Source organism: Panthera leo, chromosome B3 (genome assembly GCF_018350215.1).
Source record: "Panthera leo isolate Ple1 chromosome B3, P.leo_Ple1_pat1.1, whole genome shotgun sequence".
Lineage (NCBI taxonomy): Eukaryota > Metazoa > Chordata > Mammalia > Carnivora > Felidae > Panthera > Panthera leo.
In genome coordinates this window covers 5,563,297-5,824,056 of record NC_056684.1, presented here as the reverse complement: position 1 = coordinate 5,824,056, position 260,760 = coordinate 5,563,297, and the positions used below count along the sequence as shown (strand labels likewise).

The 260,760-nt window shown below is 48.5% G+C and overlaps 3 protein-coding genes, 2 long non-coding RNA genes and 1 pseudogene across 8 annotated transcripts; 4 read left to right on the top strand and 2 right to left on the bottom strand.

Annotated features, from left to right (window-relative positions):
- Positions 1–38,604: 38,604 nt before the first annotated feature.
- LOC122221423 (dnaJ homolog subfamily A member 1-like) lies at positions 38,605–39,851 on the bottom strand. Its single transcript, XM_042940698.1, has 2 exons — positions 39,543–39,851; positions 38,605–38,970 (listed from the first exon to the last, which is right to left on the bottom strand). Exons 1-2 carry the CDS (start codon positions 39,849–39,851, stop codon positions 38,605–38,607), a joined length of 675 nt encoding a protein of 224 aa, XP_042796632.1.
- Positions 39,852–95,299: 55,448 nt separating this feature from the next.
- LOC122221421 lies at positions 95,300–96,832 on the top strand (annotated as a pseudogene).
- A 19,221-nt stretch (positions 96,833–116,053) lies between these two features.
- ZNF710 (zinc finger protein 710) lies at positions 116,054–184,901 on the top strand. Of its 4 annotated transcripts, none has more exons than XM_042940985.1 (5): positions 116,054–116,184; positions 173,470–174,964; positions 178,625–178,816; positions 179,296–179,470; positions 183,049–184,901. In XM_042940985.1, the coding sequence occupies exons 2-5, from the start codon at positions 173,498–173,500 to the stop codon at positions 183,213–183,215; spliced, it is 2,001 nt and encodes a 666-aa protein (XP_042796919.1). In that variant the 5' UTR covers positions 116,054–116,184; positions 173,470–173,497; the 3' UTR covers positions 183,216–184,901. The 4 variants fall into 4 exon arrangements, with proteins under 4 accessions (XP_042796919.1, XP_042796918.1, XP_042796917.1 ...); XM_042940984.1 differs by lacking the exon at positions 116,054–116,184 and adding an exon at positions 117,734–117,839; XM_042940983.1 differs by lacking the exon at positions 116,054–116,184 and adding an exon at positions 163,084–163,377.
- A 2,175-nt stretch (positions 184,902–187,076) lies between these two features.
- On the bottom strand, positions 187,077–203,233 carry IDH2 (isocitrate dehydrogenase (NADP(+)) 2). The gene is made up of 11 exons (XM_042940986.1): positions 203,024–203,233; positions 193,615–193,706; positions 193,344–193,509; positions 191,619–191,779; positions 191,384–191,527; positions 190,566–190,702; positions 190,238–190,389; positions 188,290–188,402; positions 188,018–188,115; positions 187,833–187,925; positions 187,077–187,434 (listed from the first exon to the last, which is right to left on the bottom strand). Exons 1-11 carry the CDS (start codon positions 203,136–203,138, stop codon positions 187,350–187,352), a joined length of 1,356 nt encoding a protein of 451 aa, XP_042796920.1. The 5' UTR covers positions 203,139–203,233; the 3' UTR covers positions 187,077–187,349.
- A 170-nt stretch (positions 203,234–203,403) lies between these two features.
- On the top strand, positions 203,404–224,211 carry LOC122221113. The gene is made up of 4 exons (XR_006203078.1): positions 203,404–203,684; positions 203,773–203,889; positions 218,670–218,763; positions 224,115–224,211. It is a non-coding gene; the product is annotated as an uncharacterized LOC122221113 (long non-coding RNA).
- A 21,090-nt stretch (positions 224,212–245,301) lies between these two features.
- Positions 245,302–252,386, top strand: LOC122221112. Its single transcript, XR_006203077.1, has 5 exons — positions 245,302–245,389; positions 245,880–246,038; positions 247,839–247,957; positions 251,938–252,040; positions 252,182–252,386. It is a non-coding gene; the product is annotated as an uncharacterized LOC122221112 (long non-coding RNA).
- Positions 252,387–260,760: the final 8,374 nt, after the last annotated feature.

Here is a 260,760-nt window from a genome sequence, read left to right as displayed (position 1 = left end):
GGGGTTCCAGGGATCTGAGCTTAGGCTTAGGTCAGAGCAAGGGCACATGGACGTTTGTGCCCCAACTGTGTAAGGTTGGCCAAGTTTCTCAACCTCTCGGAGCTCATGCGTCCTCCTTTATGGGGTCAGGATGAGAGGAGTAGTCAAGATTAATTATCTCACTCTACAACATAGCATTTCCCCTCTCTGCCTTCCCACACAGCTCTTGAACCCCTCCCCAGCTCCCCACTGTCCACTGCCCAAGTACGTAACAGTCTAGAGAGGCGTTTTTCCAGTGCAGGGCTCTGTTCTGACCCTGGGATTGTTGAAAAGTCTTGGTACTCTTGTTTGAGAATGGGCACTTGAACCCATTCATGGAGTTCATCTGTGGCCTCTGAGGGGGAGCATTCAAGAAGGCAGATACCTGGTTGCCCAAAATGAGCTGTTAGTGGTAGAAGCAGCCCCTCTCCCCACACACACATAAAGACTTGGGTGGGTCCTAGCGTTTTTGTTTTCAAGGACTCCTTCCTCCATTAAAAAAAAAAAAAAATTGGGGGTGGGGGGTGCCTGGGTGGCTCAGTTCGTTGGGCGTCCGTCTTTGACTCAGGTCATGATCTCACGGTTTGTGAGTCCAAGCCCCGCATGGGGCTCTGTGCCGACAGCTCAGAGCCTGGAGCCTGCCTTGGATTCTGTTTCCTTCTCTCTCTGCCCTTCCTCAACTTGTGCTCTGTGTCTCTATGTCTATCAAAAAATAAATAAATGTAAAAAAAATTTTTTTTTCAATTAAATAAAATAAAAAAAATTTTTAGGGGCACCTGGGTGGCTCAGTCAATTAAGCGTGGACTTCAGCTCAGGTCATGATTGCGTAGCCCCATCAGGCTTTGCGTAGCCCCATCAGCTGTGCTGACAGCTCAGAGCCTGGAGCCTGCTTGGGAGTCTGGGTCCCCCTCTCTCTCCGCCCCTCCCCTGCTTGCACTCTGTCTCTCTCTCTCTCTCTCAAAAGTAATAAAGCATAAAAATAAATAAATAAAAATTTTAATTATATTTTATGGGTGGGTTGACCTAACAATGAATGTATTAATATTATATATTAAAACATTTTCTTCAGCCTAAAAATTCTTTTTTGTTTTCTTCTAATTTTAAAGAAATTAAAACATTTCCATGGGCCCCAGGCTTTGTGTCTAATGGATCCGTTAGCCCCACCCCCAGCCTGGCCTACCAGACTGTTCTGGAAATGTCTGAGAAAGAAGGACAAGACCCTTAGTGGGAAGTCCCTCTGGCCGAACTGTCTTTTGGTTCTCTCTCTTCAAAACTCCCCAGCCTGATGTAAGGAACTCCTACAACTCAATAGCAAAAACAACAACAACAACAAATAACCCGATTTAAAAATGGGCAAAGGAACTGAATAGACATTTCTCTAAAGAAGACATACAAATGATCCACAGGTACATGAAAAGCTGCTCAGCATCCCTCATCATCCGGGAAATGCAAACCGAAGCCACAATGAGGTATCACCTCATACCTGTTAGAATGGCGAGTATCAGAAGAAACAAAAGAGAAATGTTAGGGAGGATGTGGAGAAAAGGGAGCATTTGATACACTGTTGGTGGGTGTGTAAACTGGTCTAGCCACTGAGGAAAACGGTGTGGAAGGTTCTTAAATGAAACCTAGAACTGCCATATGATCCAGCAATCTCACTTCTGAGTACCTATCCAAAGGAACAGAGATCAGGATCTCAAAGGGGTGTCTGCACTCCCGTGTTCCGTACAACATTGTCCACAACAGCCAGGACATGGAAGCAATCTAAATGGTCATCAGTGGGTAAATTGGGGGGAAATGCGGTATATACCTACAACGGAATATTATTCAGCTTTTTAAAAAGGCAGGAAACCCTGCTATTTGCAACAACTGGATGAACCTGGAAGTGAAAGAAACCAGACGCGGTAAGACAAATACTGCACGATCTCATTTTTACACGGGAAATCGAAAAGAGTCAAACTCGTGGAAGCAGAGAATAGAGTGGTGGTTGCCAGGGGCTGGGGGGAGGGGGAAATGGGGAGATGGAAGTCAAAGGCTACAAAGTTTCAGGGCTACAAGATGAATAAGACCTAGAGATCTGTACAGCGCGGTGCCTCTAGTTAATATTGTAGTACATACTTGAAGATTTACTAAGAGGGTGGGGTGCCTGGATGGCTCTGTCAGTTAAGAGTCTGACTTCGGCTCAGGTCATGTGCTCTTGGTTGATGAGTGTGGGACTCCGTGCTGACAGTTTAGAGCCTGGAGCCTGCCTCTGATTCTGTGTCTTCCTCTCTCTCTGCCCCACCCCTGCTCGCACTCTGTCTCTCTCTCTAAAAAATAAACATTAACAAATTTTTTTTTAATTTTTTTAATTTACTAAGAGGGTAAATCTTATGTTAAGTGTTCTTTTCATACACACAGGATAATAGTAACAAATAAACAAGGGCAGGAGGAAACTTTTGGAGGCGATAGGTGTGATTTATGGCATAGATTATGGTGATAGTTTTTTGGGTGTGTACTTACCTCCAAATTCATCAAGTTGTATACATTAGATATTTACAGCTGTTTTTATGCCAATCATGCCTCAATAAAATGGTGTAAAAAACAAACAAAAAGCCGCAGGCTGGTCACAGCCACTTGACTGGCATGGCCCCCTTCCTTTGTCATCTTCCCACTCAAATGGCTTCCAATCTCCTCTGTCTTCTATGGCAGCCACTAGCCACATGTGGCTATTTTAATTTTTGCTTTAATTAATTAAATCTATGTAAAATCCAATTCTTCAGTCTCACTAGCCACATTTCAAGAGCTTAATAGCTAGCAACATGTGGCAAATGGCTACCATTTTGGATAGCACAGACACAGAACAGTTCCATCATTGAAGAAAGTTCTATGGGACAACGCTGCTGTAAATCCTTTCTTGGAAAGAATAATCTCTTTCTTGCTGGGCTCTGTGACTTCACCCCGTCAGTACAATTGGGAGAACAGGCACCAGCGAGACACGAAGCTAAGAGAATAAGAAAACTTCTTTTTCAAAAGGTTCTGATATTTATTTCCTAAAGAGTAGCAGTCATCATTGGCAAAAGACCAAAACTTTGTTGGACTTTCTTATACCTTTTTGTAGATTATTGCTGTGTCTACATTAAATTGTAAACCATGAGGTACAACACAGAGACAGCTTAAGCTCTGGGCCCCTCAGTACCATGGCCCTTTTTAAGGACAGGGTTGAAGAACCCTAACAACGTGTTCACATGGGCATATGCTTTTATAAAATGTTCACAGGTAAGGCAGTTTTTGGGTTTTGTTTTTAAATTTACATATATATATATATATATATATATATATATATATTTTTTTTTTTTTTTTTTTTTTTTTTTGAGAGAGAGAGAGAGAGAGAGCGAGCAAGCTGGGGAGGTACAACGAGAGTGGGAGAGACAGAATCCCAAGCGGTCCACACTGTCAGCACAGAGCCCGATGCAGGGCTTGAATTCACTAACCGTGCGATCATGACCTGAGCCAAAACCAAAGGTCAGGCTTTCAACTGACTGAGCCACCCAGGCACCCCAATAAGGCAATTTTGGATGTGGTCAGTTAAGACCGCTATGGTTTTTTTTTTTTGGCCCGAATTTTCCTTTACCTCATGTCGGATATTGGAATGACTCGAATGAGAGTCAAGTTGACATGAGATACGTTTAGTTTGGGTTTTATGGAACAGATTTATGGGGTCTATAGTCTTTCCCACCTATCATTCGGTTTTTGCAAGCTGTGCTGGTGTGGGTGTGCCCTACCAGCCTCTGAGCCGACTCACCGACCATAGGGCACCAAGGTGCAGGGCCAGGGATCACATCCCAGCAGAAATGTGTCCTGTAGAGCCTGGCACTGAGACTGCATGGGGACAGGAGAAGCAACAAAGCATGGATCATAAGGAACCAGAAGCCGCTGTATAGAAAATTCTTCTACTCGCCAGACCAGGTAAAATCGTAAGCCGAGGATTGGTTCTTAATCCTCATCAAAATGCAAGTTTTCTCAGGAATGTTCTCGCTAAAGATGTAATTATAAACCCACCAACATTTTTTTTTTCTCTTTTGGTGGGCACTGGGCACAATTGAACGTATCAGGATTTCTGTTGAGCAGAAATAGACAACAGTGAAACAAACAAGGAACGCCTGCCTGTGTGTGTAGTCTCGGGTTTTATGCATCGCATCACATCTTAGCATATCTGACACATCTTGTCTTGACAAAGTCTGCTGGTTCCGGAAGAGAGAGAGCACCAAATTGCCACAAATGCGGTGAAATAATCTGAAGAAAACACGCACACACACCACACAGCAAAAGATGCAAAACAAAGGAAGCACTGAAGAGAGAAAGCATAATACAAAATAAGATGCCAGAATGAGAACGAAGCCTATCCATCACATTACATCAATAAATGCAAATAGGACAGGCCTTGTTTGGAAAGAAAATCTATGATACGCCTTTGTTATCAGACATCTCTTCCTGCCACATCACAGCCTCTGGTCCTTCCATGCCTCCAGAGCCTCTGACCCGTCCTGTCCTAGCCTCTCCAGGGTGACCAATTCTGCCCGCGTTCCAGCTGACTTCTGACACACAGAAACAGTCCTCCACACTTCACCTCACGGCCACACGCTTGCCCCCCGAGACAATTGGTCCCAAGGGCGCTTAAAAGAAGACTCCCGGGATAGGATTGTGACATTGAATTGCCTCCTTACTGGTCTGATGGCAATAAGGGCACTTGCTAGAGTAAAGCAGGTGGTGGTAACCCTTGGCATGAACTGGGTATCAAAATTACTGAGGTTTTCACCTGTGGTTACATGGGGGTGAGGGGCAGGTAGAAGGTGGAATTCAGCTGGGAACTGGAATGTCTGTAGCCTTTCGTTGGTTATGGGGACAGTGATGATTATGAGAAATGCAGAGTAGGCCGGCTTTTATGAACATGAGACACCTTGCAAAAAAGAAAATGGTAGGCTCGGGGTAGCTGACAGCCAGCTTAAGGATTTGTAAAAGCCGTGGGGAGCTTTATGGCAGTTTTTGAGGAGCCTCAACTCCTGCAGCTCGGGGGCAACCTGATAAAGCCAGGCTCCGCCGCTGATCGTCAGGGTGACAGGGCTGCTTGCTCCGTGCCAGCTGCTGCTGAGATGACAGACCTTGTGCGCTTCAACTCACTTCGTGTGGGTACAACCCACCAGTGCCCCAAGCCCTCCTGTGTAGCACGTCTCCCCCTCTTGCCCTGAGGCGTCCACATTGGTGCCAAGGTGCGAGACACTGGGGGCCCTCTGGGCGCCAAGCTTGGACGACCCTGAAGTGAAGGGCAGTTAACACTTGTGGAGAGAATGTTTGACCCATGGGGGACGGAAGCTGCCAGATAAAATTCTCCCTTCTTTCTCTCCCTGTATAGACAATGATGAAATACAGTTAAAGAGGAAGATGGCCTCTTGGAAGATGGTCCCATGAGATCAGACACACACTCCCTCTTCATTCCAAGCCTTGACCTGCTGAGTGATGCAGCCTCAGATTTGCTCTTCCCGCCTCCCCGCCCCTCAGCGATGTTCCCTGTTCCCTTCCTCTGGCTTTCCTGGGATTGCATTCCCTAATAAAGTCGTAGCAAGGGAGATTGGGTCTCGGGCTGTGCGTTTTGAAAAACCCAATCTATACAATCATGTGTAAGAATTTTCCAGGAGCACCCGGGTGGCTCAGTCCGTTGAGCGTCTGACTTCAGCTCAGATCATGATCTCACGGCTCGTGAGTTTGAGCCCCACGTCGGGCTCTGTGCTGACAGCGTGGAGCCTGGAGCCTGCTTCACATTCTGTCTCCGTCTCTCTCTGCCCCTCCCCTGCTCATGCTCTCTCTCTCTCTCCTTCCCTCTCTCTCTCAAAAATAAACATTTAAAAAAAATTTTTTTTAAGAATTTTCCAAAGCAAAATGACCCAGAAAGATAAATATAAAAGGACTTGGCAAACAGGAGACACATACAAACCAAAATGGCAGACACTTTTAATAACAGACAAAATGACACTTTTAATAACAGACAAGGGTGAACTTAACACATAATGCATAAAATCCGACTTTTTTAAATGGGATTTTATAGTGATAAAAATTACAGTCCACAAAGAAGCTGTATGAGGATGATACTGATGTGTCAAAACAGGCAGTATTAAAATTCAAAAGTAAAACACCATAGAAGAAAAGACAACTCAAAAGAGATCACAATGAGATCCCACCTCACACTCATTAAAATGACTAGTGTACAAAAACAAAAACAGAAATAACAATTTTTAAAAAAAAAATTTTTTAACGTTTATTTATTTTTGAGACAGAGAGAGACAGAGCATGAACGGGGGAGGGTCAGAGAGAGGGAGACACAGAATCTGAAACGGGCTCCAGGCTCTGAGCTGTCAGCACAGAGCCCGACGCGGGGCTCGAACTCACGGACCGCGAGATCATGACCTGAGCCGAAGTCGGCCGCTCAACCGACTGAGCCACCCAGGCGCCCCAGAAATAACAATTTTTTAAAAAATTTTTAATGTTTCCTTAATTTTGAGAGAGTTAGAGTGTGAGCAGGGGAGGGACAGAGAAAGAGGGAGACACAGAACGTGAAGCAGGCTCCAGGCTCCAGGCTCAGCACCAAGCCCGACGCGGGGCCTGAACTCACAAACGGTGAGATCCTGACCTGAGCCGAAGTCGGACGCTTACCCGACTGAGCCACCCACGTGCCCCCAGAAATAACAAATTTTGATGAGAACGTAGAGAAACTGGAACCCTCACGCACTGTTAGCGGGAATGTAAAATGATACAGCCATTATGGAAAGCAGTAGGGAGGTTCCTCAAAAAGTAAACATAAAACTACCATATGATCCAACAAGTCGACCTCTGGGTATACACCCAAAAGAATCGAAAGCAGGGACTCAAACATATACTTACATACCCATGTTCACGACAGCGTTATTCACAAGAGCCGAGAGGTGGAAACAACCCAATGTCCAGCCGTGGATGAATGGCCCCCAAAAACGTGGTAGAAAGCACAGTAGGATATTATTCTGCCTTAAAAAGGAAGGAAATCTTGACAGATGCCACAACATGGATGAACCTTGAAGACATGATGCTAAGTGAAATAGAAGGCCACAAAAGGATGATTTTGTAGGATTCCACCTATAGGAGGAGGTACGTAGAGTAGTTCTAGTAGTACTTAGTAGTACTTAGTACTACTCTAAGTAGTACTTAGAGTAGAGTAGTAGAAAATAGAGTGGTGGTTGCCAGGGGCTGAGGGGAGAGAGGAATGGGGAATTGTTTTCAATGAGTGTAGGGCTTCAGTTTGGGAAGACGAGAAACTTCTGGAGGTGGCTACGTCGCAGGAGAGTGACTGCACTCCACAACACGGAGCTGTACGTTAGAAAATGGCCAAGATGGTAAATGTTATGTTAAACGTATTTTACCACAATAAAACAAATCGATGTACACATGCACTGTAGAAAATAGGATAAGCATGGGGTGCCTGGGTGGCTCAGTCGGTTAAGCGGCCGACTTCGGCTCAGGTCATGATCTTGCGGTCCGTGAGTTCGAGCCCCGCGTCGGGCTCTGTGCTGACAGCTCAGAGCCTGGAGCCTGTTTCGGATTCTGTGTCTCCCTCTCTCTGCCCCTCCCCCGTTCATGCTCTGTCTCTCTCTGTCTCAAAAATAAATAAACGTTAAAAAAAAAAATTTTTTTTTAAAAATAGGATAAGCAAAAAGAAAACATTTATAGACGTTGCACTAAGGGGGGAAAAAAAGAAACAGACTGAGTCTATATCTGAGATGATATATGTAAATTCAAAAACAAACACATGCATACACCAGCACTGGATGTCTTAGTTTACTAGGCCACCACAATAAAGTCCAATACGCGGGGAGCTCAGACAGTGGACATTATTTCCTCATGCTTCTGGAGGCTAGAAGTCTGAGATCAAGGTGTCAGCAGCACTGGTTCCTTCTGAGGCCTCTCTCCTTCGCTTGTAGTTGGCCATCTCCCTCCATCTTCACACGGTCTTGTCTTTGAGCACATGCGTGTCTGTGCCCAAATATCCTCTTTTTTTTCCTTTATGTTTGTTTATTTCGAGAGATAAAGTGAACAAGCAGGGCAAGGGGCAGAGAGAGAGAATCCCAGGCAGGCTCCGTGCTGTCAGCACAGAGCCCGACGTGGGGCTCAATCTCATGAACCACGAGATCGTGGCCTGAGCCAAAATCAAGAATCGGATGCTTAACCGACTGAGCTACCCAGGCACCCCCAAATTTCCTCTTCTCATAAGTTCACCAGTCATACTGGATTAGGGCCAATCCTAAAGACCTCATTTTAACTTAATTATCTCTCTAAACACCTTATCTCCAAATACTATTTCATTCTGAGGTTCTAAGGGTTAGGACTTCAACATAAGAACTTTGGTGGAGACAAAATTCAGACCGTAACACTGATGTCATTCAACGATACATACCCAATCAAGGATACATAGTTAAATGCATAAAAGTGGGTGCTAGGGGATGACAGGAGAACACAGTTGGAATGGGAGTAAAAGTAGGGAACGGAGGGGAAATGCTATTTGAAAATGTACATGTCTGTGTATGTGTGTGCATTAGAAATACAGTAGAATGAGAAGACAAAGGAATTTATCCCAAATGGGAGAACAAGATAAGGCCATGGCTGGAGATCTAAGAAAAACAGATATAAGTAACATGCCTGACAGAGAATTTAAAGCAACAATCATAAGGCTACTCACTGGACTTGAGAGAAGAGTGAAAGGCATTAGTGAGACCCTTACCACAGAGGCAAAAGAGTTAAAAAAAAATCAATTAGAGATGAAGAATGTAATACATGAGATTAGAAACATGCTTGATGCAATGAACAGTACGCTGGAAGAAGCAGAGAAACGAATTAATGACCTAGAAGACAAAGTAATGCAAAGCAATGAAGCTAAAAGAAAAAAGAGGGGCGCCTGGGTGGCGCAGTCGGTTAAGCGTCCGACTTCAGCCAGGTCACGATCTCGCGGTCCGTGAGTTCGAGCCCCGCGTCAGGCTCTGGGCTGATGGCTCGGAGCCTGGAGCCTGTTTCCGATTCTGTGTCTCCCTCTCTCTCTGCCCCTCCCCCGTTCATGCTCTGTCTCTCTCTGTCCCAAAAATAAATAAAAAATGTTGGAAAAAAAAAATTTAAAAGAAAAAAGAGAGAAAGAAGAATTATGCAAAACAAGAAAAGAGGGAACTCAGTGACTCCATCAAATGTAATGCATTCATATTATTGGAGTCCTAGAAGAAGAAGAGCAAAGGGGGCAGAAAATTTATTTGAAGAAATAATAGCTGAAACTTCCCTAATATGGGGAAGGAAAAAGACATCCAGATCCGGGAGGTACAGAGAACTCCCATTGAAATCAATGAAATTAGCCCAACACCAAGATATATTGTAATTAAATTTGCAAAATATAATGATACAGAAAATCCTAAAAACATCAAGACAAAGGAAGTCATTAATTTACAAGGGAAAACCCATAATGATAGTTGGAGATTTTTCAACAGAAATGTTCCAGTTCAGTTATTCAACATAGTATTGGAAGTCATAGCCTCAGCAATCAGACAACACAAAAAATAAAAGGCATCTAAATCAGCAAGGAGGAGTGAAACTTTCACTCTTTGCAGATGACACAATACGCTATATGGAAAACCCAAAAGATTCCACAAAAACACTGCTAGAACTAATCCATGAATTCAGCAAAGTCTCAGAGTATAAAATCAATGCACAGAAATTGGTTGCATTTCTATACACCAATAATGAAGCAGCAGAAAGAAAAATCAAGGAGTCGATCCCATTTACAATTGCACCAAAAAACATAAAATACCTAGGAATACACCTAACCAAACAGGTGAAAAATCTATACAATGAAAACTATAGAAAGCTTATAAAAGAAATCGAAGAAGACACACAAAAAAATGGGAAAATATTCCATGCCCATGCATTGGAAGAACAAATATTGTTAAAATGCTGATACTACCCAAAGCAGTCTACATATTCAATGCAATCCCTATCAAAATAACACCAGCATTCTTCACAGAGCTAGAACAAACAATCCTAAAATGTGTATGGAACCAGAAAAGACCCTGGAGAGCCAAAGCAATCCTGAAAAAGAAAATCAAGGCTGGAGGCATCACTATTCTGGACTTCAAGATGTATTCCAAAGCTGTAATCATCAAGACAGTATGGTACTGGCACAAAGAGACACTTAGACCAATGGAACAGAATAAAGAACCCAGAAATGGACCCACAAATGTATGGACAACTAATCTTTGACAAAGCAGGGAAGAATAGCCAATGGAATAAAGACAGTCTCTTCAGCAAATGGTGCTGGGAAAACTGGACAGCGACATGCAGAAAACTGAACCCGGACCACTTTGTTACACCATACACAAAAATAAACTCAACATGGATGAAAGACCTCAATGTAAGACAGGAAGCCATCAAAATCCTCGAGGAGAGAGTAAGCAAAGACCTCTTTGACCTCGGCTGCAGCAACTTCTTTCTCAACACGTCTCTGGAGGCAAGGGAAACAGAAGCAAAAATGAACTATTGGGACCTCATCAAGATAAAAAGCTTCTGCACGGCGAAGAAAACAACCAGCAAAACTAAAAGGCAATCAACAGAATGAGAGAAGATATTTGTAAATGACATATCAGATAAAGGGTTAGTATCCAAAATCTATAAGAACTTATCAAACTCAACAGCCAAAAAACAAACAATCCAGTGCAGAAATGGGCAAAAGACATGAATAGGCACTTTTCCAAAGAAGACATCCAGATGGCTAACCGACACATGAAAAAATGCTCAACATCACTCATTTTATCAGGGAAATACAAATCAAAACCACAATGAGATACCACCTCAGTCAGAATGGCTAAAATTAACAACTCAGGCAATGACAGATGTTGGGAAAGATGCAGAGAGAGAGGAACCCTTTTGCACTGCTGGTGGGAATGCAAACTGGTGCAGCCACTCTGGAAAACAGCATGGAGGTTCCTCAAAAACTTAAAAATGGAACTTCCCCATGACCCAGCAATTACACTACTGGGTACTTATCCAAACGATATAGGAGTACTGTTTTGAAGGGGCACATACACCCCAGTGTTTATAGCATCACTATCAACAATAGCCAAAGTATGGAAAGAGCCCAAATGTCCATTGACAGATGAATGGATAAAAAAGATATGGTATAGGGACGCCTGGGTGGCTCAGTTGGTTACGTGTCCAACTTTGGCTCAGGTCATGATCTCACCATTGTGAGTTCGAGCCCCACATCAGGCTCTGTGCTGACAGCTCGGAGCCTGGAGCCTGCTTCAGATTCTGTGTCTCCCTCTCTTTCTGCTCCTCCCCTGCTCACACTCTGTCTCTCTGTTTCTCTCTCTCCCAAAAATAAATAAACATAAATAATTTTTTTAAAAAGAAGATGTGGTATATATATACAGTGGAGTATTACTCAGCAATCAAAAAGAATGAAATCTTGCCATTTGCAACAACGTGGATGGAACTGGAGGGTATTATGCTAAGCGAAATTAGTTATAGAAAGACAAATATATGACCTCACTCATGTGTGGAATGTAAGATACAAAACTGATGAACATAAGCGAAAGGAAGCAAAAATAATATAAAAACAAGGAGGGGGACAAAACATAAGTCACTCTTAAACACAGAGAACAAACTGAGGGTTGCTGGAGGGTTTTGGATGGGGGGATGGGCTAAATGGGGAAGGGGCATTGAGGAGGACACTTGTTGGGATGAGCACTGGGTGTTATACGTAATAATAATAATAAAAGAAACTTTGCAGGCCAGAACAGAGTAGCATGATATATCCAACGTGCTACACAGGAAGAATCTGCAGCCAAGAATACTCTATCCAGCAAGGTTATCATTCAGAACAGAAGGAGAGATAAAAAGTTTCCCAGACAAACAAAAACTAAAGGAGTTCATAACCACTAAACACATTCCTGCAAGAAATATTAAAAGGGACTCTTTGAGTGGAGAGGAGAGAACAAACATGACAGTATGAAGGTAGGAAACAGAAATATTTCTGTAAAAAAAATCAGTCAAGGATCTCACAAAAAAGGTTATAAAATATAATCACGTATTCCTAAAATGTGGGGAGGAGAGGAGAGAAGAATGGGTTCAAACTTAAGCAACCTCAACTTAATATAGACTGCTACATGCAGAAGAGGTTATATACAAACCTAATGGTAACCATATAGCAAAAACCTAATAAATTTATTATTTGCACTAATAAATACACAAACAATAAAGACAGAGAAATCCAAATATCACTAAAGCAAATCAGTAAACCACAAGAGACAAACAAGAAAGGATCAGAGAAAATCTACATAAACAACCAACAGCAAGTAATAAAATGGCAATAAATACATATCTTCAGTAGTTACTTTGAATGTAGATGGACTAAACCCTCTAATCAAAAGACATAAGGTGACAGAATGAATAAAAGAATAACACCCATCTATATGCTGCATACAAGACACTCACTTCAGATTGAAAGACACCTGAAGATTGAAAGTGAGGCAGTGGAGGGGCACCTGGGTGGTTCAGTCAGTTGAGCATCTGACTTCGGCTCAGGTCATGATCTCACAATTTGTGAGTTCGAGCCCTGCATCAGGGTCTGTGCTGACAGCTCAGAGCTTGGAGCTGCTTCGGATTCTGTGTCTTCCTCTCTCTCTGTCTCTCCCCAACTTACACTCTGTTTCTCTTTCTCTCAAAAACAAAGAAACATTAAAAAAAATGAAAGTGAGGCAATAGAGAAACATCTATCACGCAAATGGATGTCAAAAAAAAGGTGGGTTAGTGATACTTATATAGAACAAAATAGACTTTCAAACAAAGACTGTAACAAGAGACAAAGAGGGGCATCTGGGTGGCTCTGTGTCGGTTAAGCATCCACTTCAGCTCAGGTCATGATCTCATAGCTTGTGGGTTCGAGCCCTGCATCAGACTCTGTCCTGACAGCTCAGAGCCTGGAGCCTGCTTCGGCTACTGTATCTCCCTCTCTCTCTGTCCCTCCCCACTCACGCTCTGTCTCTCTCTCAAAAATAAATAAACATTAAAAAAAATTTTTTTAAAAAGAGACAAAGAAGGACACTATATAATCATAAAGAGGACAATTCAACAAAAAGATCTAACAACTGTAAATATTTATGCACCCAACATGAAAGCACCCAAATGCATAAAACAGTTAATGACAAACATAAAGGAACTAATCAATACTAATACAATAATAGTAGGGGACTTTAATACCCCACTCTCAACAATGGACAGTTCATCCAAACAGAGTAGCAACAAGGAAACAGTGACTTTGAATGACACATTGGACCAGATAGACTTAACAGATATATTCAGAACATTCCATCCTAAAGCAATAGAATGCACATTCTTTTCAAGTACACATGGAACATTCTCCAGGACAGATCACATGTTAGGCCACAAAACGGGCCTCAACAGATTCAAGAAGATCAAAGTCATACCATGTACATTTTCTGACCACAACAGTATGAAACTAGAAGCCAATCACAAGAAAAAATCCGTACATGAAGGTTAAATAACATGCTATTAACAATGAATGAATCAAGCAAGAAATCAAAGACGAGGAGAGCCTGGGTGGCGCACTCAGTTAAGCAGTCTTGATTTTGGCTCCGGTCATGATCTTACGGTTCATGAGATTGAGCCCTGCATCATGCTCTGTGCTGACAGTGCAGAGCCTGCTTGGGATTTTCACTCTGCCCCTCCCGTGCTCTCTCTCTCTCTCTCAAAATAAATAAATAAACTTGGGGGGCGCCTGGGTGGCGCAGTCGGTTAAGCGTCCGACTTCAGCCAGGTCACGATCTCGCGGTCTGTGAGTTCGAGCCCCGCGTCAGGCTCTGGGCTGATGGCTCGGAGCCTGGAGCCTGTTTCCGATTCTGTGTCTCCCTCTCTCTCTGCCCCTCCCCTGTTCATGCTCTGTCTCTCTCTGTCCCAAAAATAAATAAAAAACGTTGAAAAAAAAAAAAAAAAAAAAAAATAAATAAATAAACTTGAAAAAAAAAAAAGAAATCAAAGAAGAATTTAAAAATACATGAAGACAAATAAAAATGAAAACACAATGGTCCAAAACCTTTGGGATGCAGCAAAAACTATTCTAAGAGGAAAGTTTATAGCAATACAAGTCTGCTTCAAGAAGCAAGAAAAATCTCAAATAAATAATGTAACCTTACACTTAAGGGAGCTAGAGAAAGAACAACAAACAAAGCCTAAAGCCACTAGAAGGAAGGAAATAATAAAGATTAGAGCAGAAATAAATGATAAAGAAACTAAAAGAATGATAAAACCAATCGATGAAACCAGGAGCTAGTTCTTTGAAAAAATTAACAAAATTGATAAACCTCTAGACAGATTTATCAAAAAGAAAAAAGAAAGGACCCAAGTAAATAAAATCACAAATGAGAGAGGAGAAATAACAACTAATATCACAGAAATACATACAATTATAAGAGAATTTTATGAAAAACTATATGCCAAAAAATTGGACAACCTAGAAGAAGTTGATAAATTCCTAGAAACATATAAATTACCAAAAGTGAAACAGGAAGAAATAGAAATTTTGAACAGATCAATAACCAGCAAAGAAACTGAATTGGTAATTAAAAACTCCCAACAAAGAGAATTCGGGACCAGATGGCTTCACAGGCGAATTCTACCAAACATTTAAAGAAGTAATATCTATTCTTCTCAAACTGTTCCAAAAAACACAAGAGGAAGGAAAACTTCCAAATTCATTCTATGAGGCCAGTGTTACCCTGATACCCAAACCAAGTAAAGACACCACAAAAAAAGAGAATTATAGGCCTATATCTCTCATGAATATAGGTGCAAAAATATTCAACAAAATACTAGCACACCCAATCCCACAATATGTTTAAAAAAAATCATTTACCATAATCAGGTGGTACTTATTCCTGGCTTGTAAGAGTGGTTCAAGAGTCACAAATCCACCAACATGATATTATCACATCAACAAGGGAAAGGATAAAAACCATATGGTCATTTCAGTAGATTCAGAAAAAGCCTTTGACAAAGTACAACATCCAATCGTGATAAAAACCCTCAACAAAGTAGGCTTAGAGGGAACATACCTCAACATAATAAAGGCCACATATGAAAACCCACAGCTAATATAATCCTCATGGGGGAACACTAAGAGCTTTTCCCTCTATGGTGAGGAACAAGACAGGGATGTCCACTCTCTTCACCACTTTTATTCAATATAGTGCTGGCAATCCTAGCCTCAGCAATCAGACAACGAAAAGAAATGAAAGGCACCCAAATTGGCAAGGAAGAAGTAAAACTTTCACCATTTGCAGATGACATGAGAAAACCCAAAAGGCTCCACCAGAAAACTGCTAGAACTGATCAGTGAATTCAGTAAAGTTGCAGGATACAAAGTCAACATACAGAAGCCGATTGCATTTCTATGTACCAATAATGAAGCGGCCGAAAGAGAAATTAAGGAATCAACCCCATTTACAATCAGCCCCACTTACAACCCCATTTATAACCCCAGTTACAGCAAAAATAATAAGCTACTTAGGAATAAACCTAACCAACGAGGTGAAAGGCCTGTACTCTGAAAACTATAAAACACTGAGGAACGAAATTGAAGATAACACAAAGAACTGGAAAGACATTCCGTGCTCATGGATTAGAAGAACAAATGTTAAAACGTCTATTCCCAAAGCAATCTACACATTTAATACAAACCTTATCAAAACACCAACAGCATTTTTCACAGAGCTAGAACTAACAATCCTAAAATGTGTGTGGAACCACAAAAGAACCCGAATAACCAAAGCAACCTTGAAGAAGAAAAGCAAAATGGAGGCATCACAATTCTGGACTAAAAGTTATGTCACAAAGCTGTAGGAATCGAAACAGTCTGATACTGGCACAAAAATAGGCACAGAGATCAATGGAACAGACTAGAAAACCAAGAAATGAACCCACAGTCACATGGCCAAGTAATGTTCGATAAAGCAGGAAAGAATATCCAACGAGAAAAAGACAGTCTCTTCAACAAACGGTGTCGAGAAAACTGAACAGCTACAGGCCGAAGAATGAACCTGGACCACTTTCTTACACCACACCCAAAAATAAATTCAAAATGGATTAAAGACCTACATGTGAGACCTGAAACCATAAAAATCCTAGAAGAGAGCATGGGCAATAACTTCTTTGACATCAGCCTTAGCAACTACTTTCTAGATACGTCTTCCGAGGCAAGGGAAACAAAAGCAAAACAAACTGGGGCACCTGGCTGGCTCAGTCAGTAGAGCACGCGACTCTTGATCTTGGGGTTGTAAGTTCAAGCCCCACATTCGGTGTAGAGATAGTTTAAAAAGAAAACCTTAAAAAGCAAAAATAAACTTTTGGGACTACATCAAAATGAAAAGCCTCTGCACGGCAAAGGAAACAATCAACAAAACTAAAAAGCAACCTATTGAATGGGAGAAGATATTTGCATATGGCGTATCCAATCAAGGGTTAACATCCAAAATACATAAAGAACTTATACAACTCAACACCCGAAAAATGAATAATCCAATTAAAAATGGGCACATGACAAGAAGACATTTTCCCAAAGAAGACATGCATGTGGCCAACAGACACATGAAAAGATGCTCAACATGACTCATCATCAGGGAAAGGCAAGTCAAAACCACAGTGAAATTATCACCTCACACCTGTCAGAATGGCTACAGTCAACAACTCAAGAGGCAACAGGGTTCACCAAGTATGTGGAGACGGGGAAGCCCTCGTGCACTGTTGGTGGGAATGCAAACTGGTGCAGCCGCTCTGGAAATGAGTATGGAGGTCCTTCAAAAAGTTACACATAGAACTACCCTTCGGTCCAGCAATCGCACTACCGGGTATTTACCCAAAGAATACAAAAACACTAAATCAAAGGGATACAGGCACCCTGATGTTTATAGCAGCACTATCTACGATAGCCAAATTATGGAAACAGCTCAAATGTCCATCCACTGATGCATGGATAAAAAAGACGCGGTACATTGAGCCAAAAAAAAAAAAAAAAAAAGAGAATGGAATCGTTTCATCTACAATGACATGGATGGAGCCAGAGAGTATTATGCTAAGCGAAACAAGTCAGTCAGAGAAAGTCAAACACCACATGATTTCGCCCATATGTGGAATTTCAGAAACAAAACAAATGAGCAAAGGGAAAACAAAAGAGAGAGAGAGGTGGACCACGAAACAGACTCTTCACTACAGAGAAAAAACTGATATTTACCAGAGGGGAGGTGGGTGAAACAGGTGTTGGGGACGAAGGAAGCCACTTGTCATGATGAGCACGGGGTGATGTAGGGAAGTGTGGAATCACTATACTGGACATCTGAAACTAATATTACACTTTACGTTAACTAACTGGAATTTAAATTAAAACTTCAAAAAAAATACAATAGAAATGACGGACTAATTTACTTGTCTCAGCCTAGAACAGATGAAATAGACCAAAATTATTTGTTAATATCTTAGTACAGCATCTTGCTGTGAGTATGCTTTACCGTTTTCTCTTCATTGTTATTCACCGGTTTTTAGTTTTTCCTCTCCAAAAATCATTCCTATTTATCAGTTCCAGCACTTGTCTGTTTTCAAATTTATTATTTTCTCCTTTCAGCTTCATGATTTCCTTCCATTTGCTTTCCTTACGTTTATTTTGTTGTTCTTTTTAAAGCGTCCTGCATTGAATACTAAATGCGTTTGTTTTCATTCTATCTGGTTTAGTAATCTCGGCTTATAAGGTTGTAAATTTCCCCTTGAGCCACCTGCCTCCAAAGTTCTCACACCCTCAGGCCTTCCCAACGATGCCCTTGAGAGAGAGGGCCAGGAGTGCCTCCAACCCAGAGCCCAGATTTGTGTTGTCTTCATGGTTTTGGAAGGTATTCCTTTTTGCTACTCTCAAAGGCGCTTGCTTTTTTCCCCTCCCCATAGCACGATACATCAAGATTCTCAGACTTCCCCAAAGTGAAATCTCTAGGAAGGCAACTTCACACATTCATAAGTGACTTTACATTCCCATAGCGACGGCATGGCAGGCAAATGGAACACCAGTATAAGATAAAGGTGCCATTGCAAATTAGCAGGGAAGAGATGGACAGATCAATAAATGATATCGGGGCAATTGAATCCCTATCGATTAAAGATGAACATTCTAAAATACTATAAAAATACCGGGAAAAAATATGCAAAAAAGCTTAATAATTTCAATGGTAGGGATTTTCCAAACAAAACTAAACTCTCAGCCAATAATAATAATAATAATAATAATAATAAGGCATGGACCTCAAGTGCATATAATTAGAATTTCTGCACTGATGTGCCAATGGCATAAAAACAAGACGAGGGGATCACTGCTCTAGATTTAAAATTCATTGCCTTGTACGCAAGGTAAAAGGTGCCTCACCTCATTCATAGTTAAAGCCATGCAATAGTCTTATTGTGTTGAGTAGGGTTGAGCATCTTTTAACATGTTTTGTGAACCGTTTATATTTATGTTTTCTGTGAGAGCCAATTTTTGCTTGTGTCTACATTTCCCCCCAGTTTGATAAAAATAAGAACATGTGGCAATACATATCTGGTTACAACATGGATAAGCAGACACATACATCTCTGGGGAAAACATACGTGTGAGTTGGTGTGACTTTTGTGAAAGGGCACTTGATCTATTAAAACTACAAACACACAGGTCTTAAAAGTGCTCATCACAAGAAAAAAAATTTTTAACTATGTATGGTGGAGGATGTGTTTTGTTTGGTTGGTTTATTTTATTTATTTATGTATTTTTGAGAGAGAGAGAGAGAGAGAGAGAGAGAGAGAGAGAGAGAGAGAGAATCTCAAGCAGGATCTATGCTCAGCACAGGGTCGAACTCGGGGCTTGATCCCACCACCCTGGGATCACGACCTGAGCCAAAATCAAGAGAAGGAGGCTTAACTGACTGAGCCACGCAGGCGCCCCTGGTGGAGGATGTTAACTAGACTGTGGTAATTATTTCACAATATACAGGAATCATTACACTATACCCCTGAAACCAGCATAATGGTATGTCTCAATTACACCTCAATGAAATATAAAAACCTGCAAACACAACACCGTTTTATCCAGCAATTCTCTTTCTAGGAATATATTCCTATGTAAGTGAAATAACATACAGGTGAGCATGTTTGAAATCTCAAAATAGGGGCGATGGGTATTGAGGAGGGCACCTTTTGGGATGAGCACTGGGTGTTGTATAGAAACCAATTTGACAATAAATTTCAATAAATAAATAAATAAATAAATAAAATAAAAATAAAATAGAAAAAAGAAATCTCAAAATACTAGAAACAATCAAATTGTCCATCAATGGGGAACGGGCTAATTGGATTATGACATATTTATGCAGCAGTAAAAAAGAACGAAACACATACATATGCAACATACGTACGCGTGTGCGTGCAGTGCTGAACTATGTCACTCAATGTTAAGTAAAAACTGCAAAATACAGCGCAGCGTGCCCAAGAATCACTCATTCAACAAATGTGAGTCGAGGACTTACTTTATGCCATGAACTGTCCTAGGAACTGGAGAAATGGAGGAAAACAGAATGGCTCAAATCTAAGCTTACATTCTGCCAGAGGAGAGATGCAAGGAACAAACTAAATATCCAGAAATGAGATCACTTCAGATAGTGGTAAATAGTGTAAAGGAAATCGTGAACCAAGAGATGTGACCGTGACAGATTGAGTGCAGTGGGGCTGCTTTACAACAGGTGGTCAGAGGGACTTCTCTAGAGACGCCATTTGAGCTGAGGCAGCAGGGTGCAAGAAAAAAAAGACTCCGAAGCAGGAAGGAGCTCAGAGTGAGGGCCACAAAGATGGCCAGTCCAGTGGGTGTGGTGACTGGCAGGGAGGGCACCCCTGATGGGGTCTGAGCAGTAGGCAGGGTTCGGGATTTGTATTTCACTTTTTGTTTTTTAATGTTTATTTATTTTTGAGAGAGAGAGAGAGCACGAGCATGGGAGGGGCAGAGAGGGGCGGACAGAGGATCTGAAGCAGGCTCCAGGCTCCGAGCTGTCAGCACAGAGCCCCACGCAGGGCTTGAACTCACGAACTGCGAGATCATGACCTGAGCTGAAGTCAGACGCTTAACCGACTGCCACCCAGGAGCCCCATGTTTTACTCTTAAAAACATGTTCTCATTGGGGCGCCTGGGTGGCGCAGTCGGTTGAGCGGCCGACTTCAGCTCAGGTCACGGTCTCACGGTCCGTGAGTTCGAGCCCCGCGTCGGGCTCTGGGCTGATGGCTCAGAGCCTGGAGCCTGTTTCCGATTCTGTGTCTCCCTCTTTCTCTGTCCCTCCCCCGTTCATGCTCTGTCTCTCTCTGTCCCAAAAATAAATAAAAAAATTTATGAATTTTTTTTGAAAAAAAAAAAATTAAAAAAACAAAACAAAACATGTTCTCGTTGTGTACAAAAAGGATATAAATCTACATAGATGCATTTCTTCTTGTGTGTGCGTGTTTGTATACGTACATATTTTAGGAAGGAGAAGCAAGAAACTGATCATGGTGGCTGCCTCAGGAGGACTAGGGCTCTAGGACAGGAAGGAGACTTGTTTCACAGTGTATGTTTTTATGCTGTTTGATATTTATACTATGTCTATGAATTAGTTTTTTCAATTAAAAACTAGTTAATATTTTAAACTCTAGAAACATAATATTCCATCTCAGTTGTAATCAGAGACATGCAAATTAAAACATCAGGGAAATAAGATTTTTTAGAAAGGATTCAAAAACTCATAAAGCTCCTAGTTGATGAGGAGATGAGAAAATGGACTCATGTACTGTTTGCATATTTTATTTGCGGACAGGAGCATTGGTAAAACTTTCCTGAGGATCACTGGACTTTTTTGATATCAAAGGCTCTAACTTTTTAGTGTATCTTTGCCTCAACAATTCCACATCCCTGAGTTTACCCAGAGGAAAGGATCAGGAGTGGGTGCAAAGAGTGAATGAGGAGGTTCAATCCAGCATGTTAATAATAAGGAAATTAAAGAAGTTAAAATCTAACAATAGTTACCTATGTAAATGAACTGTAGTATATCCATACAATGGAATTGTATGACTATATTTAAAATACTGTTGGGGCACCTGGGTGGCTCAGTCGGTTGAGCGTCCGACTTCGGCTCAGGTCATGATCTCGCGGTCCGTGAGTTCGAGCGCTGCGTCGGGCTCCGTGCTGACAGCTCGGAGCCCGGAGCCTGTTTCGGATTCTGTGTCCTCCTCTCTCTCTGCCCCTCCCCTGCTCATGCTCTGTCTCTTTCTGTCTCAAAAATAAATAAACCTTAAAAAAAAATTTTTAAATACTGTTAAGGAATATTTAATGATATGCAAAAATGTTATGGATTTATTGTTAGGTGAAAAATAAAGTTACAAAAGAGAGTGTTCCATATTCTAATTTTAGCACAAATATATATATGTATATGTATATATATTTTTTATGTATAAATATACATATACATATATGTATGTATATGTATATATATATTTTATGTGTATATATACATACATAAAACTGAAGACTGCAAAAATATTAACAGTAGTTAACAAGTCATGAGTTAGAGTCTCTTTTCTTTAAATGTTTATTAATTTTGAGACAGAGAGAATCAAAGCAGTTTCCATGCCCAGTGCAGAGCTTGATTTCACAACCTAGAGATCACGACCCAAGCTGATATCAAGAGTAGGACGCTCAACTGATTGAGCCACCCAGGTGCCCTGAGAGACAGAATCTTAATCTTGCTCTATGCTCAGGAGGAAACCCTAGGCAGGGCTCGATCCCATGCCCCTGAAATCATGCATGAGCCAAAATCAAGTTTCTAATGCTCAACAGACTGAGCCACTTAGGAGCCCCAACCTATAAACCATTTTTAAGTGTATGGTTCAGGCACTAAAAACATTCATAATGGTCTGAAAATATGCATGGCATGATGTCAATCCTCTTGTACTTGTTAAGGGCTGATTTGTGCCCCAGTATGTGATCTATTCTGGAGAATGTTCCATTTGCACTTGAGAAGAATGTGTATTCTTCTGCTTTAGGATGAAATGTTCTGAATATATCTGTTAAGTCCATCCGGTCCAGTGTGTCATTCAAAGCCATTGTTTCCTTGTTGATTTTCTGTTTAGATGATCTGTCCATTGCCGCAAGTGGAGTGTTGAAATCACCTACTATTGTGGTATTATTATCAATGAGTTTCTTTATGTTTGTGATTAATTGATTTATATATTTGGGTGCTTTCACATTGGGTGCATAAATGTTTACAATTCTTCTTGGTGGATAGAAGATTAATTATGGATTAATTATGATATAATTTCCTTCTTCATCTTTTGTGACAGTCATTATTTTAAAATCTAGTTTGTCTGGGGCACCTGGGTGGCTCAGTTGGTTGAGCGGCCGACTTCAGCTCAGGTCATGATCTCACAGCTCGTGGGTTCGAGCCCTGCATCGGGCTCTGTGCTGACGGCTCAAAACCTGGAGCCTGCTTCAAATTCTATGTCTCCCTCTCTCTCTGCTCCTCCCCCGCTCATGCTCTGTCTCTCTCTCTCAAAGATAAATAAACATTAAAAAAATTAAAAAATAAAATAAAATCTAGTTTGTCTAAGTACGGCTACTCCAGCTTTCTTTTGGTGGCCATTAGAAAGATAGATGGTTCACCATCCCCTTACTTTCAATCTGAAGGTGTCTTTAGGTCGAAAATGGTCTCTTGTAAACAGCATGTAGATGGATCTTCTTTTCTTATACATTTTGATATCTATGTCTTTTGATTGGGAAGTTTAGTTCATTGACATTTAGAGTGAGTACTGAAAGATATGAATTTCCTGTAGAGTTGGAGTTTCTGGTGATGTTCTCTGGTCATTTCTAGTCTTTGTTGCTTTTGGTCTTTTTTGTTTTGTTTTGTCTTTTCTCCCCTCAGAGAGTCTCCCTTAAAATTTCTTGCAGGGCTAATTTAGTGGTCACTAACTTCTTTAGTTTTTGTTTGTCTGGGAAACTCTTTATCTCTCCTTCTATTTTGAATGCCAGTCTTGCTGGATAAAGAATTCTTGGCTGCATATTTTTCTGATTCACCACATTGAATATATCATGCCATTCCTTTCTGGCCTGCCAAGTTTCTGTGTATAGGTCTGCTGTGAACCTGATCTGTCTTCCCTTCCAGTAGGGAAGGGAACAACACTTGAGTAAGGACAACACTTGTAGTAAGGACAACATTTGAAACTTGAAATCAACCACAAGAAAAAATTCAGAAAGACCATGAATACTTGGAGATTAAAGAACATCCTACTAAGAGCTCCTGGGTGGCTCAGCCAGTTAAGCATCTGACTTTGGCTCAGTTCATGATTTCATGGTCCATGAGTTCAAGCCCCAAGTCGGTCTCTGTGCTGACAGCTCAGAGCCTGGAGACTGATTCAGATTCTGTGTCTCCCTCTCCTTCTGCCCTGCCTCTGCTTGCACCCTCTCTCTCTCTTAAACAAACAAACAAACATTAAAAAAAACATTCTACTAAAGAATGAATGCGTTAACCAAGAAATTACACAGGAAATTTATAAGTACATGGAAGTCAATGAAAATGATAACACAACAGTCCAAAACCTCTGGGACGCAGCAAAAGAAGTCATGAGAGGGAAGTATATAGCAATCCAGGCCTTCCTAAAGAAGAAAGAAAGGTCTCAGATACACAACTTAACCTTACACCTTAAAGAGCTGGGAAAAAAAAAACAGCAAATAGAGCCCAAAACCAGCAGACGATGGGAAATAATAAAGATTAGAGCAGAAATCAATGATGTCAAGATAAAAAAAAAAAAAATAGAAGACTAGATCAATGAAACCAGGAGCTGGTTCTTTGAAAGAATTAACAAAATTGATAAACCCCTAGCCAGATTGACCAAAAAGAAAAAGGAAAGGACCCAAATAAATAAAATCAAGAATGAAAGAGGAGAGATCACAACCAACAGTGCAGAAATACAAACAATAATAATAGAATATTGTGAGCAATTATACGCCAATAATGAGCAATCTGGAAGAAATGGACAAATTCCTAGAAACATATAAACTACCAAAGCTGAAACAGGAAGAAATGGGAAATTTGGACAGAACCATAACCAGCAAAGAAATTGGATCAGTAACCAAAAATCTCCCAAAAAACAAGAGTCCAGGGCCAGATGGCTTTCCAGGGGAATTCTACCAAACATTTAAAGAAGAGTTAACACCTATTCTTTTGAAGCAGCTCCAAAGAATAGAGATGGAAGAAAAGTTTCCAGACTCATTCTACAGACCAGAATTACCTTGATCTCAAAATCAGACAAAGACCCCACTAAAAAGGGGAACTACAGACCAATTTCCCTGATGAACATGGATGCAAAAATTCTCAACAAGATTCTAGGCAACTGGATCCAACAATACATTAAAAGAATTATTCACCATGATCAAGTGGGATTTATTCCTGGGAGGCAGGGCTGGTTCAATATCCACAAATCAATCAATGTGATACATCACATTAATAAAAAAAAGAATAAGAACCACATGATCCTCTCAATAGATTCAGAGAAAGCATTCGATAAAATACAGCATCCCTTCTTTTTTTTAATTTTTTAAAAAATGTTTATTCATTTTTGAGAGAGAGAGAGACAGAGTGTGAACAGAGAAAGGGCAGAGAGAGAGGGAGACACAGAATCCAAAGCTGTCAGCTGTCAGCACAGAGCCAGATGCAGGGCTTGAACTCACAAACTACAAGATCATGATCTGAGCCGAAGTCGGATGCTTACCCCACTGAGCCACCCAGGCACCCCTACAGCATCCTTTCTTGATAAAAATCCTGAAGAAAGTAGGGATAGAAGGATCATACCTCAAGATCGTAAAAGTCATATACAAAACACCCACCACTAATATCATCCTCAATGGGGAAAATCTGAGACTTTCCCCCTAAGGTCAGGAACACACCAAGGATGTCCACTCTCACCACTGTTACTCAACATAGTGTTGGAAGTCTTAGCCTCAGCAATCAGACAACACAAAGGAATAAAAGGCATCTAAATCAGCAAGGAGGAAGTCAAACTTTCACTCTTTGCAGATGACATGATAATCTATGTGGAAAACCCAAAAGATTCCACAAAAAAACTGCTAGAACTAATCCATGAATTCAGCAAAGTCTCAGAGTATAAAATCAATGCACAGAAATCGGTTGCATTTCTATACACCAATAATAAAGCAGCAGAAAGAAAAATCAAGGAGTCGATCCCATTTACAATTGCACCGAAAACCATAAAATACCTAGGAATACACCTAACCAAACAGGTGAAAAATCTATACAATGAAAACTATAGAAAGCTTATAAAAGAAATCGAAGAAGACACACAAAAAAATGGGAAAATATTCCATGCCCATGCATTGGAAGAACAAATATTGTTAAAATGCTGATACTACCCAAAGCAATCTACATAGTCAATGCAATCCCTATCAAAATAACACCAGCATTCTTCACAGAGCTAGAACAAACAATCCTAAAATGTGTATGGAACCAGAAAAGACCCTGGAGAGCCAAAGCAACCCTGAAAAACAAAATCAAGGCTGGAGGCATCACTATTCTGGACTTCAAGATGTATTCCAAAGCTGTAATCATCAAGACAGTATGATACTGGCACAAAAAGAGATGCTTAGACCAATGGAACAGAATAAAGAACCCAGAAATGGACCCACAAACGTATGGCTAACTAATCTTTGACAAAGCAGGAAAGAATAGCCAATGGAATAAAGACAGTCTCTTCAGCAAACGGTGCTGGGAAAACTGGACAGCAACATGCAGAAGAATGAACCCGGACCACTTTGTTACACCATACACAAAAATAAACTCAACATGGATGAAAGACCTCAATGTAAGACAGGAAGCCATCAAAATCCTCGAGGAGAGAGTAAGCAAAGACCTCTTTGACCTCGGCTGCAGCAACTTCTTTCTCAACACGTCTCTGGAGGCAAGGGAAACAGAAGCAAAAATGAACTATTGGGACCTCATCAAGATAAAAAGCTTCTGCACGGCGAAGAAAACAACCAGCAAAACTAAAAGGCAATCAACAGAATGAGAGAAGATATTTGTAAATGACATATCAGATAAAGGGTTAGTATCCAAAATCTATAAGAACTTACCAAACTCAACAGCCGAAAAACAAACAATCCAGTGCAGAAATGGGCAAAAGACATGAATAGACACTTTTCCGAAGAAGACATCCAGATGGCTAACTGACACATGAAAAAATGCTCAACATCACTCATTTTATCAGAGAAATACAAATCAAAGTCACAATGAGATACCACCTCACACCAGTCAGGATGGCTAACATGAACAACTCAGGCAATGACATGTTGGCAAAGATGCAGAGAAAGAGGATCTCTTTTTCACTGCTGGTGAAACTGAGGCAGTCATTTTGGAAAACAGTACGGAGTTTCCTCAAAAACTTAAAATTAGAACTACCTTACAACCCAGCAATTGCACTACTATTTATCCAAAGGATACGGGTGTGCTGTTTCAAAGGGGCACATACACCCCTATGTTTATAACAGCCCTATTGACAATAGTCAAAGTATGGAAAGAGCCCAAATGTCCATCAACAGATGAATGGATAAAGAAGATGTGGTATATACATACAATGAAGTATTACTCAGCAATCAAAAAGAATGAAACCTTGCCATTTTCAACTACGTGGATGGAACTAGAGGGTATTATGCTAAGCGAAATTAGTCAGTCACAGAAAGACAAATATCATATGACTTCGCTCATATGAGGACTTTAAGAAACAAAACAGATGAACATAAGGGAAGGGAAGCAAAACGTACATAAAAACAGGGAGGGGGACAGAACATAAGAGACTTTTAAATACAGAGAACAAACTGAGGATTGCTCGAGGGGTGGTGGGTGGGTGGCGGGGGATGGGCTAAATGGGCAAGGCACATTGAGGAGGACACTTGTTGAAATGAGCACTGGGTATTATATGTATGGGATGAATCACTGGATTCTACTCCCGAAATCATTATTGCACTATATTCTAACTTGGATGTATATTTAAATAAATAAATAAATAAATAGGAAAAAAACGTTCAAAATGTTACACAACCATCACCACCCTCCATCTCCGGAACTTTTTCATCTTCCCAAACTGAAACTCTGTATCTATTAAAGAAAACAATTTCTCCCTTCCCCCAGCCCCTGTTAACCACCATTCTACTTTCTGTCTCTAGGAATTTGACTCCTCTACATACTTCATATAACAGAACGGTACAATATTTTGTCATTTTGTGACCGGCAAATTTCACCTAGCATAATGACTTCAGCTACCTACCGCCTTTCTCTATCCATTCAAACACAATGGACACTTGGGTTGCTTCTGTCACAATTTTGTCTATTGTAATGTATAAAAGTTTCAACTTCTCATCTCTTTTTTAAAAGTTTATTTATTTATTTTGAGAGAAAGAGAGTGAGTGTGGGAAGGGCATAGAGAGAGAGGGAGAGAGACAGAATCCCAAGCAGGCTCTGCACTGTCAGCACGGAGCCCGATGTGGAGCTCGAACACACGAAATGTAAGATCAAGACCTGAGCCACAGTCAAGAGTCCGATGGTTAACCAACTGAGCCATCCAGGCGCCCCTCAACTTCTCATCTTTATGAATTCTTGTTATTTTCTGTTTGGTTTTTTTTTTGATCCCCATCCTAATGTGTGTGAGGAGGTATCTGTGGATATTGTTTGCATTTCCTAATGATTAGTGATGTTGAACACCTTTCATCTTGTTGGCCCTTAGCATATCTTCCTCGGAGAAATGTCTATTTAAGACCTTTGCCCATTTTTTAATCAGGTGGGGGGGGGGGGTTGTAGTCATTGTTTTGGGGTTGTAGGAGTTCTTTATATATTCTGGATATTAATCCCTTATCGGATATATGCTTTGCGAATTTTTCTCCCATTCTGTGGGTTGCCTTTTCACTCTGTCGATTGTGCCCTTTGACGCACAGAAGTTTAAAATTTTTATGCAGTCCAATGTATCTATTTTTTTCTTGTGTTGCCTCTAGTTTTGGTCTCACATCCATATAGCCCTTAAAAATGGTTTTGTCACATATGAGTGCCTACACAATGTATTGTTTTGTTTTCCTTGTTTTAGAGAGTCTTTATAAAAAGTGTACCGTAGGGGCACCTTTGGCTCAGGTCATGATCTCACGGCTTGTGGGTTCAAGTTCTGCGTCAGGCTCTGTGCTGACAGCTCACAGCCTGGAGCTTGCTTCAGATTCTGGGTCTCCCTTTCTCCCTGCTCTTACCCCCGCTTGCACTGTCTCTCCCTCTCTCTCTCATAATAAATAAACTTAATAATAATAATTTAAGGGGTGCCTGGGTGGTTCAGCTGGCTAAGCATCCGACTTCGGCTCAGGTCATGATCTCACGGTTTGTGGGTTCAAGCCCCGTGTCAGGCTCTGTGCTGACAACTGAGAGCCTGTAGCCTGCTTTGGATTCTGTGTCCCCCCTCTCTCTGCCCCTCCCCTGCTCGTGCTCTATCTCTGTCTCTCAAAACTAAATAAATGTTAAAAATATTTTTTAAATAATTAAAACAATTTTAAGTGTATTAGCCTCCATGTGGTCATTTAAGAAGTCCTTTTTTTTCACTCATCATTATATACCCAGATTCATACCTATTGTTATTATATATTATTTTCATTGTGTGAAATTTCAGAGCTGTATATTATTCCCCTGTGTGAATATACCAAAGTTTATTGATTCATTTTCCTACCAATGGGTATTACATCCGTCCCAGGGTTTTGTCACTCTGCACAATAATCAGTGAACACCTTCATAGTGTCTCTTGTTCATGTATATAAGCGTCTTCTCATTGGACCATAGGGTATAGAGATGTTCAAATGTACAAAATAATGCCAAATTACTTCAAAGTAGTTGAATCAATTTACATACTCACCGGCAATGTTTATGAGTTCTCATCAATCTATATCTTCTCTAACACTCAAGTACAGTGAGTGAGATTTCTTAATTTTGGTCAATCTCATGGATGTCAAATGGTATCTGCTTGTGGTCTTGATTTGCATTTCCCTGATTATGATGGAGATTGAGCATCTTTTCAGGTACTTATCAGCCATATGTATTTTCTCTTTTGTGAAATGCCTATTCATGCCTTTTGCATATGTTCTGATAGGTCGATCTTTTTCTTGATAGATTTGAAGACATCCTTTATGCATTCTTGATAGCAATCCTTTGTTTAGGTGCATAAGTTATAAATATTTTCTCCCTTTTCCCCTCATTTTTTTTACAATGTCTATTGTTGAATAAGTGTTCTTAGTTTAAATGCAACGTATAAATCTTTTCTTTTATAATTAGAGCTTCTTGGCATCTGGTTTAAGAACTCTTTCCCTACTCTAAAATTAGAAAGATGTTCCCTACATTGTTTTCTAAAAGTTTTCAAGTTTTATTTCTGGCATTTACATCTGTAATAGACCCAGAGTTGATTTTCATATTGATCTGAAGAAGAGAGGCAGTTTATTACATTTTGTCCCATATGGATAATCTATTTGTCCAAGTCCAATTATCGGCAAGTATCAGAGGGAGCATAGCAGAATGTGAAGAACAGATGAAGCACTAAACAGGGCTGGAAAAGGAAACAAGGCCTTGGGCCTGAGGGAAGACTGCAGTGGATCCTGAAGCTTCCTTAATGTTAACTGCCAGGTGAGAGGAGACTGCTTTCTCACACATTGTCATATGAGGATTTGGTACTAGGAGCTGTTACACACATGGTGTCCCAGCAGGAAATGTTGTTGGACACACAGAATATCAACAATTAGCAATCTATAAAGGATGAAAGTCTTGGATCGTGTAATTGAGCTGCCGAGCCAACTCTAGAAGCCAGTATCTGGCACATAGTAAATCCTCAACAAATGTTTTGGAATAAGGGAATGAATGAACACATACTCCACCCAGGACCACTCTCTGTGCTTCCCAACACCTACTTCTTTTCTGCCTCCGTATCTTCGTATTTCGGTTCCCTCTACCTAGAATGCCATTCCCTCCCCATAGACTCACCTAGAATGCTACCGTATCCCTAATGCTTATCCCAACCCCCAAAGGCAAATGTGATTTCTCACTCCCTTGAATACACATAGTTCTTTGTACTCACCATAACTACCTTTTTAAATTTTGGGCTTTTAATTATTTATGCCTAGTCTTGCTCTCCAAAAGATTTAGAGGCGCTTGTAAGAACACAAAAACAGAGGGCCTCAGTTCCGGCAGTGGTGGGGGCAAGTCTCGTTTTGCAGTCAGACCGCGGCACACCTTGCTGCCCGAATGGGCAAAAAGAGCCTCAGCAGACAACTGGACTGAAGGAAAAAGAGGCCAAGACTCGACAGCAGAGCACATGCAACACACATAGGGAACATTCCCTGAAAGGCCAGGTCCCGGGGAACAGGGGACATTGCACCGCACGGCACTACAGGACCTCTTCCTCATAAGGCAATTATTGTTAAGGGCAGGAGAAGGAGTTAACTTTCCTAACACCCAGAAACAGGCACAGAGAGTCAGACAAAATGAGGAGACAGAGGAATATGCCTGCCCCAAATGAAAGAACAGGAACAAACCACAGCAAGAGGCCAAAGCAAAATGAATATAGGTAATATGCCCGATAGAGAATTTAAAGTATCAGGTGGCTCAGTCAGTTGAGAGTCTGACTCCTGATTTCAGCTTAGGTCATGATCCCAGGGTTGTGGAATCGAGCCCCTCATGGTGCTCCACGCTCAGTATGGAGCCTGCTTAAGTTTCTCTCTCAATAAATAAATAAATAAAAATAAAATAAGTTAAAAAAAATTCTCTCTCGGGGCGCCCTGGGTGGCTCAGTTGGTTAAGCGGCCGACTTCGGCTCAGGTCATGATCTCACGGTCCGTGAGTTCGAGCCCCGCATTGGGCTCTGTGCTGACAGCTCAGAGCCTGGAGCTTGTTTCAGATTCTGTGTCTCCCTCTCTCTGACCCTCCCCGTTCATGCTTTGTCTCTCTCTGTCTCAAAAATAAATAAACGTTTAAAAAAAATCATTTAAAAAAAAATTCTCTCTCTCTCCTTTTGCCCCTCTCCCTGCCATCTCTCAATTTCTAAAATAAAAAATAATAATAAAAATAAAGAAACGATCATAAAAAGACCCACTGAACTTGAGAAAAGAGTGGAAAACATCAGTGAAACCCTTAACACGGAGATAAAAGGAACCAATCAGAGATTGAGAATACAATAAATGAAATTAAAAATACACTTGATAGAATAAAATACACTTGACAGGTTAGTTGAAGCACAAGAATGAATTAAAGACCTGGGAGACTGAATAATGGAAAGGAACCAAGGTGAGGAAAGGAGAGGAAAGAAAATTATACAAATTGAGAATAGTCTTCAGGAACTCAGGAACTCCATCAAGTGTAATAACATTCCCTATTATAAGGATCTCAGAAGAAGAGAGAGATAGGGGGCAGAAAACTTATTTGACGAAAAAATAGCTGAAAATTTCCCTAATCTGGGGAAAGAAACAGATCTCCAGGAGGCACAGAAATACCCCAAAAGATACCTCCAAAAATTCAACCCAAGGAGGTCCACACCAAGACACAGAGTAATTAAAATGGCAAGAAGTAGGGTGCCGGGGGGCACCTGGGTGGCTCAGTCGGCTAAGCATCTGACTCTTGGTTTTGGCTCAGGTCATGATCTCACAGCTTGTGGTTTTGAGCCCCATGTCAGGTTCTGCACTGACAGTACAGAGCCTGCTTGGGTTCTCTCTCTCTCTCTCTCTGCCCCTTCTCTCTCTCTCTCTCTCTCTGAAATAAATAAGAAAAAAAAAAAAAAGAGTGGGGTGTCTGGCTGTCTCAGTTGGTAAAATATGTGACTCCTTCCTTTTTTAAAGTTTATGTATTTATTGTGAGAGGTGGGGAGAGGCAGAGAGAGAGGAAGAGAGAAAATCCCAAGCAGGCCCTGCACTGCCAGCACAGAGCCTAATGTGGGGCTCTATCCCTGGAACCATGAGATCATGGCCTCAGCTGAAATCAAGAGTCAGACGTGTAACCAACTGAGCCATCCAGCCACCCTGAGAACATGTGACTCTTAATCTCAGGGTCATGAGTTCGAGCGCACTTTTCACATAGAGCTTACTTAAAAATAAATAAAATGGCAAAAAGTAGCAAGAAAGAAAAAAAATCTTAATCAGCAAGCGAAGAAAAAACAGTTACAAACAAGGGAAACGCCATGAGGCTATCATTGGATTTTCCAGCAAAAACTTTGCAGGCCAGAAGGGAGTGGCATGGTATATTCAAAGTGCTGAAAGGGAAAAATCTACGGCTAAGAATACTCTATGCAGAAAGGCAATTATTCAGAATAGAAAGAGAGAGAAGGAGTTTTGCAGACAAACAAAAACTAAAGGAGTTCATAACCACTAAGCCAGTCCTACAAGAATGTTAAAGGGGACTCTGAGTGGAAAGGAAGACCGTAAGTGACAGTATTTGACAAAGTAAAAGTATGCAAAAGCAGTAAAAATAAACATTTCTGTAAAAACCAGTCAAGGGATTCACAAAATATAAGGATATGACGCCTTATATCAAAAATGTGGGAGGAAGAGGAGTAAAGCATGGGCTTTAAACTAAGTGCATCAACTTAATACAGACCGCTACATGCAGACGAGGTTACATACAAACCTAATGGTGACCACAAATCAAAAACCAGTAATAGATATGCAAAGAATAAAGAGGAAGGAACCCAAGTGTATCGCTAAAGAAAGTCAACAGACCATGAAAGGATCAGAGAAAGTGAACAGAAACAACCACAAAACAAGGCGCAAGATGGCAATAAATACATATCTATCAATAATTACTTTGAATAAATGGACTAAATGCCCCAATCAAGAGACATAGGGTGAGAGAGTGTCTAAAGAAAAAAGACCCATCTATATGCTGTCTACAAGAGGTTTGTTTTAGACTGAAAGACACCTGCAGATTGAAAGTGAGGAGACAGAAAACGTTTATCATGCAAATGGATGTCAAAAGAAGGATGGGTTAGCGATAGTTCTGTAGAACAAAATAGACTTGGGGCACCTGGGTGGCTCAGTGGGTAATCATCTGACTCTTGATTTCGACTCAGGTCCTGACCTCACAGTTTGTGACAACGAGCCTCACGGTAGTCAGCACGGAGCCTGGTTGGGATTCTGTCTCCCCGCCCCCCTCTCTCTGCCCCTTCCCCATCCGTGCTTGCTCTCTCAAAATAAATATATAAATTTAAAAAAAAAAAAAGAACAAAACAGACTTTAAACAAAGACTGTAACAAGAGACAAAGAAGGACACTATATAATCATAAAAGGGACAAGTCAACAAGAAGATATAACGATTGTAAATATTTACGCCCCCAACATGAGAGCACCCAAACACATAAAACAGTTAACAACAAACATAAAGAAAATAATTGATAGTATTACAATAATCGTAGGGGACTTTAACACCCCACTTACATTGATGGACAGATCATCCAAACAGAAAATCAACAACAAAACAATGGCTTTGAATAAGACACTGAACCAGACGGATTTCATAGATCTGTTCAGACCATTCCATCATAAAACAACAGAACACACATTCTTGTCAAGTGTATGTGGAATATTCTCCAGAACAGATCACATAGTGGGTCGCAAAACAAGTCTCAGCAAATTCAAAAAGACTGAAGTCATGTTATGCATCCTTTCTGACCACAACACTATGAAACTAGAAATCGGCCACTAGAGGGGCACCTGGGTGGCTCAGTCGGTTAAGCAGCCAACTTCGGCTCGGGTCACGATCTCTCGGTTTGTGAGTTCAAGTCCTGTGTCTGGCTCTGTGCTGACAGCTCAGAGCCTGGAACCTGCTTCAGATTCCGGGTCTCCCTCGCTCTCTGCCCCTCCCCCACTCGTACTCTGTCTCTCTCGAAAATAAATAAACATTTTTTACAAGTTGAGAAATCAGCTTTTTTCCAGAAAAAATCTGGAAAGAGCCCAAATACATGGAGGTTAAATAACATGCTACCCAACAATGAATTAATCAAGAAAGAAATCAAAGAAGAAATAAAAAAATACATAGAAACAAATGAACAAATGAAAGTGAGAACACAGGTCCGAAACCTTTCCAATGCAGCAAAAGTGGCTCCAAGAGAGAAGCTTATAGCAATCCAGGCCTACCTCAAAAAAGCAAGAAAAATCTTAAATAAACAACCTAATATTACATGTAAAGGAGCTAGAAAAAGAACAAAAAAAAAAAAAACCCAACACCAACAGAAGGATGAGGCAAAAGATTAGAGCGGAAATAAATGATATGGAAACTAAAAAAACAGTAGGATAGATCAATGAAACCAGACGCTTGTTCCTGGAAAAGAAATGATAAAATTGTACTCCTGAAACGAATATTACACTATATATTAACTAACTAGAATTTTTTAAAGTGTAGTTATTTATTTTGAGAGAGGGGGCAGGGAGGCACAGAGAGAGAGAGAGAGAGAGAGAGAGAGAGGGAGAGAGAGAATCCCAAGCAGGCTCTGTGCTGTTAGCACAGGCTTGAACTCACGAACGTGAGAGACCATGACCTAAGCTGAAATCAAGAGTCGGATGCTTAACTGACTGAGCCACCCAGGGGCTCCTAACTAGAATTTAAATTAAGAAAAGAAAAAAAGTTAATAAAATTGATATACCTCTAGCAAGATACATTTAAAAAAGAGAGTAAGGACCCAAATAAATAAAATTATTAATGAAAGAGGAGAGAGAACAGCCAACATCACAGAAATACAAACAATTGTAGCAGAATATCATGAAAACCTATATGCCAATAAATTGGACAACTTAGAAAAAATGAATAAATTCCTCAAAACAAAGAAACATAGAAACCATCAAAATTAGGGGCACCTGGGTGACTCAGTCGGTCCAGCGTCTGAGTTTGGCTCAGGTCATGATCTCATGGTTCGTGAGTTCGAGCCCCACATCTGCCTGATTGCTGTCAGTGCAGAGCCTGCTTCAGATCTTCTGTGCCCCTCTCTCTGCCCCTCCCCTGCCTGCACTCTCTCAAAAATAAATAAACACTAAAAAAAAAAAAAAAAAACAAAAAAAACCAAAAAAAAACATCAAAACTAAAGCAGGAAGAAAGAAGATTTGAACACGCTGATCTCCATCAATGAAATTGAATCAGTAATCCAAAAACTCCCAACCAACAAAAGTCCAGGACCAGATGGCTTCATAGGAGAATTCTACAAAACATTTTTTTTTTAATGTTTATTATTGAGGGAGAGAGACAGAGAGAGAGAGGGCGCGCAAGCAGGGAAAGGGCAGAGCCAGAGGGAGACACAGAATCTGAAGCAGGCTCCAGGCTCTGAGCTGTCAGCCCAGAGCCTGATGAGGGGCTCAAACCCACGAACCGTGAGATCATGACCCCAGCCAAAGTCAGACGCTCAACCCACTGAGCCACCCAGGTGCCCCTGCCAGACATTTAAAGAAGAGTGAATATCTATTCTTCTCAAACTATTCCAAAAAATACAAGAGGAAAGAAAACTTCTAATTCATTCTATGAAGCCAGCATTACCCTGATACCCAAACCAGACAAAGACACTGCAAAAAAAGGGAACTACCGGCCAATATCTCTCACGAATAGGATGCAAAAATCCTCAAAAAAATATTAGCAAACTGAATCCAAGAATGTATTTAAAAATCATACACCATGATCAAGTGGGACTTATTCCCAGGATGCAAAGATGATTTCATATCCACCTAACAATCAACGTGATACGTCACATCAATAAAAGAAATAATAAAAACCATATGATCATTTCAACAGCAGAAAAAGCACCGGACAAAGTATAACAATGGTTCATGATAAAAACCCTCTGCAAAGTAGGTTTACAGGGAACATACCTCAACATAATAAAGGCCATGCATGAAAAACCCACAGCTAACCACATGCTGAATGGTGAAAAACTGAGAGCTTTTCCCCTAAGATCAGGAACGAGACGGGGGTGTCCACTCTCACCACCTGTTGTTCACCATAGTTCTGGAAGTCCTGGCCACAACACTTAGATAACAAAAAGAAATAAAAGACATCCAAATTGGTAAGGAAGAAGTAAAACTCTATTTGCCGGTGACATGATAGTCTACACAGAAAAACCCTAAAGACTCCACCAAATAACGACTAGAACTGATAAATGAATTCAGTAAAGTCACAGGATATAAAATCAATGTACAGAAATCCAGTGCACTCCTGTACATGAATAATGAAGCAGCAGAAAGCAAAATTAAGAAAACAATCCCATTTACAACTGCACCAAAAGCAACAAAATATCTAGGAATAAACTTAACTAAAGACGTGAAAGGCCTGTACTACGTACGGAAACTATAAAATACAGATGAAAGGAATTCAAGATGACCCAAAGAAATGGAAAGACATTCCGTGTTCGTGGGTGGGAAGGACAAAACAAGTTTTTAAAGATTTTACTTATTTATTTTGCTTTAGAATCAGTATATTTTCTAGAAAGTTTTTTTTAATGTTTATTTATTTTGAGATTGAGAGAGAGACAGATTGTAAGTGGGGAGGGACAGAGAGAGTGGGAGACACAGAATCCGAAGCAGGCTCCAGGCTCTGAGCTGTCAGCACAGGCCGCGCAGGCCTCAAACTCACAAACTGTGAAATCGCGACCTTGAGCGGAAGTCAGATGCTTAACCCACTGAGCCACCCAGGCGCCCCTGTAATCAGTATATTAAGGAGACATTCAAACGTTTCAAGAATTGCTTAATTCTGATATCCAGATTTAAGCTTATGAACATAACTGTTGAACATACAATTAAAGCTATTCACCATAATTTGCTATACTACCAACATTAAATTGCAAGTTACTTCAGAGCGTAAGTTAAATGGTTTAAAGGAAGCCTGTAACATAGCTAAAAAACACCTTCCTATCTCATACGTGCAAATTAACTTCTCCATGTCAATGCCTCTTCACTCTCAGTGACCCTGCTCCCGAAGTCACCACTCTGAAGCTTATCATGGTCCACAGAGAAGGAAAAAAAAGTGTAAACAGGACTGATTACACACACACACACACACACACACACACACACACACACACACACAATATATATATGTATGTTGAAAATGGCATAGCAGAAGGGAATGGAATTCTATAATTGCAAGCCCTCAAACAGCAGCATATTATAAACTCCTTCTTAAAAAGGTATCCTTTCTGGGACACCTGGGTGCGTCAGTTACTTGAGCGTCTGACTTTTGCTCAGGTCATGATCTCATGGTTCATGGGTTCGAGCCCCGCGTCCGGCTCTGTGCTGACAGCTTGGGGTCTGGAGCCTGCTTGGGATCCTGGGTCTCCCTCTCTCTCTGCCCCTCCCCAGCTCACACACACACACACACTCTCTCTCTCTCTCTCAAAAATAAATAAACATTAAAAAAAAAACCAAAAAAGCAAAGTATCCTTTCTATCACTAATACCACAGGCCAAATTACACGGCATGCCATCTTCAACGAACAGACAGTTGAGGCAACAGAAGAAATGCAGAAACATCACAATGAATCCCACTTAAGAGAACTACAGACCAACACTTTTCTACAAATTAAGTTCTTTTTCTGATTGCCAATTAAACACAAGTTTGTTTTTTTTTTAAACGTTTTTATTTATTTTTGAGACAGAGAGAGACAGAGCATGAACGGGGGAGGGTCACAGAGAGAGGCAGACACAGAATCTGAAACAGGCTCCAGGCTTTGAGCTGTCAGCACAGAGCCCGACGCGGGGCTCGAACTCACGGACTGTGAGATCATGACCTGAGCCGAAGTCGGACACTCAACCGACCAAGCCACCCAGGCACCCCTAAACACAAGTTTTAACTGTACAGCTTAACAATTAAGGGTCATACGCTGAAGTCCATACATACACCTAGCATTTCAGTCTAAGCTGTTTCATGTCCATAGAGCTGAGATCAATCACAAGGTATGACATAATAAATGCTAGGGGAGATTTTTTTTTTAAGCAGTTTTTACAAGTATGAAACTTACCTTGCACACTGAAGTCATCACACACACAGGGCAGAGTCAGAGCTTTTTATTTAAGTTTACTCTTCATTTAACTTTTAAAACACTACTATAGCTGAATATCTTTTTAATGTTTTTAAATGTTTATTATACTTTTTTGAGAGAGAGAGAGAGAGAGAGAGAGAGAGACAGAGCGCGAGTGGGGGAGGGGCAGAGAGAGGGAGACACAGAATCCAAATCAGGCTCCAGGCTCTGAGCTGTCAGCACAGAGCCCGACGCGGGGCTCGAACCCACAAACTGTGAGATCATGACCTGAGCTAGTCGGACGCTTAACTGACTGAGCCACCCAGGTGCCCCTATAGTTGAATATTTAAAGCAAAAGCAATAGCAAGTAGTGAGCTACAACTGTAGTCTTTCATTAACTCAATACCGCATATAAAATGCCAGCGGTGCTACTTACTGGCTCCATTAAGAGGTCTGACCGCCAAACACCACCCCTAGGATGATGTTCATCGTCCTCATATGCTTCTCCATTGTAATGGCGCCATCTTTCCTGATGTGGAGCAAAGTCCACCAGTCCTGCCTGGTCCATTTCATCAGTCTCTTCCACTTCCTTCCTCTCAGGTAGGAGTTTTTCCAGCAGAGAGAGTTTATCAGGAGAGAGAAAGTCATTGTCAGGAAAGTTTACCTCAAATTCGATGATCAGGTGACCCTTTTCACATGGTCTACGATAAATTGGCACGCCTTTGTCTAGCACACGCTTAACATCGCCGTACGTGACAATCTCACCTGGAATGAGAGGTGATGACAGTGGTTCTGTTGTCCAGAGCAGATGTTGGCTTTTGAAAGCCACACAAGGCTTCAACCCGCTGGACGTCCACACACATGGAAAGATCCTCTCCTCGCCGAGGAAAAACAGCCTGGTCCTTCTGATCTAAAACAGTGATGACATCTCCTGGTTCCAGAACCAGTTCTTGGTCTCCTTCACCATGGAATGTTTATCTTCTGGTCATCTTCCAGGCCTTTGTCAATATGAACTTCTAGAATCTTCTTTTCTCAAACTATCTCCCTTCCATTGCAGATTTTACATCGATCTTTAGGACCGATCCGTTCCCCATGGCCCTGGCACTCCATGCACACAGACTGAATTTGCTGAGTCATTCCAAGTCCTCCCCCCATGAGTTCTTATTTGCACTCCAGTGCCTCAGCAATTGGGACAACAGTCTTCCACTCCTTTCTTAACACCTGGGCCTTCACATTTGTCGCAAATCACATTCTTTTGAAAAGCTAGTTTTCCTGTTGCACCAATATGTAAATCTTCTAAGGTTACAGAGAGCTAATGCACGACATTTTAACCTCTCCTTTTCTCTGCATCCTTCGTCCTCCTCCAAAAAACCTATCAAAGATGTCCACAGGGGAGCCAAAACCACCACCAGCTCGGCCTTCTTTAATTGCCTGTTCTCCTCCTTTGTCATATAATTCCCTTTCCTTTGCATCAGAGAGCACTCCGTAAGCTTGAGAAATCTGTTTAAACTTCTCTCCTTCATTTGGATTCTTATCAAGGTGGTACTTCAAAGCCGGTTTCCCGTAAGCCTTTTCCATTTCTTCCTGGGTGGCATTGGGTTTGACCCCAAAACATAATAAGTAGTTTCTATCTCTCACCATTTTCTATAGCTGGTGAGAGGGCCAAGGCCAGTGTGGGGGAGCAGAAAAGAGTGCACGGCCGGGCACAGCTTGGGCGCCCACCGTTCCTCCACTTCTCACCGAGCATTCTGGAAAGCTCCCTAAAGATTTTATTTTCAAGTAGTCTCTACACCCAATGTGAGGCTTTAACTCACAACCCTAAGATCAAGAGTTGAATGCTCCACCAACTGAGCCAGCTGGGTGCCCTTGAAGAATAAGCCTTGTTAAAATGTCTACACCACCCAAAGCAATCTATACATTTAATGTAATCCCTATCAAAATACCAATAGCATTTTTCACAGAACTAGAACAAACAATCCTAAACTTTGTATAGAAACACAAAAGACCCCAAAAACAGCCTTGAAAAAGAAAACAAAAGCTGGAGGCATCACAATTCCGGGCTTCAAGTTATATTATGAAGCTACAGTAACCAAAACAGTATGGTACTGACACAAAAATAGACACACAGATCAATGGAGTAAAACATAAAACCCAGAAATAAACCCATGATTATATGGTCAATTAAGCTTCAACAAAGGAGGCAAGAATATACAGTGGGAAAAAGTCTCTTCAACAAACGGATGCCGGGAAAACTGGATAGCCACATGCAAAAGAATGAAGCTGGACCACTTTCTTTCACAATACATAAAACTCAAAATGGATTAAAGACCTAAATGTGAGACTTGAAACCATAAAAATCCTAGAAGAGAACACAGGCAATAATTTTCTAACACTGGCCATAATATGTTTCTAGATACGTCTCCTGAGGCAAGGGAAACAAAAGCAAAAATAAACTATTGGAACTAGATCAAAATAAAATGTGTCTGCACAGCAAAGAAAACAATGAAACTAAACGGTAACCTACTGAATGGGAGAAGATATTTGCAAATTACATATCCTATAAAGGGTTAGTATTCAAAATCTATAAAGAACTTATAACACTCTGGGAATGCAAGCTGGTGCAGCCACTCTGGAAAACAGTATGGAGGTTCCTCAAAAAACTAAAAATAGAACTACCCTACGACCCAGCAATTGCACTACTAGGCATTTATCCACAGGTGTGTTCTTTCGAAGGGACACATGCATCCCCGTGTTTATAGCAGCACTATCCACAATAGCCAAAGTATGGAAAGAGCCCAAATGTCCATCGATGGCTGAATGGATAAAGAAAATGTGGTATATATATATACAATGGAGTATTACTCAGCAATCTAAAAGAAGGAAATCTTGCCATTTGCAACTACGTGAATGGAACTGGAGGGTATTATGCTAAGCGAAATTAGTCAGAGAAAGACAAAAATCATAGGACTTCACTCATATGAGGACTTTGACACAAAACAGATGAACATAAGGGAAGGAAAACAAAATTCATAAAAAAACAGAGAGGGGGACAAAAGAGAAGAGGCTCATAAATATGGGGAACAAACTGAAGGTTACTGGAGGGGTTGTGGGAGGGGGGATGGGCTAAATGGGGAAGGGGCACTAAGGAATCTACCCCTGAAATCATTGTTGCACTATATGCTAATTTGGATGTAAATTTTTTAAAAATAATAATAAATAAATAGATAAATAAATAAAAATTAAATTAAATTTAAAAAAATAAAATAAAATAAAATAAAAGAACTTATAAAACTCAATCCTCAAAAAACAAATAATCTAATTTTAAAATGGGCAGAAGACTAGGAACAGACGTTTCTCCAAAGAAGACATCCAGATGGCCAACAGACACAAGAACAGATACTCCACATCACTCATCAGCAGCCAAATGCAAATCAAAACCACACTGAGATATCACCTCACACCTGTCAGAAGGGCTAAAATCGACAACAAAAGAAACAACAGGTGTTGACAAGGATGTGGAGAAAGGGGAGCCCTCCAGAGGGGAGGTGGGTGGGAGATGGGGGAAGTAGGGGATGGGAATTAAAGAGTATTCTTATCAGGATGAAAAATAATAATAATGATGATGATTTTAAAAAGAAAAAACTAAAGCACTTACATTTGTTTTTTAAAAAAAAAAATGGGGGCACCTGGGTGGCTCAGTCGGTTAAGCGGCCACTTCGGCTCAGGTCGTGATCTCGCGGTCCGTGAGTTCGAGCCCCGCGTCGGGCTCTGTGCTGACGGCTCAGAGCCTGGAGCCTGTTTCAGATTCCGTGTCTCCCTCTCTCTGACCCTCCCCCATTCATGCTCTGTCTCTCTCTGTCTCAAAAATAAATAAACGTTAAAAAAAATTTTTTTTTTTTTAAATGGAAGTAAAAATTTAAAAATCCAGACCCAAAATAAACTGGAACAGAAGACCAGAGCAAGGAGGGTGTTCGAAAGCATGTATGTAAGCCATGGAGTCCATAGTTACTAAATATGAGCTAATTCTTATTCATCTATAGCAGCTCCTGATAAGGCCCACCCCCAATTTGGCATTATATTCAGAATGAAATACATCCCTATTTGAAATGCCACCTTGGTTCTATCCTTTTTTTCCCCTTTCCTTTTCTTTTAATATGGATACTCTACTTGCAAATATTTCTTGGCTTTTTCTTCCTTTTTTTTCCCCCCTTGGATCTTTTTTAAAAAAAAAAAATTTTTAATGTTTATTTATCTTTGAGAGAGAGTGAGACAGAGACAGAGTGTGAGTGGGGGAAGGGCAGAGGTCAAGGGAAACACAGAATGTGAAGCAGGCTCCAGGCTCTGAGCTGTCAGCACAGAGCCCGACGTGGGGCTCGAACTCACGAAGTGTGAGATCATGACTTGAGCTGAAGTCAGGTGCTCAAGCACTGAGCCACCCAGGTGCCCCTCCCTTGGCTCTTTATTCTGGCCCACTGATCTGTCCCTGGGGTACCGCCCCATTTCAACGTTTGTAGTTCCGTAAGATAGTCCAGTAAGCAGTAGGGCAAGTTCTGCTTTGTATTTACATCTGTGTTTGTCTTAGGTGCCTACGGAGAGGTAGACTGTCTCTGGGGAGTAGAACGCCAGAGTCAGGGGTCCTCCGAGAGCTGCCAGCGCGGGTCCCCGTGTCAACGGAACATTCCTCACTGCCGTGTTCATAAAGAAATGGCTGGTGTTAAACGATGAGCTTTGGGAACAATCTGGGAGAAACTACTGCTATATTTCTGCTTGGAGGGCAAGTGTTACAGAAATAGCCTGTCAGCTTTACCCCGCAAACTGTCATACTTGGACCGAACGGTAGGGAGCAGGGAGACGTGATCATTCGCCACAGTCTGTCCTTCAGCCAAGCTGTCCACATCCTGGTGCCGTTGGGTTACGTTTGAGAAGCGCGAGGGGCTTCAGAAACCCGTTTGTGACATTTGCTGTGTTAGATTTTGTTTGAGCGGCGCCCGGGTGGCTCAGTTGGTTAAGTGTCAGACCCTTGACTTCGGCTGGGGTCATGATCTCACAGTTGGTGGGATCGAGCCCCACATCAGGCTCTGCGTTGGGAGCAGGGAGCCTCCTTGGGATTCTCTTTCTCTGCCCCTCCCTGACTCACACACACATGCACGCTCTCTCTCTCTGTCTCTCCAGGTAAAATAAACAAACATTTAAAAAAAATAAGATTTTGGGGGCACCCGGGTGGCTCAGTCGGTTCGGTGTCCGACTTCAGCTCAGGTCATGATCTCACGGTTTGTGAGTTCGAGCCCCATGTCAGGCTCTGTGCTGACGGCTCAGAACTTGGAGCCTGCTTTGGATTCTGTCTCCCTCTCTCTCTCTGCCCTTCCCCCACTCTCTCTCTCTCTCTCTCTCTCTCAAAATATAAATAAACATTTAAAAAAATTTTTTACGTAAGATTTTGTTTTGAAATGTTTTTATTATTCTTTCTGGCTCTACGTACTCATTGCAGAAAATTTAGAAAATACAGAGAAGTATAAAGAATTAAAATGACCCATACTTCTCCATTCAAAGTTACCGCTGTTAACATTTTAGTGAATTTTCTCCAGCCTGTTTTTTATATATAACTGAAATCTTCCAGTATATACACAGTTATTTCCTGACTCCCACTTACTGTATCATTAAAATAGTCTGCAAAGACCATTTTAATAACTACGTACAGTTTTTTGGGTTTTTTGGGTTTTTTTTTTTTTTTCAGTAAAGTTACATTCTATGAACCTGTAATAATTTGCTAAACCATCCTTTTGTTGCAGTACATCAAAGTTCTTTCTAGCTTTCATTTTTATAAATGTAACAGGGTCTTTTTTTTTTTAATGTTTATTTATTTCTTTGGGGGGGGGAGGGGCAGAGAGAGAGGGAGAGAGAAAATCCCAAGTGGCTCCGCGCTATCAGCGCAGAGCCTGACATGGGGCTCGATCCTAAGAACCAAGAGATCATGACCCGAGCTGAAATGGAGTTGGATGCTCAGCTCACTGAGCCGCCCAGGCGTCCTGAAATGCAACTATATTGGGGGGGGGGGGGGGGGGGAAGGCGAAGAAAAAATGTAGCTCTTTCATTTTTTCTGGTCTCCCCATGTCCTATTCTCTGGCTGGCATGGGGAAAAATGTGACCTTTCAATTATTAGTCCTATCCGATAATCCTCATCTGTGAGGCTCAGTCTAAGAAAAGGTGGCCAGGCGTCCACTACCGACAAGATGGAGCCTGCGAAGGAGGGGGAAGGAGTGTGGCTTCTGGGATCCCAGAGGCAGGGGATCCCAGAGAAGGGAGGCTTGGGCTCCTTGGCCATGGGTTTCCTCAGGTCCCTTCTGAGTCACATCACAGTGATCCCCTCCAGCAACTCCACGGCTCCCTCTTAGCTAGGCCTGGATCCCATCTGGGGGCAATACAGGGGCCGGGGGAGCCAGGCGCAGGGCCCCCCACCTGGGATACACAGGGCTGTGTGTAAGGCGGCCTCCTCCCGGGACTCCAAGCAGGAAGAGGGGCAAAGCCCCCTCCATCACGGGTGCCCTGAGTGGCTGACTTATCTGCCTGGGCTCTCTTCCCCCATTGCTTTCATCTTCCTGTTTTTCCCAGGGCCCAACACAGGCAGACTCCCCCCCCCCACCGCCGTCCCAGCCATCTAGAGCAGGAAGCCTCCGGCCTGCCTTCCAGAGCTGGAAGGATTATCTCCTCCGCTAAGGGAGGACCCCACAGGCTGAGTCTTCTGAGCCTGGCTGTTGAAATGCTGAAGCAGGGGGTTGCGGGGGGTGCCCAGGATCAAAAGAAAATAGTTTAGAAGATCTTTTCTTTAAAGACAGACTCCTGTTCTGCAAGGCTCATGTCTTGCTGTGTAATTCTATTCTGAACGTCAGGAGCTGGGTAGTAATTCCTTCTTTCTCTCTTCGTTCTTTCGGTAATTTTGCATTTCGCTGAAATGAATGCCATCGGTTGTAAGATGCACTGTTATTTTAGGTACTCCCGAGAAAGAAAAACAAGCTTCCAATTAAGTTACGGACGATGCTTTCTTATAATTCAGAATTTGGGTTTCTACTTCTTGAAAACGCTCGTGTTAGACTTACGTAGACATGCATTTTTATCATAGATCACTCTCGTGCGTAGGTCAAAGGGAGAATAGAAGGGGAGTAAATTGGCAAGTGCTCCTAAAACTTCTTTACAGAAGAGACTGATGCAGAGGGTCCTCTGGAATCCCTTTTCAACTCATAGTTGTCTGTGCATGAAGAGTGTTGTTGACACAGGATCTCTTAATGCAGAGATTAAGCAAGAGATCTGCCAGAGCCTCTGGAATTTTCTTCCACACTGCTGACATCCATCTTGCAAGTTTTTTTTTTTAACTTTATTTCTTCATTTGGAGAGAGAGAGAGAGAACGCGAGAGCGAGCGAGAATGGGAGGGACAGAGAGAGAGAGGGGGAGACAGAGAATCCCAAGCGGGCTCTGCGCTGTCACATCCGGGCTTGAACTCATGACCCATGAGATCATTACCTGAGCCGAAACTAAGAGTCAGCTGCTGAAATGACTGAGCCATCCAGGCACCCCTGCATCCTGCGAGTTTTAATGCTGCCTTTCCCCTGCCTTTTAATTTTTTTTTAATCTGTATTTATTTTTGAGAGAGAGACAGAGTGTGAGGAGGGGAGGGGCAGAGAGAGAGAGGGAGACACAGAATCCGAAGCAGGCTCAAGGCTCTGAGCTGTCAGCACAGAGCCTTACGTGGGGCTCGAACTCACGAAGTGTGAGATCGTGACCTGAGGGGAAGTCAGACGCTCAACTGACTGAGCCGCCCAGGCGCCCCTCCGTCCCCAGCTTTTTAAAAGCCTTACAGAAAGTGTTAATAGGAAGCTTTCGGACCCAGTCGGCATATATGGCAGACAATGACAACCAGGTCACCACTGTCACCTAGTGAACAGCTGCTATCAGCCAACATTGATTATAGGACACACCCAACTTCGAAGAAACGTCTTAGAAACAATGAATTACAGTAAACCTTAATATTTCTCCTTCTCACACCTCTTCTACCTCCAGGCAGGTGGATGCTTCTGGTCACACAGAAACAAAGTCATGTCCTTGGAAAGATTCTAACACTTTCTGAGACCTTAATCCTCTTGATTTTATTAACGGTGCTGGAAAGAAAATCTTTGAATAGAAAACTTTGATTGCAATTCTGCTATTTCTTCAGAGAGATTCCTAGGAGAGGGTTTAGATATTTAACAGTGAGGCTATTTTTTTTTTTTTTTTTTTGTCGTGAATATACACCATCACTATTGGATCAGGCGTGAGGTAGACAGACACGGGTGCACACTCACTCACACACACGTGCATACTGTGGCGACGGTGGAACACGAGTGCTCTCAGTAGACCAGAAATGATCAGGCACTGTTGAGAGACAGAAGGAGAATGAGGCTAGATTGAAGGAGGAAACCACAGCATAAACTACATGCAAGAGAAGACCGCTATAGAAGTCGAGAGCAGCTGAGAGGCTCCAAGCTCGGAAATGGCAGAGACAGGAAACAGAAGGCCAGGAGCTACTTGAAGGTGGTTTGTTGCAGCCCCACAGTAAGAACAGGAGGCTGGCTCTCTGGTCTCCTCCCCCTTATTGTGCCAAGAAGAGGACCACAGAGGCATCTGCCCACAGTCAGTAGTCAGGTGGGCACTTGAGCTTACAAATGATGGCTGTGATCAGGAAGTCCGCCAATACTTGGGAGTGAGGAGCCTCTTTGGTCATAGACATAGGCTCCTGGTTCACCCCACCCAGTAGAGTCTTTTATTCCTCCATCATAATCCCTGGATTTGGGATGTAGGAAACAGTTAGTGTTCACACACACTGGCCACGTTTGTCAGAAATCTTTAACGAGTAATGGCAAATATGACTAATAGTGGCTCAAGCCAAAAGACATTTCAGTAAATCACATCACAGGATGTCTCAAGGTGGTTTGGGGTTTGGCAGCTCTGGCTCAATTAAAGCTATCCACAAAATAGATTTCAGACCTTCCACTTCACCATCCTTAGGGTAGAGCTGCCTCATGGTCGCAGAATGGCTGCTGTGCTCCGGGTATTACATCTATGTCAAAGGAAGGAAGAAAGGGAAAGAGGCAGTATCGTTGGCTTTTCTTCACACAAGTGTCCCTTTCACAATGAAGTGAAAGATTTCCCAGACATTTCTCGGTAGGTTTCCACTTATATCTCATTGGCTAGAAGTTTGTCACGTGCCAGATGTAGCTGCAGGGGAGGCTGGGAAAGAGAGGCACTGACTGGAATCCCAGGTGACTTAGTACAATCAGGATCTGTCACCTGAGCTGGTTGGGCATATGACTGCCCAAACACCGTCAGGGTTTTGTTAGGAAGCAAGAAGTGAGGAACGTCTATCGGTAGCCATTGCCAGAGTCTTCCGTGGAAGCCAAAAGGAGAACTACACAAAGACAATCACACATCCAAGAGTCAAAAAATATTTGTGAATTAACAACGTATCGACTCACAGATCCTAAACCCAACAAGCAGAAGAAACCATAAGACTTTAGATTACTTACATAAAATACCATCAGATGGATAAAAGGAGAAATTTGCATTCAAAAATAATACTTAGAGATTTTGGCTAAAAGGTAAATCGGATGTTAAAAACAAAAAAACAACCCTCAAAGTCAGAATGGACACACTTAAAATGTGAAGCATACAGCAGAAAGACAAACCAATCAAAAAGGAAGAAAAAAATTATCTACACTTAGAGGCAGTGTGGTGATATTTCATGACACCAAGGATAAAAAACAAAAAATGGGACCCCTGGGTGGCTCAGTCGGTTAAGCGTCTGACTTCAGCTCAGGTCATGATCTCGTGCTTTGTGGCTTTGAGCCCCGTGTGGGGCTCTGTGCTGACAGCTCAGAGCCTGGAACCTGCTTCGGGTTCTGTCCCAATCCCTCTCTGCCCTCCCCCACTGGTGCTCTGTGTCCCTCTCTCTTTCAAAAATAAACATTAAAAAAAAGAATTAAAAAAATCCTTAAAGAGAGGAAAACCGGATCCACTAAGAAGAAGAAGAAGAAGAAGAAGAAGAAGAAGAAGAAGAAGAAGAAGGAAGAGAAAGAAAGAAAGAAAAGAAAGAAAAGAAAGAAAAGAAAGAAAAAGAAAAAGAAAGAAAGAAAGAAAGAAAGAAAGAAAGAAAGAAAGAAAGAAAGAGAAAGGAAAGGAAAAAGGACACCATAGAATAAAAAATTAATGGGAATAAAAAATAAGCTTCTGGAAGTTAAAAACCTGACAGTAGAGGTGGAGAGTTAGAAATTAAGGTCGAAGAAATCTCCTAGCAAACAGAGGAAGAGACAAGGAGAGAGAAGACGATACAACCCAGAGGATCAATCCAGAAGATCCAACGGTCCCACAATTAGCCCAGGCAGAGAAAACTGAGAAAATGGAAGAGTGAAAATTATCTCCAAAACAATGTAACTTGATGAAATGTTCCAGAAGCTTTGCTGGGAAGCACAGTACCGCCGCGAACACTTTTACAGAGCCAAGAACACACTATCCTCGCGCATCTCAGGCACGTGGTTCTCTTGGACTTGCACTTGCGTGTGCAGTTTGCGTCCGTTTTCATCATGAACTCCCGTACACCCAGCAGCCGGGGAGCCAACAACTGTCCGCAGCCTCCTTGTTTTTCCCATCCCCCGGCACCCCCCAATGAAAGGTAGCTGCCATCCTGAAATTCGTGTTTGTCACTCTTTGCTTTTTAAAATATGGTTTTATTGGGGCGCCTGGGCGGCCCAGTCAGTTAAGCACCAGAGTCTTGGTCTCAGCTCAGGCCATGATCTCACAGTTCGGAGGTTAGAGCCCCACGTCAGCTCCGCACTGACAATTCCAAGCCCCCGCTTGGGATTCTCCCTCTCTGCCTCTCTCTCTGCCCCTCCTCTGCTCATGCTGTCTCTCTTTCTCAAAATAAATAAATAAACTTAAAAAAAAAATGGTTTCCTCAGTGGGGCGCCTGTGTGGCTCAGTCAGTTAAGCGTCCGACTCTCGGTTTCGGCTCAGGTCATGAGCTCATGGTTTCGTGAGTTCGAGCCCCGCATCGGGCTCTGCACTGACAGCTTGGAGCCTGCCTGGGATTCTCTCTCTCCCTCTCTCTCCGCCCCTCCCCCACTCACACGGCCTCTGTCTCGCTCAAAATAAATAAATAAACTTTAAAAAAAAAAGGTTTTATCACATATATGGGTGCCTGAACAACAGACGGTTCTGTTTCACTCAGTTTAGAATCTTACATAAAACAATACTGTCACTCTGCGTAGTCGTCTGAGACGTGCTTTTCTACTAATTATTAGGCTGTCGAGCTTCAGGCCCGTCGTTGCCGGGAGCTATAGTTCATTCATCTCCATGGCTATGAGAACATAACCAAAGTTTATTCTTTCATTCTTCTACCTCCTACCAGCTCGGGAGATTGGGAAGAGGGGTGTGTGCGTGGGGGGGGGGGGGGGGAAGGGGGGTGCCTCGCGCTGCGGGAAGAGTCCAATCTTTATCCTCTCCGGTGGAAAGTCAACAGATGATGACCAAAACTGAAAAATCACGAAGGAGCGGTACACGCATATTATTGAGAGATAAAGTGAGTATAAGAAGAATCTGCTACAGGAGTGAAAGTGGTTTCCGCTGGTGAGGAGGAAACGGTGGAGGAGGGGAGGGGGAGGGTGCTGTTTTTTATACGAGACTTGTACAAGGATAGGACTAAGCACATAAGCACTAAGCACATAGACAACACTACAGAGAGGTGAACACGTCACGGTTAACCGCCAGAATTACAAAAATAGGATCTAGATCTTGCACACCATCAGTAAGAAAAGAAGGGAATAAATGAAATGTGATCAAGCCAACAAATGGTAGAAAAAGAGGGGCATGAGCAAGAGGGGCAGCTGGCTGGCTCAACAGGTAGAGCATGAGACTCTTGACCTCATGGTCTTGAGTTCCAGCCCCACACAGGGTGTAGAGCTTACTAAAAAAAATAAAAAATGTATGATACTTTTTTTTTTAGTGTTTATTTATTTTTGAGACAGAGAGAGACAGAGCATGAGCCGGGGAGGGGCAGAGAGAGAAAGGGAGACACAGCATCCGAAGCAGGCTCCAGGCTCCAGGCTGTCAGCACAGAGCCCGACGCGGGGCTCGAACCCACGAACCGTGAGATCATGACCTGAGCAAAGTCGGACGCTCAACCCACTGAGCCCCCCCAGGCGCCCCTATCATACATTTAAATTAGTAAATTTCCCTAAGAAAGAAAAAGAAACAAGAAAAACAATTTTTTAAGTGTATTAGTCGTGTTGTTGCTGGGGTTTTTTTTAGGTAGATTCGATTCCTATTGTGGCTATGACAAATGACCACAAACTTAGTGGCTTAAAACACACAAATTTGTTAGCTTACAGTTCCAGAAGTTGAAAAGTCCAAGATGGGTCTCACTGGGCTAAAATCAAGATGTGGGCAGAGCTGCGTGCCCCCTGGAGGCTGTAAGGTAGAATCCACTCTCTTGCCTTTTCCAGCCTGGAGGGGCGACCCCGGTCCTGGGCTGGTGGCCCTTCCTCCATTTCTCGAGCCAGCGTGACTGAGTCTGTCTCACGCCTCATCACTCCAACACGCCTCTCCTGCTTCCCTCTTTCACATTTGGGGGCCCACAGTATTCTATTGGCCCCACCTGGATAATCCAGGATAATCTCCCTATTTTAAGATCAGCTGATTAGCAACCTGAATTCTATCCGCAGATTTGACTCCCCTGTGCCAAGGGATGTAATATGGTCACAGGTTCTGGGGATTAGGTGGCTGTCTCTGGGAGGGCATTATTCTGCCCGCTGCAAAAAAGTACGGCCCATAGAAAACAGACACAGAAAAAAATAGATGAAACTCTAGAAAAGGGGGAAAACAGAGAGGAGGAAATAACTGAAAAAAAAAATAAGAAAGACAAATTCATTGGAATTACACTAAGAAGAAAGATTGCAGAGCGAAGTGGGCCACGAGGGCCACAGAAGAGAGATAAGGAAAACCCACACCTAGAGAAGTAATAGTGAGATTTGTGAACGTCAAAGACAAAGAGACACTTGAAATTTTACAGGAAAAAGAACAGATTTTATCAAAGGAACCAAGATCACATTGACATCAACTCTTTGAAAAATGTTTCATTATTTATTTTTGAGAGAGAGCAGGGGGAGGGGCAGAGAGAGAGGGAGAGAGGATCCCAAGCAGGCTTCATGTTGTCAGCACAGAGCCCGATGTGGGGCTCGAACCCATGAACTGTGAGATCATGACCCGAGCTGAAATCAAGTGTCGGACATTCACCGACTGAGCCACCCGGGCGCCCCAATTACATCAACTTTTCCATACCAGTACTGGATGCAAAATGGCAAAAGAGCCTTCTTTTCAAACTATTGAAGGAAAACGATTTAGAAACATAAAATTTTACATCCAGCCAAACTTCCATTCAAATAGACAGGCATGATAAAAAAAAATATCATCAGGCACACCAGGCCTGAGATGCTTTGGCACAGAAAGTTTCATGCTAGAAATACTTTGGCATAAAGTGTTTGAATAGGAGACACAAATCTAATAGATGCCACAAGAGAGGTAAGAATTGAAAGTGATCGAACTTGTCTTAAGAAAATTCTAAGGGGGGCCTGGGTGGCTCAGTCAGTGGAGTGTCCCAACTCTTGACTTCAGGTCAGGTCATGATCTCACGGTTCATGAGATCGAGTCCCATCGGGGGCTGTGCACTGACCGTGTGGAGCCTGCTTGGGCTTCTCTCTCTCTCTCTCTCTCTCTCTTCCCCTCCCCTGCTTGTGCTCTCTCTCCCCCTCAAAATAAATAAAAAACATTAAAAAAAAAAAAAAGGTGAGAAGAACGCCTGGGTGGCTCGGTCAGTTAGGTGTATGACTTTGGCTCAGGTCATGATCTCATGGTTTGTGGGTTTGAGCCCAAGTCAGGCTCTGTGCTGACAGCTCAGAGCCTGGAGCCTGCTTCAGATTCTGTGTCTCTCTCTCTCTGCGCCTCCCTGCTCATGCTCTATCTCTCTCTGTCTCAAAAATAAAATAAATTAAATAAATAAATAAATAAACAAAAGGACATTAAAAAAAAACTGATCAAGAAAACCTCGATATATCTGCCAATGCCTAGGTATCATATAGATCATAATCCTTGAGCAAAACTCTGATAACTTAGAAGTTAAAAAGGAAAAACTGTTTTCCACGTCCTGGGGGGCGGGGGCGGGGGTGGGAAACAAACACGCCTTCCCTACTGTGCCTTCCTTGTGGTCCTTCATCACCCACACGAAGCGCTCTCGCTTCGGATACTTCTGGTCACCAAACGTGTGTGGTTTCCCCCCTCCGAAACAATTCTCCGGGACACGAGGCGGAAGTCCTACAAGGTTAACTCACTTCCGACACAGTCTAGCCGGAAATAGGGTCACACCCGGCGGGTTACCGGCTCCGTCCCCCAGACTGCCCCCTCCCTCGCCAGGCACACGCTCCAGAGGCCAGTGGCGCGTCCGGGTTGTCGCCTGTGCTTCTGAGCAACCAGCCAGTGATCAGAGTTTCCAACGAGCCCTCCTTGGGTTCGATCGATTTGCTAAAGCGGCTCAGAGCTCAGGGAAACAGATGGTTCGGTTTACAGTTTATTAGAAAAGGATATGATCAAGGATACAGACGAACGTCAGAGGCAAGAAACGTGCAGGGCGACATACAGAGAAGGGGCGCACGGCTTCCGCGGCCGGCACCCCTCTCCTAGCACCTGCTGCGTTCTCCTACTTGGAAGTCCTCCAGCCCCATAACTCCGGATTCTATGGGGTTTCACCTCCTGCCCATGACTGATCGTGAGCTCGGTTTTCAGAACCTTCTCCCTTCTCAAGAAAACGTGGGTGGGGGGTGAGGATGGGGAGCTGAAAATTCCAAGCTTGTAGTCATGGCTTGGTCTTCCTGGTGACCGGCCCCCATCCAGGAGCCCAGCCAGAGTCCCCCTCATTAGAATAAGACACTCCTGGGGCGCCTGGGTGGCTCAGTCAGTTAAGCGTCCGACTTCGACTCAGGTCATAATTTCGCAGTTCCTGAGTTCGAGCCCCGCGTGGGGCTCTGTGCTGACAGCTCAAGAGCCTGGAGCCTGCTTTGGATTCTGTGTCTCCCTCTCTCTCTGCTCCTCCCCCACGCATGCTCTGTCTCTCTCTCAAAAATAAATAAACATTAAAAAAATTTTTTTTTAATATTTCTTAAACATTGCTGGTGGGACCATAAATTAATGCGATCATTAAAAAAAAAAATGTTTTAACTTTATTTTAGAGAGAGAGAGTGCGCGAACGGGGGAAGGGGCAGAGAGAGAGAAAGAGAGAGAGAGATAATTCCAAGCAAGCTCCATGCTTAACATGGAGCCCAATGTAGGGCTTGATCCCACGACCCTGGGATCACGACCTGAGCAGAAATCAAGAGTCTGACGCTCAACATCATGAGCCACCCAGGCACCTCTGAAGCAATCACTTTAGAAAACAGTGAAGTTATTATGACCAAGTCTACTCTTCGATATATATCCAAGAGAAACTCTTACACATACACACCCAGAGACACACATAAACAATGTTGATGGCAGCATTATTGAAAATATCAAAAAGTTGGAAATCATCATGACAGGATCCCTCACACTGAAGAAGATAAAAGGGGTCAAGTTCGAAAAAATCCTTTGAAATCGAAAAAAATTGTGCTGGGACAATTTCTGAGAAAAGATTCACACATTGTCACACCCTGAAGGAGCTTCCAAATTCCAAGAAAAAGAGAAAAATTATAGAGCAAACAAACAAAACCTGGAAATAACCTAGATGCCCATTAACAGGGGACTAGATGAATTAACTATGGTAAAGTCATTCAATCAAATATCTCTAGTATTCAGATGAATGAACTATAGTGGGACAGATGATACTCATCTGGGGGGAAGTCTGGAAGGGAGGTACGGTGAGGACATATGTTAGATATAAAATATTGCCACGGTTCTTGCTTTCGTTTCAGGTGATGGGTTAATGAATACTTACTTTTTTTATTAAAACTAAGTATATAAAGAAAGGCCCTGCTTGGAGAATGTGTTAGGAACCAAGGATAAGGATTAATCCAACTATAAATGTTACTACTATTTGGGAATAACTATTTGGAAGATATAACAAGATAAAATCTTTTTTCCAGGGGTATCGAACATTATAGAACAGCCTTCCGTACCCTGAAAAGGCTTGGAGGGGCAGAACAAAGTCCACGTGGATGGGCAGCTTGGCTTGGGGTGTGGGAGGCCAGGTGGGGGGGTAAGAGTGTGTTGCGGAGAAGGGGGAGCACAGGCAGGGTAAGGGGAGTGTTCCCACGGAGGGCGTCAGAGTCTGAACAGGGTTAGAGGGTCACAGAGGTAACGGGTGAGAAGGGTTTCATCTGGGGGAGGTGACTCTTCATGGGGGAGACAGGGCCCAAGAGGGGTGAGGGAGGCATTCATGGGGGGGCAGCAATACAAGGGGATTAATTATATAATTTAATATAGCAAAGACAATGGGAACCAAGTTTCAGAGAAGCGGGTTCCAAACATGCACAGGGGGCGAGGGGGGGCGCTCCAGTGCACTCGGGTTGGATTGGAATTGGAGGTATCATGTGAACTCAGGGTTTTCGCTACAAATAGATGAAGAAGGGGCGCCTGGGTGGCCCAGTCGGTTAAGCGTCTGATGTCGGCTCAGGTCATGATCTCGCGATCTGTGAGTTCGAGCCCCGCCACGGGCTCTGTGCTGGCAGCTCAGAGCCTGGAGCCTGCTTTGGATTCTGTGTCTCCCTCTCTCTCTGCTCCTCCCCTGCTTGTGCTCTATCTCTCTCTCTGTCTCTCAAAAATAAATAAATGTTGGGGCGCCTGGGTGGCGCAGTCGGTTAAGCGTCCGACTTCAGCCAGGTCACGATCTCGCGGTCCGTGAGTTCGAGCCCCGCGTCAGGCTCTGGGCTGATGGCTCGGAGCCTGGAGCCTGTTTCCGATTCTGTGTCTCCCTCTCTCTCTGCCCCTCCCCCGTTCATGCTCTGTCTCTCTCTGTCCCAAGAATGAATGAAAAACGTTGAAAAAAAAAATTTTTTTTTAAAAATAAATAAATGTTAAAGAAAATTAAAAAAAAAAAACCCAAATAGATGAAGAAATAGATATAGGTATGTTCGTATACGGATATACACTTACAAATAGTCCCTAGTTCTGTCCACTGAGAGCGTCTGGGAGAAGTGACACCCCGAAAGCCATGCACACACCTGTCGTCCATATCTGCAGGCAGGTGAGGGACAAGTGTCAGAGAGCTGGAAGCCAAACAATTCCCACAGTCATTCGGGGCTCAGAGATGCTTTGAGTTCCAGGGGGCCTGAGTGGAGGGGCCTTGTCGAAGACCCAGGGTATTGCTTTAAAAGTCACAGAGGGGCGCCTGGGTGGCTCAGTCGGTTAAGCTTCTGACTTCGGCTCAGGTCATGATCTCACGGTTCGTGGGTTCGAGCCAGCGTTGGGCTCTGTGTTGACAGCTCGGAGCCTGGAGCCTGCTTCGGATTCTGTGTCTCCCTCTCTCTCTGCCCTTTCCCCACTCACACTGTCTCTCTCTATCTCTCAAAAATGATTAAATTTAAAAAAATTTTTTAAAGTCACCAAGAAAAACAAATGGCAAAACTCAGAATAAGGAGAAATAGACAATCTGAATATCCCTGTATGTATTAACGAAATTGGATTTGTAATTTAAAAGCAAAATCTCTCTCACACACACACGCAGCATCCTTAGAGGGAAATTTATACCCGTGCAAGTATGTATGAAGAAAGAAGAAACTTCTAGAAGAAGAGCAAATTAAACTCAAAGTAAGTAGAGGGAAAGAAATAAGATAAGGGCAAAAATCAATACATTAGAGAACATTAGAGAAAATCAATGAGGCCAAAAGCTGGTTCTCTGAAAAGGTCAATAAAATTGATCAACCTCTAGACAGACTGATCAAGAAAAAAGAAAGGAAGACACAAATTGCCAATACATTTTGATTTAAGTTTGTTTTACTCTTAGGCCAAACACTCACATAATTTGAGAGTCAAATCTACAAAACAAGGTCGACTCAGAGAAATGTGTCTTCTATCCCTGTCCCTTCCGCTCTGTTTCCTTCCTCTCCTATAGGTAATCATTTTATTTATTTTGTGGCTCATCTATTCCTTGTTTTGGCCTAAGCAAATACAGGCATGGGGACTATATTTGTGACATTGTTTTAAAGAATGTTATGTTCCTGGGGCGCCTGGGTGGCTCGGTTGGTTGTGCGTCCAACTTCAGCTCAGGTCACGATCTCACAGTTTGTGGGTTCAAGCCCCGCATCAGGCTCTGTGCTGATGGCTCAGAGCCTGGAGCCTGCTTCAGATTCTGTGTCTCCGTCTCTCTCTGCCCTTCCCCCACTCACGCTCTGTCTCTCTCTGTCTCAAAAATAAATAAATATTAAAAAACGATTTAACAAAAAGAATGTTACGTTCCTCAGGTGGGGGCTCTCATGGGGTGGTGGTTTAAGGTTCTTGTGAAGATAGTCATGTTCAAATATAATCAACCATCCAAACAAAACCCTTTTAGTGTGTTCAAAGACACATGCAAGAGTGTGTTCAATAGATCAATAAATACGGGTTACCCTTGATAAATATGTGCAGAGAATATCAAAGGGGCCTTATCCTGACTCTGCAGAGGGAGAATTCCATCGTTTTGTTGACTGTAGAGTGAAGAAAGCATCTGGCCATCTGAATTAGTGCAAATCTGTGCAAAATTTGTCCCATTTATTTATTTTTTTCAATCCTATATTGTATTCCAAAGTCCCTGCTCAATCCAGGTGAGGCAGACTCGCTTCGTAATGTGGCCAATAAATTTTGTGACCCTGATACCACCGTCAATGACCAAATACATTCTGACTGGGGGATGGGATCTTTCAAAAGTCTTTTGTCATTTCCATTTGTTTCCTTTTTCCTTTGATAAAGTAGTAAGCCTTAATTAAAACTTTGGACCTGGGGCATCTGGGTGGCTCGGTTGGTTGAGCGTCAGACTTCAGCTCGTGGGTTCGAGCCCCAAGTTGGGCTCTGTGCTGAAAGCATGGAGTCTGTTTGAGATTCTCTCTCTCTCTCTCTCTCTCTCTCTCTCTCCCTCCCCCACTTAAGCACTCTATCTCAAAAATAAACATTAAAAACAAGAAAATAAAACTCCTGGCGAAAACTATAGTTGCTTGTTTGTTTCATCCTGAGATGAAATGTAATATCAACACCTAAAATGTAACTAGTGCATATGTATTGAAATTTAATAGTATAGCTGTCCTTGGCGGCCTTATGGTGAATCTATCAACCTGGTGACGGGTATTGGTGATAACTCCCGATTCTGCTGTGATTGTATAAACATCTGAGAGCTTGGTCCAGTTGTTTACATTTATTTGCCAATGAAAGGTGAGAGTGCTCTAGCAACTTACAATTTCTACCTCTTACTTGGCAGATGTATTTAGCTGCTAGCGTGAAAAGAAATGGGTGAAAAACGTGGGCCACCATCATGTACAAGAACTTGGATCGGCCCCTCTCCCGTTCAGCGATGGTTGCGAGCGCAAATTTCCTACATGAGAGTTGTTGTGAGATCACCTCCACTTGTCTACCAAAGCAAACCCTGTTTATCTACCCCGCCGCACCTCCTGTTCTGACCGATCGGGACTTTTGTTTGTCTCTTTGTTGTTTCTTTTAGTTCTGACTCACATATATGTGTATACAACCATACCTCTAAAACATAGCATATTAAGCTTTGTAAATGGATGTGGGTTTATGGCAGAAATTTGAATTTTTTTTTTTAAGTTTTATTTATTTTTGAGAGAGACAGAGAGAGAGTGAAAGCGGGGGAGGGGCAGAGAGAGAGGGAGACACAGAATCCGAAGCAGGCTCCAGGCTCTGAGCCGTCAGCACAGAGCCCGATGCAAGACTAGAACTCACCAACCATGAGATCATGACCTGAGCCTAAGTCGGACACTGAACCAACTGAGCCACCCAGGCGCCCCAGAAATTTTAAAAATTAATAGTTCAGGAAATAGGAAGTGATAAATGCAAGGTAAGTTTATTCTCTCTCTCTCTCTCTCTCTCTATATATATATATATATACATACATAATATATATATTTCACATGCATATAAGTATACATACGTATGAGAGATCGTTACGGCAAGCTATATTGAATTATTATCTCATTTACAGCTTTAAAAACCGTAATTTTAAAACATAATCAAATCTTCTATGGTAAAATTATAGTATCAACCCTATGACACATTAATTATTTTACTAGTGAGTACCTAATAACATGTGGGGTTTAGGAAGAACCAGTTTATTTTAAAATTAGACAAAAACACAGAATTAGATCTCACGTGGGGATTGTGTTGTGGCCATAAGTCTTTTTTCCCTTCCTTTTAGGGTCACATGTTTGTACTGATTTCGAGTATATAGATCTAGACAATTTTCATGATCAGCACTATTGTGAACCCAACACTGGTTATTTTTAAAAGAAAAGGAGTCTTAATATACCCTGAGGGATATATTAGGGAGAATACCTATTTGTTGATAGAGTTCAATAAGAGTAATAAAAGTTGGAATATAAAGTACGTACTTTTGAGGTATAGGCATAATTTTCCTTTTGCTTTTTAGGTTGTATAGGTAAATACAGACTTGTTTTTAAAATTGAATGTGTACATTTATCTACGACATTCTCTTTTATCATAGGCAATATTCTGTTAAACTCCACCTGACCACAAGTCTTTGGACACACTGAGATTATTTTATTTTATTTTTATTGTTTCTTAAAGATTTTATTTTATTTTTTTAAGTTTATTTATTTATTTTGAGAGGGGAATGGAGGGAAGAGGGGCAGAGAGAGGGGAAGGAGAGAATCCCAAGCAGACTCCATGCTGCCAGTGCAGAGCCCTACATGGGGCTCGATCCTGTAAACCGAGAGAGATCATGACCTGAGCTGAAATCAAGAGTCAGATGCTTGACTGACTGAGCCACCCAGGTGGCCCTAAAGATTTTATTTTTAAGTAATCTCTATGCCCAACGGGAGCCTCGAACTCACAACCCCAAGATCAAGAGTCACATGCTCCTCTGACTGAGCCAGCCAGGCAGCCCATGCTGAGATCATTTTACTGTCAGTATTGTTTTTGTCTGAAATCCCCAAAGCAGAAGATTGTCAAAAAATAAAATTCAGTGAATATAAGCGTAATATATTAAATTACTGTCAATAATAGAGAAATCTTATACTTTAAAAACTGTACCCAGAAAGTTTGAGTTGACAATTTCTATACGTCTATAGAACAATACCATTTGAGTTTTATTGGGATCAACTTATTAAAGCACAATTGGATTATGACAGAACTTGATATTTATTTTATTTCATTAAAAAAATTTTTAATGTTTATTTTTGAGAGAGAGCACATGTGCACACGAGTGGGGAAGGGGCAGAGAGAGAGAGGGAGAGAGAGAATCCCAAACAGGCTTGCCATTGAGCCAAAATGGGTATGTCACAATTTTTAGTTAAATCATCGTTCAATGCTTACCTTACTATGACTACATGAACACTCATAGCTCAGCCACGTGTGGTTCTATAGTTCTATTTCTTTACTGGAAACAACCTTGTGTTATTTTTTTCCCCAATTAGTAATTGCTTTATTTTTAAATTTGCTTGCTTGCTTTTCAGGGCACCTGAGTGGCTCAGCCGGTCAAGCGTCCGACTTGGGCTCAGGTCATGATCTCGTGGTTTGTGAGTTCGAGCCCCGCATCGGGCTCTGTGCTGACAGCTCGGAGCCTGGAGCCCGCTTCCGATTCTGTGTCTCCCTCTCTCTCTGCCCCGCCCCCTCGTGAGTTCTTTCTGTCTCAAAAATAATAGACATTTTTAAAACATTAAATCTGCTGGCTTTTCCATGTGCCCGTCACTAATTCATACCCGGATTCTCCACCAGAACTCCAAAACTCCTCTCAATGCCATCACATGTGTCAGATAACATGTCAATTTTTTTTTTTTTAAACACTTTGGGGACATCCATCCTGGAGCCACTCAATCGTGCATTTCAAAAAATATTCATTAAATGCCTCCTGTGGGTTTCAGGCTGGGGACACAGCACCGAACAGAATAGGCAAGTAGCTTTTACCGAGCTTCCATTCAAGTAGGGGAAGGGCAAGATAAACAACAATATTATGTTAGGAGATGACATATGCTTGGAAGAAAAACAAAGCTGTGTCCGGGGGTCTAGACGGTGCGGGGGGGAGGGGAATTCTATATAGTGTGATAAGGGCCTTTCCGAAGGGGTGATCTGAGCAGAGACCTAAGTTAAATAATGGAGTGAGCCATTCAGTCTCCGGTGGAATATCATTCCTCGTGGAAGGAACAGTCAGTAGGACTCAGAGATGTTGGGTCATAAACTGAAACTGAGATGGTTCAAGCATCATCACGAATTTCCAGCAGTTAGTTCGTGTGTCGCTGCAGAGTTAGTGGAAGGTTGGAGGTCGGTTGGGGCAGAATTTTGCCAGGTACGTTGGAGGTCCAAGGGCATGGTTACCATGATGTAGCGGTGGGAGCTGAGCTGAGTGGCAGGGTAGTCGGGGCGGGGGGGGGGGGGACCCCAGAGAAGGAATGGTGGGTGCACACTGAGAAAATGCTCTTCTGTGTACGGGAGGTTCCCACAGAGTCGGGGCACGGATAGAGCAGGAAATATGGGAGGAGGTGGTCAGAGAGGACAATGTTTAAGAACTGAGCTTTCTTGGGGCACCTGAGTGGCTCAGTGGGTTAAGCAGCCGATTTCAGCTCAGGTCACGATCTCACTGTTCATGAGTTCAAGCGCCCCGTCGAGCTCTATGCTGACAGCTCAGAGCCTTGGAGCCTGCTTCGGATTCTGTGTCTCCCTCTCTGCTCCTCCCCCACTCACACTCTGTCTCTGTCTCTCTCTCAAAAATAAGTAAACATTCATTTTTTTTTTAAATTGAGCTTTCTTGGGGCACCTACGTGGCTCAGTCTGTTGAGTGTCCAACTCTTGATTTGGGCTCAGGTCATGATCTCATAGTTCATGAAATTGAGCCCTGAGTCAGGGTCTGTGCTGACAGCATGGAAACTGCTTGGGTTTTTTTCTCTCTCTCCTTTTCCCTCTGCCTCTCCCCCACGCGTGCTCATGCTCTCTCTCTCGATCTCTCTCAAAATAAATAAATAACTATATATTTTTAATCGAGCTTTTTTCCCCCCAAGATTTTATATTTAAGTAATCTCTATACCCAACGTGGGGCTCAAACTCACAAACCCGAGATCAAGAGTCACATCCTCTAGTGACTGAGCCGGCCAGATGCCCTAAGAATTGAGCTTTTGGAGGTGAAAGATAATGAGGGCGAGGATAAAACCACACTCAGCCGGACGTATGCCCTGCACGGGTGTGCAGCGTAGAGGGTCAGCAGGAGAGGAGACCGGGTCCTCACTCCCTTCACCACCCCTGTGCCTGGGGGCTCTGCCTCCCAGAGGGGGTGCTTTTTTCTAATTTACCCCAAAGCACTCTACAATTGAGCCCATGACCATGGGTTCAGTAGGATTCCTGGGGAAAGCCAGGATTCTTCCAGAGCAAGAAGGTGAGGGTGGGGATGCCTGGGTGGCTCAGTCGGTTAAGCGTCCGACTTCGGCTCAGGTCACAGCCTCACAGTTTGTGAGTTCGAGCCACGTGTCCGCCTCTGTGCTGACAGCTCAGAGCCTGGAGCCTGCTTCAGATTCTGTCTCTCTTCCTCTCTCTGCCCTTCCCATGCTCATGCTCTGTCTCTCTCTGTCTCCCAATAAACGTTAAAAAAAAAAAATGTTAAAAAAAAAAAAAGAAGAAGAAGAAGAAGGTGAGGGTGAAAGGAGCATTCAGAGAAAAGGTCGAAGATGCCCGGGCACTTGCTGCCCGAGTCTCCGATGGCATGGGGGCAGGTTCAGGGGAAAATCTATCAGGGGAAAGCAGAAAAACAGCTTTATCACCTGGGGTGAGGAGGGAGGCAGGATCTTTGAAACAAGATTTTTAAATTGCATAAAGTAAAGAGAAAAAAAAATCAATGCATTTGACCACTTAAAGATTTGAGTTCAAGAGAGTGCCCCGTAGACAAGATGAGCAGACTAATGGCAGCCTGAGAGAAATCTGTACAAAGCCAAGCACAGAGTCATAGCTAGAACATTCAAGAACTGCAGATCAGCAAGAAAAAGATAAGAAACCCAAGTTTTTAAATGGGCAAAGGATTTGGCAGATAATTCACTGGCAGGGGAACGCACTGGGCCGGTAAGCATTTGATCTTACCAGTAATGAGAACAACGCAAATCAGAACAAGAGACGCGACTTCACTAAAATCAGGAAGTGAGATGTTATCAAGTTCTGGAGAAGACGGGGAACAAAAGCCCCCCCAGGTGATACTGGTATGACTATAACGCCATATGAGAGTACTTGGTGAAATAAAGACACACACCGTCTACGACAGGCCAGTCTCTCCCCTCCTTCTCGAAACGCTGGCTTGCAAAAGTCTGTAACCTTTACAACAAGGCAACGTGTCCCATGACAAATTGCGGGGCCCAATACTGTCGGGATGGATGAGGGAACGATGGAGCACGTTTTCAGGGGAATGCTAGGCAGCCTTCAGGAAAAACAACCTGAATTCCGTGAGCTCTGAGAAACTTGCAAAGTGAGTGCAGAAATGTAAAAAGCAGGACGTGATTTATAGGACAATACCGATTACGTAACTTTAAAGGTAGGTACAAAAGAATGGGACTTCCTATGTTTTTAAGAGACACATATCGGGGAGCTTGGGTGGCCTAGTTGGTTCAGTGTCCGACCTCAGCTCAGGTCTTGAGCTTGCGGTTCATGGGTTCGAGCCCCACATCGGGCTCTGTGCTGACAGCTCAGAGCCTGGAGCTGCTTCGGATTCCGTGTCCTCCTCTCTCTCTGACCCTCCCTTGCGCGTGCTCTGTCTCTATCTCTCAAAAATAAAGGAACATTAAAAAATTTTTTTTAAAAAGAAGAGACATATGTCTAAATAAATAGAGGTGGTAGATTGGGAGCGTATATGTTAAATACCTATATTAAATCCCTACAGGGACAGAAGAATAGAAGAAAAAAGATCATAAAATAAAAGAGAATTTACACAGACCAAAGAGGAAGAAAATCTAAATTTTGTGCACCTGAAATAAAACAAATAAGTAAATAGAATAAAGGTGTTTGACATGTATTGGTATTGTTCCAGCTAGCTATTGCTGCATAACAAACTAGCCTGAAACTTAGTGATTTAAAAAAAAGGGGGGGGGTGCCCTGGGGGCACCTGGGTGGTTCAGTTAAGTGTCTGACTCTTGATTCCAGCTCAGGTCACGATCTCACGATTCATGAGATTGAGCCCTACATCGGGCTCTGTGCTGACAGCATGGAGCCTGCTTGGGATCCTCTCTCTCTCTCTCTGCCCCTCCTCTGCTCGCGTGTGCATGGGCATTTGCACACGCACTCTCTCTCCCTCTCAAATAAACCTTGAGAAAAAAAAAAAAAAGCACTGTGAGCATCTCACAATATTCGGGGTCAAGAATTTGCACAAGGCTGATTCTTCAGCTTCCACAGGACATTGACACGCGTTGCTGGGTGGTCCCCACCTGGCAGCTGGGCTGGGCTGGAACAGCCAAGAAGGCTTCCTCGTCACGCCTAGTGTTTGGGGAAGAAAATACCTGAAAGTATGGGCTCAGTTTAGCCCCTCCCCCTCTCACTTATAGTCTCGGGATCCCTCCGCGTATTCTTCCCAGCAGAGGAGATTTCTCGGTACAGCAGCTCTAGGCTCCAAAAGAGTGTTGGAGAGAGAGAACAAGGCAGGAACCGCAAAACCTCTGACCTAGCCTTGGCAATCCCATAGCTTCATCGTTGCCATGGTATACTGGTTACAAGGCCCGATAACATTATCTGAATTCTAGAGGGATCGGGCAGTGCCCTAGTCCATTCAGACTGCTAGAAGAGTACCTGACCGACTAGGGGGCTTACAGACAATAGGGATTTATTTCTCACACTTCTGGAAGCTGGGAAGTCCAAGGGCGAGTTGCCAGCCGGCTCAGTGTCTGGTGAGAACCCACTGCCTAGTTCCTAGATGGCTGTCTTCTCATGGAGCCTTCACGCGGCAGAAGTGAGGGAGCTCTGTGGGGTCTCTTACCTAAGGGCACTAGTTCCATTCGTAAAGACTCCACCTCAACGCCCGATCCCCTCCCTAAGACCCGCCTGTAAACACCATCTCACTGGGAATCTCAGTCTCTCAGGTTGGGAGAAAATTTAATGCTTTAATTGATTGATTAATTAATTAATGTTTTATTAAAATTAATGTATGCATTGCGGCAAGTTGTAAATAGCTTATGAGAAAAGAAAAAAAGTGTTCCCTATATCCAGAAAATAGAACATTAAAGAGCCAGCAAAAATTTAAACAAAAAGGCCATAAAAAATGTATCATCTCATGTTCATCAGCTTATTTACCTCCGTAACCAATTCTTGCTCTGATCTTTTTTAAGTTTTTATTTTAATTCCAGTTAGTTAACATACAGTGTTATATTAGCTGCAGGTGCGCAATGTAGTGATTCGACACCTCCATACATCAGCCGGTGCTTGTCTCTCTCTCTTTTTTCCTTTGCTCTTTCCTTTTGTGTCTTAAATTCCACACGTGACTTATTTCATTTAGCATAAGACTCTAGCTCCACCCATGTCATTGCAAACGGCATGACTGCATTCTTTTTTTATGGCTTGAATAATATTCCATATGATATATTCCAAGACATATACACCCTGTCTTCTTTATCAATTTATCTATTTTTTTTTTGAGAGAGAGAGAGAGAAAGGGTGCAAGTGAGCGAGGGTGGAGAGAGAGAGAACCCCACGTAGGGCAGAGAAAGAGAGAGGGAGAGAGAGAAGCCAGGCTCACCTGATGTGGCGTTTGGGCTCACCCAGTGCCAGACTCAAACTCACAAACCATGAGACCCTGGCCTGAGTCAAAGCCAGAGAGATGCTTAACCGACTGAGCCACCCAGGTGCCCTATGCATTCGTCTATCGAGGGACACTTGGGCCGCTTCCATATCTTGACTATTGTAAATAATGTTGTTCTGCCTGAACTTGAGTTAGACTTCAGTTTCTTTACTGGAGTTCTAGAAATTTTTACCCAGTCCGGTGGTAAAATTTCAAAGTTATCAGAAAACTATACTCCAGAGTATTTGTCAGAAGCTTCTCCATGAACCTCTTTGGATTGTAGGTTTTGGATTGTAGCTGATTATAAAAGACTTCAGGAAAGCATCTGAGTAAAACAATAATTGCCTATGAATGACAAAAGACTTAAAATTCCACAGTTAAATGTCTGATGAGGGTTCATTATAATTCAATTGACAAGGAAATTTTGTAACTTCTGTGGCATACAAGATTTCAATTGAAATGACAAGATAGTAAGAACATTAACACATTTCTAGGAATTTCTTGCAATTGCTAACACACGCATGTTCATAACACATATCCATACAATTACCACCTAAAGAAGGTTAAACCACTTTGTATTTGACAATGCTTCCCGTGTCATTTAACTTATAAAATAAACCCAATCAGCTTAACATCTCCGTTTTTACCAGGTGAGAGAACAAATCCTTGGAGATTTCCCTCCAAGAAAAAAAAAAAAATCCCAAAGTTAGTTTCAAATCGAAAAGACTTTATTTAGAATTTGATTTGTACAGTTTGCAGAAAACGACCAAAGTTTTGTACACTTGATTGCAGATGTCAGTTACATCGGTTTGACTGAGGATTTTTCAACTCTACAGCAGTGCAGAGGCAATCCACATTCAGTAGAAACTCTACTTCAAATCATGAATTTTGATCTCTTCCCAGGCTAGCAATATGCGGCACGGTAATCTCTGGTGACGCTGGGGACAGGCAGGAAGCCACAGCTTCACAAATGTGAACAACTGACACACTGTGACAACCATTCTCTGTCCACACAACCATTCTGTTTCTCACTTTCAGTGCCGTGTTCCATAAATTATATGAGATATTCGGCCCTTGATTATGAAACAGGCTTTGTGTTAGGTGATCTTCCCCAGCTTCAGGCGGGGAACAAGTGTTCTGAGCACAGTTAAGGGAGGCGGGGCTAAGCTATTGATGTTCAATAGGTTAGATGCATTAAAGGCATTTTCAACGTGTGATTTTGCAATTTACAGTGGATGTATCGGCACATAACCGCATAGTAAATTGAGGACTTAGGATTGCAGATCGCTGTGAAGCAATACTTACTCACTTACCGAAGTGACAATAAGACGTTTCAAAGACGAAGGTGGGAAGTAACAAACCTGAGGGGAGGGGGGAAAAAAAAACCCTTAGCTGTTTTAATATTGGGAAGACGCGGTTTTCCTAACGAATCAAAGACTTGATAGAAAGAACATAAAGCCCGGGAAATGATTTTGAGAAAACAGTCTTCGTTTCCTAGCCATAGTACTCAGTCGATTGAAAAACAAAACAAACACCTTTTGCAATTTTTATTAAAAACAAACCAGGGGTGCCCGGGGGGGGGGGGGGGGGGGCTCAGTCGGTTAAGCATCTGACTTCGGTTTGTGAGTTGGAACCCCGCATGGGGCTCTGTGCTGCCAGCTCGGAGCCTGGGGCCCGCTTCGGATTCTGTGTCTCCCTCGCTCTCTGCCCCTCCCCTACTGGTGCTCACTCACTCGCTCTCTCTCAAAAATAAATAAACATTAAAAACATTTTTTTTAATTTAAAAAAAAGAACAGACCAATAATCCTAGAAAACCTTATCTTTTTAACAGGGAAAGAAAATCAAATTCTGCTTTTGCACTGGTGCTCTCTTGATATTAAAGCTTCTTTAGACCCTTATAATAAATCCATGCAATTTTAGCCAGCTTGACAGCATAAGGTAGGATAGTCTCTCTCTCTCTCTCTCTCTCTCTCTCTCTCTCTTTAACTTTCTATGTCCATTCACGATTTTGACCTTGATTCTCCTCTTTGTCATTCTGAAGCAACCCTAAATAGCCTCTAAATGAGGACAAATTACTTTTCTTTTCCCTTAACAAAAATGCACCCATCAGGGGGCACCTGACTGGCTCAGTCAGTAGAGCCCGCAACTCTTGAGGGGCAGAGATTGCTTAAGCACAAAATCTTTAAAAACGATGCACCCATCATACCTCACATCTTTCCCTAAAAACCTATCGTCCTGGGGCACCTGGGTGGCTCAGCTGGTTAAGGGTCCAACTCTTGATTTCGGCTCAGGTCACGATCTCACGGGTTCACGAGTTCGAGCCCCATGTGGGGCTCTGCGTCGACAGCTGTGTAGAGCCTGCTTCCGATTCTCTCTCTCCCTTTTTCTCTGCCCCTTCCCCTACTCACTCTCTTCACAAAAATAAACATTTTTTTTAAACCTATCTTACTTTCCTTGCATACTCTGTACATAGGGCTTTTTCCTTTACGCATAGTATCCTTGTAGCTTATTCACATGTTGATTAGAATTCTTAAATCTTAAAAAAAAAATTCTTAAATCTTACTGACTTTAATTCCAGTGAAAACTGGGGAGCAGACAACTGTGAACTGTCATATATCAGCATTCTTCAGATTAATAAATGTATTTATATACCATTTCATAATTCCTACAGATTTTTTTTTTCCAGAGTATAGTTTCTCAGTGTGGTAAAAAAGACATTAACAGATCCAAGTATCCTTTGCCCCTCTGTAAAAATTAAGAAGCCAAGGTAGGTAAACTTATATTTACGTTTAGCAATTAATATTTCAGTATTTTATCTGTTTTGGAAATGATCTAGGTGGTCAATGAATATCTATCATTTAACTAAACTCAGCATAACTTAAGGTTTTCAGTTACCAAAACACTTTGGAAACTATTTTTTAAGTGCATATATTATAAAACGTAATTATTGTTAAAAAGTTCATTTATAAACATTTATTCCAGGGGCGCCTGGGTGGCTCAGTCGGTCGAGCGTCCGACTTCAGCTTAGGTCATGATCGCATAGTTCCTGAGACTGAGCCCCGCCACGGGCTCTGTGCTGACAGCTCGGAGCCCAGAGCCTGCTTCGGATTCTGTGTCTCCCTCTCTGCTCCTCCCCTGCTCACACTCTGTCTCTCTCTCTCAAAAATAAAGATTAAAAAAAAATTTATAAACATTCATTCCACTTACATTTATTTAATTCACTTGTCTTAACAATTATGTTTGGGTAGCTCAGGAAGACTTCCTGGGACGTTCAATAAATCTAGCCATCTTCCTGGGTTTTTTTGTTGACAAATCAGGCAAGTATCACAAAAAAAAAAAAAAAATCACAGAAGCAAAAAAAACTAAAAATTAAACATATGTCTCTCTCTTCTCCCCTGTTTTTATTTTTACTGCCATCTAAAATTGCTTGACATACATCAAGCAATTCATCTTTATTGTATATGTTATTCTTAGGCTGAATTTATAATTTTATAATCTTGAACATCTTGGAGAGGGAGCAGAAGCTCATTTGGCTAGTAAACCCAGGCACAATAAAATTGTACATCTGCATTCTGTCTAGTGCTGCCAATTCTGAAGGCACACTGACTTTCATTTAACTAACAATCTTAAACTAACTTTATTGACCAAAGGTTATCCCACATCGTGTGAACTTGAAAAACACTGAGGTTAGTTTTAATTTTCTTTTAAAGTGTTAGGAAAACTCAATTTACACAAGTACTTACTTCATTTTTTTAATTTTTAATTTTTAAGTCATCTCTACACCCAACAGGGGCTTGAACTCACAACCCCAAGATCAAGAGTCCCAGGCTCCACTAACTGAGCCAGCCAGGCATCCCCGATCACTTTCTTTTCTTCTTTCTTTTCTTTTCTTTTCTTTTCTTTCTTTCTTAGAGAGCGAAAGCAAGCAAGAGAGAGAAAATCTTTAAACAAGCCCCCATCAAGGGGCTTGATCCCACAACCATGACCTGAGCCAAAATCAAGAGTCAGACACTTAAGTGACTGAGCTACCCAGGTGCCCCCCCAAATCACTTTCTTTCTCTCTGTCCCTCTTTCTTTCTTTCTTTCCTTCTTTCTTTCTTTCTTTCTTTCTGTTTATTTATTTATTTTGAGAGAGACAGAGATAGTGTGAGTGGGGGAGGGGCAGAGAGGGGGAGACAGGGAATCCCAAGCAGCCTCCACACCGTCAGCACAGAACCGGATGTAGGGCTTGAACCCACCAACTGTGAGATCATGACCTGAGTCAAAACCAAAAGTCAGATGCTTAACCAACCAGCCACCCAGGATCCCCAATCACTTACTTTCTAAAGTCAATGAGTAGAACTTTCTTACAAATTAATTTGGGCAATACCATCCAGACCTAGAACGATATCACACGTACACAACATAAATACCTAAATAGGCAAACAGAGATCTTACAGCTTTTATTCTCACTTTTAGCTATGAATTAGGTATAAACACAGAAACATGCATTTCACTAATTTTTATGACTTGAGTCTCATCCTTGCCTTATTTCGGTTTTTACCGGAATTATGTTTCTGGCAGACGGAACACGTTGAGCTTACCCGCTCAGTGAGGGCTAAAGCGTTTTCCTAATCCCTGCGGAGAATTTTAGGATTTTCATTTGCCCTGAAATGCAGTATTCCGGAGTGGGGACTACCTTTTGGGCCAGGGGCCCTCTTGGAAACACCAAGTGGCAGTTGATTTCAAGCGGTTCCTTCTTCCCTTTTTATTTCCTTCCGTCTCAGGAGGCTGCGTAGCCAAGAGTTCTCTCCTTGGATGTTCGTATTTCAAAGGTATAGTAACATTTACATCTCAAAGGACAGGGAAAAGATGCTGATTTTCTCTAAGAAGGAATTCAGGGGGCCCATTCATGTATTATCAGAAATCTAGGGCAATTACTACTTACTTCCCCCTCCCTTTTATTCTTACCTGTAGGACAATTGTTTTCCCCGTGTTTTGGCTTTTTACAGTATCTGCAATGTCCTGAGCTAAATAAGAAAGCTCCCGTGGTTGGTGAGGAGGCTTTGAGTCATTAAAAAAAAATTTTTTTAATACATTTTATTTTTTTAATGCTTATTTATTTATCTTGAGAGATGGGGAGGGGCAGAGAGAGAGGGACAGAGAGAATCACAAGCAGGCTCTGCACTGTCAGCGTATAGCCTGAGGTGGGGCTTGAACCCACGAACCCTGAGATCATGACCTGAGCTGAAATCAAGAGGTGGACACTTGGCCGACGAAGCCACCCAGGCGCCCCATAATACACTTTATTTTTTAGGATAGTTTTAGATTCACAGCAAAATTTACGAAGGTATGGAGCTTTCTCATGTAGCCCTCGTCCCCACACGCGCACAGCCTCCCCCCTGCCAGAGGGTACATTTGTTACAATAAACGGACCTTCACTGACATATCATAATCACCCAAAGTCCATAATTTACACTAGAGTTCCCTTTGGTGGTGCACGTTCTGCGGGTTTAGACAAATGTATAATGTGCAGACAGCTCAGAGCCTGGAGCCTGCTTCGGATTTGATGTCTCCCTTTCTTTCTGTCCCTCCCCCACTCACACTCTGTCTCTCTCTCTCTCTCTCTCTCTCTCTCTCTCTCAAAAATAAATAAACATTAAAAACTTTTTAAATATTTTATTTTTAAGTAATCTGTACACCCACTGTGGGACTCGAACTTATAACCCTGAGATCAAGAGTTACGTGTATCACCAACTGAGCCAGCCAGGTACCCCAGAAAGCCTTTTTAAAGGAAAACCCAGAGGCAACTTTTCAGGCCTAGAGTAAATTTTTACCACGGACTCAAGATGAGTCCCCAGACCAGGTGCAGATGATGTAGCCCCCGTGATCCAAAAAGGTCTCTCCCAGGGATTGTCAAAGGAAGCAAAGACCCTTGTCACATGCAGGAAATTCCGGTGTCTGACAAAAGTTAGATGCCTTTCACTGCAGACCCATAATCTGCACTACCAGGGAGGCTGTGCCAGCCTGGGACTGTCCCAGCACTGACAAGACAGTGAGGGGTAAAGACTACAAAGGCTGCCTATGGACTGTGATCCCTCATCCAGGCAAATGCCCCTGATGGCTGGCACAGTTGGTCAGGACATGTCTCCGGTTCCCCGCCCGAAGGCTTGCCACGTATGGTTACAGGTCCCAATAACCTGCAGTCCTGAGGAAGCAGAAAAAACAAGGAAAGTGGACTCTCACAGGATCCAAGCCAAACTCTCAAGACGCAAAGTGAGACAGAGGAGAATTTCATCTAGTCTTTTTTTAGTGGTGACCCCCCAGCATAATTTGTCCAAATAGATGTCAGTCCGGTGAGACACAAACTCACCAACCTGTGAGGCCGACTCAGACAAGAGGCTTATGGGACCTATGCTTATGTTTCATCTTGCGATTCTCCCCGCTATGACAGATGACACAAAAGATAAAGACAAAGAAAAATAACGTCTGCGCTTGGGAGAGAATCGGATCAATATCAAATAGGCAAAGTGGCAGAAACCCAGAGAACTCTCTCACACAAATGTTATCTCCCTAAATCGGGGTGGGGGGGGCGGGGCCCGGGCGGGGGAGGACAAGAAGGAATTCTTACCTTCCTCTCTCCACCAGCGACCACAGACAGACATCCGGAGGTTGACCTGACAAATGAATTCTTACCTCTCGCCAGCCTTTATCTGTTGTTCCAGGATTTCATCTGCAGGTTCAGAGCTAGTAGGCCACCCCAGGCTTCTACGGTCCCTTCAGAGTCGCCAAAATTGTTGGAGAGGAAAAGAGTGTTTTTCCTCTACGCCCCTTAGCTTCTTTGGTTGGGGCCTGCAAAGTAGACTGGAAAAAGACAAATGAACAAGAGGAAGACAGACAGAAGTTGATTAAAATCTGCACCACCCATTCACACAGGTCTTTACGATGAGTAACTCAAAGGGCTGGTTAGAACTTGGGCTTCCACGGCATCTTTTCAAAAGAGCAATAAATTACAGAGCAGTGACAAAACAAAAGAAAAGGACTCTGAGCTTCTAAGGACAGCAAATTATGGGAAAATAAATACACGGGGGAGTGGGATTTGTTGCATAGACTCCTCTGGCTCTGTCTCCAGACCGAAAAGACTCTAGAGTTGTCTCGGTTGGTTGCGAATCATCCCGTCCCTCCTGGCAGGGGTGGCGGGGGAAGCAGAGAGTTTTTCTCGTGTTTGCTTCTTTTCTATTGCCTTTCGCTCAAACTCATCTTGATCAGGAATGGCATTGTTTGGAGTGGCATACTCTGTTGTCCCCCATCTGTACCTGAAAAAGACTAAAAACCCATAATAATTCAGATTAGGGTATTCTTAGCAAACCTGACTTAGGTGACATATGTAAGACACTACATGCAACAACCACTGAATCCACATTACTTTCAAGCACAAATGGAATGTTTACTAACACCGGTGATGGACTGGGCCATAAAGCAAGTCTCAGCACATCCCCAAGTACTGAAATCATATCATACATTCACTGACTGCTGTGGAATTAAGCCAGAAATCAGTCAGAAAAGGTAGCTAGAAAATCCACAAATGTGTGGGAATTAAGCAACATACTTCCAAATAACCCAAGAGTCAAAGAAGAAATCACAAAGAAAAATAAAGAAAATGTTTTGAACTGAATGAAGGATAGTAAAAGTACGACCTCAAAATTGTGACAGGCAGCAAAAAAAACAATGAACAGAGTGCAACGCATGGCTTTATTTCTTATTAATTAGTGTATTTGTTTATTTTAAATGTTTATTTATTTATTTTGAAAGAGAGAATGCAGGGCAGGAGCAGAGAGAGAGGGAGAGAGAATCTCAAGCAAGTTCTGCACTGTCAGCACAGAGCCTGACGTGGGTCTCAACCCCACACACTGCGAGATCATGACCTAAGCGGAAATCTAGAGTCCGACGTTTAACCGTCTGAGCCACCCAGGCGCCCCTTATTTATTTATTTTAAGTAGCCTTCACGCCCAGCACAGAGCCCAACACGGGCTTGAACTCACGACCGTGAGATCAAGATCTGAGCTGAGATCAAGAGTCAGACACTTAACCCACTGAGCACCCAGCACCCCAACAATGTATAGCTTTAAAGGCATGTGCTAGAAAAGAAAAAAAATCCATTATCTAAGTATCTATCCTTAAAAAAAAAAACAGAAAAGAACAACAAATAAAACCCCAAAAAAGGATAAAGAGGAGAGGGGTGCCTGGGTGGCTCAGTCAGTTAAACGTCTGACTTAGGCTCAGGTCATGATCTCATGGTTGGTGGGTTCGAACCTCACATTGGGCTCTGTGCTGACAGCTCAGAGCCTGGAGCCTGCTTTGGATTCTGTGTCTCCCTCTCTGTCTGTCCCTCCCCTGCTCATGCTCTGTCTCTCTTTCTCTCAAAAATAAATAAACATTAAAAAAAAGGATAAAGAGGAGAAATTAATAAAATAAAAGACAAACTTTGTTTTCTTTGAAAAAAGGAATAAAGTCTATGAGCTTTGTTCCAGAGAGAGGGAGAACACAGATAATCTATATCAGGAATTGGAAAGAGAGGGGAGGGGAAGGGGGGGGGCTACAGAGAGGGAGGGAGGCAAACCATAAGAGGATGTTAAATACTGAGAAGAAACTAACGGTTGATGGCGGGTAGGAGAGAGGGGAAAGTGGGTGATGGGCAGGGAGGAGGGCACTTGTTGGGATGAGCACTGGGTGTTGTACGGAAGCCAATTTGACAATAAATTATATTTCAAAAAAGGAATTGGAAAGAGAATATCATTATAGAATCAGAAGACTTAAAGATAGTAAGGAGAAACTATAAAAAGCTATGCAAACAAATCCAAAAACGTACTAATTCCTAGAAAAAACATTTTACCAAAAACAGATATAAGAAGAAATAGAAAATCTGAACAGTCTTAGAACAAACTAGGAATTGAATCTGATGTTACATGCTTCCAAATACTTATTGAAAAAATAATTTCAATCTTATACAAACTCAGAGGATAGGAAAAAAAAGGAATAGTTTATAACTTCCTTTATGAGTTCTATATGACCTTGATACCAAAAGGACGTTACCAGAAAGAAAAATTATGCATAATGTCTGCAAATGGGGGAAGAGGAGAGAGAGAGAATCCCAAGCAGTCTCAGTGCAGAGCCCCACTTCAGGGCTTGATCTCATGACAGCAGAGATCATGACCTGAGCCGAGACCAAGAGTTGGCTGCTTAAGCAACTGAGCCACCCAAGAGCCCCTGAGTTTTGTTTTTTTTTTTTTTTTTAATAAAATACTAGCAAACCAATCAGCCAACAGGTACACATACAGCTTTTCAATGTCACAAATCATCAGTGAAATGCACATCAAAACCACAATGAGGTATCACCTCGCACCTGTTAGAATGGCTTGTATCAAAAAAACAAAAGATGTGTTGGCAAGGACGTGGAGAAAAGGGAACTCTTACAGACTGTTGGTGGGAATCTACGTTGGTATAGCCACTTTGGAAAACGGCGTGGAGGTTTCTTAAAAAATTAAAAACGATCCAACAATCCCACTTCTGGGTGTATATTCAAAGGAAATGAAATCAGTATCTCAAGGAGGTATTTTCACTCCCATGTTCCTTGAAGCAATATTCACAATAGCCAAGAAATGGAAACAATCTTCATGTCTATCAACAGATGAATGGATAAAGAAAATGCAACATATTAGAATATGCTATATTACAATATTATTCAGTCTCAAAAAAAAAAAAAAAAAGAAAATCTGCCATTTGCAACAATATGAATGAACTTTGAGGACATTATGCTAAGTGAAGTAAGCTAGACACAGAAAGAGAAATACTGCATGATCTCACTTATTTGTGGAATCTAAAATAGTCAAATTAATAGAAGCAGAGAGTAGATTGGTGGTTGCCAGGACCTGGGAACCAGGTGGAGGAAATGGGGACATGTTGGTAAAAGGTGCAAAGTTTGTAATGCCACACAAATAAGTTCCAGATGGTGACTATAGTTAACCGCATTCTATTATATACTTGAAATCTGCTAACAGAGTAAATCTTAAGTGTTCTCAACAACACCCCCTCCCAAAAGGTAACTATGTGAGGTGATAGATAAGTAAATTAATTTGATTGTGATGATCACTTCACAATGTGTGTGTATACACACACACACACACAACACACATATGTATACATCAGAACATCAAATTGTACACCTTAAATGTATACGTTTTTTATTTGTCAGTCATACATCAATAAAGCTGAAAAGAATTTTATTTTTTTCAACGTTTATTTATTTTTGAGACAGAGAGAGATAGAGCATGAACGGGGGAGGGGCAGAGAGAGAGGGAGACACAGAATTGGAAACAGGCTCCAGGCTCTGAGCCATCAGCCCAGAGCCCGACGCGGGGCTCGAACTCATGGACCGCAAGATCGTGACCTGAGCCGAAGTCGGACGCCCAACAGGCTGAGCCACCCAGGCGCCCCTAAGAAGAATTTTAAATTAAAAAATAAATAAGTTGGGGTTCCTGGGTGGCTCAGTCAGTTAACCGTCTGACTCTTGATTTCAGCTCAGCTCATGATCTCACGGTTCATAAAATCGAGCCCCGCATTGGGCTCCCTGCTGATGGCACAGAGCCTGCTTGGGACTCTCTCTCCCTTTCTCTCTACCCCTCCCTCCCCTGCTCACTCTTTCTCTCTCCCTCTCAAAATAAATAAATAAACTTAAAACAAAAATAAATGAATTAACAAGGTCATGAAGCAACTGAAATGTTCATGGGCAGCTGGCAAAAGAGTACAATTATTGGGAAAACTGTTTCAGTATCTATGAAAGTTGAACACGTGCCAAGGCTGTGACCCAGCTCTTCTGCTCTTAGGAACACAACTGCTAGAAACGTGTGCATAGATACACCAACAGATACATACAGGAAAATTTATAGTAGCTCTATTCATAACAGTTCAAAACTGGACACAATCCAAGGGTGCCTGGCTGGCTCAGTCCGTAGAGCAGGCAACTCTTGATCTCCAGGTAGTGAGTCTGAGCCCCATATTAGATGTAGAGTTTAGTTCAAAAAATAAAATCCTTGGAAACAAATCTTAGGGCACCTGGGGGCTCCATCGGTTGAGCATCTGACTTTCGATTTCGGCTCAGGTCACCATCTCACGGTCTGTGAGATTGAGCCCTGTGCTGAGCTCCGGTCACTTCTTCAAGGAAATGACCACCCGTAAATAAAGAAACAAATAAATAGTGGAATAGTCTTCTTTTTTTTTTTTAATTTTTTTTTTTAACGTTTATTTATTTTTGAGACAGAGAGAGACAGAGCATGAATGGGGGAGGGTCAGAGAGAGGGAGACACAGAATCTGAAACAGGCTCCGGGCTCTGAGCTGTCAGCACATGGGCCCGATGCGGGGCTCGAACTCACGGACCGCGAGATCGTGACCTGAGCCGAAGTCGGCGCTCAACCGACTGAGCCACCCAGGCACCCCTAGTGGAATAGTCTTCTAATGGAGCACTGCACAGCCATAAAAAACCAACAATAACCAACATGGAAGGTTGTAAACATAACGTTGAGTGAAAGAAGTCAGTCACAAAATAATTCATAGAGGGGCACCCGGGTGGCTCAGTCGGTTAAGTGTCTGACTTTGCCTCAGGTCATGATCTCACGGTTCGCGGGTTCAAGTCCGCACGCTGAGAGCGCGTAGCCCACTTCGGATCCTCTGTCTCCCTCTCTCTCTGTCCCTCCTCTCTCTTGAGCTCTCTCAAAAAAACAAATAAAGCAATTTTAAAATTTTTTAAAAACTCATAGAGCATCTTTTTCCATTTCTACAGAGTTCAAAAATAGGCAAGACAGAACGATGATGTTTAGAGATAAAAGCTTAGGTGGTTGGGGTGCCTGGGTGGCTCAGTTCATGAAGCGTCCGATTCTTGGTTTTGGCTCAGGTCATGATCTCACAGCTTCCTGGGTTCGAGCCCTTCATCGGGCTCTGCACTGGCAGCACATGTAGGTTGGGCTTCTGGGGTACTGACATATTGTGTTTCCCCACCTGAGTGGTGGTTTTGGGGGTGTTCACTCTGCAACAACTCACTCAGTTAAACATGTGTGTTTTGTGTACTTTTCTGTATGTGTGTTATACTTTTCAATACAAATGATTTAAAAAGAGTACTTATTTTTTTAAATAATACATTTTTTAAGTTTATTTATTTTGAGAGAGAGCACTCATGCACACATGCACATGAGCTGGGGAGGGGCAGAAAGAGAGGGAGAGAGAGAATCCCAAGCTGGCTCTGCATTAAGAATGCAAATGGGGCGCCTGGGTGGCTCAGTTGGTTGAGCGTCCGACTTCAGCTCAGGTCATGATCTCACAGTCTGTGAGTTCGAGCCCCGCGTCGGGCTCTATGCTGACAGCTCAGAGCCTGGAGCCTGCTTCAGATTCTGTGTCTCCCTCTCTCTCTGCCTCTCCCCCGCTCATGCTATGTCTCTCTCTCTCTCTCTCTGTCAAAAATAAACATTAAAAAAAATTAAAAAAAAAAAAGAGTGCAGAGCCCAATGTGGGGCTTGATATCACAAACCGTGAGATCATGACCTGAGCTGAAATCAAGAGTCAGGCGCTTAAGCGACTGAGCCACCCAGGTGCCCCTAAAACGAGTATTTATTAGCAAGGAAACATGCTTAAAGTATCAGACAGTGAAAAAAAGTCTACAAAACTATATGGCATCGTCTTAATTTTACTCTATGAGTATATGTGTACACGTTTATATAAATTAAATGAGCTGGAGTGATAGACACCAAGGTAAAGTGGTGGTCATCCTGGGATGAGACCACGAGTGTTTTCTGTTTGTTTGTGTCTGTGTATTTTCTGACCTTTTGGTAATAAGCCTTTATTGTTTTGCTAATAAGAAATACAGTCGTTTTGTAATATTGGCCCAGGAATAGACTAACAGATCAATAGACCAGAATAGAAAACTGAGGAGATTCAACAGTTGTAAGAATTTGATGTGTGATAAAGGTACGATTTTGAATCAATGGGGAAAAGATGGGTAACTCAAGACATTGCATCGGTTCGACCGGCTAACAATCCGGGAGATAAAGTTGAGTTCTACCTCCTACTGGATATTCTAAACCAACCCCTGCGTTGTTTAAGTGCAAACACAAAACTTTTTATCATACTAGGTAAAAACATGAGCATTTCAGAAGAAAACCTAAGCAAATGGCTCCATAATCTTGGAGTGCAGAAGACCTTTCTAATCGAGCATCAAAGCTGGCAGGCGCGAAGGAAAAGGTGGACAGATTTGACGATATAAAAATATACGAGCACCATATAGACGTGTATGCTTTAAAACACCATACATTCAACATAATAACGGCCGTAAAAATGCCCAGGAATAAGTTTACCAAGAAACGCGGAATTCCTATATGACAAAAACGATTTAACTTTATTGGAAAACATAAAAGAAGCCCGAGAGCTCGGTAGAAGGAGTGGGATTTATTCCCTGAGCTTTGCTTATATTTAAAGAGAGAGCGTGCGTGCCCACATGTTCGGGAATAGATTGAGCCTTTTGACTGTGAGATGTGCCGTGGTTGAAAAGAACGTGTAGGTTTTGCATGCACTGTTCCCTGCAGGGAAGAATCCTCGGCCACTTCCTCTCCACACACCCCCAAGCCTGGAGGAGGAGTTGTTAAGCAGGGGTGAGGTTACTGTGTTAAATGGACACGCCCATGCCTGCCCTTCCCTACGCTGCCCTCCATGATCACCCTGGCGGTCTGGTGGCTCCCAGGCTGCCTTGGGGGCCACCTGGCTGTACCTCACACTGGGCTCTGAATCTCCTTCAGGTTCCCTTACCTGGGGGCTGGCAGATTCCCAGACTCAGCCTGGCTACGTGCAGCAGCCCACCTTCTACCTCCCAGTCCTGTGCCGGAGCCTTGGCAGCCTATGAGGTGTGGCTGCTTGTTCAGACCGGCCTGGGCCTCCTGACCCAGGAGATAAACGAGGATGCTGTGGGACTGCGGCAGTGTCTACACCCGTGCATCTAGATGCCGGATGATGTAAATAAACCCAGAACCATTATAAACTAGCTAGGGGAGTAGAACAGCATAGCAGTTAAGAACACAGATTTTAGGGGCACCTGGGTGGCTCAGTCGGTTAAGCATCAGACTTCAGGTCAGGTCATGACGTCACAGTTCCTGAGTTCAAGCCCTGCCTGTGGGGCTCTGTGCAGACAGCTCAGAGCCTGGAGCCTGCTTTGGATTCTGTGTCTTCCTTGCTCTCTGCCTCTCCCCTGCTCACACTCTTTCTCTCTCTCTCTCAAAAATAAATAAACATTAAAAAAAAATTTTTAATACAGATTTTAGGGGCACCTGGGTGGCTCAGTTGGTTAAGTGTCAAACTCTTGGTTTCAGCTCAGGTTATGATCTCACAGTTCCTGGGATCGATCCCCACGTTGGGCTCTGTGCTGACAGTGAGGAAGGAGCCTGCTTGGCATTCTCTCTCTCCCTCTCTCTCTCTCTCAATGCCCCTCCCCCACTCGCTCTGTCTGTCCCTCTCAAAATAAATAAATAAATAAGATTTAAAAATAAAAAATAAAGAACCCAGATTTTAGGCTCTGTTCAAATCCAGATTCTACATCTGTGTGACCACTGACAAGTTACTTAACTACTCTGGTCCTCAGCTGTTGTTTTTTTTTTCTCTAAAAAAACATCATTATCCTAAAATACTATTATATAGTATTTACCTGTCAGAGCTTTTATGAGGATTAAGAGTCGGTATATGCGAAACATACTTAGAACCACGCCCAGTGCAGAGTAACTCTGTGTGAGTTGCCGTCACTGTTACCGTGGACTCCAAGAGACTCAGAAAACCCCCGCTCAGGCAGAGCTCTACATTGTGCAGCTGGCTACCCTAGCACCTCTTGCAAGAGAGGGAACCAGGAAACTGGAGAAGCCGTCTCCAGCAGCCCCCCCACCCTCTCCCACCCCCCACCCCCACCCCTGCCTGCGGCCACCTAGCAATGCTGGCCTCCTGCCACTGATTGCAGAAAATTAGAACTGCTCTAGGACAGAAGCGCCAGGGTGCACAATCTGTGCTGGTTTTCAAACCCAGGCGTCTTCAATGTCAGGCATTTGCTCAGCTAATCAGGACACGAACGGTGCTTCCATCGTCACCTGGCCGCAGAGCCACATACATGAGGTCCCTTGGGAACCTCTCCGGGGATCCATCCGGCAAGTGCAGCCTTCCAGGGTTTTCTGGCTCCAGGCCACGGCCCCACCCCCACCCCACTCGGGGCTGACGGACGTGGAAAGACACCCATCGTGTTGTTGGGTGCGGAAGCAAAAGGCAGAACAATGGGCCTCATGCAATTCTTGTTGAAAAACATAGGTGAAAATGCGTTCTCAGATTCTAGAGGGTTGTAAGCGGAACGGTGCCTAGGGATTATGTCGGGTGGGTCTTTCTAGGTGCCGGGGTGGGTGTGGCTGTGGAGGAAGGGGCAGGTGCACTGTTTGCATTAGACCATCAATATTGCTGGATGTCAGCAAGCATATGCAACTTTTGCCATTAGAAAATAAAGATGCTTGGGGCACCTGGGGGGCTCAGTCAGTTAAGCGTCCGACTTCAGCTCAGGTCACGAACTCACGGTTCGTGGGTTCAAGCCCTGCGTCGGGCTGTGTGCTGACAGTACGAAGCCTGGATCCTGTTTCAGATTCTGTGTCTCCCTCTCTCCCTGCCCCTCCTCCACTCGTGCTTGCTCGCTCTCTCTCTCAAAAATAAAATTAAAAAAAAAAACTTAAAATAAAAAAAATTAAAAAAAAAAAGAAAAGAAAGATGCTTTTCAACAAACCCCCGATCATGGGAAAATATTCATGCCACATGCGGCAAAGAGTGACAGTAAAGGGCTACCCCGTAAGTGTTTGTGGAGAGAAAAAGTAGTCGGAAGAGACTAGAATAAAACAACAGAGCTCATCCCCCTAGAGCAGAGCTTAATGGGATAGTTTAATTTTCTTCTTTATACCCTTTTCCTATATTTTCCAAACATTTAGCAATAAAAATGCATTACCCTTTCGCGTCAGAAAAATATGATTTTTTAAATTGAAGGGAAATATAACAATAAAAACAGATAATTAAAGAGAACATGGGAAAGGAAACCAGAAGGCTTAAAAGGTTTGAAAGAAGAGAAGGTGAAATGAGACCATTTAAAAGGGAAAAATAATTGGGAAGAATACAAGTCAGAATGATGAAATCTAGCCACTAAAATAATAAAAGAGAATAAGCTAAGCTATTAGAAATCGGGAGCCGGAGAGACCACTCCGGCTGCTGAAAGCAGCACCGTGGTGAGTTTCCACGCAGGTCCAGCAGGCAGGGGACCCCCTCCCCTCCAGCCCCCCGGCTAGGGTCCAGGAGCAACCCCGTGAGCTCAGGGCTTCACAAGGGCTCCCTGGGAGAGAGGCGACGGGCCCTTTGGCAACCTTGAGGCCACCCAGCAGCCTGGGCTTCGTCTTCTGGGATCCCCCTTCTGGGGGGATCACACCCGTCTTCTGGGATCACACCTTACCTCAGCGTGGTGTGGGCATTTGCCTAACACCTCCCAGGACTGCAAACCGCGTGAGGGCCAGTGACGGGCGCCACAGGCTTCAGTCCCCACTAGACCCATAACTCTCCTGTCGCTTGTCCAGCCTGCCAGGCCCCACGCCTTAGCTGTCTTAGGTCAGGCCTGTAAGGCAGCCCACTGGGCAGCCTGGGCCAGCCGCCACCCCACGAGACTGGCCCTCGGCCGCCAACACGCCCCTTGGAGATACCGGGGCACGGATTAGTCAGATGTTTGCAAAGTGCCTGGCCCGCGATGGGTGACTAGCAAAAGCTTAGGGGGTAAGTGACTGCGTGGCCTCCGGACTCCCAGGTCGTAGGAAAGAAAATCAGAATCCCAGCCCTGCCCAGGGCCCGTGTGGGCGCCGCTCTGTCCTCCCCGAAGACATCCCCCCTAGCAGCAGCATCCTTGACCTGCACATCAGAGGAAGTCCCACGCGGCTCCTTGCCAGTCCCAGGTCAGCCAAGGAGACTCATCGTGCAAGACACAATCAGCTTCTTCGGGTACCGGAGGGTGCCCTGAGACTGGCAGCGCGTCCTCAGCAGACCCACTCCTCGCCTAGACCCCAAACGGTGGCCCCCCCCCGCCTGAGTGTTCTCCACGAGCTTCTGTACAGCCCACAGCCCGCAGCCAGCCAGCCCCCACTGTGGCCCTGAGTTGCTGGCTGGGGATGCGTTTGCTACCATCAGCTCATGATGACCCCACGTTACAAATAAACTCGTGAGTGGATAGCTGTGGTCAGCCCAGGACAGGCCACTGCTGGTGAGAGAACGGAGACGGAGGCTGTCGGGGGACCAGGGCAGCGCTCCTCGAGCTGAACCGTGCATGCGAATCACCTGGGATCTTGGGAGATGCAAATTCTGATTCCTAGGGATGGGAGTGGGGGGTGGGGCGCCAAGATCCGCATTGCTAACGAGCTCCCCTGGCTCAGGAATCACACTTTGAATGGCGGGCTGCCTTCATAGCCATGAAGTCATTACACACGAGGGGACTCCAGAGACCGTGCTTTCCTGCTTCCCATTAAGGCCAGACATCCTTCCTGCAGCCTGACCGACGGCGGGACAGCGCCCGGCATGTACCAGGTGCTAAGTGAACGGTAGTTGGCCAGAAATAAAATGACTTCCAGGAGCAGTGAGCTCTCCTGGTGGCGCGGCTCTCTCATGGGGAGGAAGCTCCTGCTGTTGGCGCAGCAAGGCTCCCCGAAACTGCTACCCGCTGGCCTCGGCACACCCCACGCCGCCTCACGCGGGGCCGAGGCTGAGCACAATGTCTGCAGCCCAAAAAGCGACCGACGAGCAAATAAAAAAGATTGCCTTCGAAGACTAAAAATAGCACACTCACAATTAATACACGTCTGCCTGCAAAATGTAACGTTTGGCAAACGGGTAAGTGCAATACTACTGTTACGTAATTAGATATAGTTCGTTGGGGGTGCAGGTGCATTTTATTATGTGTCATGTGACCTCGGATGGCCCTCAGACTCTTTCTCAGGCTCCCTTCCGCCTTAAAGGTCAGCAATGGGGGTCCCCGGGCGAGTGTCACCGCTCTGCCAAGCTAAGTCAATCCCACAGGCTTCACGAAGGGGAGACATACCTCAAAAGCAGCTCACAATGCTGCCAATCTTCTGTCAAAAATCACATGTTTTGGGGGGCGCCTGGGTGGCTCAGTCAGTCAAGCATCCGACTTCGGCTCAGGTCACGATCTCGCGGTTTGTGAGTTCGAGTCCCGCATCGGGCTCTGTGCTCACAGCTCGGAGCCTGGGGCCTGCTTCGGATTCTGTGTCTCCCTCTCTCTGTACCTCCCCTGCTCGTGCTCTGTCTCTCTCTACCTCTCAAAAATAAATACACAGTAAATACACACACACACACACACACACACACACACATTTACGCTCCTACCTTTCCATCAGGTTCCCGAGACACACTCCCTACTCCTCCCATCCCACTTCTGCTGAGTCTGTTGCAGCCGCTTGCCTCCAAAGAGAGGCCATGCTCTTTCTTGCCACCATGTGTTCATGCACCACTAATACCTCTGCCTGGGATCCCCTTCCCATATCCTCTATGTAGAAAATACAATTCTCTCTTCAAGCTCAGTACACGTCTGGGGGCGGGGGGAGGGGGGACGATGAATATGGATGCAAGCATTCTGAAACACAGTGACAAACACGTGGGAAAGCTATGGGAAAGCAGAGGCTTAGAATCCCCCTAAAGATAGAGCCGGAGGGAAAAGAGCTCTTGGGAACTCTTGTCCAATCTCTTCACTTCATGGGCAGGAGACCCAGGACAGAGAAGGGCACCGACTGGTGTCCAGCATCCCCAGCAACTGATGGCAAATCTGGGAGGAGAACTCAGGACTCCTAATTCCAGGCTGGCCTTTTCTCCATCACTCCACACCACCGTCCAGCGGCAAAATGCTCTTTTTGATGGCCTCTTATTCTTCGCAATTTTCTGCTGCTCAATTATCTACCCTGAGTACCCCATCCTGCTCAGGGCCTTAGTCCTTTTCAATTAAATGCCTGCGCCTTATGTTCATTTATTTGAGAGATGATTAGAGCGGTAATCCTCAAATCAGGAGTGGCAGCATCACCTTATTTGGAGGCTTATTAAAAGCACATTTTTCCAGACCCCTCTCCAGATCTATAATATCAAAAACTCCGGGAAGGGCCCAGAAATATATATTTTGTTTAAAGCTCCCCAAAAAGAGCCAAGAAACTGATAACAGTGGGTGCCTCTGGGGAAGAGAACTAGGAGACAAAAATGGAAGGACCTCATATAATTTTAAAATTCTGAATGTATTACCTTTCAATAGATAATAAAAAAAAAATTTTAAAGGAAAGAAATAGAATAACCAGACAGAAGATCACTAAGTAAATGCAGGACCTGAATGATACTGTAAACGAATTGACCAAACAGACATATACAGAACACCCAACAACAACAGAATGTACATTCTTCTCAAGTACACACAGAACATTCTCCAAGATAAACCACATGTTAAGCCATAAAACAAATCTTAACAAATTTTAAAAGATCAAAATCACAGACGGTATCTTTTTCCAATAACAATGGAAGGAAAAGAAGGAATCAATAGCAGAAGGAAAACTGGAAAATGCACAAACTCCTGGAAATTAAACAACACACTGTTAAATCACCAATGGGTCAAAGAATAAATTACAAGGGAAATTAGAAAATACGTCGAGACAAATGAAACAAAAACACAACATACCAAATTTTATGAGATGCAGTGAAAGCAATGCTAAGAGAGAAGCTTCTAACTGTAGATGCTTACATGAAAAAAGAAGAAAGATCTCAAATCAACAATCTAACTTCATACCTCAGGGAACCAGAAAAAGAAAAATGAACTAAACCCAACCTAGCAGAGGAAGGAAATAATAAAAGATTAGAGCAGAGATAAACGAAATAGAGAATAGGGAAAAAAAAAAACAATAGAAAAGCATCAGCAAAATGAAAAGTTGCTTTTTGAAAAGATCAACAAAATTGACAAACCCTTAGCTGGATTAACTAAGAAAAGACGAGAGAAGACTCAAATAACTAAAATCAGAAATGGAAGAGGAGACATTACAACTGATTTTACACACATCAAAACTATCATAAGAGAATAATGTAAACAACTGTACATCAACCAATTAGGTAACCTAGAGGAAGTGGATAAATTCCTTAAAATCACACCTATCAACAATGGGTCATGAACTGCTCTGACTGCAGGCCCCACCTACCAATGAAACCTTCTCAGGGGACAACAAGGGAGAGTGCCCTGTAGTTTCGTGCAACCCAGCTCTGGCAGATGCCTGGTCTGACCCAACTCAAGCCCACAGCAGCCCCAGACTGGCCCATTAACAACATAAGGACAGTACTCTGCCAAAATAGGCCAAGAGAGCCACCGCAGGTGACTAGACCGAAGGCAACTGTAGCTCAGTCCCAACAGTAGGGTGCATGGAAGACACACAGGGGACTCTCCACTGCAGGGCACTACAGGACCTCTTTCTTGTAAGACCACTACTTTCAAGAGCAAGAGATGTAGCTGACTTTCTTAACACAGAGAAACAAACACAGAGAGTTAGAAAAAAGGGGAGAGAGGAATATGTCCCAAATGAAAGAACAGGACAAGACCACAGCAAGAGAGGTGAATGAAACAGAGATAAGTAATATGCTTCATAGAGAATTTTAAGTAATTGTCATAAAGATACTCACTGGACTCGAGAAAACAGTGAAGAATTTCAGTGAGACCCTGAACAAAGAGATAGAAAACATAAAAAAGAACCAATCAGAGGATGAAGAACTCGATAACTGAAATTAAAAATACACTAGATGGAATAAATATTAGACTAGAGGAAGCAGAAGAATGGATCAGTGACCTGGAGGACAGAGGAATGGAAAACAAGCTGAGCAGGAGAAAGAAAAAAGACTGATAAAAAATGAGAATAGATTTAGGGAACTCCATGGCACCATCAAGTGTAATAATATTCGCATTTTAGGGATTCCAGAGGGAGAAGAGAGGAAGAGAGAGAAAAGGGAGTAGAAAATTTATTTGAAGAAATAATAGCTGAAAACTTCCTGAACTAGAAAAGGAAACAGAAATCTACTTCCAGGAGGCACAGACACCCCCTCCCAACAAAATCAACCCAAGGAAATCCACACCAAGACACAAAGCAATTAAGATGGCAAAATGTGGGGGCACCTGGGTGGCTGTCGGTTGAGTGTCTGACTTTGGCTCAGGTCATGATCTCATAGCTCGTGGGTTCAAGCCCTGTGTTGGGCTCTGTGCTGACAGCTTAGAGCCTGGACCCTGCTTCAGATTCTGTGTCTCCCTCTCTCTCTCTGCCCCTCCCCGGCGTGCACTCTGTCTGTCTCTCTCTCTCTCAAAAATAAATTAAAAATTTTAAAATTTTAAAAAGGATGGCAAAAAGTAGTGACAAAGGGAGAATTTTTAAGTTGAGCAACAGAAGAGAAAACATTTATATACAAGGGAAACCCCATAAGGTTATCAGCAAATTTTTCACCAGAAATGTTGCAGGCCAGAAGGGAGTGGCATGATACATTCAAAGTGCTGAAAGAAAAAAACCTGCAACCAAGAATACTCTATCCAGTAAGGCTATCTTTCAGATAAAAAAGAGAGAAAAAAGTTTCCTAGACAAATAAAGGTTAAAGGAATTCTTCACCGCTAAACCAGCCTTAGAAGAAATGTTAAAGGGGACTCTCACTGGAAAGGACAGACCATAAATAGGAGTAAGAAAAGTAGGAAGCACAAAAGCAGTAAAATTAAGTATATCTATAAAAATCAGTCAAGAGATTGTGAATCTCTTGAATAAAAGGATGTACACTATCACACCATATACATAAAATGCGGAGGGAGAGGAGTAAAACTTTAGTGCTTTTAGAATGGGTTCAAGCTGAAGCGACCATTCAATTTAATATAGAAGATGATGCAGAAGATGCTATGTACAAACCTAATGGTAACCACAAATCAAAACCTGGTAATAGATATGCAAAACATAAAGGGAAAGGAATCCAAGTATATCACTAAAGAAAGCCAGCAAACCATGAAAGAAGAGAGCAAGAGAAGAAAGAAACAGAGAAGAACTACAAAAATGACAAAACAAGTAACAAAATGGCAATAAGTACACACCTATCCATAATTACTTGGAATGTAAGTGGACTAAACACTCCGATCAAAACAAGTAGAGCAACGGGATGGATTTAAAAAAAAAGCAAGCTCAGGTCATGATTTTGCAGTCCATGAGTTCGAGCCCCGCGTCGGGCTCTGTGCTGACAGCTCGGAGCCTGGAGCCTGTTTCGGATTCTGTGTCTCCCTCTCTCTGACCCTCCCCCGTTCATGCTCTGTCTCTCTCTGTCTCAAAAAAAATAAATAAACTTTAAAAAAAAAATGTGGACTAAACACTCCGATCAAAACAAGTAGAGCAACGGGATGGATTTAAAAAAAAAGCAAGAGACACTTCAAGGAAGACAGCAAAGTGGTAGGACCCTAAACTCACCTCCTCCCATGGATACAACTACCTAACACTCACGTCAGTGCAAACAACCCAGAAAATGACCCAAAGACTGGCAGAACAAACTCCACAACTATATGTAGAAAAAAGGCCACAGTGAAGAGGACAGGAAGGGCAGGGACACGGCAGAGAGCTAAACCCTATGGGTCTGGCCAGCAGAGATGGGGAACCACGGCCCGGCCCAGAGAGGGGTGAGAAGCAGGCTATCACACCGGGACCCTGCACAGGAAAGACGAATCCGCATAGCGTTTGACACTGAACATCAGAGGGGCCAAATTTCATGAGTTCTTACAACCAGCTGGACACAAAGCCTGGAACTTTAAAAAGCAGTGGAATCAGCTCTGGGGGAGCCCTGAGGGCAACAGGAAGCTGAGTCCCCACCCTTAAAGAGAAAGCACAACAAACAGCTTGCAGAGATACAGCAAAGAGACAGCAGTCTGAAAAACCACCTGGAGCACAGAGGAGGGAGAGTTAGTCACTGATCTCAGAGTTCCCTGAGGGACTTCTCCAGGAATAAAGGAGTTGGCAGGTGCCATTTCCGTCCCCTGCCTCCCAGCATAAACACACAACCACTTGCAGGAACCAGTACGGTACCCTGGCATTCACTAAGTAACTTGCTTACATTGTGTCCTGCCTCCTTCGGCCACACCTGCCTCAGTCTGAGGTCTGCAGGTCCCCTCCCCCAAAATGCAGGTGCAAACCTTGCCAACACTGCATCTCCCAACCTCCTTAGGAGGACACCTGCACCTTGTTAAAACTGCCCCACCCACCCACATCCGCTTCGAGGTGCAGCCATGGCCACCTTGGTCACTGTGGTAGCTGTGTGTCCCCTGTGGAAGAGGACTTGTTAAAAATGGATGCCCCGCCCACTACTACCACTACTATGATAGCAAGAGATGTAGCTGACTTTCCTAAGAACAGAAACAGGCACAGAGAGTTAGGTAAAATGAGAAAACACAGGTATCTGTCCCAAATGAAAGAAGAGGACAAAAACCACAGCAAGAGGTCTAAGCAAAACAGATAAGTAATATGCCTGAAAGAGAATTTAAAGTAATGATCATAAAAATACTCCCTGGATTTGAGAAGAGAGTGAAGGACATCAGTGAGAACCTTAACAAAGAGATTTAAAAAAAAAAAAAAAGAACCAATCAGAGATGAAGAACACAATAATTGAAATTAAAAATGCCCTTGATGGTATAAGTAGCAGGCTACAGAAAGTAGAGGGACAAATTAATGACCTGGAAGACAGAGTAATGGAAAGTAATCAAGCTGAGCAAGTGAGAGGAAAAAGAATTATGCGAAACAAGGATAGGCTTAGGGAATTCAGTGATAACTGTGTAATAACATTTGCATTATAGGGATCCAAGACGAAGAGAAAGAAAAGGGGGCAGAAAATTTATTTGAAGGAACAATAACTGAAAATTTCCTTGATCTGAAGAAAGAAACAGATACCCAGTTCCAGGAGGCATAGAGAACCCCCAAGAAAATCAACCCAAGGAGGTCCACACTAAGACACATAGTAATTAAAATGACAAAAAGTAGTGCTGAAGAAAAAAATTTAGAAGCAAGAGAAAAGAAAATAGTTACATCCAAGGAAAACCCCATAAAGCCATCAGCAGATTTTTCAGCAGAAACTTTGCAGGCCAGAAGGAGTGGCATGGTATATTCAAAGTGCTGAAAGGGAAAAATCTACAGCCAAGAAAATTCTAACCAGCAAGTCTATCATTCAGAGTAGAAGGAGAGATAAGGAGTTTTTCACAGAAACGAAAACTAAAGAAGTTCATGACCACTAAACCAGCCCTACAGGAAATATCAAAGGGGGCTCTCTGAATGGAAAGAAAAACCATAAATGAGAGTACACATGTTGGACGCACAGAAGCAGTAAAAATAAGTGTATCTGTAAAATAAGTTAAGAGACTCACAAAATAAAAGGATGTGAAGGATACCACATACCTAAAACATAGGAGGGGAGGGGAGGGGAGGAATAAAGAATGGGCTCAAACTAAGTGATCATCAACTTAATATAGACCGCTACATGTAGAAGAGGTTATCTAAAAACCTAAAGGTAACCACAAATCAAAAACCAGTAACAGATATGCAAAGAATAAAGAGAAAGGCATCCAAGTTTATCACTGAAGAAAGCCAACAAACCATGAAAGACAGAAAGAGAAGAAAGGATCAGAGAAAATCCACAAAAACAACCAAAAAACAAGTAATAAAATCAATAAATACAGATCTATCAATAATTACTTTAAATGTAAATGGACTAAATGCTCCAGTAAAAAGACACGGGGTGAGAGAGTGCACACAAAAAAAGACACATCTGTGTGCTGCCTACAAGAGGCTCAATTTAGACTGAAAGACACCTGCAGATTGAAGGTGAAGTGATGGAGAAACATTTATCATGCAAAATGGATGTCAAAAGAAAGGTGGGTGAGCAATACTTATATAGAACAAAATAGACTTTAAAACAAAGACCGTAACAAGAGACAAAGAAGGACACTATATAATAATAAAGGGGACAAGTCAATAAGAGGATATAACAATTGTAAATATTTATGCACTCAACATGGAAGTACCCAAACACGTAAAGCAGTTAATAACAAACACAGAGGAACTAATCAATAGTAATACAATATGGGTAGGGGACTTTAACATCTCACATCAATGGACAGATCATCTAAACAGAAAATCAACAAGGAAACAGTGGCTTTGAATGACACACTAGACCAGATGGACTTAACAGATATATTCAGAAAATTCCACCCTACAACAGAAGAACCCACATCCTTTTCAAATGCACATGGAACATTCTCCAGAATACATCTCATATTAGGCCACGAAACCAGTCTCAACAAATTCAAAATGACTGAAGTCATACCATGTATCTTTTCTGACCCACAATGCCAGAAAACTAGAAACCAATCACAAAAAAAGAAAAAAAAAATCTGGAAAGACCACAACTACATGGAGGTTAAATAACATGCTACTAAACAAGGTATCAAAGAGAAATCAGATTTATGTAGAAACAAATGAAAATGAAAATACAATCGTCCAAAATTTGGGGGATGCAGCAGAAAGGGTTCTAAGAGGCAAGTTTATAGCAACACAGGCCTATATCAAGAAACAAGAAAAATCTCAAACAACCTAAACATACACCTAAGCAAGCTATAAAGAGAAGAACAAACAAAATGTAATACCAGCAAATGGAAGGAAATAATAAAGATTAGAGCAGAGGCAGAGAAATAAAAACTAGTATGATTATATCCAAGTAAAGTTTCTGCACAGTGAAGGAAACAATCAACAAAACTAAAAGACAATCTACTGAATGGGAGAAGATATTTGCAAATGACATATCTGATAAGGGGTTAGTATAAAAATATATGAAGAACTCCTACAACTCAACACCAATAGTAATAATAATAATAATCCAATTTAAAATGAGCAGAAGATATGAATAGACATTTCTGCAAAGAAGACCTATGGATGGATAACAGACACATGAAAAGATGCTCAACATGATTAATCATCAGGAAAATGCAAATCAAAACCACAGTGAGCTATCACCTCACCCTTATCAGAATGGCTAAAATAAAAAATATGAGAAACAGCAAGTGTTTGTGAGGATACGGGGAAAAAGAAACCCTCATGTACTGTTGGTAGGAATGCAAACTGGTGCAGGCACTGTGGAAAACAGTATGGAAGTGCCGCAAAAAATTAAAAATAAGATTACCACATAATCCAGTAATTCCACTATTGGGTATTTCCCAAAGAATATGAAAATGCTAATTCAAAAGGAGATATGCAGCCCTATGTTTGCTGCAGCATTATTCACAACAGCCAAATTATGGAAGCAGCCCAAGTGCCAATCAACAGATGAATGGATAAAGAGGTGATACACACACACACACACACACACACACACACACACACACACTGGAATATTATTCAGCCATAAAAATGCATGAAATCTTGCCACTTACAAAAACATGGATGGATCTAGGGGGTACAACAGTAAGTGAAATAAGTCAATCAGAGAAAGACAAATACCGTATGTTTTAGTCATATATGGAATTTAAGAAACAAAGAACAAAGAAAAAGACCAACAAAAAACCAGGCTGTTAAATACAGAGAACAAACTGGTGGTTACCAGAGTGGAGGTTGGGAGGGGGGATGGGACGAAATAGATGAAGGGGATTAAGAATACACTCATTGTGATGAACACTAGGTTGATGTACAGAATTGTTGAATCATTATGTTGTACACTTGAAGCTAATATAACACTGTATGTTAATTAAACTGAAATTCTTGAAAAACACATAATAAAATAAAAAGACTGGATCATCATAAAAAACAAAATCTGGGGGGCCTGGGTCACTTAGTTGGTTGAGCTCTTGGTTTCTGCTCAGGTCATGATTTCACAGTTTATGAGTTAGAGCCCTGTAGGCTCTGTGCTGACAATGCAGAGCATGCTTGGAATTCCCTCTCTCTCCCTCTCTCTCTGCCCCTCCCCCACTCATGCACACACTGTCTCTCGTTCTCTCTCTCTCTCTCAAAATAAATAAATAAAAACTGCTAAAAAAGATCTGAGGGACACCTGGTTGGCTCAGTTGGTAGAGCATGCTACTCTTGATCTCGGGATTGTGAGTTCGAGCCCCACATTGGACATACAGATTACTTAAAAATAAAATCTTAAAAAAATAATAAATAAATAAATAAATAATAAAAAAGAAAATCTGATCTGAGGAATGCAATGTACAGCATGATGAGTATAGTGTATTGCATATTTGAAAGTTGCTAAAAGAGTAGATCTTGGGGTGCCTAGGTGGCTCAGTTGGTCAAGCATCCAACTCTTGATTTTGGCTCGGGTCATGGTCTCATGGTTCCTGAGATTGAGCCCCGAGTCATGGAGCCTGGTTGGGATTCTCTCTCTCTTCTCTCTCTGCCACTCCCCGCTAATATGCGTGCTCTCCCTCTCTCTCAAAATAAATAAACATTAAAAAAATCATCTTTGCAAGAAAAAAGTGTATAACCATGTATGCCAATGGATGTTAACTAGATTTATTGTGATCATTTTGCAATTATGCAAATTCTGAATCATTACGTTGTACACCTGAAACTAATATAATGTTCTATATCAGTTACACTTCAATAAAATAAAAGAAAATCTTAACAGACCTATAAGCAGCAAGGAGCTTGAACTAGTAATCAAAAACCTTCCAATAATGAAAAGTCCAGGACTAAATGACTTCATGGAGAACTCTACCAAATATTTAGAGAACTATTTACACAAATCCTCTTCAAATTTCTCCAACACAGTTGAAGAGGAGGGAACACTCCTCAACTTGTTTTATGAGGCCAGAGTTAAGCATATACCAAAGCCAGACAAAGACATGGGGCGCCTGGGTGGCTCAGTCAGTTAGGCGACTGACTCTTGATTTCGGCTCAGGTCACGATCTCACGGTTAGTGGGATGGGGCCCCATGTTGGGCTGTGTGCTGACAGCACGGAGCCTCCTTGGAATTCTTTCTCTCTGGCCCTCCCCAATCTCCCATGAGCCCTCTCTCTCTCTCAAAATAAACAAATAAACATTTAAAAGAAAAAAAAACAAAAAACAAAGACACTACAAGAAAAGAAAACCATGACCAATATCCTTGATAAATATTGATGCCAAAATCCTCAACAAAACATTGGCAGACCAAATTCAACTGCACATTAAAAAAGATTATACACCATGACCAAGTGGAATTTATTCCCAGAATGCAAAGATGGTCCAACATACAAAGATCACACAAGTAAATGGAGATGTCCTGTGATCATGAATCAGAAAACTGCAGATTGTTGGGGCACGTGGGTGGCTCAGTTGGTTAAACTTCCGACTCTTGATTTCGGCTCAGGTCATGATCTTGCAGTTTGTGAGTTCAAGCCCCATGTCAGGCTCTGCTCTGCTGGTGTGGAGCCTGCTTGCGATTCTTTCCCTCCTTCTCTGTGCCCCTCCCCTGCTTGTGCTTTCTCTCTCTCTCTCAAGATGAATAAATAAACACAAAAACTTTTTTTTAAAAGAAAAAGAAAACTGCATATTGTTAACATGTCATTATTACCCAAACTGATCTACAGATCAGCATGATCCCTCTCAAAATCCCAATGACTTTTTGTGTGTGTGCAGAAATTAAAAAAAAAAAAAAAAAAAAAAATCCATCCTAAAATTCACTTGGGATCTCTAGCAACACTGGATAGCCATGTATGATCAAATGATCTTTGAGAAGCATGCCAGGACCACTCAGTGGGAAAAGGACCACGTCTTCGACGAATGGTGCTAGGAAAACTGGATGTCCATGTCAAAAAATAAAGGTGGGGGGCGCCTGGGTGGCGCAGTCGGTTAAGCGTCCGACTTCGGCCAGGTCACGATCTCACGGTCCGTGAGTTCGAGCCCCGCGTCGGGCTCTGGGCTGATGGCTCGGAGCCTGGAGCCTGTTTCCGATTCTGTGCCTCCCTCTCTCTCTGCCCCTCCCCCACTCACACTCTGTTTCTCTCTCTCTCTCTCTCTCTCTCTCTCTCAAAAGTAAATAAACATTAAAAAAATTCAAAAATTAATTCAAAATGGACGAAAGACCTAAACGTAAGACCCCAAACTACAAATCCCCTTGAAGAAAACATCAGGCAAAAGCTTCGCGACGCTCAATTTTGCGATGACTTTTTGGGACACGGCACCAAAACTACAAAAACAAAAGCAAAAGCAGACAGATGAGATTGTCACCACACACCCATTTAAAGCACAGAAAATCACAAGTATTGACGAGGACGTGGAGAAATCGGAACCCTGTGCGCTGTTGGTGGGATTGCAAAATGGCACAACAGCCAAGGAGGACAGAAGGGCAGCTCCTCAAAGAATGAAAGAGAAGCACCATTTAGATCCAACATTCCCACTTCAGGGTAAAGACTCAAAAGAATTGAAAGCAAGGACTCAAACGGATATTCGTACACTCCTGTCAACGACAGCATTAGCCACAAGAGCCAAAGGATGGAAGCAACCCAAATGTCCATCAGTGGATGAAGGAATCGACCAAATGCGGTTTACAAATATGTGTGTGCGTGTATGAATATATGCTGTATGGTAGAACGTTGTTCAGCCTTAAAGAGAAAGGCCACCCTGTGACACGCTCACCATGGACGAACCTTGAGGACATCAGGCTAAGGGATGTAAGCCAATCACAGAAAGACAAATATTGTACGACTCCTCTTATGCGAGGGATCTAACGTAGACGAATTCACAGAGACAGAAGTTAAAGGGTGAGTGCCAGGGGCTGGGGCAAGCGGCAAGTGGGGAGTGTTTGTTTAATGTATGCGGTGCCACTGTTGCAAGTAAAAAAGCTCAAAAGATATCTGTTGCACAGTAACGTAAATATTCTTAAGACTATTGCACTGAGCCCTTAGAGACGGTGGAAGTGGTAAATTTCATATTATGCGTTTCTGCCACCAAAAGAAAAAAATTTAAGCCATGCCAAAGGAAAAAAGACTTTCTCAGGTGAGTCCCAATGCCCCAGATTTGCAAACTACTGGCCCAAAGGGACTCTGCGTGGCTTCTGGAAAGAAGGGTGGCCGTAGGCGGGACTGCAAAGGGCAGAGACGTTTGGGTTGGGCAGAGAGGAGGGGGAGGATGTTAAAAATGGAAAGAATTAGTTTAGCAGCAGTATCATTATCATCAGCACGGTCGTTTATTATAAATGTCCCTTGTGTGCCAGGCATGTGGTTCACTCGTGTTCTCTAATGTAACCCATACAACAGCGACTCTGTGGCGGGCGGCGGGTGCGGGGGGAGGGGGGGGGGTGCCTGCCGGTGCCATTTTACGGACGAGAAGGCAGGTGGCAGTTTGGGAAGAATGAGTGAGGGCCCCAGTCGGCCTGAGGGAAACGGCGCACATACATTGGAAGGGAGAAGGCAGGCCATCAAAGGCCTTGACACGAGGCAGAGACATCACATGATACCCATGGACATGGGGAGTCATTACAGGTCCTGGAGCGGAAGCGTGTGATTCGAGTGGCGTCTTTAGCAGCCGAACCTGGAAACTGTGTGCGGAAAAGACCCGACCGTGCCCTGCACTAAGTGGAAACCCAGTCAGTGCGAAATAAGGGACAAATGAGTAACAAACAGATGTGCAAAGTTGGGGTCAACCCCCGAAGCAGGTGCCCCGTTCTCTATCTCCCCCACCCCCAACACTCCCAGGCCTCTCCTTTGAATGACTCATATCCCTGGGCAGCGGGTCTCCTGGGATCTGCCCTGCTCTGGCTGAGCCGGATCAGAAGGGACAGGGCTTGGGGGCACCTCCCATCCCTGAGCGCGCCCTCTGCTGGAGGCGCCTGGTCTGGCAAGTGTCTGCCGGCCAGTCTGGGCACTGAGCCTCTTGGGCTTTCATTTTTTATTAGAACGATGGGATGTCCTTCGGAGCCTCAGTGATATTAATTACAGCGTAAGGTTTCAGGACAGTGTTCTTTGTTCCATTGGCCTCTGGCACCCAGACAGTCCAGCCAAAAGGATTGACTTCTCAAGGATTCTGGAATCTCTCCTTCTTCTGCTGTTCAGCATGAGCCTTCAGCCCCGCCAGCTCATCCCCAGGAGGGCCTATCAGGCAGAATTCTGGAGATCCTGGTAGGTTATGCTGGAGCCTGCTCCTTAGGAATGGAGAATTCGAGAAATCTATCTAAAATTGGACACAGGGTGTAGAGACCAGTTAGTGCTTGGCCTTGCAGATTTGATCTTTTCTCCTTCTGGACCTGAGGCCCCTGCCACGACCACGTTACGCCAGATCCTCAATCAGGCCAAGAAGCATCCGAATTTGACCTCCCTCCTCACATTTATTGGGGGTGGAGGTACCGGGGCAGTACCGTATGTCTTGTGCCTGGCCTCCAGACGTCAGTTAGGATCAGAAAAATAACCCAGAGCTCTGAACAGATTGGGTTCCAATGATCAAGACAAGTTTTATTCAGGGCATGTAGATTACAGCAAACTGAAGAAGGAAGGTCCAGATTTCTAAATAACGTGTTTCACTGTAAAGCTGCTTAGAAGGAAGCTCTTCCAGAAACCATCCACACGGTTTTCCACATATACAAGGAAACCCGTCCCTTCCAAAGGCACAACACGGTGCTCGTATGTGTTGGGTTGTACACGGATTAATACAGAGCTGAAACTTGGGCCGCCTGGGTGGCTCAGGCGGTTAAGCCTCTGGCTCGATTTCGGCTGTGGTCATGATCTCCCGGTTCCTGGGATCGAGCCCCGAGTCGGGCTCTGCGCTGACGGCACCCAGCCCACTTGGGATTCTCTCTTTCCCTCTGTCCCTGCCCCTCCCCCGATTGTGGGCACGCACTCTCTCTCGCTGTCTGAAAATAAATAAATCAACTTTTAAATACGTAAATATCTGAAACTTGAAAAAAATAAAATAAAATTGGACACGGCTGCCCGTGACGGGACACTAGACTCTTGCTCCGGTAAAGCAAGGTACTGAATGAAGTCTACTCCTGCAGGATTCTTCGGAGAAGGGCCTCGGCCTCACCGGAGGAGCCCCGTAATGGACTCTCGCACGGAGCCCTGGGGTTTGTAAACCTCCTTCAACAGCACAGCCTGGATCCCTGCCGACTGGGCCTTCTTGGCACTGATGCAACTCTGCAGAGCCCGGGATCCCTGAGGCCAAGGCTGCAGGCCCTGCTAACATCCCTTCCAACCGTGAGAGTCCGCACTCTGCCTTTCCAAGCCAATCAAGTAGTATTCGATGAAGGAAGACCAGTACATTTGAAAGTCAGACTCGCCCTTGGAGGGTTAAGTATTCATTTCCGAATTAACCCAGGCTGGACTCGGGGGTTCCTGAGTTTCTGATTAGTTTTTCCTCCTTTGGTAACAGAGCAAAACTCGGGGAGGCTGAAAAGGCGCCAGGAACCGTGCTAAGTGTTTTACACATGTTTCTCTTTCTGTCTGCACAGTAACGTTCTCATGACCATGAATGGAGGCCGGAACGCTCAGAGGTGATCTGTCCCAAATCTCCCAGAAGGAGGCCAGGATTCAGATTCAGGTCTGTCTGACCCCTAAACGGCTAGCCTGCTTCCTTTCCCCCACTTGAGCCCCTGCCCCGTTTAACAGCCCCCACCCCACCCACCTCCTCCAGCAGGGAGCCCAGCCCAAGCCCAATTCTGTGCTGCGGCCCTCCCCACCCTGTCCCCACCATACCCATCCTCCAGGGCACGAAACAGATGTAGAAAATGTATGTTAAAAACGTTTGTTTAGTGTGCATTGGAAGATGGCAGGACCCAAACCATAGAATATTTAGGCCATCTGGGGCCATATTAAGATTCTAGGGAATTTTACAAGTGTTTCCACATTCCACATTCTAGTCCCCACATCCATCCTGTTGAAAGAGACAAGGCTCAGAGAAGCTGTGACCCACGCAAGGTCACACAGTTGAGGAAAGCATGTCAGCCAGAACCCAAGGGATGTGAGTTTCTGGAGGAGTTGCCGCAGGCTGGGACCCAGCTCCCCGACACCTGGGCCAGCGCCCCTGGCATCGGCTGGCAGAGGGTAGCCGTCTGCATAAAGATCTCCAGACAGCGGCATTTCGCGTGGCTCTTCCTCCCTAGCACGTGCTGTTTCCTCATTATTCTTCCTCCTTTTGCTTCTCTTCCTTGTCTCTCACCGTAAATTACATCCCTCGTCTAAGGAATAATTAATTCCGCTTAAATAAAGATAACAGCAGCCTCGTTCCTGTGCTCACATAATTACGGACCATCACTTGCAGAGCCAGCTATGGACACGCTCGAGGGGTACCCTACTGCTTGCCGAGCTTTGAACGAGGTGCCAGAGAGGTGCACGCATTAGCTCATTGCTTCCTCACACGTCTCGGAGATGGGTTTCCACTCGCCCATTTTACAGATGGGGTAACGGAGGCTCAGAAGAAGGCACTCAGAGAGGCACCTGGGTGGCTCAGTCGGTTGAGCGTCCCACTTCGGCTCAGGTCATGATCTTGAGCCCCGGGTCGAGCTCTGTGCTGACTGCTTACTTCAGGCATCATGCTTTACCCCATTAGGTCATTCAGTCCCCACAAATGCTCTGTGAGGAGGAGATGGCTATCCTCATTTTACAGATGAGATAACTGAGTCTCAGTAACGTGCCCCTGGCACACAGCTTGCGAGCAGTGAGATGAGGATTTGGACCCAGATCTGGCTGATGCCTTCCCCACCTTTCTCCCCTCCTAAAAGCCGGGCTCACCATTCTTCCAAACACGGCTCGAATTCTTCCTGCCTCCAGAGAAGGGGCAGGAGAGGCAGGTCTGGTCAGTTTGGCCAGCGGGAGGCTCAGAACACCCTGGGTTCATGTCTCCTTGCTTCTGCCCCAGGCTGGCTGCCTGTCCCTGCAGGAGAACTACTCCAGGCTTCAGGACAGTTGCCAGAGGACAGCTAATGTCTGCTGGAGCCCTGGGAACGTATGTGACTGGCCTATTTGCAGGTGCAGAGGAGACAGGAGCTCAGACTGTTTAAAAACAGTTTCTTTTCTTTCAGTAAGTCGTGTATGCACTGCTCATCCTACAAGGAGAGAGAGAAGGGTAGTGCATTTCAATCAACAGCGGGGCATCGGCGAATCTGCCAGGAGGCTCACTAATGCAGACGAGACCAGCGGACGAGAGAGAGAGAGAGAGAGAGAGAGAAAGGAAGGAAAGGAGAAGAAAGGAAAAGAATGCAAAAGTCTAATGACATCAACAACTCAGACAACAACAGATGTTGGCGAGGATGCGGAGAAAGAGGATCTCTTTTGCGTTGCTGGTGGGAATGCAAGCTGGTGCAGCCACTTGGAAAACAGTATGGAGGTTCCGCAAAAAATTAAAAATAGAACTACCCTACGACCCAGCAATTGCACTACTAGGCATTTATCCAAGGGATACAGGTGTGCTGTTTCAAAGGGGTACAGACACCCCAATGTTTATAGCAGCGCTATCAACAATAGCCAAAGTATGGAAAGAGCCCAAATGCCCATCGATGGATGAATGTCTAAAGAAGATGTGGTATATTTATACAATGGAGTATTACTCAGCAATCAAAAAGGATGAAATCTTGCCATTTGCAACTACATGGATGGAACTGGAGGGTATTATGCTAAGTGAAATTAGTCAGAGAAAGACAAAAATCACATGACTTCACTCATATGAGGACTTTAAGAGACAAAACAGGTGAACATAGGGAAGGGAAACAAAAATAATATAAAAACAGGGAGTGGGACAAAGCATAAGAGACTCATAAATATGGAGAACAAACTGAGGGTTGCTGGAGGGGTCGTGGGAGGAGGGATGGGCTAAATGGGGAAAGGGCATTGAGGAATCTACTCCTGAAATCACTGTTGCACTACATGCTAATTTGGATGTAAATTTTAAAAAATAAAAAAGAATGCAAAAGTCTCCTTGGGGTGAACAAATTCATGAACAGATCCACAATTTTGTGGCCACAGAGATATGCCAAATAGCTTCCAGACAAATTATCCTCCAGAAATTCATTTTTAAATCAGTTTTGAGCTCAGCACATTTCTACCCATGTGGGGAGAAGGGAGGGGGAGTTTTTTATTGTAAACTTCCCAAACTAGCCTAACATTTTTAAATGTAACCCATAATAGAGTGGAAATGCTGGGATATTTGTAATGAAAAAGGGAGAGCAAAACTTCCAACAGTGGATGACAAATAAAAAGGATTTTGGATCTGAAACCTTGCCTTTATTTGCTATGAGTGCTGCTGCCTGGGAAAAAGCACACTAATGAATGAGAATGAGCTTCCAGATGGAGACCCCAGTGAGGCTCTGAAGGGGCTCCCAGCGCTCTCTGCCATGTTGAATTTCCCTCCACATGTTATGGTTTTCCTTTCTCTTGGCATAGGTACATCAAGGAGAACATTTGGCTTACATCTTCTTTTTACAGATGTGTGCGGAGGTGAGTCTTGTAACTCTAGTACGATTTGGGTCATTTGGGGCCCACGGGTGGAATCCAAGGGAGGAGACGGGGCCATAATCCAGGAGGTGGTTCCATAGGACCGGGTTGGTGCATCGGGCCGGGTTGGAGGACACCTGTTCACAGTGAAGGCGAGAAGGTGGGCCTATGAAGGAATTATCTGAGCCTGTGCGAGGGAACAGGCAGGAGAGGGGGCCAGTCTCAGCCCCAGGTGCATTCAAACCCCCGTGTCTCCAGCACTCAGCCTTTCCCTTCTCTGACCATCTAGAAGTATGGCGACAGCACCCCAGCTGAGCCTAGGCCAAAGCTGCCCCCCCCCACATTGGCCAGGGAAGGTGATTCTCTGTGCCGTTTCTGTTTCCCAAGAGCTACCGATTACACACGTCCCTCCCTCTCCTTTTCCCTGTGCTCTCCCCCTAGTGCAACCACGCCACAGAATTTCTCTGCCTAAAACACAAATCTGATTCCATCATTTGCAACCCCCCCCCCCAAGACCTTTCAGGTTTGCCTAGGGCCCACAGCAGCATCTCTTATAACCTTCCTTATGTTCCTTAGAACCCTCATTCTTGGGTCAGGCAAGTTTAAGAAACCCTTTATACCTCATGCATTCTTACAGAATCCCAACACAAAATGACAAGTTAAGCGCTCCAAGCAGTCTTCTGGTAAAGGACCTGTTTTGATTATTTCTTACTCCGTCAATCCCTCGCCTCATTTGAGACCAAAGCCATTCTTATGCATTGTCATTTTTTTTTTAACGTTTTATTTATTTTTGAGACAGAGAGAGACAGAGCATGAATGGGGGAGGGGCAGAGAGAGAGGGAGACACAGAATCGGAAGCAGGCTCCAGGCTCCGAGCCATCAGCCCAGAGCCCGACGCGGGGCTCGAACTCATGGACCGCGAGATCGTGACCTGAGCCGAAGTCGGACGCTTGACCGACTGAGCCACCCAGGTGCCCCTCATGCATTGTCATTTAACAAACACACTTTGGGAATCGCTGGCTTAAAAGATAAAGCCCAGATAGCCTAACACAGCATCCAAGACCTTTCCGTTCTGGCCACAACCCCTTCTCCCAGCTTTGCCACCCAGAGTGCTTCCACAGATGCACCCTGGTCACCCCCATACAGACCACACACACACAAACGCTTTGTGCTTTCAATTTTTCTATATTTTTATACGTGTTCTTCCTCCTTCCTTCCCCTTTCCCAAGTAAAACAGCCTTTCCCAGAAACTCCATTCAGATGATTATTCTGTTAATACGAACGACCAGCATTTACTGAGCATTTACTATGTGCCGGGCCCTCTCTATGCAGTTTTCTGCACTCAGGCCCTCAAGCGTCAGAGCTCGAGCAAGATTCTGACCGTGGATACGTTGCCTTCTGTGTTTCGATAAGCCCTTCAGCTGGCCCCCACAGTCCCTCGTACCAATGAACCCCTCTCTCCTCATGGTCATCCTAGATGGCCTCTGCCTGGCTTGGATCTCCAACCGAGTCCCCCCTCATCACCTCCTTCCCTCCGAGAAGAGCTTTGCAGCATCTAGTTGACAAGGATGATTGACCCCAGGTTCATTCAGACATTTATTCATTCATTCTAAATATTGACTGAGCACTGGGGGCTTTAAGAAAGACATGGTCCCCCCCCTGCCACACACACACAAAAAGACACGGCCCCCACCCTCAGGCCAGAAGAGACAGACAGCAAACACAGTGTTACGAACAATTCAATAATTGCTAGGGCACAAAGTATTGCCAGGAAGTGGGGGGAGGGTTTGGACCTATGGGAGGAACTTACCAGGGCCCTAATCTGGCCTGGAGGTCCGGGGAGGGCTTCCTGGAGGAGACGAAGGCCCACAGGAGATGCGACAGGACCGTGAAGGGCAGAGGTGGGAGGGTCAAGGCGTATTTAGGGGCTGCAACAGGCAAAGGATACCAAGATGGCTTTGGAGGGGGCTGGCGAGTAACAGGCAGGGCCCCTGGGACTCTCCTTGAAAACCCCAGCACAGTGATGGAGTCAGCAGGCTTGGGTATGAATCCCGACTGGGTCAGTTAGCAACCAGGGGGTGGGTGGGTTGGATAAGTCTCTTAACCTCTCTGTTTCTGCTTCCCTAGCTGCAAAAGGGGGCATCTTCTCGAACACCTAGCTAAATTTAACAAGCACTTGCGACCTGCTGGGCACGCTCTAGGCACTTGACGTGATGTAACTAATTTGATCCTCACGATAACCCAGTGAGATAAAGTATTATCCCCACTTAGCAGGTGATAAAACTGAGTCACTAAATGAATTCGTTGACGGTGGCCCAGCCAGCTGGGAGTAATGGTATCTGCCTAACAGGGTTGCAAGAGCTGAAGGAGATAAAGCACAGTGCCTGGCACACAGTAGTTGCTTAATAAATGTCGCTTTTTACCTTGAGTTATCCTGAGAGCAATAGACATCCATTAAAAGGATTTAAGACAGTAAGACTTTAAAGACTGGTCAGAGGGCTCCGGGGTGGACACAGAGAGAGGATCAGAAGGCTATTACAGGGCAGCTGGCCCAGGCCCGTGGGAGCCCGGGGGGGCCCAGTCGGTTAAGCATCCAACTTTGGCTCAGGTCATGATCTCACCGTTCCTGACTTCGAGCCCCACATTGGTGCTCTGAGCTGAAAGGGCGGAGTCTGCTTGGGATTCTCTCTCTTCCTCTCTCTCTCTGCCCCTCCCCCACACACGCAAGCGCACTGTATCTCAAGAACCAAAACAAAACACTCAAAATCCCTTTGCCTTCTTCAGCCTGTCCGCGTTGTCCCCTGGTTTCCTCCTAGCTCTGGGAAGCCCCAAAGCCAAGCTTTCCCCATTGTCAGGTGGTCAGCCCTCGGCAAAGAATTCTATTTTGTCTGAGCCTGGCCATCCCACCAGATCTGCTCCCCACACGGGGCCCTGTCGCAGAAAAGGCAGGGAGGCCGTGCGGAGGCAGGACAGGGCCGCCCGCTGCACAGGAGGCCAACTCTGGCAAAATCTCCAGCTAGGAGGATTTGGGCAGGGGGCCCCCTTCTGGCACTGCCCCCTTTCCTCCCTCTGCTGCAGACTCCCCCAACGTGCCCACGTCCCAAGATGGAGCTGGCCCTGGGGCCCAGAAGGCAAGCTGGAATCGGAACCCGCCGGGCTAGCCTTTAGTTGAAACAGCTGTGAGTGCGAACATTTTCTTCGAGTTTTGTTTTCTGGTGTTTTCTCTTGAGCGACCTGGCTCATGGTATCTTTTCATCATTTATCTATTGGGATTTTACAGTTAAAAAAAATTGGGGCGCCTGGGGGGCTCCGTAGTGGAGCCGCCGACTTTGGCTCAGGTCATGATCCCACGCTTGTGAGTTCGAGCCCCGCGTCGGGCTCTGTGCGGACAGCTCAGGGCCCCGAGCCTGCTTCGGATTCTGTGTCTCCCTCTCTCCCTCGGCCTCTCCCCCGCTCATTCTGTCTCTCTCTCTCTCTCTCTCTCTCTCTCAAAAATAAATATTTTTAAAAGATTTTTTTAATTAAAAAATCATTTATACAAGCTCTTTATATAATTTTTAGAGATGGCTTTTAAAATATTTAAAAATATTTCACAGTCTACCTTTTTGTTTTTGTCCTCACTTTATCTTTTAAAATTACACAAGCAGGGGTGCCTGGATGGCTCAGTCGATTAGGCATCAACCTGACTCTCGATTTCGACTCAGGTCATGATCTCACGGTTGGTGAGTTCAAACCCTGAGTCAGGCTCTGTGCTGTCAGAGCTCGGGATTCTCTCTCTCTCCTCTCTCTCTCTCTGACTCTCTGCTGCTCACGCTCTCACTCATCTCTCAAAATAAATAAATAAACTTAAATAAATAAATAGGTAAATAAAAAAATTACACAAGCAAATATGAGCCTATTCTTGATATAAAAAATCTAAATTCCCATGCTTCAAATAAAGCAGATATGGGGTGCATGGCTGGCTCTATCAGTTAAGCATCTGACTTCGGCTCAGGTCATGATCTCTCAGGTTCATGAGTTTGAGCCCCACATCGGGTTCTGTGCTGACAGCTCGGAGCCTGGAGCCTGCTTTGGATTCTGTGTCTCCCTCTCTCTCTGCCCCTCCCCTGCTCATGATCTATCTCTCTCTGTCTCAAAAATAAATAAACATTTAAAAAAAAAGGGGGGGTTGTTTTTTTTCAAATAAAGCAGATGTCCCCTTGGCCCACCCTCTTCTCCAATCCACTCCACACCCCAAATGCTATCAGTTTGTGTATGTCTGTTCTCACCATGTTCTAGACATTTATACACATGGTATAGTTGCACAGAAATATATAGCTTTGTTTTGTGTGCACTTTTCTTCCTTTTGTGAACATTATACTAATTGCAACTTGATTTCTTCACTTACTAATAGATCTTAGAGAAAATTTTTGTTTTCTTAGCATGGCAAAGTTTGACTTATTTACATCACCAAAAATGTTCTTTTTTCTGTTGATTTCCTCCATTGAGCCTAAGCTTGAAAAGTTATTCCTTCTCCAGCTGTTTGAAAGTATCTTTAAGGGGCGCCTGGGTGGCTCAGTCGGTTAAGCATCTGACTTCGGCTCAGGTCATGATCTCACGGTCTGTGAGTTCGAGCCCCGCATCGGGCTCTGTGCTGACAGCTCAGAGCCTGGAGCCTGTTTCAGATTCTGTGTCTCCCTCTCTCTCCGACCCTCCCCCATTCATGCTCTGTCTCTCTCTGTCTCCAAAATAAATAAACGTTAAAAAAATTTTTTTAGAAAAAAGAAAGTGTCTTTAATGTTTTAATGGTTTGATCTATTGTTATTATTACTATTATTATTATTAAAGTCCAAATAGAAGCTATTTGCTGTATTATTATGTAAGGTAAGAATAGAATCCCCCCCCCCCCACCTCAACTGCTGTTGGCCTAAAATAATTTTTTTGGTTTTTTTTAATGTTTATTTATTTTTGAGAGAGAGAGAGAGACCAAGTACAACTGGGTGAGGAGGGGAGAGCAGAGAAAGAGGGAGACACAGAATCCGAAGCAGGCTCCAGGCTCCGAGCTGTTAGCACAGAGCCCAACGTGGGGCTCGAACTCACAAACCGTGAGATCATGAGCTGAACCAAAGTCAGACATGTAACCAACTGAGCCATCCAGGCATGCCAGTCCAACATAATTTTTAAAATGACCCTCTTTTGGGGGCGCCTGGGTGGCTCAGTCTGTTAAGTGACCGACTTTTGGTTTCAGCTCAGCTCATGATCTCATAGTTCATGAGTTCCGGCCCTGAGTCGGGCTCTGTGCTGACAGTGCAGAGCCTGCTGGGGATTCTCTCTCACTCTCTCTCTGCCCCTCCTGAATTCTCTCTCTCTCTCTCCCTCCCTCTCTCTCTCTCTCTCTCTCTCAAAATAAATAAACTTTAAAAAGTAAAAATAACAATAACCCTCTTCTCCCGATGACAGTACCTGGTGACCTGTTAAATTAGTCCGTGGATTGTTGTCTTCTGAGCTACCTAATTTAACCTATTAAAATAATTGTACATCCTTTCAAGAAGAACTTGAAACAAAAAAATAATAAAATAACTACATCTTTGCCCTAATAGCACCCAATTTTAAATATTGTAATTTTCCAATATGTTTTATATAGAGATCTGTTCCCTCCATTCTTCCTCGCGTTGTACAAAATTGTCTTTGAAATTCTACCTGTTTGTGTTGCTCAATGAATTTTATAATCTTTTTGTAAAAGTTTGAAAGAGAATCACATTCAGATTTGCGCTAAGCTTGTAAATTCACTTGACCTTTCTACATGCACATTATTCAACCTTTACCTCAGGTGCAGGGTCTGTCTCTCCCTATTCAAGTCTTCTCTTGGAAAAAAAGAAAAAAAAGGCAGTTTTCTTCACATAGAAAATGCTATATTCTGGTTTGACTTATAGAACACGGGGTTCCTCACGCCTCAAAACTATAAAAGACACCCTCCCCCGCCCCAATAAAACCCTCTGGACTGAGAATTCTGGGGGAGAGTGTTCTTGATATCTTTCCTAAATCCTTCCTCAATGCATTTATTCATTAAAGTAGTATTTATTTCAAATGCCTGCTGCGTGCCAGGCCCAGGTTCTGTGCAGTAGGTATACAGCAGGAAGCCACACGGTTTTCTTACAATTATCTCAAAATAAAACATTTAATTAAAAAAAACACAATTATGTCAAAATAAAAAGTTTAATTAAAAAAAAAATTCTCTCTTCGCAGGAAGCTCATATTCCAGTGGGGAGAGAGGAAGGGAAACAAGTAAGCAATTAGGCATATGTCATATCAGATGGTGTGAAACGCTGTGGGCAAAATGGAAACACAGGGGGGTGGGGGGCGTGGGGCTTTGGAAAGTGGGCCCGGGGACCGCTGTCTGTCCAGGGTGTTTCTGAGCAGAAACTGAAGGAAGTACTTTAGAGTTTCTACTTTTGATTCTGTCAAACCGAGGAACTTCTCCATTTTTTCTTTTCCCCAGAAAATTACCTATTCCGGGTGCCTGAGTGGCGAGGTGGGTTAAGCGCCTGGTTTGGTCCGACTCTTGATCGCGGCTCAGGTCATGATCTCGTGGTTCGTGAGTTCGAGCCCCGCATCAGGCTCCGTGCTGACAGTGTGGAGCCTGCTTGGGATTCTCTCTCTCTCTGTCTGCCTGTCCCCTGTTCGTGCTCTCTCTCTTTCTTTCAAAACAAAACAAAACACACAAAAAAACTTTAAAAAAAAGAAAGAAAATTACCTATTTCGTTGGAGTTTTCAGATTTGTCAGCAACTTCATGTAAGATCCTTTTATATTTTTCTTTTTAAGATCTGTTTGTTATTCCCACCATTTTCACGTTGTGTTCTTGTGTTTGTTTCTTTTTCTTCTTCGTGATGTTTATCCATTGTATTTTTCAGACCTCACTCTTACAAAAAGAACCAACTCAAGGACACATGCATCAATGGGACTGTTTTCCATTTTCCTGTTCTTTTTGGCTTTTTTCCTGATCGCTTCCTTATTTTTGTTTGGAGTTTTGTTTTTTAATGTTTCTAAATTGTGTGATGAGTGTTTTGTTTAACTTTTTCTGAGTTTAATAGTAAAATCATCTTAAAAGCTAAATAACTTTTTGAGTAAAGCTTTGCACATACACTGTTGGTTTTGGTAGATTTGGTTCTTCCTGTTATTTTCCAAACGAACATTTTATTCTTCATTTTCTCCTTTATCTAAGAGCTATTGTGGAGAATTTTAAATTGTCAATTAACATTTATGTCTACTTTTAGCATATCGTAAACAAAGGATGTGGCCCATATGATGTCTCTATTTCAAATTTATTGAAGGGGGCACCTGGGTGGCTCGGTCAGTTGAGCGTCTGACTCTTAGTTTTGGCTTAGGTCATGATCCCAGGGTCATGGGATCAAGACCCATATCAAGGCCCCACACTGAGCATGGAGCCTGCTTATGATTTTCTCTCTCTCTCTCTCTCCCTCTGCCCCTCTCCCCCGCTGTGCTCTCTTTCTCTCTCTCTCTCTCTCTCTAAATTAAAAAAATCAAATTTATTGGAATTTTCTTTAAGGTTGAAAATTCCAGTTTGTTGAGGGCGGGGGGGTGGGTGGCCCTGGGTGGCTCAGTTAGTTGAGCCTCCAACTCAAATTTGGCTCAGTCATGATCTCACTGTTCGTGAGTTCCAGCTCCATGATCAGCTATGTGCTGACATTGTGGAACCTGCTTGGGATTCTCTCTCTCTCTCTCTTGCTCGCTCGCTCTTTGCCCCTCCCCCACTTGTGCGTGCTCTCTCTCTCTTTGTCTCGCTTTCTCTCTCTCTCAATATGAATAAACAGTTTTTAAATTTTTATTTATTTTTGAGAGAGACAGAGAGAGTGTGTGTGTAAGCGGAAGAGGGGTAGAGAGAGAAGGAGACACAGAATCCGAGGCAGGCTCCAGGCTCTGAGATGTCAGCACAGAGCCTGATGTGGACCTTGAACTCACAAACAGAGATCATGCCCTGAGCCGAAGTCAGGCAATAAACCTACTGAGCCACCCAGGCGCCCCTAAATAAACATTTTTGTAAAAAGCAAAAAGAATTCCTTTTTTTTTTTTAAGTTTATTTATTTGTTTTGAGAGAGAGAGAGAGAGAGAGTTCGTAAGCTGGGAGAAGGGCAGAGAGGGAGAGACAGGATCCCAAGCAGGCTCTGTGCTGATAGGGCAGACGTGGGGCTCGATCCCACCAAGCGAGAGATCGTGACCTGAGCTGAAATCAAGAGTCAGACACTCAACCATCCGAGGCACCCAGGTGCCCCGAAAATTCCACTTTTAGAAGTATTTTGTGGATCCTGGAAAATGGGCTGAGTAGCGTGCAGCCCAAGCCAAGAGTCAGTACCTCCAGGAACTGGGGGAAAAGAGCAGTCTGTGAACAAGAAGTAAGCTTAAGGGGAAGTGACTTTGATGCCAAGAGGACAAAGAACGGGCTTTTTTTCAGTAGCAACTAGAGGCCAGGCTCTGGGAAAGGCCCTTTGCATGGATTGTCTCCTTCCGCAGTGAGGTAGGATGCCTCAGAGCAGGAAACTGGGGGGTAAGGAACTTCCTAAAGTCTATTCCCAGCTCAAACTCTTCCCTTGTTTTGCTGAGCGGATTCCCGCTTTTCTTTCAAGACGCCTTTTAAACGTCACCACTTCTAAGAAGTCTTCCCAAAGCCAAGAGCTGGGCTCTCCTGTTCCTGCATAAGTCATCACTAGTCTTACACGTGTCACCCTTGGTTGCCTGGGAGACCCTTGAGGGTGGCCGGCACAGGGTAGATTCTCAGTAAATGTTTGTTGATGAGGCGAAGATTAAAGGCAAAAGAAGGAGACCAAGAAGATAATTCGTGTCTGAAGATTCGACACAGCCAAGCCATCACCCTGAGGTACCCCTCCCCTGTCCCTGCCAAGCAGGTGATGCCTGGGGGTGTTATAGGTAATCATGCTAACATTAAAAGCTCCTTCCGTTTGCGGAGTGCTTTGCTGTCTACACAGCATTACCTTGCAGGCATCATCTCATCTGACCTTCTTGAGCCTAGGTTGCCCTCAGCCCATTTTCCAGGCAGTGAAGCTTTCAGAGGCAGAGTCTGGCCAAGGTCACACAGCTGGCAAGTTGCCACAGCCAAGAGCTCCTGAGACTCAAGTCGTTGCCGCATTCAAACTTGAACTCAGGTCCCTCCTGACGTGAAAGCAGACACACACACACACACACACACACACACACACACACACACACACCCACCCCTTGCCGCCTTGGTGAAGACTATAAATTCGCCTCCTGTCTTGCTTGGCATCATGGCTTCACAATGGAGTCTTTCTTTTCCAGACAACATGTTTAATTAATGCCTTAAAGGAAATTCACGAGCGTGATCCCTGATGCCATATGCTTATTCGTTCATCTTTTCTTAGGAGGGACAGTAGACATTTGCTGAGCTCCTGTCGATGAACACAGTGCCAAGGACTCGGCGAGTCCTGGACACCGTGACCTGCACGGAGGCCGGGAGGACGCCTTGGAAGGGCCTCCAGGGCAGCCCTGCCCACAGCCCACCCACCACCCCCCAGGCCTGCCTCCTCCTCCCCGCGCCTAGCAGTTACCACCCTACCACCGGGCACCCTCTTGATTTCCCTTCATAAAAAGCCCCATTCTCCTTGTGCACAATACACTTTCACAATAGATAGTCTATTCAGCCCGGAGCCCAAACCAGCAGGAACCAAAATGCTGGTTCTTCTTTACCATTAGGTCTTCGAACGTTCCCAAGGGAGGAGACCTAATTGCGTCCTGCAGAATTAACTTCCTGTTTGCTTGGCTGTCACTTCTAGGGACTGGAGGCCCCTTGAGGGTCTGGCCTGGGTCTTTTCACTGTCACCTAAGGAGAGGAGATCTTCATTGCTTAAAATAATATAATTAGGGGTGCCTGGGTGGCTCAGTCGGTTAAACGTCGACTTCGGCTCGGGTCACGATTCCACGATCTCACAGTTTGTGAGTTCGAGCCCTCTATCAGGCTCTGCCCTGACAGCGCAGAGCCTGCTTCTGATCTTCTGTCTCCCTCTCTCTCTGCCCTCCCCCCCCAAAAAAAAACATTAAAAAAATAAGATTATTATCAGCATAGAAATTCGGCAAACAGACTAAGAGTCAAAGAAGAAAATAAAAATCACCTATAATTCCCACAGACAGAAATAACTCTCGAAAGTTGTTTGTTTCCTTTTCAGCATTTTATATGTGTTTTTTGGGGTAAATCTATATGTATATGCAAAATTGTACAAAAATATAATTCTGATGCCTATGCAATTTTGTATCTCGCTCAGATTACAAACATTTCCCATGTCATTAAATATTCTTCAAAAACATGGTTTTTAATAGCCAAAAAGTACTACATCAAATGTGCATGCCATAGGCTCTTCAAACATTTCCTCATTGTTGAATACTTAGGTTACTTCCTTCCTTCTCCTTATTTTTTTGTTTGCAATTTTTGCCAACATAAATAATACTTTGATAAACACCCTTAACATACGTTTTTGTCCACCTCGCTGATTCTTTTTTTTTTTTTTTTAAGTTCACTTATTTATTTTTAAGTAATCTCTACATCCAACATGGGGCTCAACCTCAAGTCACATGACTTGAGTTTGGCTCTTCTGACTGAGCCAGTCAGGCATCCCCCACCCTGCTGATTCTCTCAGATTTCTAGACACCAGTGTGCTGTTTTGTTTTGTTTTGTTTTGTTTTGTTTTGTTTTGTTTTGTTTTAAGTAGACTCCACACCCAGCATGGAGCCCAACTCAGGGCTTGAACTCACAGCCCTGAGATTGAGACCTGAGCAGAGATCAAGAGCCGGATGCTTAACATGACTAAGACACCCATGCACCCATTTCTCTCAGATTTCTAGAATGAAAGTTACTGAATTAAAGTAGCTTTGAAACTTGTCTTAGTCTCCAGTATCAACCTATTTTCCAGGCTGGGTACTGATTAGCCCTCCCATAGCCATACGTGTCGTCATTGTGGCTTTTATGTATTTGTTTTTAACTGTTTGGTGAAGCTGGCAGTTTCCTGTTTATGGTCGATGGCCTTTGTTTCTTTGGGCATATTTTTATTCTTATATTTTTGCAAATAAGGCCAGTGAAGTTATGGATCCAAGTGATGATGGGAATTAACTCACGCAGATGTGCACCATCGGTCACAAGGAAGGGGTCAGAGGAGCTGGATTATTCGATGGCACCCTGTCATTCCTCCTGGGAAAATAATTTGCAAATGTCAGATGTTTGCCCCCACCTGTCCACACAGACTTTTGCTTTTCTTTGGGTTTGCCCTGCAAACCCTGGTGATTCCTAAATTATTACTATACTTCTGAGGACTGTGAGTGGGTGCCCATTTTCTGTGGGACGTCAGTCCCTAGCCCCGTTCTCAGTGACCCTCCACCCGTTCTGGGTCTCCCGGCATCCAGCCCGTCCGTCCACCTCCGCTCTCCGCAGTCCCTTTTAATTCAACCCTGGGGTCCTACGCCTTCCATTGGCGGGATTCCAGTCGGGAGGTTTGATACTAAAAATCCAGATGTTGAACACTGCAAAGGCACTGATACATTTTTTTAAATGTCTGTTCTGTCAATGAAAGAAACATTTTAATATTCACCTGCTAATCTCCAAGCGGTTACTCTGGCGAACACATCAATCGAGACACTGAAGAGCTGTGTTTCATCCCTTTTCTCAGCTTACAAGATTCCTCAGATTTTCAGAGATGGGCATGAACATTCTGGAAGGCCTGTGGCATGAATGCATCCTCCCTCGGGGAAATCATGAGGATTAGTAAACCTTATAATAACAAACCTTCCTTCCCATTTCAGCTCTAGGCAGGCAACCATGGCATGCCCAGGAGAGGCCTCCGTTTACTGAGTCTGCCTCACAACTGCTGATTTCTTCCTCTCTCATGGGAATCTGGCGTTCCTTCCTCGGTTGGGGAAGTAGAGGGGACTTGGCTGAACAGTCTTGGCAGGTGTCTGACTCTGTATCTAGGCCCTTGCTGGTAGCGCCTGACATTCACATAAGCTTTACAACTTATGAACTACAGCGCCACGGGTCCCGTCTCACATATTACCTGCTTTTGTGCCTCCCAACTACCCCCAGACGTGGACCCTAATGAAATTAAAAAGGTCTCAGAGAAGGAAGTGGGTCACCTGCCCAGACCGGTTCTCACCGGCAATCTGTGAGAGAAAAAGGTATCAGGGAGGTAGGTGGAGAGCACAGTTACTCTAAAGAAAGGGAGAAAACAGGGGTGCCTGGGTGGTTCAGTCGGTTAAAAGTGTCTCAGTGATTTCGGCTCAGGTCATGATGTTACAGTTCGTGGGTTCGAGCCCCACGTTGGGCTCTGCTCTGGCGGTGCGTTGCCTGCTTGAGATTCTCTCTCTCCCTCTCTCTCTCTGCCGCCCCCCCCCCGCCCCCGCCGTTTCAAAATAAACTTTACAAAAAGAAGAAGAAGAAAAGGAGAAAACAGACTTGCTGGAAAGAAATCCCAACCAGAAACTCTGATTCAGTCGCTCCATAGCTGTGACCTTGGGAAGTTTTGTGGGTTTTTTGTAACATTTCTGTGCGTCAGTCTCCTCGTATGCAAAAGGATGACCAGAATACGACATCTACCTGGCGTAAAGGTGACTGTAGAAATCTGTTTATCATAGTAGGTTCATAAAAGTGGAAACATCCACTTTTTAAGTGCAACAATTAATTTGTTTAAACAAATTAAGATACCTGCATATATGTATATATGGAATGGCATCATTCATTAGCAGTGACCTTGTGTTTCTAAACAGGGAGAGATATTTGTGGCCTATCTCTGGGTAGGTATCGTTGTAGGGGCGCCCGGGGGGCTCAGTCAGTTGGGCGTCCGACTTCGGCTCAGGTCATGATCTCAAGGCTCGTGGGTTCAAGCCCTGCATTGGGTTCTGTGCTGACAGCTCAGAGCCTAGAGCCTGCTTCCGATGATTCTGTGTCCCTTGCTCACTCTGCCCCTCCCCCACTCGTGTTCTGTCTCTCTCTCTCTCTCTCTCTCTCTCAAGAATAAAACATTAAAGAAAATTTTTTTAAAAAGTGGTTGTAATTCAGTTGGTATAGGGTTATGCCATTTTTGTTAATTTTGTAAAAATAGCATATTTACGTGTGTAATCATTCATCTGTTTAACGAGATTGACTTTGGAGTTTTATTATGATGTGCATTTACATGTGGATATGTGGGTATAAAACACCCAAGAATATACACCAAAATATAATGTCTCTACAGGGGGTTCTTTCTCAGTTTGGCTTAGCTGATTTTCAAATTCTTTCACAATGAACGTGTGTCACAGAGAAATAATAGAAGTATAAAATGTTTACAATGCAGGAACTGGAACGTCGGTGTCTGCCTCCAACCGGGGGGCGTTTTCCTGGTGCCAAGTTCATCTGCAGGTTGCTGGGGGAATGAGGAACCCAAGCAAAGGCCCGAGAGGTTTTAAGAGATTTAATTCCGGCTCTGGAGGAGTCGATAATCTCTTTCTCTCCCTCTCCCCCCCTCAGTGTGAACTTCTGTGTCTACTTCTCTTTGCTGAGCAAACACAGCCAGGTGTCTGCTCAGAGGGGCCCTCCTGGATTTTATGAGGCCTCCCTCTTCTCATTCTTGTTTGTTCTTCAGGCAGGCCACAACTCCACGGAGCAGGCCAGGCCTCTGCAACTGCAGTCTTCCCATTTCCAGGATGTGAAATTTCCGAGACATCCAGGATGTCCTGGCCATCCCGATCAGGCTTTAGGCGTTCCCCAGTCCCAGTGAACCCACTGGGACACAGGCCATCTTTGAAGGAATGCTTCCTCCACAGAGAGCCCATCACGTTTCTGACACGGTGAGTCATTTTGGTTTCGGCCCAGAACGTAAAGTCATTCCCAGGTTGTAAGGGCACCTCCCTGGCAGTCAGTCACTCCCCGATTTATAATAATAATGAATAAAAGCCACCAGGTATTGGCACTTATGCACCGGACGCTAGGCATGGGCTCAGTTAAGCCTCACAGCAATGCCGGGGGTCAGGTGTTTTCATGCCCATGTTACAGACGGGAAACTTACATCAACCTGCCCAGGATATGCAGCCAGTGAGCCCCCCGCCCTTAAGACACAAGACCCCGTCTCTGCACCGCGCAAGACTTCTTGACCCCATTTTATAAGTGAGGAAACCGAGTCTAAGTTATTCACTGGGACTGTTGTTCACCCAAGTTCTTGAAGTTAGCAAGTGGGAGAAGCTAAAATTTGAACATCTCGCTGATAGGGCCCCGCTGCCTGACTTGTGCCCTGACACAGTCCCCACTCGCCCCTCCCTGACTTGTGTGCCCTGACCTTCCTCACTCCCCACTCCCCCACTGTACTCCACACCGCAGCAAATACTTGTGGCTATTCCAAGAATCTGTGAGAATGTGCTCTCTTGCCCTGGGGCCTTTGGACAGGCTGTACCTTCCCATGCGTTTGCCTGGCACAGGCCTGCTTTTCGATGTCACCTCCCCCAGGAAGCCATCCCTGATCACCCCGGTTCCAAGAATGCTCTGTGGCGCCTCCTTGGTTCATTCATGGCATTGCGGTTGCCGGCCTCCTGGCTTCTTCCCCTCCCCTGCGGGTCTACAAAGCCTAAGCGAGGGCCACGTGTGCTGATGGCCAGTTCCTCCGCATCCAGCACAGGAGCGGGCACAGAGTAGGGACTCAGTAAGCATTTGTTAAATGAATGTCTGATTGTCAGAGCCGCGTTTTGCTTTGTTTGGAGGACACAGCTGAGGTGCGCCGAGGGGGGAGTATATAAATAATGACAGCAATGTGGCTTCCCTTCTATCCTATTTAGAGGGCTTAGTGGGCGAGTGCGCCGGGGTCATACCGGGCTCAGTGCCCTGATGTGAAAACCATGGTGTCCCCCTGGCTGAAGCAGTCTCGGGCTACTGTCTTCTCACTCCCAGTCAGAAACAAACCACGTTCTGAGCGACTGGAGTCCTTGCTCACAACACCGGGAGCCGGTTTAGGGTGGGGCGAGGGGCAGTGGCCTTGGGGCTCCAGTCTCTAAAGGCCCGGGCCTCTGGGCTGGGGGGAGGGGTGAAGAGTGGCAGGTCCCGTCCCTGGGAGGCTGCAGTCACTGGGGGAGAGACAATGGGGCTCAGCATCTGCTCCCCGCTGGGAGAAGGGACCCTCCAGTGAAAAGCCAGGGAGAGCAGGGAAGTGTGGGAGGAATTGATGAGGAGAAGGGGTGGAGCCAAGGAGAAGCAGCCGGGAGGAAGGAAGAGAAGGGGAAGGAAGAGAAGAGGGAGGGGTGAGGATTCAGGCTTTCCTTCCTCTCCATGACCCGGTCCCGGGCTGCAGCCCGCTCCGGCATTGTTTCCTGCGGAAACCCTGGGGGCCCACGGAGACCTCACGTTTCTCCCCAGCCCCTTGGCGGCAGCCCCCGTCCGTGGGTCAGGCATCCAGCAGGTGCTCAAAGCTTACTTGGGAAAATGAGAAATGTGGCCAACTTTGCTCAGGGAACTTTTCCCTTGCCTTCTCCCCACTTCTCCGGAGAAGCTGAGGGCAGAGCAGGTCTTGGGAGCACGCCCAGGCGCCCCATGAATAATTGACCCTTCCTGGCGGCTCTGCCCGGCTCAGTCCGAGGACTCCAGACCGGCCCAGCGTCGGAGTCGAGAAGCGGCTCCGAGTGGCGGGCGTTCGGGAGGTTGGAAGCCGAAGGTCCGGCCTGCCCGGGGAGCGGGGTCTGGCGGGGGGGGGGGGGGGGGGGGGGGGGGGGGGCAGGCGGTGGCAAAGCCCGCGGCCCCGCGGGGAGGCGCCTGGGGCCCGACCCCCCGCGCCGCGAACGGCCACGCCTCGGCGCCCCCCAGCCTCGCTCCCGGGGTGGGGACGGGGGGCGCGGCCCAGGCCCCGGGATCGGAGAGCCCTCGGGGGCGGAGGCGCGGGGGGGGGGGGGGGGGCGGCGATCCCAGCGCCTCCTCCGAGCCCCTTCCCACCCCGGCCCCGGCGCTCGCAGCCCGCGCCGCTCCCTCGAGTCTGGCCGTCCAGGGCTCTGCAAACAGCTGTTTAAAGGCTCTTTTACAGTTCAGTGCTCTGCGGGGATGTTTGTTCCAAGCCCATCTGCCTACTTTAAAAATATATAAGTAAAGAACACACCCAGCCTTCCACCCCTGGCTGGGGAGGGGCGGACTCGGCGGGCCCCCGCCCGCACTTCGGAAGGAGCCGGCACCCAGCCGCCGCCGCCGCCGCGGCCCCCGCCCCCGCCGACCCTCCTCTCGGGAGGACGCCCCGGGCTTCCCAGGGGGGAGGGGGCGCGCAGCCCCCGGGCCCCCTTTGTGCGGGGCAGGGCCGGGCCCCCCATTTCCATGCGAGGTTCAGACGCTCCCCCTCTCCCCCGCTTCAGTTAATCTTTGTTCCCCTTTTCTGCTGAGAGGAGAAAAAAAAAAGAGAGAGAGAGAGAAAGAAAAGGAGGAAAAAAGGCGTGACTTGATTTTCAAACGAAACTCCCACAGCAAACAAAACCCTTTTAGAGAAATAAGAAAGGAGGAAGAAGGAAGAAAAGAGGGAAGAAAAAAAAAGGAGAAAGAAAACCCTCCAGGCTTTCAATTTGAGTGGGAGAGTTGAACCGAAAGAAAGAGAAAGAAAGGAAGAAAAATCCTCTCTGCGGTAGAAAGAGAAAAGAAAACTTGGGCTGACAGGAGGGGGGTGCTGGGGGGGGGGGTGGAAGGAAGTGAGAAAACAAAAGAGAGATAAAAGGGCTGCTTTTCTGTCTCTCTTCCTCTGCGAGCTGGGTTAGGAGGAGCTGTTTTGCATCCCTTCACGTCAGCCCTGCCTCATTCCCTTCTTCCAGGGAGGGAGAGAGAGCGAGCGAGCGAGAGAGCGAGCAGGAGGGAGAGAGAGCGAGAGAGGAGAGGGAGAGAGGAGGGGGGGAGAGAGAGAGAGAGGGAGAGAAAGAGAGGAGCCGGAGGGAGGGCGGCAGGAGCAGGCGGCGGGCGCGCGTGGAGGCGGGCGGCGGGCGCGCAGCAGCAGCCCGGGCGGTGGGCAGCCAGGAGCCCCCGGCCCGGCCCCGGCCCCGGCCCCGGCCCGCCGAGGGCCCCCAGCGCAGGAGCCGCGCCCGGACCAGGGTGAGTGTCCCGCGCGTCCCCCCGGCCCCCGGCCCCGCAGCCCCGGGCGGCGCGCCGGCGGGGGCGCGGGGGGCGCGGGGGTGGGTCGAGGCGGCGGCGGCCGACCCGCCCCCCGCCTCTCCCCGGGGACGGCCGCGCGCAGGCCCGCGCCGCGCTGCAAACATGTCGTCTTTTCCTTTCACTTCCACATTCCCTCATGCCGGGGAGCTGGAGGGAGAGAGGGAGAGCCGGGGAAAGAGGGAGAGATGGCGTCTGGGGGGGGGGGGAGGGGGAAGGGAGGGAGGGAGCGAGCGAGCGAAAGAGGGCGAGAGCGAGGAGAGCGCGCGAATGAGAGAGAGAGAGAGAGAGGGAGAGAGAGAAGCAGAAATGAAAGGAAAGCGCCGCGGTGGCGGCGGCGGCGGCGGCGGAGCGGGAGGCCGGGGAGGCGGCGGCGGCGGCGGCGGCGGCGGCGGCGGCGGCGGCTCCCGGGCCCGCACGTGGGTGTCCCGGCACCCCGCGCGCTCCCCCCGCACCCGGCCCGGGACTCAAAGTTTCACCCCCTCGCCGCGCCGCCGCCCCGCCCCTGCGGCTGCCCACAAACTTTATTCTCCGGTGCGGGGGGGGGTGGGGGTTGGGGGGACGGTTACGGCGCGTCCCCGCCGTCCCGGGAGGGGGGGTGGTGGTGGCGGGGGAGGGCCGAGCGGACTGAGGGGGGGGGGCTGGGGGTGCCCCCCGAGGGCAGCCGGCGGCCGCACGTCGTGCGCTGCGGGACCCCCGCCTGGCCGGCGTCGGGGCGCCCCGGGCCGGGGACCTGTTGAAGGTGCTCGCCGGCTGGCGGGGTCCCCACGGCCTGTCCCTAGCCTCCCTAGTCTCAGTTCCCCTTCCTCGTTGCCCACTCGCCGTCTCCTCGCGGTCATTTTCCTAATTGGACGGAGCTGTGGGGTGTGATCGCCGGCGTCAGACGCGGGGGGGGGGGGGGGCCGAGGCTGCCGGGTGGGCGCGAGGACCCGGGTACCGACGGGGCAGCCCCTGCAGGCGCGCAGATCCCACAGACCCGGCCCTAGTGCCACCGCCCCCCTAACTGCGGACTTGCTAACTAGTGCGTATCGGGTTTTTTTTTCCAACTTGCCTTTTAAGATGACTTTTATGGTCGCAGCAACTGCTTCCCTCCAGTCTGAGCTGTAGTTTGGGAAGATTTAAGAGGCCAGGGCGGTGCTTGCGTGGGTTTTAACTAACCCGAAACGGTCCTTAATGTATCTGTCTCTCAGCTCTGCGTTGGTTGGGGCGAAGGCAGAGCCGTAGTCTGGGTGCGTTTTCACTGGGACACTGCGAGGTGCCCGTCCTTCCCCGTCGGAGCGGTCCAGTGAGTGGCCATCCTGGTGGCCCACCTTCGGGCTGCCCGGCCGAGCGCCTAACTGCCAAGGGCACTCTGAACGCCTTTATTTCTGGGCAAAATGGAAACTCCTAGCCGGTGTCGACCTGGAGGGGACGGTAGCCGGGTCCCGTGGGTGTCTGGGAGAGTCACAAAAATTCCCCCACAGGTGTGCGAAGCAGGACTTTGCACCCTTGGGGGTCACCCAGCCAACTTTGAAGCTACTCTTTGAGTCCTGCCTTTGTACACGTGTAAGCAAAACCAGTCAAAGTTCATTTCTGCCAAGTAGAGGGCCCCTGGGCCTGCATCCCTGGTGTGCTCTTATCAGGGGCCTTTAAAAGACCTGCCGGGTCTTGTGGGAGAAGGGAAGAAAACCACCCCTAATTGCCATCAGACATTAGAACATGTATTTTTAGTGTTTGCGATCAAGCCATGGGCCTGTCTGGTTTTGATTTTTGAGACCGAGCATGACTGTATGTTTCTTGTTTGTTTTAAGTGAATATTGTTTTCTAGAGCTTTCTTGGTGGTTTTGTCAACCGGCCCATGGGCCACATGTCACCACCCTGTGCCAAGCACCTGTTTGAGCCCTAACTGGTCACCTATAGTTCCAGCTGCATTAGTGCTCCAGAAACCTGCAGGACCTGGCTTCCTCACATGAGGGCAGTGGGAGAGAGCAGCTCTCTTTTGAGTAGGGGGGTGTTGGACATTTGGGTCACATTTTCTTTCCTCCAGGCTCGCCTGGAGGGAGACGCAGTGAGTTGAAGTGAGAACAGATCCTCACTCTTCTCTGGGCAGATTCCTAGGTGAGTCCTTGTCCTGGGGTGTGCGGCCAGCAGGCCGTTTGTTCTGTACTTGGGTCACCTCCATCCCGACCAGGCATTTCCTACCGGGGAGACTTATTTTAGGCTCGCTGTCTAGAGACCAGGAGACAGACAAGGTCTGGGATGGTTTTCGAGTGGACAGAAGGGAGACTAATGGGACCACCAGAGGTTTTGCACGACTTCTATTTTAGGTTTGCCTTGCGGCCCGGAGGTATTTCCATCTGAGTTTGCTCAAGTTTGAAGGTAGAAGAGAGGAAGTAAACAAAGGAGGAGTCAAGTGTATCCCGCAGGATGCTCCCCACAGGCTCCTCATTGGGCTTGCTCCCCCACCAGGTCCCAGGTCAGGGGCTCATGTTGCTGACCGAAGGAATCTCTGCATCTGCTGAGTCTCGTGTTAATGATGGTTGGTCTCAACCCTCAGACTTCAAAGCCGGAAGACACCGTAGAGATGGCCTGAAAGAAACTGAGGCATGAGAAAAGCTCCATGCCTGGGGCTGTGCTCTAAGTGGCAATGCCAGTACCTGAACCAGAACCTTCAGAGTCCATTTCCGGTGCTTTTAAACACAGGGCCTTGGCCTCTGTTCTCGCTGGGGATCCCGAATCAGGCTCTGTCCAGAGAGTGTGGCTCCGAGACCATGAAACCGTGGGCGTATGCTCCCTGCATGAGACGGGTAAACAGGGCACTTTATTGCCCGGCTCTGTTACACACATACTATTCCAGAGGCTTTGACGGGCCACTGTGACTACTAGGGGACACCAGGAACAAAGTGTGCCAGTTCAGTGAGGCAAGCGGTTTCGTTCTCGGGATGTTCCCAAGTCATACTCGGCACTTTTTGATCCGGAATGCTTCCTTCGTGCCCTGTTCTTGTGTGTGATTTATTTAGGATTGGTCTGCGGAGAAGAACGGGGGTGTAAGGAAGAGCCAGAGACCTGAACCGATGTCTCTTCGTGGGTTAGCTCTCCTACTGGAATGTCAGCTCGTGAGGGTAGGAGGTCTGTGTTCGTGGCTAAGCCCCTGTGCTCAGAACAGGGCCTGGCACGTGGTGGGCCCTCGATAATCCTTGGTGAATAAGTGGACCGGGCATTAGGAAAAAGACCTCCCTCCCAGTAGGAACCCACGAGTGACACACAGAGGTGGGGACAGGGAGGTGATTGATGGGACCTGCAGAGTTTTGCAGTGAGTCATGGCTTCAAACAAGCTCCAGACAGGTAAGGCAGGAGCAGCTGGGAAGAGTCGATCCTGCATAGGTGGAGCCACTGGGTGGAGACTGTGCAGAACAATAGAGACATCTTGAACTGGACTGGATCGCGGGAGAATAATAATAATCAGGGTATCTTGGGCCGGGCTTGTCCACATGCTTTGTGTATATCGTGTCCCTTAGTCCTTGCAGGTGCCGGTACTAAATCGTTATTCCCGTTTGGCAGATGGGGAAACTAGAGCCCAGAGGAGTTGAATAACTGGCCCAGGGGCACAGAGCTGATACCTGAACCCAGGCTGACTGACTTCAGGTTTTGCCTCCCTGCAGTGAACAATGAGGTCGGGGATCCCTGCCCACACCAAGGAGCTGAGCATTCAGAGCTTTGGGGTTCCTCGAAAGGATGGCAGCAGAAACACTGAAAAAGAAATCGTTGGTCTGCGGTGGAGCGAGGCCGGTCAGGGAGCCTGCCCTCTGCTTCCCTTTGCCGGGACCCGCACCGCTCTCGAAGACCATTCACCCAACGCAGACTCGAAGGGATGCTTCTTTGGGAGGCCTCCCTGTCCCCCGAGCAGAGTGGCTAGCACCAGGTCGGGACTATTTTGCACTTGATAAAGATTTAGGAGACTTTTTCTTTTCTTAAGCATGCTTTTCGACTTCAATTTTGGCTGGCATGTATTTGAAACCGGCGGGGATTTTAAAGCTAGAAGTGTGGCTGTTGGCCTTGAGGGCTCCAGAAAGTGTTTCCCACACGTGTAAACCCTCCCTTCCTGATCCAGGATGCTGGCCCAGGCTCTTCCAGACCACAACAGCTACCCTTTCATTGACGGTGTGATTTACCAGCCTCTGTGCTGGGCCCGACCTCATGGAGCTTGTAGTCTCCCTGGGAGACAGACACTGAACTAATAATTACACAAATACTCTTTAATTACAGTTGTTATAAACGCTTCAAAGGGAAAAGTACAGAGGCCATGGGAGCTGATAATCAGGGAGGATGAGGGAAGGGAGGCTTTCCTGAAGAAAGGGCATTTAAACAGCCACAGGAAAAAGGTGGGTGAAGAGGCCTTAGCCAGGGTGGGATAGTCCGTTAACCTTGATGTAAACCCCGGGCCCTGCACCCGCAGCACCAGCATCGTCTGCCCGGCCCGCCCAGGAGCTTGTTAGCAAAATGCATAATCTCTGGCCCTCAGCAGACCTGCTGAATCTGCATTCTAACACGACTCACCTGCGTGGTAAAGTCTGCGAAATGCCAAAGGAATCAAAGTTCTGAACGGGGAGGGGGGGGGGGGATTCTCGGCTTGGCTGTGAATGAGTTGGATGACCACGGGAGAGTCACTTCTCTGGTTAATGAGGGAATTAGATCATCTCGCAAAGTTCCTTCTGGCTTCTGTCATCTCTGGCTTTTGCTGGTGTGTGCTGTTTCCAAGCTTATTAAGAGTGAGGGCCTGGGCGTCCACAGCATCCACCTCTGCGGTGCCTCTGGTGGCCGCCCCCTCCCCCCCCCCCTCCAGCAGGCACTAGTCCGTGTGGTGGTCTGACTTCCCATAAATGCTGCAGAGCGGCCAGACCGGCAGAGCTTTGGGGAAGGATCAGAATAATTCGCAAAGAGCGTGTGGGGCTTTGTTGCACGCAGAGAGATTGTCTTAAGGTGACCCAGGGAGGATTTGGCCTGAATCGAGAGAAAAACTGTTCAAGGGTCAGAAGGGCTTTGGGGAAGAAAGGTACACCATTTCTGCCAAAAGCGGAACCTAAAACGAGGGAGTTGCTCAATAGTTCCTTGCTTGTGAACATAATACTTTAAGAATGGCCACGGAGCGTTGTGCCTGAGATCCTCACATCAGTGTGGAGAGGACCAGAGGGCCAAGGCCCGTGGTGCTTGAGCCTTGCAGTCTGGGGAGGGTGGGGGAGGGAGGGCTTCGGTTGTGCACGTGCAGCCGTGCAGAGTGTTGTGTGGACGTGTGCGTGCTTTGCTGGGGAGAACATCCAGAGCTTTTGCCGGCCTCAAAGGGACCTGCGACTTCCCCGAACTAGGGGCAAATGCCTTTCTTAGCTCATTGCACCCAACTCTCTTCCTACACAGCACTTACTATGGACCAGGCACCATCCTAAACACTTTCCATACATCCGCTCATTTAGGATGAATAGCTTTCTGGAGGTCACGTGTCAGAACCAGGCCTGGCACTGGACGGTTGGGCCCCAGAGTCCCGGCTCACAAAGCCTAACTTCCTAGCAGGGCAGGTGGGACTAGGGGAGAGCACTTTTAGGAGAATGGAAATTGAGATGACAAAGGTCCCTAGGTTACAAGCAAGTGTCTCCCAGGGACGCCTGGGTGGCTCAGTCAGTTGAGCGCCCGTGACTCTTGGTTTCAACTCCGGTCATGATCTCGCGGTTCATGAGTTCAAGCCCCGCGTCGGGCTCTGCGCTGGCAGCGTGGAGCCTGCTTGGGATTCTCTCTCTCTCCCTCGCTCTCTGCCCCTCCCCCACTCTCTCTCTGTCTCCCTCAAAATAAATTAAAAACAAAAAACCAGGTGTCTCCCAATTGCTCGTGCATAAGACAAAAGTTTTTCCCCACGTTGCCAGGCTAGCCCACGAGAGTCTGTGTCAGTACTGGGCCTAAGTCATTTTGTTTGCTTAGAAAAAAGAATTAGGAAACAAGACAGCCGCAGCACTGCAAGCTAAATGAAAGATTCTGGATTCGGCCAGAAGATGCTTGAAGAAGTGCACTGTCGAATAAGGGGCGGGGTGGTAGCAGGAGATTGGGACAGATTTTGAAAGGGGGATTAAAGGATATTAGAAGCCAAAGCAGGGCCAAAAATGTATGTCGGATCGGCAGCTTCCAAAGGTAAAATGGACTGGTTCTCATTACTTACTAATTAATGCGTGTAGCTCACAGACCTGACCCTTCCCCCATCCCTAATGCCTTACCCCCAAGTACAGAGGCCTTGTGTTTTCTCTTTAATTCATTTCTGTGCTGTTTGAATTTTTATCAGTGTGTATGATCTTTATAATTCATATACTTATAAATGGAGTGAAGGACTGCTATGTTAGAAGTGGGTTGACCTCTAGGGGGGTTTTAATTCTGTCTTCTATAACCGTCATCCTAAAGGCGTCTGTGATATTAAATATATATGCTCTATTGTGTGTATATTTTGGGAATACTGAGAGAGGTGTTGGAAGCGGGAGGATTTTCAGTAAAGTCAGAAGCTGAGACCAGGGAATCACAATGTAGCCCGACCACCTTCCCTTTCTTCGTTCCATTCCCTCAGTGTGTAATAAATAGGGAATCAAGGTCAGGTAGGAAGGATCGCCACAGAAAGCGGGAATGTCCACCCTCCAGATTGACAGGGGAAACTATCACTTCTGTAACGACTCTTGGTTCAGTGTGGTTTGTCTTCTGGTCATGCCCGAATGCCATCTATGACCCCATCCCATTCCCAGTGGGGCAGCCATGGAAGAACGGGGTTCCAGATGGGGAGGCTATCCTGCAGGTGTTCGGTAAGAAACAATAGCCGAACTTCAGTGGTTGTTTTACGCACCACATCAGAATGTCCTCAGAAGGACCACATCCAAGCCGGCCTCTTGAAAAGCATCAGGTTCCCTTTGGAAGCTGGTGGTGCTGGTAGGTCAGCCCCACCCTGCGATGTTTGATCGTGGGGCCCCCGAGTTTACATGCCTCCTCTCCCATCAGGCCTCCGTTCACTAGCCACAGACCACAAGTTCGCTGCGGACTTGCTATTACCGGGAAGCAGGTCACCTCTGAAATTCTGAACTCTTCCCATCTCCCCACCGCACTTCCCTCCTTGAACACCCCTGCGCCAAGCTGGGAAACCTATGCCTACCCACCGGGGCAACATGTCTAGCATCAACCCCATCCCTAGGTCCCCTGTGTCCTGCCCTGGCTACCCCCGTAGGCCTGAGCACCCCACATCCTCCCGTGCCCTAATTCCCTGCCTACAGATACAGACACACCTGTCTCCCTCCTCTCTGGCCCTGCTTCTCCCCAACCCACTTCCCGTGTCACTCCACCCAAAACTTCACAGAGAAGAGTTCACCCTTTCTGTCCCTGCTTCCTCTCCCTCTCTCCTCTCCAGCTCCAAAACAGCAGAGTATTTCAACCCCCACTCCTACCTGCTCTTGCAGAGGCCCCTGACCCACCCCCTGAGCATGCCTGGCAGTCCCTTTTGTGGCCTCTGCTTACTTGACTTCTCCATGGCAAATACTGGCTCGTCACTCTGGGCCCTCCTCTTACGACTTACTGTTTTCTGCCATTCCCTCCTCTCCTGCCAACACTTTGGTGCCTCGGCCATGGTTCTCTGCTACTTTTTCCCCTTCTGTGCTTATGGTTTCAGTCTGCAAGGCCAGGACTCTTGTCCTGTATCTATCTCTGTCTTCATGTCTCCTATACACAGTTCAGAGCTGGGTTTACGTTGGTTATAGTTTTGGATACATGTGGATTTCTTTGTACTATCTTATTTTGTGCTTTCTGTTTCTTCTTTTTCGGATTCTTTGTTCATTCTTTAATTAAAAAAAAAAAAAAAAAAAAAAGATTTTATTTTTAAGCAATCTCTACACCCAACAGGGGGCTCGAACCCGCAGCCCCAGGATCAAGAGTCGCGCGTTCCACCGACTGACTTAGCCAGCCGGGCTGTTCATTCTTTTAAGTTGATTAAAAGATTTTTTTGGGGGGGCGCCTGGGTGGTGCAGTCGGTTAAGCGTCCGACTTCAGCCAGGTCACGATCTCGCGGTCCGTGAGTTCGAGCCCCGCGTCAGGCTCTGGGCTGATGGCTCGGAGCCTGGAGCCTGTTTCCGATTCTGTGTCTCCCTCTCTCTCTGCCCCTCCCCCGTTCATGCTCTGTCTCTCTCTGTCCCAAAAATAAATAAAAAACGTTGAAAAAAAAAAAAAAAGATTTTTTTTTTTCCCTTTCTTTCCTTCACTGTTTTTTTCTTTACTGCTTTGCAGCTTACACACTCTGTTTCTATTCTTTTGATCCTTGCAGACTGCAGAAGATTTAAAGTTAGTTGGTGTCTATCTCTTCTCAAATAATGCAAGGACCTTGGGAATGCTTTCTGTAAAGTCACTGTTGTGACACATGCAGTCGTCTCCCAGTGGTTTAGCTGCATCGTGTTTCTCTCTTCAGTTCCACAAACCGGGCATTTATTTTTAATGTTCTATACAGTTAGCCTTTGCTTTCATTTTCCGCATATTTTCCATTTTGCTTACTTAACGTTTCTCCTTGCATCTCAGACCTACTTTCTGATATCACAACATATGGTGAAGATCTTCTCATCGTAAACTTCTCGTTCCTGTTTGGCTAACGTTTTATGTCATCCTTACTGTTACTGTTTTAGTGGGTATAAAACATTAGCTTGCCAGTTATCTTCCCTAAGTGTTTAAAGATAGTTTTCCATTGTCTTCTGGCCATTGTTGATGTTGAGAAGTTGGTAGCACAATTATTGTTCCTCGTAGGTAATCTCGTCTCCCTGGTTGGTGGTGGTGGTGGTGGTGGTTTACATGTGTGTGGGTATGCGCTCATTTGTATGTTTTGCAGTTCAATATTATTTACTTAGGAGTGGATTAGATTTTATTTGGCTAAGCATTCGTTGGGTTTTCTGAAACCAAAGATTGGTGACTTTTATCAGTGCTAGAGGCTTTTCAGCCATTAGCTCTTGGAATATTGTCTCTCCATCATTATCTCTCTCTGGCCTCTCTTTTGGGAACTCCAGTTAGATGTGTTTTGATCTTATTTCTATATGTCTCTTAACTTTTTCATTTGCAATCTTTTGGGTTTTTGGTAGTGTTTTCTGGGGAATATCTTACTTGTCTTCCAGCTTCTTAATTCTCTCTTTAGTTATCTCTAATCTTCTGTTTAGTCCACCCACAGAGGTATTTTTAGTATCAGGATTAACTCACAAATTGTAATATATTTGATGTGTTTCCATTGCAATTATTATTTTTGATGCTCATGATTTGAGGTTTGTTTTTTTTTTAAGTTTCTTTCTTTATTTTGAGAGAGAGAGAGAGACCGTACGCACATGTAGAAGGGACAGAGAGAGGGAGAGAGAGAGAGAATCCCAAGCAGGCTCCACACCATCAGCATGGAGCCCGACGTGGGGCTCAGACTCATGAACCGTGAGATCATGGCCTGAGCCAAAGTCAGACGCATAACCGACCGAGCCACCCAGGTGCCCCTTGGCTTTGGGTTTTTAACCTGGATGATTATATTTTTTTATTGCCGTGTTTCTATTCTATCCTTTTCTAATATGCCTGGTGATTTGTGTTTTTTAAATAATCTCTTACTCCTTAGTTGTGTTTTTAATTCTCCATTTTATTGATCGCATTAAACATACTTATTTTGTATTCTGTATCCAGTAATTCCAATACCGAAGTGTTTGCAGGTATAGTTAGTTCTGTTGTGTGCTGCTTCTGCTGGTTCCTACTCTTGAGGGCTTGCTTCCGTATGTGTCTCGTGATTTTTGATTGCAAGTTTATGTTTGTTAGAATTCTATCTGTGAGAATTCTTCAAGGTATGGGATGAAAGTACATTCTTCCACAGAGGGTATGCTGCCTTCTACCAGACACCTTAAGGCCCTCCAGATGGGTCCATTTATTTATAATTCTTAGCGTGTAGTTTTGAGGGCCTGCCAATGACCACAGGTCCTCAGAGGAACTTTTTTTGAAAGTCCACCCACAGCTAACGCTAAGCCTGATTACTTCCTTCCTGACTGTATACCACCAGACACCCCACTTTGTCTCATCGTTCCCCTATTGCCAAATACTTTCACTTCACATTTGGGCAAGTCCTGGTCACGCCAGGCCCAATTAAAAACTGTGAATCTTCTGAGCCTTCCCCATGCCGTCCCTTGCAAAACTGACCTGTTCTTCCACATCCATTGGCCACTGTTCCCTTACCGCTCAGTCTAGAGGTGTGTGTGTTTAGTCCCCATGCTGGACTCTGAGCTTCTTGAAAACTCAGAGCTGTTATTTATTTCTGGAGCCCCAGTGCCTAGTTCCCTGTTGGTCGTAGTAGTGGCTTAGTAGATCCCTATTTTTTTTTTTTAATTTTTTTTTTTTTCAACGTTTTTTATTTATTTTTGGGACAGAGAGAGACAGAGCATGAACGGGGGAGGGGCAGAGAGAGAGGGAGACACAGAATCGGAAACAGGCTCCAGGCTCCGAGCCATCAGCCCAGAGCCTGACGCGGGGCTCGAACTCACGGACCGCGAGATCGTGACCTGGCTGAAGTCGGACGCTTAACCGACTGCGCCACCCAGGCGCCCCAGTAGATCCCTATTGATTGAGCAGAATTTACGGCAAAATCAATTCTTCTCCTCTTCTTGGGTAGTAATTAAAGAAAAAAAATCCAAGCGCTCACCCACCCTGTAATCTTGGACAAGTCTAGTTCATCCTTTTGGATCTCAGCGTCCACACCTATGAAATGAAAGGATGCTTCTAAGGTCTCTACTTGTTCTAAGATGCCGAAATTCACCACCGCTTGTATGGTTATCAGTCATGATAATATGGACCAGCCCTTGGCTCACAAACGGAACGAAGGCATGTGAGGACCATGGAGAGAGAAAGAGCATGATGTGAGGCAATTGGGCAGGATTTGGAAGAGAAAAAAGACAAGGGACTTAGAGGTCAATTACAGGTAAATTAATATGACATAAAGATGGCATTTTAAAATTTGTGACTTGGGACAGCAACTTGATGGCCTTCTAAAAAAACGAGCACATTATAACACAGTATATTTCAGATGGCTTAGAGACGGTAAATATAAAAAATGAATTCAGGAAAATACTAACTGTGACTTAAAACCCAGAAGTCATAAAGGAAAAGATTAATATACTTGTATGCAAGTGAAAAATTTCTGTGTGGCTAACATCATCATAAACGGAGTCAAAAGAGTCTGCTAGTTCTCAAAACTAGGGGACCGTTTTTGCAACGTAGGTCGTAGATATGAACTGGTTTCCTTAATATCTAAAGAACTCCTACAAATCATGAAGAAAAAGACCATCAACTCAATTTTTTAATGTTTTGTTTATTTGTTTATTATATTTTATTTCTTTTTTTTAAGTAGCTCTACACCCAATGTCGGGCTCAAAATCACGACCCCAAGATCAAGCATTGCATGCTCCACCCAGGTGAGCCAGCCAGGAGCCCCGCAACTCAATTTTTAAACTAAGCTAAGAACATGGGCAGTTCACAGAGAAGGAAATACAAACGGCACTTAACCATCCCACTACTAATTAGAGAAATGGAAGTCTACTATGGAGAAGTGACACTGGGAACAGTTGTTCTGATAATTGTTGATAGAGCACACAGTATACCGAGAGGATTTTTATTAAAAAGTCTCTGTTGTATAGAGACGATATTTATTAAAATCCAAAGTGCATGAGGTGCACCTGGGTGGCTCGGTCGGTTATGTGTCTGACATCGGCTCGGGTCACGATCTCCTAGTTTGCAAGTTCTTTGCTGTCGGCGCATAGCCTACTTCGGATCCTCAGTTTCCCTGTCTCTCTCTGCCCCTCCCCTCTCACGCACGCACACTCTCTCAAAAACAAATGTATTTGTAAAGAAAGAAAGAAGTTTGGGAGGAAAGAAAGAAGGGAGGGGAGAAGAATCTCACCTTTGCTCTGCATTTTCACTTAGGCTGTTTTAGTTATTACTCCCCTCAGCAACCCCCAGTGAGGTTACCATTTTTATAGACCGAGAAACCGAAGGCTGGAAGTCCGAAATGACTTGCCCAAGTTCATGGACAGAGCCTTGGAAACTGGCCTTGAGTCCAGTTCTCGCTCCAGAACCGTTGGGCCCCTGTCTGTAGATCAGCTTCTTGTTTGGGGGTTTTTTTTCCGGTTTTCGTCCTTTATTTCAAGCTGCCATCTCATTGGTCAAAGCCCAGTGACCGGCACACCGTGGCCTGAGGCCCACCCCTCCCGAGGGAGTGGATGTGCACTTCTGTCCCACCTCCCCCAGTTGGCTCGCTGGCTGACAAATGCCTATGGGGCAAAGCTCAGGCAGTAGGTGGTGGAGCCAGCCCAGAACCCAGCCAGCCACATCAGACACAACGAGGAGGATTAGGGATGGGCTTTGCAGTCCTACCTTTGAAGTTCCCAGCTTTTATCAGAGTGTCTGAACCTTAACATTATTTCAAGGGAGCTTTTATTACTGTCTGTGGACTGGCCTCAGGTAGGTACCAGCTGCTGCCAGGTGCCGAGGGAACACTTCCTGGTGCCTTAAGCTGGTGCCTTCGCTTTGTTATATGGCAGAGAAGTTTTTCGGGCTAAAGGCACTGGGTACTTAGAAGATTCTGGAAGAAAAAAAAATGTCTGTTTCAACTTTTCTATCTAGAGGTGCGATGGGATGGCATCCCTTTAATTAAAGGGAAGGAAAAGTGCTTGCTCGCTTTATTCTCTTTTTTTTTTTTTTTTTTTTGTCTCACAGAAACACCTCCTCTGCTGTTTTCAAAGTAGAGTATTGACTGCTTCCTTTTTGTCAAGGAGAAATGCTGTAGGAGAACAAAGCTAAAGGTGTTGGCCGTATATAATACGAGGCTGTAATTTATAGGTACGGCTTCACCCGGGGGAAGAATTTGATGTCTTTAAGAGATACAAAAATCATCCAGCACCACCTGTCCTGGGGTGTGGTGTCATATTTATTTGCAGAGTTGGAGTCGTCATTTCTTAAGGAAAAAGCAGGGCTCATGGGGGTAAGAAGTCTTCAGGATCCCGGGGTCTGAGCCGACCTTCCAACTCCCTGTCATTGTGCTACTTGGCATCTTTACGAGGGATGCATCCTAATGACCCACCCTGTCCGTTTTTGTTTGTCTGGCTGGTGGACGTGGAAGTGCCCTGAACGTCACAGAGCTGTCCCCATGTGAAGTTCGTACCCAGCTGTTTGCTGAACGCGTGAACAGATAGGAGGCGCCCGGTAAACGTTCCTCAGATGGACACATTTTGACATTGGAGGTAGACTTTAAAGCTTTCGATCATCAAGAGGACTCGAGAAACGTAGACGTCTGCCATTATGCTTCCGTGGATTTTCCCGACTCTTGAATAATTAAGTGTGTCCCATGGAATTTTTCCTTCCTTGCGCTGTAGGTCATCTCTCTTTAGACAAAGGCCAACTTCTGTAAATGGTACGCTCTGTGCTCTTACTAACTCTCCCCAGCCATCCCGTCCATTATCTGCCTGTGTTCTAGCTCATTCTCCAGAAAAACTTCCACGTAACATCAGCCAAGTTCTTTTGCTTTGGTTACAAAGGCTTGTGAGAATTTCTCTTCCAAACCCCTGTTTTAGAGCTTTTGTACCTGGGTGGTCAAAATTCATTTCCTAGCACCAGGTAGATTAACAAATCTCGGCTCAGGAACTGGCCTCTCTCTCTCTCTCTCCTTTTTGAATATACTGTCTCAAGAGATGGCCACTGCCCTGTCCTCCGTGAAGGACAAAAGTAACGTTTGTTTTGCCTTTTCACACCTTGGCCCCTCGGCTTGCTGTCCTCTTCCTCCCCTGGTGACAATTATTCGAAGGAGCTAGACAGGAAAGTGGACTTCTGGCTATTCTGGGGGAGTTGGCTCTTTGCTTATGACTCACACCCTCCCTGTACTCATTCAGGCCTCCTGGAGATTTTCATTCCCCTTCACTGGAAACTACCCCTTGTTGAAAATATTCTTAGGTGGTTTTAAGATGTCTCCATTCAGGGTTTGGGTTTTTTTATTATTATTTGTTTGTTTGTTTTTTCAATTCCACTCCAGGTTTGAATGTCCAAGGAATGAGAGGTCTCTTGACTCCTGGATCTCTTCCTTTTGTTTTTTTAAGAAAATCGATTTTATTGATTTTTTTTTTTCTTGTTACAAAGAGATTGATGATTTTTTGCAGAAAATTTAGGAAATATAAACAAGCAAAAAGAAGAGAGCAAAAACCATCTATAATTATTAATATTTTAGTATGTTATATACCCTTCCAGCATATATTTTTTAATTCAAATGAGATCATACCGTGTGTACCTTCATGTTGCTTTTTTTTCTTTCTTTCCTTTTTTTTTTTTTTGCTTTTCCTTTTTTTGGGGGGTCTGTTTTCTTTATTCACTCTGCCAATTTCTTTTTTTTAATTATTAAAGCATATACTTTTTTTTTTTTTAATTTACATCCCAGTTAGCATATAGTGCAACAATGATTTCAGGAGTATATTCCTTAGTGCCCCTTAACCATTTAGCCCATCCCCCCTCCCACACCCCCTCCAGTAATGCTCTGTTTGTTCTCCGTATTTATGAGTCTCTTCTGTTTTGTCCCCCTCCCTGTTTTTATATTATTTTTGTTTCTCCTCCCTTATGTTCATCTGTTTTGTCCCTTAAAGTCCTCATATGAGTGAAGTCATATGATTTTTGTCTTTCTCTGACTAATTTCACTTAGCATTATTCCCTCCAGTTCCGGCCATGTAGTTGCCAATGGCAAGATTTCATTCTTTTTGATCGCCAACTAATACTCCATTGTATATATATATATATATACCACATCTTCTTTAGCCATTCGTCCCTCGATGGACATTTGGGCTCTTTCCATACTTTGGCTATTGTCGATAGTGCTGCTATAAACATGGGGGGTACGTGTGTCCCTTCGAAACAGCACACCTGTATCCCGTGGATAAATACCTAGTAGTGCCATTGCTGGGTCGTAGGGTAGTTCCATTTGTAGTTTTTGGAGGAACCTCCATACTGTTTTCCAGAGTGGCTGCACCAGCTGGCATTCCCATTTTTTGCTTTTCCTTAACAATATGTGATTAAAATTTTCATTGAGTTAAACCCCTTCCTTCAAGTCACATTATTTTTCTATTTTAATTTTCAGTTCCGGCACAGTTAACATACGGTGTTGTGTTAGCTTCAGGTATGCAATATAGTGATTCCACGTTTGGATACATTGCAGAGCTCCCCCTCCCCTCCAGCTCACTTTAAAGGGCTATATTCTGAGCAGAGGGACCATAATACATATAAGCAGACTCCTCCATTTACATTCTTTCCCCTTTTTCTCTCTTCTAAGGAATGCTGCAGCAAACATCCTTGGGCAGTTTCGCCCACGGCCTTGATTATTCCTTGGGACTTGTTTCTAGAAGGGAATCCCTGGGCCGAGGACCCATTCTAAAGGCTCTTGATTTAGAAGGTAAAATTGCCCTCCAGAAAGACCGTATGCAGATTTTACTCCTTTGGGGTGAAGACTTAAGTCATTCTCTTTTAAAACCTGGCTGTGCGTTTTTCCGACATCCCTTTCCAAATGTTGAGCCCCTGTTTGTTAAGAGTAAGTGGCCAGGGAAAGACCGGAGCCGAGCTGAGAAAGAGAACCTCCCATCCTCGAGGGCTGAAGCCTTTCTTAAGAGTCTCTGACTGCAGGCATCTGGGCAGGTGGGAAGCCCCAAGATGCCCATCCTTAGCATGCCCGGGACAGTGCTGGCTTTGAGGGCTCCGGAGTCTCTTGGGGAAATTTCTCGAAGCCTTTCTTCTAAGAGGATGCTCATAAAACAAACATCCTACCCTAACGCCAGAGACCAAGGCTGCTCGTCCTGACCTGGGTTGGGGTTTGGGGTTGCAGGTGGGGGGGATTTCCTATCCAGGCCCCAGAGTCTGTCCCGGAGGGCGTGCATCTGCCCAGACCTTCAGCCCTGGCAGCCTGACTCCTCCACCATGGCAGGGGGTGGGGGGTGGAGGGGGGAGACACCGCAGGGAGGTTTGATGGAATTACTGAGGAAGTAGCATTTGCTTAGGCTAAATCGGGCTTTCCTGTTCCAGCTCCACACTCTTCCCCCTTTTCGGCTCTCTTCCTCCTCCGTGTCAGCATGTTCTTTATGGTAGTTTTAGTTGGTGTGGCCGCTGAGGACCTTCCCGACTTCTTAGCTTTCCTCTTCGCCGCTGGTGACACCCAGGCTGGTGCCCACCTCCTGGATCCGGCACATGCAGGCTGACCACTACTCTTTCCCTGCACCTGCTCTGCTGTGGCTCCCAGCCGCCCTCCACCCTCCAGTCCCATCCGAGGCCCGATCCCAGCCTGCCCTCCTTTCCCAGGCCTGGCAGGAAGGCCACCGGGGCTCCTGGAGGCCCAGGCTGCGCCCCCCGCCCCACCCAGAGACACAGCATGCCAGCTGCTGCCCGTCGGGTTACAAAAAAACAAAAACACGAAACTCACCCCCTTGAGAGGAGGGACGGACGTTTCCGTCTCTATGAACCTGTTCTGGAAATGAGAGGCGCGGGTTGGGAGAGGGAGGCTGGAGGTTTCCCTGGGGTGGGCTTTGTTTAAAATTTAATATGCTCTTCCTTTCTCTCTCGACCCATCAGCGATGGCTTCTAGGTCCTTTGTCATTTTAGCCCCGTTATCTGTCTGGTGGATGAGATCTCTTATCTGCCCGGTCCTGCCTCTCTTCCCTGAATGGCCCATTGCCATCCCCCACTCTCCGACTTGTGACACATGGTTAGATCCCATCCTGCTACCTCACATTCGATGAAACTTGTCACTTTGCTTCTTAGCCGATTAAGATCCGGGGAAGACGGGGGTCTGCTTTTAATGATGTTGGATTCACCCAAGGCGCAAGGAGTGGGCAACTTTGGTGTCCTGTTAGAGGGGGTGTGGCAGCCCACCCTTAGCAGGTGGAGGGTGCTGGGTCCCAGGGTGGGGGTCTCCGTTCTGGGTGGCCTCAGAGAGTCCTAGGTTTGCTCCCGTGCGTGGTCCAGCTTCTGCCCTGACACCTTCTCGGCCTAAGGGAACACAGAAACACAGAGCTGCTCTTTTTCCCACAGGCTCCCCACCAAAGTGGGCCCAGAGGCAAAGGGGAGGATGTTACTTCAACCCACAGGACTCAGGATCACAGGAAGCATGACTCACCATCTCCTAGCCCCAGTGAGGCACAGCCTCCATGACCAAGCCTTGGTTTCATGGCCTGTGAAATGGGTTTATGAGCCTACTTTTTTTTTTTATAGCTGTGCTCTGTGCTGTGTAACACATGGTTATCGTTACTACCTGGGTACCAAAGGGCTGTGAAGTCCAGGGAGAGAGGCCTGCGCCACCCTGGGTTCTCTTTTCTCTTGCAAATCTCCTCATTCGTTTCTTTATTCCTTCATCAGATCCGCAAACATTTACCAAGCACCTACCATGGGCTAAACTCTGTGATCTAAAGGGGAACGACAGGGTTTTTGTCCCCGGCAAGCCCTCGGCCAGAAGGAATATTAGAGAAGTAGACATGAGAACAGGAAGTGAGGAACGTGGTGGGGGCGGGGGTGTGTGCAACGACTGCCTGGTGGAGGTGGTATTTAGCAGGGTCCCAGCAGACCAGGAGCAGGAGGAAGATCATTCCACTGGGTAACATGCAAAGGCAGAAAGAACAGGCACGTTTGAAGACTCGGGCGGGGCGGGGCGGGGCGGGGGGGGGGGGGGGGGGGGCGGTGCGGTGTTGGTGTGGCTGGAAGGTAGGATGTGCAGGTGGGATGTTGGAAGATGGGGCTGGGGGTGTAGGTCGGGGCCGATCTGGGAATGTGTCCAAAGGCTTGGACTTAATCCAGAGGCCAGGCAGAGCCCCCGGTGGGTTCTGAGCAAAAAAAACAACATGACAGATCGCTGGCATAAACCAGGGGGACTTGGGGCTTGTGTTGTTGTTAAAACTCCATGTGGGGAAATCCCCTTGGAAATGTTGATCTGAGAGTTGAGAAACCCCTCAGAGGAATAAGTATGGCACTTTTGCCTGAATTCCTTCTCATTTCACCTAAAATTTCAGCTTTGTGCCAATTGTTTACAGATCATTTACAAAAGTACATTCTCTATGCTTCGTTGTTTCTCTTAAAACTCACCAAGAAAACAAAGAATAAAAAATTAAAAAGAAAAAAAAAAAAAAACCCTCATCAAGAAATAACCCCAAGTAAAATTTTTCCACCAGGGTGTGTTCCTAATACATATTTATAGTTACCAAGTTGATTTGAGAATGTAGGAAGATCTTTTGAAATGTTGCCTGAGTGCATGAGATCTTCAGGCTCGGGTTCCCAGAATCTGGCAAAAGAAAGAAAAAGAAAACCAGTGTTTGTTGAGCACCTGCTCTGGGCCAGGCATGGGGCTAGACTCTGAATTCAATTACCCTGCAAGAAACAGCATTCCAGACCCATTTCAGAGGCAAGGAAACAGGTTCACAAAGGTGGCCACTTTCCCAAGGGCTCGCACCTGTAAGGGCTGGTAAGGGGATTTGAACCCACGGTGTGACTGAGTCCAGAGTCCACAGTCCATCCATTTGAACCACCCTGCCACCCAGCCCCTAGGGCATAACAGACCAGTAAAGCAGGAGATGTAGAGGCTGGGCCAGATGAGCCACTGGAGAGCCTTTTGACTTCTAGATAAAAATTAGACCAAGGGGCGCCTGGGTGGGTTAGTCAGTTGAGCATCCAACTCTTAAGTTTAGCTCAGGTCACAATCTCACGGTTCGTGGGATCGAGCCCCGCGTCATGCTCTGTGCTGACAGTGCAGAGCCTGCTTGGGATTCTCTCTCTCTCTCTCTCTCTGTCGCTCTCTCTCTCTGCCCCTCCTCCACTCGTGCCCTTTCTCTCTCAAGATAATAAATAAATGTAAAAAGCAAACAAACAAACAGGAAACCACGAGCTCACTCCCTTTCTCTCTCTGTAAGTCCTTCTGCTGGCTGATGTGGCAAGAACACAGCTTTCCTGGAGAGCACTCTTCCAGAAGGCCGTGGCCGCAAGTCCTTGGCTGCACTCTGACTTGGGTGTTTCAGCCTGCCGTGTAGATGCTGCACGGAGCAGAGGGCAGGAAGTTGGTGCCTGGGTGGAGTCAGTTTTGAACGTAGACCTGTTTGAAGGTCACTGCCCAGAACCTCCAGGGTGGCGGGCAGAACTGCCTGGACAGAGGAAGAAACAGAGGCGGTGACAGTGGGACGGGGTTTTGGAGAAAGGATGTTCTTGGCTCTTTTTCCTGGTGGCATCATGGGACCCTCGTCCACACCCCTTACCTGAGCCAAAGCCAGGCAGCGAGCGTTCCCCAGAGACGACACTGCTGGGAGCAGGGCACACCCGCGTCTCTCTGCCCGCGTCCATCTTTGCTTGGCCACCTTAATCCATTCCCGGTGGGGAAGGGCACCTCCCTCAGGATTCTCTTCCCTGGCTTTCTAAGTGTCTCCTCCCTGTGACACAGGTGACCCCAGACTACCCACCAGACTGGGCAGCAGCTCGTTGGAAGCCAGGCGAGACATCTGAAGGTCCTCCCGGTCCCCCTTCCTCCCCAGCACGCTTTTCTCCCTCCTCCCTGCCGCTGTCTTCCAGGGCAGAGGGTTCAAGTCAGCGGGATTGGAGGGCAGGGAAACAGGAGAAAGACCCCAGTGTGAGGCGACTCCAGGTAATGAACGAGAGAGGGGAGTCAGCCCGGGTGGCTGGCTGGGCTGGGGTGCTTGTGCAGTGCGCTCACTGGCCCACGGTTATCGAAGGGTGGCTCTCCCAGGAACTCCTGAACTCCCTCTCCCCTCCCTGCTTCCTTGTCAGGGTGGGCAGTCACGGAGCAGGCTTCTGGATCTCTCCGGATCTTTCAGTCTCCAGAGCCGCTGGTATTGGGGTGACCCGCGGAGCCGGTGGGATAGTCGAGGGGGAGGTCGGCCACCTTTTCCAGTTCCAAGGACTCAAATAGGAGTGGGGCGGGGGAGGGGTTTGGCCAGAGTTGCTCCGAATTCAGCTCTGGGAGTCGACAGTGGGGCTGAAAACGCATTTTGGGGGGTGGGGGGCGGGGTGGGAGTGGGCCTTTGAGATCATGTTGAGGTACTTGGATTTTGCTGTTTTTTCCTTCGAGGGATGGCTCCACCATCGCAGTAATGAGGGGCGCCCATATGCGAGTGGGGACCACAAAGGATGAGGGTGGCCCTCCTGGGTGCCCCCTGGGAAGGAATGTCCTCTTCCGGAGGGGACCTCCAGCACCAGAGTGACTGGGTCCCTCACAAGGGCCACCGTTTTCAGGTGTTACTGCTGTTCGGGGTCCAAATCCAGCCATTCTTCTGGTTCTTCACGGTGACCTCCTTCACTCTGGCCGGGGGGAGCTTTGCAAAATCAGTTTCAGCCACAGAGCATTTCTGTCCCCAAACCTTAGGCAAATAAGCGTTCAAAGAAATCTTATTAAAATAGTAATTCTTACACTTACATAGAAACCTTTAAAAATAGAGACAAGTGGAGGCGTCTGGATGGTTCAGTTGGTTAAGCATCTGGCTCCTGATTTCAGCTCAGGTCATGATCTCACGGTTGTGGGATCAAGCCCCGTGTCTCTTGGTTTCGGCTCAGGTCATGATCTCCAGGTTCGTGGGATCGAGCCCCACGTCAGGCTCTGTGCTGAGAGTGTGGAGCCTGCTTGGGATTCTCTCTCCTCTCTTTCTGCCCCTCCCTCATGCGCTCTCTCTCTCTCTCCCTCTCTCTCAAAATAAATAAGCTTTTAAAAGAAATACAGGAAAGTGTAAAGAGTAAAAATTGCCCCTAATCTCCTCAAGTAGACTTTTACCAACACCGTTGAGTACCTTTATGTATTTCCTCACAGCCTTTTTCAGCGCACATATGTAAATATACTGTATTTTAAACATGGTTACAAACACATTGAACTTCATATCCTCTTTCTTTTTCATTTGACATAACATTATGGCAAGCAAGAACTTTTAAAACGCACTTGGGCTTTGCAAGCGAGCATATGCTTTGCAGACATTTCTGTCAGCCACCAGGAACCAACTGTAAGAACTCACGTTCCACCCAAAACAGAAATTGTGCCAGTTGGGGAGTCCTTTGATCACCAGGCAGTAAACGTAGCCAAAATAATTGTGCATTTAAACGGACTAAAACTAAAAAGCCAACCGCTTGAAAACAATTTAAAACCCTCTCCTCAACTGCTATTTGGTCGAGGAAGAAATAAAGAATATAGTGACAAATATTTAGAAAGCACCGAAAACCAGAATGCCACATAACCAAACCTCTGGGAGGCAGCTGCAGCTAGTCTCATAGACCTAAATGCTTTTATTATTAAGAAGGGAAACAGAAAAAGGGAATAAGCCAAGCATTAGCCTGAGATCTTAGAGAAAAAAAAAAAAAAAAAAAAATGAATAAAAAACAGCCCCTAAGGAAAACGGGGAGAAACGGAGAATAAAGCCAGAAATAAATGAATTAGAAAACAGAAACACAGTGAAATTAGCAAATATATCCAAGAGCTGATTCTGTTTTTAAACAAACAATAAAGTAGACTAACCTCTGGCAAATCGACTTGAGAAATGAAAGAAAGAAAAGAAAAAAATAGGAGGAATAAGAAAGGGAACGTTGCAATAGAGAGTTAAAAATATGGATATGTATACATAAGCACAATTGCCTTAAGTTTGAAAATCGCAAATAAATGGAGGCTTCTCTGAAAATATATATATGTTGCTAAATGAGAAAAAAAATTGTGATTGTTATCAAAGCACTGCCCCCTTTACCCAAAGAAGACACCGGTCCCAAGTGTTTTTTGCTAGGTAATTATTTTAAATTTGACGGTACTGATAACATTAAGCAGTTTCCATGGCTTAGCAAAAGATTGATGGAATGATCCAATTCATTCTACAAAGGAAAATAAGCCTGATATTAAGCATGGCAAAGAAACCATATTAAAGGATGGAAATGTTATCTCGGAAATAAAATTCAATAATGTATTAAGTCATCCACCATAACCCAGTGGGGCAATTGTCAATATCAGGAAAGCTTAATATAGTAACCGCGTCATGCTAATGGGTTAAAGAAGTACAACCGAATTGATTCCAATATATGTGGGGGGGAAATTGATTAAAGTCGAACAACCATTTCTACCTAATCAATACACCAAAAAAGGAATAGAAGGGTGCATTCATAGCGTGATTAAGAATATCTATTTCAGAGGCACCTGGGGGGCTCAGTCGGTTGAGCGTCTGACTTTGGCTCAGGTCACGATCTCGAAGGTCCCGACTTCGAGCCCCGCATTGGGCTCACTGCTGTCAGCACAGAGCCCACTTTGGATCCTCTGTCCCCCTCTCTCTCTGCCCCTCCCCCTCTCACACTCTCTCTGTCTCAAAAATAAACAAAGGTTGGAGCGCCTGGGTGGTTCAGTCCGTTAAGCGTGTAACTTTGGCTCACAATGATCTCACAATTCATGAGTTCGAGCCCCAAGTCGGTCTCTGTGCTGACAGCTCAGAGCCTGGAGCCTGCTTTAGATTCTGTGTCTCCCTCTCTCTCTGCCCTCCCCTGCTCACCCTCTGTCTCTCTCTCTCTCTCTCTCTCAAAAATAAATAAACATTAAAAAACAAATAAATAAGCATTAAAAAAAAAAAGATGTAATTCAAACTGATGGCCAATGTTGTTATTAACCGTGAAACACTAGAGGCATCCCTGTTGAAACTAGTAACAAACTAAGGAGGCCCGCCATCATATTCACTGTTGAACCTCGCTTTTAAAATCCTAGTCAATACAATAATACTGAAACAGAAATACGTAATAAAGAAGAGTAAAACGTTTCGTATGTACAGTTTACCCTGCACCAAGTCTTGGGCTAGAGGTTGATTTCCAAAGTTTAGAAATAAAAAAGTCATCAAAAAACCGGCAGATTAGACTACATTAAACAAATGGGGGGAGGGGCCTGGGTGGCCCAGGTGGTTGAGCATGGGACTCTTGATTTCAGCTCAGGTCATGATCTCATGGTTTGTGGGATTGAGCCCCAAGTTGGGCTCCGTGCTGCCAGAGCAGAGCCTACTTGGGATTCTCTCTCTCTCTCTCTCTCTCTCTCTCTCTCTCTCTCTGCCCCTCCTTTGCTCTCTTTCAAAATAAATAAATAAACTTAAAAGTAATTGTAAGTACTATGTGAATTCTACAAAACAATCGACAGCCCAGGGGAAAAGATTTTATCATGAGATACCTAAAGGGTTAAAATTTCTATTCTACTAAGATCATGCATATGTTTGTTAAAAAAAAAGAAAAATCGAGATTTAAGCTTGAAGAGAAAACTGAACAGCCCATAAAATTAGCAAGAAAATACGCTGCCCGAAGAAATGCTGTGTGGTAAGTAAGCTCTGTGAGGTCAGGGACCAGGTCAGTTCTCTAGATAAATTAATGTAGTGCAAGGTTTCTTAAAGTATTATACGGTTTTTTACCATTTAAATTTAAAGCAGGAGTTTTCATCAAGGTTTTATCATGAAATATTGCAAATCTATAGAAAAGTTGAAAGAATAGTACAGGAAATACTTATACACCCAGGACTAGAGAGAACAGATACTGACATTTGCCTTATTTGCCTCATACGTACATGTGTGTGTGTGTGTTTGGTTTTTTTCCGAGCCGTTTTGAAGTGAGTTGCAGAACACAACTTGTTCTTGAAGTAACAAATTACTTCAGTTGTGAGTCCCAAATTTCCCAGAATTTAGCTAGCTGTGCAGAGGATCTGGGAGCGTCGTCCTCCCAGGGTGTCTCTGCAGATTGTCCTAGAAGGCATTCAGGAGCCACAGCTGTGACCTTCTGTTACTTAAGAGAAAAGAAAGCACGTAATTAATTGTCAGGCCCCGCGCTGGGTGTTTTACTGACGGCCTCCAGTTTTCACAGTCTTCACAACTGTACGAAGGGGGCGTTATGCCCATTTTCGGGGAAACTGAAGCTCAGGGAGGTTAAGTGACTTGTCTGAGTTCACACGTGGCATTATTCAACCCAGGCCCATCTGACACCGTCGAATTACACGTCTGCCTCTTCCCTTTATCTTCTCTCTGCATGAATGTAGGAAGGCATCTCGTGGGCAGTGTGGACAAACCGGAAGCAATCTGAGTGCCCTTCGGTGTGGGTGTGGACAGGCGAGGGGGGGATCTGTGTGTTCATGCGGACGTGCCGTGTCGATGAACGTCAATTTTTGTAATGAACGCGCGACATGGGAAGTTGCTCGGTGGTCCAGGTGAGGGGCCACGAGCAATACACCAGGTTGTATACGCCATGATCAACGCCTTGCGAAAACCACGTGCTTGGGGAGGACCTAGAAGAAATACACGAGAAGTGGCTGGGTTAGGGCCAGAAGGAGTATTAATTTTTTTTAATGTTTATTTATTTCTGAGACTGAGAGAGACAGAGCATGAGTGGGGGAGGGGCAGAGAGAGAGGGAGACACAGAATCCGAAACGGGTTCCAAGCTCTGAGCTGTCAGCACAGAGCCGGACATGGAGCTCAAACTCACGAACCAGGAGATCATGTCCTGAGCCAAAGTCAGAAGCTTAACCGACTGAGGCACCCAGGCGGCCCTGTTTCTTTACTTTTGAGAGAGAGAGAGAGAGAGAGAGAGAGAGAGAGAGAACACGAGCGGGGGACGGGCAGAGAGCGAGGGAGACAGAGGATCCGAAGCAGGCTCTGTGCTGACAGCAGAGAGCCCGATACAAGGCTCAGACTCGCAGACTGATCAAGACCTTAGCCGAAGTCAGAGCTTAACTGACTGAGCCATCCACGTGACCCTTAATTTTTTTTTTTTTCTCTTCCATCTTTTTCAGACTCTTTGCAATGGGCAGGTTGTTTTGGTTTTTTTTTTTTCAATTTTATAATAGAAATTTTTCATCAGAAGAAGAAATTTGTACCCACTTTCCAGTTTTGTAAGTTCATGGCAGGGGAAGGCTCTGCTCTGTGTATTGCTGTTCTTTTATTTCCCGGTGCCCAGGCCCACACCTGGCATATTACGGGCATAATAAGTGTGCAGGAAGAGTGCCCACTGGGAAACCTCTCAGGGCCCGGAACGTGTTTGCAATTTCCGCCAGCTGGCCTCCCCAAGAGCAGCCACAGACCAGGCATGTGTCACGGGGTGGTGTATTTGCAGCAGGGGGAGATCTCCCGGCGCCACCAGAAAGGGCCCCCGTCAAGGTATAGGGGCCATTTGGGCCGTTCAGCATCACCATGGCATTTAGTGCTAATATCCATGCAGAGTAAACAAACTCCAGTCAGACAGAAACAGATTTTATGTCCTCAGACTTGCAACATGGATAGTAAGGATTATATGGGCAGTTATTGTTTATTGAGTGCTAGCCATGTAAGGATTATGAACTCTATTACGTCCATTCTATGGATGAAGAAACTGAGGCACAGGGGAACGTGGCATGAGTTCCAGGACGAGTGTTGGTTTTGCCAGGAACTGAACTGTCAGCAAATCACAAGCCTTCTGGGCTTCAGGTCCCTTGTTTATGAACAGCACCAGCTGACATTAGTTGAGCATTTACTCCGTTCCAGGCCCACTGAGCCGAGATTGTGAGGCCGCCTTCAACCAACAAACCGGATTTATTCCACTGGTCTCTCAATGCCAGGGATGGACGCTGCCCCCGTGCAGTCAACCCAGTTGGTCCTGTTCGTTTAAGCTTGTCTTACGTTCACAAGGCCAGAACTTTTTAGCCCCTGGTGACACCCTGTCACCCCCGGGTCTTACACAACAGGGGCGTGTTCAGTGGCCACACCATTTGGTATACACTGCTCGGGAACTTGTTACGTTACAGTTCCCTGCATCCAGCCCCCAATCCACCGGATCCCGGCAGGGCCCAAGAGGCCGCATCTTTTCTTCTGTGTTTAATTAAAAAAAATTTTTTTTGACGTATCTATTTTTCACACACACACACACACACACACACACACACACGGAGTGCGAGTGGGGGAGGGGCAGAGAGAGGGAGACATAGAATCCGAAGCAGGTTCCAGGCTCCGAGCTCTCAGCACAGAGCCCGACATGGGGCTCGAACCCACGCACCATGAGATCATGACCTGAGCCGAAGTCGGACGCTCAACTGACCGAGCCCAGGCAGCCCCCCCAAGAGACCACATCTTGAAATAACGTCAGGTGGTTCCTACCTGCCAGTCTTGTTATGGCCAAGGTGGGCCAACCTTGAACTGTTCAGTGGCCTTTTCCTTCTGTGAGTAAACCTGCGAATGCTTGGGCTAGTCCACACCGAAGCCCATTTCCTTCTGGAGGAACCCAGCGGAGCGATGAATGCGGCTAAGGATTGCGAATTTCATACTCGGACTGAACGCTTGTGGATTTCCCATTGACAGAACATTCTCTTCAAACCTCGGCTCCGTGGAGCTCAGCAGGCCATGTGCAGTTGAATGTAAATTCCGAGAACACTTAAGAAACTTAAACGTTTGTTATTTTTCTGTTTTGAAGAGACAGGAGGGGCCGCCAAGACGACCTTCGAGAAGGCAGATTGGAGGCTCTCTCACCTAGCACCGTTCGCACGAGAACGTGTGTATCTTTGGACGTGTGTATCTTTGGATACACATCTACCTTTAATCTCTCAAGTGTAGGAGCACGGTCACACATTCTCAGGCCGGTGCCACACAGAAGGACGGGCCATGGGCTGAGGGTGTGCTGTTCTGTAGGGTGTCACCTGGCCGAGAGGAATTGAGAATGGAGTTTAGCAACTTGTCCTGTGTGATGCTACCTGGACGACATCCCGGGGGGTGGCCTACAGCTGTATCTTGAACCACTGTGGGCGTCGTTGACCTCCTGCGGCAGGGAGGAGGCCGCCTGGTAGCTTTATTTATTTATTTTAATGTTTTATTATTATTATTTTTTTTTTTGAGAGAGAGAGACAGAACAGGGAAGGGGTGGGAACAGAGAGAGGGAGGCACAGAACCCGAAGCAGGCTCCGGGCTCTGAGCTGTCAGCACAGAGCCCAGCGCGGGGCTTGCACCCACAAACGATGAGATCGTGACCTGAGCCAAAGTCGGACGCTTAACCGGCCGAGCCCCACCCCGGGCGCCCCTAGCTTTAGTTCTTCCAGGGATCTCAGCAAGCCAGTTCATGCAGAAGGCGATTGGCTGCCACACCAGCTGTCCGCTCCATTGTGAGCCCTTCTACTTGTCCCAGAGGACTTGTGTACAGCCTGGTCGGGGAGCCTGCGGGAGAGACGTGTTGTCCAGGGGTAGAGCGGGGTGGTTTCAGAGATGGCCCTGGGAGTCCCTGCAGCCCTGGCTTTGCAAATAGACACTGGCGGCTGGGACTCTGGCCCCACTGGCTTTCTCTCTCCCCGTGTCTCAGGGGTTCAGAAAATGGGGAGTGGCGGTCCCTCCTGGAAGGGCTTTCGTGCGAGATAAAAATGAGATAATACAAGGGACTCCGCGCTTGAGAACGGGGGATGGGTTCTTTGTGTTGTTTTGTCTGTGTTATTTGAAAAAGTAGATTGCATTGTGGGTCTCCAGGAAGTTGCCAGCTGCCCTCCCTGTTTCTGAATTCCTGTGTGTGTGTGTGTGTGTGTGTGTGTGTGTGTGTGTGTGTTGTGCCCTTGCTCCGGGGAAACAGTCATCAGTTTCCTGCTGATTAATTCAGTTCCTGGAGGGCCCTCCCTAGGAGTGAAGGGGCCCCGGCCTCCTGCCTCCACTCTCCTGGCCCCTTTTAAGAGGCCCACCTGCCCTCCTGCCACCCTGGGGCCCAGGACAACCTTTGCAGGTCTTTGGAGCCTGGCTTTGTCCTGGCCGTGGGTGGGGCTCCCAGGTCCCAGCTGCCTGGAGTTCTGTCCCAGGGTGTGTTTCCTTTGCACACCTGTCACCTGTGGGGACATAGGCTGCCTCCATGTCACCCCCAGGTTGGGCCCGAGAGGTTTTGATCATCTGAACTGCAAGCCCTTGGAAATGATGCTGTCGGGGTCCTCTGCCCTTTGGGAGCAGGAGGCTGATGGCCAGGGCTCCAGAAGAGCACCAAAGTGGGAGCGGTGAGACCCTAGGATTTCCCTCCTGGTAGAAGGGGAGTTTGGAGTGTATGCCTTTGGTCTTCAGAAGGAAAGTTCTGGCAGCAGGGAGAGGCCAGTGTGTTAGGATTTGGGGTCCCTGGTCTGCACCTTGGCCCTTGAGTGAAGGACTAGCAGAAAAGGGGAGCTTGGATGCGGGCTGGGCGCGGGTCAGGCCCGCGGTCACCATGTTGGGCTGGATCTGCTTTTCTGCTTCATTTATTTTATTTTATTTTTGTAAAGTTTGTTTATTTTGAGAGAGAGAGAGAGCACAAGCAGGAGAGAGGCAGAGAGAGAGAGAGAGAGAGAGAGAGAGAGAGAGAGAGAGAGAATTCCAAGCAGGCTCTGTACTGTCAGTGAGGAGCCCGATGCAGGGCTCGAACTCCTGAACCGCGAGATGGTGACCTGAGCCGAAGTCGGTCGGTTAACCAACTGAACCACCCAGGCGCCCCCTTGCCGCTTCACTTAGAGACTCCGTGACCACACAGTGGTCCCCTGAATGGTGTGGGGGCCACACGCGTGAAGCTGTGGCCTTGCCCCCAAACACCGCAGCTCTCCGGCTCCCTGCATGGAGCCCTCAGCAACCACAGACGTGGCGTCTCCACTGTGCGCAGAGGAGCCCAGCTGTTCCCGGATGTGGACCCTCGGCCGCTGGCCGACTGCGGACGGCAGTTCTCCAGGACCGGGCGGGCGTTCAGCCTGGCTTTTGCGCCTGAGTGCCACCCGCGCCTCTTACACCGAGGGATGGGGTCAGGACCGTATTGTGCCCAGGGTGTGGCGGACCCTGAGCGCCCCCAGCCTCTCACGCTCCCTAGGAGTCAGGCCGGGGATGGGAAGCCCTGTACTTGACACCTGCTGGCTGAGTCAACAAGGCCAGGTTGTGTATTTGGTTAGCAAACAGGGAGCCGCAGCCGGAGCCGGCCCACTGCCTTCCTGCTCCCTGCCTTTCCAGCAAAAATGTCCTCTGGAAAGGTCAGCCAGGACCGGCCACATAATTTGCTGTTCCAAAATGAAAACGAGGGCCCCGTGTGTGAAAATTAGTAAGAGTCTCAAGATGGCTACAGCAGAGCTCAGTGGACCCAGCACCGGCCCTCCCGGGAGCCTGGTGCCCCCGGGGGGACCACACCCTGAGGTCAGCATTTCCCAGCCTCATGGAGTTCTGATGCTTCTGGGGTGACCAAACTGGGCTTCTCTTTGGAAGAAGAGGGACTTTACTGCCACAGCAGCTGTGAGCTCTGAGACACGCTCTCCCCACCCCGTCCCACGGGCAGGCCAGCTTTTCTCCAGGGTTGGAGAGACTTCCACTTCTCTTTTTCTTCTCTGCCCCGTTTCCCCCTCTCTTGGTAAACTCAGAAACGTTGGACCCTCCCTCCCATTCCTCCTCCTTTCCTTCTCACCCTCCCTCCGCCTCTGTTGCCCTCGTCCTCTCCCCATTGCTTTCGTCTGGGGCAAAACCCTTCCCGTGTTTGCTGTGTAGCATCTCCCAACCATTCCTTAGGTGCTGTTTGATTTTCACCTCCCTTTGAATGAGCGCGAATGCTCCTTGGATTTCCAAAGCCCCTCCCCGAAGTGGCTCAAGCAACCACCTTCCCCCACTGAGGGATGTCCCTTCGGTGGCCTCTGGCTCTGTCCAGATGGTCTCTGCCCATTGGGAGCCTGGAATGAGTTCTCATTGTTAGCATTTGTCACTCACCACGGCCTCCCCACATTCAGCTGTCAGCCCTACTGGCCATGGTGGCGAGAAAGCCTGCTCCATTCTTCCCTGTGACACCCCATGAGCCCTGGTGACAAATCTGGCCACGGCTCCAAAAGTTGGAGGCTTCCAGGCTTCCTCCAGGGGGGCCGAGAGAGAGCCGAGAGCCGTAGGGGTGGGGACTGTGAAAGATCTAAACAGATAAGCCCAGCGGGGACACTGTAACCAGAAGGACTTTGCACACAGCCATTGGATCACAATCCTTCCTTGCCCGAAACCCTCCTCTGGCTTCCTGATGCCTGAGAATGGCGTCCAGACCCTTGTGCTGCCTTCAGGGCCCTGTCCTCCTGAAGAAGCAGGCAGCCCGGAGTTGCTGAAGTGAGACTGGAGCCCCACCTTGAAGGATGCTAGAGGTTTGGGGAGGGGGGGGGGTGGGAGGGGACATTACAAGGAAGGGACGGCTCCTGTAGAGGACAGGCGGAAGGTGGAATCCTAGGATGGCTGGGGAGGAGGGCAGCAGGACTGGGAGAAGGTCTGTCTTCGCTCTGATCGGCTTCCTGGGGGGCTGTACTCCACCCTCGTGCACATTCGAATCGCCCAAGGGCTTTCGAAAATCACCAGAGCCTCTGGGGATGGGCTCGTCCTGGGTGTTTTCATTTACTCCCCCAGGGCGGTGAGTCCGGGAACCCCCTGGGAGCACTTTAGGAAGGTGGCAGGAGCCAGCTGCCAGTCCTGGCCGCAGCAAGAATGCACTAGGACCTTTCTCCGGCGATGGGAAGGCTGCCTTGCCCAACCAGCCCCGAACCTCCGGCCGGAATGAACTAAGAGAGCGCTAAGCAGAGCTGGGGTCCCTAGAGAGTCAGCTGGAAGGACCCATGTTCAGAAAGGGAAACGGAGGCCCCATCACCTGTGAGCATCACCCCTGGGTAGCAGAGCCTGGGGCTTCCGGCCTTCGCCACGGCCTGGCTACGGTGCAGTGAGGGCTGAGCTAGTAAGTCACAGTCGAAATGATCTCCGGCAAGTACTTTGTGGTTCTGGCTGTTAGAGCATCTTCAGCAGCAGGATCTGGGCCTGAAAGAACTTGTAAGAACTCAGGATCCAGGGGGGCGATGGGCCCGGGCATAAAATATTGAAATCTGGACACACAGGAGATGGGCCTGAGGGAGACGAGATGAGCTCCTTGGGGACGGACCTGAGAGGAAGCTGTGCCCAGGCACTGAATTTCCTTCAGCCCTCAAGCAGCGGGGCTGGGCAGGGCCGGGGTAGCTGGGGCCAAGGCGGGTTGTGAGCCGGCTTGCCTGCGGACTCCAGTGCACAGTCCGTGTGTCTTCTGCGTGTGCGTGCGGATCGGGGAGCAAGGCACGGCCCCGTCCTCGCCACGAGCACCTCACTTTCTGCATCGGGCAGATTGGGTAACAAACCAAAGATTGGCCCAGCGCCTGCAAAGAAAAAGTCACACTCCGCCTGCGGGGCGAAGTTCTGTTTCCTCATAACTTTTTATTTTGAAAATGTCGAGCCTCACAGAAAAGCTAAGAACCTTCATCTAGGTTCACCAGTTGTTAACATTTTGCTACGTTTGCTTTATCTCGCTCTCTTTGAGATGGTTTTGCTGAGTCATTTGAAAGTGAGGTACAGGCAGCCCGACACTTCACCCCTCAGTACCTCGGCAGGTGGCTTTTAGGAGCAAGGACTTTCCCCTGTATAGCCGCAATGCCATTATCATGCCTCAAAAATTACCATTAATCAATAATATAGTGTGACATATATCATAATATAATATTCCCCCGTTGACCTCCAAAAACGTCTTTTAGGTTCTTTTCCTGATCCCAAAAGGCTCGCGCATCATGTTCGGTGGTTATTTTCCTTTAAACTTCTTTTAATCTCGAACAGTCCCCCTGTGCCTTGCGTGGGCCAGTGGCTTTGAAGCGTCCAGGCAGGCCAGCCGTCTTGTAGAACAGATTCCGGCTTTGTCTTCGAGTGAGTGTGCACAAGTTCAGTTTGCATGGTTTTGAAACTGGCCTGATCATTGCTTCATTGTGTCTAAGAAAGTTCTAAGGCAGAGGGTACGGTCGAGGGTATCTCCTTTGTCCCCTAACCTTGTGTGAGTCATGGGATGCCCCGTCCAGCCACCAGTAAAAGAGGTGGCTTTAGCAATGTTACATTATATTTATAAAATGTTTCCGCTGGCTGTAAAGATTATTTCAGTTGATCCCCGCCAAGCCTGCCCGGAGCGGGCAGGCGTTCTCTATCCACAGTTGGTGGATGGGATTCTGAGAGACTGAGCTTGTGCACAGGTCCACGCGGTAAGCAGACCTGGGCCAGAACCCGGCCCTTGTGACCCGCCTTGGGGCTTCCTGTGCCTCTGCACAGAGGTGGCAGCTGGGAGACTGGGCAGAGGCAGTGCTTTGCTTGCTCCAGACTGGCTAAGTGACAAGGTGGCATCCCCAAACCTCAGCCCTGGACCCAACACGTGCATCCCTGAGTGCCAGACAGAATGTTGGATATACTCTAATAGGATCTAACCTGTCTTTTGTTTTGTTTTTTAAGTTTATTCATTTATTGTGAGAGGGAGAGAGAGAGAGAATCCCAAGCAGGCTCCACGCTGTCAGCACAGAGCCCAACTCGGGGCTCGAACTCACGAACCGTTGAGATCACGACCTGAGCCGAAATCGAGAGTTGGGCGTTTGACCGACTGAGCCCCCCAGGTGCCCCAGATCTACCCTGTCTTGACTCATCACTCAGCTTAGTGAGTGATGTGGGTGCGGAGACGCCGAACTTGCCTGTCCCACCCTGGCTGGCCCCACACTGCCTGCTGGTAGTTTTCGTCACAGCCTCCAGCAGTGGTACCCCATCCACCTCCCCGCTCCTCTTTCTCATTTGCAGCTCGCATCTGCTGGCCTGGGAAGCCAGATACACAAGCTTGTTAGAACTGGGTCCAGAGGCTGCAAGCGAGGGGCGTGGTCCAGGAGGGAAGAGCACAGACTCTTCTCGGAGGCACGCTCGTCCGATCAACTTCTGCGCTTTATGAGCTTTATCAATGAGCTTTATCTATAGCTCATGGATCAATTCTGGTTTTTTCCTATAGTTCTGAGCTGTCTGGTCTGCTCAGCTGTTCTCTGTTTTGGGGGACAGGTGGGATTGCCGGAGAAGGGACCTCTGGACAAGTGGGGTTTTGCTGTTATGTGTTTCGAGTTTAAAAGGCCTACCAAAGACCGTAAGGCACAGCATAGTGGCTGGTGGGAACAGCATGCACGTGTGAGGGCCAGAACAGGAGGGCACTTTGGGCACAGTGGCCTCGATGCTGAGGGGTGGGGGCGTGGTGAGGGCGTCCCAGGGCTCAGGCCAGTGTGTCCCGACCGCCGCCCTCCCTGCGCATAGATCATGCTGCCCTTGCCCCAGTGGGCTGTATTAACACGGACCCCAGTTTTCCCGAGGATCTAGGCCCCTGCAGGAGAGCCATGTCTGGGTCTCTGGATCTCCTCGCCACCCCCCCAGGAAAAGATCCCTGGTGCTTTGGATCTTGTTTTTAAAACCACATGCCAATATTCTGCAGATTTTTCTCCCAAGGCAGTTTCCCTCCATTCTGTTCTGTCTAATTATGTTACCTTGGGCAGGAGCCCGCTGAATTCTGTTCTTTCTCGGAGAAATTTCTGTTCTCATAAATGTATACGCATGGTGCCCTTTCTGGGTCTCTCTTGGCTGAGTCCTCCAGAAAGATCCCAATTTGACTTAACAACGAGTCCTCTGCCAAGCCTTTTTTGCTTGTTTGCTTGCTTTTGGTTTTGTTTTTTCTCAAACGAATGCATATGCATCTTTTTTAAAGTCAAACAATACTGGAGGTCTGGTAAGGGTACAGCCACGGGCCCCACCCACCTCCTTGCCCACCCCAGCCCTCCAGACCCATAAACAGTCTCTCAGCTCTTTCATATTTCTCCTGTTGTTCACCTCCATATTTTGAAAGACTGTGTTTATCCTACCACTTCTCCATTTAGCAATTTGGGACATTATCTGTTGCTTCCATGTTCTTGCCTTTCCTGCCAATATCGTTCTATCACGATTTGGGGTTAAACTCACAATGTTCATACTGTTCACGGCTAAGCCGAGCGCTGAGCTCTATTTCTTCTTTAAAAAAAGTTAATTATTGTTCTCGGCAGCTTGGTTTTCTGGGTCTATTACTCATTCTTCCCAGTACACCAAAGGATTGAGAAAACATCTATCAGGTGTTTTTATCTATAGCTCATTGATCAATTCTGGTTTTTTCCTAGGCACTGGGGTATCCCGCCGGTGAAATTCTTTAAAGCTTTCTCAAGACAACTGAAAATCTAGTTCATGTGAACGTATTACAATAACCCGATGCCCCCTCCTCTGTAAAGGCTTCTCTGAACCCCCAGCTCCCCGAGGCTGCCCCTCCTCAGGGCGCCCACAGCCCCCTCACCCTAAATTGTAATCACCTGTTTCATTGCCTGACGCGCCCCCTATATACCATGAGCGTGAGTTCTCCAGGGCAAGCCTTGGTCGGGTTCACTGCCTCCTCCCTAGAAATGCACAAGAGCTGGCTGGCACATAGCAGGCGCTCAATAAATATTTGTTGGAATTTGCATCTGTTGGATTGAAATGCAAGAGTAATTATATGCTCCTGGCGGTTCAGTGAAATTTCCGACCCTGCGCTCCTTTGCATTTTCCCGGTGCCTGTTCTCTCGGCTTCCTTGTTGGGTTTGGAGGCCTTTCTGGGCCCGTTCCAACTGAACAGCCCTTCCCAGATGAAGCTAGCAAAGGCAGGGTTTCCTTTCCCAGCTCTGCGGTGCACCCCACCCCCACCCCCTACTAGATTGGCCTCAAGCATCTCAGGGCCTCTGATTGGTCCTTGTCACTCTCTAATCCCAGCCCACGCCACTGAGCTCGGCACAGACTGATGGCTCAGTGGAGAAGTGAGATGGAGGCTCGCTCAATCAATCAGTCAATAAACCAATCAGTCTTCCCGCGCCCAGCCTCTCTGTTCCCAGGCATTTCTCATTATCCAGCGTCTGGATGATCAGAAGGGAAAAAGGAACCTCTGCGTAAAGGTGACCCCATTTTGGGTTTCGTCATGACTCCATGAGTATTGAAAGACAGGAAGAGAGCGAGACGAGGAAAGACAAAGACAGGGGGACCAGGGGCCTTCACCTGTGATCTCAGAGGGACATCTTGGGAGCCATTTGGTCACTAGACTGAGGACTGTGTGCAAGTAGGGACAGTCCTGTGCGCTGGGTTACCTGGAGCTGAGCACACAGTAGGTGCGAGTCGTTACTGATGTCTGACCGCAGGGAGGAGGGAAGGACAGAAGCCCAGATCTCGGACTGTTCCGAAAGAGGGACCCGGAGTTCTTTTTTTCTTTTTTTTAATTGATCTTTATTTTGAGAGAGAGAAAGAGTGTGTGTGCGAGCAGGAGAGGGGAGGAGAGAGAGGGAGACAGAGAATCCCAAGCGGGTTCCAGGCTGTCAGCACAGAGCCCGACGTGGGGCTCTATCTCACCAACCGTGAGCCGAAACCTAGAGTCGGACGCTTAACGGACTAGGCCACCCAGGCGCCCCAGGACCTGGGCTTCTTGGGGCACCCGTATATCTTGCAGTGTTTGGGTCTTGGCTAACTCAGGAAAGTGCTGATCTGTGATGTGTCCACGGAGGCCCCTCCCTTGTAAACACAGTGATCCCACCGCCGGCGGCTAATGAAAACGACTCACCCGCCTCCCACCCTCCCAGAACGAGGCTTGACCCGAGCAGGCCTGAGCAGTGCTTCCTTGGCGCCGTCCCTGGAGAGGGTGCCCCATGCCCGAGCCGCCAGTGTCATTCATTCCACAAGTAGCATGTGCCTCCTGCACGGCTGTGCAGCCCAGGCCGGCATCCAGCCAGAACAGCTGCCCGGCGCAGACCCTCCTCTGTCGCCCTGGGCCTGGGCCCTCAGCTCTCAGCCATCTCTCCACCACGAGGGCCAAGCCGCCCGCGGAGACCGGGCCTCCCCGAGAGTGTCACAGCCCGGGGCCCCTCTCCACCTTGGCTCACCCAGGACCCAATGGGAGGAGGCCGACCCCGGAATAAAGCCGATGGCCACCGGCCTGTGCCCCCGCTCCCCGAGAGGGAGCACTTCCCTCGCGGGTGTAGTGAGTTTCGGGGAAAGCCTTTCAAGCCACTCTTTGATGCTTCTCCAGTGGAACTGAATTTATTTTTTGTATTTTTAGGAATTAACTTGCAGTTCTCAGCCTCTCCCTCCCTCCCTTTCTCCCCAGAAAGGAGAGAAGGAGAAAAGAAGAAAGGGTCTGCATTGTCGCCGTGATTGGCACCGAGTGTGAATGAGGGGTCACTGCCTCGGCTGCTCCTTTTCAAGTGCTCCCTCTCCCCTGCACGCCGTATTCACGAGGAACACTCTTCCTTTCAAAGCTCCTGTCTTTCTCTCCTGCTTTGTCTGTGCGCTCTCCTTCCCTTCACGCTCTGCCTTTCATTCTGAGCCCTGCCGGCTCCCTCGGGGACGCTCTCCTCCCGCCCTCCTTCCCCTTCTTCCTCTTCTATTCACTTCTTTTCTTGTTGCCTCTTTCTTTCTTCTTTTTTCTTTCTCTTTTTGAATAGTGCTTCTGTTTTCAAGGGAGAGAACGAACAGAGAAGTCGGTTTATTTGAGCAGAGAGAATGTGAATGTGTTCATTTTCCTCCGTGGCTCCAAATGTGTTAAAAAAAAAAAAAAAAAAAAAGATCCCCGTGCGGGACATGGTTTCCTCCAGGCTCCCACTCCGAGAGGGAAGGGTGTTTGGAAAAGAGGCTCCGCCAGACCAGAGGGAGCCACTCACGGGCAGATGGTTCTCACTGGGAAGTCCTGAGAGTCTGTCACCAGGGGCTGGCCTGGTCCTGCCTTGTGCAGGATTCAGACATAACCCTGGGGACCTGCTCCCTCTCTGCCTGGCCCTAGGGGCGGCCTTGACGTGAGGGTCAAGGTCCGAGGTGGATGCGGACCCCCCTCCCCACCAAACCACCCTACTCTGTGGGAGCCTCGCTCTCCTGCAAGGGAGGGCCCGGTGGAGGCCGTGGGAACGCGGTGCGTAGGCTGAGCGTCGGAAAAAGGGCCGGGTTCCACACGGAGCCACGGTTGTCCGGTGTGGCCTCGGCCCCCGGAGGCGGGGGACCCTGCTTCGGCTGGACCTGGAGTCCTGGAGAGGAGACTGGGAAACCGGAACTGGAGAGGAGGATCCTTGGAGTTTAGAGGGATGGTTGACAGAAGGTTCGACACCCAGGAAGCGTGGGGTGGGGGGGGGACAGGGAGGAGAGGTGTAGGCTGAGTGATGTCAGCACGGAGGGGAGAGTCGGAGGAAGCCCTGGGAAGATGGGAAAGCGGACGCCACTGAGCTGAGGGAACAGAGGTAGAGGGAAGCCGTGAGCGGCCTGGAGCCCAGGGAAGATGCAGGGCTGCTGCCTGGTCAGGGAAAAGCCCCGGATCCTCTGTGTTTGGAAGTGGTCACCTATGGCGTCCAGTGGGGGAAACAGAGAGCAGGGGTCCAAGAGGGGGTAGAGGACCTGACCCCCTGTTTGGGGGGTAGAGAGAAGGCAAGAAGTTGGGCACCGCCAGGGGCTGCAGCCGGCTAGGACAGCCCAGGGGACACGGGCATCTCTGGGAAGGAGCCCTGGGGTGTGGTTGGCCTGGACGATGCAGAGCAAGGGTGCTGGCATAGCCGAGAGGCCAAAGTGGAGGCCTGGGCGAGGGGGTGACTCCCAAGGGCGAGCTCTGTGTGTGTCCTCTGCCGCGCCCCGCACAGCTGGCCCACGGACGATGCCGCATAAATGTTTGTTGAAGTGTGAACTGAATTTGTCCTCAGCAGATGTTTTAATGGTTACCGCACAGCACACAGCCAAGGGCTGTGTAGAACGGAAAGTTGCATTCCCAGCGGGACCCCGTCCCCTACCCGCTGAGGGCACAGGGTATTGAGGGAAGGGGGTGGTCTCCTTCCCAAGGAAGATGGAGACAGGGTTCCAGCCACGTCTGTGGAGCAAGGTAGAGGGGACAAGTCAGCAGCGGACGGGGAGGGTGGCGTAAGCAGGAGCGGCCGGGGTCCAGGTGGAGGGAGGGGCTCGGGGAGGTCCACCCGAACCCCTTGGAGGGTGGTTTATTTAGGAAACGTGCCTGGAGCATGGGCTGTGTCCTCCCCGTGGGCCTGGGGGACGACGGGGAAAGGTAGCAAGGAATGTGGTTATCTGGGAAAGTTTGGGATTTGTACTCCGGGGAAGGACGGAGATGCCTGGGGGGCAGGTGCTGTCCCCGCTGCAGAGAGACATGTGAGACTGGGGCCAGGCGGGGAGGCCACCACCACTGCTCTCCCTGACCCCACCTGCTTCTCAAGACACCTGCTGGCAAACCTGGAGGTTGCAAGAGTTAGGGGTGCTGGCTGCCCGTCAGGTATTTCCGGTTTGGGCAAGAACATCTCACACCCTATTAAGGCCCCCACAGCCACCCTGGCCTAGAGATGAAAGGGGAGCAGATCCTGGGGGTGGGGGGCAGGGGGCAGGGGTGAGGGTCTGCCTCTGGGGAAAGGCTTTCGGAGGCAGGCATGTTTCATGGGCCCCCAGCTACCAGGACAGCAGAGGAGCTGATGGTCAAGAGCTACATCAAGGACCACAGCACCTCCAGTGACCAACAGTATGGCCCCCAGCAGGTTGCCAGGTGCTAATTATAGTAGCAAATAGGCGTGGCAGGTTCTTCTGTGAGCACCTTGAATTTGTTAACTTGTAAGCAGGTGCTGTCAGAACCACCCCAGTTTAGTAAAGAGAAACAGAATATGGGGCACCTGGGTGGCCCAGTCGGCTCAGGTCATGATCTCACAGTTCGTGAGTTCAAGCCCCACGCCGGCCCCTGTGCTGACAGCTCAGAGCCTGGAGCCTGCTTCAGATTCTCTCTCTCTCTCTCTCTCTCTCTCTCTCTCTCTCTCTCCCGCTCCCCCATCCATATTCTGTCTCTCTGCCCCTCCCCCATTCACATTCTGTCTCTCTCACAAATAAACATTGAAAACTTTTAAAAAGAGAGAGAAAAGGAATAATCACACCTCTGGGAAGGAGCAGAGGCCAGACTGAACTCAGGCCTTCGGAAACCAGTCTGGGCTCTACGTGACTGCTTCTACTTTTAAAACTCCTAGTATTTGTAATCCTCACAGACCGACACCTTTTCAACCCTGCCTGGATGTCCTAGCAATTTCTTTCCTTTTTTTTTTTTTTTTCTTTAAGCGTTTATTTATTTTTGAGAGACAGAGACAGAGTGTGAGCGGGGGAGGGGCTGAGAGAGAGAGGGAGACGCAGAATCCGAAGCAGGCTCCAGGCTCTGAGCTGTCAGCACAGAGCCCGAGGTGGGGCTTGAACCCATGAACCGTGAGATCATGACCTGAGCCAAAGTCAGACGCTTAACCGACTGAGCCACTCAGGCGCCCCATCCTGGCAACTTGAAGTTGCTGTAAAAGCTTCTAAATGCTTCCTGCAGGCATCAATATGGAGGCAGTCACGGGGAGCACTGCTCTAAAGATGTTCTTAATCTTTCCGTGCCTCAGTTTCCTTATCCGTAGAGTGGGGGTGATGGTGCACACAGACAGTGGTCAGTACTGACTTAGGTAATGCGCGTAGAGTTGGCCCCGGCGGGCACCGACACCCGCCAGCCGGTCTGCTAACATCAGGGTCGTCATCCCCCATCTGTCCAGTGGAGGAGATGCCCATACAGATGCCAGCCAGATCGGCACCCGGCAGGGAGGATCCAATGGCATTGTGCCTGGGAGGGCTTTGTAAACTGCAGAGGGCTGTGCCTGCGTGAGCGGGCGAGTTCACTCCCCGGCCTGAGTCCCCGACGAGCTTGTGTTCCATCATGTGCTTGGCGCCCAGATCTGGGGGCGTTTGGGGGAGGGACTGCGCCAGGCCTCCCGGAGGCAGCGCTTGCTCTGAGCTGGGACACTGCCCAGCCAGGCCTTGCTGCAGCGTGGGGAGCAGGGTGACCCTTGCCCCCTGGCCTGTGCACGTGTGAGTTCGTGTGGTTCTCACACGAGAAACTTCTCGGGCATTTTCGTTTCAGGGAATCGGGCAAAGCACAGGGGATCTCATTCTCGAATTCTCCCTTCCCCTTGTGACCACCCCCCCCGGGGCTGTGTTTGTGGACGGTGGGTCATCCCAGCTGTTAGAGACTGAGAAGGTGCCCGGGGGCCCCAGAAGCAGGCTACACTTGTGAGGAGAGTGGAGTTTTGTGATTTGTTTCAGAATTTGGTCTTTTTTTAAAGTTTATTAATTTATTTTCAGAGAGAGAGAGAGGGAGAGAGAATCCCAGGTCGGCTCCTTGCTGCCAGCAGAGCCCGATGTGGGGCTCGAACCCACGAACCTTGAGATCATGACCTGAGCCAAAATCAAGAGTCGGTCACTTAACTGACTGAGCCACCCTAGTGCCTCGGGAATTTGGCCTTTTTTGAGCCGCCTTGATGGGTTCCACAGAAGAGACGATGTGTGGCATCTATGAGGACAGCTTCCACATCCTGCCAGGAAAGACACTCTTGCCTCTCTAGGGCTCCACGCTATGTCCTGGGCCCCGAGGGACCCTCATGGCCCTACAGGCATGGGGTCGGGAACGTCCAACCCCAAGCAAGCGGGGGCTCCTTTGTGGACAGACAACTAAGCTAGAATCTTCCATAAGGTCGGGTTCATTTCCAGCCTCTCTCCCTGTGCACCTGATTTGGCTACTTTTTCTTCCTCAGAATCGCAGCTGTTTTTTCCAAGTGGTCATGCTCATTCATGGGAGTGGTAAGAGCATATTTTTAGTAGTAATAAGTATATGCCAAATATTCTAGGGTCCTAGGTGATTCACCTTGTGTGTGTACATATCTTGTACATATATTTTGGTGAAACCAAGAAATCACCATTTACCAAATTCCAGCCCCGTGTGCCAGGTGCTTTCACTCAGTTATATATATACGTGTATATATATATATATATACACGTATATATATATATGTATGTATTTAATGTTTGTTCATTTTTGAGAGAGAGAACGTGAGCAGAGAGGGGCAGAGAGAGCAGGGGGACAGAGGATCAGAAGCGGGCTTTGAACTCAGGATCCGTGAGATCGTGACCTGAGCCGAAGTTGGATGCACAACCGACTGAGCCGCCCAGGCGCCCCGACTCAATTCTTTTTTAATCTTCTCCATCATTCTGTGGAACAGGCAGCTGGCATCCCTATTTTACAGTTGGGCAAACTGAGGCTCTGAGAGATGACGCAGGCGGTGGCCAGGCTGACTGCCGCCCCCGTAGGCTGACTCCCAACAGCAGGGACAGCGGTCATCCTCAACCTGGACCACAAGCACCTCTGGGGAAGGCAGATATTTGCTCGTTTTATAATTGTCACCTCCACTAAAATCACTCTGGCCCTTGGGTCATGGCCCCACATGCGTTTGAATTGCAGCACCTGGGGCCCCCCCCTACGCAGATGAGGTCTCTGAAGCGATCTGGATTGAAGAGGAACCCGGGTCCCGCTTGGGCTGTGCTGGCCGCTTGGGACACCTCCTCTTGAGTCTGTGGAACCGCCCCCCTCTGGGGACCTGGCCTCCAGGCCCCTCTCCTGGCTCTCCCTGTCCTCCAGGACTCCCCCCCACCTCTCCTCCAGCCCGTAGATGAGGCCCCCCGGGGCGCACCCCGTTCGTTAGCTCCCGGTACCGTACGGACCCAGCAGCACCCGGCTGGGATGCCCGACCTGCCTTCCCTGCCAGTCTCTCTCCTGACTTCTTATCTCACAGCTGCACTGTGGGTTCCCTCCACCCGCCCTGTGCGTGTGTTCCCCCCCGCCCGCGCCAGTCCGCGGGGTCCTCAAGTATGCACATGGGCTGCCACTCCTCTCGTGGGTCCTGTCCCCCAACTCGCTGCGTGAAGGTGACTAAGGAGAGAACAGAGTTGCAAGTTGCTCCGGCTTGCCGCTGATCCCAGCCTGTGTGGACGGCGTGTGTGCCTGATGTCTGCGCGCACACTGTCAGCCTAAGTGTTGCACCAGCTGTCCCTCCCCCCAGGAGATACAGGGAGGCATTACGTGAATGAGAGAGGCATTTTTTTTTTTCCCTCCTCTCCTGGCATAAATCTGTTCTCGAGTCGGGCGTGTGGGTGACTGCAAAATAAATGTTGATTACGGCATGGGCATCAGCAGGCAGGCGTGCCAGGGGCTCTGCCGGGATGGAGTCCCTGGGGCGACTCACACGGGTTGCTGTGAGAAAGAAGAGGAGGGCTCTGGGCCCAGGCCCCGCTCCTCCCCCATCCTCGCCCCTCCGCACCTTCTCTGCCCGCTGCTCTTCTCCCCTCCTCCATCCTGGGCCTCCAGCTGGCCGGGCCCTCTTCGGCTCTCCTGCATTTCAGCCTCCCCAGCCCTCCCCCTGCCACCGCCGACCTTTGTGTCCTGAGCACCAGGGATCAAGCTCACTGGGCTGGTGGGCTCAGTTAAACCTGCCCACAGCCCGGGGAGATGGTTGTCGCAGATGAGGGGATGGGCACGCACGCAAACCAACGTGTTGGGATGCGGCCGGCTCTGTGGTCCACTCCCTGAGCGTCTGTGGCCGCCTTCTGAAGGGCCAGCTTACAAGGAAAAATGTTCCTGACCCCTTAGGTGGAAATGGAGAAAAAAGCAAAGTAGCTCTGTCCCTTTTGTGGTGCCCCGCACGTTACTGCTTATTTCCTGTCTGCTGCTTTGCTCTACTGTTTCGTAGTTCTTCGTCTTGTCTTTCTCACCAAATCGGGAGGTCCCTGAGAGTGGGGATCTTTGGGTCCCCCCAGCACCCGGCACTGGCCTGGCCCCAACAGAGTGGATGGGGATAGAAAGAGTAAGAATGAGAGCTCCTAGAAACTGAGTCCTTCCTGTGCCCCAGCCGTGTTGTCAAATTCTATCTCCCTGGTCTCCTTGACCTTAAAAGCACGAGCATTTGAGTGAGACCCAAGAGCGGAAACCCAAAGTCCAGCTTTCTTGGGCGTATCTGGGGACTTTGCACAGGTGGCTCAACTTCTCTGTGCCCGGGTTTCCTCCTCTGTAAAGCAGGTTCTGTTATCAGGATTCCATGCTTTCGATACATGATCTCATCCGGGACAAGCCTGACCTGAAGGAAGAACCTTGGCACGAGGTAGATCCTGTCCATACGCCTACTCCAGCTCACAAGGAAATTGCCCCAGGCCATGCAGCTCATAAGTGGCAGAGACAGGGGTGCAAGCCAGACCTGCCGGACTGAGAGCCAGGTTCCTCACCTCTGGTCCTCTGCAGAGCCGAAACCTGTCCTTCCCTTCCTAGGTCTTCCTCCTTAGGCCTTGCTCGTGGGGTTCTTGAGGTGCTAAGCCAGCCTCGGTGGAGAAGCTGAGTTGTGTCATTGACACCTCTGTGACCAGGCCCTGCCAGCTGCAGCCGATAGGGTAGGCCGCCACCAGGACCTGCTCCCGCAGCTTGGTCCCAGGGCTTAGGGGACCGATACCAGGACTAATGCCCTGGTCCAGGAACTGGTCACAGCTCCCATAGATGCTCACAAGCCTGCGGGGCTCCCAAAGACCCAGGACCTCTTTTTCTCCATGTGACTCTTGTCTCACAGGGGAGTAATACCATTTTCCACCAGCCCGTCTATTCTGTCTGTCGCTTTGAGACGCTGGGGCCACAGTGATAATCGGCTTGCTTGTAATTTCTGTGGTAAATCTCTTTGTTTCTCCTGTCATTTCTGATCACTCCAGATTAAACACAGAAATGTAGAAAGAAGGTCAGGGGGGCTGGGCCAGGGGGCGGCCTGACCTGCCCCTCCTGGGAACATGGGAAGAAGGGACGTTAAAAGGGGGAAAACATGATTATAATCCATTCAAAGCCCCCCTTTACCTCTTACTGGCTGTGTGATTTGGACAAGTAACAGCCCTCCCGAGCGTCGGTTTGCCCATCTGTAAAGTGAAAATTAAAATGCCCATCTCCCTGGGCAGACCTGGTTACAAGAGTGGACACTTCCTTATCTCAGAGGCAATTTAAGATTATGGTGAAGAGTGAATCTTGACAAATGAATGAATCCAGCATCCTGTTTGGAGGGGGAGGGCCTGGTATGTTGGGCATCCCCCCTGCCGTGTGCCGAGGGGGGCGGGGTGGTCCCTGGGCTGCACTGAGGAGGGATTCTGGACCTGGCTTATCCCGAACTCTAGGTCCTGCCCTTGCTTCATCCTGGGGTGGGTGGGGGGAGGCCTCTGGCGTCTCCCCCAGCCCCCTGGAGTGCCTGCCCCCAGTGAGCCCTCACCTGGGCCCCTCACGGCTGTCCCCCCTGAGTTGTGCCTTTGCCTGCTCCCTTCCACGGGTGAGGCCAGAAAGGAGCCTGCGTGGTGGCAGGCAGGGGGCCCATTCTAGCATGTGTCTGCATCTGTGTCTGCGTCTGGGGGCTACCTAAGAAAGAGAACGGTGGCTGGGACTGAATGGAGAGGCCAGGGCTGCTGGTGAAACGGGGTTTCTTTTCCCTCCTTTCTTCCTTCCTTTTTCTGTTTTCCTTTTTCTTAAGCAAGAGGTAAATAAACGTTGCCCTGAGATGACAAGAGAACATTGAAGGAGGTAAAAACACGGCAAAAAGGGGGTGAGAGACCAGAGGCAAAGGACAGAGGGGCATTTGGACCTTACCCCGCGCTCAGGGGAGAGATGAAAGAGGAAAGAACGAGATGGGAGCGCGGGACCAAGTGGCAGAGCGGAGGATGAGGTTGCCACGGAAACAGGAGGAGGGGAGGGATGGAGGGAGAGGAAGACGGGATGGAGAAAGCTGAGGTCTCAGTGAGGGCGGGGCCTGGTGAGGAGGAAGGAAAGCCACGAGGGGCTCCCAGGGCTGAATTAGGCCCTGGAGGAGAAACTGAGGCTGGCAGGGGAAAAACACATGCCCCGGGAAAGTTCATCCCTGCCCAGGGCTGGCCTGGGCCCTGGGGAGACCCAGCTGGAGTCGGCTGCACCCACCCTGCAGGGGGGGCCTGCCTCTCTCCAAGCCTCAGTTTCCACAACTGTAAAACAGAAACGGTCCTCCCAACCCCAGAGGGCCACCCGGAAGCCTAGAAATTGTGTGTGACGAAGCTCAGGCCCAGTAAATGCCCGTTCCTTCAGCTGTGATTCTTATCTTTGTTTGTTTGTTTTCCCCTGTTACGTGAAGCTGGTGATCTTTGGGTCCAGCGTAGTGTAGCCGTTTGGAGGGCAACATGTGCTTTTTGCTTCAGGGATCGGAGGAAAGACATGGAGTCTTCCGGAAACAGGAGGCCAGCTGTCCCTTCCCCTGGGAACAGACGGTGGTCCTGAAGCTCAAGGAAGGAAGTCAAGGCTCAGGGGAGGAGGGTGGTTCCACCTGGGGCTCAGCAAGGGACCTCTATTTTTCTTTGCATTTGAATATGGGTGTTCTCAAAAGGACAACCTTTATTCTATATGTGCACATACAGCAGATAATGGGAGTGCAGAGCGGGGAGGGGGGTGGGGGGGGTACAGAGACAAGCTCCCTGCCCCACCTTTGTAGTCTGTCATCTAACTGGAGTTCCAGATAGTAAGCCAACAGCTGTATAAATCAATATATCATTAAAAATTGTAATAAGGTCGAGGAAGAGAAAGGGAGAGTATTCAACATATAACTTCTTAGAAGTTGGGGCTGCAGACCTGATTGGGGACACGGAGGGAGTCAGGGAAGGCTTCCCGAGGAAGGTCTGCGAGCTGAAAGGTGAAAAATCGGGAAGAGCATTCCAGGCACGGGGAACGGCATGCGAAAAGGCGTGTTCAGGCAAGTCTGTTAAAGAAGATGGAAAAAAGGCCGCGTGTCTGGAGGGTGATAAGTAAGGGGACTTGCCGCTCGCTGTAAAGTTGCCACAGGGGCAGAGACCAATCATGCAAGTTCTTCTAAGCCCTTGGGTGAGGTGTTTGCTCTTGATTGTGGGAGCAGTGGAAATGCCTGGGGTTCTCGGCAAGGTGAGAAGCCAGGATTGTTTTAGCGTTGAAGGTCAAGAGGCAGCTGTGAGGCCGAACTCTTGAGAGCTCAGGACACTTCCTGCAGGCTGGTTGAATGGTGGGAATCCCTTGCTGCCCAGTCCCACCGTGCCCACCCTCACCGCCACCAGACAATGGAAGGCAGACGCCCTGGCGGGGGAGCCTGAGCACGAGTGGCCACCATGTTTGATGTGGTGGGACAGAAACGTATCAGGAATCAGGGTCCATTGTGGGGTGGGGGCTTGGGGCCCAGTTCCCACATCTCTAAACTTTGGCATTGGACAAGAGGGTCCACAAAGTTCCTTCCAGCCTTGCCAATGAAGATTCCAAAGCCAGCATTGAGGGTACACAGCCCAAGTGGCCGAGGACAAGGGCCATCAGCAGAACCACTGTTCTGCTGTGGGAGAACCCATCTTTCCTGCTTTGTGGTAAAGAAACAGATGCATCTGGCCAGGGAGCCGGTGGGGTGTCAGCCAGGAGGACGCAAGGCCCACGGCTTCTGGGGGCCTGGTGACTTCAGATCAAAGACACCATATCATTCCCATACTGGCATCAAGGGGAAGCTTCCCTGTGTCCTGTGGGCAGCTCTGCAGGCGGCCTGGCATTTGCCCCCATAATTTGTGCATCGGATGCCCGGTTAGTATTTAGGCTCATTTCTATAAGGATCAGAGACCCACCTGCCTTCCCTCAGGACAAAGGGGGTTGACTGTCGGCAGGATTCCCCAGGCTAGAAGCAGGGGCTGGCCCCATCCAGCGACCACGGCTCCCCGGGCCTTCCCGAAGGTGCCTCAGTCCATCTCTGACCAGGGCCTCGCTCCTCTGGAGGGGAGCCTCCTTCTCCTCCCCAGCCCCCACTCACCGTACCCCAGTCTTGCTCAGGATCTCTGCCCCCTCGTGTCCTGGCCTGACTCCATCTAATGGCAGGTCTTCGTGAGTTCCTTGTACGTCTGCTCCTGTGGGTGAGGCTGTGAGGCTTGGTGCCTAGCCCTGTTTCCAGAAGAGGAACCCGTTTCGCCTAAGTCCATCTGGGGCACGGGAGGAGCAGGCCAAAGTGTGGGTCCGGCTCCTGTGTGAACTGCCTGTGTGGGGTGGCCCAGGCTGGGAGTGAGGCAGCTGCCCACAGGGGAGGGGGAGGAAGGAGCCCACGTGGGATGGTTTGTCACAGCTTCAGGAAGGTAGAGTACTCTGTTTGTTTTAATTCCAGTACAGTTAACATACAGTGTCGCGTTAGTTTCAGGTGCACGATACGGTGATTCAACACCTCCATACATCACCCGCGCCCATCACAAGTGCCCTCCTTAGTCCCCATCCCCTGTTTCCCCATCCCTCCCATCCCCCTCCCCTCTGGTGACCCGCAGTGTGTTCTCTAGCGTGAAGTCTGTTTCTTGGTTTCTGTCTCTCTCTCTTTTTGTTTCTCCTTTGCCCCCTTTGTTGTGTTTCTTAAATTCTACATATAAGTAAGGTAGGGTGGGCGCCTGGCTGGCTCAGTCAGAAGAGCCTGCGACATCTCTGGGTCATGAGTTCGAGCCCCACGTTGGATGTAGCAATTATTAAAAATAAATAAATAGGGGCGCCTGGATGGCTCAGTCGGTTAAGCATCCGACTTCGGCCCAGGTCGTGATCTCGCGGTTCGTGGGTTCGAGCCCCGCGTCGGGCTCTGTGCTGACAGCTCGGAAGCTGGGGTGTGTTTCAGATTCTGTGTCTCCCTCTCTCTCTACCCCTCCCCAGCTCACACTGTATCTCTCTCTCTCTCTAAAAAAAAATGTAACAATAATAAATACATAAATAAATAAACAAACAAACTTAAAAAAAAAAATAGCTCCCCGGGCCCCATTCCCAGATACCCAAGGCCCGGGCACCGGCACTCTTAATCAAACGATGCCTTTGAACCCTGTGAAACCAGGATGTTTGCCCTTGGGAGAGTTTGAGGCAGAGAGGTCACACAGATACAGTGGGCCCAAGGTTGTCCCTCTTGCCACAGGGGCTCCATCCCTTGTTTTCTTGAATTTAGGGATCCCTGTGGCCTCCCTGGAGGAGGGGGCCTCACACAGTGGCCACTCTAGGGCAGCCAGGCCCTCCTCAGCCCTCAGCTTGTAAAGCAGAGGTGTGGCTCCCAAGGTGGGTGCGTCTGGGTGCCCCCAGGCCTGGGAGGCCAAACAGGGAAGGGCTTTCAGACCAGGCCTTGCTGCCACAGGTCTGCAGGAGGAACTGTCCTGCCTGCGAGGGTGTCCCAGGTAAGAATTACTCAGAGCTCCTGGGCCTGAACCCCTGGGGACTCTGAGCAAGGCCTCCTCTGTGCAGCCTGGAGGCCCCCCCTGTGGAAGAGGCAGGATTGTCCTGAGGTTGAGGCAGGTATAGAGGCAGAGAAGAGCAAAGCATCTGTGGAACTCTGGCAAGGATTTCACCCAGGTCCCACTCATTCCTTCATTCGTTCATTCCAGAGCCCTCAGTGACCGTGGGCTCTTTCCTCCTGGCCTGCCTACCCCAGTGTCTTTCTGTCAGCACTCTCCCCCACTGGGCCCACCGTGTTCCCCCACCGTCACTGTCCTCTGGGTGGGCTGTCTGGTAGGGGAGATGATCATAAACATACAGTTATGAATCAGCGTGATCGTATAGACTTTTCCAGAGAAACAGAACCAGTAGGATGGATATATATATATATATATACAAAGAGAGAGAGGGATTTATTTTAAGGAATTGGCTCACCCAATTGTGGGGGCTGGCAAGTCCGAAATCTGCAGGGCAGACTGGCAAGCTGGAAACTTGGGCAGGATTTCCAGGATTCCGTCTTGAGGCAGAATTCCTTCTTCTCTGGGAAACCTCCGATGTTCTCCTAAGGCTTCAGCTGACCAGATGAGACCTGCCCCCATTACGGAGGGCAGTCCGATTTGCTTAAAGTAAACTGGTTGTACGATGTTAATGATACCCACAGGATAGTTCCCTGCAACATCTAGACGGGTGTTTGACCAAACAGCGGGGCACCGCGGCCTGGCCAAATGTACAGTAAAATTAACCTGAGGGTCTCAGGCTGTGGAAGAGGCCCTCGCCCTGCCCCACAGGCTGAGGAATGCTTCCCCGGAGGCGGTGCCTGCGATGAACCTTAAAGGATGAGGGGGTTTTCACTCAGTGCAGGGGAAGGGCAGGCCTGGCAGAGGGGTCAGCCTGTGCAAAAGCCCTGAGGTAGGAAACAGGTGTTTGTGCACACTGCAGAGGTACGGGAAGATTTAGTGGAGGGTCAGGCAGAGCCTGGCTGGGGACAGCACCGAGCACTCAGCTAAGGCATGAGGACTTTATCCTATAGGCCACATGGCTGAGGGTGGGCTTGGGGCCACAACCTGTCTTTGCCTTGCCCTCTCACTGTGTGACCTTGGACCAGTCCCTTCCCTGGGCCTCCCTTTCCTCATCTGTAAAAAGAAGTGGTCGGGCACGCTGTACGTGCGGTTTGTGGGCCGGTGGCACTGTGTTGGTGGCCCAGCCACTCTGACTCCTGGAGGCGGGCTCAGCAAATCTGTCCACGGAGAAAAGGGGAAGCTGAGACAAAGGGAGACTCACACACTTCCCCCTTGGCCGCCGCACCCCACCCCCCTGTCTGCTCCCTCATTGCGGGCCTCACGCTGCTGAGTCCAGTGAGGCCCGGGGCTGGCAGAAGTGAGACTGTGGCAAGGAGCCCCGAGGTTTGCACAAGACTCCAGCTCTGGCTTCTGCTTCCTCTTCCTTTCTGGGGACGTGAGCGGATTTACCTTTAAGTCTTCAGTGAGGGAGACGGCCGGGGAAATGGAGGGCGGTTTTGCCACAAGTTGAAGTCCATGAGTGCTTACACCTGGGATCGCCCTCCCTGGAGAAGCCACCTGCCGCGCACACGCCAGGCTCAGCCTCTCTGGACCCAGGGGCCCAGACGCACATAGAGCCCCAGCAGTACAGCTGGTGACGGGGGCAGAAAGAGAAGCCGGAGCCGGATGCCATGGGGTGGGAATGCCCGATGGGAGTGAGACCATCCTCTGTTCTCTACTGGCCCCCGAACTGTCTCCCCAGGGCCCCACCCCCAGGGCTGCACCCCCCAACCCAGAGAGCCCGCCCAGGGCAGCTCCTCGCGGGCGGGAACTTCATTTTGCTGTCGACAGTATCCCTACAACCGAGACTGGTACCCAGCACCTTGTGGGTCCCCAGTAGCTGTAACTGGGTCAGTGGTTCCATGGCAGGACTGGAGACTTTGCCTCTGGGCCACCTGGTGATTCAAGGCCAACATGAAGGGGTCAGGGGTAAACTCGCCCTCCCAGCAGAAGCCCAGAGCTCTGTGGAGCGCGGGTCAGGGCACAGGTCCTGACACCTACTAGACCCTCCACGGGTGGTCGGTCATCAAAGTGAACTGACCGTGGGCGCGTGGGGACATCCCAAGGCTGGGATGGCAGAAGGCCCAGGGTATTCCTAGTCGGCAGTTGGATTTTGAGACGATGTCCCGGTGGTAGAATTTAGTCCGAGAATAAGCCGGTGGTCACTTCCTTCAGAGGCTCCTATCCCAGCAGCCCCAAGCCAGTCCAGGCCTCCCACATCTTCCCCCCGAACTCCGCCCCACAGTCTGTGTTTTGGGGACACTGGCCACCCCAAGTGCCCCAGCCCTCTCCTGCTCTCAGAGGGGAATGTGCACAGGGCAGGGGACTCCCTGACAGGAAAGGTGCTTTCAGAGCAGTGTGGGGAGAAGAAATGCAGCGGTGATGCTGGGTGACGGGCAGGTAGGCCAAGGATTAACCCATGCTCAAGGTTCCAACGAGCCACTTGTGCCCTTTTGACAGATGAGGAAACCGAAACCCTGTGCGGTCAGGTGACTTGTCCGGGGTCACACAGCAAGTCCCTCATTAATGCATTTGACAAGAGTGTCCGTGTTTATAGGGACCATTGTAGTACCCAGTAGGTGAAGGGACAGCAGGGACAGCGCTCTGGGGGGGTGGGGGGCACGGGTCCCTGTCTGGCTGGAGAAGGCCTCCTGCTGGGCCACAGGGGTGTGGCTTAGGGCCCTCCCCAGGGGGCTGGTGCCCTGGGAAATAGGACTGCTCCTTCCCTCTCCTTCCTCTGCTTTTGTTTCTTGACCTCCACAGCCTCTCCCTCCCCTTTCCCCCAACTTCCTCATCCCTCCCCTCTCCCCCTCTCTCCCTTCCCCTCCTTCCCTCTCTCCATCTCTCCCTCTCTCCCTCCCCCTCTTCCCCTCTCCCCCTCTAAGTCTCCCTCTCCCACTCTTCCCTCCCCCTTTCTCTCCCCTCTCACCTCCTCGGCCTCCCCACTTCTGCTGTGGCCTCCCTTCCCCCCACTCCCAGCTCCAGGGTTTAAGCTATTCCCTCCCCTTCGTTTCCCTGCCGGAGCCATGTCCTTTCTCTGCACCCTGGGGAACCAAGGGTACCCTGGCAGGAGGCTGAACTCCATCCTGCCCGGATGGATGCCCCTCTCCTCCTAGCAGGCTGTGGAGAGCCCGCGAAGGTCCCAGTTCCCCTCTCTCTTGGACACTGGTGAGCTTTTGTTCTGAGCCCCGGCACGAGTGGTGGGGCAAAGGCCTTGCCCTGAGAGGGGAGCGCCACCAGGGGGCTCCAGGCAGATGACACAAGGGGCCTGGGTTGGGGGAGGTGCCTGGCTCCCAGGTGGTGCGCACCTGGCAGGCTCTGCTCCCGCCCTGGGTAGCCTCAAGCTGGGGCCTAAACACAAGGGCCGGAGCCAGTGTGTGCGGAGGGGAGACCTAAAAGGTGGCCCAGGAGGAGGAGAAGTAGTGACACTGGGTTGCAGAGCCCCCGCCTGCCCAACTACCCGTTTCTCTGGGTGGCAGACGGAACACGCACGTGAAATGCAGGGGGATCAGATACCATCTGTCTCCTTTCTCGGGGCCTCTGTCTCCGCACACGGGGCCCCTGCGCAACCCGCACGCGCATGCGCAGGGTGGTATGTGTTCTGCTCAGGCAAGTGTCTGTCCCGTGTACGTGGAAGGCAGGGGTCGGCCTGGCCAGGCGGGCACGGGGCTCGTGCGGACTCCAGGAGGAAGTGCGGTCGGGGTGCAGACCGGTAGGGGCCCCTGGCCGCCCTAGAGGGGACCCCGGAGCAGCCAGACAGGAATAGCCCCGAGGCTTCCCAGTCGTAGTTTGCCCGGGGCCCATGAGCACCTGCTGTCTCCCCGGGACCTGAGGACCCCAGGGCAGCACCCGGGAGCTGCGGCCAGGCCCACACCCCTGACGCCACCTGCCAGGGTGCACAGGCAAAGGAACCGAGCTGGGCGCGCCGGGCCCGGATGGGGCCGGGCTGGAGGGCCCACAGGCCTGCCCGCAGACCCAGCTGTGCCCCGACAGGACGCTAAGCATGTGACTTAGGCGCAGGGTTCCTGGGCTGTGAAACGAAGGGCACGCGACCCCCACGCCCACTCCCCATGGGGTGGTTTTTCGGATTAAATGACTCACCTGGGACCTTCTGAGCGCTCAGCAAAGCCAGACCTGTAGCCCTTTTGCCCACATTTGTGGCTCTTTGGCCCCTCTGCGTCCCGCCCCGCTTGGGCACAGACCCCTGAGCAGGTCCCCTTTTACACCCAGGCATGGGCTCCTGTCACAGAAACCTGGAGTCCAGCCCCAAAGTCAAAACTGCCTGCTCCCCCGGGAAGGGGACGCCGGCCTGGTCGGGGGCTGGGGTGATCCTTAGGAGTGGCCCCTTTCAGTCTTAAAGGTCACTCCTAACAGGATGGTCACCTGTACGGTGACCCGCCCCTCGGGGGGGACCACACCAGACCTGAGCTCCAGCTTCCCACGGCTCCTCTGCCGCCAGAGTGAGGATTTCTTTGCTCCCGCTCCCCAGGTCCCTTGAGGTTGCCAGGAAGGGAGGGTGCCAGCTTTGGGATTGAGGGGAGGAAGACAAAGAGAAAACTAACATTTTTTTAAATTATTTTTTTAAGTGTATTTATTCTGAGAGAGAGCATGTGAGCAAGTGCAGGCAGGGGAGGGGCAGAGAGAGCAGGAAAGAGAGAATCCCAAGCAGGCTCTATGCCATCAGCACGGAGCCCAACACAGGGCTCGAGCCCGTGACTCCGGGTTCGCGGGTTCGCGACCTGAGCCGAAATCAAGAGTCAGACACTCAAGCGACTGAGCCGCCCGGGCGCCCCGAGGGAACGAACATTTGCAGTGACGTCCTCACCTGTCCTTACCACCCCACGGCCAGGCACTGCGTCCCCTCCACAGCAATGAATCTGAGGCTCGGGACACTGTGGGATCTGCCCCAGCGAGAAAAGGGCAAAATGCGAATTTGAACTCCAAACCTAGCGTAGGCTCCGCTGCTGGGGATGGGTTCCTCCCTCCGCTGGCCCTGACTTCAGGGCAGTCTAGAAAAAGTGCTGCGTTTGTGGTTCGCTCAAACCCACAACGTGAAGGCTATCACCTGGAGTTGTGTCACACTGGCCACCGAGAGCAGAGGCAAGGATACTGCCCCACCGGGTGGCCCGAGGGGGCACAGTGGTCTCCTCTGAGGACTCCTTGAGGGCAGGACCCTGCCTCGCCTCCCTCGAATGTCTGAGCGCAAGGCCCAACCCATAGCAGGGATTTAGCAAAGTTTTTGTCGCGCTAGAAAACGAATGAGTTCTTAGTTCCTGGAATGAATGAGTTCTTGTCCCAGAAACACCCCAACCTTGGCAGAATTTGGGGCCCTGGAATGGAGAAATCTCTAGGCTCTGTGGCCTTACCGGCAGGAAAATCTCCTTCCAGAGGTCTGGGCAAATAACGAAGTTAATTGTTTACATTTGGTGAGGGCTTTATAATTACCTGATCCCCCTTCACCGGGTTATGACCTGGGCCCTTGCAATCCTTCCTCGCAGGGGTAGGTGTTTCCATTCCCATTTTTTAGATGGGGAAACTGAGGTGCAGAGGTGACTTTGAAGTGACTCTCCTCAGAGTGACTCTTGTCACTTGTAAGTGACAGAGCTAGGACTTGGGGCCGAGCTGCCTGACCTCCCATTTCCGTGCTCTTTCCAGCAGGGGAAGTGGGGGGTGGGCTGAATCAGGTGTAGCCCCTCCAGCCTGTTCCAGGTGGACCCTGAATCCCGTGTCAGGTTCTGGTCATCTGACCCCTTCCACGAGAGCCTTCCTTGAAGATTAATAGTTTAATCTGTAGTGTCTGTTTCAAGGAAGCTAAATTCCTGTCTGGGGTATTTTATTTTTAGCCCGCTTCAGGAAGGGGAAGCTGCACCGGCCTGTGGGGGGAGGGAGACACCAGGCTCAGAGCCGGCTTCCTGAGGAAAGGCCGCAGCCCGCGCCATGCGCCTGACCGTGACCCTGAGACCAGACCAGGCAAGGCAGGCGGGAGCCACCCCAGGAATGTCTTTCCCCTTCGCCTGGAGCAGGCGCTGAGCGGGGTGGGCGTTCTAACCGTGCCCTCCCACATCCGGGGCACACATCCTGGTCCTGGGGAGGCCCGGAGAGGGCGCCAGGGTGGGCGGGGAGGGCCGGGAAGTCCCAGGAACAGGTGGAATTTGAGGAAAGCCTGGGAGGCCGGCGGGAGGGGCTGGGTGCTCAGCACGGGTGCGGGTGCGAGAACCCTGTGCAAGGCCGGCTACTCCGTCCCTAGGAAGGCCAGCGCACCCGGGGTCTGGACCGGGCAGGTGGGTGCCTTGGCTTCTGTGAAAGGACCCGGTAGGTCAGAGAGCATGCCTGGGAACCTGGGAGCTGGCTCCTCAGACCTTCTCTCAAACATGTTAGCCATCACGAGGCCCTTCCTTCAAATCAGATCTCACATGAGGTTCCAGTTGTACAAATCAGATAAAAGCTGTATTTAAAAAAAAAAAATTTTTAATGTCTATTTATTTTGGAGACAGAGGGCGAGTGGGGGGAGGAGCAGAGAGGGAGGGAGACACAGCATCTGAAACTGTCTCCAGGCTCTGGGCTGTCAGCACAGAACCCCATTTGGGGCTCAAACCCCTGAACCGCGAGATCATGACCTGACCCCAAGTCCAACGCTTAACCGACGGAGCCACCCAGGCACCCCAAAAGCTGTATTTTTAATTGGCATACATTTGGATATCTGAATGTATTATACTTAGCTAATCCAGAACAGTAACCTGTCGTGACAGACACAGTCTTATAGCATCAGGCTTGGAAGACAGATCGACCTCGGCTCCTTATTTATTTATTTTTTCTTTCTTTCTTTCTTTTTAACCAAAGCACCTCACTCATATGGTCAAGCCATTACAAATGGTGACAGCTGTTTAACACCTCACTGTACAGTCTGAGGGTCTGTGCGAAATTAATTGCCTTGGCAACAAAGCCAGTGAAGCTACAGAATGTGTTGGAATGAGGTATATGTTACATGTAGGGAGATGGGTTTTCCAAAATTGATTTTTAAAATAGAGGGGGGGCCCCTGGGTGGCTCAGTTAAGCGTCAGAATCTTGATAACCCTCAGGTCATGATCTCACCGTAGGTGGGATCCAGGCCCTCCGGGGGCCCTATGCTGACAGCGCGGAGCCTGCTTGGGATTCTCTCTCTCTTCTCTCTGCCCCTCCCCTTCTCTTGCTCGCTCCCATGATAAATAAACTTTAAAATAGAACTTTACTTTCTGCGATTTTGAATCCGATTTTTGAGCTGCTCTTGGAAAGACATTATGGGGAACCTACTTTAAGAGGGAATTCAACCCTCCTGTGGCAGGTGGGAAGACCGAGGCCAACAAGGGGGCAGGGCTTACCCAGGATCCCACAGGGGGATGGAGAAGATGGTCAGATATGCGGAGGGTGTCCTTGCTCCCGGTAATTGCAAGTGTGTCCTGTTCCCAGGGCAGGAGGAGAAAGACGTCAGGGACAGACGCACCCCGGATCAGCCAAGCGCTGGCCGAATGCGTGTCTGCGTGTTGTGTGTGCGCCATTAACGTTCCCTTCTCTTCCCGCAGCGATGCCCTCCTAGCCAGCCGCCCCGGGATGGAGGGCTTCATGGACTCAGGGACACAGACGGATGCCGTGGTGGTGCTGTCCTTGGCTCAGGCCGCCGTGCTGGGCCTGGTCTCGGAAAATGAGCTCTTTGGAGCCACCATAAGCCCCGAAGCCTTCTACCCGGACCTGGGGCCTGAGCTGTCCGGGCCGGCCATTGGGGAGCCCGGGCCCCCGGGCCCCGACATCTACCAGCTGGCCTGCAACGGGCGGGCCCTGGAGGAGCCGGCGGAAGAGGAGGTGCTGGAGGTGGAGGCGGCCTTCGAGAAGCACACCCGGCGGAAGACGCGACCGCCTGTGCGGCTGGTGCCCAAGGTCAAGTTCGAGAAGGTGGAGGAGGAGGAGGAGGAGGAGCAGGAGGTCTACGAGGTGTCCGTGCCTGGTGACGACAAGGATGCAGGCCCAGGGGAGGCCCCTGCCGAGGCGGCCAGTGGCGGCTGCGAGCCCCTGGTGCAGAGCAGCGCCGTCAAGATGATCGACCTCAGCGCCTTCAGCCGCAAGCCCCGGACGCTGCGGCACCTGCCCCGAGCCCCGAGGCCGGAGCTGGACGCGGCCCCCTACGACCCCCACTTCCCAGACCCGGCCCGGGACGGCTTCTCCGAAGCCGGCATGGCGCTGCCGGGGCCGGAGGCCCTGCCCGTGGAGTGTGGCTTCGAGCCGCCCCACCTGGCCCCCCTGAGCGACCCCGAGGCCCCCACCATGGAATCCCCGGAGCCCGTGAAGCCGGAGCAGGGCTTCGTGTGGCAGGAGGCGGGCGAGTTCGAGGCCGACTCGGCGGGCTCGACGGCGGAGCGCCACAAGAAGGCCCAGCTGGACCGGCTGGACATCAACGTGCAGATCGACGACTCCTACCTGGTGGAGGCGGGTGACCGCCAGAAGCGCTGGCAGTGCCGCATGTGCGAGAAGTCCTACACGTCCAAGTACAACCTGGTGACGCACATCCTGGGTCACAACGGCATCAAGCCGCACTCGTGCCCGCACTGCAGCAAGCTCTTCAAGCAGCCCAGCCACCTGCAGACGCACCTGCTGACGCACCAGGGCACCCGGCCCCACAAGTGCCAGGTGTGCCAGAAGGCCTTCACGCAGACCAGCCACCTCAAGCGCCACATGCTGCTGCACTCCGAGGTCAAGCCGTACAGCTGCCACTTCTGCGGCCGCGGCTTCGCCTACCCCAGCGAGCTCAAGGCCCACGAAGTGAAGCACGAGAGCGGCCGCTGCCACGTCTGCGTCGAGTGCGGCCTGGACTTCTCCACCCTGACCCAGCTCAAGCGCCACCTGGCCTCCCACCAGGGCCCCACCCTCTACCAGTGCCTCGAGTGCGACAAGTCCTTCCACTACCGCAGCCAGCTGCAGAACCACATGCTCAAGCACCAGAACGTGCGGCCCTTCGTGTGCACGGAGTGCGGCATGGAGTTCAGCCAGATCCACCACCTCAAGCAGCACTCCCTCACCCACAAGGTAGGGCCGGCCGGCTGGCGCCTCCCCCCGGGGCCCCGCCCCCTCGCCGCCCGGGGCCCCGCCCCTCTCCCCCAGGGCTCCTCCCCCCTTGCCCCCTAGAGCCCCTCCCCCACCCTCCCAGGGCCCCGCCCCTCTCCCCCGCAGGGCGCCTCCCCCCTTGCCCCCTAGGGCCCCGCCCCCACCCCCAGGGCCCCGCCCCTCTCCCCCGCAGGGCTCCTCCCCCCTTGCCCCCTAGGGCCCCGCCCTTACCCCCCCAGGGCCCCGCCCCTCTCCCCCGCAGGGCGCCTCCCCCCTTACCCTCCAGGACCCATCCCTCACCCTCCCGGGGCCCCGCCCCTCTCCCCCGCAGGGCGCCTCCCCCCTTACCCTCCAGGACCCATCCCCTCCCTCGCAGGGCCCCTCCCCTCTCCTTCCCAGGACCCCTCACCCCCCCAGGGCCCTGCCCCAGATCTGAGGTCCCTCCGGTAGGTCTTCCACCCGGTGCTTATAAAATAGTGCTTGAGATCATCTAGGTGCTAATTTAGATGCTACGCGGATGAACTTTTCTTATGTTTGTAGTTCCGTGTTTATTTGGATGAGTATTAGAAAAAATACAATTGAAATTAGGGGGTTTTTTAATAGCAAAACTTACTTTGTAAAGTTTTGAGTGAGGGGCACCTGGGTGGCTGAGTCCGCTGAGCAGCCAGCTTTGGCTCGGGCCATGGTTTCATGGTTCACGGGTTGGAGCCCAGAATTGGGCTCTCTGCTGTCAGCGTGGAGCCCGCTTCAGATCCTCTGTCCCTCTCTCTCTGCCCCTCCCCTGCTAATGCTCGCTCGCTCTCTCTCTCTCTCTCTCAAAAATAAACATTTTTGGGAGCGCCTGAGTGGCTCAGTCGGTTAAGCATCCAGCTCTTGATTTTAGCTCAGGTCATGATCCCCGGGTTTGTGGAAAAACCCCCCACTGAGGATACTCTGTGCCCACAGCATGGAGCCTGCTTCAGAGCCTCTGCCTCCCTCTCTCCGCCCCTCCCCCACTCTCACCTGCTCCCTCTCTCAAAAATAAATAAACGTTAAAAAAAATTAAGATAAATAAACGTTTTAAAAAAGTAAATAAAATAAAAATTTTTGAATGCAATATTTGAGGAACCCCTGCAGGCCCCAGGGAACACAGTTGGAGAATCACTGAAGCAGCCTGCCCTTCCTTCCTATTTTAGACTGGAGGGTCGAGGCCAGGAGGCCCCAAGGCAACGGACATGACAGAAATACAGAGGGTTTCCTTTCTCCTTGTAATTACAAAAGTGTATCAAAACCTGTGCCTTCCCTTTAGGAAAAGTTTAATTTTCTTTCTTTCTTTCTTTCTTTCTTTCTTTCTTTCTTTCTTTCTTTCTTAGTTTATTTATTTTGAGAGCAACAGAGACAGCATGAGTGGGGGAGGGGCAGAGAGAAAGCGAGACAGAATCCCAAGCAGGCTCCACTCTCAGCCAGAGCTGAGACCACCCCCACCCCTTCCCAGACCGGGCCCCGGAACCTAGCATCCTGCTTCCTGAGCCGGAGGCTTGGCCCCCAGAGTGTGGCTTTGAGCCGCCCTACGTGGCCCCCCCCCTGCGCGGGACTCAAACCCGTGAAACCGTGAGATCATAACCTGAGCTGAAACCAAGAGTCAGACGCTTAACCGACGGAGCCACCCAGGTGCCCCAAAATACATTTCGTTTGAAAAGAGAGCAGACGTAAGGGGAAATACTTGTTGCGGAGAAGTCCAGTATGGCCAAACGAGGCAGAGTGGTTTGTGGGGCTAGAAGATGGAACACGCTGTCCTGCTCCACTATGAACCTTAGACAGAACTTTGACCCATTGTCCCCTGCCGCCCTTCCCGTCCCTTCAGCCACTGCCCCCCCTCCCAGAGGTCCTCCTGTCCAGGCAGACGGAACGAGGCCTCTCGGGTCCCCCAGCCCCTCTCTGGCACTTAGGCTGCCCCATCGTTTCTACCCCACATCCGACCAGCTTCACGCTTTGACGCTGAATGTGCGCACAGCTCCCACCTTCCCTCGTGGCAGCCTTAGGGACCCTCCAGGGCCAGCCTGTGTCCTCACCTCTCCTGTGCACACGGCAGTGAGTGCGGGAGTGAGGGCCTGTCAGGCCTTCCCTGCCCCGGGAACGTTTTCTACCGGCGCGGAGATGATTTGTAGGTTTTATGGCAGCTGTTCCCCCCCCCCCCCCAGTCAGCTGGTAGGGCTGCAGAAGTGTCGTGTTAAGAAGGACTCTGAAGCTGAGTCTGAGCTCAGCCTGAAAAGCAGAGCAGGGGTGAGGGTGAGAGTGATACGCACTCGTGCCCCGTTCGTACCGTCTTTCTCCTCTACCGAAAACCCCCACGAGTCTGCAAAGCGTCCAAAGAGAAATAATACTGTGAAGCAAAACTGAAAACAAGAAGCAAAGGCTAAGAAAGTCGCACATAGCTCTGTCATCGGCGTGAATTTGCACAACGTGTGCAACATGCACTTTGGCGGGAGGCGGCCCCGGGGCAGGGCCCCCTGGTGGTCAGACACCTCTTCAGCGTGTCCAGCAAGCATACCCGCGATATGACGTGTCCCCATCTGCTAAAGGAAAGAGACACAGGCACCGTTACATTATGATACGAAACTTTGTCCCCAATAAGCACTTGGGACAGCAGCTGTGACCACAGACATGTGTCTGTCCTACTGGGGATCTTCTAAGTTACTGACTCAGCAAAGAGATGAGCCCCCAACTTTTGTCCTTTCCTCCCCGGACAATACATCAGACCCCCTGTGCCCACAGCACCCTGTCCCGCACTGGGGGTCACCTCCAGACCACGAAAGACCATGTTGACAGTCAAACCAGAGGGTTTTCCCCTGGAATTTTTGTCTCCTGGGGCCGAGCGTCCCAAACTCCTTCAGTGATGGGAATCACTTGGGGGACCTGCTGAGACTAAAAATTCCTGGGCCCACTGGATCGGGATCTCCAGGGAGGAGTCTCCTGAGAGGCTGTATGGGTAACGAGAACTTCAGGTGGTTCTTATCACCAGGGAAGCTTGCAGAACTCTCATGGGGTCAAGTGGATGGGCTCCAGAGGTTTGGGAATTCTTGTATTCAGGTTCGAGTGTCATTTTTCCTGGAGCGTCCATGCTTTTAATCATATTCTCAAAGGGGTCCGTGAACCAGAAAGACCACTAAAGGATGGGACTGAGGGGGAAGACGCATACACATGCTCCTGACCTGAGGACAGTCCACCAGGCTACGGCTGCCTTCTTGGCCACAGGTCCCTGGTGCCTGGCGTGTGTGATGCTGGCTTGTAGCAGGTGCCCAGGGAATAGTTGCTGGATGAATGAATGAATGAATGAACGAATGAATGAATGAACACATTCGCCTTGGTGTGCTGGTGCAAACCTACAGGTACACCTGCCAAGGTGAGCGGGAGACAGCGGGTGTGTGGGCAGGAACCATGAGGCCCAGCCAGTCTCTGCCTATGACTGGAGGACTTCCTGGAGTAAGTGGCCCTGCCCCAACATTCCCCCACTTTAAACACATGGTCCCTGTTCAGAACACCCCCAGGAAGTCATTTCACTCAGACACTATGGTCCACACACACACACACACACACACACTTCCAGAGGCTGTGCCCGTCGTGTGGCCCTGACCATCACCCCTTCCTCCCACCCCCTGCCAGGGCGTGAAGGAGTTCAAGTGCGAGGTGTGCGGCCGGGAGTTCACCCTGCAGGCAAACATGAAGCGACACATGCTGATCCATACCAGCGTCCGGCCCTACCAGTGCCACATCTGCTTCAAGACCTTCGTGCAGAAGCAGACCCTCAAGACGCACATGATTGTACACTCGCCTGTGAAGCCATTCAAATGCAAGGTACCAGGCTGTCGGGGCCCCAAGGCGGGATGTCCCCACGGGCGGCCCAGAGTCAGCACGACGGCCGCAGCTGAGACCCACTCAGAGCTGGCCTGGCCAGCACGAGCAGGGGAGCCCAGCTTGGGGTGAAAATGCCAGGGTTCAGAGCCTACAAGCTGCCGCGGTTGTATTTTTTTCAAAGCTGGGGAGAGGGTGAAGGTCCCCGCACAGCCCCAGGGAAAGAGCCCAGGCGTGGGACTCTGTGTGGTCGGAGAGCCGGGCCCTGGGCTTCTGGTAACCCCAGCCCAGGGAGGGTGGCACAGTGACCAGCAAGGAGCGGCTTCCACTCTGTCTCACAGGCCCCTGGGGTCACAGGGGAAAAGGACAGAGTGAGTGCCGTGCATAGCGATGGGGACTCCGGCTGCGCTGGGGAGGCGGGAGCGGGCAGGGGGTTCGGGGACGGCGGGCTCCCCGAGGGCTCAGGAGTCGGTGTGTTCCAGGTGTGTGGGAAGTCCTTCAACCGCATGTACAACCTGCTGGGCCACATGCACCTGCACGCGGGCAGCAAGCCCTTCAAGTGCCCCTACTGCTCCAGCAAGTTTAACCTCAAGGGCAACCTGAGCCGGCACATGAAGGTCAAGCATGGTGTCATGGACATCGGCCTGGACAGCCAAGGTGGGTGGGCCACGCGCAGCGGACGGAGCGGGAGCAGCGCTGTCACGGCACACTCAGGAGCCTCCTGGCCGGTTAGGGGCGTGGGGAGGCCGGCCAGGCCAGAGGCCTCACTGGGATGCGCTCAGGTCTAGGGAGGAGGCACCCTGGAAGGTCGTCACGGTGATAATGATGGGATATTTATGTATTCTTCAGAGGACTTAAGTGGGCCCACATAAACAATAATAAATACGAATAAATAATCTTTTTTTTTTTTTTTACGTTTTATTTATTTTTGAGAGAGAGAAAGAGAAAGCACGGGAGGGACAGAGAGAGAGAGAGAGGGAGACACAGAATCCAAAGACAGCCTCCAGGCTCTGAGCTAGCTGTCAGCACAGAGCCCGACGCGGGGCTCGAACCCACGCACCGTGAGGTCGTGACCTGAGCCGAAGTCGGACGCTTAACCGGCTGAGTCACCCAGGCACCCCAAAAATAATAAGTAATATTGATCGAGTGCTAACTGTGTGCCAGGCCTTTATTAACTCACATGGTCCTCACGGTGAGGTTGGCTCTGTTATTATCCCCATTTTTGAGATGCAGGGACTGGAGGACAGAGCAGTTAGGTAACTCATGCAAGATCACAACACACAGGAGGTGACAGGCACTTTTATGTGGACGACTAGAAGATGACATTTAAAATAAATGGAGGGGGAAGAAATTAACAAAAGGGAAAATAGCCGCTGGAAAGATGAGGGAAGCCAGGTGAGGTCACAATTCCAGATGTACCACGGGAGGGTCAGTGGACATCCCTGGGGAGCTCTGAGCATCCCAGCAGCCAAGGCAAAGAGTGTAATGCGCTCCATCACACTCCCGTAGTGCTTGCCAAAGAGAATGTAGCCCACGTACTCAGGTAAGGGGCCTCACCCCTGCGCTGGGTGGAGGTTTCGTAGGCTCTTTGTTGTCCAATCCGTAAGGTTAGTGATAGCCTCTCCCCTCAACACTTGTCAGTAGTGGAAAACATTAGTCTCTCGGGCCTTACTGAGGGGAGGAGGCACTTTAGACGTTCTACGGAAGCAAGAGATGGCGTTTCAGGGAGGTTCCTTGTACAGTCAGGAGCTGTTTGACTCTGTGGTGCACCTTCTGAGACAAGGTAGCCGGGAACAAGCCTGGACAAGAAGGGGTGAGTTGACTTGCCCGGACTTAACTCACGAGCAGTCCGTCAGATGCTGGGGGGTGCCTGCAATAATCCCGATTCGGTTTTGCAGCAGCTAACCAGGGAGTGGCCTGGGTTTTCTGGCAGAAACAGGCGTCCTCAGTTTTCTGTTCTTGGGGGCAAGGATGAAACCCTGTTGGCTGCAGACCGGTGCCCTCTGTAGCCCCTTCCTACGCAAAGTGTGGTACGAGAACCGACAATACGGGTGGGCATCGCCTGGGATCCCGCTAGAACTGCAGACTCAGCCCTACCCCAGATCTGCTGAGTCAGAATCTGCATTTCCAAAAAGATCTCAGGGCGGTTTGTTTGCACGGTGGGGTTTCAGAAGCAAGGAGCTAGGGTGGTGGTTTCAGACATTAGTATTCACTGGAATCGCTTGGAAGCTTGTAAAACACCTGGCTGGGCTCCACCCCCAGCGTGTCTGCATCTGTACGTCTGGGTCATGCTGCAGAATTTGCATTTCCAGCAAGTTCTCAGGGGATACCGAGGCTGCTGATCAGGGACCTCCCTTTGAGAACCTTCGATCTAGACTCTAAAAGGACTGGCACTCAAACTTGGCTGCACATTGGAAGCACCCGGGGAATTTTTTAAATGCTGATGCCAGAGTCGCAACCCCAGAGATTCAGATGTAATTGATCTGGCATATGGCCTAGGATCGGCACTTTAAGGCACTTTATAGACTGGTTTTTTTTTTGGTTTTTTTTTTTTAATGTTTATTTATTTATGAGAGAGAGAGCAGAAGCAGGGGAGAGGCAGAGAGACAGAGGGAGACACAGAATCTGAAGGAGGCTCCGGGCTCCGAGATATCCGCACAGAGCCCGACGCGGGGCTCGAACTGACAAACTGTGAGATCATGACCTGAGCCGAAGTCAGACGCTCAATGGACTGAGCCACCCAGGTGCGCCAGCACTTTAAAGCACTTGAGATAATTCTCTGTGCGGTAGAGTTTGAGAGCCCCTGCCCCCCGCAGACCTGCCATGCATCTAACCTACCGGGAGGGAGCGGAGAAGAACTCTTCGCGTTGGAAACAGAGGTCTCTGCACACCTTGTCCCCAGGGGGTGGTGAAGGCACAGGCTGTGTCCCGTGAGGTCAGTCACCAGGAATGTGCAGGACGGCTTTCTTGCTGGCTGTACCAGGGAGTAAGGTGATTGACACCGGAATGGCTGGGACGCAAGCCAGCCTGCCTCTCGCGTATAACCTTGATCTGAGAAGCTCAGGCTTGACAGTCAGGAAGACTCACAGTGTGTCAGATGCTCTGGGTGCACGTACACACACGCACACTCAGGCTGGCCTTCTTCAGAGCTGGCTGATTCGGCCCCATAATAATGACACGGGGCGGGGAGGCTCCCTCCGTCTGTTTGAGGCATTAGCTGTGATTTTCCTCATGGTCACAAAATGGCTGCCAACAGTCGTCAGGGCAGTGTGCTTCCTTGTGCACAACCAGTGGGGAGAGTAAGAGCCTCTTCCCTTTTGCTCTAGGAAACCAGTGAGAATTGGGTGACTTCAGAGATTTCACACACAGGCCTTTCCTCGTGATTCACTGGCCTGAATTCATTCCTGAACCGCTTGTCGGTAAGGGGTGAGGTTACCCTCACACCATTGGTTCTCCACTGGGGGTGAGTCTGCCGACGTTTGGCTGAGTCTGGAGACATTTTTGATTGTTGTACCTGGGGTACCCAGGCGCCCCTCCCTCCCGCCATTTGAGGCAGAGCAGAACAGTGGATCAAAACAACGGTGCTTTCGGGCACCTGGATGGCTCAGTCGGTTAAGCGTCTGACTCCGGCTCAGGTCATGATCTCACTGTGAGTTCGAGCCCCGCGTCGGGCTCTGTGCCGACAGCCTGGAGCCTGCTTCGGATTCTGCGTCTCCCTCTGTCTCTGCCCCTCCCCCGCTCGCAGTCTCGTTCGCTCAAAAATAAACAAACAAAACAACAGTGCTTTTGCTGGGTGCCCTTTGGCAAGTTGATTAACCTCTCTGAACTTCCTTTTGACCTCCTACACGGGGTTGCTGGGAGTATTCGTGAGAAGTACCACGCGTGCAGTTCGTGCTAAGCGAGTGGTGTTGCAGAAATATGACAGAGAGCAGCAGGCTCGCATGTGGCCAAGACATCCTGCAGAGGACCCCCTAGGAGGGGCAAGAGAGGCATGACAAAGAAAAGTTCAAGGCCAGCCCTGCACCCACCCACACAACTTTAGGGCTCAGGTCTGGTGACCCAGGTGAGAAGCCACAGGGAGCCTGAGGGCCTCTCCGTGCAGGAAGGGAGGCAGCTGAGAATCCTCTGGAAGCAAGGACTAGGAAATCGTGTAGGAAGGTCCTCTGCCTCCGTGTAGAAGGGCCCGGCTCTTCCCACGAGGCGGCATCCGGGCCTCACGCGCGCCTCTCTTGCAGACCCCATGATGGAGCTGACGGGCACGGACCCCTCGGAGCTCGACAGCCAGCAGGAGACGGAAGACTTCGAGAACGCCTATACGTACGCTGGCGTGCACAGCAGCACCGAGGCCAGCGTCCTCACCGAGCAGGCCATGAAGGAGATGGCCTACTACAACGTGCTATAGCACAAGCCGGGCGCCCACAGGGCGAGGAGGGCTTGGGACGCGGGGGGAGACCCACGTGCCGCGGGCGCACCTCCCGCGGCTGAGAAAGCTACTGCCCCGCTGTCCCGAGCCCTCCCCTCCCACGGAGTCGTTTGCACCACTTCGGGACCCGTAGACCAAATGGAGACTGTACTACTGGCCTCAGCTGTGAACCAGGCCCAGGCCCCAGGCATCTGGGGAAGGAAGGAGAGCACAGGAGGCCCAGCTCTGGGTCTCCTTGGCCTGCTGCTGTGGGAGGGTGGGAGGAATGCTGATCGGGGCCGTTGGGGGATAGGCCACAGGGGCACGGGTCCTTGGGCCTCTCCAGGGGCCCAGCCGAGCTGGGGCAGCCAGTGGGGAGGGGTTTGATGCGCTTCCTGTCCGCTCCTCCTGGGGTCCCGGCACTGGAGGAAGAGAGAACGTGAGTCTTGCCTTGTTTCTCCTCTGGACCAACTCCTGCCTCTAGGGATGTGTGAGCTCCTGTGCTGGTCAGCACTGCCCCCCCTGATCCCTCACCAGCCCCTGGGCCGCCAAAAGCCCAGGCCCCAGAGCCCCCCTTCCCCACCTTGTCCATAAACAGCCAGGCAGGGCCCTCTGCCTTCTACCTCCTGGTGCCTCCCGCGCTCTCCTCCAGCCAGGCATGCATGCCGCCCCGGTCCTGGCCTTAGGAAAGCAGGGTGTAGCCCAGCCCCCGGCGAATGCCCGCTCCAGCCAACCCCCAGAAGGCCCCCCTCCAGCCATTTAAAAGTGGGTGTCCCTAAAGTGGATTTCAACAAATGTCATCCGGTTCTGTGCTGAACTGGTCCCCGCACCAGGGTCCCCCGATGTGAACAAAGCTGGGATGTGCCTTTCGCTGGGCACACACTGAGACAGATGGGGGCCCCCTCGAGTGAGGGGCAGGGCACAGCGAAGGGATCACGGGGACTGAGAGGGGCTGTCCCCAGAGGAGGCCAAGGACCACCTGGGGGGTGGCTGGAGTATTTTATTATTAACAAGTATCCATTTTGAGGATGGGGACAGCCAAGACTCAACAGGTTCCCAGAAAGAACAACATAGTTAAAAAGAAAATGAAGACCATAGAGATAAAAAAATTTTTGAGCAAAAGGGGTATTTTGAAGGTAATTTATTATTTTTTTTCCTTTCCAACTCTGTCACCTATTCTTTCTGCTGGAGATCATTTTCTTTTTCCAAATGGAAGCTCCCTTGTGTGCCGTGAGCGCTTCACGCCTCCCCGAGCTCCGGTGGCCCGCCAGGCAGGACTCCGGCGCGGAGGGGGGTTGGCAGGGAGCCTCGGGCCCTGGCGAGAGGCAGGACGCAGAGCTGGGCAGGCCCTCCGCCCCTGCCCGGCCTCTCCAGCCAGTGACTCGCTCTGCACCACCCACCTCAGCGGCCAAGGCTGCTCGATTCTGCTCAGCCGACAGCTCCCTCCCTTGCTTGCCTACTCTCATCGCCTCTGTCCCCACGCCAGCTCCTGCCCCGGGAACCGAAGACAGGCCCAGGGCATGAAATAGTACATTCAGGAATGCTAGGGCACCCGGACTCCTGCCCACTCGCCTCCTGAGGCCTCAGTGGAGAGGGGGCAGGCAGGGCTGTCCCCAAAGGCACGAAGGAGGTGAAGCCACCAACTTCGGCCCGGAAACCAGGAAAGGAGGGGGAACAGCCGGGGGGGGGGGGGGGGGGACCAGTTTGAAATGCAGCTGACTACCCCCAAAGCTGTACCCTTAGTGAAGGACCAAGCCAGGCTTCAGGGTGGCTGTGATCAGGACTGAGGGGAGGACAAGGTGGCCTCGGGATCAGGCAGCCAGGTGCCCCTTCCTTCTCTGCTTAAGCTCATGCTAAGAGGCAACAAACGAGAGGACTGGGGGCTCAAAGGAGCCTTTTCCCCTCCAGAACCCCGAGGCCCCCCCCCAGCCCCCCAGGTGCCCGCCATGATGACCCTCAGGTGGCAGTGACCCCGTCACTGTAGAAGACATTTTCTCCTGCTGAGCAGAAGCATCACCCCCTGCAAACTACCTCTTCCCACAATGTCTTTCTCCCCTGGTACCAAAAAGAACCCTGTACCTCCTCCTTCTCCTCCTCCTCCTCCTCCTCTTTCCTGCCAGCACAGTGGCCTTGGTCTTGGAAACCCAAGGGAGACGGTCTGGCCCCCAGGGCAGGGCTCTCCTTTCCTCCCCCAGCCCTGCCATCAGCTCGGCCCTCTGCGAGGTTCAATACTTGAACGCCCCCTGCCCTGTGCCTTGGACCCAGGCAAAGCTAAGAGAAAGAAACAGCACAACTTAAACAATTTGAGCTGGGGGGTGGTCTCGGCAAGGCTCCTGTCCTCACCCCTCCCCAACCTCTCAAGAGAGGCGTGCGGCCTCTTGGGTGACTTGGAAACTCCTGGACGAATTCCATTCTAACTTATTTTGACGTGTATACAAACCAACTGTTTAGAAATTCCACTTGTGCAAAGCCCTACTGTGTTTTTATGTTCCCGTTTAAGAGAGAAGTTTACTTAGCAATAATTATAAATAAATGAATATTCTTTAGCGAGGTGACTGTGAGTGCTTCTTCCGGTGGTTCTTGGGGACTTGGTCCTCACCCCTCCCCCAGAAGGAACTCCCAACAAAGCTGCCCTGCCCCACACAGCAGGGCATCCATCGCTTGCTCTCCGAGGAGGGGAAGAAACGCAGACCATCCTTCAGACCATCCTTGGCATTGGAATGGCCACCTGCAGGGCCAGGCGCCTACGGGGAGCCGCTCCAAGCCCAAGAGAGGAGGGCTGCGGCCAAGGCCCCAGAATTCCCACCACTTGCAGAGAAAAGCCGCTTCTCCTCTTGACCCACCGACAGGGTACCAGGACAGAAGCCAGCTCACGACGCCAGACTGCGCCTCCGAGGCTGCCAGCCCTTCCTACTGACGGGCAAGAAGGGGCCGGAAACCTTGAGCTTTGCCCCAGGAGTTGGGCCCTCAAGCAGAGCCCAGCTTTTCTTCCCACAGCCCTGGGAGTTCAGTATGATTACTGCAGACGTGCGGTCCTTCAAATACACGGAGGCCACCAGGGTGAGGGGCGGTTGGAACCCATCTCCGAGCTACCGAGGGTCCCAGCTGTCCAGTTTCAAGAGCCATGAGAGTCTCCCCCGCCCCCAACCCTGGAAACTGGGGAAATGGACTTTGGGTCGCCAAGTATCTGTTAGATCAGGTGAAAATGGCACAACTCTTCCCCGCCCCGGGCATCGAGACACCAAAAGTAGAATATATTCCCTGCACAAAAAGATAGCCCTTCAAGTTGGATCTGTTTTGCTTTACTGCAACTTTCCATCTTACTTTTCTGGTTTTGCCAAAGAATGGCGAGGAGGAACCCAAGTTAGGGACCCCGATGGGCCTAGACTACACGGGACCTCCATTCACAGTCCCAGCCCCCAGCCCCAGGCAGCCGTGCAGAGGGCCGTGAAGCCACCGCTGCGTGGAACCCATTCTGAGGACCAAGCAAAGGGTAAAGAAAGAGGTCTCAAGATTTTTAGGAGGTTAAAACTAACCAAGCAAAAAAATCAATCGATCAATCAATGGCAACGTAACCAGAATCTACCAGGAAGTGGTAACGATCCCCAAGTGGAGATCAGCATATAGGAACCGGATCGCGTTTGGTAATTTCAGGCCTGCACACCACAGGCCCAGCGGCTGGCCGGGCGGCTCCCGTAGAATTCAGGACACTCACCCTGCTGCCCGGTCCCCTCGCCTCACGGTGGCCCCTGTGAATGGAGGCCTGGGACGTGGGCGGAATCCACCGGCCCTTTGAGGGCCTCTTTCTCTGGGGCCCCGGGCCGGGCCGCCTCCTCCCTCGGGCACAAACACAGCAGGCGGTTTTGTGAAGAGCTTTTTAGTAGCTAAATACGGCACCATGTGTTCCAAGGGCAATATAAATTACAGTATGCAAAACTCACTGACTGGCTGAGGTAAAACACGCTGTTCCTGCCTCACATCACCATGAGGGGAAACACACAGATATTCTTAAAAACATCTCGCTTATAAAAAACGTCCCCTACAAAGGCCTCCTGAGAGGGGCCGGGAGGCTCAGCCGCAGCCCGCTGCCCCCCCCACCCCGGCCCGCCCGCTGCGGGCCGCGCCCCGCCCCCACTACTGGCCCAGGGCCTTGTCCAGGTTGTTCTTGATGGTGTCCAGGAAGTCCGAGGTGTTCAGGAAGTGCTCGTTCAGCTTCACGCTGCCGAGAGAACACCGTTCACGTGAGGCGCGGCTCCAGCCTGGGTCCGGGCAGAGCCTGAACTTGGGCACCCGAGGAGCTGCCCTCCCGTGCCCGTGGGGCGTGGCACGCCCAGGCCGCGCGGCAAAGGTTGCCTAGAGCCCGTCGCCAAAGGGCCACACAACTTCAGACACTTGTACAGACGGGGACGGCAAGGCTCTGAGCCCCTAGCCTCGGGGATGGGGGCAAACTCACAGGGTCTCAGGGCTGTGGACCTGGCCCACCCCAGGCCCCCGGCAGCTAAGCTGACCTGAGGATGAGGAGCGGGGAGGTGCCTCTAAGAGGGTCCTCTGGCTTCTTCCCACCCAGGGAAGAAGGTCCCAGAAGGCCAGCCCCTCCCTCTGCCACCAGCCACGCACTTGCTGAGGCCATGGATGCAGCCCGCCAGGTCCTTGGTCATGGCTCCGCTCTCCACCGTCTGGACACACACCTTCTCCAGGGTCTGTGCAAACCTGCAGGGGACGGGCCAGAGTGAGGCCCCGGCGATACAGAGCCCGCCCAGAAGCTGCCCTGGGCCAGCTCAGGCCCCTCCCTCTCCGCTCACCTGATGAGGTCCTGGTTCCCATCCAGCTTCCCCCGGTGCTCCAGGCCACGCGTCCAGGCAAAGATGCTGGCGATGGGGTTGGTGCTGGTAGGCCGGCCCTGGGGGCGGGGGTCGTAGGGGGATCGGGAGCCGAACCGGCCGACAAGGGGGCCACCCGGACGCGACCGCCCACCCGTAGGCTGACGGGTCAGCCCCATCCCCCCAGCCCTCAGGGCCAGTGGGTTCTGAGCCCCCGGGACAGATGGGCACGCGACCACGGTCCCTACACTCACCTTCTGGTGCTCCCTATAATGGCGGGTGACCGTCCCGTGAGCGGCCTCAGCCTCGATGGTCTTCCCATCTGGGCAGACCAGCACAGACGTCATCAGGCCGAGGGAGCCAAAGCCTGAAGAGTGGAAAGACCCTCCGTTCGGTGCCGGCACCCACCCTCCTCAGACCACCGGGGTTGAGTCCCCCTGCCCTTCTGCTGGGAGGAGACCCCCTCAGCTCGTGACCCCCAACGGCACCCAGGAGGACAGCCACCGTTTCGGGCTTGCCCACCCTTGTCGTGGGTCTCTAGAGCCCAGCACAGGGCAGGGGGGCGTTCAAAGGTGGCTATCATCAGCCTATTAACATACATCTGGGTTCCCAGAGCCTGGGGCCCCCAGAGCCCACGACCCCAGGACTTCTGCCCACCCAGCCTGGCTCACAACCGCACGGTTCGTTCACGCAGAAAGCAGAAAGCCTGCCACCAGCTACATCACAACGATCCCTCTGTGTGCCTCTCTTGCAGGCTACTTTAAAGCTTTGTGTGTGACTTATCTCCAAATTCTCCCAAATCCAGACGTCAACCTTTTCTATTGTCAAGGTCTCCTAGGCTTCAAAAGCACCCCATGGCACCAAAATAAGAACTGTGTAGGTCCCAAGAAAGAAAAAGCGAAAAACTTCTCCAGGAAAATTCATTGTCTGAGAAGTTCTGCTGCTGAGACTCGGGAAGGGGTCCCTTCTCCACGTTTCCTGGACCTTCACACTCACCCATTCCTTGTTTACTTAAGGGCAACTTTCATGCCTCTCTCTTGTCTGCTATGGCTTCTCGTCCTTCCATCCGAGATAGGAATTGTTCTAGTAAGAGGACCACTGCCACACTTATTGAAATAAAGGCCAAGGTTTTATGAAACGTCAGGAATTCTCATGCATTCTCCTTGCAACCCCGGGGTGGGCGTCACCTTCCTTCTCGGGAGCTAGACCTCAAACCATCTCACGTACCCTTGTTTCTCTTCCATTCTCTGCTCTACACGTTGTCTACTCCCTACTCTTGTGGGGGCGCTGCTCTTGTGCCCAACACAACTGGGCTATTTCTTCTTTTCTTTTTTTAAGATTTTACTTTAGAATTCTATTCTATTCTATTTTTCGAGAGAGAGAGAGTGCACGCAAGTAGGGAGAGGGGCAGAGAGAGAGAGGATCTCCAGCAGGCTCCAGGCCCAGCGTGGAGCCAGACGCAGGGCTCAATCCCACGACTGTGAGATCATAACCTGAGATGAAATCAAGAGTCAGGCACTTAACCAACTGAGCCACCCAGGCGCCCTGAGATTCTATTTCTTAAGTGATCTCTACACCCAGCTTGAGGCAGGAAACCACAATCCCTGAGATCAAGAGTTGCCTGCTCTTCTGACTGAGCCAGCCGGGCACAATCGGGCTATTTCTTATGGCTACTTCTCTAACGGTCTCGTCCATGCTTTATGTTGCAATCTGAATTATCTCTTAGAGGACGCTCTAGGGCTTGGGGCTCTGCCGTCTTCCCCAGTATTCTCCTACAGCCAACAGGTTGACTGTGCAAAACGAATTCTCTGTAATTCGAAACGTACCCGGTTGTGCTCAAAACCATTTTTCTACTGGAGCCAACCCTGGCCCAAACCTGGAGGCACAGTCGCTTGGCTTCGTGGACAGGAACAACCTCAGAGCTGACGCACCTGGCCCCTTAGAACTTGAATTCCTAGGTTCTCCTTTTTCTGTAACAGCAGCCTTAGTAATACACAAGTCCGAACCTAATTGGTGACCCTTCCTCCCTCAGATGCCGGAGAGCTCCTGCCCCCTGCTGTCCACGGGGAACCCTGCAATGAGGCGGCCGGCCCCAGTCCCGCTGCCACACTGGACACATTTTCTACGAAGGGGGTCTGAAAATCCCCCCAGCCAGAGAAGACCGACAATCCACCCCTTGGGGAACAGGTGCTCCCAGCATACCCTGGGCCAGGATGTCCGACTGCACATCTCCGTCGTAGTTCTTGCAGGCCCACACGAAGCCGCCTGAAGACTTGAGGACCTGAGCCACCATGTCATCGATGAGCCGGTGCTCGTACCAGATCTTATTCTTGTCGAAGTCGGTCTTATAGTGCCTGGGAGCAAAAGGGCCGGTTGTGGGGAGAGGGCGGGAGGCTGCCAGGTTGAGGATCTCTCCTCGAGCCGAGCCGAAAGCCCTGGGACGGCGGCCTCCCCGTAGGACAGGGGCCCGGGGGGACAGGAGAGAAGGGCTGTGGGATCCCTGGGAAGGGATAAAGGGAGAGGCTGTTACTTGTCAAAGATTTCCTGGAAGATGTCCTTGAAGCGCCCGTCGTAGGCTTTCAGGATGGTGTTCTTGGTGCTCATGTACAGCGGCCACTTCTTCTGGATGGCGTACTGGAAGCAGCTGTGCGCAAAACCCGAGATGGACTGCGGGGGGAGAGAGGTCCCTGGCGTGGGGCCCGGCCGGCCCGCGGGCTATCAGCCCTCCCTGGGCTCCCCAGGTCTTAGGCCGTGCGGCTGGGGTAAAGCTAACTCCCGCAGCCCACCTGCCCGTCTCTAGAGTTGACGGCGCGTCCCAGCCTATCCTCTCTGAGCCCTCCGTGACTGGCTCAGAGAGGGTCATGTGAGCCAGGCCTGGAACTTTCACTGGAACCAGGAGCAAAAGAGGCTCTTTTCTGACAGGGTAACCAAGTCGGCAGGGGTAAGCCGGGAGCTGCCGGTGGTCACTGGTCACAGCCTGAGAATGAGGCCAACCGCAGAAGGAACGAAAAGCCAAGAGACGGGGAAGGGGAAAAGACTGCTTATCCAGCTTGCTTAAGCCAAGAGCCCAGACAACTAACACGCCCCCAGAGGTGTGTCAGGGAGTGGGTGCGGGGGCATCTGGCTAAGCGGGGGTCTGTCTTCCAGCCTCACTCCACACCAGGTCCACAGCAGGTCCCCCCGAAACATAGCCAAGATGCACTGGTCCCCCCGAAACACAGCCAAGATGCATTGGCTCACGGGCCTCGGACCTTCCTCAAGCCACTGACGCGGGAGTAGTGAGCATCACCAACCCGAAGCGGCCCCAGAGGGAGGAGGGAACGCAGGAGCCACCCGCCAGGGCCTCACCTCATCCGTGTTGTACATGCCCATCCCCACGCCGCCGGCAGGGAAATTGAACACTTCCCACTCCTTAGCGCCACTGCCATCCTTCGGGGAGAAGACGATCTTGAACGTGCCGGCCCGGTCGACCACAAAGTCTGTGGCCTTGTACTGCAGAGACAAGAGCACGGCTCGGGCCAGGGGTTCCGAGCGAGGGGCCCAGGCCAGGAAGAGCCAAGTCCCGCCTCCTGCCGTGGCCAACCTGGTCGCCATGGGCGTGCCTGCCAATGGTGATGGGCTTGGTCCAGCCGGGGACGAGGCGTGGGATGTTTTTGCAGATGATGGGTTCCCGGAAGACGGTCCCCCCAAGGATGTTTCGGATGGTTCCATTGGGACTCTTCCACATCTTCTTCAGCTTGAATTCTAGGAGGACAGAGGTGAAGGGACCCCACTGCAGCCCCCGCCTTCCAACCAAAATCTGAACCCTAAGCAAGAACGCAGCCAGATGGAGCCCTAAAAATCACCCTGGGGAAGGTCTAAAAGATAAGTATGTGGGCTCTGGGATCATACTTCTTTCTTTTTTTTTTTTTTTTTAATGTTTATTTCTTTTTGAGAGAGAGACAGACAGAGTGAGAGCAGGGGAGGGGCAGAGAGAGAGGGAGACACAGAATCCGAAGCAGGCTCCAGGCTCCAGGCCGTTAGCACAGAGCCCGACGCGGGGCTCGAACCCATAACTGTGAGATCATGACCCGAGCCAAAGTCGGACACTCAACCGACTGAGCCACCCAGGCGCCCCTCTGGGATCAGATTTCTTGGGTTCAAGGTCCAAACTCACCTGTAACTGTGAGTTTTATGCCAGTGAGTTAACCTGAGCTATAAAATGAAATTACTGATAAAAATACCTAGCATCTTGGGTTGCTGTCAGGATTAAATAAACCTCTATGTAAAGTGCCTAGAACAGTGCCTGGCACATCGGGGCTCCTTCAGCTAGTGTATTTTTCCCGCGTCATGCGTGGACGTAGCTCGGTCTGATGAACTCTGGCAGTATGGCGTCTCGCTGGACAGAGGCCAGAAGACCAGAGGGCAGGCCTCAGTACTGCCACAAACCGTGGAGTCCAGCCCACGTTACCGGGACTGTTGGCTCTCTACTTCCTTCTCCATAAAACAGGGGTACAGAAATCCCAGGGTTCAGGAGAAATGAAAAGAAACCCCACAAAGAAGAGCTTAGCACTTAAATGATCCCAATGCCCTAGGGTCAGGTACAAACCCGAAAGACGGAAGAAGGTCTGGAGTGTTTGGAAAGGTGCTTCGAATGCTTCCTTCCAGCTCCCTCGTGCCGTGGGACGCAGGCAGAGAGAAAGAGCTCTGCACACCCCTGAGCGACCCTTTCTCGAATTTTCCAAACGTGGCCCCTTTATCCACGTACTGGTGCCATTGTTTCGGGAAACCCTCAAAAGTGCTCCCCAGAAGCAGGGACCAGCAGCCGGTCCAAGCCTGGTGAGCGCACCTCTCTGAGACCCCTCCGCGGCCGCAGGGGGCAGGGGACAGACCCGCAAGGCCAAGACAGCGGCAAGACACTAGCGACACTAGGGCTAGAGCCCGCTGCAGCTCTGAAAGATACAAGCTGACACGCGGCACTCCGCTGGCCAGAGGTGGCCCCGAGGTGTCTCTGTAAACCTGCCTGCAGGACAGTCCAGGAGGCGAGAGGGGCGCCCGAGGAGGCTGCCCTTCCTCTGACGGCTTCAGCAACGTGTCTGTGGCCCACGACACCTACTGGTGCTGGCCAGAGCCGCGCGGCACAGCAGCAACGCCACGGGCCTGGATTCCGCTCTGCCGCACCCCACGTGGGTGCCAGCCCCTCACCGGCCCTCCCAGCCTCCTCTGCAGGAAACCCCACGGCCCCAACGCCTCCCGCGAAGTCGCAGGGAGACGGGGTTCGTGTCGCGGTCCCCACGCCCCCAGCCCCCCCGCCTCCGCACCCTCACACCTTCCACACGGGCCTCATCGGGGGTGATGGTGGCGCACTTCACAGCCACACTGTACTTCTGGGTGGCCAGTGCGGAGTCTACGGTGACCTGGTCGTTGGTCTGGTCACGGTTTGGGAGCCCCAGGTCGAAATACTTGAGCTGGACATCCACGTGCGGCAGGATGAGCTAGAAACAGATGACCAGGGCAAGGCATCAGCCCAGATGACTGTGACTCAGGGGCACGAGGGGGCCTGCGCGGGGGGCTGAACGCCCACTTTGGGAGGGAACTACCTTCTCCTTGATGAACTGCCAGATGATCCGGGTCATCTCATCGCCGTCCATCTCCACCACCGGCTTCGCCACCTTGATCCTCTTGTCGGCATCTAGAACCGGGCAACACGGTGCATCATACCTCTGGGGCAGGGGGGGTGTTCTGGGCGAGCTCCTCTCCTCCCCCGCGGGATCTGCCCTTCACCCAGGAGAGCAGTGTCAGCCAGGGCTCGGTTACCCACACTCACTCCCCCTCGGCAGGACCAGCTCCCGGGCCGGGCCGCCTGGGGGGGGGGGGGGGACCCGGACCCCCCACTGAGGAGGGCCAGCTAGGACTGAAAGATGGTGGCCTGAATCTGAAGGCAGAGGAGCCCAAGAGCCAGAGGTCCAGAGCCAAGCAGGGCCTCCTGTCCGGGAGCAAGTAGGGGAGGGAATGCCTACAGGCTGTCGCCACCCAGTTCCGAGGGCAGGCGCTGTGGCCCAACCCCAGCGATTCTGTGAGTTTCCTCGTAACCTTGTTACAAGAGTCCGACTAAATCTAAGCGGGGACGGAAACTGCACTCGCACCTCCTCTGTGCCTGACGTGGTCCCCTACCCCCTTTGCGTGATTCCTTTTCATCCTCAAACCACTCCCAAAGGGAATATGGCTATCGCCACTTTAGGTGCGCCTGGGTGGCTCTGTCGGTTCAGCGTCTGACTTCGGCTCAGATCACGATCTCGCGGCTCGTGGGTTGGAGCCCCGTGTCGGGCTCTGCACCGACAGTTCAGAGCCTGGAGCCTGCTTCGGATTCTGTGTCTCCCTCTCCCTCTCTGCCCCTCCCCTGCTTGTGCTCTGGTCTCTGTCTCTCAAAAATAAATAAACACTAAAAAAATTTTTTTAATGTGGTGCAACTGAGGCTCAGAGAGTTTGCCAGCTTCCTGCCAAAGGTGACACAGCTTGAGGACAACAGAGCTACCAGGATTCACACTTTCTCAGCGGCAAGCAGAGGCTTAGGGCACCCAGAATGCAACTCCGAACCCTGGATCCAAGCTGGCAGGCTGGCCAGTCCTGCCGGAGAAGCATCAAAGGTCCAAAGCGACAGTGGAGGAGGACAGGAGCCGGGCGGGGGAGGCTCTTCAAGGAAAGTCTGACTCATGAGGAAAACCAACAGTCTGGGAAGTGAATTCCAAAGAAAACTCAAGAAAATGACCCATCCAATTAAATCAGTGCAGGCTACCTTGAGCGAGACTTGTCGAACCTTAGCCTGTAGCACGGAGGTACCCACGGCCTGGGAAGAAACAGCCCCTGCAGAGTAGGGAGGGCAACAAGACAGGTGCAAAACCTACAGCCGGGCCTCGACCATCAGAAGGCTCGCTCACCGCTGACACCCGGGCCGGAGTGAGACAGCTGAGAACTGACTGGGCTCTGTCCCCAGCAGAGCCCCCTCCGCCCTCGCTTAGGGCCCATTTACTCTTAGGTTACGCACAATCCTTACAGATGTCGTGGATCTTCCGCCTCACCAGACACGAGACGGCCAATCAGAAGAAAGGATTAGGATGTTCACTTAAAAACACCAACGGTCAGAAGCAGTGACATCTGCTAGGTGGACAGCAAGGAACGGACGTCTACGAAAAGCAGGCCCTGACACTGAAAAAGCATGACCACCTAAGCACGTTTAAAACAGAAGTGACTGGGGCGCCTGGGTGGCTCAGTCGGTTAAGCGTCTGACTTCAGCTCAGGTCGCGATTTCTCAGTTCATGGGTTCGAGCTCCGCATCGGGCTCTGTGCTGACAGCTCGGAGCCTGGAGCCGGCTTGCGATTCTGTCTCCCTCTCTCTCTAACCTCCCCCCCCACCCCCGCGCTCACGCACACGCGCGCACATGTTCTTTCCCCCTCTCTCTCTCTCTCAAAAGTAAATAAACATTAAAAAATTTTAAAACAGAAGTGACCAAAACCCAACAGATCCCCACATATCACTGCCCTACAACACACACCACAGCCATGACTCGTGCTGACCTCCCCAACCCACTAAGAAAAAGGTGAATTATGTGCAGCGAAGGCAAACACAGACTCCAAACATTCCATTCCCTGGAGGACAAGGTGAGCTCAGCCGGCACCTCTCCGCCCCGCTTTCCAGGAGGCACAGGGGCCTTTGGACCCAAGCCGCAGAATTCCTTCACCTTTCCGGGCTGGAAGCTTGAGTGGAAAGGGCTTTAGGACTCGCAGAAAGTCTACTGGGCCACTGAAGAGCTAGCTTCATTTTGTTTTAATTTTTTTTTTTTTTTTATGTTTATCTTTGAGAGAGACAGAGCATGAGCAGGGGAGGGGCAGAGAGAGGGAGACAGAGAATCCGAAGCAGGTTCCACACCAAGGAGATTCGGTGCCAAGCCCGATGCAGGGCTCAAACTCAAGAAACCGTGAGACCATGACCTGAGTTGAAATCAAGAGTAGGACGCTTAACCAACTGAGCTAGCCGGGTGCCCCAAGCTAGCTTAGTTTTTAAGAGCATCTCCTATGAGTTAACGTCATGAGAGCTAATCAAGGTTGTTTTAATGTACTGAAGCTACCATAATCATAATCCCTAAGGAGAATTCATTTGTGGCCAGTCTTAAAGGTTTCTGCCTCGCTGGGCTCCACTCAAGTTTTGGGCTTCAGACCCAGCAGCCTGTGGGCTGTGGGCTCCACACCTGCTCCATCTGGGAGTTCAATGTCACGATCATAGCAGGCAGCCCTCCCTGTGGTGCCTGCAGGTGTCAAACCCTCAGAGACCACAGGGCCCACTTATTTACAACCAGGTGCTAAGCACCTCTTCCTGAAACACCAAAAAATATAATAGTTCCTGGCCTAAAGGAGTGAGTATGAAAGGGAAAACCTACAGATAACGGAGAGAGAGCAAGCAGCCCAGTTATCAAAGTCAGGAGCACAGCCTCCTTGAAAGGGCCCTTCCCAGAACCGGGGGCGTGGGGGACACGGAAGCCAAAGCAGCAGAGACTCCTGATTGGCTCACGCAGCGATTTTAAAAAAGCATATTCAGGGGCGCGTGGGTGGCTCAGTCGGTCGAGCGTCTGACTTCAGCTCAGGTCATGATCTCACAGTCCGTGGGTTCGAGCCCCACGTCGGGCTCTGTGCTGACAGCTCAGAGCCTGGAGCCTGCTTCCGATTCTGTGTCTCCCTCTCTCTCTGCCCCTCCCCCGCTCATGCTCTGTCTTCTCTCTGTCTCAAAAATAAATAAAAACATTAAAAACAATAAAAAATTTAAAAAAAAAAGCATATTCATTGGTGACCAAGGTTTTAAAATCGGGCGATTTCAACAACACAACAACAACAAAAACCAATTAATAAAGGGGCAAAGGACTGGAATCGACATCTCTCCAAAAAAAACGATATATAAAAGACCAATAAGCGTATGAAAAGTTGTCCCACAGCACTCATCGTTAGGGAAATGCAAATCAAAATCACCATGAGATACCACCTCACACCCACAAGGACGGCTGCCAACAAAACCAAAACCAAACCAAAAACCCCAAAACCGAAAACAACAAGTGTTGGTGAGCATGTGGAGAAGCTGGAACCCTTGTGCCCGGCTGGTGAGAATGGACAGTGCGGCAGCTGCTACGGAAGACGGTGTGGTGCTTCCTCAAAAAATCAAAGATGGAACCGCCATATTGGTCGGCGGTCCCACTTCTGGATATCTATCCAAAATAAGTAAAAGCAGGGTCTCAAAGAAATATCCGTACACCCTCGTCCACAGCAGAATTACTCACAATAGGCAAGAGGTGGAAACAACTCCAGTGTCCCTCAAGGAACGAAGGGAAAAACAGAATGTGGTATGAGCCTTCGAGAGAACAGGACTCTGGAAACGGATCCAGGAGGGCTAAGAAAAACGTCCCTCCGAAAGGTTAAACGATGTTCACAGTTTCGAGCTTCTCCCAGACTGGGCTCCCCGCCACTTAAATGTGGATGTACTTGCTCAGAAATTGAAAACGGAAGTGCCGCCATTGTGAGCAACAGCGATGGGTCTGGACCTACCTCAATAGCGTTTGCTGCTCATTCTTTCGTCTCAAATTCCACAAAACCAGTTGCCCTTGGGATGGCCAGCAGACCTATACTGTGGCATACTCATATAAACAACACGGCCACATTTCCCACACACTTTCAATCCAGCGACGATGAACATTTCTGAACTCTTAAAATAAATTAGAAGCAGTGACAAATAGGCAAGGAATTCATAACCACATCGCCTAAGCTTTGCGCAATTCCCGTACCTTACCCAGAAAGTCAATACATTTTAAGTGGAGTATTTTTTACGGGGGTATGTACATAGAATGGAATATTCAGCCTTAAAAATTAGCAAGATGCAGACACAAGCCACAGCAACAGCAGGGATAAACCTTGAGGACAGTATGTGAAGAGTAAGCCAGTCACAAAAAGAAAAATACGTCTGATTCTCCTTACATGCGGTACCTAAAAGCAGTCAAATTCACAGAAACAGAAAGTAGAATGATGGTTGCCAGCGGCTGGGGGAGGAGGGAATGGGGAGCTGTTGTTTAACGGGTACCTACAGAGTTTCGGTTTTGCAAGATGCTGAAGCTCTGGGGGTTGGTTGTCCAACAGTGAGAAAGTATTTAACACTACTGAATGGCACGCTTACAAATGGCTAGGACAGGAAATTTGTGTTATGCAGTATTTTTACCACAATAAAAATAAGAAATAACGGTTTTTAAGTTTTTAAAAATCTAAATCAGTCAAGGGGCGCACCTGGGTGGCTGAGTCAGCCAAGCGACCCGCTTCGGCTCAGGTCGTGATCTCGCGGTCCGTGAGTTCGAGCCCCGCGTCGGGCTCTGTGCTGACAGCTCAGAGCCTGGAGCCTCCTTCACATTCTGTGTCTCCCTCTCTCTCTGACCCTCCCTACTCACCCTGTCTCTGTCTCTCTCAAAACTAAACATTAAAAAAATAATTTAAAGATTAAAAAAGCTTTAAAAAAATGTAAATCAGGCCACAATGCCCTTCTCAAAACCTTGCAAAACTTCTCTTTTCAGTCAGAGTAAAGGCCAAAGTCCTCAAAAATGTGTGGTCCCCACAACGCTTGACCTCATCTGTCACTGACCCCCTTCCCCTGACCTCTGCCTGGCTCGGGACTCTTCCCTCTCTGCTTCTCCCACAAGCAAAGGTGTACTCCTCCATCAGACGCTCCTCCAACAGGCTCTCCTCCATCAGGCACCCCTCCATCAGACACTCCTCCATCAGACACTCCTCCATCAGACACTCCTCCATCAGGCACTCCTCCATCAGACACTCCTCTCCTCCATCAGGCACTCCTCCATCAGACACTCCTCCATCAGACACTCCTCCATCAGACACTCCTCCATCAGGCACTCCTCCATCAGACACTCCTCCATCAGGCGCTCCTCTCCTCCATCAGACGCTCCTCCATCAGGCACTCCTCCATCAGACGCTCCTCCATCAGGCACTCCTCCATCAGACACTCCTCCATCAGACACTCCTCCATCAGGCACTCCTCCATCAGACACTCCTCCATCAGACGCTCCTCTCCTCCATCAGACGCTCCTCCATCAGGCACTCCTCCATCAGACGCTCCTCCATCAGACACTCCTCCATCACACACTCCTCCATCAGACACTCCTCTCCTCCATCAGACACTCCTCCATCAGACACTCCTCCATCAGGCACTCCTCCATCAGACACTCCTCCATCAGACACTCCTCCATCAGACACTCCTCCATCAGGCACTCCTCCATCAGACACTCCTCCATCAGACGCTCCTCTCCTCCATCAGACGCTCCTCCATCAGGCACTCCTCCATCAGACGCTCCTCCATCAGACACTCCTCCATCACACACTCCTCCATCAGACACTCCTCTCCTCCATCAGACACTCCTCCATCAGACACTCCTCCATCAGGCACTCCTCCATCAGACACTCCTCCATCAGACACTCCTCCATCAGACACTCCTCCATCAGGCACTCCTCCATCAGACACTCCTCCATCAGACGCTCCTCTCCTCCATCAGACGCTCCTCCATCAGGCACTCCTCCATCAGACGCTCCTCCATCAGACACTCCTCCATCACACACTCCTCCATCAGACACTCCTCTCCTCCATCAGACACTCCTCCATCAGACACTCCTCCATCAGGCACTCCTCCATCAGACACTCCTCCATCAGACACTCCTCCATCAGACACTCCTCCATCACACACTCCTCCATCAGACACTCCTCCATCAGGCACTCCTCCATCAGACACTCCTCCATCAGACACTCCTCCATCAGGCACTCCTCCATCAGACACTCCTCCATCAGACACTCCTCCATCAGGCACTCCTCCATCAGACACTCCTCCATCAGACACTCCTCTCCTCCATCAGACACTCCTCCATCAGACACTCCTCCATCAGGCACTCCTCCATCAGACACTCCTCCATCAGGCACTCCTCCATCAGGCACTCCTCCATCAGACACTCCTCCATCAGACACTCCTCTCCTCCATCAGACACTCCTCCATCAGACACTCCTCCATCAGGCACTCCTCCATCAGACACTCCTCCATCACGCACTCCTCCATCACACATTCCTCTCCTCCATCAGACACTCCTTCATCACGGCCTTGGCACCTGTTGGCCATAACCAAATGGCCTGTTTCCTTTGTTCCTTCGGTGCCTCTTCAAGGAGGTCTTTTCTGTGCTTCCTGACCCCCCCCCCCCCAAGTCCAAACCTCCACGCACACCTTCCTGGCCTCTTGGTTCTCCATACGCCGTGCTAGCCAACTTCTACCTTTTTACTAACGGTCCCCACATTAGCATTTAAGCTCCACCCGGGCAGAAATCTTTGCCTCTTACTCCTGGCTCTGTCCCCAGCACCTTCACGTGCCTGGCACACAGCAGAAGCACGATAGTTGTTGAAGTCACGGATGAATGTCAAGTTACGGTCTATTTGGTCGATAGTAAGGGCTGCCCTGCCCCCACCTCCTGTTGGGATGAAATGTGCTCCTGGGATGCACTGCCACATAGAGGCCACTGAGTTCTTACCATCAGATTGCACCAGACCAGCACAGATGTATGTATGGGACAGGGGTCTCTGCCAGGCAATGGGCAACTTGCCCTGAGAAGCTCACAATTTATACTGGTTGTTTTTTTTTTTAATGTTTATTTTTGAGAGTGAGCGAGGGGCGGGGGACGGGGAGCTGAGAGAGAGGGAGACACAGAATCCGAAGCAGGCTCCAGGCTCCGAGTTGTCAGTGCAGAGCCTGATACGGGGCTCGATCCCACGAACCGTGAGATCATGACCTGAGCCACGATCAAGAGTCAGATGTGTAACTGACTGAGCCACACAGGCGCCCCTCCACTGGCATTTTAAATGTGTACACAAGTGTCAACTCCAGGGCAGGTCCCAGAGCCCGGCTTCCAATAACCAGAAGGCAGTTTCCAGCACCTCATGCCCTGAATGGAACCAGTGCCAGAGGCTCCCAGCTCAACTGGAGCATCTGGGGGCAGGTCCCAGGCTTTCCAGAGACTTCTCCAAACGTTCCAGGCCTAAACATGACCACCCAAAACACCTCTGATGGGGCAGCCCTGGTCTTATCCGATGCAGTTGAAACAAGCCTCGGGGAGGAACACATAGTAACTCCCCAGGCGGGCCTCCAGAACTTTCAACAATCATTAAATAATAATCTGCCCTTGAATCTGAGAGTGCAGGCAAGTCACCAAGATCTGTAAAGCGAAGAGGCAGCGTGAGAAAAGTAAGAAGTTGCCAGGCAAGGAGTGAAGCTAAGGAAGGCCAGATAAGTCGTTCTCACAGTGAGGGCTTGGGCACAGCCCACCCTCCCCTCCACGACATCTGGCTCATCAGAACATCAGAACCGCCACCAGCCGTCGCTGGAGGCCTAGGAAATGCAAACTAGAGCCGTGGCGTTACCAAGCAGCAAAGACACCAGAGGGTTTTAGCCAAAAGAAACGTATCCGTTCCTTGTCATCAAGGGGAATGCCAAATATTCTGTCTCCGGTGGTGTTGCTGGGTGACAAGCTCGAAGAGGCCACAGCTGTAAGTCTCATGTCCAACTCAAACACTAAGCCTTCTCCCCATTAATAACCCAACCAGCTTGGGAACTTCTGGAAGGACCTACAGCTAAAAGAACTTTCTTTTTTTTTTTTTTTTAACCATCAATGCAGGGGGCAAGAAGGGAGAAAATATCTTTACTCTCACGCTGTTTTGCTAGAGGTGGTTTGGGGCCTGGGGGCACTTGGAACCCTGGAGTTGCAGGGCTAACCACTTACAAGACAAATCCCAGAAGTACAAAAGCAGAAATGTCCCTTTCTCCTTGGCAGGAGAGGTGGGGGCTGGGGCCCAAGCTCTGCCCCCACCTTCGCCTCCCCAATTCTGGTCAGCTGCTCCCACACTAGTTAAAGATTACCTACCGGAACAGTAAGGCCAGGCTGCCTGGGCCCCACTCCCTCTTCCTCACTGTCCTGGCTCACTCCAAGGGGTTCCAGGCCAGGTCAGGAAAGGGGTTTCCGTGGCAACAGGCAAGAGACAGGGCCAAGGGACCTACATTCTCCCTGCCTTTTGTAGCTGGCAATGGAGAGCCACGGTCCAGGCCACATGCCACAGAGGGCAGCCTGCGAGGGTAATGGGGGTTCAGGTTAATCCTGCTTATTATGACCCGACCACTGTCTTCTTTCCTAAGCAGGGTGCTAAGGGCACCACAGAAGCAGGGAGTAACTAGTGGGGAAAGTGACATTTTGGAGCAGCTGCCCAGTCACCCCGTCTGGCAGTCGGGTGAGTGGGGCCGGCGGAGCAGCTTAGGAGCCGGCTGGCGAGAAAACGCAGGTCAGGCCAAGGAGAGGCTCCAGGATGGAGACTTAAGTGCGACGGGAGGGGTGGGGGGTGTCCAAACAAAAGGGAAAATCAAAAGCACGCTCCTCCAGCTGTCGCGTAAAAGGCTCCAAAAATAGCTGACGCGGGCCTGACAGCGAGGAGGGATTACAGCGCGCCCGGCTGAAAAGGAAAGGGAAGTGGAGGCCGTCTCCCCGCCTTTGTCTGAGCAAGGACCGCGCCGAGACCCTCCCTCTCACGGGGAGACCGGGCCTGGCGCTCCGGCCCCCTACTCGCTGGCCTGGCCCCTCCCGGGGCGCAGGGCGCGCAGGACACCCTCCGGGCCCGGGACACCCCCAGCACCCGCCACGGGAATAGCTGGGGGGGCGCGGAGCAGCCCGGAACCCCCGCCCGCGCAGGGCCGCAGGACCAGCAGCTCCCGGGCCACCAGCTGCCACCGTCCTTCAAGTCCCCGCCCCCCCCCCCGGCTCTTTGTGTGCCAACCCCGCCGTCCCCGGCCCGCGATCGCCCCGAGTCGCGCTCCCCGGTCCCCGCCCGGGAGGCCGCCACGTCGCGGTGCCGGGCGCGCGCCCCGCCCGGACCCTCCTCGTGGCACTCACAGTGGCGCCGCGGCTGCTCCTGCAAGTTGGGGCCTGTCGGGGCTGCCGGCGCCCAGGCCGGCCCGGAGCCGGAGGCCCTGCAGAGCGAGCGTACGACCCGCAGGTAGCCAGCCATCCCGCCGAGCAGGCGAGCGAACCGACCGCGGCGGGCGAGATCCGAGCGCCGGTGCTGCTCCCGGCTGCCTGGCGGCGGGCTGCCAAGGCCCTCCAGGCGCCCGGGCGCGGGCAGGGGCGGGGCGGGGCTGCCGGGGGCCGCCACCCGATTGGGCCTCGCCGGGGAGGAGGAGGGGCCGGGGCCGAGCCGGACCCCTCGGGAGGCCCCCGCGCAGGCCCGACCCCGCCCCAGCGCGCAGCCCGCGCTGCCATTGGCGCCGCGCGCAGCCCCGCTGAACTGCCGGGGAGAGGCGGGGGAGACGCGCGCCGACCCGCGAGCGGGGGCCGGAGCTGGGGGCTTAGGGCGGCAGGTAGCGAGGCCGAGCCCCTCTCTCCGGGACGCCCTATTTAAGCCAGGGTGTCAGTTGCTGACGAATCAGCTTAAAACCCCCCAAAGTGAGCAAACTCCCGCGCCCTTGGCGTTTGCTGGGCGGAAACTCCTTCGCCTTAACCAAGCGCGGGTTCCGTGTTCCTGAACTGAGACCACGGGCACGTCGGCTCTTTTCAGGTGCGCTCTCAGATACTCCTGTCCCCTCCACGGGTTGCGTAGACTGTCCGCAGTCAAGAGCCGAACTCTCTCCTCTGCTTCTCCCCAGAAGGTCAAGCGGCTAATCCTCGAAGTCATCCGGCATAGCCAGAGTCTGTTTTTTCCCCCCGTCCGAAATGGCAATTGTAACAGCCACAGGGCTCCCAGGAGACGTGGGTGCAATAACGTAAGTAAAAAGGCTCCGAGCACACCCTGTGCTCAGCGGTTGTGGTTGATGGCTTATCACGATCCGGATGAGTCCTCGTGCAGCCTGGACTGAATGAGCGAGCTCAGCCCCCACCCTGGCAAACAGGTCCATGTTTGTCTGTTTACACGCACAAGACCATACTGATTGGTTCTGTCATCAGCGACTAAACTCTCCTCACCCATGTTCTTGAAATGGGACACCAGCCCGGGCTGGGTTTTATTTAGAAAAATCTGACCCCAGCCCCCACTGTCCCGGTCACACCATCTCACTCGGAACGTTAGCAACCACTTCTGCCCTGTGTCCCCAGCTCTCCCGTAACATTGCCTCAACAGTCAACATTGCCAGATGGGGCTGGGCCAGGAAAGCGACCTTGAATTACCGACTTTAGTGCTGCTTCTCCCTGTCCCAGCCAGACAGAGCTACTGCTTTGGCCCTGAGATCCAGCAGACTGGGTCCAAGGGGAGGTTGCTTTTGGACCCCCTCAAAGTCTGAGGTCTCAGTCAGAGGCCTGATCTTGGGCCAGCGTGTCCCAGAATGACTCCTAATCCCTTTCACTCCGTTCCCAATTCTCTTGCTCAAAACACCATCAAAGACCTTGGAGGCCTCTGGTATTTGGATTTATGCCATCCTGATATTATCAGGCACCTGGGCCTCAGTGTCCATACCTGTCAACGGGGAGAATGGACCCCCTGAGAATCCTTCTGGCCCAAACAATGAGATTCAGTTAATGTATGTCAACTACCCATACTACCACTTCTGAAAAGGTCAGGAAGAATTTGCAGCCTGTCCCCAGGGGCTCATCTGTTCCTTTACCTGGTAGACCAGGGTGTCAGAGGCCCCAGTGAGAGGCAGCACGGAAGCCTCGGTGTGTTCCAGAGTCCAGCCCTCACCTGCACAGGGATCAGGGTGGGGGCACATGTGTTTTTCGCAAACACAGTAGCAGCCCAGGGCAGTTGAGGCAAAGCCTCGAGATTAAACTGCTTCTTACTCCCTGCCTCCCAGGGCTCCAGCGCCATGCCAGCCTTCCCCATACAGTGCCTGTTTGGCGAGGCAGCTGGTGTCAACTCCTTTGGCTCAGAGAGGTTAGGACACTTACTCAAAGTCACAGAGCCAGGAAGTAGCAGAACTCTAGTTCCTACCCATGTATGTGGCTCCTAGTCTGTCGCTCTTTTAAGAAAAAAGGAGAAAACAAAATCCCTATTAACTACACTTCATAGAAAGATAGTGTTTTTTTTTTAATTTTTTTTTAACGTTTTTATTCATTTTTGAGACAGAGAGAGACAGAGCATGAATGGGGGAGGGTCAGAGAGAGGGAGACACAGAATCTGAAACAGGCTCCGGGCTCTGAGCTGTCAGCACAGGGGCCCGATGCGGGGCTCGAACTCACGGACCGCGAGATCGTGACCTGAGCCGAAGTCGGCGCTCAACCGACTGAGCCACCCAGGCGCCCCGAAAGATAGTGTTTAAAGGAAAAATGCTCAGATCCTCCAGTGTGGGGTCAGCAGAAGTGAAACTCCACCCTTCCATGTTTTTTTAAAATTTTTTTTAAATTGTATTTTAGAGAGGGGTAGGCAGAGGGAGAAAGAGAATCCCAAGAAGGCTCCACGTTTAGCATGGAGCCCAACTGGAGACTCAATCCCAAGACCCTGGGATCATGATCCGAGCGGAAATCAGGAGTTAGATGCTCAACTGACTGAGCCACCCAGGCACCCCATACCCTTCCATATTTTTAATCAAACCACAATTAGTTATTGAGACTAGGTCATACGCAAGTTTCCTGTGGGGGGCACAAAAATGCTCATCGCTCAATCCCTTTGGGAGCCAGACACACATGTGTGCAATCACCACAAACCAGGCACAAGAGGCAAGTGTCCCAAGAGCTTAGATGACAGTGAGGCATCTCTCAAAGCCAAAATTATTTCTGATGAGGGAGAGCCTGGTGAGCATAGGGTCAGAGCATCCAGCAAGCTGGCCCTTAAGGATATTTAAGGTCTGGGAACACCTGGGTGGCTCAGTCGGTTAAGCGTCTGACTTCCGCTCAGGTCACGATCTCACAGTCCGTGAGTCCGAGCCCCGCGTCGGGCTCTGTGCTGACAGCTCAGAGCCTGGAGCCCGCTTTGGATTCTGTGTCTCCCTCTCTCTGCCCCTCCCCCGCTCATGCTTTGTCTGTCTGTCTCTCTCTCTCTCTCTCTCTGTCAAAAATAAAACATTAAAAAAATTTTTTTTTAATAAAAAAAGATTTAAGATCTGGGAGAAGGCTGGACAAGAAGGCTGGGAGAGGTGAGGGGCTTGTACTTCACCCAGGTGGACACCCCAGGGCATTAGTTTCCTGGTATGTTTGCAGGCGGGGCGTAAAGTCTGACAGTAGCCGTGAGGGGGTGTTGGGGGATAGAGGATCAGGACTGGGCAAGGGAGGCCAAGAGTCCCTGAACCGGGCGCAGGCCTGACATAACGTCCTGGCAGGACCCTTAAGACTCCAGAGACCGGGTAGAGATAGAATCAGCAGAAATTGCAGCTGGCAGGACTTGGGCAGGGAGAGGAGTCAGAGTGACTCAGACTTCCATCCCTGGGTCCCTGGGGCTAGAAGAATAGGAATGCCATTATTAGAAATGCGAAAAGAGGAGAAGGCAGGGTAAGTGTATGTGTGGGGGGGGGAGGGGAGGGTGTTGATAGCAGAGCTATTTATGGTCATTTCTAAACTGATTTCCCTGCCAGCAGTCTGTTCCCTCCCCTTCCCAGTCACCTGACCACTGCTCCCACCATGCCACCCTGAAGCACAGCCCCGAGAGCTTTACCCCACAGCCAGATACCTGCACTGGCTCCCCACGCCTGATACAGTTGAGTCTGAATTAGCTTTTAACATTTCCTGGCCTTTACTTTCTTCACCGTCTTTCTCTTCTACTGTTTCCTCTCCCCAAGAACCCTCAATTTAGCCATTCCCCCAAACAGTCCCTGACTCTATGCACTGCCCCTTCCTCCCATCAGGTAGACTCTTTGCACTCCCATGTGGCCAAGCCCACCTTTTCAAGCCTGCACTGGGGGCAGGGGGCACACAGCATTCGTTTCCACCTAAGTCATCATGCAGGGTAGACAACTCCCCAGACCCCCTCCCAATAAAAGAGCACACTATGCTACTCTGATTGTAACTTTGTAAAACAAATCTATGGATAATAACAGGCAGGGTCCGGACGACACAAATTTGGAAGATGTCAGAATACTATTTAATACTTTTTTAAGTTTATTTATTTATTTATTTTGAGAAGTGGGGGGGCAGAGAGAAGAGAGAGAGAGAATCCCCAGCAGGCTCCACACCCTCAGCGCAGAGCCCGACATGGGGCTCGAACTCACAAACGGTGAGATCATGACCTGAGCTGAAGTCAGGAGTCAGATGCTTAGCCAATGGAGCCACCCACGCACCCCAGAATACTATTTACCTTTATGAAATATTCTCTCAGGTTGCTTCAATTAATCCCTAAGAAAACTGGAGATCCAAAAGATGGGGCAAGGAGAAATGATTAAAAGGGCATTAAAAAGGAACCGAGGCATCATTACTGGAGGGTAATCATTCCTGGAGGGTAAAGGTTTCTGCCTGTTTGTGGAAGTCGACTGGCTCATTGCCTGGGCAAGCCACTCAAGTTCCCAGCCTCAGTTTCTTCATCTACCAATGGGGATAATAACAGCACCCACTCCTAGTAGTTATGAGGATTAAAGAAATTTGTGCAGATTGAATGCTTAAAATGGTGCCTGACGCACAGGCAAGAAACCTGTTGGCGGTCTTGACATTCACCTGAGTAAAATTTAAAGGTTGTATTGGCTTTATTCAGCATTTCATGAACTGGGCAGCATCCTGTCTAGCAGATAGAAAGGAGCTCCAAAGACCTGTACAAAATGAAAGGCTTTTGGAGCGCCCGGATGGCTCAGTCAGTTGGTCATCCAACTCTCAGTTTCAGCTCAGGTCACGATCCCAGGGTCGTGGGATTGAGCCCAGTGCCAGGCTCTCTCTCTCCCTCTCTTTCTGCCCCTCTCCCCCACTTCCTCTCTCCAAAATATAGTAATAATATCATATCATATCATATCATATCATGTCATAATGGCTTTTATAGGGGACGCCTGGGGGGCTCAGTCATTTAAGCACCGACTTTGGCTCAGGTCATGAACTCACAGTTCATGAGTTTGAACCCCGTGTCAGGCTCTGTGCTGACAGCTCAGAGCCTGGAGCCTGCTTTGGATTCTGTGTTTCCCTCTCTCTCTGTTCCTGCCCTGCTCACACTCTGGCTCGTGCTCGCTCTCTCTCCCTTTCTCTCTCTCAAAAATAAATAAAGATTAAAAAAAAAAGTAAAAAGCAAAGAAATAAAATGGCTTTAATAGGCAGAAAGGAGCAGGACAAGGAAGTTGCTAGCAAAGAGTGGATTATTTCCAGACAAGGTTACCTTCCTATGGAGGACACAAAGGGTCTATCAGGTGGATTACCTTACCAGTGCTGAACAGGTAATTCCAGATTGACTGGTTAAAGTTCACATCCCTGGGAGACGCTGAAACAGCCATTAGGTTAGGTATTAAGTGTTGGTTTACTGACACCGGATTTAGCACAAGTAACTCCATTTTTGGCATTTGGGGGGCCTGTTGTCTTTTTTCTTTTCTTTCCTTTTTTTTTTTTTTTTTTTTTTTTTTGAGAGAGAGCACAAGTGGGGGAGAAGGAGAGAGAGAGAGAGAGGGAGAGAGAGAATCTTAAGCAGGCTGCACACTCAGCATGGAGCCACATACAGCTCCATCCCAGGATCCTGGGATTATGGCCTGAACCAAAATCAAGAGTCAGACATTCAACCAACTGAGCCACATGGGTGCCCCTGTTGTCTCTCTCTCTCTCTCTCTTTTTTTTTTTTTTAACAGTGGTGTTGTTCGTATTGTCCATTCATTCATTCACATCCATTCATTCACATGAATGAGCTCCTGTGACATGACAGTTGTGACCCAGGGATAGAAAAGAGGGCACATTCTAATTCCTGAAGGGACCTCAGCTCACTGGGGGTGAGGGTGAGGGTGTCAGGGAAATGGATGTATAACGAGGTCATTTCAAAATACAGTGGATGTAGTTGGAGGGAGTGTTAGCTAGTATAATCCCTTTGGAGGGCAGTTGGGTAGCACACATCCTTTTATAAAACGGGCATACCCTTTCATCCAGAAATTTCACTTTGAGTGACTGGATGCCATAGAAATACTCACCGTAAGATGCTCAGGGGTATAAGAGGAGGTTTTCACTGCAGCACTGTTTATAGTCTCTTGGGGCACCAAGGTGGCTCGGTTAAGTGTCCAACTCTTGATTTTGGCTCGGGTCATGATCTCACGTGGGATCGAACCCTGCATAGGGCACCTCACTGAGCACAGAACCTGCTTAGGATTCTCTCTCCCTCTCTGCTCCCCCCCCCCCCAAGATTAAGTAAAATAAACTTTAAAAAAATGAAGTAGATCTTTAATTTGCTGATTTTTTATTTATTATTATTTATTTGTTATTGCTGTATTACAATACATTAAGTGAACATAGAAAGTTGCAGAGAAATATCCCATTGTCGTATACATACATATGTATGAAAAATACATATATGTGAAAATTTGAAGGTTCCTAAACCAGAGAGAGCATGGGGGGAGGGGGATTAGGGGAGACTCTCAATTTCTACTGTATACAATTCTGGGTGGTTTGAATATTACGCAACAAGCATCTATTACTTTTATAACCAGAAAAAGAACAATCAAGATATATACTTTTTTCATTTCTAAAAGAAACTGCCACAGTAACGTGGGTGGTCTACAGTGTCCCAAGTCCTGGCACGACTCACTCTGGCTGTGTCCTTCAATATTGAGGCTTTTCCTCTGGCTTCCTTTCCACCCTGGGGGGAGGGGGGGGAAGTGAAGGGTTAATGAGCCTGGGGGAGGGGAAGAGGGAGTGAGGTGAGGAAAGAAGGGTGAGGGGCTCTCAGGCAATCCCCACCAAGGGCAGCTGGCCACTCCCCAGTGCTGAAAGCAGCCACCTGCTGGAGCAGAGCGAGCGAGCAGGGAAGGGAAGAGTGGGGGGGGGGGGGGGGGGAGGAAGTGGGAAGGGTGGGGGTGGAGCTGCCCTGTTCCTGGGAGCAAGGAGCACGAAAGATAAGAACTTAACGTAAACGTAAAGTCCGGTGGAGAGGAGAGGAGGATGTGGTTCGGTTTTCAAAGTGTGGCCCTCAGACCCAGAAGGGGGAAGGATGGGGTTATCCCGGAGGGCAAAACTGTTATCGTCACAATACTGAGAAGTTACTTTCTCGGTGTTAATGTTTGCGCACCTGGGGAAAACTGCTGGCAGTTGACCAGGAATCGCGACACAGGCACCAAACTCTGGTAGCAGTGATTTGACTGCACACCGCACGCATTCTTTGGGTTTAAGAGACAGTATGAAGGTATCCTTAATAAAGCAGTAAAAATTAATACCTATATTAAATATTTACTCATGGGTATACCTCTTTCAAATAGCCTAGATAATAAAAGTGGGAAGTGCGTAGAAAGGGCTGCTGGTGGAGACCCAGGTAAGATGGCTGTCTTCTGGAAAGGCATTTAAAGGCTTATTTGAGTTGCTTTTTTCATAGAACACCATTTTTTAAAAATATTTATTTATTTTTGAAAGGAGGAAGGGGCAAAGGGAGAGAGGGAGAGAGAGAATGCCAAGCAAGTTCCACAATGTCAGCACAGAGCCCCATATGGGGCTCAATCTCACGAAGCGTGAGATTATGACCTGAGCCAAAATCGAAAGTCGGAAGCTTAACTGACTGAGCCACCCAGGCACCCCCATAGATCACTATTTTATTTTATTTTATTTTATTTTATTTTATTTTATTTTATTTAAAAAAAAATTTTTTTAATGTTTATTTATTTTTGAAACAGAGAGACAGAACATGAAGAGGGGAGGGTCAGAGAGAGGGAGACACAGAATCCGAAACAGGCTCCAGGCTCTGAGCTGTCAGCACAGAGCCCGACGCGGGGCTCGAACTCACGGACCGCGAGATCATGACCTGAGCCTAAGTCGGCCGCCTAACCGACTAAGCCATCCAGGCGCCCCTAGATCACTATTTTAACTGGAAAGAACAACTGATAGAGAAACTATAGTTTTTCAGACTTGAATATCTGGTAGATATTATCTCAAAAATGAATGAAATTAGTCATTTCAAGGAAGTAATGGACAGTATTTGTTGTCAATGATAACATATGAGCTTTTTTTTTTTTTTTTTTTTTTTTTTTTTTTGAGAGAGAGACAGAGCGTTAGCAGGGGAGGAGCAGAGAGAGAGAGAGACACAGAATCCAAAGCAGGCTCCAGGCTCCGAGCTGTCAGCACAGAGCCCAATGTGGGGCTCGAACCCACAACCAGCGAGATCATGACCTGAGCTGAAGTGGGGTGCTCAACTAACTGAGCCACCCAGGTGCCCAACATTTAAGCTTTCAAGGGAAAGTAAAATTTTGTAAAACTTGTACATATCCCCTGAACTTGAGAGCTTCCCGGTTCTTAAGGATGTTGCTAATGAGATTGGTGGCATTTCCAAATGTGATTTTTTTCATATTGCGTAGTGAAATGTATCAGTTTTTAGAAGATTTGTATAACTCAGCAATCCAGTATTTTCCAGGTGACCAGTACTCATGTTAAAATGTTATGCACGGGTTAAAAAATCTGTCCAAGAATAAATTTGAAGGGCACCTAGGTGGCTCAGTCAGTTAAGCGCCCGACTCTTGGTTTCTGCTCAGGTCATGATCTCACGGTTCGTGAGTTCCAGCCCCACATCGGGCTCCACTCTGATAGCGCAAAGCGTGCTTGGGATTGTCTCTCTCCCTGTCTCTCTGCCCCTCCCCTGCTCGCTCTTTTTCTCTCTCTCAAAATAAATAAATAAGCTTAAAAATCTTTTTTAAATGAATGCATTTGAATGTAACAGATACGAACGTAACAGAGTAGGAGAGGCACATTGACGTTGTTCTGGAGTCTACGTTACAGTTAACCTTTAAGAAACTATCACTTGTACGTTTTGTTACAATAAAAGAATCCCCAGGTGGGGTCTCACCCAGTCTCAGGAACCAGGAAACGCAGGAAACCAAGGCTGGGCAGTGGAGCGCCCAGATACGCAAAGCAGAAAGGCCACCTGGGCCTTTCTGGATCAAGGAGCCGGGTTGGCCATGCAAGTTGGGGTGACCCTGATGCTTGCCGTACCCACCCCCGGGGAAGGACCGTGGTGCAGGCCTCGCACAGAGGTGAGTCCCAGGATGACCCAGGGTGGCCTCACCGCCCAAGAGCCCGGCTGCCGGGTCAGTCTGGAGCTGCCACGCCAGCTCCGCGTCCTTTACTGGAAAGCTGCCAAATGTGTGCGTGACCCAGAATGAGAAAGGGTCCAATAAGAGAAACTACTCTTGGATGCACGTGATAACCATACGCAAAGATAAACTGGAAGAAACAAAAGATGAAGGCACGTGGTAAGGAGCCGTTGGGCTTGGGTGGAAGATTCACCGCCCCTCTGCTGTCAGTGGATACTTTGATGTAAGAGGTAAAGAGGACGAGGGGATCCAGGCTTTCATAGAAAATGACGACACTCCAATAACTCCTCCTGCAGGAATCTATCACTGCTTCACACCGGATGAAAACAGGCATGTGACAGTCACGAGGCTCTCGGTGGGAGGACCAGTGCAGACTCTATACAACCGGCCAGTTGACTGTTTTTCACGCTCAAGGACAGTACATAAGATTTTTGGCACAGACAACATAGCGGTGCTTCTGGGAACACTTCTTAAAAAGATCCTAAACCTGATAACTGGGCAGAAAATCTATCATTTTCTCTCTGCTTTCACGTCACAGCCTTGAAGCTAGGTTATCTTTCCTCTGCAAGATTATTTGATCAGAATGTGTTCTGGGGCACCTGGATGGCTCAGGCCGCTTCGACTGAGGTCACGATCTCACAGTTCATGAGTTCGAGCCCTACATCTGGCTCTGTGCTGACGGCTCAGAGCCTGGAGCCTGCTTCAAATTCTGTGTCTCCCTCTCTCTCTGCCCCTCCTCCGCTCACAGTCTATGTCTCTGTCTCTGTCTCTCTCAAGAATAAATAAACATTTAAAAAAAAACATGTTTTAACGAAAGAAGCTATAAAGCTAATTTTTGGCACAGAAGCAACTGGAAATTTGGAAAATCGCAATCATTTTTCTCTAACCCAGTCAAAGATCAGCGGTTGAGACACGCATTCAACTTTAACTCAAGTGAAAGTCTTATGTCCTGAAATGTAACTTCTTAGATGTTCTGTTCATGATTCTTCAACTCTAAGCCAGATGTATCCATCAATGCCTTGCCTGTCTTATAAGAAAGTTGTGGTATAGAAATATTTTTGGTCTTTGTCCCCAGTCCCTGGCACAGAACTCCTAAACCCCTTGGAATTTGCTGAGTGACAGGAGTGTCCTTCATTATTTATAAACTGGGACAGAATCTCCTTTGCTCAGGACCTTCTGGACCTCACTCTAATGTACCTCTTCATCTGACTGTCCATCGGAATCCTTTAGATATCGCGTATAATAAGTCGATACATGTGAATCGATATTTCCCTGAGATTTGTGGGCTATTCCAGCAGATGATGGGACCCGAGGAGAGGGTCCTGGGAATCCCCAACTTATAGCCGATTGGTCCAAAGTGCAAGTGTCCCAGATCTGCAGCTGGCATCAGTCTGACGGGAAGGAGCCCTTCCCCTGTGGGATCTGATGCTGTTTCCAGGCAGGTGGTGTCAGAATTGAGTTAAATTGTAGGACATTCAGTCCTGCGAGGATTGGAGAATTGCTTGTGTGAAAACCAACTAGAAAGGTGTACTAGTAGATACCATAACTAACTAGGTATAGCACACTTTTTTTTTCTCCCCAAATTGTACCTTCCGGTATGGAGCGACAAGGGGGGAAGAGCTGTCATATTAGAGGCACGCTCTCGGCTGCTGATGCCTCTTGCTGCTTTCTTGTTCAATATCAAGGACCTGCAACTGACTTAATTAAAAAAAAAAAAAAAAAAAAAAAGCCACCTGTGTCTGGTCTCCTTCCTGGTGCAGGGAAACCTGGGGAGCCTCAGACGGCATGCTGGCTCCTCTGACCTGTGTGTGCATGGCCCTGCTGTCTCATCTGTTAATTTTTTCAAACTCATGTTTTGCTTTCTTCCACTCCATTGTCTGCTTTTGGTATTGCGGATCCTTAAAAATTGAATAGTTGGGGGGCACCCGGGTGGCTCAGCCGGTTGAGCGTCCGACTTCAGCTCAGGTCATGATCTCTCAGCTCCATGAGTTCGAGCCCCGCATCAGACTCTGTGCTGACAGCTGAGAGCCTGGAGCCTGCTTCAGATTCTGTGTCTCCCTCTCTCTCTGCCCCAACCCACTCACATTCTGTCTCTGCCTCTCTCAGAAATAAATAAACATTAAAAAAAAAAAAAAAATTAAACGGTTGGGGGATAAGTCACTGGAATCTACTCCTGAAATCACTGTTGCACTATATGCTAACTAACTTGGATGTAAATTTAAAAATAAATAAAATTAATTTTTAAAAAATTAAAAATTAAATTAAAAATTAAACATTTGGGGTGCCTGGCTGGCTCAGTCGGAAGAGCGTGTGATTCTTGATCTCTTGGTCATGAGTTCAAGACCCGTGTTGGGTGCAGTTTACTTAAAAAAGTAAAATGATTTTTTAAAAATAAAGTAAGTTTAAAAAATAAAAATTAAGTGGTCTTTGATAATCGGAGGGGAGAGATTATCTGCAATGTTCGAAAGCTGTTAAAATCCTCCTTCGTGGCGTGCCTGGGTGGCTCAGTCGGTTAAGCAGGCCACTTTGGCTCAGGATATAATCTCAGGTTCATTATAATCTCTGGGCCCTGCATAGGGCTCTGTGCTGACAGCTCAGAGCCTGGAGCCTCCTTTGGATTCTGTGTCTCCCTCTCTCTCTGCCCCTCCCCTGCTGGTGCTCTTTCTCTCCAAAATAAGTAAACATTAAAAAAAAATTTTTTTAATCCTCCTTCATTTTCCTTTTTCCAAATATAAATCTGTGTGTGGCCGGATCTCCTTCATATTCCTCAGGCAAAACAACATGCACAACAGACTGAATGCAGAAGCAGAGATGAGAATCCAGCTATTTCCATCAACTCAGCCAGGAAGAGATTTGCAAAAATGAAAACAAACAACCCTCCCCACTAAGTTTTTTTTTTTTTTTTGGGGGGGGGGGAATGTAGTGTTTTGTTTTTGTTTTTTTAGGGAGAGAGCATGAGCAGGGGAGAGGGGGAGAGGAAGAGAGAGAGAGAATCTCAGACAGACTCTATGCCCAGTGTGCAGAGTCTGACACAGGGCTCAATCCCACGACCCTGAGATTATGACCTGAGCTGAAATCCAGAGTCGGACACCCAACCGGCAGCCACCCAGGTGCCCCTGAATAAATAAACCTTAAAAAAAAAAAAAATCTGCTTTAACTTTTAACTCCGTAAATGTAGTTTTGTATAACTCCTATAAACAAAGCTTTTTGGAGTCCTCAACAACTCCCAAGAGTGTACAGGGGTCCTAAATCCCAAAAGTTTGAGAATTATGCTAGAGGAAAGCATCAGTGAGCCAGCAAAAACGGGCACCACATCATCATACACAAAAAATTTAACATTGATGCAATAATGCTATGTAACAGGTAGTCCATATTCCTTGTTCCAAGTTGTCTCAATTTCGTGAAATTTAGGGAGCAAGTCAGGGGTCCAGAATCCAATAAAGATCATGCCTTGCTGTGGTTATCATGCCTCATTAGTTTTCTCTAACCCAAAGCACTACCCTGTCCTTTTGTGTGTGGATGGGTGGGAGGTGTTTATAACCTTGCTATTTTTGAAAAAGCCATGTCAGCTGTTTGGTAGAATATCCTAACAGTTACATTGTTTCTTTTGTCTGATGGTTTCCTTATCGCTGGATTCAAGTTAAACACCTTTAACAGGAATTTTACCTAAATTGTGTCACTCCCAATGCACCCCATCAGGAAGCCCGATGTTCATGCGTCCTATTTTAGTTATGACTAACTCTATGTTTGAGAATTTTTTGATTGTGATTTTATATATTTACTTTAACAGTTAATTTTTTTGAGATTTATTTATTTTGAGAGGAAGATCATTGGGGGAGGGGCAGAGAGAGAGCCCCAAGCAGGTTCCACACTGTCAGCACAGAGCCCAATGTGGGGCTCGAACTCACAAACCATGAGATCATGACCCTAGCTGAAGTTGGGCGCCTAGCTAACTGAGCCACCCAGGTGCCCCTTCAGATTTTATTTTTGAGAGAGAGAGTGAGAAGGGGAGAGGCAGAGAGAGAATCCCAAGCAGGCTCCACACTCAGTGCAAAGCCGGACATGGGGCTCAAACTGATGAACCATGAGATCAAGACCTAAACTGAAATCAAGAGTTGGACGCTTAACCGATTGAGCCACCCAGGTGCCCCTAAAAATTAAATTCTTTTTTTTTTTAAGTTTATTATTTATTTTTGAGAGAGAGGGCATGAGCATGAGCAGGGGAGGGGCAGAGAGAGAGGGAGACACACAGAATCCGAAGCAGGCTCCAGGCTCTGAGCTGTCAGCACAGAGCCCGATGTGGGGCTTGAACTCATGAACCGTGAGATCATGACCTGAGCCGTAGTCGGACGCTCAACCGACTGAGCCACCCAGACGCCCCTAGAAATTAAATTCTTAACTTGACTTTACAAAGTTTAAAACTGATAATTTTTCTTTCTGGGTCTTACAAATACGAGAAACTTCTATGATTTCTCTCCAATTTCTTCTCTGCTCTATTCCATGTTGTTATTCCCTAGTATTTTAGTTCCAGTGAGTTTTCTAAGTTCCCTCATGTTTTTCCAGTAGATTCGTCAGCAGGTTTTGCCAGTTTCTTAGCTCGGGGTAGTGTCTTGTATTCCATCGTTGGACAGGCATCATTGAACGGGTCTTTCAACAAAGGTCTGTGAGTAATTAATATCACAACTCTCTCTCTATCCTCCCTCCTTTTTTTTTTTTTTTAACTTTTTACCGGAGCATAATATATGTATTCACATATGCAGAAAAGTACACAAACTACTGATGTATAACTTATGAATGTTCCCCCAGTCACTGCCCAGCTCAGGAAACATAACATCACCAGCACCCCAAAAACCCTCCTCATGCACCTCCTGGCACTGTTTTTCCCAACTTCTCCCAAAGTAACTTCCATCCTCAATCCTACTAAAATGGACTGGTTTTTGCCCATTTTTGTTTTGATGGAAATGGAATCAGACGCATGTATTCTGCTGTGTCTTACTTCTCAACATTGCGTCTGTGAAATTCATCCATGCTTTTGCTTAAAATAGTTATAATTTATTCTGTTGCTGTCTGACACTCCATTTTATGAATCTGCCACAATTTATGGATCTCTTCTACTGGGTTTTTTTTAAATTTTTTTTAATGTTTTATTTTTCACAGAGAGAGAGAGAGAGAGAGAGAGACAGAGCATAAGTGGGGGAGGGGCAGAGAGCGAGGGAGACACAGAATCCGAAGCAGGCTCCAGGCTCTGAGCTGTCCGCACAGAGCCCGACACGGGGCTCAAACTCACAAACCGTGAGATTGTGACCTGAGCTGAAGTCGGTTGCTCAACCGACTGAGCCACCCAGGCGCCCCGGATCTGTTCTACTGTTGATGGACATTAGGGGTTTTTCTGGTTTGGGGCTATTGTTAATGAGGCATGGTGAATGTTCTAGCCCTTGTCTTTTGCTCCATGTATGTATGAAATTCCGTTGGACGACACTTAGGAGTGAATTAATGGCTCACAAGTTACTGTGTAAGTGTTCATCTTTCACGAACACTGCCAAATGGTCTTCTAAGGGATTGGTTAATTTCTTTTCCACCAGCAGCCTATGGGACCTTCGGTCTCTCATGTCAGTCTCGCCACATTTTCGCTAACCCTCAGCACTGTCGTTCTTTTCGATTTTGGTCATTCTTCTGGGTGTGCAGTGGTAACTTATGGAAGTTTTACCTTATTTTTTTTTTAATGTTTATTTATTTATTTTTGAGAGAGAGAGAGAGAGCATGAGCAGGGGAGGGACACAGAGAGACAGAATCTCGAGCAGGCCCCACACTGTCAGCACAGAGCCCCATGCAGGACTCGAACCCACAAACTGTGAGATCATGACCCGAGTCAAAAATTTTTTTTTCAACGTTTTTTATTTATTTTTGGGACAGAGAGAGACAGAGCATGAACGGGGGAGGGGCAGAGAGACAGGGAGACACAGAATCGGAAACAGGCTCCAGGCTCTGAGCCATCAGCCCAGAGCCTGACGCGGGGCTCGAACTCACGGACCGCGAGATGGTGACCTGGCTGAAGTCGGACGCTTAACCGACTGCGCCACCCAGGCGCCCCAGGAGTTGACATTTAACAGCCTGAGTCACCCAGGCGCCCCTTGTGGTGGTTGTACATTTCATTTCCCTGGAAACTGAGGGGACTGCGCTCCTTTTCATATGCTTAATATTCATTTGATTATTCTCTTTTATGAAGTGCCTGTCTCAAGTCTTGTGCATTTTTTTTTCCCATTGGATTCTGCCCGTCTGTGACTTGTAGGAGTTTGATATATATTCTGGTATGAGTTCCCTTTTTTGGATACATACGCTGTAAAAGTTTTCTCCTGTTCAGTGGCTTTACTTTAATATTTATTTATTTATTTATTTATTTATTTATTTACTTACTTACTTACTTACTTATTTATTAATAGGCTTCATGCCCAGTGTGGAGTCCAGTTCGAGGCTTGAACTCTGGAACCTGAGATCAAAACCTGAGCTGAGATCAAGATATGGATGCTTAACTGAGTGAGCCACCCACATGCCCCAGGGGCTTACCTTCTTATTTTCTTAATACGCCTTTTGATGCACAAAAATTCCTTAATTTTAATGTAGTCCAACTTACTGGCCTTTTATGGGTATGCTTTGTTTCCTGTTTCATTAGTCTTTTCTTACCCCAAGACTATGAAGATATTCTCCTATAGTATCTTCTAGAAGCTTTATTGTTTCACCTTTCACATGAATATCTATAATTCACCTGGAATTGGTTTTTGATGCACCCTGTTTCAGATGTTAAGAGGTGAAAAGCAACACGTATCCAAAACTGATAAAATACAGTAATGTGTTCACCTCCATTTTTTAACCAAATCCTTTATGGGCGTTTTTCTCTGTGATTAAGTATTCTTCTATAAGAATTTATTTATTTATTTCTTTTGAGGGGCAGGGAGAGAAGGAGAGATTGAATCCCAATCAGGCTGTGCACCATCAGCACAGAGACCAGTGTGGGGCTCGATCCCATAAACCGTGAGATCATGCCCTAAGCCAAAATCAAGAATCAGACACTAAACTGACCAGCCACCCAGGAGCCCCTATAAGAGTTTGCTATGTGTGTGTGTGTTGGTTTGTGGGTTTTTTTGCCCTTTATTTATTTCTTTTAAAAATTTTTTTTTATCTATATCCAAGTTAGTTATAGTTGTTGCATATAGTGCAACAATGATTTCAGGAATAGATTTCTTGATGCCCCTTCCCCATTTAGCCCGTCGCCCCTCCCACAACCCCTCCAGCAACCCTCTGTTTGTTCTCCATATTTATGAGTCTATGTTTGTCCCCCTCCCTGTTTTTATATTATTTTTGCTTCCCTTCCCTTATGTTCATCTGTTTTGTATCTTAAAGTCCTCGTATGAGTGAAGTCCTATGATATTTGTCTTTCTCTGACTAATTTCGCTTAGCACAATACCCTCCAGTTCCATCCACGTAGTTGCAAATGGCAAGATTTCATTCTTTTCGATTGCTGAGTAATACTCCATTGTATAAATATACCACATCTTCTTTAGCCATTCATCCCTCGATGGGCATTTGGGCTCTTTCCATACTTTGGCTATTGTGGATAGTGCTGCTATAAACATTGGGGTGGGTGTGCTCCTTCGAAAAACATGCCTATATCCCGTGGATAAATGCCTAGTAGTACAATTCCTGGGTCGTAGGGTAGTTCTTAGTTTTTTGAGGAACCTCCATCCTGTTTTCCAGAGTGGCTGTGCCAGCTTGCATTCCCACCAACAATGCAAAAGAGATCCTCTTTCTCCGCATTCTTGCCAACACCTGTTGTTGCCTGAGTTGTTAATGTTGTTATGTGTTTTTTTAATGTTTATTTATTTATTTTTGGGAGAGAGATAGAGCGTGAGTGGAGGAGGGGCAGAGAGAGAGACGGAGAGAATCCCAAGCAGGCCCCGAGCCATCAGCTCAGAGCCCGACGTGGGGCTCCAACTCATGAACCATGAAGTCATGACCTGAGCTGAAATCAAGGCTGCTTAACCCACTGAGCCACCCAGGCGCCCCAAGAGGTGTTTTTAAATAGCTGCTGAATACTCATCACATGGCTCTCCCTGGCACAGGACCTCTGGAATCAGACAAGCGTGGTGAATATCCTGTCCTAATCTCTTCCAAACTGTGTAACTTTCAACAAGCTATTTACACGCTCTGGGCTTTAGCTCTCATGGGAAGCGTCCAGATCTTGAACTGAGTTGGATATGTAGTCAGATCTAATTAATTAATTCCTAAGTAATAATTGATTGACTTAGAAGCACACCATCAACCGAAACAATGGATCATTAACTCTAGAACAGTCTTATTTACTCATTAAAGTCTCCTAAAGACCTGGGATGGGCCGAATTTTGTAAGTCCACTGTTTTTTTGGATGTGACTAAGGACAGTACAAGTACATCAGAATCAATGCCCTGTGGTAGCTGGAAACTAAAGCCAGCATTGGCAGCTGTGAAGGAATGGTAACTGAGCCACTTAATCGCATCCCCTTATCGGCTCATCGGATTATTGTTCTTTATCTGTAGAGCTAGTGGTTGTGAGAGGGTTCCAACTTTTCTTGGCTGACGGCCTCAGGAGAGAGTTGCTTAACTTCTCTGTGGCTCACTTTGTCATCTATAAAATGGGTCAAGTCAAAGTTCAATACCAACCCGGCAGTGTTGTCAGAGTCAAGTGAGCGCTTAGCTGAGGGAGGACGCAGCGAGGGCCAGGGTCCAGAGTAGCCATCAATGGTCACACCCCTGGTGGGGGATGGGTGAGACGCGGCCCTCTGGGGCGGCTGCCTCCAAACCTGGAGTCCGGAAACCCAAAAGGCTGGACTGTGTTTATCTGGCGCAGATCGAGAATGTTGGAACTGATGAGAAGACAGAATTCCTGACCCCGGTTTGTCCGGCGAGGTGCTGGCAGATGTTACTGACGACCAGCGCTATGGCGGGGGCAGTGTGTGTACGTGCCCTGATTTCCTGACGTAAATACTTCAGCCCCGGCCAATTTCAAATTCTAGATATGACAGCACTGATCAGAGTCGAATAGTGTTTCTGTTACATGGTGTTTCTATCATACAGATGCAACAGGTGTGAATGTCCTCAAGGGAATGGATACTAGTAAAATATAGGAAATTAAATAAGAAGCTATGAGTTTTGGTTTTTTTAACATAATTTTTTAAATCTTTTATGTTTATTTTTTGAGAGAGAGAGTGAGAGAGAGAGAGAGAGAGAGCGAGCTAGGGAGGGCCAGAGAGAGGGAGAGAGAAATCCCAAGCAGGCTTCGTGCTGTCAGCGCAGAGCCCTGATGCGGGGCTCAAACGCACAAACTGTGAGACCGTGACCGAAGCCCCAACCAAGCGTCGGACGTTTAACTGACTAAGCCACCCAGGCGCTCCCTAAATACAATTTATTTAATTATAAGTTTATATAACTTCTTTTTTTTTAATGAAGTTCTTTTTTTTTTTTTTTTTTTTGAGAGAGAGAGAAAGCACGAGTGAGCACAAGGCAGAGAGAGAGAGAGAATCTCAGGAAGGGCAAAGAGAGAGAGAAGGAAAGAGAGAGAATCCCACTCTGAAAGCATGGAGCCTGAATCGGGGCTCGAGCTCACCCGATGTGGGCTCGAACTCATGAACCTTGAAGTTGTCACCTAGGCTGAAGTTGGTTGCTTAACTAACTGAACCACCCAGGCACACCTATAACTTAATTTTATTTAAGTTTATTTGAGGAATCTCTACACCCAACATGGGACTCGAACCCATGACCCTGAGATCAAGAGCCTCTCACTCCTCCAACTGAACCAGCCAGGCGCCCCTGTGTAACTTAGTTTTTAACAATGGCTGTGTTTAACAACTGGCTTGCAAAATTCCTGCACATTTAATAATTGACTCTCACGGGTCCGTGTAAACTGGGTCCAGCCACCACTGAATTAGTCCCCAGGGCTGGAGCCTATAATTATGGACAAAAAACATTCATGTTTAGTTCAGAACCTGGCCCTGGACAAGTGCTAAGAACAGGCTCAGTGTACTTCTTAAATACCAGTGTTCGTTCCCCTGGGAACTGTGTTCCCTCCCCACGACACAGCCCAGCAGGTGACCTTTTCCTTCCCTGGCTCTGAGCTGTTTATCATCCCAAACCACCAGCAGGGAAGCACCCACACACACTTCAGGACAGACCGTCTCAGGAATGCCTGGGACGTGCACATAGGGCGCGATGGCCAGCCATTCACCGAACCCAGGTCAGGTGCTCACAAGGTCATCCGGACGGCCGGAAGGAAAACAACAGCCTGCCCCTCGGCTCTCAGCCCGTGACGTGGGTTAGGAATGCCCTCCACAAATAGACCTCACCAGTCCACTGCCCTTGTACATTCCCAAACCTGGATCTAAACTACCATTTCTCATTTGACTCCTCTTCTCTCCATGGTGCCTCTACCCCTGCAACTCACAGAGCCCGTTGCAATGTTGACAAGTATGTGCTCTGGGCGCGTGCTCTTGAATTATCCCACGTAAGCCTCATAGCAACGCTATGAAGTAGGTACTATTCTTGTCCCAAGTCCTGTGGATGAGAAGTCAGAGCTTGGGGTGGTGTGCTAACTTGCCCACGGTAGTCTGGAAAGGACCCGGTATTTTTCCTTTCTGCCTCAAATGTCTTCCTTCACATGGTATCCTCCTCAGTTCATGCACGATTATTTTACATTCTTTCACATATTGCTTACTACTAAGGATTCTCAGGCGTAGAGACAGTGGTAGGCGCCATGGGTCTGAAAAGATTGCTCAGGAGAGAGTGAGCTGCGGAATGGGGTGGGGGTGGGGCCGTGATGAGACCCTGGGGGCCACCAACACTTAAGAGCCTCTGAGGAAGAGAGGACCCAGAAGGGCTGTCACAGATGTCCAGGCGATGGTCCGCGGTGGGGACCTACAAAGTGGAGGAGTAAATAGGCACCAAAATTCTGGATTTAGCGATCCAGAAACCATCGCTGATCTTGGCAGGGGACTTTTCTGTATTTCCATACCAGACGGTGAAGAGGCGGGACCAGGACAAGCAAGAACCCAATCACACTGGGTTGAAGAAAGGCTGGGAGGTAGCAGTGAGGTCAGCCAGTATAGACCTCTCTTCCAGCAAGAACGCACGAGAGAGATGCTAGATGGAAGGAGGGCTTTTGGGGTGTGGCTTTTAGTTTGTTGTTTTTTAATGTTTATTTATTTTTGAGAGCAAGAGAGAGCAGGGGAGGGGCAGAGAATCCCAAGCAGGTTCTGCACTGTCAGCGCAGGACCCGACACGGGGCTCAAACCCACAAACTGCGAGATCATGACCTGAGCCCAAGTCAGACGCTTAACCGACTGAGCCACCCAGGCGCCCCTGTTGTTGTTGTTGTTGTTGTTGTTGTTGTTGTTGTTGTTGTTCTAAACTGGGAATATCCTTAGCAAATTTATATGCTGAAGAAAAGGAGCTGGCAGAGGCGAGGCCGAAGATGCCAGCGAGAGAAGAGGGTGATGGCGGGAGATAGCGGAGACCTTGCACTGCGGGGTCCAGGCTGCAGATGGGGGAACATCCACCCCGGCGCCTGGGGAGGAGCAAGCTGCAGTGGGTGCTGCCTGGTGGCCTCTAGTCCTTCTGATAAGTGAGGGGGATGAATAGTTGGGGGCATCGAGGGGAGTGTTGGGGAGCACGGCGCAGGGAGGCTGCCGGGAGAGGCAGCTGAAGTAGGAAGTAATGCGCATATGCAGCAGGACAGTCCCCCTAAGTGTCATCGCCCAGCAGCCCTATACCTGGACTTCCTTCTGGATGCTGTGTATGTCTATGGTCTGTAAGCTCATCAAACTCATTCTTTGCCTCCTTTCTGACTGTTTTCGCCCCCAGGAGGTGACATTTTCTCCAGGTTCTAAGGACAGCTCACCACGGCCCCTCTGCAAGAATTCTTGGGGCGCCTGGGTGGCTCAGTCAGTTGAGCATCCAACTTGCGACTTCTGCTCACGTCACGATCTCCCGGTTCATGAGTTCGAGCCCCGCGTGGGGCTCTGGGCTGTCAGCGCAAAGCCTGCTTCGGATCCTCTGTCTCCCTCTCTCTCTCTCTCTCTCTCTCTCTGCCTCTCGCCACTCATGCTCTCTCTCTCTCAAAAGTAAATAAACATTACAAAAAGTTAAAGAAGAAGTGAGGATTTCTTTCCATCATGTGAGGTTACAAGAAGTCGGTGGGAGCTACCAGTGTGCGGCCTGGAAAAGGGCCCTCACTAGACACAGGATCCGTCTGTGGACCTCCCTGCCTTCAGAACTGTGAGAAATCAGTCTGTTGTTGCCGTCACCCAGTCTACGGTGACCCGCTGCAGCAGCCTGACCTGTAGCCCCGTGTGCACAATGAGGAAGTCAGTCGTTTTGCCCAGAACAGGGCAGGACTTCCAGCTCAAGGTCAGTGATTTTTCCACTGTGTCACGGGATGGACCACAAGGTGGTACTTGATCAAACAGAAAATACGTCCTTGGAACTGGCCTCCTGGTCTCAACCTAGATTCGGGACTTCACTTCATGGCAAGCACCGGCCCTTTTCCTCTGGAACAGATTTACCGCTTCGATAATTTAGACCTGACTTTCAGGAAGAGGCCAAATAGGTTTCCCCCCCTGATCTGTGGGGAGTGGCTACACAGGGGCCCATCTGGAAAGAGTTCTGGGATCAATTAGCCAGGTCTGCCAAGGGCAAGGCAGGGGGAGAGTTAATCCTGTATGCTAAATATTTGCCCAAACTAGTAAAGAGGTGGGGTAGGTGACAAACTGTAAAGATTAGCTTTGCAGAAAAGCTTGGGAGGGGAAGAGATTCCAGAGAAGTCTGGTTTCTGTCTCCTGGCTGAGCAGTCTGGAGGAGTGTGGCTGCCGATTGAGAATAGTTATGCCTATTCAGGGAGTCAAGGCGGGGGTGGGGGTGGGGGGGTCCAGAAGGGAGAAGGACATTCGGCAGCAGCTCTTGGGGTTTTATATCCCCCACCCTGTTGAGCCCAGGGCCCAGAGAGCAGGGCAGTTACCAAGATTTCTGGGCAAGGCTTACTCTTGGCACCCAGGCCTGAGGAGATGGGGGGGGGGGGGGCAAGGGTTTGTCAAAATAGCTTGGCAGGAGGAATGCTGAGTTTGTCTTCCAGCCAGAGGTAGGCACAGGGCGTCCCCAGTGCAGCCTAGTCCTTCGCTCTGGCTACAAAACGGATTTAGATTCCGTGAGACCTGAAGCTCACACAGTTGGGTCAGCCAGGCAGAGGGCTCCTTTTAAGAAAAGAATACAAAATTAGGTACTGACCCCTGGAGGGGGCCCTGAAGCTTAAGCTTCAAAAAGGGGTGTGCGTGGAAAAGAGAAAAAAATGGGATGTGGCGGGGCAGCGGGGGTGGGGGTGGGATCCCTGGGCGGCTCAGTCGGTTGAACGTCCAGTTCTTGAGTTCAGGCTCAAGTCATGATCTCACGGTTCGTGAGTTCGAGCCCTGCATCTGGCTCTGTGCTGACAGCTCAGAGCCTGGAGCCTGCTTCAGATTCTGTGTCTCCCTCTTTCTCTGCCTCTCCCCCGCTCATGCTCTCTCTCTCTCTCTCTCTCTCTCTCTCAAAAATAAATATTTTAAAATTTTAATCAATAAACTTGAAAGAAAAAACTAGAATGAGGGGATAGAGCACAAGGGAAAGGAGAGTGCTCTAGACGGGGGTTGTCAGGGAAAGTGGACAAGCGACCAGCCATGGGGAGATCCGTGTGAAGAGCATGCTGAGCTGAAGGAACAGCAGTGCACAGGCCTCAGAGGCTGAGACAGGCTTGGGATGCGCCCGGCGCGGGAAGGTCAGTGCACCTGGAGTGCAGCGAAGCCAGAGGAAAGGGAGACGTGGTGCCTCCGGCGGAATGGGCAGGGTTCTCTCTGGGCCTCGAAGACCAGGTAAGGACACCATTACTCCAGGATCTGTAGGAAGCCCTCAAGGGCTTTTCCGTGAGGCTAACTATGAAAAGAGCAGTATGGTGGTATCTGGAGAATGGCTTGCACAAACTTCCAGAAAGAGCGGCAGGCGGAGGCGGGGGTGTGTCGGCAGAACGTGGTCCTGGATGAAGGACAGTCATCAGGGAAGGGCGGTGTCCTCCCGTGTCCCACAGAGCCTCCCTCGCATAAGCCTCCCGGCGTCACCCGCGCTCACCCCCCAGAGCACTTTGGGAACTAAAGGGCCAGTCCCTACTTGCGTCGCTGGACCCCACGCGTCTGGGCAGCTTCAGGAGCCCCAGGTCACCGGGGCGCCTGCGTGGCTCAGTTGGTTATCAGCTAAGTGTCCAATTTCGGTTCGGGTCATGATCTCATGGTTCGTGAGTTCGAGCCCCGCATCGGGCTCTCTGCTGTCAGCGCAGAGTCCCCTTTGGGTCCTAGGTCCCCCTCTCTCTGCCCCTCCCCCACCCTTGTGCGTGCCTGCTCTCTTTCTCTCTCACTCTCAAAAATAAACATTAAAAGAAGGAAGAGGAGGAGTCTTCCCAGATCAAACCAACGTAGAGGATGTAGGGAACAAAGGCAGGAGGAAATGTAGATAAAATTAAATTTCTTTACAACCTGCAGCCCATTGACAAATACTTGAGGCAGGCAGAGTAGGATTTTCCTCCAGGAACTGCCAGCTGTCTTAATGTTAATGCTTGGCCGGAGGGAAAAACCACCTCAGCTGGACCAGAGCTAGGCCTCCAGGATCCTCTTTGTCTGCTTAACATGTGGAACCTTTTGTTCTTTGTCTTGCCTCCCCAACTCCAAAGTGGATAACCAGTGTCTCTTCACAGCCCCAGGGCAGCTTGTGCCCAGGGTCCTGTCCCTGTGCTACAATAAAAACACCTTGGGGCGTGGGCATCTGGGTGCCTCAGTCCATTAAGTATCTGGCTCAGATCATGATCTCACCTTTCTGTTCCTGAGATTGAGCCCTGCGTCTCCTTGGGATTCTCTCTCTCCCTCTCTGTCTGCCTCTCCCCTGCTTGTGCATGTGCTCTCTCTCAAAACAAAACGAAACACCTGCCTTTTTGCCCCGTAAACATCTCAAGAACATTTTCTTCCTTCCTTCCTTCCTTCCTTCCTTCCTTCCTTCCTTCCTTCCTTCCTTCCTTGAGAGAGTGTGTGAAGGTGAGCGGAGCAGGGTCAGAGAGAGAGGGAGAGAGAGAATCCCAAGCAGACTTCACGCCCAGCATGGAGCCCAACTTGGGGCTCGATCTCATGACCGTGACAACCGTGACCTGAGCCAAAATCAAGAGTCGGTGCTTAACCTGATGTGGGAAACAGAGGCAGAAGGAAGTGGCAGATAAGATTCCATTTCCTTATAACCTGCCGCCCATTAACAACTACTTGAGGCAGGCAGAGTAGAACGTCCCTACTGTCCCTACTGTCCAGGTTAATGCTTCGCTAGAGGGAAAAACAACCTTAGCTTGACAATAGCTGGGCCTCCAGGATCCTGGGAGTCCTCTTCAGTGTATGAAAATCTCTTTGGAAACTTCTTGCCTTTACTTCCCCCACCTCCCGAGTGTATAACCGGTCACCCCTCACAGCCCCAGAGCAGCTCTTTCTGCCCACGGGTCCTGTCCCCGTGCTTTCATAAACTCACTTTCCTGCACCAAGAATTCTTTCGTGGCCGTCAGCTCCAAACCCCCATCACCCCCCAAAAAACTCATCATTTGTGGCACCCCAGCGTGAGGCGATGAGTCTTTTCATCTGGACTCTGAGCTTCGGTGCAAACTTGGTGAGTACTTTCTCTTTTCTTCCTTAACTCTCATTTCAGGGGCCTTCTGAGAAGTATGGTCTTACAGGAACACTTTCGTGTCTATCGCTCAGGCTGCAATCCTCTAGCCCGTGGCTCCTCTTCTGGGGAGGAGAAAGCCTGCCTTTTGGCTGGAAGGTAGGACCCTGGCCAGACCAGTAATAGGACCCAGAAACTTGATGCCCTCTCTTTGTTCTGTCCTTACACCAAGCTGTCTGTCTTGGGCCTGGTAGCGGCACGGCTGCCAAATCTGACTCCCGTGTGAGGGGCGCCCGGGTGGCTCGCTCGGTTAGGGGTCACACTTGGGCTCAGGTCATGGCCTCGCGGTTCATGGGTTCAAGCCCCATGTGGCGCCTGCTTGGGGTTCTGTGTCTCCCGCTCTCTCTGTCCCTCCCCTGCTTGTGCTCTGTCTCTCTCTCAAAAATAAATAAACATTTGAAAGAAAGAAGGGAAGGAAGGAAGGAAGGAAGGAAGGAAGGAAGGAAGGAAGGAAGGAAGGAAGAAGGAAGGAAGAGAAAGAAAGAAAGAAAGAAAGAAAGAAAGAAAGAAAGAAAGAAGAAAGAAAGAAAGAAAGACTTGTGAGGTTTCTTCCTGATTCGTCTGCCGCGATCCCCTCCACATCTCTGGTCTAGCCACTTGTGGCCGCTCAGAGCCGCCCAAGACCAGTACCAGATTGAATTAAAACTCAACTGGGGACCGTTTCCTAGGAAGGCAGCTGTAAGGACTACATGTGTTGGAATGTTGCTTAGATCATGATGGATTTCTAGCTTTACTGTTTTCTGTCCTTGTCCTCAACTGCAGAATTGGGTAATTTTGTAAAACGTCTCCAGTGTTTTCCATGGATTAAAAACAATGGATTTTTCGTGGCCTTCTCCGCAAGGCAAGCCACGGTGTGGCACAGCGTGGCCGCCAATGGCACAGCACAGCTTCGAACCCCACCATCACCCCAAAACTTCACACCTGATGAGCCACCCCGGGGCCCCTCAAGAATTCTTTCTTGGCCATTGGCTCCGAACCCCAACACTTCAAACCACATCAAAACCCATGGAATAGAGACAAACTCAAGATGCCCTAGCAACCCATAGGGACCTCAGGAATGAGCACTCTTGTTTCCAGAATAGCTGACAGCCACACCTGGAGTGGAAAGAAAGGTGAGTCCTCTCTGCGCCTCTCTGTGGTGTCCTTCCTCCTCAGGCTGTTAAGTCCTGGGCATCCGGAAGGCTGATCTCCGTGGGAACCTTGGAGGTGCCCAGTGAATAGGTCCGCCCTGTGAGGAAGGGGGGCAGGGCGGAGGGAGGTATGGAATGGTTAAGAGGGTCTTCAAGCCCAGGGAAAGGGGAGGAGGTGGGGGCCTGTGAGGGATGAGCCCCTCCACCACTCCCCACTCCCTATCCCCCCATCTCTTGCTGAATCTGAGGGAACTAAGGGCCTTCCCCGGGACAAGGCCAGGACAATAACTCTGTAGCCCCCTGGGATCCTGTCTAAGGCAAGAAACCAATCAATACGGTGACCCACGTTCACTTCCCTGTCTGGGACCAGGGAATGGGAAGCCGGCAGATCCAGAGCTGGGTCTCCCGACAGTGCCTCCTGGTGGAGAGTTTGAGCTTTAGCACTGAATTTGAGACATCAAAACAAAGGGCTTTGGGCCAAGTCATAGAAATTCTCAGGGAGGGGGAGGCGCAGGAGGAAAGAGCCCACAGTTGAGGTAAGAGAGAGAGAGAGGGAGGTAACGAACTGTAGAAGGGGAGGGAGAAAAACACCTTGACAAACTCCAGAGCCTGGTTAACTGGTCACGGGGATCCCAGCAAGCCTGCCTAGGAAGGAACAATAGTTGGGAGGTGCTGGGGATTTCTAGCAAAAACAACCCACCATCCAACAGAGAAACAATGGAGAAGGGCCTCAGCAGTGTTGTGACCCGGATGCCTCCCAGCCCAGTGGTCCCAGCCCCCCCACAGTGAGGCCCTGCCCCTGATCAACTGAAAATTAAGGCAGATAAACCATCTGTGGAGAGGTAGTGAGGATTGTGTTAAGCCACCGATGGGAAGAGACCAAGGGATGACGCTTGAGACCAGCCAGACCCTAACGCAGGTGACCTGGGTGCGGCCCCAGGAGAAAAGGATTGTTAGCAGGTGAAGGCAACCTCGGTCCATCTTTTGTTTCTTGTTCAGGAGAAAGCTCTTCTTGGGATGGGGTGGGGCAGTGGGTCAACAAAGAGCCAGAAGGTGGCAGTGTCTGCTCAGGGAGGGGCATGGGGGCGGGTGTACCTCACCCAACTGCAGCCAGACTCACCGGGGTACGCAGCCTCATGTGGCCTCTTGCCAAGATCCACGCTGCCCTGCCTTCCTCCCTGGGCCCGGGCCCGTGTGGTAAGGCCAGCTGGGGTGGCCCTGGCCTTTTGAGATCTAAATAGAATCTCCTCCCACTCCTGTCCCACGGGCAGTGGGACTCCCAGCTTCCTCCTTGCTGTTCCCAGGGTTCAGGAGGCCTTGTTTTCCAGTACCTCTGGCCAGAGCCGTGCGCCCCTGACCCCCTAAGACCCTGCCTCTCGCGTCCAGGTCCCTTCTCCTCCTTTCGCTGTGCACCATCCGAGATTCGGCGTGAGTCTCAAGTTTGAGATCCCTCCTCACGCAAGATACAGCTTGGGGCAATAAAGGAGTACACCTAGTGGTACCAGTACAACCCGTTCGAAATGGAACCTTACAGACCCTGGCCTAAAAGTCCTGGAGTGCGGGTGCCTGGGCCCCTCAGTTGGTTAAGCATCCAACTCTTGATTTTGGCTCAGGTCATGATCTCACGGTTCATGAGCTTGAGCCTGAGGCCCACATTGGGCTCTGTGCTGACAGCATGGAACCTGCTTGGAATTCTCTCTCTCTCTCTCTCTCTCTCTCTCTCTCTCTCTTTCCCTTTCCCCCGCTGGCGCATGAGCTCACTCTTGCGCTCTCTCTCTCTCTCAAAATAAATAAACATTAAAAAAAGAAAGAAAAAAAAAAGCTCATCCTGGGGGGCACCTGGCTGGCTCAGTTAGTAGAGCATGTGACTCTTGATCTCAGAGTTGTAAGTTTGAGCCCTACAATGGGTATAAAGTTTACTTAAAAAAAAATATTTAAAAAAAAGTAAATAAAAGGGCTGCCTGGGTGGTTAAGTCGGTTAAGTGTCTGACTTTTTTTTTTTAATGTTTATTTATTTTGGGGGCACCTGGGTGGCTCAGTTGGTTAAGTGTACAACTTCGGTCATGGTCTCACAGTTCATGGGTTCGAGCCCCACGTCGAACAGCTGACAGCTGTTCTGTGCTGACAGCTCGGAGCCTGGAGCCTCCTTCGGATTCTGTGCCAACCTCTCTCTCTGCCCCTCCCCTGCTCACGCTCTGTCTCCCTCTCTCTCAAAAATAAGTAAACATTAAAAAAAAATAATAAATAAATAAATAAATAAATGTTTATTTTTGAGAGAGAGAGAGCACACACATGTGCATGCTCAAGAGCAGGGGAGGGGCAGAGAGGGGGGGACAGAGGATCCAAAGTGGGCTCCATGATGGAGCCCACTTTGGAGGGCTCAAACTCATGAATCAGGAGATCATGACCTGAGCTGATGTTGGTAAGCATCTGACTCTTGATTTTGGCTCAGCGTTCGTGACAATGGTTCTTTCTCTCCCTCTTTCTGTCCCTTTCCTGCTCATGCTCTCTCTCTCAAAATAAATAAAAACACTTTTAAAAAAGTAAAGAAAAGAAAAATCCATCCTAAAATTCATATGAAGTCTCAAAGGACACTGCATAACCAAAATAATCTTGACAAAGAACAAAGTTGGAGTCTCACACTTCCTGATTTCAAAGTTACTACAAAGCTATAGTAATCAAAACAACGTGTTACTGGCATAAAGACAGACATGTAGGCCGATGGATTAGAATAGAAAGCCTACAAATAACCCCTTGTGTGTGTGGTCAAATGATCTTCAGCAGGGGTGCCAAGACCATGCAATGGGGAAAGGACTGGATTTTCAACAAATGGTGTCAGGAAAACTGGATATCCACATGCAAAAGAATGAAGTTGGACCCTTACCTCACACCATATACATAAATTAACTCAAAATGGATCAAAGACCTAAACATGAGAAGTAAAACTAAAAAACTCTTTTTTTTTTATTTTAATGTGTATTTACTTTTTGAGAGAGAGAGAGACAGAGTACAAGCAAGAGTGGGGCAGAGAGAGGGAGACACAGAATCCAAAGCAGGCTCCAGGCTCTGAGCTGTCAGCACAGAGCCCGATGGGGGGCTCGAACCCACAAACCCTGAGATCATGACCGGAGCCGAAGTTAGACACTTAACCAACTGAGCCGCCCAGGCACCCAAAACTACTATAAAACTCATAAAACAAACATAGCAGAGAAGGTTCATGACATTGGATTTGGTAGTGATTTCTTGGACATGACAGGACACAAAAGGAGAAATAGATAAATCAGATTACATCACAATTAAAATCTGTGCACTAAAGGAAACAATTAACAGAATGAAAAGGCACCTCACAGAATGGAATAAAATATTTAGAGATCAGAGATCTGATATGGGGTTAATAACCAGGGAACAGAAATAACTTCTACAATTCAACAGTGGGACAACAAACAACCGGTTAAAAAATGGGCAAAGGACTTGAATAGACAGTTCTCCAAAGACGATTTTTGTTCTTTGTTGAAATTGAAGTATAGACACACAACGTAACAATATTACATTAGTTTCAGGTGTACGACATAGTGATTCAGTGGGTCCGTACATGATGTCGTGCTCACCACAAGTGTAGCTGTCACCCGTCCCCACACAGCACTGCTACAATCCTACTGACAGTATTCCCTGTGCTGTATCTTCCCTCCCGTGACCAGCTCATGCTGTAAGTGGAAGCCTGTACCTCCCGCTCCCCTTCACCCTTTAAAGATGATCTATAAGTGGCTAATAAGCAAAGAAAAAGTTGATCAACGTAAGTAGTCCCTGGGGAAATGCCACCGTGAGATAGCACTTCACAGTCATTAGAGTGGCTACAATTAGAAGAAGAAGACAGGGGCCCCTGGGGGGGCTCAGTCGGTTAATCGTCCAGCTCTTGATTTCAGCTCAGGTCATGATCTCAAGGTTCATGAGTTCAAGTGCCACGTCGGGCTCTGCACTGACGGTGCCTTCTTGGGATTCCCTCTCATTCTCTCTCTCTCTGCCCCTCCCCTGCCCCTGCTCACACTTGCTCTTTCTCTCTCTCTCTCTCTCTCTCTCTCTCTCAAAATAAGTAAACTTAAAAAAAAAAAGAAAATTACCAAAAAAAAAAAAAAGGAAGACAAAAAACAGAAAATAACAAATGTTGGCAAGGATGTACAGAAACTAGAGTCTTCGTGTCCTGTTGGTGGGAATGTAAAACGGTGAATTATCATATGATTGAGCAGTTGCACTTTTGGCTGAATACCTAAAAGAGTTGAAGCAGGGTTTCAAAGAGATGTTCGGACACTGTTCACGGTAGCATTGTTCCCAATAGCCGAAAGGTGGAAGCATCCAGTGTCTACCAACGGATGAACGGATAAACAGAAGGTGGTATAAACATACAATGGAATATTATTCAGCCTTAAAAAGGAAGGCAACGTGGGCATCTGCTACAATATAGATGAACCTTCAGGACATTATGCTAAGTGAAATGAACCAGATACCAAGGGACAAATACCATATGATTCCACTTAGATGACGTGCCCAGAGTTGTCAAATTCATAGAGACAGAAAGTAGACAGAAAGTAGTTGTCAGCAGCTGGGGCGGCGGGGGGAGAAAATGAGGAGTTAGTGTTTAATGCATACAGAGTTTCAATTTGGGAGATGAAGAAAGTTCTAGAGAAGGATGGTGGTAATGGATGCACAATAAGGAGAATGTATCTAATGTCCCTGAAGTACACACCTAGAAATTTTTAAGATGGTAAATTTTGTTATGTGTATTTTACCACAATTTTTTGAAGTTTATTTAGGAGAGGGAGAGAGAGAGAGCCTGAGCAGGGGAGGGATAGAGAGAGAGAAAGAGAGAGAGAGAATCCCTAGCCAACTTGGGGCTCGAACCTATGAACCATGAGATCACGACCTGAGTGGAAACTAAGAGCCGGATGCTTAACCGATTGAGCCACCCAGGTACCCCTACCACAATTTAAAAAAAAAAAAAATCCTTTGGGGATTCCCAGCTGGCTCTGTCGATGAGCATGTGACTCTTGAGCTCAGCGTCCTGAGCTCGGTCTCCACATTGGGTGTGGAACCTGCTGAAAAATAAACAAATAAGGAAGTCCATCTGTCCTTTGGTGTCCCTGCCACTGGAAATTTCTCACTGGAATTCATGCCGGGCTGTGGCTCCTGCCATCTTGTTTTGTGCCCCCACCCACTTCATTTCATTTCTCTGACCTTCCCTGTCTTCTCTCTTCTTGGGGTCCCTTTTCCCTAAGCTCCCATTATGACGCTGGTAAAGCCGTTGAGTCCCTCATGTATTTATTTAACCACGTCCCTTCAACCATGTCCCGGGCACCGCCCTCCCCTTCCTCGACCAAAGTGGCTCATCAGGATGTTTTCCTAAACAAAACTGTTCTCACCCTGCTAAATGCATTGAAAACATGCCATCTGCTGTATACGCTGGTCCCCTGAGAAATTGAGGAGTCCAAGCCCGCAGCTGAGACTCAGAGCTCCTCTCCACCAGCTGCCAGGCTGAGGCTAGACCCCGGGGTCCCAGGAGTGAATTTGTCAGAGTAAAGGCCGCTTTGGGCAGCCTCTTGGCAGCCTGCCGACAGCCCCTTCCCGCGCCACTCCGTCTGCCTGAGCACCACGTAGATCAAGCCTCAGATGTGCGGGCCCGAGGAGAAAACGGAGGATGACAGCAAGGACCGCTCGCCAAGCCGAGGTATGGTGACCTCGGTGGAACGGGGGTGCTTGGGGTCCAGAGCCACCGGGAGACAGGAGGGGATGGAGGACTGGATGTTGAGAAACTTTGCCTCTGCACAGAAACCCTGCATGTGTGTGTGTGTGCACGCGTGCGTGTACGCGTAGGTGTACATGCGTGTGATGCCTCTAGAGAGGTCTCAGAGCTGGGGAAGATGAAAGGCAAGGCCAGGAGCTCTTATTGTGGGTGAATAAGAATGACAAGGCAGGCGGGGAAACAGACGGTGCTTTCTAGCATAGATCTGCATGCAGAGCCCAGAGAGGGCACAGCCAGGAGCCTTCGGGACAAAAACTGCCACCAGATAAGCACTTCCCGTGTGCCAGGCACTCGATGCTGATAGTAGTTAGTTACTCTTCCTACATGCCAGCACCCTCTAGTAAACACACAGTGCCAGCCACATATATAATTGTGAATGTTCTAGGAACTGCGCTGTATTTTATTTGCTTATTAAAATACAGAATATTTATTAAAATACAGATATTAACAAACAGAATGGTGCCTGGGCGCTCAGTTGGTCGACTGTCCAACTCTTGATTTCGGCTCAGGTCATAATCCCAGAGTGGTGGGATTCAGCCCCACCTCGGGCTCCGTGCTAAGCACTGAGCATGGAACCTGCTTGAGATCCTGTCTCTCTCTCTCTCTCTCTCTCTCTCTCTCTCTGCTCCCAACCCCACACCACACACACTCGTGTATGCTCTCTCCCAAATTAACGATGGAGGGGGAGGAGGAGGAGGAGGAGAAGAGAAAGAAGAAGGAAATAAGATACCAACAAACACAAGTACATTACATGTATACCTAATGTAACATGGGAGATAGTCCAGGGAGAAATGAGTAACTCCTGCATTTTAAAAAGTAAAAAAAATAGGGCCACCTGGGTGGCTCAGTCGGTTGAGCGTCTGACTCTTGACTTCGGTTCAGGTCATGATCTCGGGGTTCGTGAGTTCAAGCCCCGCGTCGGGCTCTGTGCTGACAGTGCAGAGCCTGCTTGGGATTTTCTGTCGCAAAATAAATAAATAAAATAAAAACCTATTAAGTAAAGTAAAAAATATACATATGTAGTGAAATTAATTATAAAATATATTCTATTTAACCTAACAGATGCAAATTTTTATTTCAACATGTAACCCATATAATTATTGGTGAGATACTTTACATTCTCCTTCCATATTAAGACTTCACAATCTGCCGTGAATTTACACTTAATGCACACCTCAGTTTGGATGAGCCACATTTCAGATGCACACTAGGTACATGTGCCTGATGGCAATTCTATTAGAGTAGTTTAGACACATTAATTCTAAATGTAAGCACTTTAGGGGAGCCTGGGTGGTTCAGTCAGTTGAGCGTCTGACTTCAGCTCAGGTCATGATCTCACGGTCTGTGAGTTCCAGCCCCGCATCGGGCTCTCTGCCGTCAGCACAGAACCCGCTTCCGATCTTCTGTCCCCCTCTCTCTGCCCCTCCTCCACTTGTTCTCTCTCTCTCCTTCAAATATAAACATTGAAGAAAAAGGACTGAAAACAATGTTGCACTGTATGTTAACTAGAATTTGAATAAAAAATTAAAAAATAAGGTAAATATAAGCACTTTAGATATATTAATTCAATATGCTTTTGGGGTTTTTTTTAATGTTTATTTTGAGAGAGAGAGAGAGAGAGAGAGAGAGCTTGTTTGCCCATGCTTCAGCAGGGGAGGGACAGAGAGAGAGAGAGAGAGAGAGAGAGAGAGAGAGAATCCCAAGCAGGGTCAGCACAACACGGGACTCAAACCCACAAACTGTAAGATCATGCATGACCCGAGCTGAAATCAAGAGTCAGACGCCTAACCGACTGAGCCCCGCCCCCCCGGGCGCCCCATAACCATGCTTTTGTTATCCTCATTTTACAGATGAGAAAAATTAAACACGGAAAGAAAACGTCTGAGCTGGGGTCTGAACCACCGAGCGCAGCCAAGCGTGGGTCCGGAATCTGGTCTCCTAACCACCACTCCATGCTGCCACCACTATAGGGCTCCGCTCCCTTGAAAAATTCCACCTGCTATAGCTAACCTCTGTTTGACACAAGAGAAACTCAAGGTAAGAGAAGCTAAAAAGAACTTGCCCGGTAGATGGTCCCGCTGGGATTTGAACCCACGTGGAGTGAAAACTGGGTGGCCATCTCATACTTCAGTGAGTGCCAGGAAGGGCTGGGCACGGCTACCTGCATCCCACACTCAAGCTTAGGTCCCCTTTGAAGAGTTCAAAGGAACAATGACCCCAAAGCTCGAACTGGGAGGGGAAAGAGGTGTTTGCACCATCTTCTACAACCAGCATCTTATTTTATTATTATTATTATTATTTTTTAAGTAGACTCTATGCCCAACGTGAGGCTTGAACTCACAACCCTGAGATCAAGAGTTGTGTGCTTTACCGGCTGAGCCAGCCCGGAGCCTCTATAGTCTCTGAAACAACACATCGTAATTCATTTCAGCAGTCCCAATGCAGAGACAATGTTTCGCTATTATAAATAGCCCTGCAGTGACCATTCTTGCAAATTATTGTTTCCAGTAATTCAATGTACAGTCAAGAAGTTTTCATTCTCTGCCACTTTATTGTCTGGTTTTCAAAGAGTGCAGGAGAGGGGCGCCTGGGTGGCTCAGTCGGTTGAGCGTCCGACTTCGGCTCAGGTCATGATCTCACCGTTCGTGAGTTCCAGCCCCATGTCGGCTGTGTGCTGACAGCTCGGAGCCTGGAGGCTGCTTCGGATTCTGTGTCTCCCTCTCTCTCTGCCCCTTCCCTGCTCCTTCTCTCTCTCTCTCAATAAATAAATAAACATAAAAAAAAAAAAAAAAAAAAAAAAAAAACAGAGTGTAGGAGAGAGCGGGCAAATACCCCAAGCTTGACATGTTGCTATTACAACTGCAGAGAAGGGTCCCTAAACGGGTCCCCCTAAACCCTGGTGCTTTAGGTTCATATGTTCACTTTCTTGTCATACGGGCCAAGTTCATCGGCACCCAACACTCGGTTCCACCTATCTTTCTGCCCTCTGATGAGCCTCTGCTCAGGAAGAAACACTTCTGGGGCCACACCAATTGGTTGGGGCTGACCCTCCTGGGCACGATTATGCAACAAGATTTTTTTTTTAAGTTTATTTATCTATTTGGAGAGAGAGAAGAGAGCACAGGAGGGATAGAGGGAGAGAGAGAGAGAATCCCAAGCAGCCTCAGCACTGTCAGCACAGAGCCCGATGAGGGGCTTGAACTCAAACCCTGAGGTCATGACCCGAGCCTAAACCAAGAGTCAGGTGCCCAACCGACTGAGCCACCCAGTCGCCCCAACGAGATGCTTCAGCTCCTCCGTCTGGCCTCTGCTCTCAGCAAAGTCCCGTTTATTGCCCCGTGGAGCCTTCACCCTTCTGCTTCGTGGAAATGCTTGTGCAGGTTCCTGGCTTCTTCCCAGGTTATATCTGACTGTCCTTTACCTTCCGTTCGGTCTTCTCTCTTACTGGGGGCGCCGTGTTTGCCCTGCAAGAGTCCTACCGACACAGTCCCGTAAATTAATTTTTTACGTTTTCAACTGGAGCAGAGGTTTTTAATTTAGGGTCCACAAATGTTGGGAGTGGCGAGGACACAAAGCCCCGAAGGAGCGTGCGAAACCTATGCGTGTGCATCTTTGCAGGGAGAGGTTGCTTATTTTCATTCCGTTTGCAAAAGGGCCAGGGACCCACCTAGAGCACGTGCTGGGCCCGCATGGCCACCCGATTGGACACTGCACTGTCTGCTCCCTTGCAGACGTTTCTGGCCAAGAACCACCCCTTCTGACTCCTCCCCTCGTTCTTCCCTCGTGTAAGCGGTGGCTGGTGGCAGCCTAGGGCAGAGAGGCCTGGCCTTGGCTCGTATCCTCTGCTCACCCCCTGCCCCACAGGCTGGCGCTCAAGTTCTAGCTGCAAAGAGCAGGGGAGGGGGGTTACAAATTCCTTCCCGAACCCCTGGGTTTCTCGTGGCCAGCAAAAAGTTTCAGTGTGAAAACTTGAAATACCAAGAGCTTGTATCTGCTTGCCTTGTGTCTTTTTAATTACATGGTGTTTTAGTTTGCCAGGCTGCCTAACAAAGAACCGTAGATTGGGTGGTTTAAACAGCAGGCATTTATCTCCTTACAGTTCTGGGCTCCGGAAGTCCAAGATCAAGGTGTCCACAGGGTCCTTCTTAGCTTGCACATGGTTGTCTTCTTTCTGGGTGTCTGTGTGTCCTAATCTCCTCTTATAAGGACATCAGACATACTGGATTAGCACAGACCCTAATGTCCTCAGGGTAATCGAATCACCTCTTTAAAAACCCCATCTCCAAATACAGTCACATTGAGGTATTGGAGGTTAGAATTTCAACATATGAATTTTGGGGGCACACAGTTTATCCCATAACACATATGTTAACATTTTTGTGATTATAAAAGTAACACACGAGGGGCACCTGGGTGGCTCAGGCTGTTGAGCGACCGACTTGAGCTTGGGTCACGATCTCGCGGTTTGTGGGTTCAAGCCCCGCGTCGGGCTCTGTGCTGATGGCTCAGAGCCTGGAGTCTGCCTCAGATTCTGTGTCTCCCTCTCTCTCTGCCCCTCTGCTGTTCATGCTCTGTCTCTCTCTTTCTCTCAAAAATAAATAAACGTTAAAAAAATTTTAATAACACATTTCCTGTAGAAAATGTAGAAACTTCAGAAATGGAGAAATTAATGAAAGAATCTCTGTAAAAATCATTCTCTTTCTCTAAGTGTGTACAGTAAAAAAAAAGTGAAAACTTTCCTCTCTTTCTGCACTTCCATTGCCTCCTCCCCAAAGAACACCTGTAATGATGTTTCATAATAATAGGGTCATGTCCATTCAAACCTTTTCTGTGCTTGCACAAGCTGCTTCCGGGAACGTCCTTGTCCCCACACCCCTCTACCTGTTCATGCTGGCTTCCTAGGGAGCACACCTCTTGTGCTGTGAATTAAGTCCTTGTGCACCTTCGCACTGACTCAATTGTTTTCTTGAAGGCTCCACAAAATGTGAACAATTAGAGCTCAGATTTAAGAGGAAATTCTAGGGACGCCTGGTAGGCTTAGTCGGTTAAGCGTCCGACTTCGGCTCAGGTCATGATCTCGCGGTCCGTGAGTTCAAGCCCCGCGTCGGGCTCTGTGCTGACAGCTCTGTGCTGACTTCCGATTCTGTGTCTCCCCCTCTCTCTGCCCCTCCCCGACTTGCACTCTGTCTCTCTCTCAAAAATAGACATTAGAAAAATTTTTTTAAATAAGAGGAAATTCTATAGTGATGTATTTAATGCCATTTTGTTACTTGTTTTATGGGTGTTTTGCAGTTCTCCGTTTTTCTCTTCTTTTGCTCTCTTCTCGCACCCTTAGTTGTGTTAGGAAATTCTAAAAAGGAGGCGCTTTTAAGTAAACGAGACCCATCATTGTGGCTTCTGACACGTTAACCAGGCTTGAGCGTAGGCAATGGGGCAGAAAGTTATTTTTCTCACTTCATCTTCTTACTTAGTTGGATTTTCTACATTTTCTCTAATGAGCTTATATTACTTTTTAGAACGGGGGAAATAAAGAACTGTAATAGAACACTGCCAAAGGGGACGATCAAAAGGAACCTTGAGCTCCTTTCAGAGCCAGAGGAGGAAAGAAAGAGGGAGCCAGCTGCCACAGGAGCTGAGGGAGGGACGCTGGCGGGGGCCACAGGGGAAGACAGAAGCGCTCTGGGTCTCTGGCCCTGTGCCTCTTGGACGTGGCAGAGAAGAGTGCACGCGTGACAGGGAGAAGCCAGCTCTGAGCCCGTGCAAGGTGGCTTGCGAGTGTGCAAATGAGCTCCTGGCTACTGAAAATAAAGTCCTTTGGTCTGGACTAATTATATCCCAGCTGCTGAGAAGTAGATGCTGAGTCACTGCCCGTGGTCTTTGGAAACTTGCGGTGGAAACAAGCTGGAAGGTGGACGAGGGTCAAAAGGCCATTCTCGTGTTTTTGAAGGGGAAGGACGTGGAGACTTCAGACATTGGGCCAGAGAGCTGAACAAGGATGAAGGCGCGGGGGCGGGTGGTGGTGGCGGGGAGGACTGGGGACGCCCTGGAAAGAAAGTGATGACTCCTGGGAATCAGAATGGGTTCACCGGCTCCAGATGAGGGTCGGCTGTGACCCTGGAGTCGAGATGGGGAAATATGGAGCCGCCGTTAGCACAATTAGGTCAGATGGTAGCAGACTGAGTTGTCGTGACCACACAGCCAGGGGATCAGTGTCAAACGGGAGGCAGGTCCGTAGGTCTGCGTGGAAAGTTTCTGTCCTGTTCAAGGTTCCTTATCAATCGCTAAGGATTAGGGATGAAGTGGAAAGCAAGAAAAATATACGCCTGCCCCCATGGAGTTGATACTCTAGTGTCATCTATTCACTCATTAAAGCAAGTTTATTTCTATCTTAAAGGGAAAAAAAACCTATCCCCTGGACCTGATCGAGAGAGGAGTAGCTCTTGTCACCGTCCATTAGTGGTTTTGATGACCTTGTTGGCCCACAGGGTGGGCACTCGGTCACTGCGGGGCTCCCTGCTGGCTGTCTCCCCAGCAGCCATTTCTCACCTCGTCCTTTCTTTATTTTATTTTGTTATTAGTTTATTTTATCGTTTCATTAGTTTTTTAATGTTTATTTATTTGTTTTTGAGACAGAGAGATAGAGTGTGAGCAGGGGAGAGGAAGAGACAGAGGGAGACAGAGACTCCCAAGCAGGATCCGCACTGTTAGCACGGAGCCCTACGCAGGGCTGGGACTCACGATTTGTGAGATCCTGACCTGAGCCAAAACCCAGAGTTGGACGCTCAACCGACTGAGCCACCCAGGCGCCCCCCACCTTTTAAAATGTTATATAGAGAGAGAGTGCGAGTGGGGGAGAGGGGCTCTTAAGCAGGTTTCATGCACAGTGTGGAGCCCGATGTGGGGCTCAATCCCTGGGATCATGACCTGAGCCTAATTCAAGAGTCAGATGCTCAACCAACGGAGCCACTCAGGCGCCCCTCACCTCTTCCTTTCTGCACGTACCACGTCTCCCCCCTACACCGAGCACTTTTCTTCCTTGCATCCATTTGTCTCAGGGAAAGTTGACCCCCATACCTCAAGAGTCACCCCATTGGCCTGAGGGGAATTCTGTTCCCCTTGAGGGCAGTTGGTTCAGGCAAAGGCATATGACCCAGTCTGACAAATACCCTGAGAAGTCCAGGGAGGACTGGGGAGTTTTCTCCCTCCTAAGAGAAAGCCATAGTATATCAGTTAGAAATGTTTTTATCAGCAAGTAACAGAACCACCCCCATACACACACGCACGCGCATGCACACACACACACACACACACACACACACACTGACAAATAACGGTTTAAGAGTGAAGATATTTAACGAGCTCAGTATAAAAGTCTGGAGGTAGGTGGTTCCTGGCATTGGTGTCTCAAATAATATTAAGATCAACATCTCTGTGATTCTCTTTTTCTTTCATTAATGGTGTTTAAAAGGCTGCCACTCCGGCCGTTATGTCCATGTTGAGGCCTGGGAAGAAAGGAACTTTGTCAGGGACTGAAACCTGTCCCTTTTCTAATCAACGATTTCCCAGAAATGCCCTGGCTTTCTTTCACTTTCATCTCATTGGACAGGACTGTCGCCTGGCCACTTCTAGCTGCAAGGCAGACTGGGAAGGTGAGTTTTTGGCTCTTCTTGTCTATAGAAGAAACGGGAAATGAAGAAGACGTTGGGTTGGGAAGTGGGACTAGGTTAGCTACACCCAGGAAGCAAGCCTCCGGTGTCTGGGACCACTGCTGCCATCTTGGTTCTGGCCGGAGCAGAGAGATAGAAGGAACCTACCTACAGCCCAGATGAAAAGTGAGAAAAGTAGATGAAGATACCATTCACGGAGAAAGGAAAAAGTAACCCTCAAGCATGTGAAAAAATGCCCAACTTCACTCATAAGAGCAATTAAAATCGAAATAACACCACGATACTACCTTTTTACCTATCAGATTGGCAAAAATCCAAATGTTTGACAACACATTCTGTTCATAAGGTTGTGGGGAAACAGGCGTTCTCCTGCGTGAAGGGCAAAATAGCACGATCTCCTGTGGTGGCGAAAGAGTGGATAAAGGAACGCATGAACTAGGGTCTTGATGTCCTCACCAAGATGCCACATCAACTGACCTGGGGCCCAGCCTCCTGTGGGACTTCCTGGTAAGTGACACAATCAGTGTCCTCACTGATTAAGCCCGTTTGAGGAGAGTTTTTGTTACCCAGAACGCACGATATCCCAAATGATGCCCCTGCCTCCCACCTGAAGCCCAGGAGCAAAGGTATTCTGGCCAGAAGCCAGATCATGGAATCTCATTGGGTCACCCGGTGACTAGCCAAACCCAAGCAGGTACGGATCCGAAAGCTGAGCTCATTGCTGACAGAAGAATTCCTCCCAGAGAATGGGCCGTGAGCCTATTCCCAAATCAGTGGGTGGGTAACTGCCTAAGGTGATATCTAACCCGTGTGGTCATGAGAGGGGGCTGCGTCTTGAGTGGTTGAAAGTCCTGTTGGAATCCAAATTGTAGGGACCGCCCTAAGGAGTTAGACCTTGAGGTGGTGAGAGGGCTGCCTTGGTCTTGCTTGACCCGATGTCCTAGCTTGCTATTTGGTTTCTTGGATTGCCTTTATTTGCATTTCTTATTCACGGGGCAACCTCCTGGTTCCTGAGTATTCCCAAATTGTGTGGCAAGTGAAGAAATTAGGCTTCTGTTTGTCTTTTGAAAAATTGCTCGTGAAGAATGGACAGGCCCAGTGGAATCCCTTCATCCTCCCATCCAACATTCCTCACTAATGACCTTCCTAGTCTGAGATGCGGTTAAAGACGGATGGCTCGTGCCCTCGGGCTACACCGCTTCATATGCTGCATTTCAAAATCCATGCCCTCTGTACTGAACACCAATGACTGGGACAAACTTCCAGGACATTCAGAGTAGCTGGTAGCCACTCGTGAAACCCTATCCATGTGTAGGCCTGCACCAATTCTGCCCAGGTGTCAGGCAGGCGAGAGCCAGGATACCTGGCTTCTGAGGATGGGAGCCTTCATGGCCCTGGGGATCCAAAGGACTTGGTTTGTTCCCTTCTAAGGCGGAGTCGAGGCCAGAACAAAGGCATAAGCAAGAAAACCTCATTGAGGTCATACTGCCAACGGACATTCTGATGCCCACAGCTAGGGGCAGTAAGAGGTGTGTAAGTGGGCCAGTGTGATCCCTGGTGGGGTTCCTGTGTGATCACGTGGCAGCCCGACAGGAGCAGGGAGGTGGGTGGGAATGCAGGGTCTTCCACAAGGACAGAACAGAAAGCAGGTGCCAAGAGCGCCACTGTACCTTGGGGGCGTGATGGCTGTATCTCCAAAGTGGGTAGATGCTGGCCTCTTCCTTGGCATCCTTCTAGCCCCCAGAAGGGCTCAGTCTGTGGGCGTGGCAATCGTCCAGACTCCCCTCCAGCCGTATTTCGGGCAACCGTCCCGCCACCAGCGTCATACGCACTCTGATCACTGCTCTCAGCACATGTATATTTAGTTTGTCCCCTGCTGTTCATTTGTGATTGTTTGCAGGTTGTGTCATGTGTGTATGTTATGTCTACGCTGGATACAGGCCCCTGAGGCCAAGGTCTGTCTTCTAGTTTTTGTGAATCACCATCCCCCTCCTCCACAAACCACACCACCCCCCCCCCCCACCAGGAAGAACTAGCACCTACTACGGGGCATTGCATAACACAGACAAAAATGCTTGTAAATAAGTTACCATTACTGACAGTCCGAGGTTCACCCCCACTGTGAACCAACACTGTGGAGGGAAAAGCTGAGGTTCAGAGCCGAGGAACACGTAGAGAGGCGCTCTTTGTTAAGAACAGACCAGGCATCTATTTGCCCGAGAGGGCTGTCAGAATTACCAAAAAAAATTGGGAGGCGTGTCCCATAGCCTCATGGGACACATGCACCTGGGAAGATTCTTCACAGACCTGGCAGATAGCGGGAACGACAATTGCCAGCCATCACATCACCCTGCCATAGCAGATCAGTGCACAAGAAATTAGAATCCGAACATTTTGCTATGGCTTGGCGAAATCTAAGCTTTTTTCCAGAAGTCTTTTACTATGAGATTCCTTGACATGGCGACCCGTCCAACTTAAAGGATTTATTCGTGTTGTCAGCTTTTCAGAAAGGTACTTCTTGAAACAAAACAACGAAAAACACCGACTTCGAAGGGAGGGCGCACATTGTAGAGGTCGCGGGAAGACCAAGGTGCGGGGTGGCTCCTGGCCACCAGGGGGCGTGGTCTCCCCGGTCCTCGGCTGCAAAGCCAACCGTGGCGACCGCAGCCCATCCCCGCACTGTCACACGGCCCGCAGCCCCCTCCGCGAAGCCCGGGCCCGGGGATCCAGGTGGGCACCAGGCCTCTTCTCCCACTTGGGCATTTCCTGCAGCGGGTATGTCTGGGGTGCAGAAGGCCGGGAGCGGCCAGGCCGGGAGGAGGTCAGGTTAAATTACAGGCTGGGCGGGAGTGCTGTGCTGGCGGCTTCGCCCAGGAGCCAGGAAGGCGGTGGTGTCTGGGGCATGACCTCGGGTGGCTGTGGTGCTGGATGGGCCGCTGGGCAGAGTCCCACCGGCGAGGCCACGGAGAGCGTGGGTGTGGCAACCACAACAGAGACGCGGGGGTGGGGGTGGGGGGCATCGTGTGGTGCGACCCGGGCGAAGTCCATGCTTTGCGGCGAGGTCCGCCCTGGTCTGGTCTGGTCTCCCTTCCTCAGCATTACCTTCTCTGGGAGGAGCTCTTCTCCCCGCCCGGTGACCCGCTCCTCCCCCGGGGGACTTCCTTCCCTCTCCCATCCACGCACCCAACACTGGTGAGCGCCCGCTGTAGCCGCTAGTCTTGCGCCTCCGTGGCTTTACTCGTGCTTTTCTCCCCGCCCTTCTCAGCCCGTCCAGGTTTCACCATGCCTCAGTGAGGCCCTGGAGCCTCACCAGCTCCAGGAAGCCCCCTCTGATTACTCCAGAGTGAGGAAAAGGGTCTAGTCGGCCCCATATACGGTTATATCCCCAGCGCCTAAAACTATGCCTGGCACAAGTGGGGGCTCGGTAAGTATGTATTCGCTTGAAGGAATGAGGCGATCTTGTGTGACTTCACAGCTTTTTTTTAAAGATTTTATTTTTTTAAGTTTATTTATTTATTTTGAGAGAGAGAGAGAGAGAGAGAGAGAGAATGCATGTGCACGAGCAGGGGAGGGGCAGAGAGAGAGGAGGACACAGAAACCGAAACAGGCTCCAGGCTCTGAGCCGTCAGCACAGAGCCTGATGAGGGGCTCCAATCCATGAACCACGAGATCATGACCTGAGCCAAAGTCAGACACTTAACCGACTGAGCCACCCAGGCGCCCCATTTTATTGTTTTTTTACGTTTATTTATTTTGAGAGAGAGAGAAAGAGAGCACAAGCAGGGGAGGGGCAGAGAGAGAGGGAGAGAGAAGATCCCAAGCAGGCTCCACGACGAGAAGACTCAGGGCTCCGTCCCACAAACTGCAAAACTGTGACCTGAGCCAAAATCAAGAGTCCCACACTCCACCAACTGAGCTAGCCAGGCACCCCTGATTTGACAGCTACGATTGCCCAAAACTTTCACTTGGCACATCGTCAAGTCCCGCCTGTGACATCTGTCCTACTGAACTGTTGTGTTTATTACCACTGGATGCTTGCTGGTTGGATTAGGCAGGGCTCTCGAGCTGGAAGGGCCAGAAAGGAATTTATTGGCTCATTGAACCACACCATCGGGATAGGCAGGAAGGGTTGAGCCTGCTTCAGGGACAACAGGAACCTGGGATTATGTCAGGACGCCCTGCCGCTCATCATGGCTTCTCTCTTTGATGTCTTTATCCCTGCTTCTGCAAACTGGCTTTCTCCACCCAAAAAATGACTGTCAGCTAGCCCAGATTCACATCCTTTGCGCTCGCCAGTCCAAGAGGAATAGGATTTTCCTCCCTGGCTCCTATTTTATTTTATTTTATTTTATTTCTTTTGTTAATGTTTGTTCATTTTTGAGACAGAGCATGAGCAGGGGAGGGGCAGAGAGAGAGGGAGACACAGAATCCGAAGCAGGCTCCGGGCCCCGCGCTGTCAGCGCAGAGCCTGACCCGGGGCTTGAACTCACGAACCGTGGGATCATGACCAGAGCCGAAGTCGGACGCTCAACTCACTGAGCCACCCAGGCACCCCTCCAGCTCCGATTTTAAAATCCTGACAAAAACTTCAATAGGGCTTGGTTTTTCTGGATCTCATGCCTTTTTCTTGCACCAACCACCGTGGCCCGAGGCAGACACGGCGAATAATCGGCAGCTCGTACCTGAATGGCAGAGTTGGACGAGAGAAGGAGCAGTTGAGCCCCAAAATGTGGATGAGAGAAACAGACGTGGCCACTCAGAAGAGCTGGGGCCACCACCCTGATGTGTGTTGATGACAGTAGCTGCACATACGTTTTGTGATTATTCCCTGTTATTGAGGACAAGGACGGTACCTGCCCATGGTGCCCTTGCTGAAGACAAGAACTTGATGAATACAGGCTGATTTATAGGAGAGGAAGGTGTGTGTGTGTGTGTGTGTGTGTGTGTGTGTGCGTGTGTGTGTGTCTGGGTGGTGGAATCTCGGGTGGATCTCCCCTGCACTTTGCATGAACCTGCAACTGTCCTTCTTGTCCCGGCTGCTGTGGGTGAGGCCGTCTGTTCAGGGTGTGGATCTAGAGAGAATTATGGCTTAAGCTGTCGCTTCTGGATTTCCTCCTGAGAAAATCTTCTGAGCCCAGCAGCGTAATACTGGCTTTTTGTTTCACAGGGGGAATGGCTCTAAGGCTGGTTTTTCTATTTGTGTTGTTGTTGTTTATTTCGGTAGAGAGCAAGAGGGAAGTTTTGGACGATGGCGTCTTCCTCGGACGGTCCCAGGAGTGTGGCTGTTTTGAAAAATCAGGCGTTCCTGCCAGAGGCGCTTCAGGCTTTCAACAGCCCTCTTAGGTAACACTATTCACCTAGTTTCTCTGATGAGGAAACTGAGGCTCAGCAGTACACGCCCAGGTCACGGAGCTATAGGAAGTAGGGAGGACAGAAAGACGCGTCTGGATTAGGAAGCGTGCACCAGCGGCTTTGCCTGCCTCCGATCATTTCATCTACACAGCAGGTGATAGGCTTGCTGAAGTGTAAATGCCTTGCCCAAGGTCATAGAGGCCAGTGAGCCCTGGGATTTGTTGATTCCAAGTCCCTACTATTTTTTTTTTTTTTTTTTAGTGTTTATTTATATTTGAGAGAGAGAGGGAGACAGAGTGTGAGCGGGGGAGGGGCAGAGAGAGACAGAGACACGGAATCCGAAACGGGCTCCAGGCTCCGAGCTGTCAGCGCAGCGCCCGACTCGGGGCTCGAACTCACAAGCCGTGAGATCGTGACCTGAGCTGAAGCCTGACGCTCAACTGACTGAGCCACCCCAGCGTCCCTCTACTATTTTCACTTCCTTACACTTGTGGCTTTGGTCTCTGTCGTGCCTCCATTGGCGAATCTGTAAAATGGGGGTGATGACAGTCCGTACCTCATGGTGTTGGGGGGGGGGGTGGGTAAGTAAAATGACACCCGGCCTGCAGTAAGAGCTCTGTAAGTGGACGCTATTGTCACTGTTTTTGTTATCGCACTGCAAGACCTCCCTCAGGATCACGAGTCGGACCACTCCCTGTGGCGGGAGAACCAGATCCCGTGGGAGCCCCCTCCGGGCCCAGGTGCTCCTGAGGCCCAGCCGCAGGTGCCTGGGAAAGTCTGCGACAGGAATAAAGGGAACAAAGGCTCCAGGTGCTCGGCTGAAGCTTTGTCTGGCTCAAGGCCTGTTTCCTGCTCGATCAGGTTGCTCTTGGCTGGCTGGGCTCCGGGAGCTGACCCCTCCCCCCTGCCCCTGCCCCTGCCGCTGCCCCTGCCAGCCGAGGGCTGAGGGCCGGGCCTGGTGATGCGGGACGGGGCCCAGCTGGGCAAAGCACTTCCTTTTTAGAGCCCAGCCTTGGAGTTTGGCTGGCTGAAGCAGGAAGCCTTGAGACACCAGGCCCTCCCTCCAGCTCTGTGGTTTCAGTGAGCCCCCCTCCCATCCTCCTTAGGTGGGGTGGCCTTGGGGGGTAGAGCCCGGGGCTTGAATGCCAGCCCAAGAATGGAGCCGCAACCCGAGGCAAACTGTCTTTCTCTCTGCCTCTCGGTTTTCCTGGCAAGGATGTTCAGAAGGTTGTGCCGGTTCATGGAGAAAGCCCTTGCAAGCCCTAACGATTCCCTGGGGCCCCCAACACTGCCTGTAGGAGACGGAGCTTCAGACCCGGTGGAGGGTGATCCTAGTATAACACAAACTGGGGCCTGTCTCCCTCTGCTTCACCCCTACAGCAACCCCGGGCTGCCCACCCCCCTCCCTGCGCGGCAGCTCTCGGTCAGGACCTTAAAGAAAGGTCCTTGACCGGGAGTTTATTCCTGCCTCAGGGCTTTTGCACTTGCTGTCCTGTTGCCCCGGAACACAGTGTGCTCCGTGTGGCTGTCCTTGTCGCTCAGGTTTGAGCCCTTAGATGTTGCCTCCTTAGAGAGGCCTTCTTTGTCACCCTCTGAACTAGCCCCTGCCTTGTCCCTCACTTTCAACCTCATCCTGTTTTCTAACCCTCAGAGGACTCACCTCCGTCCCTCAGAGTTTCTTTTTTCTTTTTTTAATGTTTATTTATTTGAGAGAGAGAGAGCACACGATGAGAGAGGGGCAGAGAGAGAGGGAGACACAGAATCTGAAGCAGGCTCCAGGCTCTGAGCTGTCAGCTCAGAGCCCGACGCGAGGCTCGAGCCCATGAACCGTGAGATCATGACCTGAGCCAAAGTGAGACGCTCAACTGACTGAGCCACCCAAGCGCCCTTCTCAAAGTTTCTTGTTCTGATTTATCTCCCTTTTTTTTTTTTTGTATTTTCTTTAACTTATTTTTTTAATTTACATCCAAGTTAGTTAGCATATAGTGCAACGATGATTTTAGGAGTAGATTCCTTGGTGCCCCTTTACCCATTTAGCCCATCCCCCCTCCCACAACCCCTCCAGTAACCCTCTGTTTGTTCTCTGTATTTAAAAATCTCTCATGTTTTGTCCCACTCCCTGTTTTTATATAATTTTTGCTTCCCTTCCCTTATGTTCATCTGTTTTGTCTCTTAAAGTCCTCATATGAGTGAAGTCATATGACACTTGTCTTTCTCTGACTAATGTCACTTAGCATAATACCCTCCAGTTCCATCCACGTAGTTGCAAATGGCCTCTTTTTTTTTTTTTAATTTTTTAATGTTTGTTTTATTTTTGAGAGAGAGAACGTGTGTGCACAAGCAGGGGAGGGGCAGAGAAAGGGAGACAGGATCCGAAGCAGGCTCCGTGCTGACAGCAGAGGAGCCCAACGCAGGGCTCGAACTCATGGACCGCGAGATCATGACCTGAGCCCAAGCTGGGTGCTTAACCCTGACTGAGCCACCCGAGCGCCCCAATCTCCCTTTTTCTCGTCTGCCTCTCCGCTGGAATCTACGCCCCCTGAGGGGAGGGCCTCTCTGTCTTTCCTTCCACCGTCTCCCCAGCCCCAGAGCTGGGCCTAGCACTGGACAGTCGGGTACTCCCTGTAGCTGTCACCAACCGTGAGGCCCGCCTCGGGATGAAGGTCTTGGTGTCTGTTCCCGTCCGCACTTCTGTGGAGGCAGCTTTGCGGGTATGAACGCACTTCAGATTCCCAAAGCACTTTCAAATAAATGCACTGCCTCCTTGGTACCTCATCTCACAACTCAAACCCATTGTTCCACTGGGTCATGTTACAGATGTGCATATATTCAGGCTCACTGCATTGGGGTGTGGGGCGGTAGCACTCTAATCTCCCAGATTCTCGTAGGCTCTGGGTTGTTCTAGGACTCTGTTGATGCAGGTGTTACCTTTAGGTCTCAGCCAGGGAAACTCTAAAACGCCTGCTCTCTTCCATGGCTGGGACATCCCACTTTCTCTTCTGCTCTCAGGCCTTGGAATTAGAGCAGGACCTCTAAATAGCACAGAGTACTTAGTACTTAGCATTCTGCCCTCTCAGGTGCACAGAGTACTTAGTACTTAGCATTCTGCCCTCTCAGGTTCACGGATATTCGGCGGCAAGTGAGGCTTGGAGGCGAAGGGACCCAGCCTCCAGGAGAGTGGCGAAGGCGGGTCTAGAACTCCGCTGCAGAACCCTCCGGTCGGACTCCAAGCCGAGGGCCCGGCTCACCACGCGCATCTGTATGCGGATTCACTTCCAGCTGCCTGGGGGGTGGAGCTCTTCATGGTCTAAATTGTTAAAATCGTAATGGCATCTTTAGGTGCCTTTATTAAGCTCATTAAGGGCTTATGAGGTCTTGCCCTGGCTTTCCGCTGGATCCTGCAGCCGGAGAGGGAGGCGAGGCTCCCAGCTGTGCCCATGTGATGGCGTGCATGGAAACTTCTCTAAGGACAGCAGAGATCCATACTGACTGGGAACTCGGCAAAGATAAGCCCGGGTGGGTGTGCAGGGACACATAGGCACCGTCTGGAAGGATGTGCTTCAGAATGCCAGCAGGGCCATGGGGCGCCTGGGTGGCTCAGGAGGTTAAGCATCTGACCCTTGGTTTCGGCTCGGGTCATGATCTCACGGCTTCGTGGGTTCGAGCCCCACATCGGGTTCCTCCGCGCTGAGGGTGCAGAGCCTGCCCGGGAGTCTCTGCCTCCTTCTCTCTCTGCCCCTCCCCCACTCACATTGTCTCTGTCTCTCTCAAAATAAATAAATAAACTTAAAAAAAAAAAGAAGAAGCATGCCAACAGTGGCGTCCCTGGGGATGGCCTTCTGAGTGATCTTTCAGTCTCTTCTTTATGTTTTTTGGAACTGTCTGATTTTTTTTTTTTTTTTTTATAATGAGCAAGCATTTCCTTTATAATCAGAAAAAGAAATAAATAGAGTCATTTTCATCTTGAAAAGGAATTGAAGACAGCCCCTGAATAGAAATAAAGGAAGGGGAAGAGTGCTTATGAAGTGCGTGATCGGTGTTTTCAGTCGGATCACTCAGGGGGACGTCCCGCAGGTACAATCGGAGTCAGCAGCTCTGGGCGGGGGCGGGGGGGGGGGGGTGCGTTCAAAATATTAACGTAACAAGGGCTGATTGGACTTCTTCTACGAATGAGGCCCATCATTATCATCCCCTCGGCCCCCTCTCTCTGGGCAGCGCTCCTCTTTCTCAGGATCCCGGTGATTAACGTCACAAGCCCTTCCCGGAGACGGTGCAGCGAGACGCTGGAGGAGAACCGAGAAGTGAGACGTCAGTGAGTCAGAACTCATTCAAAGCCCCGGAGTTTCCCGGCCGTTACCTTCCACGCCTGGGCCTATGAGTCAGGGTCATCTCGCCCCCGTGGTGTGTGGTGCCTACATGCTTCCCTGCCCTGCTCTTCCGGGGGCCCCATCCCAGCCTTCACGCGTGCACACACACCGGCCCCGGCCGGCCCTGCGTCCCCTGCCGCGTGTCCCGGCGAGGGTGCGGGTGCAGGCGCGCCCGGCTTATTCACTCACCCCCGGGGGGTGTGCACGGGCCCCTTGGGTGCTGAGCTCAGGCTCCGCACGGCCAGAGACGAACCGAAAAAAGAAAAATAAATATCAGTACTTCCTTTCCCATAAATGTTGCAACAGTCTAGCTGTAGCTTAGAGCGTATATTTTTTTAAGTCCATTTATTTATTTGGGGGGTGGGAGGGGCAGAGCAGGAGAGAGGAAGAATCCTAAGCAGGCTCCATGCTCAGTGTGGAGCCCGAGGGGGGGCTCCTATCCCACCACCCTGGGATCGTGACCTGGGCCGGAAGCAAGAGTTGGACCCTCAACTGACTGAGCCACCCAAGTGCCCCTTATGGCAGGTATTTTGTGAATAATCAGAATTAACCCACATGTCTGGCGTTAGTGGTCTGTATCCAGAGAACAGAATACTATGGAGGTACTAAAAAGAGTGAAGTAGATTATGTAAAGTGACATAGAAAATGGGCATTTTGGGGGTGTCTGGCTGGCTCAGTCGGGAGAGCATGTGACTCTTGATCTCGGGGTTGTGAGTTTGAGCCTCATGTTGGGTGGAGAGATTAGAGATTACTTAAAAGTAAAATTAGACATTCTTTTTTTTTTTTTTTAATGTTTTTATTTATCTTTGAGAGAGCCCAAGCAGAAGAGGGGCAGAGAGAGGACAGAGGATCCAAAGCGGGCTCCACACCGACAGCAGCAAGTCCGATGGGCTCGAACTCATGAACGGTGAGATCAGAACCTGAGCCAAAGTCGGATGCTCAACCGACTGAGCCACCCAGGCACCCCTCACAAGTGTTTTTAAAGAAATACATAGTCATTTCACAAAAATGAAATGTCATATATGGTAGGACAAAATTAAATATTATAAACCAGAAAAATTGTTTATGGTTCTGCATAGATATAAAAATATTATCAAAACATTCATATTATCCCTTCAAATAAAAAAATAAAATTAAACATTCTTTAAAAAGTAATTTAAGAAAAAGAAAATGGTCAGTTTAATGGTCAGTTTTAAGAACATCATGTGTACATGATGTTCTTGTTCATGTGAATCTGTATTATGACTTTTTAAAAAAATTTTTTTAAATGTTTTTATTTATTTTTGAGACAGAGAGAGAAAGAGCATGAGCGGGGGAGGGGCAGAGAGAGAGGGAGGCACGGAATCCGAAGCAGGCTCCAGGCTCCGAACTGTCAGTGCAGAGCCTGACGCGGGGCTCGAACTCACAGACCATGAGATCATGACCTGAACTGAAGTCAGACGCTTCACCGACTGAGCCACCCAGGCGCCCCGTATTATGACTCATTTTAAAAAGTGGATATCTGGGGCGCCTGGGTGGCTCAGTCGGTTGGGCGTCCGACTTCACCTCAGGTCACGATCTTGCGGTCCGTGAGTTCGAGCCCCGAATCGGGCTCTGGGCTGATGGCTCAGAGCCTGGAGCCTGCTTCCGATTCTGTGTCTCCCTCTCTCTCTGACCCTCCCCCGTTCATGCTGTGTCTCTCTCTGTCTCAAAAATAAATAAAATTAAAAAAATAAAATAAAATAAAAAAGTGGATATCTTCCCATTGTAAAAAGATAAAACCTCCAGAAAAATTTAGGCAAAGACCTGAAATTTAGACAAAGACCTGAAAAGCCCCCATCAGGACCCGCATCCATCAGGACAGGCCAGGTTATGGTCTAGTAACAAATACCTCTGAACATCTCAGTGACTTAAAATAACAAAGATTTATTTCTTGCCCACGCTTCATTCCCAGCAAGGCTCTCAAAGGCTCGTCTCTTTGTAGTCATCAGAGCCCCACTGTCATTGTATGATGTCACTGTCCCCATGTGAGACTTCAGGGTTCACCACTGCAGGGGAAGAAAGCCTAAGAACCACACACGGGTTCTCCAATGCCTTCCCCAGAAGGGGCACATGTCACCCTTCCTCACATTTCATTGGCCAAAGCAAGTCACATGGCCACCTAACTTCCGGAGGAAGTATGATCCTCGGAAGTATACTTGGAAGGGAAGAGAGCTGGAGGAGTCCGTGAGCCCTGGTGACGTCTACCGCCCATGCCTAACCAACTGCACCCTTCCAGGCCTTGTTCACACCGATACACAGAGTAGTTTTGCAGTAATTTCAAAATATAACCCAGATTCTGTAGTCAGACAGACCTAGGTTTGAATCCTAAGTAAGCTATCTACCTGCTGTGTTCCCTGAGATAAGATGCTTGATCCACCCAAAACTCAGGTTTCTCATTGGCACCTGCTTCCTGGATGAATGTAGCAATGAAATGCCCTAGTGTGAATCAAACCCTTAATCAGCGGTGGCTTACAAAAGTAGTCATGTCTAACGAAGCACTAAGGAGTGCTGCAGGGTGGTTGTTTAGAAGACTGGAGATATCAATATGCACAAATCAATATGGAAAAAAAAAAAAAGCCCTTATCCCTCCATCAGAGTTTTCTAGGGCGGTATCTGGAGGTTCTCTTGTATCCACAGCCCCAGCTGTGGATATGAGTAGTAGTTATTAACTCTAGGGAATGCAGACTGAGGGGGGGGGGGCATCTTTACAGACGGGCAGAGGCTGCCAGTGAGAGAGCCGTGGGTCAGGTGCAAAACAGCCGCCCTGCGTCAACTGATCTGGGCTCTGCTCCTTTCTACTCTGTCTTTCCGAGCTGAGTGTCCTGTTAAAGAGAACGGTTTTCTTTTCTTTTCTTTTTTTAAATTTTTTAAATTTATGTTTATTTATTTTTGAGAGAGAGAGAGAGACAGAGCGTGAGCGAGGGAGGTGCAGAGAGAAAAGGAGACACAGAATCCGAAGCAGGCTCCAGGCTCTGAGCTGTCAGCACAGAGCCTGACGTGGGGCTCGAACCCATGAACCGTGAGATCATGACCTGAGCTGAAGTCGAATGCTTAACTGACTGAGCCGCCCAGGCCCCCTAAAGAGAACAGTTTTCTAGTGAAAAGAGCAGTCTTCATATATAAATATGTTGTTTTAAGATAGAACAATCGTGACATTTCTAGAGGACAATCTGGCAGCATGCATCAGAAGCCTTAAAAATAGGGGCGCCTGGTGGCTCACTGGGTTAAGCGTCCGACTTTGGCTCAGATCACAATCTCGTGGTCTGTGAGTCTGAGCCCCGCGTCAGGTTCTGTGCTGACAGCTCGGAGCCTGGAGCCTGCTTTGGATTCTGTGTCTCCCTCTCTCTCTGCCTCTCCCCTGTTTGCACTCTCTCGCTCTAAAAATAAAAACATTAAAAAAATTTTTTTAAAGAAACAAAAAAGAAAATCTTGGGGCACCTGGGTGGCTCAGTCAGTTAAGCATCCGATTTCAGCACAGTCATGATCTCACGGTTCGTGGGTTCGAGCCCCATCAGGCTCTGTGCTGACAGCTCAGAGCCTGGAGCCTGCTTTGGATTCTGTGCCTCCCTCTATCTCTGCTCCTCCCCTGCTCATGCTCTGTCTCTCTTTCAAAAATAAATAAACATTAAAAAAATAAAAATATATAGATCTTTCAGGGGCACCTGGCCAGCTCAGTTGGAGGTGCATGGGGCTCATGATGTTGGGGTCTTGAGTTCAAGCCCCACACTGGGGGTAGAGATTACTTTTTTTTTAAGTTTATTTATTTATTGGGGGGAGGGGCAGAGAGAGAGAGAGGGAGGGAGAGAGAATTTCCAGCAGGCTTTGCACTGTCAGCAGAGCCTGACTCAGGGCTCAAATCCACAAACCGTGAGATCATGACCTGAGCCCAAATCAAGAGTCAGACACTTAACCAACTGAGCCACCCAGGTGTCCCAGGGGTGGAGATGACTTAAAGAAAAGAAAAAAAAAATAGACCTTTTGATTCCACTGTCCACTGAGATGAATTTATCTTGAGAAAATAAAACAAGTGAATAAAGGTAGAATTTTGTTGCTCATGACGAAAAATTAAAAACAGCCTACATGTCTAGCTAGAGGGGATTAAACAAATCATAGAATGCTTTGTTTATCTCACTATGTCTAGACAAAAGATGGTATAAATTGTCCAATGAAATGTTGTATAGAAAAGAGCGATGCGTATATAAAAATCTATATATTCTATGATCTTGTTGTTGGAAAAAGCCTGAAAGTATATACTCTATACATTGAAAATGTGAACAAACAAATGCCAGAATATGAGTAGTAGTCATTAACTCTAGGGAATGGAGATATGAATTTTTTGTATGCTAATTTTTCTACAAAAGGATATGATTAAGTAACAAAAGCCAAAGGTTATTTAGATGTGTCTTTAGCTACTTTTTATGTTCTATCAATGCTCAAAGTAATCTGCTCAACTCTAGAGGGACCTGGGACCGGTGGCCAGGAGTCAGGAAACCTTTGTTGTATTGTGTGTGACCTTTAGCAAGCTATCAGGAGTGAGAGGGTATTTGTACCCACTTTTTACTAATGGACACAGACACATAGAAGGGACCCACTCTGTGTCCAAGAGACCACAGCTCATGGTCCCAGAACTGGATTGGGATTTTGAACACAGATTTCATTCCTTCCTTCTTTCCCTCCTCCCTCCCTCCCTCTCTCCCTCTTCCTTCCTTCCTTCCTTCCTTCCTTCCTTCCTTCCTTCCTTCATCCCTCCCCTTCCCCTCTCTCTTTCTTTTTAAGTAGGCTTCATGCCCTACTTGGAGACAAATACAGGGCTTGAACCCACAAACCGTGAGATTATGACCTGAGCCAAAACTGAGTTGGATGCTTAACCAACTGAGCCATCCAGGCGCCCATAAAGTATTTTTAAGCAATCTCTACACCCATTGTGGGGGCTTGAACTCCTGACCCCGAGATCAAGAGTCGCATGCTCCACGGACTGAGCCAGCCAGGCTCCCCTGAACACAGGTTTTCTGATTCCCGGTCCAGGATCTTCTATACTACGTGACAGCCACCACTGCCCGAGCCTCGTCGCTAAATGACAGGGTCAGAATACAGTCCTTCCCACCGAAAATATTCAATGTCCACAGGAAATTGCCTCCCTGCCCCCATCATGCCCGATGCATCACAGGCCCAAGCAGTTGGTGTGTGTGCCCTGTTGGTCGGATGCCAGCCTTCGGCAGGCTGGCGGGACTCCAGGCCGGGGTTTGGAGAACTCTGGTCTGCCCATGGCCATCTCGAGGGGGAGGAAGGGCTTTCTGGCTGGCTGCCTTGCAGAACCGGGCAAGAACTGCCCGCGAAGGCTGGCGGAGGGCCGGGAACTCGTTGTCTTCCCTTTAAACAGACACAGGCTGTCTGTTGAGATGCTGGAAACATCTGACCTTTTGCAGAGCATCTCAAGAGTTGTCAGGGAGGGCCAGAGGGAGGTCCCTCCCTTTCTGTAAATGCTTTAACCCTTTGAACACGGCACTGAACAACAACAGAGAAACAGAGGAACTAGAAGGGTTTGTTGCACCTGTTTTCCTTTTGGGGGGTCAGTAATGGGCAGATCACCCCTGGAGACGTAGACATGTAGCCCATTTTCTCTGGGCTCGGGGACAAGAGGCCCAGAGGGAGGAGAGGTGTTGAAAGGGGGAACAGGCAGCCCCACAAGCTCAGGGCAAAAAGCCCCCTGGAGGCTCCCACACCCCACGTGAGAACAGGAGCAGTTCTGCACTTTTTTTTTTTAATTAAAAAAAATTTTTTTAATGTTTATTTATTTTTTGGGGGGGGGGGAAGGGCAGAGAGAGAGGGCTGAGCCGTTTGCACAGAGCCCGACGTGGGGCTTGAATGCACGAACCGTGAGATCATGACCTGAGCCAAAGTCGGATGCTTAACCAACTGAGACACCCAGGCACCCCAGTTCTGTCCCCCCTTTGACTGACTGGTTAATGTATTCCTTCACTCATCCTACAGAGGTTTGTAGGGGGCCCGCCATGTGCCAGGCACTGTATGAGGCTCTGGTGACACCAGCATACCCAGATCGGTATGTCCCATGCTCGTTTCATGGGGGAGTAGACTGTGAACAAACAATGCCAAGCACAATTACCAAACGCAGTAGGTAAGTGCTGGGAGAAACAGATCAGCAGAGGGGGACGGGGGAGGGGGGCGGGGGGGAGCGGATTTAATCCCATCTGATGGGCAGATTTAATTTAGGGAGGTCTGGGGAGCTTTTCCGGAGGAGAGGATGTGAGCAGGGGTCGAAGCTTTGCCACTTGAAGTTGAGCACAATGAAGAGCCTTCCCACCCCAGACCTGCAGTACCTAAACCCGCGTTTTAACACGAATTCTCCCACATGATCTGTGCACACACTAAAGCAGTGCTAAGGGTTGAACGAGGAGTTACCAGTCTAGGTCCAGCTGGAGACCAGAAGAGAACCTTCTAGGTAAGAGCCCTGGGGTGGGAAGGGGCTCACAGTGCAATGTGGAAGTCAAGGAGTATTTGTGTGTGTGTGTGTGTGTGTAATTTATTTTTTTTAACGGGAGAGATTTGAGCATATTGGAAAGCTTTTAGGAACAAACCAGTGGAGAGAGTGGGCGTGGGACACAAAGAACAGGGGAGGGGATGCCAGGAGGAGGAGCATTTCCTATAGGGCAGGTTGTCAATCTCAGCTGTCAGCTGGGGTCACCCAGGAGCTTGAGACAAGACTGATGTGGGCCTGCCCCCAAGGAGTCATATTTAAATGGTCTGCAGGTGGGGTGCCTGGCTGGCTCAGTGGGTAAAGCATATGACTCTTGATCTTGGGGTCTTGAGTTTAAGCTCTTATGTTGCCCGTAAAGCTTACTTTAGATAGATAGATAGATAGAGAATAGAAATATAGATAGATGATAGACAAACACACAGACAGATAGATAGATAGATAGAAGGGTAGATGAAAGAAAGAAAGAAAGAAAGAAAGAAAGAAAGAAAGAAAGAAAGAAAGAAAGGTTATAGATAGAAAGATAGATAGATAGATAGATAGATAGATAGATAGCAGATAGATAGGCAGACTGCAGGTGTAGCCAGCTTTCCAATGATGGCAAAGTGCAGCCAAGGTAGAGCTCCTCTGCAGTGGTGGGGTAAAGGCCAGGAGAGAAATTCCTGAAGAAGGTTGGAGGAAGAGGGAGCCTATCCAGTGTCCAGGAGGGCCCTTCAGCTGGTTCTCCCATTCAGGAAGGGCCTCAGCTTTAGACTTTGGATATTACGGTCGAGTGTATCTGTACCTATAGCCATTGGATTTGCGTGGTCGTGTTGAAAAGCACTGACTGTTGTGCCTGAACATTTAAAATAGCTGCAGTTTTCGTAACCTGGTTTTGGCATGCTCTCTGTCCCAAGACCATCACCCTCTTCGTGAAAGTGGTCTGGGTCTCGCTCTCTGCAAATAGGAAAGAGATAAGGGAGACCCCCTCTGCTGACTTCTGTTTTGCACGTTGGAAGCAGGGGGAGGAGGGAGAGGTGTCGTTGTAGACGGCGGCACAGAGAAGTGAGCAGAGAACCCAGTAGGACAGCGGGCAGCGTGCACTTGCCCCTGGACTGGCAGCGGAGCCTCCCCTGTGAATGAAGCTCCTGGCTACCGCTCAGGAAGAGGTAGCAGGAAGGTAGGGTCCACAGCCGATGCAGGGCTTTGGCCCAGCAGTGAAAATACGGCAGCAAGGGAGCTCGGGGAAGGTCGTTACAATGGTGAATCTGAGTTGGGTAGGGAGGGAATGGAAAAAGGGAAAGGCTAATGGGTCGGGAGAAGGCAGAGATGCTGGTGAGGTCCCAAAAAGGTGAGAGGGAGCGTGTTGAAGCAGAAAGTTGGAAGGAACAGAGATTGTGGCCAGGGAGAGAGATGCCTGACTTTGGGATCTTGGTGATGGAGCTGTTATTGATGGTAAAAGGGAGGTGGTGTTGGGGTGAGGTGGGGGAGGTCCCTGGAGACCTGAGAAACCAGACGTAGGACATATCTTCCGTGTGGAAGCCGAAGTCACCCAAGACAGAGACAGGCCTTTAGTTGGAAGCAAGGATGGGGAGCCATGTGCCGAAGTGTCCAGCGACTACAAGGGAGCGGCCAACCTTAAGGAGGCGGACAACCTTAAGGCTTTCGCCAGAGGCTGGAAGAGTGTGGTTCAGGAGGAGCACGGGGATGCGGTCGTAACATGTGTGGATGGAGTCCCACGTCCGGGGAGACCTGGGGAAGGTAGGGGAGGAGTGCAGCACGGAACATAGTCAAGAAGCAGGCCACTATGGGGATGCCAGTGAGCTGGAGAACAAAACCCATGAGGTTCAAGGTTTTTTGTCGAGGGCAGTTGTTCTCCAAGTGTGTTTCCTCTGCCTCCACCGGTGGCGTCACCTCATTACCTGGGAACTTAT

Bases quoted from the DNA above. Each gene is read 5' to 3' on its own strand.
- IDH2 (XM_042940986.1), bottom strand. From the start codon at position 203,138: ATGGCTGGCTACCTGCGGGTCGTACGCTCGCTCTGCAGGGCCTCCGGC. The intron at 193,707-203,023 runs GTGAGTGCCACG...GCCCGGTTCTAG, and splicing joins GGAGCAGCCGCGGCGCCACT to ATGCCGACAAGAGGATCAAG. The intron at 191,780-193,343 runs GTGTGAGGGTGC...CTGTCCTCCTAG, and splicing joins CGATGAGGCCCGTGTGGAAG to AATTCAAGCTGAAGAAGATG.
- LOC122221423 (XM_042940698.1), bottom strand. From the start codon at position 39,851: ATGGTGAGAGATAGAAACTACTTATTATGTTTTGGGGTCAAACCCAAT. The intron at 38,971-39,542 runs GTTAAAATGTCG...ATTCCAGGTGAG, and splicing joins GGATGCAGAGAAAAGGAGAG to ATTGTCACGTACGGCGATGT.
- ZNF710 (XM_042940982.1), top strand. From the start codon at position 173,306: ATGCGGAGGGTGTCCTTGCTCCCGGTAATTGCAAGTGTGTCCTGTTCC. The intron at 174,965-178,624 runs GTAGGGCCGGCC...ACCCCCTGCCAG, and splicing joins AGCACTCCCTCACCCACAAG to GGCGTGAAGGAGTTCAAGTG. The intron at 178,817-179,295 runs GTACCAGGCTGT...GGTGTGTTCCAG, and splicing joins TGAAGCCATTCAAATGCAAG to GTGTGTGGGAAGTCCTTCAA.